Here is a 288358-nt window from a genome sequence, read left to right on the forward strand (position 1 = left end):
CTAGCCTCTAGTAGAATTCTAATTTCCCTTCCAGTGCTAAAATTTCATGAAATTAAGGTATGAAATACTCAAGTTCTCAGCAGAGTGTGGTTAAATGACATGAAAAAATCTTCATAACTGAAATTTGTCAAGGTATTACTATAAATCCTATTATAGTTTGTGCACATAAACCCCTGCTTCAGTGAGCAGATCGGTAGTTTCAAAGAGCTCTCGGAATCACAGTACTCACTTTGGTCAGATCGAAGGGTGGGGCAGTGTACACTCTTTCCCAGCTACTAAATAAGGGCGAAGCCCCCTTCCCCTAAAATAATTCTGTAAAATATCTACATATTATTGTCTTGTAAGATCTGTTAATTTGAAATGATTAAAGCATGAGGGAGAAAAGGTATCTCCACTAAGGTAAAGAATTTCAAAGCTGGGGTGGAGTGGGGGCAGCTGTGTAGCAAGAAGGGAGCTTCAGTTTCTAACATTTTTAGTTTTTAGTAACAGGACAACCTGATATATTTTGGATTCATTATAAAATGTTATTTTCAGCAATGGACTATGCCAAGAAGTCTTTTCAGACATTTCAGAGGAAATAAACAGAATTGCATAGAAGTAAACTGAAGTATAGACTACAGAGAGATCTGCAGAGATTATCCTAAATGATCTGGGGATTAGAGGTTGGACAGGCAATAGATATCTGGTAATTCCAAACCTTTTATTTTCCAACTGTCATACTACATCTTGCTGGTGCCTGGGAATTTCACCGTTTCCTTAGTTATTTTCTAACAGCTGAACAGTGAACACGCATATTTTTCTCTTTGTGTACATATGTGCAATACATCCTCTATTACACAGTGCTTCCCAAGCTTGCCTATCCTTAAAACATGGAGTGAACATGTGAAATATATTTTCATTCATTCACTCTTAAATATTGAGCAGGCTGTGAATGTCTAGAAATATAATGTCAAATAAGAAGAACATGGTCCTTGCTTTTAAGAAACTTGGTCTAATGAGGGTGACAGGCCATTGAATAAGCAATTATAAAGTAGATCCCTGTGGGCCAGGAGAGAGAATAGACAGGGTGCTTTGAGAGTGAGAAGCAGGGGCTCCTAAAAAGCTAAGGGTGGGGGTCTGAAAAGAATCAGAGGTTTCTGAAAGAATTAATGCATAATTGAAATCTGAAGCATTATCAGGAGTTTAGTAGGAGAGAGTTGGTGCTGAAACTAAGAGAAAGTTTCAGGTAAGGAAATAATCATGTCCCACTTAATGATGGGGATACATTCAGAGAAATGCATCATTAGGTGATTTTGTCATTGTGGGAGCATCATGGAGTCTACTCACACAAACCTAGATGATATAGCCCACTATATACCTAGACTAAATGGTATACCACCTTTGTATACAGTATAACGTCTGTTGTTGACCAAAATGTCATTATACCGTGCATGACTATAACGTGCATGAAGGTCTGGAAATGCAAGAGAGCTTGACCTGTTCCGGAAATGGAGAGAAAGTCAACATAGCTGTAGTTTAAGTTGGAAAAGAGGAGGTAACTGACCAGCCATGAGGCTGTGGAGAAAAGCAGAGGCAAGCTCACAAAGGTCTTTGTAATGAATTGAGGAGTTTGAGTTTAATTTTAAGAGCAATGGGAAGCTGCTGAAGAGGTTGCAAACAAGAGTGGTAAGAGATAAAATTTGTTTCAATCACCTCTTAAATAAACGATTAAATCATAAAAGCACTTCTGAATTGTGGGACCCTGAAAACAGTACCAACTTATGAAGAGGTAGTGTTCTACAGTGTTACATCGACGAGGGCTTCTAAACAACCATCTTTGCCTTCTAAACACTGTAGGAGACCATTTACCTCATCCCATGGAAGCCCTAGTAACAACAGTCTTTTATTTCAGACGAGTACAATTCAGGAATTATCTGTCTTCTTAAGCTTGTGATAGAAATAGTCAACCATGTCAGGAAAAAAACAAAACAAACAAACAAAAAACTACAAAGGCAGAACTTGACTTTGTTGTAGTCCACACAAGTACAAATTTAAAAGTCCCAACAATATATTAACATCACAGGACCATCTCACAGTTTCACTATAAGAATGGATGTTAACGATCATTTGGTCCAACTCCTTTATTTTACATATAAAGACAGTATACAGAGTATATATACCATATTTCCCCATGTATAACACACTCTCATGTATAAGACACACCCTAATTTTGGGGCCCCAAATTTGAAAACAGTGTTATATAAAGTTTTTTCTTTTTTTTTTTTTTTCTTTTTCATTTTCTGAAGCTGGAAACGGGGAGAGACAGTCAGACAGACTCCCGCATGCGCCCGACCGGGATCCACCCGGCACGCCCACCAGGGGCGATGCTCTGCCCACCAGGGGGCGATGCTCTGCCCCTCTGGGGCGTCGCTCTGCTGCGACCAGAGCCACTCTAGCGCCTGGGGCAGAGGCCAAGGAGCCATCCCCAGCGCCCGGGCCATCTTTGCTCCAATGGAGCCTTGGCTGCGGGAGGGGAAGAGAGAGACAGAGAGGAAGGAGGGGGTGGGGGTGGAGAAGCAAATGGGCGCTTCTCCTATGTGCCCTGGCCGGGAATCGAACCCGGTCCCCCACATGCCAGGCCGACGCTCTACCGCTGAGCCAACCGGCCAGGGCTATAAAGTTTTATTCATCATAAAATTCATACAACTCCTCATCTGTACGACAAAGTGGGAAATGCAAGTAAAATACTACAACCACTGTATAAGATGCACCCAATTTTTAGACTCCAAATTTTTGGAAAAAATGTGCATCTTATCTATGGGGAAATATGGTATATATATTTGCATGATAATCGAAAAGAAGCAATTTTTAAGATTTGGATGCTTACTGAAAGACTTCAGCATATTATAATGGTAACTGAATTACTACAAATAATTGAAAAAAGTGAGTTTTCTGGCCCAGAAACAGGTATTTGATTCTCAATACTGTTCTCAAGCCTCCACGATGGCCTCTAATAACCTCCATCTCTTAGTATTCATACCGTTGTGTGTAGTTCCCTTCCATATTGTAACAGGCTTCTGGCTTGAATTATCCTGTGTCCCTCCTGCCCTACATCTCAGATCTGTCACTCTGGTGGAAGCTAGTAGCCATGTCATGAGCAGCCCTAGGGAGAGGCTCATGTGACAAGGAAGTTTCCCACCAATAGCCAGTAAAGAACTGAGGCTTGCCCGTTGGTCTTGTGAATGAACTTGGAATTAGATTCTCCAGGCTTTTGAGCCATGAGATGATTGTAGCTCAGCTGATACCTGACTGACAGGGTCTCATGAGACCCTCAGCCAGACCACGCAGCTAACCCAGTCTTGGATTCCTGACCTTCAGAAACTGTGTGAAATAATAAAAGTTATTTTTTAAAAAAAAAATATTTTATTGATTTGGAAGAGAGAGAGAGAGAGAGAGAGAGAGAGAGACAGGAACATCGATCTGTTCCTGTACGTGCACTGACTACGGATCAAACTGGCAACCTTTGTGCTTCGGGTTTATGCTCTAACCAAGCCATCAAGTCAGGGCAAAAGTTAGTTTCTTAAAAATGCTCAGTTTTGTGCTAATTTGTTTTGCAGTAAGAGATAACTAACAAACAGTAAACAAAATCAGTATATGTTTTAAAATTTTTTAAATTCAATTACAGTTGACATACAATATTATATTAGTTTCAGGTATACAACATAGTGATTAGACATTTGTGTAAATTATGAAGTGATTACCCCCAAATCAATATTTTAACAAACTTAAACTACAAACCCTTTACAAAATCTAAATAGTAAGTCTTTTCTAAAATACAAAATACATCTTTAACTACCACTGACATTCTTTGAAAGAGGTGATTATATTGTTTACAGAATAGGTAATAGGATATTTAACTGTTAATTTATAAGTCATTGATTCTAATTTAACCAGAGTTCTTGGCAACCAGACATAGTTGAAGTTGAAATTTGGTTGTGTTACACTCGCCGGGTAAAACAGACACTGGAGACATTTGGAGAGTTTCAGACAAAGTTTTATGGCCAAGAAAAAGAGAACAAAACAAAGAAAAATAAACCTGCGCAGGGGTGGACTCGAGTGGTAGTCACAAGAGCCACGCCGAGCGCCTACAATCTAGGGGTTTTTATAGCGTAGCAAGCAAGCAGTTCATACAGAAGCGAATTTGGCGTTTAGCAATTGGCTCCTCCAAATCAAATTTTAGTCATGTGCCTTAGTAACCAGTCATACAGTTGAAAGCCCCCAGCTGGAAATGTCCCTATCTATCCCTTAGGATGTGGTCACATTAACTATCTTAGGAGTTTTTACGACTTCCGTATCTCAAGGACTCATCAGCTCCTAGTCATCCTGGGAGTCTATCGACTTCCCTATCTCTAGGACTCATCTGTCTTATTCATCCTGGGTGTCTGGTCTCATCTATTCCGGGAATGTGCTGTGCTTACTGGACCAGTTCTTTTTAAGTTATTTTCCCAAGCCTATTAATGTATTTTATAGTTTTTATTCGAATGTCACAGTTGCAGATAGTAATTGCCCATGGCAACATGTTCCCATTTCAATACAACTTAATTTCTTTCTTTGGTTTGAAATTTCAGTAGAAACAAAAATCTGAATTTAAATTAAACATTTTCTTCTTAGTCTTGAGTAGCCATAGTGAGATGCTAAGTAAGAAGAAAACAACAGTCTACAGTCTAATGATGATGAAGACATATATAATAATTACTTTTCTAATTAAATAAAACCTCCATGTAAGGAGAAACAGTAGTTGAAATAGGCCAGACCCCTCTTTGAAGTGTCATCGTCCCTTTATATTTTCAATCCAATTACTCAGTCAGCATTTTATAAAAAATATTTACTGAACCCTTTGTACACACTAGACATAGGGTTACAATGACAACTAGATGGACAAGGCTCTACCCTCAAGTACTTTCACCAGGGAGTGAAAAAAAGAAATTAAGCAGTTACAATGTTGAGGTCATTATTAGGGACAGAGAAGGAAGCACCTAGCAGGGTACCTATCCCAGTATATTGGTGGGGAGGGACACGGGGCTTGGGGACATGGTAGGGAGTGTGGGAAGAATTTTTTGTTACGGTGTCATTTCAGGCAAGAAAGAATTCCCTGTACAAAGGCCTGAAGGCAAGGGAGTTCAAGATACATTTAGAAACTCAGAAGTCCAGCTTGGCTGCATAGTAAAGAAGGAAGGAACAGTGACAGCCCCAGGGAGTGCACCACAACTTCAAGGTACACCCCCCAAATGGGCACAGTTCCCTTTGGTGGAGTTCCCTTTAACAGAGCAGGTTCAGGGAATTAAAACCTTAAAAATTAAAACCTTAAAAACCCTGACCTTTTGCATTCTCTCTGAGAACACATCTATATTCCAGGCCCAGAAAGCTAGGGAGAGTTTGGCAAGGAGTATGTACGTAATGGCAAGAATTCTGAGGTTAGAAATGCATGGTTTGAATCCCAGCTTGAAAACAGTAATACCAACATCATTCAGGTCCTGTAAAGATTAAATGAAATAAATGTAAAGCATCTTGCACACTAGGCACTCAAAAGTCTTTTCTCTCCCATTAATTTGCTTCTGAGCCCACAGCTGGCCTCATAGATCAAGGTACCATGTCACCATCCACTACATGAGACCCCACAACCTGGCAGAAGACAATGCTTTCTTGGCCATCTCCTGTCTGTCCAATTCAGTTTTAGTCTACCCTCTTCTTCTGTTAACCCTGGGTTAGAGAAACCAGAAGTATTCCAGTAGAATAATCCCTGTCATAGGATAACTATAGCATTCGTGAATGAGGAAAAAAAATTATACCAAATATAACTGAGACTTGCTCATCGCATTATCTGTACTTTATATTTGCATATGTACTTGACTTCCATTATTCCTTTAGACAATATTGTGAGGTGAATATTGTATTCACTATTTGGCAGGGAAGAGTCCTAGGTTCAGAGAGGTTAAGTGGTTTTGACCATGACTTAAGTTTTAAATGTAGCTCATTTTCTGAACAAAGTCCTATGAACTCTACAGAGGCTGCCTCCCAGCAACTGTTGCAATGGGCTTATTTTTTTTTAATACTTTTAGTTTCTTTTAATTATTGTTAGGACTCAGAGAAACATGGCTTTTACAACTATATACCCATTCCTCAATGTCTAATTTTGTGTCATATCACACATACTAGTTCTCTCCATGTAAAACTAAAGAGGGTGGCAGAATCTTCCCAAAATACTTTTCTTTTCTGCCCAAGAACCATTCCAATCACTTTAGTGATAAGGACCACTTTCACTTTTTATACCTGCCCAATCATGGTCATAATAAAACTAAAGCTTCCTATTTTCTAGTAGTAAAAACCTGTCTCCTCTGACTGTGAAAATGAGAGCACAAATGAATGGTTTACTTCCAGTGGGCTTAGGGTACAGATTTCAAATGTAATTATTCCCTCAAATGATCAGAATAAGATTACCCGTTTCAAGCCCAGTCTCTGTTTAAGGAACTATTTTGCAAAAGAGTCCTCCTCATTCCTATCTTCCTAACATTATCTAAATGATCTTTCCCCAAGCGCCCCTTCCTGTCAGTGTTTCTCCAAAGGTGGTGTCCAGAATACCTGGATCAGAATCACAAGGGTACTAACAGGTGATTCCTGCTTTCCACTCAACATTGACCAGAGCTGCCACCCAGGAGTGGAGTATTAGCTTTTTAATTTACCCAGTTCAACACTTTGTCAGACACTCCGGATATTTTGTTCTCCACCACAAAAAGATCTTCATTAAAGTCTCCCTTATCTTATACTAAAAATGAAAAGAAATTGGTTTTAACAAGTGGTTGATAAAAATGCTGAGTCAGACAATGATTTGTGTTGACACCTGATACTTCCTTTTCCAGTATGTTGGGCTTTTATGAAATACTATGTATAGTTATTCACCCAACTGAGATTATATCTAATTAAACTGTTATCCTACATTTCCCCATATTGTTCACTAGGATATCACCTCAAGTATTTTGTGGAAATTCTTAAATTATGACATCTACTGACTTCTCCAATATGCAAGGTAGTGTAAGCCAAACAATGAAACAGGTGAAATTAGTTTGGTACTATTCTTTATTTATCTTGATCAGTCGAATCTTCTATTTCATACAAAAAAGTTAACCAGGGTTTACTTGTTTTGTTTTAAAATACTTGCAAATGTGAGATATTAGGAAAAAGGATCAATGTTCATCATCCTAAAACTTAGGATATTAAACATTCTGTTCAGCTTAAATTAGGCAGTTTAGGGTATGTTATCATAATATAATTACATACACTTGGTGATACAGTAAAGTAATTCACATCTTTATTGGGAGATATGGGCACAAAAATTTCTTCAAAGTGCACATTTGGCTAAACATTTGTCAATATCCTTTCCTGTATAATTGATGTCTCAGACAGAAAAGGTATTTGAAACACAGAAATCAAGGAACCTCCATCAAGTGGCAAAAATCAGGTCCTCAGAACTGAAACTTACCAGCCCATGAACAACTTTGATATTGCTTATTGCCATAAGATTGGCTTTCTTGTAATTAGCTCAAGAGACAATGAAATACTGGCTTTCCAAGTGAGCTCCTGCAGTCCAGTGATATTTGCACATCCCACCTGGGCCTTTTGGTTACAAATCCACCTCCTTAAGGAGCCGTGTGAAAAAGCAAGAACAATCAATAAGAAAAAAAATCCTCCCAGTTATAAATCAGCCACGTGGAGCTGCTGCGGCAGCAGCCGTGGCCCCGACTTCCTGGTTTGCTTCCTGCAAACCCAAAGGCCGGGGGCTCAGGCAGTGGGTGTAAGGGAGGGAGGGAAGGAGGGCCAGAGCTGCTCCAGGACCGCGGGAGGGGGCGGCAGGCCGCGTGATCCTGCAGGCACCGACGTTAAGGGCAGAGTTATAGTCCATAATTACAATAAAAGTTTGGGAATCGGGAAGCTCTAAGAGCTGAGCTGTGGGGCAAAGGCTAAAAGCTAAGGACCAGATATGGAGAAAGTATAAGTTAGTTACAAGGTAACGGGAATTGCAAAGGCGATTCGTGTGGACAGTGGGAGAAGGAAGAGCGGGACTGCGGATCTGGAAGGGGGCAGGTAGACAGAAAGGAAGCTCAGAAGAGCGAGGCGCTCCGGTCACTTGGAGCTCTGCGGAAGCCGCCGGAGGAGGGCGAGTACCGCGGCCGCGGAGCGCGGTCCGAGCCGCGGGGCCACGGGGAGGGGGCGGAGGGAAGGGCCCGGGGGAAGGTAGAGCCGAGGGGAGTTCCGGATCTGGAGCTGGAAAGGGCAGGCAGCGGAGAGGGCGGCAGCCGAAGAGGCAGGGGTGGGGGAGGGAGGAGGAGAGCCGGAGGAGGAGGAAGGAGGGAGGGGAGAGCAGTGGCGGCGGCTGCGCCCGGCTGTGTGTCTCGAGCCGCCGGAGGAAGATGAGGCTGAAGATTGGGTTCATCTTACGCAGTTTGCTGGTGGTGGGAAGCTTCCTGGGACTAGTGGTCCTCTGGTCTTCCCTGTCCCCGCGGCTGGACGACCCGAGCCCGCTGAACAGGATGAGGGTGAGTGACCCGCCCGTCCCCTCCGGCGGCGGCGACCTGCAACTTGTTTTGTTTGCGCGCGCGAGTGGCGGGAGCCGGGAGCGGCGGGTCGGGCTTCAACGCCGCAGCTCCGCAGGTGGTGCTGGCGCGGCGCGGCGCGGCGCGGGCGGGTCGGTGGCACCGAGCCCCACGCACTCTGTCCTCGCGGCCCGCCGCCGGCCCGCCCCCCTCGCCGCCCCTTCCTCCCGCGCTCCCCCGCCCCGGGCTCCGCCGCCGCTACCCGCGCTGCGACTGCGGCTCCGGCGGCCGCGCTCCACGCCGGGACTGCTGGGCGGAGCGGGAGGAGAGCCGGGTCCCTGCCGGCGGGGGGCGGGGGGGGGGGCGCGGCCGCCCAGCCCCCGACTTCTCCGGGGTGGGAACGCTGCTGTCGCGGCCGGGGGACGCGGGGTTGGTCCAGGCTGCGGCCTGTGGCGCGGGCAGGCCTGAAGGAGGCAAGATGCTGCCGCTGCCATCGCCATCGGTCGGGGCCAGGCCCCTCGGTCCAGCCTTCCCTCCCGCAGCCCCGGGCTCCCCCTGCCTGCCCGCCAGCCGGGGAGCGAGAGGGAGATGGCGCCCCGCCTCCGGCTCTTAGGGACAGCGCCGCCCCCCCCTTCACCCCGGTGGCCGGGAGCCGGGGTGCGATGCGCGGCCGAGGCCTCGCCCTGGACCAGCCCTTCCTCTTCAGTTCCCTGGCGGCGGGAGGGGCGGTTGGCCCGCTGGAGGGGGGCGGGTAGAGGGGCGTCCCCGTCCCTCTCTCGGGCCGGGTCCCCACCACTCCTGGGGAAGCCCCTTCGCCCGAGCGACGTCGTTGTCTGGGGGACAGGGAGCCAGTTCCTCTTCCCCGGCTGCGGCAGGGCTGTTCGACCGGAAAACTAACTTGTGCCGGCGCACCGCCGCTCGGTGCCGGCCGCCTGCCCTCTCAGCCCGACGCCGAGGGGCGCTGAGCTCCCTGAGCTCCCCGGGCTCCGCTGGGACGCATTTGTTTGCCGCCCGAGGAGCGAGTGTCAACCTCGACACTCCCTTGCTTTAAAGGTGCCTGGGAACATTGGTTACCGGGAAGGGGCCGCGGTTACTGCGGCTTCGCGGGGACTGGGTCTGGGTCACAGCAGGTTGGCGGTGTACCGGTCTCGCCCTCCATCCTGACCCACTTTCCCAAAAGAACCGCTGCAGTCTCCTCCTTCCTAATCCCGGACCCTGGGGTAGTCCCCTGGGCAAGGTGCTCTTGTGGGTAAAGGAAGGGCGTGAGAAGTTCAGGACCACCAAGTGGCCAGGGGCCATTGGAAGAGTTGTGCTCTGTTGTGAAGTGCCTTTTGCAACTATTTTCTGCATTGCATCTGTGGAATCTCCTTTATTAACTTTCCTTCTGGAAAGTTAGCATCGGGGAGTTGAGTAAGAAGGCTTCCTTCCTTGAATAAGAATCCGTAGGAAGAGATTTCCTTGTCAGTTTCTGCCTATGTGATAATTGGATTTACTCTTTAAGGTTTTTAGTATCTGAAACCTTTATTGCCGTGGGATCTATAATATCTGCGGTGGATTCCCATCTAAGTTAATTTTAAAAAGTACCAAATTTTGCTTCTCGGTGTGTTTGTGGTTTTAAGTCTCAAAGCTCTCATGGAGTTTGTGGTGACCTTTTTATGATTTTCCTTCAAAATCATGACAAAAAAATAATTGAATATTACAGTTGTTTGAGAGTTTGTTTGTTTGTTTTTTAGTCAAATGACTTTTTACAAAGAGCTAGAAATGTTAAAACCCCATTTTCTGGGAGAGAAATTGATGAGAACTGACCAAACTCGTCCCATTCAGAATGCCTTGCAGGTCAGGTGGCAAGCCTTCAAAAGTGGTGATGGCCAGCAGCACCTATCCCTGACTCTTTTATCACTTTTTATTTGTGCTGATATATAAGTACTGAGCCACTGTGCCCATTTAATAGCTATAGGAGTTAGTGATATCTTGTTTATTGGTCTAAATTACAGTCATGTGCTGTGTGACATTTAACTAGGGGCTGCATATATTACGGTGGTTTCATAAACTTCTAATGGAGCTGAAAATTCCTATCACCTAATGACTTGGTAGCCATGGTAATGTCCCAGTACTCCTGTGTTTGTGATGATGACAGAAACAAATCTTGCACTGCCAGTCATAAATGTATAGCATATACAATTATGTACAGCACATAATATTTGATAATAAACAACTATACTACTGGTTTATGTATTATTTTTGTCATTATTTTAGAGTGTATTCTTTCTACTTATTAAAAAAAGTCTTCTGTAAATAGTCTGCAGTGTTATGCTGGCAGCAGCCTCATATACCGGTATCTTCTGTTTACTGTGTCTCTTGATCGCATCATTTTCTCTTGGGCTTGATTTAATCTTGTTTTTTGTACAGTAACATACTGTACAGGCCTGTAGCCTAGGAGCAACAGACACCATATAGCCTAGGTGTGTAGTGGGCTATACTATGTAGGTTTGTATGAGTGCACTTGATGTTTGCACAATGATCAAATTGCGTTAAGGATGCATTTCTCAGAAGGTGTCCTCATTCATCGTTAAGCTACACATGGCTGTATTTGATAAAGTTTGTCAGTAGATCTAATGGAGTATCATTTGCCAAAGATGAAGGTTGCTTTCAGACAGTGAAACACAATTAACATTGAAAAAGGTGTTATGGATCAGAAGAGCTAAACTCTTATTAACTTTGCAGGCAAACACTAACTAAAGTATGGAATAGAGATTATAACTCCTAAGAGCATATGTGAAAGGACTGTTGTCTCCCCTTAATGAAAACTAAACTAAGAGTTTCCGATATAAAAAACCAACAAATATTTCCTTCGTGGAAGATTGTGACCAGTACTCAGATTGACTTCCCAGTGTCCCTTACCTGTCTGGGTCTTTTACTTAGATGATGATTGCAGACTCCTCCACCCACTGTGAGATGCCTGCTGAGATTTCCCTTTAATGCAGATCCATAGATGGACTTTTTTTTTATTATTACTCTAAATGGCCTGAGATAATAGGTTAGAAAAATCTAGTTTTTCAAATGTAGGTTCTGCCTCTGTTCCATCAAACTTGTGATCATGGTGTCGCCTTGGGCCACTTTTTTTGTACTTTCAGTATTGCAGGCACGAACATCTGTTGCATGTGATCCTTTTTTTTTTAACCTGGACTACTTCTTTGCTTTAGATGGGCCCAGGCACTATTGTAAAACCCATTATCCATGGTCAAGACAACAAAAACCCATTTCTTACCTTCCTTCGTATCTATCTCTGGGCCTCTTGCCATTTCTCTGAGGTGTATGGTGTGAAAAATTATTTTACTGTTCCAATTGTACTGTGTTGTGTACGATCTTATATAGTCAGCAAACATTTTTGAGCACCTGTGTATCAGTGCTGGTTGTTGAGGAAACACTCCTTGCCCCTAACCTTAAAGATCTTAATGGAAAAAGAAAAAAAAAGGCATTAGTCAAGGCAATCAATAAAAATTGTGCTACATTCTATGAGGAAAAACCATGGTGGGGGATGGAGAGGGGTAAGAAAGTGGAGGTGCTTGGTCATAAAAGGCTTATCTGAAAATACCAGTTTTGAGTTGGAATCTAAAGATTTGAAAAAGTAGTTTTTGAAGTGGGGGGGTCACTCCTGAGCTGGAGAAAGTCTTGCGGTAGAAGGCAGCTTGGCGAATGGAGGCACTGGAAGAAGATCAGTGTAGGTAGAATGTGAAGAGCGAGAGGAGGTCGAGGGAGGATGCAAAGGTAAGTGGTTTTTGTACACCATGCTAAGGATTAGGTCTTTAGAGCAGTGGGGAAGCCATTAAAGGATTTTTAAGTAGCCAAGAGATGCAGTCAGCTTTGTGTTTTGAAAAGATCACTCTGGCTTCCTGCAGAAAATATGGATTGGTTTGTTGTAGCAGCAGATAGTAGGAAGTCCTGTTGGAGGTTATACTAGTTCAGGGGGGACATGATGTTGCTTGGATTGGCAGGGTGACAGTGGAAATGGAAAAAGGTAGATTGATTCAAAAGCTATTAAAGATGCAAAGGTCTCAGAACTAGGTGATTGGAGATGGGAGCGAAGGAGAAGAAGGCATCAGAAGGTTTAGGATGATGGATTGTTTGTTACACTACTGAAAGTTCTGAAGACAAATTTCATACATTCTTAAGTCATACTTTATGGTTATGGGAAGACTTTTTTTTCCGGCCTTGTCCTTGGATATTGTAAAGTCAGCATTTATTTAGACCATCTATTTAGCACTTAGAAAGTACAAAAAGTTTCTTTCATGAAATACATTATGGTATCTCCCAGACCATGTATCCCAGATTTATCCCTGAGTATTTAAAGTTGAATCATAAGCCTCTGCAAATAAAGGTTTGTAATAGAAATGCTGAAAGATCTTCTAGTGTAGCGGTTCTCAACCTGTAGGTCGCGACTCCGGCGGGGGGTTGAATGACCAAAACACAGGGGTCGCCTAAAGCCAGTTCTGTTCTGGCGGAAGTTGTGTATAAGCTGATGATTCTTTGTGCAGTTGCTCCTTTGATCCAACTATATCTGCCACTTAGGTTCAGAGTATACAGAGTAGGACTGATTCAAGAACCATTCCTGGGCAGTGGAGTTTTAAGTGATAGGCAAGCTAAGACTAGTTGAAAGGAATATCAGTTAGCTAAGGATGAGTGATTTGATGACCCTGTCACTGTCAAGTTCCACCTTCACAAAGCCATTTTAACACAGTGATGATTGGTTGCAACCTGAAGAACTGCCCTTGACCATGAGATCCTATTTCAAATGGAAGTGGCATTAATACTAGTAGGGATGGAGCTGTCACCCAGCAAAAGAGGATAGTGCCTGATCTCCTAAGTGGTCACTTTGGCCTCAGTTTTCCAAGAAAATGCCTGGAATTGATTTTTGTTCTATTTTGCTGTCCTTCATCAATCCCACAATGAAAAACTCCCCCATTAGCTAATCTAATAAATTCAATCTTTGTAGATCTCTTGAAATTAATGCCGACTTTTGTATTTATATTTATTCTCTGGCTAAAGAATCAGAAGCTTTCATGTTCCTTAAAGGTGCCTGCAACCCACCAACAGAGCCCTTTGGAGCCAGAATTCATGTTTCCTGCTCATGAAGTATTGCCCTTGTCTTCCCAGGTGCTGAACCATTCAGTCAGAACTCCACCATAGGTCAGGACACCTGGAAATACAAACATTCCTGAAAATTTGCTGTATCTGTCAATTTTATGAAAGTGTTTCCCACCTCATAGTTGAAAGTGAGGCATCAGCACTGTTACCACCATCCCTCTCCCCCTCACCTCTTCTCCCCCTAGTAAGACCCCATTGGAGAAGACCCAGAATACCTGAGGTAAAAGTCCCTGCTCTCCAGGGACCACATCCTAGTTGAAGAAAAAGATGCAGTACTCACATGGCCTAGGTTCCTTCTCCCCTTCCTTAATCCAGGCAGTATAAGAAAGCAAGATGAGAGCTATCACAAGGGTATGTCTCGTTAATAGTGAGACCAATTGGTGATTTAGAAAAGCCATTCAGGGACAGCACGATTACTAGTAAAGAAAGAATGAAAACTGTTGAACAGTCCTATTTGGATAACTATTTGATGAATTAGGTCAGCAATGTAGAATGGGAGATAAGGTGTGGCTGACAATTTGGGTTTAGTATAAGTTACATTAGATCATTTAATAGTAAATTGGAGACAGAGGGAGAGAGAAAATAATGAATATGAATAAAAATCAGAATTCTGAGCTTGGGTCATTTGAAAACAGATTATTTGTAAATTCTACCTTCAGGGTTACAAAAAGAATTGGGCAGCAAATTTTAAATAGCTATTGAATATAGGAAAATGATCGGTATTTTCAACTCTAACATAGATCATTGTCTTAGATCATACTTTGAATTCTGATTTTCATTCCTGGAAAATGAAATACAAGACTATATATATATATTGTGTAATTGTATGTTGTATATTATCATGCAATTATATAATTGTATGACAGAAGGAAAAAATTAATTAAATACAAGGTGACACAAAAGTAGGTTTACAATTGTGAGCATGTGAAACAGAATTTATTCTTGTATGATTATTTATTAGGTATTATTTTCCATACAAACAACTATAAATCTACTTTTGCCCCACCCATATAGAATTTAAAATTTCTAGAATAAAATGGACATAGCTTGAGGCTATGAAAGAAATGATTTTATAGTTAGATATATATAGTGGAAGAGGGAGAAGGGTGAGAAGGTGTGATATGTATTAACAATGTGGACCTGCCTGGCCAGGCAGTGGCGCAGTGAATAGAGCATTGGTCTAGGATGCAGAGGACCCAGGTTCAAAACGCTAAGGTCACTGGCTTGAGCACAGGGTTGCTGGTTTGAGCGTAGGATCATAGACGTGACCCCATGGACGCTGACTTGAGCCTAAGGTCACTGGCTTGAGCAATAGGTCACTGGCTTGGCTGGAGGCCCCCCCCCCCCCATCAAGGCACGTATGAGAAAGCAGTCAGTGAACAACTAAAGTGCTGCAACGAAGAATCAATGCTTCTCATCTCTCTCCCTTCCTGTCTGTCTATCCCTATCTGTCCTTCTCTTTCTTTCTGTCTCTCTTGCTTAAAAACAAACAATGTGGACAGATTTCTTTGTAAGAATTGGGAGATCTGCCTGACCAGGCTGTGGCGCAGTGGATAGAGCATCAGACTGGAATGCGGAGGACCCAGTATCGAGACCCCGAGGTCGCCAGCTTGAGCGCAGGCTCATCTGGTTTGAGCAAAGCTCACCAGCTTGGATCCAAGGTTGCTGGCTTGAGCAAGGGGTTACTCAGTCTACTGTAGCTCCACGGTCAAGGCACATATGAGAGAGCAATCAATGAACAACTAAGGTGTCACAACAAAAAACTGATAATTGATGCTTCTCTCATCTCTCTCCGATCCTGTCTGTCTGTCCCTATTGATTCCTCTCTCTGATTCTTTCTCTGTCTCTGTAAAAAAAAAAAAAATATTGAATGGCAGTGAATAGTGGAATAATTAGTGTCATTTAGACAAAAAAAAAAAAGAATTGGGAGATCTAAACATGGCACTCACTCACTCAACAAATATTTCAAATATTTATTGAGTTTTTAGTATGAGCCCACCCATTGCTCTAGGCAGTGGAGATATCATGCTGGACATGGAGGAGGTGGAAAGTTTTGACATCATAAAGATGTTACTCTGGTCTTGACCTAATAACCACAGAGTATTGCATCTGTAATAGCAATTTTTTCTTTATGTATAAAGTCAGGCCTTTTTACAGTAACGCCCCACCTCAAACCATCCATACTTTAAAATAAGGTATTGAGGGCTTTCTTTTCTGCAGGGCTCTGAGCTGTGTGCTGTATATGGCAAGAACACAGACTTCAATCTCCTAAGTGAGAAAAACTGGTGTGAATGTGTAGCAGTCACAAAAAGGAGATTCTTACACAGCTATAGAAGGTAGATGTTCAGAGGTGAGAGTGAACAGTGTGGCATTTGACTAGACCTAGAGCGTCAGTGGGATTTGAACAGGTAGAGATGAAGGGAACAGCATTCTAGACTAAGGGAATGTGGTGAGACCTGAGAGAAGTCTGGTTTACCGGTGAAAAGTGGTGGAATTTAAGATTGGAAAGGTAAATTTGAACCTTGTTTTGCAGGGAACTAAGTAGTAGGCTAGGGAACTAACTGGTTTGGAGTTTTATTGAGCAGATAGTACAGGTGTTTGGAAGTTTCGAAGAGGAGTTGAGGGGTTGGTGACATTCATTCATTCATCAATTCTTGAGTCACTAATTCACTCAACAAATATTTCAAATATGAAGTGCCTACTAAGTACCATTAGTTGCTCTAGGCATCAGAGACACCGTGGAGTAGTAAGTAACAGCAATGATAATAGAGAACATATGTTGAACCCTTACTTTGCACCAGGTAACCAATAACCCTCTAATGCAAGTCTGATATAATGCCCATGTTATAGATGAGGCCAGTGAGTTAAAGAGGGGTAAGCTCTTTGTTCAAGGTCATTTACTTAGGAAGTGGTCAAGCCAGGATTCAATCTCTGGTCTTCTAATTTAAGAGCTTTGCTCCCTGACCGTACCCTACAGTTTTTAACAACATAACTGAGACCCTGTGGACTACATTAAAAGAAAGACACAGAGACATTAGAGAGGTCATTTCAAATAGCAGTAATCACTGTGAAGACAATACAGGGGAATATGAAAGAGAAGGGAGCAGCGGGACCACTCAGGGAAGGTCAGGGGAGGTGATGGCTGAGATGAGGCCTGAGGAGGCCTGGGCACAAGTTTGTGAGCCATACGCACCAATAGCAATTGCCATGGGTGAGACAAAAACTGTAAACGAAATCCACCGGTTCCTGTGGGATCCCCGAGCAAACAGCCTCTATCTGCAGGGCTGGGTGCTGTCTGAGAGCTCGTCTTAGGGTCGGTTGGAGGAGCGAGGGAACTGTGTGCGAAAGTGTGAAAGATTGAGGCAAATCCTGGGGGCTGCGTGGCTGAAAGATTGAAATGGGGAGTGGAGGGATAGAAGAGAGGACCCTAGAAAGATCAATAGAATCCGAACCCTGAACAACTGTGCACTGTGAATGGGCAGAGCCAGGGTACCAGCAGTAATCTGGAAGCATGTGCAGGCTAGGTTTCAGTGAGGAGAGAAATGTCTCTGTAGGAGATGATGAGACCTAAACTAGGAGAGGGACCAAGAAAATGACTATGCAGAGAGAGATGTGAAGGTAGAAGAATTACCTGGTGTAGCTGGTGGGAGGAGGAACCCTACTGGATGGACTAGGAGAGGAACGATGCCTTTAGAAGAACGAAACCTGTCTGAAGCAGTGATTCTCAACCTCAGCAGGCATAAGAATTACCCAGAGGTGTGTTGAAACACAGATTACTCAGCCTCATGTCCAGCATTTCTGATTCAGTTGGTCTGGGGTAGGGCAGAGCATTTGCATGACTAACTAGCTCCTGGGTGATGCTGATCCGGGATCACACTTTGAGAAGCACTGGTGTAGATAATGTGTGGTGTATTTGGAGGCTGCAAAACAAAAAAATTGTTTTGGTCATACGGTATTTTACAGACCATAGGTCAGCCAAGTGAAGGTGTTTATCAGGTAGAAGGTAGAACTCAGAATAGAAACCATTACTGGGTGCAGGGAGTCCAGCTCATCAGCAGGAACATGATGTCTGCAGCTAAGGAAGCAGGTTGGTGGACGAAGGGAACACCTGTGGGTAGAGAGGAGAGAAATGGGTAGGAAATAAAGAAACATGGAAAGTGCCTTACTTTAAATGCTGGTAAGGGAAGAGATGAAAAAAGGCACAGGCAGAAGTAAAATGCTTTAGAGAATGTTGTCTTCTAGAACAGTGGTCCCCAGCCTTTTTTGGGCCATGGACCGGTTTAATGTCAGAAAATATTTTCACGGACTGGCCTTTAGGGTGGGATGGATAAATGCACAAAATAAAATTATGCGACCGGTGTAAAAACTGGTATTTTAACATATAATTGTCGAACTTACGAGACAAGCATCAAGAGTGAGTCTTAGACGGATGTAACAGAGGGAATCTGGTCATTTTTTAAAATAAAACATCATTCAGACTTAAATATAAATAAAACGGAAATAGTGTAAGTTATTTATTCTTTCTCTGAGGACCAGTACCAAATGGCCTACGGACTGGTACTGGTTCATGGCCCGGGGATTGGGGACCACTGTTCTAGAAAACATGGGCAAAAGGTAATTTCTTTAAGGGTGGGACCATCAGATTTCAAATGTTACAGTATTTGAGCAAGATCTGATTAGAATTGAGGAAGCAGCAGTGACCTGCCTGCCAAACTAACCAGCGGGACTTGAGAAGGACCACAGTAACATCTGCATTGGCATCCCAGCAAATAAGATGACCTGGCAAACTGGGTCGCGTGAAAAAGAAGTTCAAGGGGAAAGGAAGGGTTTTATCAAAGAACTAGCTATCAAAGAGGAAGGTAACCCATTTGGGATTGTGTCTTTTCTGACCTCACTTCCCCCCACCCGTGTGTGTGTGTGTGTGTGTGTGTGTGTGTGTGTGTGTGTGTGTGTGTGTGTGTGTGTGTGTGTATGGACCCATGTTGTGTATATGTTTATATTTCAAGTTGAATCATAATCATGTAGTTGTGATAATATATACTATATGTAATGTAGACATTATATATTAAAATGTGACTTTAATACACACATTAGGCATTTTTTGTACTCTTTTTTTAGTCTAAAATCCAGTAACTTGTAAAGCTGTGATTAGAACAACATTTTAATATTTGAAGTTGGGAAAGAAAAAACAGAATACTAAAACAGTACGCTCAGCATTTCAGTAGCATTAGCTAAAAAATTAGGTCTACCATTGAATTCTTGTGCAGCCTAGTGATCCTGAAAGCCACGCTGAGCAAGTGGAGCTGTAATTACCCAGGGCTTACGACTTTTTTGGAATGGGAAAAAACTAACTTTCAGTTGCTAAGAATCCTGAATATTTCAAAATGAGAAATGTCCTCATTTCTGCTCCATTATAAATTCTCTTCTGGGCTTCCCAGCCTTCATTGAATTTTTAAGCGTTGCTCCTGAGAAGCATTTACATGCCAACTGGGAGACCTGATTGAGTTCGCTGAGTATAAGAACTGGTACACTGAAACGAGGAAAAAATTAACTTTGCATTATCTAATTAGATTTATAGACTTGCTGCAGAGCACCCCGCTTTCCCAAACCTAGAAGGTACAATTAGCTACAGTATTATATCAATACCAACCAGTCTGCTAATAGGTTTCTAAGCAAAGCAATTGGAATTTGTTATTACTAAGGATATTTTAAACTGGATGAATTAAAATTAAGTCACATACTACTGGGAGCAGTTCTGTTTGAGAATGGTATGGAATAGATGACCTAATCATTTTTCCCCATCTTTAATCTTTTATTTAAAAGCCCCTGGGTTTAAATATATATTTGGGTCTCAAGAGGTAAGCTACTATCTTCAATAGTAAACTTACATGCATAATGATTTTTTGGCTTAAACATAATTTTAGCATTTATACTTCTTAACTTTGTAAAATATTTTATAATAGGTTTAGTGCTTAAGTATTGAGGTACTTACAATGAAAATATATATTCACTAGTATGTGTACACTTTATAAAAATAATTGGTATTAATTAAAGAGTATGTCTTAAATAGACAGTAACAGGGAAACTGTCAAAACTTTCATCATTTTTATGAGAAGGTGGGTATGTCAGCATTTCTGTTCATTAAATTAATTATCCTTAGACCTTTGATTTTTTTTCTTTTTAAATAAAAACACCAAAAAAAAAACCCCACAGCAAAACAAAAACCTGTGATAAGATACCCTCTTTAATGTGAGGAAGGTTTGCAAGTAGCTTTTACAAGAATGCCTAACCCTTCTCCAGCTGGAAGCCTTATTTAAATCTGACTCACTGAATCTAGCTATTGAAGTGAAACAGTAGGCTCAGGTTTCTAATGGAGTACGAGACACTTTTGAACAGTTTTACGGAACTTTAAGAATGAACAGTTGTTGCATGATATCTTAACATCAGCGCACTATCTTTATGCTTCTGTGAGAATTTCTTTTTTGATAAATTATTTTAAAAGGCTAAATAGAAAAAAATAGAACATTAAGATACAATTGTACTTTTATAAAAAAATAAAGTCCCTAAGCTGTGATGTTTGAAGTGCAAGTGTAGAAGTTCATTACTTACCATCCTTTACTATTGCACTTAAAATAACTTTAGTCTGATGATTTTTTTTTTTTTTTTTGGTATTTTTTTGAAGCTAGAAACGGGGAGAGACAGTCAGACAGACTCCCGCATGCGCCAGACCAGGATCCACCCGGCACGCCCACCAGGGGGCGACGCTCTGCCCACCAGAGGGCAATGCTCTGCCCCTCCGGGGCTTCGCTCTGTAGTGACCAGGGCCACTCTAGCGCCTGGGGCAGAGGCCAAGGAGCCATCCCCAGCGCCGGGGCCATCTTTGCTCCAATGGAGCCTTGGCTGCGGGAGGGGAAGAGAGACAGAGAGGAAGGAGAGGGGGAGGGGTGGAGAAGCAAATGGGCACCTCTCCTGTGTGCCCTGGCCGGGAATCGAACCTGGGACTTCTGAACGCCAGGCCGACGCTCTACCACTGAGCCAACCGACCAGGGCAGTCTGTTGAATTTGAAGTAGGTATTTCCTTTATACAATAGTTCATTAACATCTATTACAAAAAAGTAGTTCCCTTATAACCCCCTAGCACAAAACAAAGGGATCAGTATATTTAAGTGAGTCATGCAAATTTCATTTTGCCAGAATATATCAAAGGTATCTGGACAAAGATGTACTGATCTACTAAATTGGAAGGAAGGAGGGTGATAGGTAGATTCTATTTCTCTTTAGATTTATAGTGTATTATTCAGTTGTATATACATTTTAAAAATGACTCAGGAACATTTAGTGAGGTTAAATCAATTAAGGTATTTCTATTTGCTTGATTGATGCTGCTACGGAAAATAGATATTTGTGATGGAAAATAATCCCAAGAAAATTTACAGTGCAATATGTTATACTAACATTCTTTGTCAATATAAGCGCATGTACCAAATTTAGACATTTTCTAAAGTATTTGGCTTATTACATATAGGTCTTAATTATGCTTACTTGGAATGACTTAAATACAACCCCCATTCCCCAATATTTATTCTGGAAATTCTTATCAGACAATCTGATCATTATATTTCTTAAAATGTATTCCAATAAAATTAGTCTTCTAATCTCTAATACACAAGGTATCCCATGTAAATCTTAATATTTGTTACCTTTACAATCTGTTTTGCAGGGTTTTACATTTTTTTCTTTTGAAAGAAAGCATTTAAAACCCACTGTTCTAAACTCTGCTAACTCTTGCCAGGGTGATTTAAAATGAATAAAAAATCCATTAGATTTTTGGCAAATATGCTTTCAATTATGGTACAGAATAAATGACTACAAAGTGCTTTTTAATGTAATGGCCTGGAAATTACTGAAATCTTACTACTTTACACATGCAGATTTTTCTCCTATAGTGGGGTATTTTGTTTTTAAGCTAAAATATCACTGTCAAGATTGAAAATTTTGAGCACTTAAAATATATCATTACACTTTAACATTTAAGCAAAGATTGGTAGACTTTGGAAATATAGGCATGCAGTTTCATTAACTTGGCTCTTTGCGTGATGGCTTCAGAAGAAATTCTTAGTCCACTATTTGTAAAAGAAGGTTGAAGGAGAGTGTTTTTATTGTGGTGGCTAATTAAAATAAATGTGCTTACAGTCCAAGGAAGTTCTAGTGGGTGGGAAAGGGAAAAATACTTTTAGCAAATAGTTTTTTAAAATCCTGTATCCTAAAATGTGGTTAAAAGGAGTGATTTCTGAATAACTTGGTATTTTATAGAAATACATTTTCTGTGTGAAATTAAGATAACTCTTAATCTTCTTTTCATAGTTAACATTTAGACTCTAAAACCGGGCACACATTTAAAAATAAATTGTAGCACAGTTGTTAACTTTAGAAATTTTAAAGAGTGATATCAGACCTTCAGAGATAATATAGCCCAAAAATACCGTACTTTTTCCCAAGTCCTGATCTTGGGGAAGGAGTTGTTATCATATGAAATATGGGTCAAAGTATGTATATGCTACATTGGTATGCTCACATAATTTTCCCCAGCATCTTCCTTGAAATCTGAGGAAGATTTTAATGAGTGTGGCTTCATTTTACTTTCCATAAATTACTACCACAAAAGGAGTGCCAGCCACTCTTGTTTGAGCATCCTATACTTGTGACTAAATTGAAGAAAATTGCAGCCAGACAGTCTAATAAATAGCTTCACAGTGGTACAATCATGTTTCATAAGAGGCAGTTATTGTCCTTGACCTTTGCTCAATTAACTGGTAACACCAGAAGAAAAGTAAATGTTAAAATCTTTATTATATGTTGGCAAAAACTGACGATCAAGTGAATAGCTTGAAACATGTATTCTGATTTGTACATACTTTTTTTAATCTTAAATATCAGGTACTTGTGTTTAAAAGTAAACATGTCTTGTGTGATGATTTATGACTTGGAAAGGCTGATAAAATACAAAAAGAGTAGCTAAAAGGATATTGTGACAATTAAGGAATAGGTTTAGAATATTATAGAAAAACCAGAAACTTAGGGTAAGTGCAAAGATAATGTATAAATATTTGTTCAGTACTTTTGTTTTCTAATGCACTGCGGTACCTTTCCAACTATTCCTTCTGTACTTCATGAAAATAACTGCAATCTCTTTAACTATTTTTTTTTCTCCTTCTGGACAGAGGATTTCTTTCTTTGATTATGAGACATCTGTTGAGTGGTTGGTTGTTACTTTGAGTCCTAGTGCCTGCTAAATGTGAGAATGATTCCTTCAAGGTTAAAAATGTCAGTCCTGTACCTAAATAAACCAAAGTGGTCGCATAAACCAAGACTGCCGTTTGGGCACACAGCAGGCAGCCTTTGAAGGATGAGGCTAGCAGCTCACTCACAATTTTCTAACACAGCTTACATTTTTTGAATATACAGTACCCAATTTTTAATTGAAAGTATTTAATGCTTCATGTTTCTCTGTCATACTCATAACTCTTGTGATAAGTCCGTCCTTAGCAAGAAAGTATTTTATTTATAAAATAAGATATAGTGAACTTTTATATTTTTATTTATTTTTTATTATTTTATTTTTTAGTGAAGTGAGAGGCAGGGAGGCAGAGAGACAGACTCCCGCATGCACCTGACTGGGATTCACCTGGCAAGCCTCCTACCAGGCAATGCTGTGTTCATCTGGGGTTGCTCCGTTGCTAGGCAACTGAGCCATCTCAGCACCTTAGGGGAGGCCATGGGCCATCCTCAGCGCCCAAGGCCATCTTGCTTGAACTATTCTAGTCATGGCTGCAGAAGGGGAAAAGAGGGAGAGGGAGAAAAGAAAGAGAGAGAGGTGGAGGGGGAAGGGTGGAGAAGCAGATGGTTGCTTCTCCCATGTGCCCTGACCAGGAATCGAACCAGGAGTTCCACACGCTGGGCCAACACTCGACCACTGAGCCAACTGGCCCAGGGCCTATAGTGAACTTTTTTTTTACTTTATGTTTTCTCTGTAATTTCTATGTACCCCCCCCCCCACACACACACACACACAACTCCTCTCACATGCCTCACTTATTAAACAGAAACACTTTAAGAAGCTATTGGCTTCCTGTGACATAGCAACGAGGATTGGAAGAAAGAGTCGAGATTTGGTTTTCTCTCAGGACATTGTTCTGTCAAAAGACTGCAGATTTTCCTAATAAAAACAATTTAAAATCGTCTCATGTATACAGTGATAAAAATCAAATCAAATTTAAATTATTAAGTGGAACATTTTCTGATAACTTTTTTTAATGAATAACAGATTTAGAACAGTGTTGTTACTTTGAAGTGTTAATATTCTGAAAGTTGAAGTTTCAGTGTCCTTTGTATTTCCACCCCCTCTCATCATGTGACTGTGAACATTGTTTCACTTCTTAGACTTAAGTAGTAAAAATGATGCTAAAATATACAGTGCTTTATTAAGTCAGCTTCCTGATTTATTTCTAGTGCCTCCCATCGAGTTATATATTTTAGTTACTTATTTTATTTATGTCCATGGGCCAGTACTGATACTCCTAGCCGTTTTTATTTAGGATATCGCAAATATATTTATATATATTTAAAAACACATTTGTAATAGTTGACTGACACCCAAAAAGTAAATAACAAACAAAACCCACCATGTTCTAACTGGTTTGTGGTGAAGTAAGAAGCATTAGAAATGTGCTGCATTTCAATCTATTCATTTGGAAATCAACTTCTTGCCCAGAGGAGGCTTAGGTTGATTGAATTCTCTTCATTGCTCTGTGGAAGAAGGTAGCAGTAGGCATGACCTCATTAAATATGTTTAAGGAATAATTGGTGCAGCACGTGGTACCTGGAATCTTGAAAGAACAATGTCATTTAGATGCCTAACTTACTGCTAGAGAGTGAAGATCAGTAAGTTGCAAAAAGAAAAATGGGAAAATTCATTTCAGAGAGGTATAGCTAGTATAATTTAGTACTCGGATTACTGTAATTACTTCACTGAGCGAATTCCACGGTCATCTCTGAATATAGGCACTACATCTGTATGGTTTTTTAATACTGCTTCAGTGCTTCCTGTCCCAGTCAGCGTGATGAATTAAAATATTTTGGATATTTAGCACAAGCTACAGCTCAGGAATACTAAACTCAGAATTTTGTACTGTAGGCAGTTACCAGGAAGTAGTGGAGGTCATGCCTAGGCTGCTGGGGAAGTTTTTTATTTCCTTGTGTAAGCTCTAGAGCAGGGGTCGGGAACCTATGGCTTGCAAGCCAGACGTGGCTCTTTTGATGGCTGCATCTGGCTCGCAGACAAATCTTTAAGAAAAATAATAATAACATTAAAAATATAAAACATTCTCATGTATTACAATCCATTTATTTCCTACCACTTATGTTCATGGTTGTGGTTAGCTGGAGCCAATCACAGCTGTTCTCCAGGACAACACCAAATTTTTATTGGATAATGCCTAACTTACACGGGTCGTTGTATGGCTCTCATGGAATTACATTTTGAAATATGTGGCGTTCATGGCTCTCTCAGCCAAAAAGGTTCCCGACCCCTGCTTTAGAGCCTACCCATGCCCTGCTTCTGCTGTTGTGTGAATGGCACAGTTTCTATGGTTATGCATATTGATGCTAGTCAAGTGAGAGACACACACTTTGTTCAAGAGATTTAGCAATCTCATGATTTTGGAATAATCTGGTATTTTAGTGTTTTATTTTTTGTTACTGTTACACTGAGAATTTGAAAAAGCCAAGTAAGTCCATAATTAATAAAAAAGATTCCTAAGGAAGGTACATCAAAGTTGATTATAGTATTCCTGACTAGGGCTTGAGCATAGGAAAAAGAGAAGGGTGTGCTATCTAAAACAGGGGTCTCAAACTCAACTCAGCATGTGGGCCGCAGAGCAAGATAACAGCCCTTCGGCCAGCCGCACTAGGTCTATAAAAGGCAACTGTTACGCAACGCTTTTTTCACTGCAGTTGAAAACAAACAAAAAAAAATCAGTACAACATTGAGTTTGAGACCCCTGATCTAAAAGGAGAGGAGCTTTGCAACAGCACAAGGTCATAGTTTAGAGCAGGGGTCTCAAACTCGCGGCCTGCGGGCCGCATGCGGCCCACCGAACAATTTTGTGCGGCCCGCAGACTAATCCACGAAGTTCAAAATATTTTGGATAAAATTAAGTAAGCCTAGGGGCCTACTTGTATTTTTCATTTCTCTAGCATCCTAGCTAGATATTAGCTTAGTTAACAGCAGTTGTGATGCGAACTACAGTTTCTGGTCGTTTTGTGACACTGAGTAAACTGCATGTACGATTGTGCTTGTTGTACTGATTTCTTTTGTTTTCAACTGCAGTGAGAAAAGTGTTGCGTAACAGTTGCCTTTTGTAGACCTAGTGTGTCCCGCCGAAAGGCTGTGATCTTGCTCTGCGGCCCACATGCTGAGTTGAGTTTGAGACCCCTGGTTTAGAACAACCATTTGTATTGAGGGGGGTGTAGGTAGGATAAAGGCATCTAAACCACATACTGGTACATGTATTTTCTTTTTAAAATGAATTGGGTTGATAACTCTGAATATTAATCCCCATGAATACTAAATATCTTGGGGAAATTATATTGATGTTTAATTTACCTTACTGCATAATAGATATATATAGCTTCCCAAGAACAGCCTGGTAGATGAAAAATAAAAGCTGACATTATTGTATAGTAAAAGTACACCCGGACCTGACATGAGTTAAAGTCCTGGAGTAAACACTGTTAATAGCTTTAGTGAGCTTCACCTAGTGACTGTACTTCCCCAGGCCTCCTCTGCCTCATCTGTACGGTAGGCATAGAAACTGCTTCGTAGCGGTGTTCTTGTGCTGTCCTCAAGTTAAATTTATCAGAGCTCCTAGGACAGTGTTTAACTTGCAGTTTTACACATACTATTTTCCCTTCTTACCCTTCTTAGATGAACCTAATAATTTGTACAAAGTTTCAAGAGTGGTTAAGAGAATGAAAGTTACTAACTTCTGCAAATTTGTTATGAAGACATTATTTTGAATTATAAGTGAAAAGAGTGTTGTCTTCTGGACTTTTAGGCATTTGCTTTCAAAGTTATGTCCTTGAATGCACCAATATTCTAAAATGGGGGAAGAGGAAAAATGCTAGTATATATTTATTTACTTTTAAAATATGTATCTTTTTTCTGAATGGAAATGTATGTTTGCTGTAGAAAATAAGAAACTAAAAATCACCTATAATCCATCTTATTCAAAGTTAATTATCATGATCTGTTTGGTGTATTACCTGCCCAAATTTAAGTATATATAATCGTAGACACATACATATATAGATATATAATTTTGTGGATTGCTTTTTTTATTTTACTGTACAAATAATTTATATATTGTTTCTGGGATATATACTCTTTAGTAAACTAATCTTTTATTATCTGGTAATTTTAATATTGAAATGGTTTAAGGATTAGGGAAAAACAAAAATCCTAAATTGTTATGGTATACAACACATTTGCAAAATTATTTTACATCTGCTCCCTAAAAAAAGTAGGATTGAGTTTTATAAGATGGTTATAAAAGTTGCTGTTGAAACTGATTGTGGGTGCTTCCTGGCTAAACCAACAATTAAGTAGTGAAAAACAGAAATGACCAGCGGGAGCACAAAACTGGAGGAGCAGTTTTTCTTGGCAGTTACTTATTTCACTCTCTTCCTTATTCTTTGCCTTAGCAAAATCCACAACTTAACTTTGAGTCGCAGTTACTGAACACTCTTAAAGCTTTTAAACTTCTGCTTAGAGAATAAGTATTAAGAAAGCTAAATTCAGCCCTGGCCGGATTGCTAGGCTGAATAGAGCATCTTCCTGATACCCAGTCAGAGCGCATAACAAGAGTTGACTATTGACTGCGTGAATTAGTGGAACAACAAGTTGATGTTTCTCTTCCTCTAGAAAATAAATAAAAAAAAAATTAAAAGAGAAATCCAAGTCACTGCCATGGGGTTAATTATGCTGTGCAGTGAGTACATTGTTAATGTTATTTATTAATCTTGTTCTTATTGTGAAGGATTTTTCTTTCTACTTATTCAACTCAGCCACTTCTTTATTTTCTCAAATATTTTTCTCCATACGTATGAACATATAAAAAAATAAAAATGAAAATTATGCCTTTTCTTTTAGTCACTGCCTGGTTGAACTACACCTGTTTCACTGCACAGTGATGTGGCTTCTTTTTTATGTCCATGAGTCTTATTTTAAGTTCCTGTGCACATTTTGTTTGCATATTTATTTATACTTATATATAGTAGTATGACAGGTCAGCACTGTATCTTTCTACCCATGAAGGGAACCAAATTCTAGTCTAAAAATGGATAGATAAGTATCAAAGACTAATAAGGAACTTTTATTGAATTCTTACTGTGCCCTCTGCTAGGCATGGTTATATTCTCAATTTAATCTTTAGACATTTTACAAATGAGGCAATTTGCAGCTTTGAAAAGTTAAAACACCTTATCTGAGGTCACTTGGCCTTATAGATAATGGAACCAGAGATCAAACCCAGGCTGATTGCGGAGCCCACTCCGTCAGGCAGGGTTCGTTGCCCCCAACAGCACTTCTTGAAGTGTGTTCTGTGAACCAAGATGTATTAGCAGGAATTACTTTCAAGAAGGTTCTTGGGCCAATACGGTTGAGAAATGTTGTGTGCCTCTGAAGCTTTCTTTAACAACTTTAGACAACATTGATATCTCCAAGCTTGGAAAGTTCCTTATTGTGGTGCACAATTATAAATGGCCATATACTCTTTTAGCTCTGGGCCGCTTCCCCAGTTGGTCCTGGAGCAAGTAGAGGGCAGCCTTATAGCACTATCCTCCGTGAGCCCCTGCTGCTTTGCCTCTGGCCCTACTATCCTAGAGAAGAGGGGTTCCAGTTCTAGTGGCTTTAGTTCAGTTGACAAATACTCATTGTCTCCTTAATCCTTAGGCTTGAGGACTTTATGTAATCATTTTACAGAACACTGACATCAATAGTCATGTTCCCTTTCGTGCTTTCCAGTGGGACACAGCTCTGTGATCTTGCTGTATCATTTATCAAAAGTGCTTTAATTTCTGTTGTAAGTTCTCATACACAGTGAATATTTCACAATTATAGAAAATCCTCCTGGTCAGTTAAAAAAGGTTTCTTAGAACAGCCCCTGCTAGGCAGTCGCCTACATCTTGCTCCATTGCCTCAGCAGCCCAATGAATCTGCTAAGTATCTATGTTTAGAAATTTCTTTTATACAGGTGTTAAACAAAATCCTTTCACAGGCCAGAAGCTTTTCTGAAATAAAGGGTTTGTTGAGCTACTAAATGCTAGCCAGAAAAGGACCAGGCTGTGCAGCGTGCAGACCGACCACCAGCAGCGCAGCTAGATGGGAAAGGCAACACGTCTGCCTTCCTGGGGCTGATGGGCCCTTCAGCACATTATGTTCTGGGGAAGACAGATGGATGTTGTTTTGAAAGAATTTACACTGACTACAGGTAAAAGGGATGGGAAAAGGTGAAGCTGGGTCAGGTCTAGGAGATGCACAGTCCAAAAGCAAGAAATATTTACTACTTTTGGTAGATTGTGTGCTGAAAGTTCATGCATAAGCAGGATGGTGGCAGTTGGTGGTCTGCTGCCGCTCTTTGAAAACTGCCTGGAAGCTGTTTCCGAGCCCCAGCATACATTCAGGAGTGGGAGCGGTCTCGTGATGATTGGCCTACAGTTCTGGTCTCTTCCTCTCTCTCTCTCTCTCTCTCTCTCTGGCCTGCTGTGATTTAATTAGGACATCTCAGAACTTTTCTCTTGTCACAGGGAATCCCAACAAAATGGTTCCTTGACTTCGGTTGTGAGACAAATGGTTTTAATAGCTATCACATTGATATTCACATAGAAATAGATATGTTCAGTGTTTAAATTTTGTTTCAGGTACTAGAAACTCATTTCAAAGCAGGTCCCCCAAACCAAAAAAATGCTTTTTCAAACATTTTGCAGGCACGTAAAACACTGAAGTCCTCTCTTGTATACTATGTGGATACATTTTTCTGCATATGCAAGATGGAGTGAAGCTTCTTAAAATATGAATCTAATAACGTTTGCGCTGAAAGTGCCACCTTTTCTTTTGGAAACTCCCTGTAGTGATCATGGATGTTGTTTCTTTGCTCTAAGGAACTTCTGTGTACAAAATTAACATCATCCGTCTTGACTCGCTTCCCTCCGTCTTCAGTGTGCACAGTGCCTCTGGACGTCTGTGTGTGGCTGCTGGGAAACAGATGGGTCCCTCCGCCATCCCAACCTTCCCCGGGGAAACAAAGGAAGAGCGGACTCACCCGCCTAGGTTAGGGATGCGGCCTGGATTTTCCTTTCTTTCCTCTCGAAGCCCATTCTGAAACCATCATTCATAAATTTCTTCGAGCCTCCCATGAATTTGTTTGCTTCTGGTGTCTGTGATTCATTTTAAAAACTTACTTTGTGAGACTTTTTGGTGTCTTGCATTGCTTTGGGCCCTGAGGATATGAAGATGACTAAGATGCAGCCTCTGTCTTCAGCGAAGTAACAACCTAGTTTGTGATACAAGGTGACTGAAGAAACTAATATGATACATTAAGTACTAAATAGAGTAAATTGTACCAGGAAAGTGGAAAGGAGCAGGCCCAGGCAGTAGAATTAATTAACTTTTGGGCTCATCCTCAAAAGTAGGACGTGGCCTGTCTGAGGGAGAAATGTGTGTAGCTGTGTGCTGTGGGGAAGGGCAGCAGTAGAAACTATCAGTTTAAATGGACATAAGGAGATAATAATTAAGATGCTCTTTCTTTACCAGTTGCTGTATGAAAAAGTGTGATTTAATTGCCCTAAAACAGTTCTCTTTTTGGCTTCAAGGGAGTTGCCTTGTTTCAGAAATTTGAATTTCATAAACATTTTCCCTCCCTCCCTCCTTGGTCAGTATGATTTTCTGTACTTCAGCCATATGCTTGCTGAGATAATTCACCTTTATAATAAAAAAGTACCATTTTAAAAATTTGTTTATATATCAAAGCTGCTTCATTCCTGTTTTTATTAGTTTTCCTTCCCAGAACAATTTCAGGTTTCTATATGTGAGGCCTCCCTACTTATATGAAAGGCTGCCTTTTTATTTTTAAGTGAGAGGAAGGGAGATAGAGAGACAGACTCCTGCATGTGCCCTGATTGGGATCCACCCGACAACCCCTCTCTGAGGCCGACGCTCTGCCCAACTGGGGATGATGCTTGCAACAGAGCTATTTTTAGCACCTGAAGTAGAGAGGCTCCACAGAGCCATCCTTAGCTCCTGGGGCCGATGTGCTCAAACCAATTGAACCATGGTTGCGGGAAGGGGAGAGAAGGGAGGGGGAGAAGGGGGAGGAGTGGAGAAGCAGATGGTCACTTCTCCTGTGTGCCCTGACTGGGAATTAAAGCCAGGACTTCCACACACCAGTGATGCTCTACCACTGAGCCAACCAGCCAGGGTCATGAAAGGCTGTCTTGAGAAGCATGAGAATCTCCACACAATGAAAGATGGCCCGGCTGCCATACCACCAGAAGGGGACATACTAAATGTTACTTTTGTATGTACAGTTGAAGTCTTAAATTGTCATCATACCCTTGAGAGGCAGCAGAATTAATTGTAGAAAGAATCAAAATGCACTGTCTTAGCCTTTCTGCCTTTATTTTCCTGTTGATACTGGTGGTTATTGTTATCCTACGTATAACATACTTCAGGGGACCTCATAACATCTTAAGCCACATCCTGGTCTCTGTCCTCTTTCCTCATCTGTAGTTTGGAAGGAACAGGCCTGTCCCATGGATACAGCTAATTGGAATAGGGGTCAAAGCTAAGTCAATTATATTTTTGATCCTGAGATTTTTGAGTTATGTGGCATTGTCCACTAGAGCTGGCTCACAGGCGGTCTATAGACACAGCACCAGCATCAGTCAGCTCCATAAGTGTCAAAGTCACATACCCGGCTAAGTTATGGGGGGTGGGGGGATGGACCTAAAAGTCTTGCCAAGGAAACCAGTCATCAGAGAAAGGAATGAAATAGACTTTCTTTCCAGAAGCAGAGGTGAAAGATGTTACAGAGAGGGACAGACCGGCAAAAAGACTATACTTCTGCCTGAGGACCTTCTAATTTTCATAAGGCCTACCTGTTCTTCCTGCAAATTAGGTTCTGTGACAGTTACTCACATCCTTATAATAAATGCCAGTTTACTTAAGCTGTCTTAAATGGGTTTCTGTAACTTAGACTCAAATTGTTCCAAAGTAAGATACACCCTGTAGAGAAATAATTTCACAAAGCAGGCGTCGGGAACCTATGGCTCGCGAGCCAGATGTGGCTCTTTTGAGGCTGCATCTGGCTTGCAGACAAATCTTTAATAAAAAATAATAATATTAAAAATATAAAACATTCTCATGTATTACAATCCATTCATTTCCTACCGCTCATGTTCATGGTTGCGGGTGGCTGGAGCCAATCACAGCTGTCTGCTGGGACCACACCAAATTTTTATCGGATAATGAGTAACGTACACAGGTGGTTGTATGGCTCTCACAGAATTACATTTTAAAATATGTGGCGTTCATGGCTCTCTCAGCCAAAAAGGTTCCCGACCCCTGGCTTAAAGGAATGTTATCAGGGGAATTTCATAAAGGAGCCAGAGAGGAAGATTTCTGAGCAGGACCCGCAAACCACTTACGAGACTTTGCTGCCCAGCTCCTTACATCTCCTTATTGCTGCCTCTGTCTGGCCTCTGCCCCAACCTCGACCTGGTTTTTGAAGTATGGCAGTCAGAGACAAGGAAGCATGTCTTTATACAAGAGTAAATTTGTTTTTCTGTAATCTTTAAAGGTGCCTGGCTTTTTTATTTTTGACATTAAATAATGATTGTGATATGTAAATATGATTTTATATAGCTTATATAATATGAAATTTGTAGAAATTTCTATGCAAATGAATAACACAGAAGGCAGCAAAATAGGAAAAATGAATTATTAACCTCTTAAATTGTTGGCATTTTGTTAATATTGCTAATGAGTAGTGCATTGCCTTTAACCAAAAACTGGAAACTTAAACTTTTTTTTGGAGGTGGTTTCATGTGCCTCTTTCATATCATTATGAAAAAATCTTAAAAAGCTTTTTTGGTTAAGGAAAAATGTTTTAACTTGATTTCTAAAGAATATGAATTTAATGAGTTGAAAGTAATTCTGTCATTTACTAAGGCGATATCTGAATGGCTTATAAAATAGGTGATTGTACCAAAAACTATAGACTATTAAGTTTTTCAAAAGAAGGTAAACATATTCAGTTGTTAACAGTACTTACAATTTATTGCCTTATTTATTATGAGTTCTTAGTTAATGTTTTGTTCATATGATTATGAAGTTATAGAATTTATAATGAAAACAATTATATTTAGTTTTTGATTTGCCTATTATAAATGGATTTAAGTTCTTTTTGATAGTCTAAATATTTCTTTAATGGTTCAACTGATTACCTAGTGACTTTATTATTTATTTTACTGTATTCACTTAGGGTACGGAATGTTAAAAGCATTAAGAGATAATAGAAAGTTAAGGAGACTAATGATATAAACTAATTGGAGTTCTTATTCTGAGATTTAATATAACATGTTGATATACATTATTTATAGAGTCATGTTTTGTACATGCCTTGGGTTGTTTAAAGGGATAATTTAAATTTAAAGTAGGCAATTTACTTATCAACTTGGAAAGTCTGTCTTACTGTTCAAACATTAGTACATACCATATCGCAACTTAAAAAAAAATGTTTGGAAAGCTGTTGGAAACTTTTTTTTTCTTTTTTGCCAGCACTTTCACAATTGCAGTAATATTCTGTGACTTTGAATGTGAATTTAAGAATTTTTTATGTTCAGAAACAAGGGAGAGATGATGACTGCTGATAATAAAATGAAACTAATACCAGTTTTTGAATCTAAGCGCTTTTTTTTGGAGGTGGTTTCATGTGCCTCTTTCATTAATTTATATTGTCGGAGTTAAATGTAATGTGACTTTTAGCCATAGGAGCACCCAGACTGAACCTTAAAAATGCCCTCCATCTTTTGTTGCTATTGGAGAGATCAGTGAAAGGTTTTATAAACTCAAGAACTTCTGGCTTAGATTTTCTTAGGTAAATGTCAACCTAGAACCAGTGGTTCAGTGCCAGAGGTTAATTATCAGCGCTGATTTAACAGTAAAAACTCCATTCGTTTATAAGGTTTTGTTTCACACACTCATAAAGAATTTATAAAGCCATTTCCTTCCTTTAATTTCTAGACCAAAATACAAAGTCTGCTCTTTGGATTTGCTTCTCTCTAAGTATTTGTGACTAAATTTAGGATTTCTTTTTTTTTTTTTTTTTTCATTTTTTTCTGAAGCTGGAAACAGGGAGAGACAGACAGACTCCCGCATGCGCCCGACGGGGATCCACCCGGCATGCCCACCATGGGGCGACGCTCTGCCCACCAGGGGGCGATGCTCTGCCCATTCTGGGCGTCACCATGTTGCGACCAGAGCCACTCTAGCGCCTGAGGCAGAGGCCACAGAGCCATCCCCAGCGCCCGGGCAGTCTCTGCTCCAAAGGAGCCTTGGCTGCGGGAGGGGAAGAGAGAGACAGAGAGGAAAGCGCGGCGTAGGGGTGGAGAAGCAAATGGGCGCTTCTCCTGTGTGCCCTGGCCGGGAATCGAACCCTGGTCCTCCGCACGCTAGGCTGACGCTCTACCGCTGAGCCAACCGGCCAGGGCTAAATTTAGGATTTCTTAAAGGGCACTAGAACAATTATAAAATGGGTAGACAGAACAGTCTTTCAGAGGTTGAAGAGGATCTGAATGACTGGCTCTAGTCTGAGGCTACCTTTGAAGTGAGTTTCATATTGGGAATGGTTCTCTGAATCTAATGTCTTTCCATTGCAGAATACCTTTAAATACTTGAGTTAGTTCTCCATCTAAACTGGAATGAACTCGGTAACTTCTCCAGGACCTCGGGATTATTCTTCAAAGAACCAAAAACGGCATTAAAACACCCCCTCTGCTTCCTCATGCCTCCTATATCTAGTGTAACTCAGAAACCTGTTCATCTCTTGAAACACCAGATCCTGAGAATAATTTCTCAATGTAGGAGCAGAATTGTCCTTACCCTGATTAATCTCTTTGTACAATCTGTGATTATCATTAAGAATTTCTTTTTAATTCCATGCTTACTATGAATGTTATCCCTCTTAAACAGCTATCCAAATAAATTGATGACTTGGATGAGGTAGGAATAGGTTCTTATGCTTGGTTTACTCAGATGTGTAGTCTCTTAGTAGACACTAGATCTGGCATGGCGTCCAATGAAGCTTTCAAGAATGTCATGTGGAATTTAATAATGAGAAAAAAGAATACACATCACCGTGTGGTTTCTACTGACATTTTAATTTAAACCCTAAAACTAAAATGTGTCAAGAGTAGGTGCCTTCAAGTTAATATGGAATTTACTAATAACTACAACTGCATACTCTATTTGCTTTCAGATGCGAATGAGATATTTATAGTTATTTGTTAATTCCACAATTAATAGGAAAAAATGAACTCTTGGACAAATGTTTTATATTGTTATCTAAAACTATGATTTCTTAGTTCATATTTTAATAATGGAGAGAATCTGAATGTATTTAAGTTGTTTGAAGTTAAAGCATTGTATGTGTTCCACAAGACCTTCTAGAAAGAAGTTGGAATTTGGAGCAAAGATAGGCTCTATTTGTTGGCAATGTGAAGATTTTTGTTTGGTTGTCATGAAAACAAATTAGTTTGATGATTATGGTGCAATAATAATGGCCTAACCTCAGAGCTCGTTCTGTATTTGGACTTTGCTTTGCTTCCTAATGTTATCTTCATTCATTCTTGTTGTTAAATATCAAATTGATGTATATTAAAGCTGGCTTCTTTGTCCAGACATCTGGAGGTACATTTGAGAAGTATTTGTTTCAGAGAAGGTGAGATTCTTGGGTCATCTTTTTTTATGTTTGTTTTTGCAGGGAAACAGAAAAACTCTGTCATTCACAATTGTTGAAGATACAGGTAGTGGGGATCTAATTCCATGAATACCTTTTTTTTTTTTTTTTTTGGCAATCTCTGGAGGGTAACCCTAGAATTTCAGACTCTGATCACTGAAATTATATTTCTATCTTAAACAAAATAGTACTGCTATACAGAATTTCTGTAACCTAAGCTTTAATAAATTTATATTGCATCTAGAGGCTATTACAGCACATTAGAACAGTAAAGAAATATTATATATCTGAGGAAAAAAGAAAGGATAGGGATGGCTTTGATGAATCATGGACCAGGCATTTATGAGAAAATTAATTCATTTTCTAGTGAACTTAATTTAGAAATGTGAAAAAGATCTTTCTCTTCTTTCTCAACTCTCCTGTAAAGAGATGAAAAATGATTATACTACTAGCCAGCGGAGGTGTTTTAATTTTGTTTTGAGCTTAGATTCCATAGTACCTGATGTTCTTGAATATTAAAAAACAACAACCAAATGAACCCCTCCCACTATAGTTTCTTCTTGAATGGGAATTGTACCAGCAGCAGTGTGAGCACACGTACACTGTCCTCTGCTTCTGCTCCGTCTTGGCAAGCCAGGCCTCACTCGGGGTCATCCCAGAGTCCAGAGTCAGGGATGTCCTAGTGCATGCCGCCTGCCTGCTGTCTGTCTGCCGGAGAGAGGGGGGGATGAAGAGGTGGAGTATGCAGTGGTGGGAGGCAGCTCGGCTTTGGAGCCAGAGAGTTCTGACTTTGAGCCCTGATCTACCCTCTTAGCTTCTAGGTACATTGGGAAATAGTACTTAATCTTCCAGAGCCTCACTGTTCCCCGATCTATAAAGTGGAGATTGTACCACCTTCACAGGGCTGCCAAGAGGATTAAACGGAGTTTACCGCATGGTTTGTTCACACGTTACCATCCCTGGCCTCCCTCAACCCGTTGTGTTGCGTTCTGGGGAGTGGGTAGGGGAAGGAGGAAGCAGACGTAGTGCTTTGTAGCAGAAACCAGGACTCTGCCTGTGAGGAAGGAAAGGAGGAAAGTGAGAAGTGGTCTCCAGGAATATAAACCCTGCCTTAAAAACCCTATCTCCTATAATGTCACAACTGTGCAAAATAAGAGAGTGAAGCGAAGGGCATATACAAGCCCAACACTTTTAGTTGAGAGTAAAATACTCTTTCTTGCATTTGGCTATTATGATCTGTTCTCCCCGTTCAGAAAAATATCTAAAGGAAAAGCTCTCCCTTTTTTTTGGTTGGTTTTAAGTTTTTAGACTCAAAATTAATGTGAAAAGGGGGAGGAGTCTGACTTAATTTATCCAGGAACAGTGGGAGGCATACAAATAAGTTAACTTTGTGGCCCTGAATTCTCCTAACAGTGCTGCTGACTTGCTGCAGTGAGCTTACTGGCCCGGTTTCTTTAGGGAAGAAGGCTTGGGGAGAACACCCTTCTTAAAGGAGGGTCCACAGAATCGCTCATAGACTAGGTACACATCTCTCTGTGGCCCTTCTCAGTGTCCTCCTCTGAGGGGCTCCATGAAAAACGACTATACTACTAGTCATCAGAGATGTTTTTATTTAAGGTGTGTTTAAGAAATTCCCATGGCCAGATAGGTTTGGCCAAATCCATTTATTATACCCCCTGTCTTACGGATTCACAAATCTGAAAAGTCTTGAAGAATTTTGTTTAACTTTAACCTCATTATTTTCAGCAAATAATGTCTGAGAACTTGCTGTATGTCATAGACTGTCATAGCCTGCCTCAGGGAGAGCTGGGGGAGGTGGTGAGAGACAGGGAAAAAGATTGAAATGATGATTTCAGCTAATGATGAATATTTTGACTATCATACATCAATGGGAACAGTGTGGGTGAGAGGTAAGAGCTGTTTTAATTGGCTGGTCATTGCAGGCTCTCAGGTACTATCTGCGCTAGAATTGGAATGATAACTGGGACCGTACAAGGTACAAGCGAACTAAACTTGCCAAAATCTCGGAGGGTTGAACCTTCTAGAAGGAGAGAAAAAACAGAAGAAATCTATGTTTCCTTGAGGACACTGAGGAAAATATGGGTGAAGAGCATCTGTATAAGAAGTATTTCAGCGTCAGGATTTTGCATATATAATATATAGTTCACCTTTATTGAGCATTATGTGCTAGAGACACAGTGGACACAGCCACCTTTTAAAGAATAGAGTAATTCAAAGGAGAAAGAGTCAGCATTTCAGGGACCAGTGATTAGCTATGTGATGGAGGTAGCATGTCGCAGTGATTGAGGCTGGAGCCAGATTGCCTCAGTTCCGCTCTGCCACTTACTTGCTTTATAACTGGGGGCAAATTATTGAACCTCTGTGACTGCATATTAGAGACGTTGATAGTGCCTCTTTCAGTGGGTTGTTAGTATATGCAGTGTTCTGGGACAGGCACCTCTTGCTAAAATAGATAACAATGGTGTGATACCCTGTCACAGTCGTCATCATGGTGATTGGTCACCATCATCAGAAGGTGACGGTGATACCAGCATCATCTTCATCATAGAAGAGTGCCTAGTGCCATGGCACACCCACGTGGCTGGAGCCTTCATTCCCTCCTAATGGGGCTCAGGCCTGCCCTTGAGAGTCTTACACATCATCACCCCCCATATAGGTCTATCCTTACCCAGCAAAGGAGATTAAAAGTTGTTTCATCTGTTTTCTATCCGAGTTAACATCTTGAATAATAAAAAAAGTCCTTGAGAATTTGTAAATCTTAAGTCTGGTTATCTTCTGTTTTGAGTAAGGAGAGAGTGCTGATAGGGTTGAGGATAGGATGGTCCAGATCAGACTCTGTAATCAGCCATTTGCCAGCAGGATTGGGTTTGATGAGAATCATAGTTTTGTAATTATAATAGATTATCCTAAGTAATCTTAAAGCAGTCACTGATATACCATGTTCCTGCAGAATGAACAGAAGTTAAAATTAATCTGGAACAGTTTTAGCATGTTTTTGATTTCTAATTCTTAGAAAATTGGCAATCCACTTATAGAATAGGAAAGTCTCCATTGCTGCAACCTTTGAAAACCCAGATAACTCATTTCTTAACCATTTAGATAAATGAGAGATTTTTATAAAGCTGAAGAAATTATTAAAATTCTGTTTGTACATGATGAAGCCATTTAGCTAACCAATCACATATCTAACTTACATAGCAGCCCTTTGGAATTAACCTAATTGTATTCTATTGAAAGTCACTCACCTTTTGTAACATGAAGGTTTTATGCCAAGAGAATCAAATGTCAGGTGTTCTCATTATCGAGAGCCAGATTTCAACCTTGCTTATTTAAGGAAGAAAGAAAGCCACTCAGATAAATTTGTTTTAACATTATTTTCAGTTATCCTTATGTGTCATATGTGCTGCCCTGTTCCAAGACCACTTTGTTCTTGGATACTGCTTTCCAAAATCCATAGGCTTCTACTCTTAAAAAAGAAAAAAAATGAAACAAAGAAAAATGACTACCTCACTTGACATATTATTTTATCCTGGGGAATCCTAATTAATACACTAATGTCAGAGAGCTGACAACCTCCTACATATTACTTCAGGATTCTTTGTGCAAGACTGTTACTTGAATAGCGTATATTCTCCACAGCTTGCCAATAGCAGTTTTATTATTCTTTTTGTTGTTGTTGTTTATGCCTATCTAATCTTTAGAGTATGGTACTGAGTGGGAGGTGAATGTGTTCTCATAAAGGATATTGAAGTAAATTATTTTGCAGAGTATAGTTATTTCCTTTTTTTTTTGTACAAAACTCCATAATCCTGAGGTTCTATATTGTAGGGTTTGTTGAATGTTGCTTTTAATTTCAGTGAGATAAAATTAATGTTCTGAATGAAAAAAAATTTGCATAGCATTTCTCAGATAACTTTTTTTTGAGTCTCAGCTTAAAATAGATGTATCACAGACAATCTTCAGAGAAAGGGATAAAAACATTTATGGGACAGCTACTGTGTGTGCTAGGGATTTCATGGAGGATTTAATTCTTACAATAAATCTTCAAGGACAGTGATATAATCCAGCTCAAATAAATTTGCTCAGATTAAGTATGTTGCCTAATGGTTTTGTACATTATTGTTTTGACTTTGTTTTATTGTCTTTAAAGTTCAGAGCCATATTTTTAACTTACCTTTAGTGAGTAAAACTATATAATATCTTCTAGAATTTTGTGTTTCTTCTTTTTCTCAGTTTTCCTGCCTTCATTTTTTTCTGCCTGATATTTTAAAAATTATGTTTTTACAGTATATTTTTAGATAGACTACCTCATGTCCTTTTCAGTATTGTTATTAAATTAATGAATAACTCATTACAAACTTGGCCAGAGTCACGCAGGTAGGAAATGTAAGAGCAAAATATTAATGCAAACCCAAATATGATTAATTGCAAAGTACTTGCTGTCCCCAATGCACCTTGCTGCCTTATGGAATCCAGATAAAAATAAAGGAAAAAATGTAAGTGCTTTGAATGAGTTCACAGCTATTTGTATGACTAGAATACAGTCTATTTTGAGCAAAAAGAACTGGGTTATAGTCTATTTCTATACTGAGCCAAACTAGAAAGTCGTAGTCAGGCTATAGGATTCACTTTAACATTGTATTAACTTAATGAAAATGCCAGCTCCCATTCAGGCAGATGACCAGCAGGTGATATCAAAGAGGACATCTTAGAAAAAGCAACCTTTTTCCCTTTTTCTAGTAATTACTGATTGTGTCCTACAACCTTCCATGTTAACTGGCCTGGAATGCTAGGTACTGTTTCAGCCAGGTCGTCCAGAACCCCACAAACATCTTTGTGTCAATTCCCTTAGGATGCCATTTTGCAGCCTTTCCTCAATAGGAATGTAGAGAACTTTCAGACTTTTGTGTCTCTTAGTGGCTTTTGAAGTTTTGAGAAAAGTGACAGTTTTATTGTAAGTAGATGTCTGATCTTATAAAGAGAGGAAAATCTAAAAACAAATACAAACCAAAAAAACCCAAACCACCACAGATGAGCCTATCTTTATGAATTGTTTATTAGAAAGGTTCATTTTCGCCTGACCAGGCGGTGGCGCGGTGGATAGAGCGTCGGACTGGGATGCAGAGGACCCAGGTTTGAGACCCCGAGGTCGCCAGCTTGAGCGCGGGCTCATCTGGTTTGAGCAAAAGCCCACCAGCTTGAATCCAAGGTCGCTGGCTTGAGCAAGGGGTTACTCGGTCTGCTAAAGGCCCGCGGTCAAGGCACATATGAGAAAGCAATCAATGAACAACTAAGGTGTTGCAACGCGCAATGAAAAACTAATGATTGATGCTTCTCATCTCTCTCCGTTCCTGTCTGTCCCTGTCTATCCCTCTCTCTGACTCTCTGTTTCTGTAAAAAATAAATAAATAAATAAATAAAATTAAAAAAAAAAAAAAAGAAAGGTTAATTTTCAAGTTCATAGTATTCATTGGTTTATCTTTCTGATTATGATTATTGCTTTCATAGCAGTCATGGTATTGTATGATAGCAATTGTTTTGTTTTGTTTTGTTTTTTGCCAAAGGTAACACTTCTGTATTTCTGAAAACTTGAGAAGCAAACATTATTTAAAGGTGCTTTTCCAGGTTCATTCCCAGGGTCGGGAATGTAACATGGAACTAAAGAAAGCTACTTAGACATCCAGGGGGAGTGAGAGTCCTCTGAAAGAGAAGCCCAGATCACTGTGGGTCCAGCCCTGCTACAGACCTTCGAGGAGTCAGAAACCACCGACTTCCCCCTGAATTTGGTGGGCAGGGCGGGACCAGAGCCTAGTTGTTGATTCCTAGTGTAGGTGTGCAGTGGCTCGGGCCTGAGAAGTCACTTCATGAAGGGCTAGGTCTGTCTTCCTGTCTTCGATCTTCCCTGCAGTTGCCTCTTCTTGGATGACACTCCCCACTTTTTTTCCCTGCTTCTTTAATCCTTATCTGGCTGTCAGTGTTTAATTCACAGTTTCCTCTTCCTCCAGGAAACCCTCCTTGCCTGCTCAATCTAGCTCACAATGATTTCTGTTTTTCCTGGTCCTTTACTACATTTGTTTCATCTCATGATCTGGCCCTTGATTGGACCCTGTCTGGTAATCCCTAATAAAAAAGCTATCAATTCATTGACTACAGATGAGGGACTTGTTTTTATTTCACAACAACCCCTTGGGGTAGGTACCGTTATTATCCCAGATGTACAAAATGGAGAAACTGAGGTTCAGAAAGGTTCGATTTCTTTCCAGTCACAAAACTGTGAAGTCATTGAGCCAGATTTCAAACCAAGGTCACTTTGTGGGTCTGCGCTCTCAAACACGTCTTTGGGTTCTTCAAAAGTGTTCTCCCTCCTCTTATGTTTTAAGAATTGGAAATAGGCCCTGGCCGGTTGGCTCAGCGGTAGAGCGTCGGCCTAGCGTGCGGAGGACCCGGGTTCGATTCCCGGCCAGGGCACACAGGAGAAGCGCCCATTTGCTTCTCCACCCCTCCGCCGCGCTTTCCTCTCTGTCTCTCTCTTCCCCTCCCGCAGCCAAGGCTCCATTGGAGCAAAGCTGGCCCAGGCGCTGGGGATGGCTCTGTGGCCTCTGCCTCAGGCGCTAGAGTGGCTCTGGTCGCAACATGGCGATGCCCAGGATGGGCAGAGCGTCGCCCCTGGTGAGCGTGCCGGGTGGATCCCGGTCGGGCGCATGCGGGAGTCTGTCTGGCTGTCTCTCCCTGTTTCCAGCTTCAGGAAAAAAAAAAAAAAAAAAATTGGGAAATAGAAAGGAACACCAAAGGATGAGGGGGGACTGTCCTCATATCTCCAGTGGGCTCTATGCACTGGAGGTCTGTGGCGGGAAGTGGGCGGTGGGAGGGAGGAGGAAAGATTGTCCTTAGCACCCAGTCCAAAGTCTTCTTCCTGCTGGAGTGGTTCTGGAGTTATAAAACTCAGCTTGCAGTCAAGATGTGACATTGTCTTTGGAAGCTACTGTTCTTGCTACCTGGGCCCTCTGTAGGAGGGAGCGCTTCACTTTCTGTCACTGTGATCATATCAACAGCTTCTCTGTGAGCATCTCCTGTTCATATCTGTGGGGTTTACCATCTAGTCAGTGGTCTGTGTGGGCTCTCTCTGAGCCTGGAATGTCATCATTCACCTTTTCCTTCTTTCTCTTTGCTGTCCTAATTATAACTATTTTAAGTACCTGGGACTGTGTAGTGGGCTCTAGAACCTTCTCCAAAGGAGGCCTGTTACCCTTGTCACTGGGGCTATTCATGTGTGTGCTACTCTATCATAAATATACAAAAATGAATAAAATAAGAATTACCACCCAAAGATAAATTGCTAAATTTTGGTATATCTATCTATATATATACATCTATGTATATATATTTTTCTTTTCCTTTCCTTTTTTAAATTTTCAATGTGAGAGGAGGGGAGATAGTGAGACAGACACTCCTGCATGCACCCCAACTGAGATCTACCTGTCAACTTCCGTTTTGGGCTGATGCTTGAGTATGGGGAGCTATTTTTAGCACCTGAGGCTGATGCACTCAGACCAACTGAGCCATCCTCGGTGCCGGGGCCGATGCTTGGACCAACCAAGCCATCCTCAGTACCCGGGGCTGATGCTCAAACCAATTGAGTCTCTGGCTATGGGATGGGAAGAGGGAGAAAAGGAGGAGCAGGATATTCACTTCTTCTGTGTGCCCTCACCGTGAATCAAACTGGGATGTCCATATGCTGGGCCAGCACTCTATCCACTGAGCCACTGGCCAGGGCTGTATTTTTAAAGTAGAGCACATAAATATTATTTTTAAGGGAAGGCCCATTTTACACCTATAGTTTAGCAGTCTGACTTTTTCTCTTAAAACTATTTTTATTAAATACTGTCTACATCATTTAGTAGTAAAATTATAAGCCAAACCTCTATTTAGGTTGTTTTTCACCCCAGCTGTTGTAAACATTTCTGTGATGAGATTTAGCTAATTCTTTACATGCATTCTTATATACTGTATTTTTTTTTCTTTCTGGTTTCTTTTTTTACTTTTAAAGTAATATACATACATGAGAGGAATAACTAAGTTGCCACTTTGCCATCATCGATAGCCTCATAATTTCCTTAGGCTAGGTTTCTAGAATTTTAATTGTCAGGTCAAAGGTATGTAAAATTCTAATAAATCACTTGCTTTTTAGAAAGATTATAGAAATTGACTCTCATACTAGTAACTGAAAACCTCACTAACAGTGGAATTATCATTTTAGATTCTGTTAATTATATAAGGTAAAGAAAGAAATCTCATTGTTAATTCATATTTTTAAATTGCTAGTAAAGTGAAGTATCTTTTTAATTTACTGACAATTAAATATTATTTTGTAAATTAACTTTATTTTCCCCCATTTTTTCCTAGATGTGTTTATTTTTTTTCTACTGAATTGTAAGAATTTGAGGGGTGGATATGGTTAGGATTTAAGAATATTTAACAGTTGGATTGCCATATACATTATAAACATTTCCCCGCATTTTTTGTTTTTATTTGTGGCATTTTAAAATTAAAATATTATTCATTATTGTAGAAGATTTAAAAAACTAAAAATTAAAACTACAGTCTATGCTATAGTTAGGAAATACACAATACTTGCTATTGACTTAACAATAGAAAATTCCTGTTTACTTCTTGATTGATATAAAAGGTACAAATTTGGCCTACCCTTTTCTGCTCGCCTCTCAATCAACTAATAGTTGAGATTGTTCAGAAGTTCTCTTCTTTACCTTCACGACTTGAAATAATGCGCCTGATCCTTTATTTCATTACCATTCAACAGCACCTCTCAACTCCCCACTGTATAGACTAAGAATATCAGCACCTCTGTTCTTTCTGCTCCCCTTCTCTCTCTTGCCCGTCTACACCTGGAAGCTCTTGAGTTCAGAGCTTTCCCAGAAGCTTCTCTCTCCTCTGCGGTCTACACAGGACCAGCATCCATTGCCACCGCCACTCTTTCAGCAGGTTCATCCCTCAGCCAGCTCTCCCCTGCTTCCTGTCTTCCAGAAAGTCTGCTTTCTGCCCTCTGCCATTCTCCTCTCTGTTTCAAGGTCTCCTCCTTTTACCTCTTTTAAGTGGGTTCTCAGGGAGGTGAAAGGCAGCTGTGCCTAGCCTGCCGTCTGGAACTGAACTTTATAGTGACTTTGGATATATAGAGTTTAACAATATTTTTCTGCAATCAAACCTACAAATGATTTTTTGGTTTCTACCTTTGGTGTCATGTTTAGAAAGCCCTTCAATTTAAGGTCATTTTCTTTCAGTGCTTCTATGAGGTTTTTTTTTTCCTTATAGTTAAATCTTTGTTAATTTTCATAATATATTTTGGTAGCTGGAATAGTTGAGAGATCTATCTTTTGTCCAAATGGTTAGCCACTAGCTCCAATATAGTTTATTAAATAATCCAAAGTTTCGAAGTGTCACCTTTTATTAAATAATAAATTCTTACATATATTTGTGTCTGTTTCTACACTTTGTTTCATTAACCTGTCACTTACCTACACTGGTGGCAAACTTAGTTGTGATTTCAGAATTCGTTTTACTATCTGGTGAGCAAGTCTAAATAAGGTTGCAGCAGGTCAGCTCATGTCTTCACTCTTCCATGGTACCTTTTTCCAGCTGGGCGAGAGACGTAGAATTTCCGCCTTACGATGGTTCCCTGTTCTATCCAGGTTTTGTTCTCACTCCCAAGACTGGGACTGAAAAATACAGTGCATTGCCAATAACTGTAACCCTAACCCTTCCTGATTTTGTGAACATACACCTTCACTGACATTTTTGTGTAGTGACTTGGAGCCAAAAGTGATGGCTTACCCAGATTTCACTATCAACACGGCAGGTGTGCTTCCACTGCCTGGCACCTGCCAGTACCTGTGGGCACCTAATCTGCTCTCCCTATCTCTGGCGATCTCCCCCAGCCTCCATCACTGCCTCCCTTAGGAATGTGTAGGTGGCCTTGAGGCCATTTCAGCAGGTTTCTTTCCCACCCCATCTGCCAACCCATCCTTGGCCTTCCCTCCCTGGATGTGAGCACAGAAAGTTCCTGACCTCTGTGCTCTGGCAGAGCTGGGCACCTAGCAAGTCAAGAAATACTTATTTAATTATACTTCACACGGAAACATTGCAGCATAAACATGACATGACTCATTCCAGCCAGAAGAATGAGCACTTGTTTCCCGGCAGGAAGGATGCCAGGAAACCTGTGCGTAGGAGTCTCTGTGGCACGGAGCCTGTGTTTGAGGCGGATAGAATTTCAGCCACCGGAAACTCACCTCCACGGACTCTTCCGTAAACGCACTTACAGAAAAGTGAAAAATAGTCACTTTTATACGAGTTTCTATCAAAAGCTAAGGAAAGCAGAAAATCGCTTACACTATTTCTTTGTCCTTTTTACATTTGCTATATTAGTCACATCTTTTTGATTCTTCAACAAAAAATTAAAATGTTAAAAATTACCGTATTTTTTGTTCCATAAGACGCAAAAGTGGACAGGAAAATGCCCAGGCATCTTATGGAGCGAAAAATACGGTATTTTATTAAATATTTTAACAAACGATTTAGTAAAGAATATATTGTTTTCTTATTTGCCTCCTTAAAACCCTAGGTGTGTCTTAGGGTCAGGTGCGTCTTATGGAGCGAAGAATACGGTAATGTTTTCTGCAGAAGATACTTGACTGAATCTCTCTCCTGCTGCTATCCAACAGAAAAATTAAATGCAAGTTACATATATAACTTAAACATTCTAGTTAACCACGTTAAAAAAAATTGTAAGAACCTAGGTGAAATTAACTTTAACATATTTAATCCAATGTATCCAAAATAATATCATGTGTTCCACCATATAAAAATACTGAAATACTTTAAATTTTTTTCCTTCGAAATCTGGTTTGGATTTTACACTCAAAGCATGTCAGTTGGGATTACCCACATTTCAAGTGCTCAACAGCCACATGTGAGATCATCTTAATTCTAAATTTTGGGTGATCTTACTTTATCCTTGTATCAAAAATAACCATATCTAGGAGTTCTTACCTCTGAGAGTGCTTGTTCATAACCACCTGGAAACTTTTTCAAAATAGACTTTCCTGTCTTTATCGCCATGAGACCCATTGAGGTCAAAGTTCTCTGTACGTGAGGCAGGGCATGTGTGATTTGAAAAAGTATAGAGGGGATTCTGACCAGTACCTTTAATTAAAAACCACTGAGCTAGTCCAGTTTGGTTTTGTTGTTATTGTTTTTGTACCTATGACTAAACACGTCCAGTGATGCATAGTAATGATGCAGACCTGAATCTTCCTGTGATAAATCTGACATCTTTTGCTATATCTTATCATTTTAACATAACAAGTAAGAAAGCATACTAATATATGTAAATACTCAATAACAAGAAAGGGACTGGCAAGAAAAGAAAAGGAATTTTTAGATGCCCAGGAAATCAAATGTCAAATTCTGTAATGGTGCATGTACAAATGTGTGTGTGTGAGTGCACACACACTGTCTACATACTTTTGCTAATTGAAATTTCATTGTGATGGGCACGACTGTGTGGATTTTATGTGTACCTCAATTGTCTTGATGTGTTTTAAGATGGTAGCATTAGTCTATAACATTATGGACTGAACTGTTTTTTAAAGTCTCTATCAAAATAGCAGTCAGGCCTGTTGTAATTATTTGAATGTATCTCTGGACAACATGATCTAATATAAAAGTTCTTCAGTCTGTCTATTTTAAAGTGTGAAAAACACCTTCAACTCTTGAGTTTTCAGGTTCAAATTTCATATCTTTAATGATGAGGCTGCCAGATATCAGCAGGCATATGGCTGACTGCTCTGTAATTTTATGGAGATTCTTTATAGGGTGAGTCACAGTGGCTTTCTTCTCTTTCACATGCAGCTGGCAAGGGCAGCACTGCACTGTATGCACTGAGATCATAAATCTCAGAGAGGTCACCCAAAGGTAACGCCAGTATTATTTCAGATGAGTTGAAGATACGCAGAAAGATACCTGCTTTTTTAAAGAAAAATTTTTTATTGATTGCTTTTATGGAGACAGAGGAAGGAAGGGAGAGAGAAAGACCGGAAAGCATTCATTTATTGTTCCACTTAGTTGTGCAGTCATTGGTTGCCTCTCATATGTGCCCTGACCAGGGATCGAACCTGCAACCTTGGCATTTCAGGACAACACTCCAACCAACTGAGCAAACCATACAGGGCCTTAAATGTTTCCTTTCCACACTAATTTTGTATGAAGAGACTAAACTTAAAAAATTATCTGGCAGTTTTATTTAAGGCAGATGAATTTAACAATGAAATATCTTCATAGTTCTTGCATTGATATCCTTGCTTACTAAAAATCAGTTTACATGAACAGAAATCACAAGTAATTAACAGGCCTGTTAAATAAAATAATGGCATTCATAGTGCCCTGCAAATAATGACTGAACTTTTAGAAGGCATTTTAAAGTTCCAGACTGTTTAAACAGATTTTTAACAGTAATCAGGATGGTTATATATGTAGATCCCAGTTGAATCTTGAGTTTAATTATCTAAATTACCTTTCTTTTTTTAAGGTTTTTTTTTTTTTTTTACAGTAGTTTCAGAGTCATGGCAAAATTGAGAGAAGGGTGTAGAGGTTTTCCATACACTTCTGCTCGCTCCATTCTCCAAACCTGCATGGGCTCCATTATCAACATCCTCCACCAGAGTTGTATATTGGTTGCAGTTGATGAAACTACATCAACACACCATAGTCACACCAAGGTCACAGTTTATCTTAGGATTCACTCTCGGTGTTACATGGTCTGCAGATTTTGACATGGACCGGTCATTATCATATCTTACACTGCATTTCACTGCCCTGGAAATTCTCTGTGCTCCACCTTTTCATCCCTTCTACCACTGATACTTTTATTGTCTCCATAGTTTTGCCTCTCATTCGTTTTTACAAGTGAGAATGTCAGACTGAGATCCAAAGAGATCAAGGGATTAATAGCAGGTCTCAGAGCCTCTTTCTGGTCTGGCACTGTCTCCTGAATCACTTCAATCAATGATTTGTCTTTTTCACTGGCTCTGATGACATTTTCTGTTGGACTGTATAAGCATATATCAAGATGTGATATGCTATTACAAAATGATTTAAAATGTTTTGCACTTAGTTTACTTATAATGTATTAAATATGTGAGAAAAATGTATTTGATTAATAATTTTAAGTTGACCAAATGATAAACAGAAGACTCCTTATTGAGAATGCACTGATGTAGTCTTAGAATTAAATATCCTTCTATCTAAAAAAGAAAAAATTATTTCTCTTCTAATCCAGTGGTAATTTTTTTATGCTGGACAACGTTTTGTTTTGTTTTTTAAGTGAGAGGAGGAGAGATAGTGAGACAGACTTCCACATGCTTCCCAACAAGAATCTACTGGGCAACCTCTGTCTGGGGTAGATGCTCAAATCAACTGAGCCGCTGGCTGCAGGAGAAGAAGAGGGAGAGAAGGGGGAGAGGCAGGGAGAGGGAAGCAGATGGTCACTTCTCCTGTGTGCCCTGACTGGGGATCAAACCCAGGATGTCTGTGTGCTGGGCTAGTGCTCTATTCACTGAGCAAACTGGCCAAGGCCTGGACAGTGTTTTTATTGCAGAAATAAAACTGATAAACCTGATCCTCAGCTCCGTGTGCTAGTCAGTTTTCCCCAGTGGGCACCTGTTCCCCATAAACCTGGGAGTTTGTTTGAAGCTAAGTGTATAATTGCCATTGGCCAATGTTAAGGACTGCTAGGCTGCAAGCTGGCAAGAAAATAAGAGTTACATTTTCTATGACAGTGTTTGTACAACTGGCAGGCAGTGAGTGGTAGTTTTTCTAATATAACTGGACTGTGATGGACAAATATGAATAATTGTACAGTGTTTTAGAAGAGTTCCAGAAAAATATTTTTATGATCTGTACTTTACAGTCAAACAAGGAGCCTGTTGGTTTTTTGTTTTTTTTTATTGTATTTATTTTTAATGGGGTGACATCAGTAAATCAAGATACATATATTCAAAGATAACATGTCCAGGTTATCTTAAAGTTCAATTATGTTGCATGGAGCCTGTTTGAACACATCCTGAAAACTATAATTTGATAACTGTGTGTTGATTATTTCTTAGTAATTTTTGAAAGTCTGCCAACCAGAAAATTTGTAATAAAATCCAGTATTATGAAATTAATAATAATTACAAAAATACAACTGTTGCAATAAATATAAAAGCACCAATAAGCATATAGCGCATCAAATCTAGTTATATTTTACAACTTTAGCTTAAAAAGTCTTTTTTCTCCTTAAATGAATTAATTGCATGAACGTTATTTCCTATTATTACTAAAAGGATTTGTCATAATTTTTTATAGCAACTTTGATTTTAATCTGTGGGCTTTTAGATAAGTTAAAATGATTCTTCTACTCTGTGATTCTGAAATGTTGACCCCTGCACTTTCTTAATGTTGTATATTTGACTTTATAAAGTTAATATAGGGGCTTTTCTATTGCTCCAGGCAAATTTGGTAAATCTCATACAATATCTGGTTCACAAAAAGATAGGATATTTCTGAAAATAACATATAACCCAATGTTTGGGGGGGGGGGAGTTATAAGATACAAGTAAGATGTAATCACTAGTCTCTATCCTTTAATCTTGATGTTTTAGTAGAAGTTCAGGTGTTGTTTTCTTTAAACAATGAAGTTCAGTTCAAAAGTCAGGATAAATACAAGGCTCTTTAAAAACTCTTGAAAGAGTCCATATTGTGATAAGTATTTCAGCCTGTGGATTTTGATAACCTAAGAAGCTTTATTTTGAGACGTCATTAACTTGTGGTTTGACCCAGATCGCTCTGTAGGGTTGTAATAGTTTCAGGCTTATCTCTAACTAGCCTTCCCTTTGGGACACAAAGTGTGTTCCAAGAGAAAGAGCAAGATTGCAGTGTGATTAAATGGAGTCTACAAGGCACTAAGGGCATTAAGAAAATACCAGATTTTAAGAAATTTTCAAACAAGAGGGTCAGACAGACCCAGATGAGCCTTCTGGCAAAGTGAAATGCTTGGTACATGTAGGCATTACGTACACTCTCAATAGAGCTGTTCCAGCCAGGAATCCAAAATCAGCTTCTTAAGCCTGGTAGAGAGTCAGATTACTGACACTTAGCGGCCGAGTCTGTAGAATGCCTTGACAGAATCAAGTAGTAACTTGTCGCCCTTACCTTTCATTTGCTCCCAAACTTACAGTTTCATGGATTTTTTCATTACATTCTTCCAGCTCCAACAGTTGGACAGCATTTTCCAAAATATCATTCAACCCCTCTCTAATTCCAGAGGCAGTACCAGCACATCTTGGCATCTTGCCCATAGTCATATTTCAGTAATACAGTGGTTGCCGTGGTGATGGCTAGACGCCAGATCGTGAAGCCAACTTGTGGTTTGGACGCGTGGACCCGTTCCTTTCTGTAACCCTATCATAATTGCCTGCTGTCTCCTCCCTACCTCCACCAGAATCTAAACTCCTGGAAGGCAGGTGCTATGACTTTTGTCTCTGTTAGGTCCAGAGCTCAGACCGTCAGGGACATGGTGGATGCACAATGAAGGTAGGTTGAGGGAGCAAATCCAGCTTTCCAAGAGGTCCTGAATTAGTCCCCTCAAATCCCAGTGTTTCTCTGTTTAATACCCTCAAGTCCTATGGGAACTGGATTGAGTAAGGACCGGAGCTGCTAGCAGGGGGAGGGCCCGTTGCTGACCCAGCTCCTGAGGAGTCCTGGATATGGAGCCTTGTTGGGCTCAAAGAATTCTTTCAAGGAGCACCTGACAATCCCTTTGGCGCTCAACTTCTGGGCTCCCAAAGAAAGTTCTAGAGTTGGTTCAGGAGTTGGAATTTCTGTAATCTTATATTTAAAATAACAAGCAAAAAAAAAAAAGAAAGAAAAAAAGAAAAAAAAAAAGCCTGGGTAAATATGTTTCTCTGCAATACCTTCCAAAGGCATAGAATTAAAACAAGCCTTAAGTCTTCGTTTATGAGAAGATAAAATTACATGAAAATGAAATTCAGGAAGCAGTGCCATTTTATTATAGGAAGTTAATAGTGCTTTAGGTTTAACTGTCATTGAGAGGGTGCCAGCCTCAAGACTTCGTCAGGTATATGGTACAGTAAAACTTGACCTTTGGATTTCAAATGAACTGAGCAGCTCATTTCTAGTTCATGAAATATTAGAATTATAGAACCATATAAAAACATCAGTTCTTTTTGACAATTCTTTTGAAACTTGTCATTTGGATTGGACTAGACCATATCGACTGCATCTTTGCAACATTCGGTTTTTTGAGACTGGCTTTAACAATCACCGAGAAGACTGTCCATATTTTGTTTCTACGTAAGATGGTTCAGTCTGATAACTTTTCCCTCATAATATTTTTTCAACCACTGATTTACTTTAGCAAACACTTCATAAAAAGTGAAAAGGTAAACTTAAACCTTGTAAAATAATAATTCCAAATCAGTAGAATATAAATAAATGAAGTTTTATACATCCTACTTTAATAAAAAAATACATTTTTTATTTCTTGTGGCAACTGTCCATTAATTTGCCATACTAACTAGTAAATAATCTGACATCTACGAGAATGTGAGGTTGAAATGAAAAGCATGTGTTAGATCATGTGTTTAAAACTATTTGTTACAGAAGAAAAAAACAACCAAAATTACTTTGCATAACCTTCTTATTTAAGTTGGATTTAATATCTGCATTGCCCAAAGATTCAGGTGTTACTCTTCTACGTTTCTTTGCCTAAATAGTGGGAGGAGTCGTTTTGCCATTTGTATTTTTTCTCAACTCTTTCTACCTATACTTACTTATCCATAGGTAGTACAAGACCCACAGTGAGGGTGAAATTTAATACACATAGAACTTCAGTGAAGATTTGGTGAGGTGTAGACATTTTGCAGCCTGACTTTATTCTGTCATTAAGGATTTTGCTCATAAACTTGCAACCTTGCTTATAGAAGATTGTCCCCACCGTTAGGTGCTCTGTCTTAAAGGGAAAAAAAATGCTAAGAGTGGTGACAATTGTTTATAATATACCATGATAAAGCCATCAGGCTCCCAAGAGTTCTCTTGATTAAATTTCATAATAACCTTAATTTCTCTAACTGTTCACTTCATTAAATTTTCTCCTGGCTTCTGGAGACAGGGTAGGAAGATGAATTATTCCAATACCTGATGCTGTTCATTGAGCTTGGCAGAGTTTCTTAAAAAGTTTAAGTGATAATAGAGATAGATTACAGATTCTGGTTTATCCTCAGATCTTAGCAGAGAGGATTTCTGTAGAGTAGAGATCATCTCATTTATGAATGAAATATGGCTTCTGTTATTTTTTTAAAAGTGAATTTTATCCAACTGCTCCAGGCTTAGATGAGATTGTTAGAATTTGGGGGTGGGTGAGGAGTTTTATTCTAACTACTTCTCTAATTGAATAAACATGAGAAACGTTTTCTGAACGCTAAAAGCTTTATCTTAAAGTAACTTTGAGAGGATTTCTTTCTTTTTTTTTTTTTTGGAGAACAAGATAATATCACACTTAGCTAAAATTCTCTGTGAATATTTTGTTTCCTTTCCTATGGAAACAACATTCAGCAGTGGCCATTGAGAAGGATGTGTGTGTTTTAATGGAGGGCTATTTGAAGGAAATTCTATATACTTACTCTAAAAAGAGCAACTCGGGCAAGTTTCTCAGCCACTTAAATTTCCTGTCTCTTTTTAGTTTGAGCTATACTATTACATTGTGTTGATTGTAGGATTGATAGTATCCAGTAGAGATGATAGTAAAATAACATTTTTCTGTTTAGGATTAATTGTAAATATTAAAATATTTTTAGTAGAAGACAATATGAACAGAATAAAAAGACAAACCACACAATGGGAGAACATATTCGACAATACGTCTGTCTGATAAGGGATTAATAACCAAAATTTATAAAGAACTTGTAAAACTCAACACCAGGAAGACAAACAATCCAATCAAAAAATGGGCACAGGAAATGAATAGACACTTCTCCAAAGAGGACATACAGATGGCCAATAGACAAATGAAAAAATGTTCAACACCACTAATCATTAGAGAAACGCAAATTAAAACCACAATGAGATACCACCTCACACCAGTCAGAATGGCACTCACTGACAAAATAACACACGATTGGTGCTGGCGAGGATGTGGAGAAAGGAGAACCCTCCTGCACTGCTGGTGGGAATGCAGACTGGTGCAGCCGCTGTGGAAAACAGTATGGAGATTCCTCAAAAAATTAGAAATGGAACTGCCCTTTGACCCAGCCATCCCACTTATAGGAATATATCCCAAGGACACCATATCACCGACTGAAAAAAAGAAATGCACCCCCATGTTTATGGCAGCATTGTTCACAATAGCGAAGATCTGGAAACAGCCCAAGTGTCCATCAGTGGACGAGTAGATTAAAAAGCTGTGGTACATATATACAATGGAATACTATGGGGCTATGAAAAAGAAGGAAATATTACCTTTTGCAACAATATGGAGGGACCTGGAAACTATTATGTTGAGTGAAATATGCCAGGCAGAGAAAGAAAAATATAATATGACCTCATTCATTTGAGGAATCCAAGGAATAATGAGAACTGAGGAACGGAATTGAGACAGAGGAGGGATTAAAGGGACCAGAGGAAAAGAGGACAGAGGGAAAGGGGATGATAGGATGGGATAAACCTGAAGGGAAGGAGGGAGGGTGTTGTAGGGAGGGTGGCAAAGGAGATGTTGAAGGGAATAGGGGGGAGGGGGAGGCAATCGGGGTGACCCTAGAATCTATGTAAACACAACTAATTAAATAAAAAAAAGTAAAAAAAATATTTTTAGTAGAGTGAAAAGCATATACATACTTTTAAATTTTGGCAGCTGCCCAGTGCTCCTATTCATTCATTCATTCATTCAATTTGACAAGTATTTACTGACCCCTGTTGTTTCTAGCACTGTGCTAGATGCTCAGTAGTCAAAGATGAATGAGTCATGGTCTGTTCTCTTAAGGAGCCACTAGCATCCATGTTCTTGGTCATTTTGGTGGTTCTATTTTTACTTCTTTCAATCAACATCTATCTCCCTGCAGATCTGTTAGGTACTAGGATAATAGCAATAAAAAGACAAGAATAATCTTTTCCTTTATGAAGTTATTCTCTAGCCCAGTAATAAAAGACAGCATGGGCCCTGGCCAGTTGGCTTAGTGGTAGAGCGTTGGCCCAGTGTGTGGAAGTCCTGGGTTGATTCCCTGCCAGGGCACACAGGAGAAGTGCCCATCTTCTTTTCCACCCTTCGCCCTCCCCTTTCTATCTCTCTATCTCTTCTCCTAGCCAAAGGCTCCATGGGAGCAAAGTTGGCCCGAGCCCTGAGGGTGGCTCCATGGCTTCACCTCAGGTGCTAGAATGGCTCCGATTGCAGCAGAGCATCGCCCCCTGGTGGGCATGCGGGGTGGATCCAGTCAGGCAAATGCGGGAGTCTTGACACCCCCCCCACACACACTTCTCTCTTTGGAAAAAAAAACAAGACAGCATGAATAAAGTAAAGAAGCAACCAATACAGAGGTGAACTTTTCAAGTGGAGTACAGCTATCAGTCATACTAGTACAGAGATATAATCCTTTGGTGAGAAGCTAATTAATACATAAAATAAAATTAGAGAATTTTTAAAAAACAGACTTTTTTTAGAGCAGTTTTAGGTTCACAGCACAATTGAAAGAAAGGTACAGAGATTTCTGTATATCCTACAAACACACACATACAGGACGCCCTCACTTATTCAATATCCCCCATAGGAGTGCTACATTTGTTATTCAATGAAACCTTTAATGAAATAGTATCACCAAAAGTCCATAGTTTATATTAGCTTCCTTCTTGGTGTTGTACATTCTGTGAGTTTGGACAGATATATAATGACACTTATCTACCATGATAATATCCTACCGAATATTTCACAGCCCTAAAAATTCTCTGTGATCCACCTATTCTTTCCTGTCTACCCTTGCCCCTGGCAACCACTGATTTCACTGTCTTTATGGTTTTGCCTTTTCCAAATTGTTATATAGTTGGAAACATACAATATATAGCCTTTTACATACTGGTTTCTTAGTAATGTGCATTTAAGATTTCTCCATGTCTTTTCATGACTTGATAGCTCATTTCTTTTTAGTACTGAACTCAATTCCATCGTCCTTATGTACCAAAGTTTATTTATCCATTCACCAACCGAAGGACATTTTGGTTGCTTCTAAGATTTGGCAATTATTATGAATATTGCTGCTATAAATATCTATGTGCAGGTTTTGTGTGGTCCTAAATTTTCAGCTGCTCTGGGTAAATACCAAGGAGTCTGATTGCTGGATTTTGTGGTAAGAGTATGTTTAGTTTTATAAGAAATCACCCTGTTAAAAAAGAAAGAGAGACGGAAGGAAGGAAGGAAGGAAGGAAGGAAGGAAGGGAGGGAGGGAGGGAGGGAGGGAGGGAGGGAGGGAGGGAGGGAGGGAAGGAGGGAGGAAAAGAGAGAGAGATAACGAAGGAAATTCAAAGTGGCTGTCCCCTTTTGTACTCCCACCAGCAGTGGTGAGGGTTCCTGTTGTTCCATATCCTCACCAGCCTTTACTGTTGTCAGTGTTTTGGATTCTGATCATTCTAATAGGTATGTAGTGGTATCTTGTTTTAATTTGCATTTATTTCCCTGATGACATATGATGTGGAGCATCTTTTCATGTGCCTCTTTCTCTTCTACACAGCTTCTTTGATGAGGCGCCTGTTAAGGTCTTTAGTGCCCCCCCCCTTTTAATTGGGAAGGGTGATTTTTTTTTAATTACAGTTTCCATTTAATATTGTCTTTCATTAGTTTCTGGTGTACAGAAAGTGGTCAAAGTGCTCCCCAATATTTCCAGTACCCACCTGGCACCACACATAGTTATTACAGTATTACTGACTTTATTCCTTATGCTGTACTGTACTATATTCCTCCAGTGGTCAGCAAACTGTGGCTCGCGAGCCACATGTGGCTCTTTGGCCCCTTGAGTGTGGCTCTTCCACAAAATACCACGTGCGGGCGCTACCTCGATAAGGAATGTACCTGCCAATATAGCTTAAGTTAAAAAAATTTGGCTCTCAAAAGAAATTTCAGTCGTTGTACTGTTGATATTTGGCTCTGTTGTCTAATGAGTTTGCTGACCACTGCGCTATACTGTATATACCATGACTATTTTGTAACTATCAATTTGTACTTCTTAACCTCTTCACCTTTTTCACCCAGCCCCTCAACTCCCATCCTCTCTGGCAACCATCAGTCAGTTCTCTATGTGTTTGTTCCAATTTTCTTTGATTGTGTGGTGTTTTTTTATAGATTCATATATAAGTAAAATCATATGATATTTGTCTTTCTCTGACTTATTTCACTTAGCATAATACCCTGTAGGTCCATCCTTGTTGTCACAAATGGTAAGATTTCATTTAATACGGTCAAGCAGTATTCCATTGTATATGTGTAAGAGGGATGATTATTTTTAAGAGACTGACTGAAGTTATGGAACCACCAGTAGAAATAACAAAACTACGTTCTACAATAGCGGTTTCTAGACTCAGACTCGGGTGATTTCTTTCTTAGCATCTGACATACTGAGAGTTTAATATTTCAATAATTCAGTAGTGTTAGCTACTAAATAGTTATTGAATTGACTGACTTTATTTGGAAAAGGTAAAGGGCACATACCAGTTTTAAAATCAGCTCTGACTCAAGTGTTTTGCTGTCACATCAGACTTTATGATATAGGCAAGGATATTAGTTAATTATAGTTACCTCAGTGTTGTGTCATTCAGATTTATTTGACTCCACCCAGTTTTTAATTAACACTGTTCATTGAGATTGATCTAGTGAGAGATATACTTAAATTTTACCATGAGTCATAGGAGGACCCGGGCCAGACAGTTTGTTTTCATCACTTTATGCTTTATAGTACTGCTTCTCAAACTCTCTGCGTTGCGGAAACACGTTTTCACATTTTTTGTTTCAGTTTCTTTTACTTCTCTCCAGTCACAAATCAGTGCTTCTGTACAATACAAGTGAATTAATAGAAAAAAGAAAACATTTCAAACATGTAAAAGTACAAGCCCTAATTAGCTTTAGAAGACATAAAATTAAGCCATCAAATTGCTTTAAAGTTTCTATTTTTTTTTTCTTTCTTTCTAAGTGAGAGGAGGGGAGATAGACAGACTCCTGCATGTGCTGCAACCGGGATCTACTCAGCAACACCCCCCACCCCAATATAGGGCCAGTGCGCTCAAACCGATCTCTCCGACCAATTGAGCCAAGGCTGCGGGAGGAGAAAAGAGAGGAAGAAAGAAGGGGGAGAGAAAGGTGTAGAAGCAGATGGTTGCTTCTCCTGTGCGCCCTGACCAGGAATCAAACCCAGGAAATCCATATACCCGGTGGGTGCTCTACCACTGAGCGAACTGGCCAGAGCCACTTTAGAGTTTCTAAATGCTTTCTTTTACCTCTATACCTTCTTCCTTAATGGATCCATAACACAGTTTCTGCAGTCCCTCTGCTCTGCTGCATCAGCATGTGTTTAACAGTTCCTCAGGAAATATCTGCATGAATGGAGCATGTTTCACAGGGACAATAACTGTATTGTAGTAATCTATACCCCATACTTATGTTTGGTATTGATTTGTTTTAAAATTAACTCTTTTTTTGAGTTATGGGTATGAAACTGTCAGGAATTTTAGCTGCTGAACCCTTTTGAAATTTTATAGTCCCCCCTCCTCTTCTGAATCTATTCTATTTAAACAGGTCTTTTCATGGAAAGGGCTCTCCCAGGCATCATCTCACTTGATCCTCTTGACAGCTCTGAAGTTAGATACTTATTATTTTCTCCACTTCACCAATGAGTTCACTGTGATTTCTTTGAGATTTTATTGCTAAATTAGAGGGAGACAATGTTGGAAACTAAAATCCCTGACTACTGTTTTAGAACTGAGATCAATGTCCTTCTATCATTGACCTCCATCAGTGTTTTAAATAAAATTGCTACTAAGGTCCAGGCACCAGACTTCCAGTTTTTGGCTCTGGATCTTTTTGGCAATGATAATATAAATTTCTTTTTTTCACAGTGAGAATCACCAAGTCTCAGCACTTCTAAATCAGTTCTAGGAACTGCTGTACTTTAAACCCTTTGTTAAAGCATTCTTTTCACTCTCAGCATTCATTCTGCATCCCATGCTTCTCTCATGAAGAAAGGTACTTGCTTTCTCAGCCTGCTCCCTCCCCACCTGTCCCAACAGTCGGTCCTCTTATGAAGCTGAAGGCAGAAGGGATGCCTGCTCTGTTACCCCCTGGTTCGCAGAGATCCACTTCCACCTACCATCTGGTGTCAGTGCCGTACCTTCTGCCAGGTGGACCTTGTCCCTTGTGGGGAGGAATGTGTGGTCTCAGCAGAAGGAATGCCTGATTTATTTTTATTTGAATTGTATATTGTTAATGTGCTTTTTGTTATCTTCTTGCTTTGGAGGTATATCTCCATTTTTATTGGAGAATCTTGGCATACTTTCAGTCTGTCTGTTGGATAGTTTTAAAACTTAATCATTTCTCAGTGCACTGAATTTTGGCATCCGACAACATACTTTCTTTGCTTTACAATATTTTCTAAACTAGAAATGAAATGCTTTAAAATTAGGCACATATCAAATGTATTTTAATATGTGGTTAAAAGACAATATAATTTTTTAAATGACCTCACAATTAGTGCTAAAATTTAACCATTCCTTTTCATTTCTTTTTTTTTTTTTTTAATTTACCATGAATACCTACTGCTTTGGAGAGAAGTCAAGATGAGGACTTTTATTTTAACTTCTTTATTTTTTTTTTAATTTAAAGAAGTATCTTGCAGATAGACTGGAAGCAGGTATGAGGAGGAGAGATCAGTAGAGAATGAAGCGTAATAAAGGATTTGTTGTTTGCTTATATTTTACTTATTTATTTTTAAGGATTGGCTGTGTTTAAGAAGACGTGTGCCTCTTCCCGTGAAGCACCGTGCAGTGGAGGGCTTGGGCTTCCCTCTTAGGAACGTCTCATTTTAGAAGATGTCATATGACACAATTCACTCTTCTCTGCTTTTAAGTGATTGATAATGGATGATTGAGTGGTTAATAATTGAATTTGCTGCATTCTGGTTTTTGTGCTTTAAAAAAAATTAGTAAAACTGGGAGTTTTTGTTGTGCTTTTGTTTTTGTTTTTCTTATGTTACCTAACATTTGGTTATGTCCTCAAATGAAAAATATTCCTAACTAGCCCTGTATGTGAACTTTCAGCTGAATCCACGTGTGATTGTAAGTATTATTTCACTGAGCCATCTGTGCTCGTTTGTATTCTCTTTGTTTTTTTGGGAGGGAGGGGTTTTGTTTGTTTTTTGTTTTATATTTTTTAGAAGTGAGAAGCAGAGGGGGGTGGGGGAGGCAGACAGACAGACTCCCACATGTGTCCAACCGGGATCCATCTGGCATGCACACAAGGGGCCATGTTGTGCACATCTGGGGCATTGCTCTGCTGCAGTTGGAGCCATTCTAGCGCCTGAGGCAGAGGCCATAGAGCCGTCCTCAGTGTCCGGGCCAATTTTGTTCCAATGGAGCCTTGACTGCGGGAGGGGAAGAGAGAGACAGAGAGGAAGGAGAAGGGGAGGGGTGGAGAAGCAGATGGGCGCTTCTCCTGTGTGCCCTGGCCAGGAATCAAACCCAGGTCTTTCACACGTCGGGCCAATGCTCTACCGCTGAGCCAACCGGCCAGGGTGTATTCTCTTTGTTTTTATCACTAAGTGATGTACAGTGCTCTCTTTGATAATCAGCAAACTTTGTAGCTTACTGTGACATTGAACCTTATGGGGGAAAAAATCTCCAGTTATTATATAAACTGTTTTCCATTGGGTTTTTTGTTAATAATTTTTAAAACAAGTTTAAGAGGAAGCTTAATAGTTATTTAAAAACTTTATACAACGCTGTACTCAATATAGGAAATAAGGAAAACCATAAGATAAGTTGTTATCTAAAGTCTCACTACCAGAAGCAGCTGCTGCTTTTAACTTTTTTTCTTTCTAGTCATTTCTATGCCTTTTTTTAATATTTGAGATCATATGGTAGAACCAGTAAAAGTATATATTTTGCTTTTTAAAAACTAACATATTATAAGGATTTTCCACAATAATTATTTTTATTAAACATTTTTTTAGTTCTGTACACTTCAGTCATGTAAGTACAGTATAATTTTCCTGACTATCCTCTTATGATAAACATTCTGTTTCCAGTATATTTGCTGGTATATGCTGTAGTGAACATTTATGCAGAATGTCTTTTCTGTAATTAGAATGATCTCCCTAGCATATATTCTCAGTTCTGAAATTTTGTAATCAGAAGGGATGAATGTTTTTGAGGCTTTTGATACATACAGCCAGATGGTTCTACAAAGGACTGTACCAACATTATACTGCTCGTACTTTTCTAGAAGAGGGTCCAAGATCTTTGTCACCCTAAGAAGGTTAAGAACCACTGGTGTATGTTTATAAAAAGAGATTTGACATTTCTTGCAGTCATCCTGTCATTTAGCTTTCTAGAAGCCTAGCAACAAGCATAGCCTGAAATAAAGTGCAAGAAATTTGTCAAAAACATGACCGTAATGAGACTGACATGTGATCACAACTGAGGAAGCCCTTCAGGAGTGTGGAGGAGCCTCAGGAAGCAGGAGTGGTGCTGACTCTTCCTTAGTGTCAATTTGAAAAACCTTGTTTTCCTTAACTTCATTTGTCAACGGCAGACATAGATTTTAGAAAACCATTCCATGTTTCTGTGAAGTCAGAATACAAGAATAGTGGCTCAGTTTAAGGTTCCATATGCAATAGTGACTAACTAAAAATATCTTCTTTCTGGCCCTGGCCACATAGCTCAGTGGATAAAGCCTCAACCCTAGCACGTGGGTACCAGTCAGGGTACCTACGAGAAGCAATCAATGAGTGCACAACTAAATGGAACGGCTAAGTGTAACAAGGAGTGGATGCTTTTCTCTCTCTCTCTCCCTCTCCCCTCAGCCTTCCCCTCCTTCTCTTTCCTCCCTTCCTCCTCCCTTTTCCAAATCAATGGAAAAAAATAAAAATTACTTCTTTCTATTTTTCTCTAAGAAAAAAAATCACATGATTCTAAGGTATATTACATTTTCCTACATCCTGATATTTACCTAGGCCAGTGGGCTTCACTGTAAGTTATTACTACCTTTTTAAGTACTAATTGGAAGTTTAGTAGTTTCAGAAGGTTTAGCCCTTTCTGAACTATTTTATTTCTGAGCTATTTTATTACTAGTTCTAGTTAATAGCATTGTGTTGGTTTGAATATAAAAGAAATTTTTATTGAAACGAATTTACTGAAATTAACAGTGATTATAAGGGATTATAACAGTGATATATTTGGGTTTTTGCATTTTAAAACTCTTAGGGACAGTTATCAGTTTATATAGCTACACGTAGTGAATAATTGTGCTGCCTCCCTCCCTGGAGAGAAAAAAGTGGTTAAGAACATGGGCTCTGAGAGAGCCTGGGTTTGAATTCTGCCTCTACCAACTCCTCAGTGTATGGCTTTCAGCTATTACTAAAACTCGGCCTCGGTTTTCTCGTCTGCAGAATGGGATAATGATGGAACCCAGCTCAAAGGTTACTGCAACAATGAAGGGATACGTGTGATACAGTTGGAACAGTGCTTTGTTATACTGTAAGGGTTCTTCCACCTCTTCCTCACCCTATCATTATCATCATCATTGTGGTCATTGTTTTGGAAATAAACATAAAACATTTTCAGTGATAAATTTGTTTACTTCTTTTTTTTAATTGTTTCTCTTGTCAAGCCTCTGGGGGGGTTCTGTGCTAACTTTGACAATGCTCTGACTGACCCTGGCAGGCTGTCTTCGATATGTGCCACAGTAACAGGGTACTTTCTTTTCTGTTCATTCATAGACACCTAGACAAATGTCTTGCTTATCTTCATTGTACAAGGTAAAAGGAGGAAATATTTTTAACAGGAAGAAACAGAAACAGAAAACTAAGCAACGTAGGGTCAACCAAAAATTGTGGCAAAATAAAACTAAGGTGTTTGCTTAGATTTGACTGTTCCAAGACTGTGCATATTATTTGCCAGAATTTCACCCTTAGTTACAAAAGGATATCAGATTTTGGTTGTACCACTTTGGCAGCTTTTGTGTGACCATTTGAGGTTGGTGGCAAAGTGTCAGAGCAGCTAAACTTAGCATATCTGATTGACTGGCTTCTCTCAGCTAATTGATGTAATTGCTTCCCATTGCTCACCAGCTGCTATGAATTCTTCTTACAAAGTGCCAAAAACTTTGTTGAAATGAAAGGATCACTCTGTTTATAAGGTATTCTAAAAAAAAGTTTATGGATGTAATTATGATAAAATTAGAATATTGCTTCCAATTGCTAACAGATAGAGGTTGGCAAGATTAAGAAATGGAACTGGACCCTGGCTGGTTGCTCAGTGGATAGAGCATATGGACGGCCCAGGTTTGATTCCCAGTTAGGGCACACAGGAGACTTGACCATCTGCTTCTCTTCCTTCTCTCCTTCTTCCCCTCCTGTAGTCAGTGGTTCGATTGGTTTGAGTGGCAGCCTCAGGCCCTAAAAATAGCCCCGTTGATTGGAGCATTGGCCCCAGATGGGGGTTGCCAGGTGGATCCTGGTTGGGGTACATGCAGGAGTCTGTTTTATTATCTCCCCTCCTCTCACTTTAAAAAAAAAAAGAGAAAGAAATGGAAAGATGGAACTGGTAAGATTTCTTTTTTATGACCAAGTAATATTTCAGTGCATGCGTGCGTGTGTGTGTACACCACCACTTTTTTATCCACTCTTCTATTAATAGGAACTTCAATTGCTTCCATATGTTGGCCATTATTAATAATGCTACAGTGAACTTAGGGTGCATGTATGCTTTTTAAATGAATGTTTTGGGTTCCTTCAAATAAATGCCCAGAAGGGGGATCACTGGAACATAAGGCAGTTCCATTTTTAATTTAAGGGAATAACTCCAAATTGTTTTATATAATGGCTTTACCAATTGGCATTTCCACCAACAGTGCATGAGGATTTCCTTTTCTCCACATCCCCATCAACTCTTGTTGTTTGTTGATTTATTGATGATAGTCATTCTGACAAGTGTGAGGTGATATCTCATTGTGGTTTTATTTTGCATTTCTCTGATGATTAGTGATGTTGAGCCTCTTTTCATAGATCTATCGGCCATCTGTATGTCTTCTTTGGAGAAATGTCTATTCAGGTCTTCTGCTCACTTTTTAATTGGGTTAGTGGACCTAAAGTGTATTATGCTAAGTGAAATAAGCCAGATAGAGAAAGACAAATGTCAATATGATATCAGTTATGTGTGGAATCTAAAGAACAAAACAAATGAACAAACAAAATAGAAACGGACTTATAGATACAGAGAACAAACTGACGGAGGCTTGAGTAGAGGGCTGTTGGGAGCCAGGATGAAATAAGGTAATGGATAAAGGGGTGCTAATTGGTAGTTACAAAATAGGTATGCGGACGTAAGGTAAAGCACAGGGAATATAGTCAGCAGTATTGTAATAACTACCTACAGTGCCAGGTGGGCACTTGAATTATCAGAGGGAACACTTTGTAACCTATATGAATGGCTGTCCGCTGTGTTATATACCTGAAACTAATACAAACTAGTGTTGGATGCAAACTGTAATGAAAAAAATAAAATAAATATTTAAAAAAAAATGGGACTGGGAGGAAATGGAAAGCTAATTATAAGTTAACTTCTATGTCTCATAGAAGTATAATCCCTTTACTGCATGGTAAGTCTATTCTCTATAAAAGCAGTGTCTTGATATGGTACAGTACTCCTAATACCCTTTGCATTTCATAGTGAGCATCCTCATATTTCCTAGAAAACAGACTGGAGTGCTTGTGGATACATACTCTGTGAGGGCTTTTTCCTCTCTTTCCCTAAATGTTACTTCTTACAGCATGGAAGTTAAAAATGGAGCTCTGGTCTTCTATGTGGGTGGCATGTCCAAGAAATGTAGTAAGTTCCTTTCTGATGATATAATTATTTTCTGTCATCTTCTGAAGCCACTATATAAGTTTTTGGTTAGAATAAAATATCAATGAAGCCTTAATCATGGGCTTGATTGTGAATAATTTGATTTTATTCCATGGCCTCAGCAATACTTTAGTCACAAAAAGGCATTCATATCCTTTAATGAGGGTTTGAACAACTCAGAATTCACAGTACTACATCAGTCAGAAGAGTCAGCTTAACATAGAGCAAAAAACACTAGTCCTTACCTGTGAAAGAGACTGATTTAATTCTTTGTGCAAAATCATATCAAAATGTTTTGTCCTGTTTCACATGCTGTGAGGGGAAATCACAACCTAATACATTAACAGAGAAAAAGAAAACCCTGACAAGGTACATCTCATTGTTTAGAGTGTCAGAATTGGCTGTTTCTTTCATGTAAGTGGTTGCCAAAGACAGACTTTATAATGTGATAGAAAGCAGAATAAAGAGCCATTAAAGTGTCTATTAGATATTTGTAAAGCCCCTCAAATTAATTTTTTTGTACATTTCTAGAACGTAGATGTCATCATCAAGCAGTTTTATGTCAAGTGGGTGAGCATGGTAGCTAAATGCTCAGTCAGCAGTCACACGGACCAGAGTGCAAGTCCTGGATCAGTCACTTACTAATGGGGTGACATTGGACATGTTATTTCATCTCTCTGATCTTTGACTATCTCTGATGTAAAATGTGGAGTAAAATTATAGGACCTATCATAGGACTGTTGTGAGGACTGAAGTACATAACATACTTAACAATGTCCAATTATTTTATTTTTTTAAATCAACCTTTTTGTTGATCCTTCTTTCCCCAAGACCCATCCAAACAAACAAACAAACAAACAAAAAAACAACATAACACTCTCCTTTAGAAATATAGAGCTGAGGAGATATGATTCCTACTAAATAGGTATGATTATTTGGTATATGAGTGTAGGAATAAGGGGAATTGAAAGGTCACAATTTAGGAGAGAAGAAGATACTCAATAGAAACTCTTAAAGGAGTAGAGGACTATATAAGACTCGTCAACTAGAGCTTTTATTCTGGTTGAGGAAGAAAAAACTAACATAGCATAGTTAGAGGATTACAAAAGTATTAAGGAGCAGAAATTCATAAGAGAAGAAAGTATCACTGGAACAAGAACAGCTGGGAGGGGCTGAGTCTTTAAATGGAGTTGGAACTGAACCCAGAAAGAACGAAGAGGAGGAAACCAGGGCAGTGCTGTAGGCTAAGGTTGAGAGCATGAGCCAAACTCCTGGAGCAGGACTGGGAATGCTTTTTCTTTTAAAATTTTATTAAATTTATTAGGGTGACATTGGTTAGTAAAATCATACAGGTTTCAAGAGTACAATTCTAAGATACATTATCTGTGTATTGCATTGCGTGCCCACCACCCATAGTTAAGTGTCTATTTGTTATCATATATCATATTTGACCCCCTTTCTCCTCTTTTACCTCCTCCCTCCCTCTGATAACCACCGTACTGTTGTCTGTGTCAATATGAGTTTTTGTTCGTTTGTTGCTTTCAGCCTTATTTCACATATGAATGAAATCATGTGGTTCTTGGACTTTATTTTGACTCATTTTACTTAGCATGGTGCTTCCAGGGCCCATCCATGTTGTCACAAATGGCAGTATTTCATCTTTACTTATAGCTAATTACTATTCCATTGTATTTATGTACCACATCTTCTTTATCCAGTCCTCTATTGATGGTTTCCATGTCTTGATCACCATGTCTTGATCACCATAGAATGATGCAGTGAACATAGGGCTGCATATATCTTTGCAAATGTTTTCAAATTTTTCACATAGATACCCAGAAGAGGGTTTGCTAGGTCATATGGTAATTCTATTCTTAACTAACCACCATAGTGGTTTTCATAGTAGCTGTACCAGTTTTCATTCCCACCAGCAGTGTATACAGTGGTTCCTTTTTCTCCACAGCCTCTCCAACAGTTGTTATTTCTTGTCTTGTTCATAACAGGCAGAAAATCCTTTTATATGATCTCCTGAAGGGGCCTGACTGACTGGAGTCTGGGGGACAGCTTGAGCGAGTTAAAATGGGTGACATTAAAGGGCAGGCAAAGGATTTTGTATCTGATGTGTTTGAAAAAGATACATAGCCTTTCAATTTTTTAAAAAGATATTCCTAGCAGGCACTGTAAAAAAGCAGGGTTTAACACAGGTGAGTCTGTTTGCATCGCATCATAGATTAAATGACGGGGACTGTTGGAGTAACTCAGGCAGCAGTGATGCGAGTCTGGATTCCCAGGAGGAGAAAGATCCCTGTGTCTGCCACGATTCCAACCTCCCTGTTACAGGAGCAGCACTGCCTTCCTCTGGGCAGGCCCCTCCCTCCTTTGCTTTGGCTCCCAAACTCCCACGTTCTCAGGAACTTTCCATTTTTGATTACTCCTTCTCACATATATTTAATACCCCCCAACCTTGCCTTTCTTTAAAAAAGATCTGGTTTTTCCCACTGAAAACAAACAAACAAACCCCAAATCCCTCATTCCTCCTTATTTCCACCAGGTACCTCATTTCTCTTCTTCCCTGGGAGGCAGTTTTCACAAATGGGGTCTGGTTATGCCTGCACCCTTTCCGTACCTCCTAACTCCACCTTGACCCCATGACACCACCAGAATAGCTCTCACTAAAGTTACCAGTCACCTTCCCTTAACCAAATCCAGTCCTTGTTTCACTTGGCTTCTAAACAGCACTTTGTTGTTGACTGTTCCCTCTGTCTCAGACACACTGTCTTGGTTTTTGGTTTTCTTCAACATGTTGGGCAAGTCTCTGTCTCCTTGGTAATCTCCGCCTTCCCCTCCCCCTCAAGGCAGGGCTCACAGCCCTCTCCTCTTCTCACTCTATAATCTCACCCTAAATAGACTCATTCAGGTCCTATGTCAGTTTTCAGCTACGTAAAGATGTCTGCCAAGTTTCTATTCTCCAATCTATCTAGACTTCACTGAAATACGTAATACATATGTTTCCATCTTATCTTGAGTGTTTGAGAAGCACTTCAGACTCAGCATATCCGAAAAGGAATTTGTTGTCCTCAATCTTGGCCTTTGGCAGTGTTACCTCTTCCTGTGAATGACATCCAGATGTACAAATTGGAAACCTTAAAACCATCCCTGACACCTCTGCCTCCTTCATCAGACATATCCAGCCCATCGTTAAATTTCTTCATTTCCTAATTAGCCCTCACCCTCTCTGGCCTCCTCCTCGTCTGTTCTCGAACTCTTCAGCCAGTAGGCTCTTTCCAAAATGCTCTTGTCATTTTAGGACCTTTCAAACTAGAAACTGGCTTTTCACTGCTCTCGTATGCACACCTCACTCGTCACTACGGACACCAGACCCTCCTGCTTGGTGTGGTCACTGCCAGTCCTCAGCCTCACCTGGCGCCAGGTCCCCTGACTCTTTGCACTCGGCCACATTTAGTCCTTCTTACCCTACGCCTTTTTATTGTTGCTTAGCAAGAGTTTTATTTTTATTTTTTTTGTATTTTTCTGAAGCTGGAAACGGGGAGAGACAGTCAGACAGATTCCCGCATGCGCCCGACCGGGATCCACCCGGCACGCCCACCAGGGGGCGACGCTCTGCCCACCAGGGGGCGACGCTCTGCCCACCAGGGGGCGATGCTCTGCCCCTCCCGGGCGTTGCTTTGTTGAGACCAGAGCCACTCTAGCGGCTGGGGCAGAGACCAAGGAGCCATCCCCAGTGCCCGGGCCATCTTTTGCTCCAATGGAGCCTCGCTGCGGGAGGGGAAGAGAGACAGAGAGGAAGGAGAGGGGGAGGGGTGGAGAAGCAGATGGGCGCTTCTCCTGTGTGCCCTGGCCAGGAATCAAACCCTGGACTTATGCACGCCAGGCCGACGCTCTACTACTGAGCCAACCAGCCAGGGCAAGAGTTTTATTTTTAAATCAATTTATTTTGGTAACATTGGTTAATAATATATAAATTTCAGACACGGCTTTATAATTCAGTGCCTCTGTATTGCGTGCGTACAGCCAGAAGTCTGGTTGCCTTTGTTACCTTACATGTTACCCCCATTATCAGTTTGCCCTCCCTCATCCCCCCCCCCCCCATAACCACCATTCTGTTGTCTGACCTGTGAGTTTGTTTTTGTTTTGTTTTGTTAGTTTGTCCCTTTTTGTTTTCTATTCCACAGAGGCGTGAAATCCTCCCTGGACTTCTTGCCCTGGGGACTCCGTACAGCATGTTCTTTACCTGGTTAGCTTCTCCTCCTCCTTCAGATCTCTGCTCAGTAATCCTTCGTTCTCAAGGAAGCCTTCCCTAGCTTCCTAGACTAGATCAGCCCTCCTGAAAGCTCCTACTGCTCCAGTTTGTATGGTTCTTTGCTTATATGTCTCCCGCACTGGCCAGAGAGCTTCCTGCGGGCAGGGGTGTGTTTGCTTATCCTGTACCCCTGTAGCCTGGTACAGAGAAGGTACTCATCCATGTTTGTCAACCCGTCAGTTAGACATTGCTTTCGGATGTCTAGGGCAGAACAAGAGGATCTCAGAAATGCCTCTAGCACTCTGGAAGACGGAAAATAGTAGGATTTTTCCCACCGCAGCTGGGTGGGAGATAATTGTGAGCAGTCCTGAGGCCCCTCTAGATGAACGCTCTTGGGCCTTCTTCAGTGCCGTGTGCCACAGAGCTGAGACGAAAAGACTCCTTGCTGCCTGACCGGTGGTGGCTCAGTGGATAAAGCGTTGACCCAGAACACTAAGGTTGTTGGTTCAAAACCCCGAGGTGCTTGCTTGAGCCTAAAAGTCACTGGTATGACAATCCCAAAGTCGCTGCCTTGAGTAAGGGGACACTGGCACAGCTCCGGTCAAGGCACTAACAAGAAGCAATCAATGAACAACTAAAATGAAAGCAACTAGGAGTTGATACTTGCCAACCTCTGTCAACCTCTCCCTTGCGCGCGCTCTCTCTCTCTTTCTCTCTCTCTCTCCCCCCCTCCCTCCCTCCCCATTCCCACCCCCAGGCTTCCCTTGCCTATACCTTTAGGCCTTGGAATTCTCATTAATTTGACAACTTGCCTATAGTTTCTGCTCTGTTGACCACTCCTTTCTTCAAATTCCCACATTGCTTTCTCTAGTATTTTATTTCTAAATCTTTTTCTTATCCATCTGAACACATCTCAGCTCCTCTCCCCATTCATTTGCTCCATTAGAATACTCCCAAAGTCAGCCCTGATCTGGCATGCGCCCCTCTCACGGCTCCCATCTCTAAGAGAATGAAGTCTGAACCTCCTGGCATTTCTGAAGAGGCACTCTGAGGCACTGCCAACATCTCGAGTCTCATCTCCTGCCACCTCCCCATATGTCCCTGAATATTCCATGTTCTTTTATACTTCTGTGCCTTTTCCTCTGCCTGGAATGGGCTGCCAAACCCCCATCTCCATGCCCTTACCTACCGGCCTCTCCCACCATCTATATGTCCCTGAATATTCCATGCTGGGGACTGTCTGCTGTATTGAAACAAAGATCATGTCACTTAACAGCCTTGACAAACATACCTTCCCCGAAGCTGTGACTCCCTCAGTGGCAGGGCCTTTCTCTCTGATAGTGGTTTAGAGTACCTGGCAGATATTAGACCTGTAATAAATATTTGGATAACTAAAAAGGACAGTTCTTTTATCTTTTAATGATGCCTATAAATACTAACCTGAATGCCAAATAGTACTCATAATAGTATTATTGGCTAAGCATTCCCTGCTGAGATCAGGCCTGTTGATAGTTGAACAGTAAAACGTCAAATTTATTACATAAATAACCTTGATCTACTCTGAATATGTTTTCTCTGTCTCACGTAGTCACACCCTCCTAAAATGGGTTTCTAGTCAAAACATGGTAGTAAGATGTTGCTTCACACTTGAAACTGACATATCTGCCCTGAAAACTTTGAGGAATGGTTGTTTTTTGTTTGGTTTTTGAGGTGATTTTTTTTCTCTTTAGCTTTGCAAGAGAAGATTTTTACACCAAGCAAAATGTATGCGTTCCAAAGCCCCACATCACACTACTTTTTTATGAGCTGTTATGAAAGCCAAGCTTCAGGGCAAAGCAAGGAAGCACTAGAGGAAAAGCTGTTTTATGCATTTCCAGCTGCAAAAAGTAACATTTCATGTGGGACTGATGTAGTCATTCTAGAATTTCTCCCCTAAAGGGATAATAGGACATTGCTTTTTCAGCTTTCAAAAGGGTATTACAAACATTTGCTCCCAACACAAATACCACATTTGACCTCATTCTGCTCTCACTCAGTAAATTGTTTTTTCCTTACTATTATACGAATTATTGATGATTCTGTTGATGATGTAATTTCTGATAAAGTTTTCAGGAAGCTTTGGAAATCATTATGCGCACTCACTGGGATTGTCAGATGTGCAGCAGAATTAGAATTAGATGGTCTGGCTTTGGCTGGGGTTACATTATGAAACGTACTGTTATTGGAAACGAGCCAAAGGATAGGACTAAATAAGCACTTTCTTGGTTTAAAAAAAAATGTTTCCCTGGCTGGACAACTGTAAAGCCAGCAGCCATGGCCAGGGCCACTATCACAGCAGCCTGGCCCATGCAGGTTCGCATTGGATTCGGACAGTCGGTAAAGAAACAATGGAGCCAAAAACTGGTGGGCCATAGTCTTTAATTCTAGCTTGCACCCGGCGGGCAAGTAAAAACACACACTGGGCTCCAAAACCCACTCACATTCAGTGCTCACAAAGCCACTGACTTATCCGAGTTTCCTAGAATCAAAGGTTTCTAGCTCACCAGCCTTATTCTCCTCAGTTCCCCATCTCCTTCCTTATCCCAGATACAAACTCTGCACAAACTGGCATCTCACTCCGCACTCCGCCATCTTGGCTGCTTCTCCTGGCCTACACCACATGGCCTCCTTCTGCTCTCTGCTCTGCTCTCTCCTCTAATGATAATCTCAGGAACCAAGAGCGCAAGCTCCCATTCTGCCCCTATTTTATAGTGTAGCTTCACAACCTCTAATCCAATATACAAAATGGGGAAGTCTCTAATACAAAGTCACTTCTCTGAGGCATGATTGGATTGTACCACCCCACATCAAAAAGGGTGGGAAAGGCTTAATCCCAAAACCAAGCCCCAGGCTACAAGGATTCTCAACACACATTAATATCACCTGGGCGACGGCCTCACGTGGGCAGCACCATCTTTAACAAAGTGAGCATAATATATTTTATCTGCCCAACAACAATTCAGTTGGTTAGAGCATTGTTCCAAATCTCAGAGGTTGCCATTTGATCCCTAGTCAGGTCATATACAAGAACAGCTCGATGTTCCTGTGTGTGTGTGTGTGTGTCTCTCTCTCTCTCTCCACCCCCCCCACCCCCACCACCCCCACCACCCACCCACCCCCACCCCCCCCCCCATCGCAGTCCAGCCACGACAAGTCTATTACGGGGTCCTCGAATGGGAAAAGGTATGGAATTAAATAAATGATAGAGAATTAAAGATATATATCTACATAAAGATGGGTTCGGGAGGACCACATGGCGAACAGTCTCTACTGTTCCTGAGCCAATGCAATGGCGGCCCCCAGAAGCACATTTGTCTTTATTCAGGGAAAAATGTCCATTAGCAATTCAATTGTTTCCAAGACAACCCCACCATACCATTTAGATCTAACTTTACACCAATTAGAAACTAGCTTCCAGCCTCCTCTGGAGAACATGGGTGGGACAAGCAATAATCAGGTATAGCTCTTTGTTAACTGGGCAGGTGAGATGGGTGGTTAGGCCCAGCACCTCTGTCCCCTAGATATAAAAACACCTTGTTTATATTTCAGTCCCCAACACCCCCCCCCCCCACCTTCCTATCTCAGTAAAATCAATCAATAAATTTTTTTTAAAAAAATGCTAACACTGTGGACCCAAGGATTGATGCTGGGATCACTCTTTTAAAATATTTTACAGATGAGCCTGACCAGGTGGTAGCACAGTGGATAGATAGAGCATCAGCCTGGGATGCTGAGGACCCAGGTCCAAATCCCTGAGGTCGCCAGCTTGAGTGCTGGCTCACCAGCATGAGCACGGGATCGCCAGCTTAAGCATGGAATCATGGACATGACTTCATGGTCGCTGGCTTGAGCAAGGGGTCACTGGTTCAGCTGGAGCCCCCCGTCAAGGCACATATGAGAAAGCAAGCAATGAACAACTAAGGTGCTGCAACAAAGAATTGATGCTTCTTGTTTCTCTCCCTTCCTGTCTTTCTGTTCCTGAATCTCTCTCTCACTAAATATATATATCATATATATATATATATATATATATATATATGATATATATATTTACAGATGATCTAGAAAAGACAGTGAAAGGAGATTTTTAGCTCTTGTAGGTATGAAAGTAGAGTTGATTGACACAAACTGAAAGTTCCACAACATTATGGTAGTGGGCAGAAGAGAAACAGATGGGACCTCATTTTCAATCAATTTCAGCTTTTAACTCATTACTCCTTTCTCCACCTGATGAAATGCTGCGATTGTTCTTTGGAAGCATCTCATTCAGCAGAGTTAATTTCTTATTCTACTAAGCTATTTGGTTTTAAAATGTGTATTTTCTCTCTCTATGTGCATACATGATCTATATGCATACATAAATTATTCATGTGTTTAAAAATCTTCACAGGTTTTATTTTATAGTCTTTCTCTTATTGCTTTGCTTCCATTTTTTTTCTCCTCACTCATTCCCCCAATACCTTTCTTATTTTTAGACAAGTCATTTTGTAGGAATAATAGGGCCAGGTATTTATTATAAAATACTGACAATTAAGCTATTTTGTGTAACTTACTGGGGTTTTGTTTGTTTGTAAGAATGAAAATACCACTCAAGAGCTTTCTTTTTAAAATTCAGTAATTTCTTAGCTCCCAGAGTTAAAATCTACCCACAATATCCTTTAATGTTATATTTTTAAATATGTTAGATATATTTTAATATAGTTTATGTATTTTAAAATGTATTATAATCTGCCTTTTACTGCCTGTGGGAGATGGGGCTCTTAAATGACATTGGTGTACTTTGTATGTATAGCCCTGTCTTAACGAGTCAGTGCTCTTAATACGGATATAATGGCATGAACATGACAAGCTGCAGCACCTTTTGAAACACACTACAGAATTATTTATTGATCATTTTTGTTTCATACAAATGTTGGATTCTTAAAATTTGGTTTGAACCAGCTAAGGATTTATTATTAAATTTTCACCATAAGAAATATTTTTTCAACCTGTAAAATGCTGGTATATACACGATTCAGTTTATGAACCGAGGCATGAATATTTGTTAAGGTCTCTGAAAAACAGATTATTTGGCTTTCACAAATATTTTTAAATGTCATGTTCTTATACTTTTTGGTTAACTATCTATTATAATACTGTGACTTTGATTTAGACCATTACAAAATTTCAGGAATAAAAGTTTTTATAAAAGGAGAATCAATTTGTTGGTGTGTTTTTTCCCTACTGTAGACATTAACCTATATTTTGGTCCTTTAGTTGCCCATTTCTTCTCCCTTGAGTATTACCTGATATTTTTTCTGATCTTAGAATATCCTATTACTGTTTTACGATAAGGACCAAATTTAGCAGGAATCCATTTGCAAGATAAATTGGCCTAGAGCAGTGGTCCCCAACCCCCGGGCTGCGGACCGGTACCGGTCCGTGGGCCATTTGGTACCGGTCCACAGAGAAAGAATAAATAACTTACATTATTTCTGTTTTATTTATATTTAAGTCTGAACGATGTTTTATTTTTAAAAAATGACCAGATTCCCTCTGTTACATCCGTCTAATACTCACTCTTGACGCTTGTCTCGTAAGTTCGACAATTATATTTAAAAATACCACAGTTTTGGCCCTGGCCAGTTGGCTCAGTGGTAGAGCGTCGGCCTGGCGTGCAGGGGACCCGGGTTCGATTCCCGGCCAGGGCACATAGGAGAAGCGCCCATTTGCTTCTCCACCCCCCCCCCTTCCTTCCTCTCTGTGTCTCTCTTCCCCTCCCACAGCCAAGGCTCCATTGGAGCAAAGATGGCCCGGGCGCTGGGGATGGCTCCTTGGCCTCTGCCCCAGGCGCTAGAGTGGCTCTGGTCACGGCAGAGCGACGCCTCGGAGGGGCAGAGCATCGCCCCCTGGTGGGCAGAGCATCGCCCCTGGTGGGCGTGCCGGGTGGATCCTGGTCGGGCACATGCGGGAGTCTGTCTCACTGTCTCTCCCCGTTTCCAGCTTCAAAAAAGCAAAAAAAAAAAAAAAAAATACCACAGTTTTTACGCCGGTTGCATAATTTTATTTTGTGCATTTATCCGACCCACCCTAAAGGCTGGTCCATGAAAATATTTTCTGACATTAAACTGGTCTGTGGCCCAAAATGGTTGGGGACCACTGGCCTAGAGGAACCAAGACTGCCACCCAAGTATTTACTTTCTCATGTTTAAATAGAGTACTTATTTTCCAAATTTCACGTGCAGACATGCATGGTTTATCCAAATCTGAAGAGAGAAAAAACTAAAAGGGAAAGGATTGTTCAAATTTTAGATTTGTAGGAGAGTAATGTTTTTAGTTATCTTATTTGGATTCCCCAAATGCTAGCTTAAACCAAGCCAAGCAGTGGCATAAGACAGTGGATTCAAAGTCAGTTTATATTTCAACAGGGTCATAATGTACAGATGGCCCCTAGCTAGTATTGTCCACTTTCTTAGTCTGTGAAGAAACATGCCCTGAGCAGTGACTGTCTGCTCGGTTCTTGGGACACACAGATACATAATGCACTCTCACATCCTCTCACATCCTCCGAGAGCCCTCAGTCTAACTGGGAAGAAATACGTAAATGAATACTAAGGCAGCGTGGGCAGAGTGGTGCTGGAAATATTCACTGGACTGTGGAGGGAGGCAGGGAGGTTACCTGGAGCCCATTCCTGAGTTTAGAACTGTTGACTTGAACCAACAGGTACTTAAATGGTAGTTTAACATTCACACAGTAGAACCTTAGAGATTATAGTGTTAGTACAGAGATGGATTATGTGTGAAATTCCCTTTATTCAATTGTAATTTTAGTTTATGTTGAAAACTGACAGTTTTTATTACTAAGAAATTTTCAATATACCCTGATACCTCATTGACATGGTTTTAAAATTTTTTTTAGCCTGACCTATGGTGGCACAGAGGATAAAGCATTGACCTGGAATTCAGGTCGCTGGTTCAAAACCCTGGGCTTGCTCAGTCAAGGCACATAAAGGAGTTTATGCTTCCTGCTCCTCCCCACTTCTCTCTCTTTTTCTCTCTCTTCTTTCAAATGAATAAATAAAATAAAAATAAATAAAAATTTTAAAAATATTATCACAGTTTTAAGCAATTCAATCACTTTAGTTGGTTGAACTAAATTTCATTTTAAATGCTATCTACTTCTGAAGAAATGTAATGTACTATTACCCATGCATACTTATATCACTGTCAAAACCACCTTTAAACTGTCTTTAATCACTGGAATAATCTACAGTATAAAAGATCAAACATAAAAATCAGAATATTTTTATATTTATTTTCCTTTTTAGGATAGCCTTTTATCACAGAAACATTTTGAATAAATGTATATCCTATAAATAAATTCATAATTGTTCATTAAATATGGGTTCTACTGAAATAAAGGTGATATTTCTTGTCAGTTGACGAGTGATTTTCCTGAACCCTGAATGAAAAGTTGCCTTCTCTTAGAAATAAAAAGTATACTCACATATATTATTCAATTATATGAATGATATTAAATGTCAAAAACTTACTGTGGTATCTATGTACTTGAAATAGAGATGACCACGGAAATTGGACACGCACTAATTTATAACTTGGGATACCATCAGTGCATAATTATCGTCAAAAGATAGAACATTTGAAGCATGTTTCAGTATTTTTAAATACTAAGTTGAAAATAAGTTAACTTGGTGGGAAAAAACTTGTTTAACCCTTGCTGAGTTTCTTAGATGATTTTAAATGCTTAGAAGAAATGAGAGTTTTTCACTCTTAAGCATCCAGGTTTTATCATTTACCTGGAGGAGAAAGCCCTTGTGGCTTAGAAATTGCCAGGATGACAGTCATGCCTTTGCCTTCCGCTTAAAAATGGGATTCACATCCTGACCTGTGGTGGCGCAGTGGATAAAGCGTCGACCTGGATTGCTGAGGTTCAAAACCCTGGGCTTGCCAGGTCAAGGCACATATAGCAGTTGATGTTTTCTACTCCTCCCCCCTTTTCTTCCTCTCCCTCTCTTTCTTTCTCTCTCTTCTCTAAAATGAATAAAATCTTTAAAAAAAAAAAAGAAGAAGAAGAAGAAAATGCAATTCACCACCTCCAGAGGGAGTGGACCCAAAAAAGGTGCTTGGACCAGGATAGACTAAGAGCTCATTCCAGGCATCAGAAAATGTAAATACTGTTAAATAGCCTTCATCATATTATTTTCAATAATTCAATAGTTGATTGCCCAAAAATAGCTGGTATTTTTCTACTGAAAATATAATACTTTCAATACTTTTAGTTTTCTCGTAATTTAATTCAGGCAAATTACAAACTCATTTTGTCTCATCCGAGTGAAGGGTGAGTAACTATGTTTAAATTGGGGAATAGAGCTCAAGACTTAAAATTTGCCATGTCTGTATTCTGTGTGTGACCATTTTCATTCTACGGGATGCACGTGGAGATCGTCAGACAATTATTGTGTCAGTGCAGATGGATGCTGCTTTAAGATCTTGTGAAAATCTAGATCCACAAATGCTCACTAACCAGTTGCACAATTATGAGATTTATTGGGAGACTCTTTTATAATGTTCAAAAATGTGATAGAGCCAACTTTTAGAAAAATACCTATTAAATTCAGTTTATTCACAATAGTAGAGGATAGATCTGTATTTTATCCTGTATTTGATATTTTGCTTATTTGGTTAAGGAGGGGTGGCATTTAATTGACTCATAGTGCCCTTTTATGAACCTGGTAAAATCTTTCCAGGAGGTGGTTAAAACTGCAGTACTAATCTACCTGTTTGTAACTGTGCTTGCCATAGTATATATATCATAAGTTTTGAGAGAACAAAAATAAAAGGAATCATCACTAGCTATTATGTAATAGCAGATCTCCACAGTCCAAAGTCTCAGTGTTTCAGTCCCTAGAGTAAGTCTGGGTCAGGCTGGCTTATTGTGTAGTACTTAGCCGTGGACTGGTGGTTTTCCTGCCAAAGTCTAATTTATGGTACTAGATAGAGTTGCTGACCTGATCTGTTTTGGTGGAGCAGTTACTGTGATGTCGGCCATGCTGTTTTGTCCTTCCTGTTACCTTCTGGCCTATGTCCTGGCCTGGGACTTAGAGGGAAAAAAGGAGGAGGAGAAAGAAGAGAGAAAGAAAGGAGCAAGGAGAAGAAGGGAGAGAATTTCTCCTGAGTCTGTCTTTTTTGGGAGATAATCCTTCTATCAGAATGTAGTACGTTTTCTTGCTGATAAGCCACATCCTTCTTTATTTTCAGTTTTGTCATAGTTACTAACAGCGACATTGCCATTGTCCTCAAATCTCTTCCTAGTTTATGGTCTTTAAATGTACAGACTTGGAATAAGGTCTTTTTCGATAAGAGAGGATACCCTAACTATTCAAGGACTGATAAGGTCTCTATTTAATCTTGGGTTTATTCATTTTAAACCCAGATTAAGCAAAGACAAATTACTTGACCCTTGTCCCTCCTCCCATGCCCAATAGGGCCACTGACTCCCAATGCAGCCAACTCAGTCCTGTGAAAGCAGTAAGACTGGATGGTATTCAGACATTTTTTTAGCATAAAATGTCAGCAGGGAACAAATCAGCTTAGAATCGTGCTCTAGGTCACCAGAGAGTATCAAAGGCACTGAGGCTGGAGCACCCCCACTCCCACCCACATCCTGCCACACGTTGGTGAGAGTCTGGAGGCCCAGCCACACACCACCCCATTGCATCTGAACTGCAGCACCTCTCTGATTCACCGCCTCCCTCTCTGCTCTCTCAGTCCTGTTTCTTCTGCTGCTTCAAGATGAGTAAGTGCAACTAGAGAAAGGATGCTGATATGTTTTTTCTAAAAAAAAGGGTTTTGTTGTTTGTTTTGTTGTTTTTAGCAAGAGGGTTTTTGAACCATATCATTAAGTTTGACTTATTACATTTCTTTTTGTATTTTTCCGAAGTGAGAAGTGGGGGGCGGCAGACAGACAGACTCCCGCATGCGCCAGACTGGGAGCCACCTGGTATGCCCACCAGGGGGCATTGCTCTGCCTGTCTGGAGTGTTGCTCCACAGCAATCAGAGCCATTCTATTGCCTGAGGTGGAGGCCGTGGAGCCGTCTTTAGCACCTGTACCAACTTTGCTCCAATGGAGCCTCGGCTGTGGGAGGGGAAGAGAGAGACAGAGAGGAAGGAGAGAGGGAGGGGTGGAGAAGCAGATGGGCATTTCTCCTGTGTGCCCTGGCTGGGAATTGAACCCAGGACTTCCACACACCAGGCGGATGCTCTACTGCTGAGCCAACTGGCCAGGGCTGACTTGTTACATTTTTAAGTTCTGTGGTGCATACAGAATGATAACCAAATAATGTGCATCTTATTAGCAGTGGCCACTTCCTAAAGCTAAACTGTTAGGTTTCAAAAGATTATATGACTACAGAAATTTATTAAGAGCTTAGTTTTCCGGGATTACTTATAATATCAAATCCAAACAAGACTCTATTATTTTCACTGTCTCTAAAGACTATTTTTCTAAATCCCTTCATATTAATACCATTTCTACCAAGGCACGACCATCTTGGACAAATATCATACATAAATAAGACATGGGAGTGAGGAACTTTGTTAATTATAAGGTGAAGAGTAAATAATCTGATCTAATTTCTGATATCCCACATTTTCATCTGGTGATAAGTGGTTATATTTTTTTATACACTTCCACCTTTATGACCATACTGATCTTGGAAGATTATCTGCTGATTCCCTTTTCCATTTCTAGTCTCCAGGGATTCATTGATTTTGACTCTACAGTAAATCAGCTGGTGCTTGTGAAGGTATCACGGTACCCATGAGTCACAAGGCATCTGGTAATTTTCATTCATTCTCAGGAAGGAGTAAGTAGTTTTTCTTCTCAGGGGAATTGAGTGATTATACTGCTGTATAGCCATTCTTTCAGTCATATAACATTAAGATTTGACATGATAATTCTTAATTGACTTGGGACTAGACAGACAATTCTCATATTTGGTTCTGCCTTCAGAATTAATGACATACAGGCTTTGAGAAATGAGTGAGTTCAGTTTTTCTGGTATTACATAGCATTATTAAGAGTGCAGTGCTGTGCAGAGAACATAAAGTTACATTCCATTCTCTTGATGAATTCATAAAGTATTGCCAGAAAGGATATCTAAGCCCCTCTTTCACATTCCATAGTCTCCATCCTCTGTTCCCTTTTTCTTCTCAGTATTTTTTTTTTGTTTGAGAGGAGGGGAGATAGGCAGACTCTCGCATGTGCCCTTATCAGGATCCACCTGGCCCCCATCTGGGGCTGATGCTCTGCCCATCTGGGGCCATGCTCTTAACCGAGCTGTATTTAGCACCTGAGACAGAAGCTGCCTGGAGCCATCCTCAACACCCAGGGCCAACATGCTCCAATCAATTGAGCCATGGCTGTGAGAGAGTAAGAGAAATAGAGAGAGAGAAGGGGGAAGGGGAGGGGTGGAGAACTAGACGATTACATCTCCTGTGTGCCCTGACCGGGAATTGAATCCAGGACATTCATAAGCCGAGTTGACACTATCACTGAGCCAACCGGCCAGGGCCCTCAGTCTCTTTCATAACCAAAATATTTAGGATTCATTTATTTATTCAGTAAGTATTTAAAAAAAATTTTTTTATTAGTGAGAGGCAGGGAGGCAGAGAGACAGATGCCCTCATGCACCCCGATCCAGCAAGCCCCCTACCCGGTGATGCTCTGCCTGTCAGGGGCCATTGCACTGTTGCTCAGCAACTGAACTATTTTCATGCCTGAGACAAAACCATGGTGCCATCCTCAGTGCCTGGGGCCAACTTGCTCAAACCAATTGAGCCATGGCTGCAGGAGTGGGAGTAAGAGAGAGAGAGTGAGAGAAAGAAGGAGGGGTAGAGAAGCAGATGGTTGCTTCTCCTGGGTGCCCTGAGAATGGAACCCGGGACTTCTACACGCTGGGCCAACAATCTACTACTGAGCCAACCAGTGAGGGCCTATTCAGTAAGTATTTATTAAGGACCTACATGCCAGGATAAGCATTGGGAAAGCAATGGTGGCACAGTCTCTCCCCTTTCATAGAACTTAGAGTCTGGTGTGGGGGTTGGGGAGGGGCAGATCTTTCCCATCGCCTGTCTTTGTAAATAAAGTGTCAAGGGAATACAAGCATATCCATTCATTAACACATTATCTGTGGCTGCTTTTGCAGTATAGTGGCAGACTTAAATAATTGCAAGAGACCCTATGGTCTGCAAAGCCTAAAATATTTACTACTTGGCCCTTTCACAGAGAAAGTTAACCAGTCCCTGCTCAAGCGGGTAGGAGAAATAAGTGCAGACTGGAGCCTGAAAAGCTTTATTCACCTTGTCAAGAGGATACATACTAAGGGAAGGGGGCCATGGTGGAGTGTTGTAAACAGGGAAAGTAACATATTCCTATTTCAGTTTTAGAGGTCACTGTGGCTGCTGGGTAGAAAAAGTAATGAAGAGAATAAGTGCATGCGTTAGAATGAGAAGCAGTAGGCCCTGGCCAGTTAGCTCAGTGGTAGAGTGTTGGCCCAGTGTGTAGATATCCTGGGTTTGAGTTCCCATCAGGGCACACAGGAGAAGCACCCATCAGCTTTTCCACCCCTCTCCTTCTCACTTCTCTCTCTCTCTCTCTCTCTTCCCCTCCCACAGCTATGGCTCGATTGGAGCCATTGGTCCCAGATGCTGAGGATGGTACCATGGCCTCCACCTCAGGTGCTAAGAAGAGCTCGGTTGCTAAGCAATGGAGCAATGCCCCAGATGGGCAGAGCATCACCCCCTAGTGAGCTTGTGGGTGGATCCCGGTCAAGGCATATGCGGGATTCTATTTCTGCCTCCCTTCCTCCTCTCACCAAATTTTAAAAAGTGAGAGAGAGAAGCACTAAAGCATAGTGGTTAACTAAGAGCATGGGCTTTTAAGCCAGACTGCCTGGATTCAAATTTTGACCCCAGCATGTACTGATTCTAATGTTAGGTAACTTCTCTGTCAAGATTCTCTGTAAAATGGGGATAACTGTGGAACCCCGCTCTTGGGACTAAATAAGTTAATATGTGTGAAGCACTTAGACCATAGTGGTTGTAATTATCACTGTTATTGCTATTGTAGTAATCCTGTGAGGAGGTGAGGGTGGCCTGAACTAAGGAAGTACCAGTGAAGGTAATGGAGGGAAGCAGCCAGGTTTTGGAGCTACACAGGTGATAGAATTGACAGGAATAATTAAATGATTGGATGGCAGTCGGGTAGATAAAAGAACAGGAAGTGAGGATAAGGTGCAGGTTTGTACTTGATCAGTTGAGTAGAGAGTGATTCTTATGCCCAAAGTAGGAAAGACAGTAACAGAAACACGTTTGTGATGTGGGGTCAGTGTTAAGTTCAATTTGGGGTCCCTTAAATTGAGGTACAAGGTTGATATAAGTAGAAATGTTCAGGAAGCAATTGACTGTAAGGTCCGGAGATCAGAAGTGTGGTGTGGATTGAGAGAATGGAGGTAGGAGTGATCAGTAAGCTTGCTCACCAAGCTTGGAAGAGAAAGAGATAACCCACAATGAGGGTGGGTGACAGGTAGACTTTTAACAGAACTATACAGAATACCAAAGTTAAAATTTAAACAAAGAACCCTTAAGTCGAGAAAAGATCGAAACAACTTGTGGAGGAAGATAAGCATGATGTTTGAGTCTATTCAGTATTCTCTGGTTGAGGTGGCTGAATTTGAGAAATATTTAAATTTTCAATTTTTATGTTAGTGTAGGCCACCCTACCCCATACTACATATTTCACAATTTTGCTTTCTTGATTTCATGTACTGTGATGTTCCTTATTCTTCTAGTGTATGATTTTTTTCCCTGTGGACTGTTAGGCAACATAGTGGATGCTGTGGTGATGATGGATGTTGACATCTGATGGCCTGTTCATTCTGCTTTTCTGTATTTTTTGACATTTCCTTCCCTTCATTTTTTTACCTCCCCAGCTATTGATTTACTTGGAGACTTGATTTGAGAAATTGAAGTGGGGAGAATGTGTTTCTCCTTTTTGTGTTGTATTTGGTTCAACATCAACAACTTGGCTACAATATCTTAAGAGTATTATAACGATTTCTTTATTTTGTTGACAACACTGTCATTCTTGAATATGATTTTGGAAAGAGCCAGGAGAGAAATTGGAGAGATGGACACTTTCTGTCCTCACTATCACATACCTGCTTTGGTGCCTACATCTCTGTTACAGTCATGCTTGGCTTCCTCCCCTGAGGATGAGTTACTTCTCACAGAACCTTCCGTCCTTCATGAGTGAGTACAAGGTTTCTGGCTGGTCTGCCTCCTGCCTCTGCACCTCTGCCTCCTAGTCGGGCTCACAGGTCAGGCTCCAGCTAAGTCCCTCCTGGAGGGCGTACCAATCAGAAAGGCCAGATCCAAAAGACTTATCTACCTAGAACACATGCCTGAAGAAAGGCATCATATTTATGGAATCAGACTGAGTGTGGCATTTTATATTTAGCTTTGTGTTATTGGAGGAAAATTGTAGAACTTTGAAATGGACCAAAAGGATTACTATCTGACTCAGCTAAGTCATGTCTTACTTTTATTATCTTTGAGCTATTTTACAATCCTGTGAAGATAGAAAACTGACAGTAATACAAAAGGTTCTTGTCCATTGAAAAGGAAATTGTGTACTGTGGAATGCAATCGGATATTGCCTTCTGGATAACAACCAATTTTACAAGTTTTGCATATATTTGTAAATTCTTTGAAGGCTTTTTATTTTAAGATTTTATTTCATTGAAGATCTTTTCCAGTCAGGCAGTGCCAAACCAGAAGTGGTTAGGAGCGCTCCCTCTTCGGTATTCGTGATGTTTATATATTTGTCTGTTCCCTGAATTTACCTTTTGGGACCAGTTGTAACATCCTACAAATTCCCCTTTTAATTAATGAGCCAATTACAATCTTTGTCCCATTAAAATTTTTTTCTTGTTGTCTATACATATGTCTGTTTATACAAGCATATAACATCTTTAGAGAGATTGACAAGAAACGATGGCAGCCTCTACAGAAGGTCAGTGGGAAAACGCTTTTTACTAGATGCCTTTTTGAGTTCTTTGAATTTTTTTTTATCTTATGCTTTACTAACTAAACAAATGGATAAATTTTAAAAATTCATTTCTGAACTCTCTAAAATCGGTTCTTAGTTAGTCCTTACCAAAAACGTCAACCTCAACTCAATTCACATTTGAATTAACTGACTTTCTAAAAAGAGATCTTTGTCACTAAATAAACTACCAGTAAATAGCAACCTACCTGTGAACATCACACCTACAGCCTTACTTCTGTACCTTTCAGAGCAAAGTTTTTATTTTTAAGGTAGCTCCAACACTGTAGAAACATATAATTCTATTTTGAATCTACTGTGTTAAAGGATCACAGCATGTTGGCGTGGGGTGAGGCGGCAGACCAGCTTGCCTATTTTGCAGGCATTCTAAGTTCACCTTGCCCCTTGCCAGGGCTGTGCATACTCAGTAATCCCCTTGTCTAATTATAGCTGGCGGCTCTCCCTTTAAGCTAGAGGTTCTCAGGCTCATTTGCATGGTTAAATCACCTGGGAGCTATTAAAAATCTGAGTGCCCAGATCAATTAAATCACAGAGTGGGGGGGAGGACATCAGTATTTTTTAAAGTCACTGGAGTGATGCTTTAGTTGAGAACACTGCTTCTTCATGCAAAGAATCGTCCTGATTTAGCAGAAACATCACATACAGTAAATACTTCAGGGCAAAAGCACTGTGGATCCAGACTGAAAGATCACACACATGATGAGGAGGGTCCAGACAGAAAGGGGGGGGCAGCCTTCACTGAGTCTACTTACGCGCAAAATCTATTTTTACCTGGGCAGGGGTTGGGTATAATGCAGAAGCCCAAAATGACTTGGTTACAGTTATTAGAGCTTTTTAAAAAATGGTTTTCAGTTCAGCTGAGGTCTTACTGAGTAGAAAATACCAAATTGGGGCTGTTGAGTGCATATCCCCGCCTTGTTCCTCTGCAATAAAAGGAACAAAGCCAACCTAATGATGAGTGGCATCTCATACCACTGCCACCATATGGCTATACTGTATGTTAATGACACAGAGCCATATTTATCATACACCAGTAAGCTGGGAAAGTCATATACTGTATAACATGACGTATTAAGTGTCTGCCTTTGTCAAGGGTCCTAGAATGCCATTGCTCTAAGCCATAGGAGAGTTAGGTTTAGAAGGAGAGAAGTAAATAGTGCATCCCTTCATTTAGTTTGGGAAGGTAAGGCAGGGAAATAGTCATTTCTTGGCATGCCCTTCCCTCCCTGAAAGATATCTTCTAATTGGAAGTCCTGCTTCTGGTTCATGCTTTCAACCTGCTTTCAACCATTTTATTGTTGAAAATTGATATCATAAACTCTGCTGTGGTTTGCCTTCATGTACTCATTGTATATCCCCCCTCCCTTTTGTATAGGAAGACAGAGATGTCAATATTCCCATGCCTAACCGAGGAGGCAATGGATTAGTTCCTGGGGATGACAGATTCAAACCTGTGGTACCATGGCCTCACGTTGAAGGAGTAGAAGTGGACTTAGAGTCTATTAGAAGAAAAAACAAGGCCAAAAATGAACAAGAGCGCCATGCTGGAGGAGAGAACCAGAAAGACATAATTCAGAGGCAGTATCTCACTTTTAAGCCTCAGACATTCACCTACCATGATCCTGTGCTACGCCCAGGAACCCTCGGTAACTTTGAGCCCAAAGAACCTGAGCCTCATGGAGTGGTTGGTGGCCCTGGAGAGAATGCCAAGCCATTGGTTTTGGGACCAGAATTCAAACATGCAGTTCAAGCCAGCATTAAAGAGTTTGGATTTAACATGGTGGCAAGTGACATGATCTCACTGGACCGCAGCGTCAATGACTTACGACAAGAAGAGTAAGCACACATCCTCTTCTTTCTAAAATTGGGGCAGCTATTGTTTTGATAGATACTTAGTTAGATGCTTAGAATGGAGAAAAGATTTATGCCTTTATTTCAAGGAAGTAAGAGGATCTTTGGTCTGCAAAAGGCCAGAAGGAAAAGATCTCTTCACTCATGTCGGGATGTTGAAGGTATGACGTATAAAATTCTGGGATCTTCCTCATGAGTCCTACTCAAAATTGGGTCCCCAGACTGACACCGGTCTGGGAACTTTTTGTTACCAGTCCACAATGAGAAAATGAGCTTGTACCAGGATGTAAATCCACTATTAAATACTTTATTTAGTTCAACTGACAACCTAATAACAAAGTTTTCTTGGTGTGTTACTTTTCATTCTGGATCTAGCTCTTTACCTTGTCGAGAGACAATAGCACATAGTAACACTGTCCTAAATGTCTCATATAATTAACTAGGTATTTTATGTTTCCTTTCATTTTCCCCTCAGCACTGAGACTCCTGAGTCTGCAAAAGGAGCACTCAGACAGATAAAACTATAGCCTAAACTTCCAAACTCATTTCATGTAGTTTAATTTAAAATAAAGGATTTCCAAGTCTTAGCTTTTGATAGCTGGTGATTATTGAATGAACTCAAAGCTTTTCTCTTTCAGTTTATTCAATAACCGGTTCTACTCCTCTAGGATCTAAATGGTGTCCATTAATGCAGATGCATATTTAATTCACTGCTACTAGAAAACTCTCAAAATGTATTCCTGATGATGCATTTTTAACAAATCTTCACTTTAGAGGTTAACATGGCACATGCACGCACACACAAACAGCAGCATTCTTTCTGACCACAGAGTAACATTCTGTACCTAATATAGTGCCACTCAGTAGACTCTGGACGCTCATGTATTTCTCGGTAGGTGTGAGAGAGGGTGAATGACATGTGGGAAAAGTAGAAGGCTTAGAAATACAGAGCCGTGATGGCGAGAGGCATATTCTCTTATAGGGAGAAGAGTTAGAACATCTGAAGGGACTAAGGAAGGCTCTTGGAGCAATTTTTTCCTAATCAAAGTAGAAATTTACCTAGTCAAAAGGTTGCCATATTTCACAAATAAGAATAGAAGTGATTCAGTTAAGTTTGAATTTCAGATAACAATGAAAAACATTTACTATAAGTATGTCCCAAACAGTATGTGAGACATACTTTTTAAAAAAGTATTGTTTATCTTAAATCCAGATTTAACTAGGTGTCTTGTATTTTGTTTGGCAACCGTTCAAGTCAGGAGGGAGAAGAAAGTTATTACAGAGCCAGAACTGCCAGGCATGTACCCTTTAGGACCCATAACAGGATCTGCAGTCCCTCATCTGGAGTGTGTCCCGTCATCTAAAATGCAACACTCAGTCACAGTACTCATCTCTTTACAGGTTCTCTGAGAATCTCTTGATGGCATTCTCATCACTGTTAAGTTATCTCATTTAATTCTCACAACCGAACTGTAAGAGAGACCTTACCTGTGTATGTCGAGTCTGAGGCTTTGAGTTGTGCTTTCTTGTGTTTGCCTAGCAAAGTGGTAAAGCTGTGATTCAAGCCAAGGTGGTGTGGCGTGGAAGCCCTCCTCTCTCCTCCATAGCACCCCTCAGGTACGTCAGTGTGCCGCAGTGCAGTATACGCTCAGAGGGCGAGCTTAGTGCAGAAACTGAGATCGCAGCACATGAATGGTTTATAAAAGATGTGTCTTTTAAAACACCAGTATAAATCTAGCTCACTTTCTATGTAAGAAATATGCTAGAAAAATCAAATGACATTAAAGACAGCTAGCTATATATAGGGCTCTCCTTCCCCTTCAGCCCTCACATCTGTTATGTCTACAGAGTCTCTTGTTTCCACCACCAAAATATGTCTCTGGTCATATCCGAGTGCTCTTTCATCTCCACTGCCACCACCCAAGTCCAAGCCACCATGTCTCTCGGAACCCTGCAAGGGCCTCCTTCCTGATCTCTCCATTCCTACTCTTGCCTCCTACCTTACACAGGAGCCAGGGTGGTGTTGGACCCACCAATGTAGCTTATCTTAAACCATTCTTTGCCTTTCTAAGGTACTTGAAATAAAACCCAAACTCCTAAGCAGCAGCAGGCCCCATGCTGTGACCCTGCTGGCCCACGGCTTGCGGTGCTGGCTTCTCCCGGCTCCTTGCACGCGCTCTTCTCTCCTCCGTGAGGGATTTTTCCCTTCTTAAGGCTGGCTCCTCCCCATCCTGTAGGTCTCAGTCAGAGTCTTTCTCACCACCCTATCTAATTTGGTAATGCCCTGCTTTATTTTCTGTTACTGTCCTCTGGCCATTTCTTTCCTAGCATTTATCAAGTTTTATAATTAGATATTGATTTATTTTGTTTATTGACTACTACTCTTACTAGATGATACACTTTCTTCACCAGCTACTTTGAGTAACTGACAACTAGGACCTTGGTAGTACTTAGTTGGTAAATATCTGTTGAGAAAATGGATGGATGTGTGGGTGTGCAGGTGGGTGGATAGATAGGTAGATGGATAAAATCTTCCAGGGCTTCAGTCAACCTTGGCTCCAATACCCGATATGAGATCTTAGACCAGTTACTTACCCTCTCTAACCCTCAAGTACTTACACCTTAAATAGGTCTAACAATACCTGTCTCTAAGGATTGGCATTAGACTTAAGTGACATAATAAATTAAAAGCTTTTATCATGGGCCTGATAGTTAGAAACTTAACTGTATTGGCTGTTTGTATTGATGTGGCACTTTTTTCAGGTCACATATCTTGTCACATTTGAATGTGTTCAGTTACTATTTAACTTTGATGCCTGTTTTTTGGGACACATAGTGCCACACACTGTGTCTGCCTCATCTTGCTTTTACTTGTACCCTCCACAGTGACAAAGCCTTCATCTCTCCTTTGATGATTTCAGACACACCAATTGCAACCTTTCCATATCTTGAAGTCTGCCTTGCTCTCCTGCAATTTCCTTCCCACATTCTACTCTCCCTTCCTCCCATTCTCCCTTCCTTCCTCCCATTCTACTCTCCCTCCCTCCCATTCTCCCTTCCTTCCTCCCATTCTACTCTCCCTTCCTCCCATTCTCCCTTCCTTCCTCCCATTCTCCCTTCCTTCCTCCCGTTCTCCCCTCCCTTCCTCCCTTTCTCCATTCCTTTCCTCATTGCATCCCTTTTCTTCCTTCTTTTCTCTTATCTTTCTTCCTTCCTCACCCCGTGCCTTGCCAGTTATTCCCCATGTTCTTTCTTCTTGCCCGACTGAAGTAGTACATAGAAATAGTATTACTGCGTGTGTCTGTGTACCAGTCCTGTAAGTATGTGTCTCCAGTCAAATTAAAGGACCCAAGGCAGCAGATTCTTCTAAGTCTATGTTTAAAAATCTATGCTAGTGAGGAACTATTTTTATACGTCAAATTACTCAAATATAGGCCCTGGCCAGTTGGCTCAGTGGTAGAGCATCGGCCTGGCGTACAGAAGTCCCGGGTTCAATTCCCGGCCAGGGCACACAGGAGAAGTGCCCATTTGCTTCTCCACCCCCCCCCTTTCTTCCTCTCTGTCTCTCTCTTCCCCTCCCGCAGCCGAGGCTCCATTGAAGCAAAAAGATGGCCCAGGCGCTGGGGATGGCTCCTTGGCCTCTGCCCCAGGCGCTAGAGTGGCTCTGGTTGTGACAGAGCGACGCCCCGGATAGGCAGAGCATCGCCCCCTGGTGGGCGTGCCGGGTGGATCCCGGTCGGGCGCATGCGAGAGTCTGTCTGACTGCCTTCCCGTTTCCAGCTTCAGAAAAATTAAAAAAAAAAAATTACTCAAATATAATAACCCCCAGAAACATTTTGAAAACTGGATCCAGATTATTTTTAAACTTGATTCTTTCTTACACTTCTTAAAAAATGAAATAGGCTTTATTCCTCCTAGAACATTTAAAATTTAACATAGAGTAATGAATAATTTCTAAGGAGAGTTATTTATAAATTAGAATGTGGACAGTCATGAAGAATTTTTTTAAAAGAAAAAGGCCAGGAACGAAAAAAACGCCCCTAAATTTTGCATCTTGTCTCTAATGTGCATATTAGCACTTTTCTGCTTTTACTGGTAACAAGTGGAAAAGAAAGGATACATCTATGTCACACACATACACCCTCCCTCACACTCGTCCCTCATGGAGAACACACTACAAGGAGCCCATCAGAGACTGGCTTGGCATTGCTGACTTTCTGAAGCTTTAGAATATAGGCCTTATCAGCCTTATCCTTTTGCCTCTGTCATACATATAAATGGGCCACCTGCCGTGCTTAGAAACCAGTGCTTTGGGCAGTTTGTCCAGCTATGACATCTGACAGTGGGGTTAGCTCATCCATTTTTGTTGCTGTTCCATAGTCTTTTCAGATGAATGTTCTCTTCCTTACAAACAGGACAGAACTGCCCAGCTGCCAGCATGACTCATAGTTATGTATGTTACAGCTTTGAATTACATTCTCTGGCTGAGTAATTTACTGGCTGTTGATGACTTGTTAAGAGTGAGTAACAGTATTTGAGTGAACTGGAGGCCTTCTTCTTTTTTTTTTTTTAAGATTTGAGCCAAGAATGACTTCACTTCCCTTCACACTTATATTCTATAAAAAACATATATGATTTTCTTCACAGGTCAATATATATTGAGTAGGGCCAATAAGCAAGGCCCCGTGCTAGCCCTTCAGCGACTGCAACAATGAAAAAATATAGCCCCTGCCTTCAAGGGGCTCGCCATCTGCCCCTAGGGAGGAGGGAAAGAATACCATAGCACAGGGGTCGGGAAGCTTTTTGGCTGAGAGAGCCATGAACGCCACATATTTTAAAATGTAATTCTGTGAGAGCCATACAACGACCAGTGTACGTTACACTTTATCCAATAAAAATTTGGTGTTGTCTCAGAGGACAGCTGTGATTGGCTCCAGCCACCAGCAACCATGAACATGAGTGGTAGGAAATGAATGGATTGTAATACATGAGAATGTTTTATATTTTTAACGGTATTATTTTTTTATTAAAGATTTGTCTGCGAGCCAGATACAGCCATCAAAAGAGCCACATCTGGCTCACGAGCCATAGGTTCCTGACTCCTGCCATAGCATAAGAGTCATAGGAAAGGCGTGAGCAAAACAACATGGTTCGGAGAAATGGGAGGCCACGTGGAGTTACAGGGGAGTGAGAAAAGGTTTCATGGAGGGCACACTAGGCATGGAGCCTGAAGGATGAGTAGGGTTCCTGCAGGAAGAGGTTACAAGTGTTGAGGCATGAAGATAGGTATTGACTAGGAGGAAAACGAGTGGTATCCATTACTTGGATCAGGAAGTGTGGTAGAGAAACAAAGTTGATAGGAAGGGTCATGTTTAGAAGACCACAATGCTATTTACAGAGCCTGCACTGAATCTGGTAGTGAGGGAAGACCTACTGAAGGTTTATAAAGGGGGGAACTTCAGGAATATCAGAGTGATAGAGGTGTTTAGAGTGGGTCATGGGGTGGAGACCTGTTTAGAGGGTCATTAGCATTAGAGTGGGAACTTCAGTGAAGGTTACAGACCAGAACAAGGAGACTCTATGTAAGAGAACAGAAGAGTTAGCCTTGGCAGCTGATTGCGTGGATGGAGAAAGTAAAGATAAATCCAGAGCTCTGAAGCACAGTAACACAAAGAGGACTGGTGCCATTAACAGAAACAGGGTACATGGAATTGAAACACCTTCTCAGCCCAAAACTTGATTGCCTAAATCACTTTGTTCCCTGGTGTTAGATGAAGTCACACAGAGCCAGTCAACATGAGCCAACCTGACCAGGCGGTGGTGCAGTGGATAGAGCAGGGGTCCCCAAACTATGGCCCGCGGGCCACATGCGGCCCCCTGAGGTCATTTATCCGGCCTCCACCGCACTTCTGGAAGGGCACCTCTTTCATTGGTGGTCAGTGAGAGGAGCATAGTTTCCATTGAAATACTGGTCAGTTTGTTGATTTAAATTTACTTGTTCTTTATTTTAAATGTTATATTTGTTCCCGTTTTGTTTTTTTACTTTAAAATAAGATATGTGCAGTGTGCATAGGGCTTTGTTTATAGTTTTTTTTATAGTCCAGCCCTCCAATGGTCTGAGGGACAGTGAACTGGCCCCCTGTGTAAAAAGTTTGAGGACCCCTGGGATAGAGCGTCAGCCTGGGACGGTGAGGACCCAGGTTTGAAACCCCGAGATTGCCAGCTTGAGCAAAGGCTCATCCGGCTTGAGCGTGGGCTCATCAGCCTGAGCGCATGGTCACAGGCTTGAGCGTGGGATCACAGACATGACCCCATGGTCACTGGCTTGAGCCCAAGGTCACTGGCTTAAACAAGGGGTCACTGGCTCTGCTGGAGCCCCCGGTCAAGGCACAGATGAGAAAGCAATCAATGAACAACTAAGGTGCCACAACTATGAGTTGATGCTTCCTCATCTCTCTTTCCCTGTCTGTCTGTCTCTCTCTGTCTCTCACACTAAAAAAAAAAAAAAAAGATGAGGAGCCTGTTAGTGGGAAAAGGTAGAAATTTCTATTTGGGAATATATTAGATTTTCTTCTAATAAAGTTGGGGGTTTTATTTCCTTTACTATGAACTAACTGCTGATGTAGACACATGGAGATTATATTTGCCCTTTTTCAGCCCCAGAAGGCAGACAGAGAGGTGCATAACCTAAACGATTTTGTTTCAGATAAATTAATGAAATATTTTTACTCGTTAAACAACTTCATTTGCTTTTAATATTTAACCTTTCCTCTTTCCTACATACCTACTGCACTTCTATTATTTAAAAAGCTATTTTAGTTGCATTTACAAAAAAATAATAGACATTAAGGTGCTTCAAAAATTCTAAGAACTATACCAATATTAATATGATTAATTATTAAAATTAACTTTCTTAAGCTTGTCTATGGGAAACTGAGGTATTTTTTTAGATACTTTGCATTTACACTATACCTTATATATCAGATATTTTTCTTACCTGACTCCAAAATACTTATATTTATACACTAATTTTATTTAAGGTGAATTATGGCCATGTGCTTTTTTCTTTTTTTATCCGTGTGAAAGGCTGTCTTTGATACCTTTATTGAGAATATAGTGCTGTAATTATAGAATAGATGCTACTTTCAAAACATTGATTTAGTTGAAATGCTGTAGTGTTGTTTTTTTTATTTCAGTTTGTACATGTCCTGACCCATGGGTTTTAGTTAGAGCTAACTGAAACTCTAAGGACCCACTCAAAGAGATTAAAATAAATTATTAGAATACTATACATATCATATGCATATATATATATATACACATAGAATCACATATATGCCTATACATTTCAGTACTTAGTTCTGTTTCTATTGTCAGAATATATGGTGGTTCTTATGACCCCATCCAAACTACACTGATCACAGTTATTAACACATGATCCTTTTCTCTCATAGATTACCCAAAATAATTCTCATTTTTCAAACTGCAGTTTGGTAGCCTTAGCTCTAATCTGTAGGAAGCACATTTGAAATTGGTTTTAGGTGATCCATGATGAACATGTTGCTTCTTTTATATCCAAAAATTATTATTCTCGAACTAGCCTGAAATTTTTTACTCTTAGGCGCCACTTTTTGTGAGCTCAGAGGTTTTCCAGATTAACTTGAAAGGAATATTGTGTTCAATGCCTAGTTTCTTCTTAACACACATGCAGACACAGACACACATACACACACTGCACTTTGGGATTTTCCCAATGAGGGCAGAGCTGATTTTGTTTAAGGTCCTAGCTGACAACAAGACATGTATTTAGTCAAATTGAAATTATTAGTGTTCGGGGGTAGCTTATGTCCCCCAGTTTCCACAGCACTTTAGAAGGGTACCATATTCATACAGTAAACCTACAAAAAATGGAAGAAGAGGTGAATTGTTGCTCTAAGCCACCATTAGAGAGCAGCAGCAATTCTGAATCCTCCTCTCCCCCAGAACGAGAGCATCCCTGTGTGGCTCACTGCCTCCGGGGAAGCAGGCTTCCAATGCCGAGCCCTCCTGTGGCTGATAATGTCCTTCCCACTCTCTAGTCATGTTCTAAATTGCTCCGTTAAAAAGACACTTAGCTTCATCCACCCTCCCCAGTGTTACAAAATCATAAAGTATGCCTGATTAAAAAAAGAAATTAAAAGCTCAGGTTGCTTGTTTTGGCTGTTTTGCATCCTTGGCCTCCACCCCCACCCTCAGCCAGAAAGTTAGAATAACTGCCCTGGAGGCTCGTTAGGAAAATATTTATGGAGGCACCACTAGGTCTCCCATACATCCTGCAGCAGTGACAGGCAATTTCAGGAAAACCTTGCCTTTTTGTTTTTTCAGGCTGTTTCCCACCCATCAGGAGCACTGACACGGAGAGGAAGGCATGTTTGTCTCTACGCTCCTACTGGAGCATCTTAGTTTTAGAGCTAACTGTCATTTTAAGATGTTTAGTCATTGTCCTCTGCTAAGAGCTTGTTAATTCCTCACCAAAGAGAGCATCTGCCAATAGACCCAGACACGCCACAGTGCAATGTGGATGTCAGAACACGTAGCTCAGCTCAGACTAGGAGAGGAAGGCCCGGCCATTAGACACAGCCTGTTACTCTGATGTGTGTTTCCTTGAGGCAGACTGGCTCTCATGTGTTCAGTAAACAGGAAATGGTATCGTTTCAGTGTGGATGTCCTGGTGGGTGCTGGATTTCCTCCTGCATGTTAATGTGATCAGGAATGTGGAAGTGATCAGGGCAAGGTTTCTTACAGTGAAAGTAACCTCCATAACAATATATTTATGAAGACTAAGAAAAATACTGACAATCCTGCATAAGCATTTCTCTTTGGTGCAAGAAATGGGAGGAGTCTAGTGGCCTCAAGATACACTACACTTGCCACTGTGCTAAGCTGTCTGGGGAGTTGTGGAGGCATCCAGAGAAGTGGAGAAGAAACTGATGAAAAAGGCTCTCTCTGAGCCCTGGCCAGTTGGCTCAAGAGCATCAGCCCAGCATGTAGAAGTCCCAGGTTAGATTTTTCAGCCAGGGCACGCAGGAGAAGCACCCATCTGCTTCTCCACCCTCCCCCTTCTCCTTTCTCTCTCTCTCTCTCTTCCCCTCCTGCAGCCAAGGCTCCATTGGAGCAAAGTTGGCCTGGGTGCTGAGGATGGCTCCATGGCCTCTGCCTCCAGCGCTAGAATGGCTCCAGTTGCAGCAGAGCAATGCCCCAGATGGGCTGAGCATCGCCCCCTGGTGGGCATGCTGGGTGGATCCCAGTTGGGCATGCAGGAGTCTGTCTGACTGCCCCCCACCCCCAGCTTCTCACTTTGGAAAAAATAAGAAAAAGAAAAAGGCTCTCTCTGGATCCTACTCTTTTGGTAAAGTTACTTTGTAGTAGAAGCAAATGTCTCCAAGGACCTACAAAAAGGAAATCACAGATCCCTGGGTTTTAAAGGATTGTGACGCAAAGTGTAAATGTCAGTGGCGATTTTAACTATGCTGATTGATTTTCCTGAGTGCTCTGGTTCTGTTCTTGTTTTTCCTTTAAATGCTATTGCTTTTTTTCTTTTTTCTTTTTTTTAAAGCATAATTTAATAAAGGGGAAGGTTTCTCAGGAACAAAGAAATCTCCGTAGTCCCCAAACTACGGCCCGCAATGCGGCCCCCTGAGGCCATTTATCCAGCCCCCAGTGCACTTCTGGAAGGGGCTCCTCTTTCACTGGTGGTCAGTGAGAGGACCACTGTATTTGGCAGCTCTCCAATGGTCTGAGGGACAGTGAACTGGCCCCCTGTGTAAAAAGTTTGGAGACCCCTGCCTATGGCATGGTAGCAGAAGTGTCTGTCGTACCTGAAGAGTGGTCCAAGCCAAACCGCTGGGTGTTGGATGTAGTATGACTACCAGTCATAATGGAAGGTGTTTTCCTCATCTGAAATTAGTAAGTTATCTGAAACTGGTTAGCTGGTTAGTTGTTAAGCATAAAACCAACATTTAAGAAAAAGAAGAATATCAACCTTTCCATTTATTCTAGAAGCACAGCAACAATTTTAAAAGACAGACAGCACTTGGTGAGTGAGAACTCACATTAGGCCACACATCTGGGAGAAACTAAAGCCCGTTTAGAGCCAGGTCTCACTGCTGCCACGGTAGGCTGTGAAAACCCCAGATGACAGCCTCATCCCTCTCTCTCTTTCTCTCTCTCTCTCTCTCTCTCTCTCTCTCTCTCTCACACACACACACACACACACACACACACACACGTAGATTTTTGTCTCTGGAATATCTGGTAAAAAGACTGGTTTCATAGAGAAGCAAAAAGTAGGATTGGTAAGTGTGGGGAGAGTAGCAAAGAAAGTCTTCACAAGTAGATGAACCAGGCCAGCGCCTTCCTTCCTCAGCGGCTGAGTTTCAAGTGGATGTCCACACTTCCATCTGTGGGGCAGCTTTGACAGCTCCACCATGATAAAGGCAAGTCCTAGGAGAGAGCTGGGAAACAGGGTCGTCAGCACCAATTGTTTTTCTTACTCAAGGAGTGTAGAAGTCATAACATCAATAATTTGTTGTACAAGTTCTTGAATGCACTTACAAGTTAATTACCTTTAAAAAAATGCACTTTATCTTTGCTCATTTTAAGCCAAATATGCAAAATAATGCACTTAGTGTATTGTAAACAGAATTACTCTTTCATCATTCTTATGACATAAGGTGATAAAGCAAAAAAGCCAAGCCAACTACAGTAGTTAAAATTATATAAAGATATAATTAATTCAGTAATATCTTGTAGTGTATCACTGGGAAATGGCCCATAGCTTCACTTTCCTTGTCACTGAATCTTGTAGTTAACGTGTAGGAGGAAAATCACATCTTTAATAAATTAGTAACTTATTTTAGATCTAGTACTGCCATTTGAATCAGAAGAAAAACATTCATGCTTTCTCCAGAATTGCAAGTCCCAGTGAGCAAATCAAAAACCAGGATAAAGGGCTCTGGAGGAAGATTTGAGAATCTAAACTACGTTCTTCAGACCCTGGAGGCGCACAACTGTCACTTGAAAGATTAGTAAAGTCTTCAGTGAAAGGGAATGGGAACCCAGCCTCTGCGTTTCTTCCTTTGTGAGGCAGGAGCTCCCCCCAGAGCCCAGACGCGCTCCCGCTCCACTGCAGGCAGGCCCATCCTGGGGAGAGTTGTAGCACTGGTCTCTTCTCTGAATAAGAGAGTGGAGGGAAACGCTCTTCTAAAAGCTTTTTTTTTTTAAGTCTGTATGAACTACAACTTACTAGGCAAGTGGCATCAGATATTCTTACTTAAATCAAACAAGAGTCTATTTTCTCAGACAATGCAACAACCTAGGTAGAGGTTTGGCTGGTTCTTGACCTTATGTATCATATTCTGGCATTGTGGCGCTGGTCTCTACTTTCACTGACATGTGCCAGGCATTGGGGCTGGGGAGAGGAAGGGCTGGAATTTAGGGTGCGCTAGAACATATCCCATGGCATAAAAGGACATAAAAAGGCAGGTTCCGGTTCTAGGGCATGTTTTTTACACATTTTTATATGGTTTTGGAGAAATATTTCTCAGTTGCTTTAAATGAAGAATAAGCTGTGTCTTTGATTTCCATGTAATGATCTCTGTCCCTGTGATGGTGCTTAGTTCCCTGAAGACAGAGGGTCCTCAGTAAATGACAGTAAGGATCAACAGCACCACTGTCCATTGACTGAGCAGCTACTATGTGTCTGGCAGTGTGCTAGGTTCTTCAGTACACTATCTCCAATCTTTATAACCGTACTGAAACTGCATATATTTTTGTCACTATATTTTTAGATGATGAAACGGAGGCTCAGAGAAGTAGATAATCCAAAGTTTATGTACTAGAAGATAGTTGCACTGGGATTTAAATGCAGCTCTTACACCACATTGCCTTCTTAGTGATGCTTTGCTAGAGGTGCATTACAGTACACTACAGTACCTTCACTTTTTTAAAGAGAAAAGCTAAGTTAGATGCAGGTGACAGGCAAAGGCTTTAAATCAGGGGTCCCCAAACTTTTTACACAGGGGGCCAGTTCACTGTCCCTCAGACCGTTGGAGGGCCGGACTATAAAAAAAACTATGAACAAATTCCTATGCACACTGCACATATCTTATTTTAAAGTAAAAAAACAAAACGGGAACAAATACAATATTTAAAATAAAGAACAAGTAAATTTAAATCAACAAACTGACCAATATTTCAATGGGAACTATGCTCCTCTCACTGACCACCAATGAAAGAGGTGCCCTTCCAGAAGTGCGGCGGGGGCTGGATAAATGGCCTCAGGGGGCCGCATGTGGCCCGCGGGCCGTAGTTTGGGGACCCCTGCTTTAAATCTCATTATTGCAGAATTGTTTCCTTCTGTAAGACAAGGTTTCTTGGTCTCAGCATCATTGACAGTCTTTGTCCTGATGACTGTCCTGTACATAGTGGGATGTTTAGCAGCATCTCTGGAGTCTACCCACCAGATACCAGTAACACATGCACACACCCTCCCCATCTCTGGCTGTGACAACTAAAATGTCTCCAGATTTTGCCACCTGTCACCCTGTTGAGCAAAATCACCCGATTAAGAATAACTGCTCTAAGAGGTCAATCAAGGTAATGTTGGGAGGCAGAAGTATAAAAGTATAAAGAACAGAGGTGGGATTTATAGCACTGTGGGGAAGAGAAGAGGGGGCTGTCAGTGTTTTTAAGTTGTTTGAGCCACAGAATCCCCAGAATCCTTTCTTCACGTGATTTCCTAGGCAAACTCTATGCTTTGGTTCCTTGCACTTCCCTGGCTCCTCCACCCCATTTGGAAAACACTAAGCTAGATGTCTTCCAAGGTCTCTTCCGTTTTAAAATTAATTTTTTTCTATGTTTCCCCCTTCCCCCTGGGTCTTCCACGATGTTTTTCTAGATACAAAAGCTGAACATAACCGGCCAGCAAGCAGCTGGTGTGCAGCTGTTACCCCTCTGGCTTAGCGGCCTGCTTTCTGTTTGGGTTTTGCCTCTTCCTGCTTCCTGGAAGGCTGAGAGGCCTGGCAGTCCCTGGGCCTGTGCCAGGTCTGACAGCTCTTCTTGGAAAGTAACAATAGTTAGGATGCCTGCTAACTTGCGCTACGCAGTGCCCGTGCAGAGGCAAGCCCTTTGACTGCAGCTCTTTAGCAATACGCAGTTTGAGAAAACTCGCGCTTTGTGTCCGGCCCCCAAGCCCTGGCAGACAGAACATCAGCCTGGCTGCTAGGATGCCAGGCTCACCCTTCTCTGCTTTCTCAGAAGCAGAAAGGGGGACCGAGATAGATTAGCTAGAAGACAGTCAGATATTTTACATTGCCAAGCTCAACCCCGCTAGCATCTCCAAGATGTAATCCTGTTACAAGAACATCTCCTCCCATTAATCTTTGTGTGAGGGCTGGAGAGGGTGGGGGAGACCCATTTGACCACTTCGCCCGAGAAGTCAAAGTCCCCTTGCTCTCTTTCCAGGGGCAGCTACCATTTGGTGTAAGTAGTGTACATGAGCTTTCTCCATACATTTATGTACACACATTTATGGGTTTTAGAACATAAAAATTAGTCCCATGTTCTAAAAGCTCTGTGAGGCTTGTGGCATGGTTAGCACTCTGCAGGCACCTGGGAAGTGGCACGAACAGCTGTTTATGGCAGTGATGATGGCGTGGGACTTCTCTCCCTCTGCTCTCTTCTCCCACTTCCTCGCTCGTGCAATCTATGTGACTTCGTCCCACACTGCCATCCCTAGTTTTTGCCTCTCCCGTTGTTATCCTCATCAGTCCAGTTCTTTGCTTACACCTCACTCGTGGAGTGGCCCAGATAAAGGGCCAATCAGAATGGATGGGAGCCGGGGCATCAGATTGCACTTCTGGAGTTGCATGACAGCTTTTAATGGGAATGGCTTAGACCAGTGGTAGTCAACCTGGTCCCTACTGCCCCCTAGGGGGCGTTCCAGCTTCATGGTGGGCAGTAGCAGAGCAACCAAAGTATAAATAAAAAGATAGATTTAACTATAGTAAATTGTTATATAAAGATTTATTCTGCCAAACTTAGCGAAAATCCGACATAAAGTACTTGGTAAGTAATTATTATTATATGCTTTAATTTGCTGTAACTCTGCTTTATAAATTTTATAAAGTAAAGTTACTTCCCTACTTTGTAAATTGCCATTACTGTGGAACTGGTGGGCGGTTAGAAAATTTTACTACTAACAGAGATACAAAAGTGGGCGGTAGGTATGAAAAGGTTGACTACCCCTGGCTTAGACACTTCGAACTTTGCTTCTAATATAGTAAATATTTCTCAGACTCACAGAATTTTAGAGCAAAAATGGGCCAGAGCAGTCAGTACTGTTCCTTCATTCTGAAGAGAAGGAACCTAAAGTGCAAAGAACAGTGACTGTCCAGCAGTATGTGACTGCCACAAGTGCACCCTCGTCTTCTATGGCCCTTCACCAGACTGGACGAGAGATAGGGAGGTCTGTTTTCCAGAGTAGTCATTCTGAATATAATATTTGCGGTATGCATGCATGGAACATTTTTATAGCTATAAAAAGTTTTATAGTAATAAAAATAGCACAAGAAATATGTTAATCAGTCCCAAAATGACTCTCTTTAAATGTGACCACTTAAAATTCCAACTATTTGTAGCAGGGGCCACTGCTTACATCTAAGTTGGAGGGAGCCATCCTCAGAAGAGAGCAGAAAGGCACCGAGGCGTGGTCCCAGGGCAGATGTGGGGAGTGAGCACATTTTACCACTGGACAACGCCTGTCACTTAGCTCACGGTCCAGGCCGGCCTCAGAAACTCTAACTTGGATGCTAAGGAGATGCTGTGAAAGAACTTTTTGCTAAAATGTCTGTAGAACCCTGGGAGGGCAATTTTCCACCCTTGACAGTATGTCCAGCTTGTGGCCAGTCACCATCCAGTGGGTTCTACAAGGACAGGAAGCCGTGGGCACGGTTCAGACCAGCAAGCATCGTTAGCAGTCGCCTTGCCATGGAGTAGGCACGGCCATGGGAGCCGCATCACAGGCGCCTTTGCAGCAGGGTACCGCCTCAGTGAGTCAAAAGATGCACAGGCGGTTTGAAATGCAGTCAGTTCTAGTTATTGAAGTAGTTCTGTTCTACAAAGTCATTGTGAACACTAGATTAGGAATACGGAAGCATTGCCCCTAGGGGAAATACGGGGATAGTTCCTGTGAGCCTCTGGGCACAACGTTTTCCTCAGCTGATCAGTACATAACCTTGTCTTATGTGTGTTTCTGTTTAAACACCTTCTTTAACGTATGTTGTTGAATCATAATGTTGACCTCTTGGCAGCTGTACTAGAAGCCACACTCACAGGAAGCTTATCTAAAACACAGATTTCTCCGTAAGGCACACTCTGCAGCTTTCTCATGGTTAGGAACACTAGACAGCACTTCAGCACTGTTTTGGAGCCAGCGAAACCACCAAAAAGCACAAAAATGAGAAAAACGTGGGACTGAATAGACTGCAAAGTACACTGTTTAGGCAGGGGTCTCAAACTCGCGGCCCGCGGCCCGAGAGTTTGAGACCCCTGGTTTAGAGAGTATCAGAATGGAAACAAGAAGGCAGGGGCATTGTCTGGGACCTGCATGTGGGCTGCTCAAATTCTGGTTCACATTTTTCACTGCTCTTTACATGTTTTCAAATGACTGCAGATATGTCCCGAGGATTGATTTGGGGATTACAAATAAGTTTAGGGAGTAGACAAATACAGAATTCATGAATAACAATCTGCATTTTTGTATATTTGAATGTGGAGTACAGATGAACTGCAGAAATATTCAGTATATACTTACTGAATATAGTCCAATAGCCCATTATAGTAAATGCAGATCTCAGTAACACTTAAAATGATAATTCTAATAAAAGACCATATATTTTTACCTGTTAATTTCTACCAGAAAGAAAATCTGCTAATGGCTTTTAGAAATGTCAAGACCCGAAAGCATAGAACATTAAGTTTTTCCATTTAAAGAACAGAAATAAATTGGCCTCATTATTATTCATCATACCCCCATAATTTCATCTTTCCTTTCTCCTTCCCCACCTCCCCTCTCCACCTTTCCTCCCCATCTCCTTTACCATGTCCTACTGCTAAAATGGGCTTGGAAGGATGTTAAAATCAAGCCAAGATGTGCTCAACAGAGGCTGCTGCAGTCAGTGGCATGACCAGGAAACATGGAGGTTTTCTGCTCTGTTGGAATATCTATTAGAGTTAATGCTGACATAGTCTCTGTGATTAGTAGACCTAATTTGAATTTCAGAGGTGCTGATGACCACATAAATGTGATATAGTATCTTACTCTCAGGCCCCAAGTGCATCACCTTACCTAAAGGTGAGATGCTGTATTGAATCTGTTTAATTTCATGGTAACTAGCCTAGCCTTTTATCTTTAAAAGACTGTATTAATTATGTTAATAGTTACTAAACACTAATTTAGATTGTATCTCCCCTCCTCCTCAAGAGAAGCAATTTAAATTCTTTCCAGGCAGCACATATACAAAAGAATTATCACACCAGTTTCTTACTTCTTGGTTTCAAAGAAACATACAGCAAAGTCTAATAGAAGTCTAATAACACAGGAAAAGAATGAATGGTATTTGAGGATCAGAAGTTGCAGGCATGATGCTGGGGGTGTTTCACACACTCCTGGGATCAGTAAAACTAGAGATATTTACCCCCCAGCTGATTGTGGGGAAGCTGTTGACAAAAGTCCTAGGAAGAAAAGAACAAGCTAATACAAACGTGTATATTTCTAGAACCTGGAAATATAAAAAGCTAATAAAATGGAATTTGAAGTATTGCCACATTTTAACAATTCTGCAGGGGTACAGAGCTACTGTAACTGGCAATATGTAAGGATATGGATAATTTCATAGAGAAATCTTTAAAACTAAAGTGGGAATAATTTGAAGGTAACTATGGGCAATTTCTTTCTTTCCTTTAAACTGTAACAGTAACTCTTATAGTTGTCTGTGTTCCCCAGAATCAAGATTGAACAGATTGACATCAACCTCAGAAAACAAGACTTGAGGTAGCCAAGGGATTCAATTAAATTGTTCCTGAGGTCTTAAGTTTAGCAACTTGATTTTAAAAATATGCTTGGGGGGGGGGGGGGCAAGTGCTTTGTGGATAAAAATGTTAAGGGCTCTGTTTTCTTTGAAAACTTGAATGTGGAAGAGCTGTGTCGAGGTCACTGCAGTGACACTGATCTGGGGCATTCAGGCACTACCACAAGCAGGCTGTCAGCAAATGGCCTCATGACATATCAGCCACTCAGAGAGCAGAGGAACTGAAGGCAGTTAAATGTATTATTACATCTATACGTGTTTTTAGATTACTGAGAAGCAATGTCCACTTACAGCTATTTCAAGGAAGTTAAACTTTTTTACTCTTGAGAAACATAATTGAACATATCTTGATCGCCTCAGAATGTCTTGAGTTCTAAAAATCTGCTTCAGAATCTCTAGGATTTCTACAGCTTTCGATAGATTTTCAAGAGGTACACTTTTGCCACCGCACGAAGTTCTTTATTTCTAAAACGGTGATAATTAAACACACTTAGTAATAATATTGGAAACATTAGACTGGAACTCAGAAGAGCTGGCTCTTTGCTTTAGATTTATAAGCCTCCAAAGGTTGGCACCCGGCCCTCGTACAAGGTGTCTTCCCACAGCACTCTTACATCTTTGTTTGTTTCCTTTCCCACTTGAGCAGGTTTATCTTTGCTGCTCGCTGCTCCAGCTCGCGCAGAAACAGGAGTGCGCTTGGCAGCTCTGTCCTGGGGAGGCTCCCGCCCTGTCAGTACCACACGGTGCCAACTGTCTGGGAGGGTTATATAATTTGATGGAATAACAAGCTAGTATCGTGAGGGGAAAAAAACTGGCAGAAGTGAAATGCAGAGGCACCGTTAGTATAATCTGCAAATTTGTCAAATAGCCTATTATTGAATCAAAACGAGAATGGGTATAAGTAGTGTTTATTTTTTTTAATGTACCCTAGCTCCTTAGAATAGGTGACTCACAGCAAAGTCATCGCAGTGTGCATGCCAGAGTTTGGTGTGACTCTGGTAGGAAGGTGGAGCTGTGGTTCGAGGGAGAGCCTTCCTGTGATCGCTTTAATAGGGAAGGAAGTATCAGGGGGTTGCTGATTATGAAGCTGCCAAGTAACGTTCTGTTCACTTGTAGCAGACTTGAGTAGCATTTTTATTTTAAAATATTTTGCAAAAGGAAAGCTTTTATGTTTAACAGACCATTTTACAAAAGAAAATAAAAATCACCTATCACCCAAGTAGTATTTTTTTATTATTATTATTTAGCTATTCCACTGCGTGGATGACCATAAATGATTTCACCAGCCCTTTATTTTGGGACATTTGGAGTTGTTTCCAGTTCCTCACTATCATAAACAATGCTGTAATGAATAAGGCTGTGGTTCAATCTTTGTGTCCACCATTGATTATTTCAGGAGGACAGAGTCCTAGTGGGTGGAGTGCTAGATCAAAGTATTACAAACTGTTTCCTTTTACTGGGTAATATTTTTGTTTTGTTTTGTCTTGTTTCTGACTCTGGAGTCTCTCGTCCACTGCCCACCATAGCCGTGGTCCACGGTGGTCTGTCGGCTCTCACCTCACACCGATTTATTTTGCCCTTCTCCTTTTTCCTTTCTCTTTTTTAAAATGATCGTCTCCCTTGCATATGGCCTGTTTGTAAACCTATTGAAACCCAGGGACTCTGTAACAAATTGACAGTGTCCCGAGAATGTAACTGAGTTTATGTGCCTGGCTTACAATATTCTCAGTGTGTTCAGCCCTGGTTTCCTTGCCAGATTTCAATGAACTAAAAATGTCATCCAAAATTGTGCTTTGAGATTTCCAGGCATCTGCCTCCTTCAGGGTGAGAATGAACATACTCTTTCAGTTCTTAATCTATAATTCTCTCCCATTTGGGGGCCATAAACCTTTTGATAACTAACTCCACCTCACTTTGGTGGCTCATTAGCCTCAAGAGTATTTGATTTTCTGGAAAATTACAGTGAAGCAAATTTGTAAGAGAGAAGTAAAGATAATGTGATTAATGCAGGAAAAGAGGTAGACTAATGATTTTTTAAACTGCTGTCACCAAATTTTCTCCTCCACAATATTTATTAAACATCTCATATCTATCAATTATGTTCCATGCTAAATGAACGACCTGGCTTCCTAATACTTATAAGATAAATTACTCTACATAGTTAATGTATTCTTATTAGCTCTAGAAATGGCCTGTTCTGTGAATTAATAAATGCTAACTATTGTGAATTTGTACTCTTTTCCACATCTATATTCAGAAATTTACAGTTGAGAAAGTCTTCAAAAAAATGATCTAATATATCTCTTCATTCTCCATGGAAACATTAGTATCAATCAGTGTTTAAGACTTCCATAAGTATTATACAGCTTATATTGGTAACTCCTTCAATATCTAATAATTCTCTGCTGAGAAATGACTTACTACTCTAACCTAAAGTTACCTTGCTACCACTGTAAGTTTATACCTTTTCTTCAAAGGTCAAATTTTGCTTTTGGAAATATAAGTCCTCTCTGTGGTCAATATGATTTCCTTATTGTAATCAGAGTACATTGAGCAGACATATAATCTGTCACTGAATGATGAAACATGGAATAGAAGATGACTCAAACATTTTAAGGAATGTTTGCAAAGTGTGATTTTCAAATCTGTGTTGAACTTAAATTCCCAACTTGGTCTCTGCACAACTGTTTTTACTGACTTAGATTTTGGTAAAATGCCATTGGTCTCCATTGACAGCCACCATGAAAAACAGCCCAGTGAGACTCATTACTGTATTTACCATAAGGAAGCCCCCTCTATAAAAGTCCCATCTGGTCTTCACACCGAGGATATTGTACTTCCTCTGAACAACTGGTTTTTTAAACACAGTCTTGACCAGGATTTCCTCCTAGAAAATTCAAGCCAAATTGTAGCCCACCCATAATAATACAGACACAGGGGGCACTCAAGACCACCATGTTGCCCAGCTCAGGATGGCACCACTTGTAGTGTATTCTTTATGAATGGTGCCCCAGAATTGTGCACACAAGAGTCCTTAACCCTCTGGTATGCATTATTTTTTTTATTAAGTGAGAGGCAGGGAGGCAGAGAGACAGACTCCCACATGCACCCCAACTGGGATCCACCCGCCAAGCCCCTACTGGGCAATGCTCTGCCCATCTGGGCTGCTAATTCATTGTTCAGCAACCAAGCTATTTTAGCACTTGAGGTAAGGCCATGGAACCTTCCTCAGGGCACAAGGCCAGCTTGCTTTAACCATTCAAGCCATGGTCATGGGAGGGGAAGAGAGAGAGGGAGAAAAAGAGAAGGGGAGGAGTGGAGAAGCAGATGGTCACTTCTCCTATGTGCCCTGACTGGGAATCGAACCCTGGACTCCACAGGCCAGGTCAACACTCTACTGCTGAACCAACTGGCCAGGGTCTGGTATGCATTTTTAATATCTCATGCTTTAAAGGTTTTTGGGCCGGGGTCCAGTATGCATTTTAAAGTTTTTTGGGCCAGGGTCCAGTATGCATTTTTAATACCTCATTCTTTAAAGTTTTTTTGGCCCTGCCCAGTTGGCTCAGTGGTAAAGTATCGGTCTGGCTTGTGGAAGTCCTGGGTTCAATTCCTGGTCAGAACACACAGGAGAGGCGACTAACTGCTTCTCTACTCCTCCCCACCCCCCTTGCACTCTTTCTCACTCTCTCCCTCTCCTGCAGCCCCAGCTCAAATGGTTTGAGCAAGTTTTCCCTGGGCACTGAGGATGGCCCAATGTCCTGTCTCAGGTGCTAAAATAGCTCAGTTGCTGAGCAACAGAGCAGCAGCCCCAGATGGGCAGAGCATCACCCGGTTGGGGTGCATGCAGGAGTCTGTCTCTCTGCCTCCCTGCCTCTCACTGAATAAAAATAATAATAAAAAGAAAGTGGGTTTGTTTTATTGATTGCTTTGAGAGAGAGAGAGAGAGAGAAAGCATTCCTTGGTTATAATTGAACCCAAACCTTAATGTTTTGTAACAGTGCCCTGACCGACAAAGCTAATCCACCAGAGCCAATACCTCATTCTTGATTCCTTCTTTTTTTCCCTCAATCTATTTTTTTTTTCATTTTATTTCTTTTTATTGTTTGATTTTAGAGAGAGAGAGGAAGGAAGAGAGAAAAAGAGACAGAAACATTGATCTGTTCCTGTATGTGCCCTGACCAGGGATCAAACCTACAACCTTTGCATATGGGGACAATGCTCTAACTTGCTGAGCTATCTGGTCAGGGCCTCAATCTTTCTTTATCCACATTTTCCCCTTCCTATTTTTTACCTTTTGTAACACTGTTGCATTCTTTGTGTCTCTGTAAACTGCCAAAAGTCCTTTGTGGAATAAGATGTAGCATAAATTAGTAACTAAGTAGCAGATGCAAACCTATACTGGTTCATTCTGTTATATCCATGCCATGGCACCCAATCTTGAACCTTAATCCTGTTAGTAGTTGTTTCAGCTGAAAGGTTATTGGCATTTGATAAACTGGTATTTATGTAAAATTAAGTCTATGATATCCAAGCTCATTTGAAATGCAAGTCCAATATAGCTATAAACATATGGATCACACTATGAAATGTTCCTTTTCCTTTCCCAGGGAGTTTTGAAGACATGTACAAGAACATATGTCCAGCCCTAGGATTCCCTGCCAGAATTTTTTTCTAAATTGTGGTTTGACATTTTAGATCATTAAGTGGACACATCTGCCTGAGTATGTTCCCTTTCCAAAAAAAGGGGAATATTTGAAGACAGCAACCCAATGACATAGTTCAATGTTCTTAGTTTGCCCCAAGGTATTTAGTATTCTCAACTCTTAAAATCAGGCAGGAATCCACAGAGCTGTGTGCATTCATTTTGTTAGTGGCCGCATATTCCCTGGGTACTGAGTGAAAGTCAGGAATTCATTTTCCTGTTTTTTTTTTTTATTTAGACAATTAATTTTAATGGGGTGACATTGATTAATTATGGTACATAGATTCAGAGAAAACATCTCCAGGTCATTTTGACATTTGATCATGTTGCATACCCATCACCCAAAGTCAGATTGTCTTCTGTCACCTTCTATTTGGCTTTCTTTGTGCCCATCCTCTCCCCCATCCCCTCCCTCCCCCTGGTAACCCCACACTCTTGTCCATGTCCATGAGTCTCATTTTTCTGTCCCACCTATGTATGGAATCATACAGTTCTTAGTTTTTTCTGATTTACTTATTTCACTCAGTATAACGTTATCAAGGTCCATCCGTGTTGTCATAAATGATCCTATGTCATCATTTTTTATGGCTGAGTAGTATTCCATAGTATATATATATATACCACATCTTCTTAATCCAGTTATCTATTGAAGGGCTTTTTGGTTGTTTCCATGTCTTGGTCACTGTGAACAATGCTGCGATGAACATGGGGCTACATGTGTCTTTACGTACCAGTGTTTTTGAGTTTTGGGGGTATATACCCAGTAGAGGTATTGCTGGGTTATAAGGTAGTTCTAGTCTTAATTTTTTGAGGAACCGCCATACTTTCTTCTGTAATGGTTGTACTACTTTACATTCCCACCAACAGTGCATGAGGGTTCCTTTTTCTCCACAGCCTCTCCAACACTTGTTATTCCTGTCTTGTTACCTGTTTTCTTTAAGCACATATTTGTGAGTAATTCTTAGTAAAACAGTTTAGGAGAAAGAACCTTAGAGTCAAAGGTTTAATTTTAAGTCTCACCTGTCACTGTGGCATTGAGTAAATCACATAAGCCCCAGTCTCCGAATGTGGAAAATAAATAATACTAATGCCTGTTCCATCTACCTCACAGAGTTACTGCGAAACTCAAATGTGTGCAAAAGTGCTTTGAACCCCCTTTAACCCATTGAATAGTGAGTTTTTTCATGCTCACTGACCCCCGGGAGTGATTTTTTTTTCAAAAAATGAAATTAGTTCCAGTTACAGTTTTATTAACTTAAAATCATGTTTGTTTGATAACCAATTTATGAAAACAAGAAGAACATACATTTGCCTTTCTTTAATGTTGCCTTACACATTTTTAAAATAAAAATTGTACTCTGCATGGGCAGGAGGCACGAGGTTGTACATGAACGTTCTTACTACTCAAACGGTTAACAATTATTAGAACTGCCTCTCCCCAGTCTGGGATAAAATTATATCACAATAAATAACAGCAAAAGCACCACTGATTTGACTTCACTGTGCTGGAATTTCAGCCCCTCAAATTTCTCCAAGCTAGTTCTAGGGGTCAGCAGAGCTTGTTGAATCGGGCTTAGGAATGCAGGGTCTTCGTGAAGTCCTCATGGACGGGCGTCGTGCTCCTTCTCTGTGGCTCGCTGCAGTGGGCTACCCGTTGTGCTCACACAGCCAGTGCTCACCAACCTCTTGGTCTCAAGTCTCCGATGCCACTAACGTCCTCACCCAAGGGACACACAGTCATCCCTGTATAAACATTCTTGACTCCTGTCAACTGCAGAGTTCTCTCTCCTCTTTCTAGTATCTCAAAATGGAGATGACCCCCCCCCCCCCAATCTGGTTGGCTTGGCAAGACCGCAGATGAGGCAGAGCCTCAGCAGGATGGCTGAGATGGAGGTGTTCTCTCCAGCCATACTCAAGGTTTCTGCCCCAGAGTTTGTGCATGTTATTTAGGCCTGCGCAGAGACCACAAACTGAGTGGCCCAGGGATGGTGGGAGCCTGTAGGAGGCCTCTGGCAGTTTTGGAGCTGTGAATTCCAGCCATTCTGTGTCTGTGTTTGAGGATCATTGACAGCTGTCATGGCTAACGACTGAACAGCTATCTCCCACTAATCCAGGGAGTGCCAGGAAACTGGCTACCTCAGAGAAGGCTAGAGAAAATGGAAATAAATACAGGTACAAACTTTTCAGAGCCTTGGGTCACAGGAGGCCACAAGTGGCCCAGGCAGATAATGGTGCTATTCTTTGTTATATATACTACATAAAGCAATGGTTTTTGTAATTCTTTTTGTAGTTTCATGCCTTAGCAGTCAGCCATGGAGAGCCAGAGAGTTTCTGGTCCTGGTCATTCTGCTCTGCAAGAATTTCCCCCTTTTTTTCAACACCTAGATCATTTGGACAGGAAATAAACCTTTAGCTCTTACCTCTCTGCCTCAGAAAATGGAATCTGTCCCAGAAGTTTAAGTGCAGCTACCTGGTTAGAACTGGGGCACTTGTCTTAAAACTTTGCATAAATAGCAAACATTTCTTTCTTTCTTTTTTTAATTTAGATTTTGCTGATTGGGATGGTGAACCTTGTGGATCTATTGAGATAAAGCCGCCCATTGTCCCTACTTTCATACCCATGCTGGTGTTCTATAGTCTGATTATAGTACCACACAATCCACTCCAAAACAAGGACGGCAAACAGCTGTACTTTCTCCATTACCTAGTTAGATCCCAGAAGGTGGTATACCTGAAAACTTGCAGAGCCAACCATTGATTAGGTGTTCATTGATTGTGACTTTCAATCCCACTAGAGAAGAAGTTAAGAATTATTTTTCGGCCCTGACTGGTTGGTTGGCTCAGTGGATAGAACGTCAGCCTAGTGCAGGGGTCGGGAACCTATGGCTCACGAGCCAGATGTGGCTCTTTTGATGGCTGCATCTGGCTCGCAGACAAATCCTTAAGAAAAATAATAATAACGTTAAAAATATGAAACATTCTCATGTATTACAAGCCATTCATTTCCTACCACTCATGTTCATGGTTGCAGGTAGCTGGAGCCAATCACAGCTGTCCTCTGGGACAACACCAAATTTTTATTGGATAATGCGTAACATACACGGGTGGTTGTATGGCTCTCACGGAATTACATTTTAAAATATGTGGCGTTCATGGCTCTCTGAGCCAAAAAGGTTCCCGACCCCTGGCCTAGTGTATAGATATTCCAGGTTTGATTCCCAGTCACGGCACAGAAGAAAAGTGACCATCTGTTTCTCTCCCCTGTCTTTTCCTGTTCCTCTCCTGCAGCCAGTGGCTCGAGTGGTTTGAGCATCAGCCACAGGTGCTAAAGATAGCTTGGTTGATTTAGAGCATTGACCCCAAACAGGGGTTGCAAGGTGGATCCTGGAGTGCATGTAGGAGTCTGTCTCACTATCTCCCCTCCTCTTGCTTGAAAAAAAAAATTATTTTTCTCCTTTTCATTAATATTTAATTCATTAAATATATTGATTTAAAATGGTAAGAAGCTCTAAGTTTAATTCTATGAATATATATACATAATAAACTAAAATTTACAAGAATATCAAAAGTAGCATGTTACATCCACATGAGTTATTTGCCAGAATCAAATCTACTTACATAGCTAGCATAGAAGCAGAGGGCTATGAGCAACTAATTGTAAGGGTACAGGAGTATCCTATAGAACCTGAGGTCAGAGGGTATACCTGATTGAACCAGTTAATGAAAAATTGAGAACCAAAATCATATGCTTTTTTTTCCCTGAGGGTTTATGAACTTTCATCCCTACTTCTCTCTTTCTCTGCTCCTCCATAAAAATAGCTGCCAAGCTCTTGCCTCATGAGATCATTCAAGAGCCCAATAGACCCCTGGCTGGGTAGCTCAGTTGCTTAGGACATTGTCCCGATACCCCGAGGTTGCATGTTTGATCCCAGGTTGGCACATATAAGAATCAACCGTGAATGCCTAAATAAGTACAACAAATTTCTCTCTTTCTCCCTCTCTCTCTCTCTCCCCCTCTCCCTCTCTCCCTCTCTCCCTTTCCCTCTCCCTCTCTCTCCTTTCCCTCTTTCTTCCCCCTCCTTTCTCTCTAAAATCAGCACATTAAAAAAATAGCAGCTAAAATATTTTTTTTAAAGATTCTAGGAGGGATCACTTACACATACTTGAAAAGTAGCAGTCACTACATGCCAGCACGACTCTATGAAAAGAAGTCAAACCAAATAAGTAACTGTATCCAAGAAAGGACATGAGCTTACACTACAGGACCGGGAGACTGTCTGGTACTTAATGCATCTTGATTTAGCAGGATATTTGAGTAAAATCTTCAGATCCCTGTGGACAAATAAAGAAATATAGTATGAATGATAATGAAGTTACATGAAATTGATGAATGGATTGATAGCAGCCTCTCAAGGGTTACACATAGCTTTAAGGCACTAGTATTTAACCTTCTCTTATTCATTCACATAAACCGTAGACACAGGGATAGCAATCTTACTAATCCAATTTTCAACACATAGAAAAACTGGGGGTGATGGTTATATATAGACCAACTGACAAAATTATAAAAGAGAGCAGAACCTGCTGGCCATGAACCTAAACCAACAATAAATGCAAACATGGTATTTAAACTGAGTTCAACTAAAATACAAAATGAGAAACATTGGGCTTAATAGTAACTTGGGGAAAAAAGTTCTAGGGACTTGTAGCTAAGCAATATGATATGGTTGCAAAAAATACACTTCCAATATAATTTTCAATTGTCTATTCAAAGAAATGTTATCCAGAGTAAGGGTTGTAATACTGCCCTATTATGTTGGCAACATTATGAATTATTATTGCAATCTTTTCTGGAAAATAAATTGACAAAATGGAGCACATCCAGATGGTCAGGAAGCTTAATTTATAAATTTCTTTGATGCTCAGATTTTTATTTTGCTTTATGTAATGAACTGTAAGGGATAAAATCTACCACAGCATGTTTTCAAGGAGCTTACTCTGTATCATTCTACTCAGTGTGCATAGGAGCTAAATATTTGGGTAAAAGCCACTCCCCGCAATCTGTTGAGCTTGAGTGAGTGGGTTTAACTTCAGTAATTCTCCTTTAACTGAAAATATATATTGGTTTCTGAATACCAAATTAAACTTTGTATTTAATATTACTAGTTTATTAATCCATTGGGTGTCAGCACTGCTTCATGTAAATTGTGAGCATTTTCCCACTTCTTTTTATCATGGGAATGGGTAACAGTGGTTTTAAGTAGAGACGGGAGTCTCAATTTACTTAATAAAATTAGGTAATTCAAAAAAATGTTTCCCAGATTGAGAAATTGCTTCCTATGCCTAAAGAATATTCCCTACTATAAAATGCAGAATTTAAGGAAAAGAATGCCGAATGACTTTATTGAGACTCTCAGCAAATGATCAGAAGTAAGATACAACCTTTAAAAGGGGCAAGATGAGTAACTTCCACTCACAAACATGCAAGCATGGACACACATGCACACGTTACTGTAGATTAATGATAGTACATATGGATTTTAAGAACTTGCAGTCTAACAACTTTGTTTTTCATAGTATGCTGAGTATTATTTGTTGATAGTCTAAATACAATAAGGTTTTATATCAAATTACAGATGTTAAAAAATATAACTGGCCTAGAGAGAAAGCAAGCAAATTATTTACAGGCATTTAATTTTAGTTTTTTAAAGCTATTTTTTTAAGTTATAGACAAGTCACTATAAAAATTATTTATTTCCATCTTTCCTTCCGATACCGAGCACCTGACCCATACAGCTCCTAGGAAAATATTCTGTAAAATTACTTTAAGAATAACTTTATAGTTTTAATCATTGCAAGCCTGTAACCTGAATGTAGATATTTGTAACCAAAGCAGTTCTGTGATAAAGCTAAGGCACAACTAACTGTCCTTGATGTTAGAGGATTTTTACACTCTCTTGGAAAATGAGATGCCCGAGAGCAGAAATGACTCAAAAGTCTGTACCAAAACCTGTTTATGTACATGTGGCATTCTGTTTTCAGTTGATCTTCCTTTTTATTAGACCCATTACAAATTCTATGCCAGTAAAGTGAGAGAAAAGATATAAAATAGGCAGTTTTACCTCAATACCATGGGTGCTTCTTTCCATACTGTTAACATCAAGGTTTTGTATATGATAAGCTCTACTGCAAGGGTCTCAAACTCGCGGCCCGCCGAACAATTTTGTGTGGCCCGCAGACTAATCCACGAAGTTCAAAATATTTTGGATAAAATTAAGTAAGCCTAGGGGCCTACTTGTATTTTTCATTTCTCTAGCATCCTAGCTAGATATTAGCTTAGTTAACAGCAGTTGTGATGCGAACTACAGTTTCTGGTCGTTTTCTGACACTGAGTAAACTGCATGTACGATTGTGCTTGTTGTACTGATTTTTTTTTGTTTTCAACTGCAGTGAGAAAAGTGTTGCGAAACAGTTGCCTTTTGTAGACCTAGTGCGTCCTGCCGAACAGCTGTGATCTTGCTCTGCGGCCCACATGCTGAGTTGAGTTTGAGACCCCTGCTCTACTGTGTGCTCTACCCGATGGCCTAGTCTCACTATAGAAAATCAGAAAAGTGTTGCCTGAGGCTCCGTATGGGTTAGAGCAGCGGTTCTCAACCTGTGGGTTGCGACCCCGGCGGGGGTCGAACGACCAAAACACAGGGGTCACCCAAAGCCATCGGGAAAATACATATTTATTATACAATTCCGATGGCTTTAGGCAACCCCTGTGTTTTGGTCATTAGACCCCCGCCAGGTCGCGACCCACAGGTTGAGAACCGCTGGGTTAGAGGGTTTTTTGTTTTTGGGGGGGGGGGGACTATTATCCCTAACCATCTAAAAATCAGACATACCTTACTCTGCCCAGGTTAGTGGATCTGAATGCCTCCACTACTGTTATGGTTGAGCTTTCTGTTCTGAAAGAGCATGTGACCACTTTGGAGAGCCCACTTTGTTTAGCTGGTTGTTGACGGGTGAGATGTCCACCATTCTTTCCCCATTCCTTGGTATCTCCTGGCCAAAAAAGGGCAAGGAAGAGGTGAAAGGAAGAGTGCTCTCTTAACAAAACTGTAAGCTCTACAGTTGCCTTGTAGTGAGTGAATTGATCGTGTCAGTATCAATTCTTAGATCCTAGATCAACTTCTGGACATTTATATATAGGTAGAGCTAGTACTTTTTCTCTTGTTCAGTTTAACAAGGGTTTTGTTTGTTTGTTTGTTTTTACAGAGAGAGAGAAACATCGATTTGTTGTTCCACTTATTTATGCCATCATTGGTTGATTCTTGTATGTGCCCTGATAGGATCAACCCAGCAACTACAGCACGTCAGGATGACCCTCTAACCAACTGAACTACCTAGCGAGGGCCATAACAAAATTTCTTAAACAAGATTCTTATAAACTCATATAGGCTAGGTTTATTTTCTCCTGACTTACCAGCTGTGCCTTCTTAGGCAGGTCATTTATCTCTAAGCCTCAGTTCCCTGTTGGTAAAATGGAGAGATTAATAGCACCAACCTCACAGTGATGTTGGCAGGTTAACTAAGTTAATAAAAGTAAAACAAACAGAATAGTGCCTGGAACATAATGAGTATACTGTTATTTGCTATTATACAGCAAATGTACTTTCTTGTAACTTTTTCTCTTTAACTTATGTTTATTTTTTTATAGTTTAATTATACCACCCAAAGATATAGATCTTTCATCTATTTATTTTTAACGAGGTCATCGGCTTGAGCCCAGAGGTCACTGGCTTGAACAAGGGGTCACTCGCTCTGTTGTAGCCCCCCAGTCAAGGCACATATGAGAAAGCAATCAATGAACAACGAATATGCCGCAACAAAGAATTGATGTTTCTCATCTCTCTCCTTTCCAGTGTGCCTGTCCCTATCTGTCCCTCTCTCTGTCTCTGTCACACACACACAAAAAAAGAAAGCAAAAGAATCAACCAATGAATGCATAAATGGAACAACAAATCAGTGTTCCTCTCTCAAATCAATAAATAAATAAAAATTGAAGAACTCAATTTCTGGATCATATGCACACAATTCATTCTTTTCTTTTTCTCTCAGCTCCCTCCCCATTTCTTTGGTCTCAGTACTTTTTCTTATCATCCTTTTGGTGTCACTCTCCAGCACTGGTTCGGGGAGGCCTTCCCGACCATGTGTCTTGAGGCTAAGTGGGGTCCACAGTCACATGCACCCTTATTTTCCCACCAACACATTCAGGGACAGTATGACTGTTTGCTCCATGTCTCTGTCCCCTGCAGGACTGTGGGCTTCACAGGACAGAGACCGTGTGTGCCCTCCTTGGTGCTGTGGCCCCAGTCCCCCGCTCAGAATGGGCATAGTAGGTACTTACTGCTTACTCATTCAGTGAGAAAATGCAGATGCATTACCAGGCTCAGACTGTGTTTCTATACAAACAGCCTGTAAAAGCACAATTTAGAACAATTTTGAAAGGAAATGAATCACCTGGGAAAAGAGTTGTCTCCGTCTTTTGGGCCAGGCCCTATTTTAGATAACAGTGACTATTCTAAACGCTGCTATTGGTTATCAGACTGATCATGTGAATTACTGCTTTTATGGTTAAAAATTTAATCTTGGAAACAAGTTCATTTACTAGTTCAGAGAAAGCTTTGGGGGCAGTGGGGAGGGTGGGGAGAAATCTTTCCCTTCCACTTATCAAGGAGAAGGTAATAGGCTCCAAATGCTAGTTCTGAAAATTAACTCCTGCAAAAAGAAGATGGGTTTCAAATTATTCTCTTTAGTCTGTCTTGTTCTCCCCCATGACCTAATATATATATATATATATATATATATATATATATATATATATATATATATATATAATATAATATATATATATATTATATTATATATATATATACTAGAAAGCCCGGCGGTCATACGAAATGACCGCTGTTCTAGATATTCTCCGTTTGAAACTGTTTTAATCCTTTTTGCGTTTCAGTCAGCATTACTCTGTCATTTTTTTGCATTTCTCTCCTGCCTTTGTTCAAGGGACTCATTTTGTCGAGACAGGCTTTTTTGTCTTGCATCTGAGGCAAGCCTTGTTTCTCTATGCTCATCAGTCTCATTTTGCTGAGAAAGACGCATTTGCTCTGCGACTGAAGCAAGCCTTGTCTTTCTCTGCTCAGTGGTTTCTTTTTGTCGAGAAAGCCGTTTTTGTGCAGCTTTAGCTCCTTTTCTCTCCTCTTCAGTGCTGTATTTTCTAGGAGGCATTCTTAAAAGAAATTACGTTAAGACGTAGTTTTTATGTAAAACAGATGATTGCCAATGCAAACAAACGTTCACCTTCCCCCTGACCCGCTCAATTTGTGTTCAGCCGTGGCAACTTCACCCCATTGGCTAGTACAGTTACGCAAGCAACCAATAAGCTATCGGCGACAAACAGACACTTAAGCCGCATATAATAAAGATATATCACACAGGATATACTCTGTGTGAGTGTATATATATGAGTATGTCCTATGTATGTATACATACACACACATATATATGTACACACATATATGTGGGTATACATACTTATATATATGTAGAGAGAGAGAGAGAGAGAGGATATACTCACATAGAGACACATGCAGATATGTACATGTGCATTATGTAGCACACCTCTGTGAAACTCGCCCAGCTTGCCCTGGCTCCTTGAATCTTTGTCAGGCCTTGTTTTGAGTTTCCTTCCAATTAGGAAAAGGCTTCTGGCAACTAATCCTGTTACAGTTTCAAATAGTTCTGTGGTGGGCAGCTAAAAATCTTTCTTTAGCCAATCTAGTAACTAAACAATGTGAGATCTTTGTTTATTCATTCAAGTTATTATTTGAATGCCTGCTATATACCACAGTTCTGTCTTAATTTTTTTCATTAATATTTTAGCCGTATTAGAATAGGATAGCTCTTAAACAAAGTTATATAGAGTAGTTTATTCACAGCATCAGAAGCTCAAAGTTTTTTTTGGTTTTTTGTTGTTTTTTATTTTTTTATTTTTTCAGAGACAGAGAGAGTCAGAGAGAGGGGTAGACAGGGATAGACAGACAGGAATGGAGAGATGAGAAGCATCAATCATTAGTTTTTCATTGCGCATGGCGACTCCTTAGTTGTTCATTGATTGCTTTCTCATATGTGCCTTGACCGCGGGCCTTCAGCAGACCGAGTAACCTCCTGCTTGAGCCAGCGACCTTGGGTCCAAGCTGGTGAGCTTTGCTCAAACCAGATGAGCCCGCGCTCAAGCTGGCGACCTCGGGGTCTTGAACCTGGGTCCTCGGCATCCTAGTCCGACGCTTTATCCACTGCGCCACCGCCCGGTAAGGCAGAAGCTCAAGTTTTAAAAAGGAAAATAAATTGAGCTGTAAGTCATGAAAAAAAAACACCTTATTATCTGTAGTATCTTAAGCATCTCAACTGAGAAGTATAAATTCACAAAACAATTCTCTATCACATAAAAAGTGCTGATTGGTTAGGAAGAAGCTTTGACTATGAATAACTTCATCTCATAGCAGCTTTTCTCTTCTAGTTTGTGTTTCTGTTAAAATATAAAAGGTCATATTTCATTCACTTACCTTAGTTAAGTCAATAATATTTATTCCAGTTAGAAGAAGAATCATAATTTTGAAATTAAGCATTATAGATTACCTCTAAATAAATATGATGAAAATTTCCTTTTGCAGATGCAAGTATTGGCATTATGATGAAAACCTGCTCACTTCCAGCGTGATCATTGTCTTTCATAATGAAGGATGGTCAACCCTCATGAGAACAGTTCACAGTGTAATTAAAAGGACTCCAAGGAAATATTTAGCAGAAATTGTATTAATTGATGATTTCAGCAATAAAGGTAATGGCTATAGAATTGACATTTTGTCCATAAAATAAGTATTTGCAAAAATGTGATTTCAAAATAATTAGTCTTTAAAAAGTAATAATTAGCATCTATTAATAGCATCTATTATCAACCAATTGGCTATACCAAGCCAACTTGTACCAAGCATTGTGTATGAATTACAGCGGTAACTTGCCACACGAGCACTTTAAATCACGAGCAATTTGGGAGACGAGCAGTCACTTGCGGGATTTTTTGCTTTAAGTCACAAACAGATATTAGAATCACGAACTTCCACCACCCTCCACTAGGTGGCCTGCCAAACGTTCTGAAAGGGAGGAAGAAACAAACTTCCATGGAAAGATTTTTGTTCAAACAGCCTCTATAAGTGAAAGCGAGGACAGTGTGGTAAAAAAGCCAAAAGTCAGTAAAGAAAATGATGATGATTAAGCAAAGTTAAAAAATAGCAATTACGTTTAACGATAAAGTTATATATCATACATAGTATATAATCATACATTACAATTAAATGTAGCGTTAAGTGTGTAGAGAGTTATGTTAAGAGCCCATGAAATGAAAACTTCCTCCACCAGTCTCCTCCCCCTCCATCAGCATCTTCGCCTGACCTTGAAGGTAAATACACTTCATAAACCAGTTTATTTCTTTACATTCTATCTTATTATGTATGTATATATGTGTGTGTATTATTTATAAAGTACATTTTCTTATTTAAAAGCATATAAAACAAAAAATTTGTGTGGTTTTTTGGGGCCGGAACAGGTTAATTGCATTCCCATTAATTTAAATGGGGAAATTTGATTTGACACACGAGCTAATTGAGTCATGGGCTCAGCCATGAAACGAATTAAACTCGTGTGTTAAGGTACCACTGTATTTTAATCCTGACCATAACCCTTGCAATAGGTATTGTTGTTATCTTTATTTACATGAGGCTCAGAAATGTTAAATAATTTACCAGCAATCACACAGACAGTAATTAACAGCCAGAATCACATCTATAGGCACATAAGTCTGGATTTAACCACTGTCTTACATTATACCAATTCTTTGGGCCTTGAATTTTGCAAAAATTTAGTCATGGAGGTAATTTATTGAAATATTGAAAAAAATGTAATTGCATGTATAGTGTAATGCCACCTAGTGATCCATTTATAGTTATCAAGCTGAAATTTCATATACCTAATAGCCTTTATTTTGCATTTTAACGATGATGCAGTATTAAATTTGATAGAAACCATGGACTATTTTTATTTATAATAGTATCTACTAAAGTTTATTTCGTTCTATATATTTTTTTAATTTTATTTATTCATTTCAGAGAGGAAAGGGGGAGAGAGAGAGAGAGAGAGAGAGAAAGAGAGAGAGAGAGAAGGGGGAAGGAGCAGGAAGCATCAACTCCCATATGTGCCTTGACCAGGCTAGCTCAGTGTTTCCGGGTCGATGCTTTATCCACTGCACCACCACAGGTCAGGCTTTATTCTATATTTGATTTAGTATATTGAACAAAAGGAAATTGTATGTTTTGTATTATTTTTTTTAAGGAGCTAGCTATTATAGCATTTAGGGAGGTATTGGTTAGTCTTGGCAAGAGAGAGATCGAGTGTCAATTTTCCAGAAGAGTAGGTTGAACATTTTTTTTTCAAATAGGTAAATTAATGTAAGCTGTAAATATATCTTCTTAATAATGTGAATATCAAAAGATAGATAGTGCTAAAGCTCAAACCTCAAACCAACATCCTAAATAAAAAATGTACTTATGCCTGACCTAGTGGTGGCACAGTGGATAGAGCATTGGACTGGGACACAGAAGACCCAAGTTTGAAACCCTGAGGTCGCCAGCTTGAGTGTGGGCTCATCAGCTTGAGCGCAGGCTCACCAGCCAACACAGGGTTGCTGGCTTGAGTGTGGGATCATAGACATGACCCAGTGGTCGCTGGCTTGAAGCCCAAGATTGCTGGCTTGAGCAAGGGGTCACTCACTGCTATAGCCTCCAAGTCAGGGCACATATGAGAAAGCAATTAATGAATAACTAAGAAGACTAAGGAGCCGTAATGAAGAATTGATGCTTCTCATCTCTCTCCCTATCTGTCCCTCTCTGTCGCTCTCTCTCTCTCTCACACACACACACACACACACACGTAGTTGAACCTCAAATTTGGCTATTTATTCTTTTATAAATTGATTTGAGAGAGAGAGAGAGAGAAAGAAGGCATGGGGGGCAGGGGGAAGAACAGGAAGCATCAACTCATAGTAGTTGCTTCCCATATGTGCCTTGACCTGGCAAGCCTAAGGTTTCGAACCAGTGACCTCAGCATTCCAGGTCAACACTTTATCCACTGTGCCACCACAAGTCAGGCATTGGCTATTTATTCTTCTTTGCTTGTCACGAAACTGAGTTGAATCCTTTGAAACTTGACCAAAGAACTCAGATTAAATAACAACAGGATATTTGCTTTTTGGCAAGTAAGTTTCGTGGACCATTTTTGTGTACAAGTAGTAATATCACTGACACTATGTCAGAAGAACAGAACATGGGTAGCGTTAAAATACCATTCAAAATGACTTGACAAAAACTTCCTCCGAAACTTAATTTAGAACTCTTGGAGTCTGCATAAACCTCTACTGTTTATGCAAGGACATGGCCAAATCTTGATCTTATTCACATGTTAGCGTGGAGAAGAAATAGAAATGTGACTTATTTCCTTTTCCCTTCATCTTTGTCCAGCTAATCCCTTTTTTCAACTAATCATTTTTAATTATAGTAGAGAATGTATAACTAACTTCTTTAGTCATATCAAATGCCTTTAGCTTAGACATCTTGCTTTGATTGCAATTTTCTATGACAGGAATGTATTCATTAAAACTCCTGTTCCGCCCTGGCCGGTTGGCTCAGCGGTAGAGCGTCGGCCTAGCGTGCGGAGGACCTGGGTTCGATTCCCGGCCAGGGCACACAGGAGAAGCGCCCATTTGCTTCTCCACCCCTCCGCCGCACTTTCCTCTCTGTCTCTCTCTTCCCCTCCCGCAGCCGAGGCTCCATTGGAGCAAAGATGGCCCGGGCGCTGGGGATGGCTCTGTGGCCTCTGCCCCAGGCGCTAGAGTGGCTCTGGTTGCAACATGGCGACGCCCAGGATGGGCAGAGCATCACCCCCTGGTGGGCAGAGCATCGCCCCTGGTGGGCGTGCCGGGTGGATCCCGGTCGGGCGCATGCGGGAGTCTGTCTGACTGTCTCTCCCTGTTTCCAGCTTCAGAAAAATGAAAAAACAAAAACAAAAAAAAACCTCCTGTTCCTATCTCGAGATAAATATTAGTATTTAAAAATATGTTTTACAGTGATATTGTTGGTACTAACAATATTTTAGACTTAGAAAAACCTAGGTCGATAAAAATGACTGAGAAATCCCATGTCTATGATTGTCCTGATTTTAAGAAGCCCTGTGTTATTAACACAAGTAAAAATCTTAGCATATTCTAAAAAAGATTATGAAGATACACCAAAGGGTATTTGCCATCTAAAAATAACTGCTTGGCACCAGAAAAGGAGAAGAAAATTTGGGACTTCAGGTTTTTTATTTCCCCATTTTACTTGAATTTTCTTGTGATCAGAACTTCTGTTCTTACAAACCTCTAATATTTAGTCTCCTAAAACCCATTTTAAAATCAACCATCTGCAGGGTCTGCTTAGCTTATAGCCTTCAGAAGTATAAAGGTACAGAGTTCTTTAATTAGTTGTTTCAATTTCAAAACAACCTTAAACTCTATCAGTCCCATCCTCTGTAAAAGGATGTAGTCTCTGGTAAATCTGACTGGAGTGAAATTTTGGTTTGTTCTTTCTTCCCAATAGATTCAGAAACTAGAACTTTGAGTTAATGCTGGTCGGGTCACTTAGTTGGTTAGAGCATTGTCCCAATTCGCCAGGGTTGTGGGTTTGATTCTGTGTCAGGACACATAAGAATCAACCAGTTAAAACAAATCAGTGGAACAACAAATCGATGTTTCCCTCTCTCCCTTTCTCTCTCTCTAAAATCAATCAATAAATAGAACTTTGAGTTATAAGTTTTTATTTTTTTAAAGACAAAATACTTTACTAATATAAAACCTCAGAAAGAAGCTGGCTGCTTACAACACTTGGGTTTCTGGAAATTAGAGTATCATCTCAAAACAAGGTTTGGGATCTTTAAATAGAGCATACCCCTTGTGCATGTGTGCATCAGTCAGCTGAGGTTGAGTGGGGTCAAGATAAAATGCAACCCCATGCTCTCAGTGGCTTGTAACAGCAAAGGGTTATAGTATACTGTTCTCTCTCTCATACTACCTGTTCCCTGAGGGTCAGCCCTGCTCCGCCCACATCTTCACTGCAGCGCCCAGGCTAGCAGAGCAGTCTGATCTCAGACATTGCCTGCCTGAGACGCAGAGAGGAAGAAAAGGCATGGTGAGGCGCTAGTGGGATTTTAACAGTTCTGCTCATGAGTACCTCAAGTCATTTCCACCCCCCTTCTCCTTGGCCGCCGCAAGTCACATGGCCCAACCTGACATCAGTGGGTTGGGGAGGATAATCAATCACTCACCCACCATGGAAAAGAGGGTGAATACTTTGAACATTAATATTGTACAGTCTGTCATAGTGCGAGATCCCAAAGGAGCCAGAAGTCATTTGATTCACCATCTACCCTTTGGGCCACCTTTACCAAGCATGTAAATTTGAAGAACAGGCCATGAACTTGTTTCTGGCTGTAAAAATTGTTACAGATTTATTTAAATTGCATATCCCAAAAAGCACCTAATACAATTCAGAAGGGGCTTTAAAAAAAAGAAAAAAAAATACTTAGCACTATACCAGGCTAAAAATAATAATCATCATAACAATAAGGTAGGAGCTTAAGAAAATTTAAGTTGAAGGGAAAATTACTTCAGTTTTCTTGGGGAAAAATATAATTTAGCATGAGGAGTTTGTTTTTAACTATCATTGAAAATGGACAACAAAAAGGGAAAATTTTTTCTTCTCAATTTTGAATATCCATGTGTGGGTGTCTTCGTCATTATCAGTTCCCTAAAAATGAGTGAAGGATTAAGTACAGTCTGATTTGCCCATTTAACCATTAGCTCTCACTAAATACAGCTATGTTTTCAATGCTCATGGGCCAAAATTTTAAACAATTTAAAAATAATTTTTGTGTCCACAAGAAATATCTTTTAAGGATCCAGGAGCTAGTAGTAGCTGTGATGGGCCAATTTCATGGGCTCATTGTAATACAAACAAAAACTGTTCTCTTGCAACTGGGAAGCCAGGATGGAAACTTTGGCAAATGTATCTTGTTTTTATAACAAAATTTTCTCTACCAAATTGCAAATATATGTATTTATATTTATTATATAAATGTGTAAATATTTATAAATATGCATACATACATACATACTCCTGTTGATGCTTTAAATGGGATCTCTTGATTGTTTTTTGCCAACTTGAGTGGAACTAAGTTCATTACACCAAAGCTATAACCTTGGCCACTGATTATACCTGGAGAAAGATGGCCCAGAAACAAATGTTTACCTACATCCTCTGTGGGGTCCAGAGCAGTCAAATTGTTATTTATGAGCAGTATATCTTTAGAAATCCGGAACTATTGCTTCTGCCAAAATCAAACAAAATACTGTGCTTGAAAGCTTTTGGATAGGACAGTAACATGTGAATTTTTAAGTTTTAATTCTTTTAGTTTAAAAAAATTTTTAAGTTTTTATGTCATTGACATAGTCGTCATTTATTTAATGTTTAGAGAGATGTTTAATCATTCTCAGACTTATCAGTTCTTTGTAGGCATATTAAGCTCAAACTGTAACTCAGATAATAACCTTCACCTTACTTCCCAATAGATTAGACATTTAATCTGGTCTGTATTAAATCACTGACTGCCAGAAGTACCTTTGCGTATCCCCGTTTCTTGAGAAAAGTAATAGTGTAATTGATTTACATACATAAATAGAATTTATCATGCTGATTTAATTTTTTATTTACAGAACACTTAAAAAAAAAACTAGATGACTATATTAAACTGTGGAATGGCCTCGTGAAGGTCTTTCGAAATGAGAGAAGAGAAGGTTTAATTCAAGCACGTAGTATTGGTGCCCAGAAGGCTAAACTCGGACAGGTAGGAAGCATGTCTTATTGCTGATCTCTCTAGTGGCATCACTTTGGATTTGGTAATTAAATGATCATATTCATTTTAACTGCCTTTTTTTAATTGAAATGAAAATGCTGTCCTAGACAGATAAAACTTATGTGTCAAATTTGACTCTAATGCTAACTTATGCTAGCATCTAATTTCAAATTGTGTGTGATATATGATGAACCATATATGAGTGTTCTTTCACCCTGCCTTTTTTTTTTTAAGGTTTTGATATACCTTGATGCCCACTGTGAGGTGGCAGTTAACTGGTATGCACCACTTGTAGCCCCCATTTCTAAGGACAGGTAACATTACCTTGCTTTTTTGCTTTCCTGGTTGCAAAGTAAACTTCGTTCTAGAAGGACAGATAACATTCTCATTCTTCTGACTCAAGTGCCATTGAACATCAAATGTTCTGTTTTAAGTGTTATCACTCAGCTCCTTGGGATTGAGTTAGACTGATACTTGGGGCTGATGCAGATGTAGGCAGGTGGGCATTTGGAATAAGCCTGTCTGATTTGAGAATCATCTGTGGTTTAGAGACTTCCTCTGGCTCCCAAAGCTTTCTCTAAGACTAACAGTGATTGCTCCTTCTATACCATAGTTACATTTCTACAGGTTTGAAGGAACAAGCTTTGAAATTATATGTATTTGTTCCTTAATGCCCATTTTCATTGTTATTCTAGATAGTAAGGACCAGTTGTTACTTGGGTCAAGGCTTTGGGTTCCTATAGAAACTTTAAAGTTCAGAAATAGGCAGCTCTTCAGTGGAAATGTGGTGCTCCCCATTAAATTTACAAAAATATCTGAAACAATAGAAGGCAGTGTTCATTTCCTGGTTCCAAAAGCCACCCCTACTTTTAGTGCAGAAATCTGACTATTTCAGAATTGAGGAAAATAAATCAAGGCCCTATGGCGAATGGCATGTGTCAAAGGAAACCTTGGGAGGATTTAGGCATCACAAGGTTTAATGTGAAGTCATATTATAAACATTTTTCACATGCTGTCTTGTTTAATCCTCACAGCACCCCTGCAGGATAGGTATTAGCTCCAGTGTGCTGATGAGGATACTGAGGCTAAGAGAAGTTAATTAATTTGCCCTAATCAGACAGCTAATAAATTGTCAAACCGAGATCTCACTGGGATACCTTACACTGCACCAGTTATTAAGAAATCAGAGACTCGTGAGAAGTGAGGAAAGAAAACAAACCTTCACTCCTCCAGGTGAAAACTGGCAGTCCTCCGGGGCAGTAAGGAAGTGGTTTTCCACGGGACTTTGTGGCCATCCCACATACCCCACCGCAACCCTCCACTGTCCCATGGGAGTTATTCCAGAGGGAATAACACGCCTTGCTCAATCCACTGCCATCATATCAAAATTTGAAGCCCCATTGTTTTTCCCTTCTCCTTGGTTTTTGAACATCTAAAAAGCTCATTAATACGAATTATGAAAAGCTGTAATGTCCATTTTAGGAAATGCATTTTTGAATTTCTTTTGATGAGATGTGCAGTGAAACAAGCAGAGGACTAAATTATCTTAATAGAGTTGTCTCGGCACCATTTAGTGCATGCATTTTCCTGAAGTCACATACAAGGGATTTTTTGCTCTAGATTCTCAGGCACATTTAAGTATTTTAGGTCTTGAGGGATTTTTCCCCTCATTTTTTAAAAAGGCAGGAATACAATACAGCACTCTTTTTTTTTTTTCAATGATAGCTAGGTTTTGCAATAAAAAGGAATAAGAAAAATGATCAAGAAAAAGTATAGAAACAGATTTTCATAATAACTGCTTCCAAGGAATAGAAAGAGTTTGGAGAAGTGCTAAAGATATAACAGGTATCTTTTTACACACACACACACACACACACACACACATGGGTGCACACACACAAACTTATTTTATAATGGAGGACTAAGGAGGAAAAGTAACAAGCAGGAAAATCTTGTAAGTAATACAAAACTACCAAGAAAAAGTTGCCTATAGGACCAAAGTGACAATGACAAAGCACTATTAAGCTAAAAGTTGTGACTCTTTGTCCCTGACATTTGTCTGTAAGCCAAGGCATACTCTCCTCTAGCCTTTCCTTATGAAAAGAGACTCCTTGACTTTTGTAGAACATTTATTTACTTCTACTTCCCATTAAATATTTAAGTCTTCAAGTGCAAAAAAACCCCCAAAACCATGCAAACAACAACAACAAAAAATGCCCAAATCAATGAAAAAAGAAATAATATAGCTAGGCACGCTAAACTAGTCAGTTTGGGGTTCTTAAATGCTCTTTCATTTTCTGTAAATGTTTCAGAACTACATGCACTGTGCCTCTAATAGATTACATAGATGGGAATGAGTATTCCATTGAACCACAGCAAGGTGGGGATGAAGATGGCTTTGCCAGAGGGGCCTGGGACTGGAGTTTACTATGGAAACGTATTCCTCTAAGCCACAAGGAAAAGGCCAAAAGAAAACATAAAACTGAACCTTATCGGTAAAGATGACTCCTTTATTTTCTTACGTGTAATGTTTATCTGAGTGCTTTTTTTTCTTTCCCCATGTACCCGTGTATATATGTGGGTCCATACACACCCTTCCATTTCATCTCTGACGCCATCATCAACTCAATACAGAACCATTTGCACTGTGCCGATTATAGATGTCATAAATGGCAACACTTATGAAATTGTACCCCAAGGGGGTGGTGACGAAGATGGGTATGCTCGAGGAGCATGGGATTGGAGTATGCTCTGGAAACGGGTACCTCTGACCCCTCAAGAGAAGAGAATGAGAAAGACAAAAACTGAACCATATCGGTAATCACTAAATCACTTACATGTTTTTCTTTTCTCCAGTTGCTGCTAACCTATTAACCTCTCACCAAGCTAAAACAGTTGGTATTAAAACTGTAGATGCTGTCTTAGATTCTGAAGACTTCTTTCCTTGCTCTATTTCACAGGTTTCAATTCACATTAGCTTCTTTGTAATTATTTCTTCCCTATATACAGGTTCCACTTTTTTCAGGGAGACTATGTATTATATGGCATTAGATCCAATAGTGGATTTGGATCACTTTTTCCAAAAGTGAAAAAAAAGAAAAATCATTCTGTCAATTTACAATGCATAAATTACTAGTTATCCAAGTTTTATATCCACTTTGATGCCTTGGGTGTAATGTTAGCAATGAAAGCATTAGCAAGAGATTTTGGGGGGCAGATGTTTACTTCCTTTTGTTTTGTACATTAACTCTTAAATTCTAATTTTGTACTCGTTAAATCAGGTGAATAAAAATATGTGCCTCTGGCAACTGTTACACAGAATCCTTTATTGCTTCCTCCTCAGGAGAGAACTTTAAAAAAAAAGAAACTATGTTCTAGAATCAGCTTTTGTCCCTTCTTGTGGCTGTTCAAACAGAACAATAGCTGTTTTATTGTTTTGGGGTCTTTTACTGGCCCATTTAGCTATCATTCCAAAGAGTGACTCCAAATGAGATATTTGGGCAGATGTTAGTGTAGGCCTCTAAATGTGTCTAACTTTATTTTCCTGATCTATGGTTCTGCTTTTGGTTTCTCTTTCCCTGTTACACTACTGATAATATTAGAACTCTGTTTTGGGAAGGTATTTCCAAAGTCATGCAAATGCTGCTGGGATTGGGGCATGTCACAGTATCAAGATACTGAAATGGCAAACATAAGGAAATTATAGAACATTAAGCTTAGTTTGACACTTTCCAAATTTCCCTTTGAAGTTCTTCAAAATAGTCCAGGATAATGCTTACCCACTTACCTGACTAAAATAATTCTGGGAGGAAAACATTAGAGATAATGATGATATTTTTATTTCAGACAATTCCATGGGCTAGTAAAGAAATAATTTTAAGTGGGCTAGAAGATTTTAAGGGAGGTTTTTCTTTAGAGAACTCCCTGTATTTTATGTTAAGATGCATTTTCAAATATATACTGAGACAAGTGGGAATATATTTAAAGATAAAAAAGGCAAAGTTATAATAGTAATTTTAAATGGCAGTTAAGTAATTATGCCATGAAAATAGAACCAAAAATGTAATAGTGCCAATGTTTAGTGAATTAGGCAGTATATTCTAAGATGAGAGGACATAAGAAAATAACTTTGCCCCAGTGTGATTTTTCTTTAATATTTAAAATATCACTTGATTCATTATTTATCCACTCGACAAGTAGTCAATGAGTACTTACTATGTTCCAGGCACTATTTTCTGGGAATAAATTTTTAAAAGGTTGTTCCCCTGTGGCAATTAAAATACAGTGGGGAAGACAGAAATTAAACAGAAAACTACACAAAGAACTGTGGAACAGCAACTGCTTAAGTGGTATGAAGGAAAACAAGGTTTATGGAAAAGGAACCTTGTCCAGCCTGGAGGACCTGGAACAGCCTCTTTGATGCAGTGTCATCGAGCTGAGACCTAAAGGATGAGGGGTGAACCCTGTGGAAAAGGAGGAAGAACATTTCAGGGGAGTGAGCAGCATAGGTGAAGGCCCTGAGACAAAAGAGAGTTTGGCGAGTTCAAGGCACGAGCAGAGCATTGAAGGGCTCAGGACAAGGTCAGCCAGCTGAGCCTCAGAATAGAGAGAGGCTGGCATCATGGGACCCAGGCTGAGTCCACTCTGCCTGCTCTGTGATTAGACTTGGATGGGGCAGAATAGAATAAATGACACAAGTTTCGAAGTTGCTATCATAGTCCAAGCAGTGGTGGCTTGGTCTAGGACAGTAACAGTGAAATTGGAAAGAAGTAGACAGATCCAAGATATGTTTTAAGGCAGAATTAATAGGAATTAGTGATAGATTGAATATTAGGTGCGATAATGGAAAAGGTACTCTTTAATTTTTAATTTTTTATTTATTCATTTTTAGAGAGGAGAGAGGGAGAGAGAGAGACAGAGAGGGAGAGAGAAGAAAGAGAAGGGGGAGGAGCTGGAAGCATCAACTCCCATATGTGCCTTAACCAGGCAAGCCCAGGGTTTTGAACAGGCGACCTCAGCATTTCCAGGTCGACGCTTTATCCACTGCGCCACCACAGGTCAGGCTGGAAAAGGTACTCTTAAGAGAGGCATCTCCTTACGAATCATGATGCATTAATAATTGATTGTTCGGGGTGGAGGATGCAGGTAACAGGGTATAAATTATTCCCCTATCACTTCTGATGATGAGAGTGGCTTGTCCCTAAAAAGCTACCAAATCTTTTTCTCTCTTGTCCCTAAAGAGTACCAAATTCAAGATTCCATTCAAGAAGCCACACAGATCACCCTTTTGCAGTGCTACCTCCTGCCATAGTAAATAGCTATGTCTAATTCTCTTGTGTCATTTCTGTGTTACATTTGCAAACTCTGAATGAACTGTGACTGTTCTAAGATGAATTACACCCTTATTTGGCAAGCCCCTGAGCAATAAAATTAAAAAATGACAGGCTACTTTCATGGTGTATGGTTTTGCTCATCCCATAATGACTCATGAATCATTGCGAGAGCAGTTAGCAGACCAGGGTTGTATAGCTCAGTGTTTTTAGGAGTGAAAGAGAAAATTCTACTTTTACTAAATCTAGAGGCTTAATTTTTATATCAGCAAAGGAACCAAGGCTCCCTCTAATGGTGAAATGATGCAGTGCTCTAATTGGTAATGAACTATGTATATATACTGCTCACAAAAATTAGGGGATATTTTATCGCTTCATATTCATTATGAAATATCCCCTAATTTTTGTGAGCAGTATATATAACTCCATTTCAATTAGAAATTTTGGTAAATTCATTAAGGAGTTATGAACAGATAGTTTTGCAAAGGCTTTATAATTTCTTAATGTTTGGCCATCAGTTTTATCTCTTCTATGCATTGTTTAGATTGTATTCCAAAAAGGCTTGTTGTCTGTTTTGAAGGGGTTTGTCTTTAATGGTTACTGAAGTGTTTCTTTTCTTTAGGTCCCCAGCCATGGCTGGTGGATTGTTTGCCATTGAACGAGAGTTCTTCTTTGAACTCGGTCTGTATGATCCAGGTCTCCAGATTTGGGGTGGCGAAAACTTTGAGATCTCATACAAGGTAACAGTTCATTTAAACAGATGGCATTTTCTAAGTTGTGACTGACTTTTAGATAAAGGCCGAATTCTTTGGGGGAATAAAACTGTTGAATACATTTCTCTAAATTAAAAGGAATGACTAGCAAAAAAATGTATGCTTTTGGAAGAAAGTAAGCAGAATACAAGCTCCACACTTACTACATATTTACATGGCTTACGTGAAAATTGAGGCCAGCAAGCTTCAGAAATAAAAGGACCTCTTCATCTAGCCCCCACCCGAGGTTTTCTCTACATTGGAGCCTTTTGTTACAGAAGATCCTTGGAGGATCTGCATGTGTTGGGGCCACATCTGACCACCTGCTGACACAGTTTCCCCCTGTTACTATGGAGCATGGCTCAGGACAGAAGCAGATCCCACATTGACTGCATCCTCAGGCAGACGGTGGCGCTGCCTTCCTGCAGCAGCCCCACACTGAGCCAGTTCTTGAGCACCGATACCTTCCGTGCTCCAACACTGCCACATTAGCTCAAACTGTACTACAGTTTGAGTCCAGCAAATATGCATTGCCTCTTGTCTTAAAGGTCCAGTGCTCAACACTGTAAGAAGAATAACTTGGTCTGTGCTCTCAGGGAACTGACAGTCAATAAGAGATTAGAATTTTACTTAAATTTATAATGTGATAAGAAGATAGAATGCTGTTTGGTTGGTGTGATCAAGAAACAGCATCCCACTGGAGGTAGAATCTGAGGCAGAATGAGAAAACTGGGCATGATATCAGTAAGTAGAGATAGAGATGTTACCGTTGTTGCCGACTCTGGGTTCTTGAATTTGGCAAAGAAAGAATTCACAGCCAAGAACTCTAGCGCAAGAGGACGTTTATTTAGCATGCACAGTGAAAGTACACTGGAAGTGAAGATTCAAGCAAGCTGCTCAAAGAGCTGCCTTGACCTTTTAGAGAGAAAATCACAGAGGCAGAAGTGAGCCAGCTGGGCTGTGTGGATTCAGGAAACAAGTTACAGAGGCAAAAGAAGGGCCCTTGGAGACCGGTACAAGGGGTTAGCCGAGGAGATCTCAGCTGCCTGCTGCTCCCCAGGTTACAAGTCTTATGGTAACCCTTAGACTTAGAGCTTAGGGGAAAGGAAGCAAAGATACATACATGCCTGAAGAAAGAACGTGTGGGTTTTTTGTCTTAAGGGTTTTTATTTGTTTTCTAATGGCAGAAATTTTAGGAGTGGTGTCAGTGAGGATCTCAATAGAATTTTCATTAGCTTTCCAGATATGTCCTCTAATATGATTCATCAAAATGAGCTTATTGCGCTCTACTGATTGGCTGGTGTTAATGTGAGGATTTAATGGTCATTGCACCTGGTTCTAATGCCAGCCATGGTGTTGCTTCATCTGATTTTGCTGCTTTTCTGGGCCTGGCACTGATACCCAACTGAGGCCTAGATGTTACCTCTAGTTTGACTGAAACTCTATGGCTATTTCTAAGATTATTTGATGCTGATCAAAACCTCACTGTCCTGAGGGCTTAATGCTTAAGGGAGTGGTCACACAAGGGAGAAGGAGGCAGGTGAGTCAGGGTGATGGGTAAGGCCAATTTGAATCAATTATCTATCTCAGTTTCCTCGTTCCAATTGCTAAGGAATTGTTCTGGTTTCTTACTGTCCTGCCTCAAAGGAAGGGGTGGGGGACTTCTAGGCAAATAGAATGGGTAAAGGAACACAGGTGAAACATGAAGTATATATTCAGGAAACAGTGAGGAGCACAGTTTAGCAGAATCCGACAGCATGATTAAGAAAGACATCCAGGAAGATAAAGTGGACAGGTACGTTAGGACCATATTGAAGAGAGCCTTTCATGCTGAGCTAAGAGATTTTTACTTAATTTGATAAGCAGTGGAAACGCATTGAAGATATTAAGCAAGGGACTAACATGACCCAATACTGCCCTTCAGCTAGAGTAATATCTTGCTATAAATAAGGAAAGCATTGAGAGACATGCCAGAGGTGAAGAAGCCAGGCAGGAGATTATTATGATAATCACCCAGGTGGGAAATATATTAGCAATGGAAATAAATGACAGTGATGTTAGGAATGGAGAATCTGCACCGTTTGGCAAGGTTACTTTGCAAAAAGGTTCTGTGAGCTACAAGTACGTGGGAAGAGTATATTATTGCTTTCCCTGCTGCCTTTTTTGTTATTATATAAGTTTGAAAAACAAGGAAGTTATTTTAAGATTTGTTTAGTTTATAAATTCCCTGTGGACACTGTAGCTAATTAAGATTTCAGATTTACAGTTACAAGACAAATTTTCAGCTATAATTTATGTTGGCATTTGAAACAACTTCTGTATGTGTTTTCCCTTGTTAGATATGGCAGTGTGGTGGCAAATTACTGTTTGTCCCTTGTTCTCGTGTGGGACATATCTACCGTCTTGAGGGCTGGCAAGGGAACCCTTCACCCATTTATGTTGGGTCTTCCCCAACTCTGAAGGTAAGTCTTTTGGTTGAAAGTGGAGAGGAACTACCATGTTTCCTCAAAAACAAGACAGTGTCTTATATTAATTTTTGCTCCTAAAGACGCGCTAGGTCTTATTTTCAGGGGAGGCCTTATTTTTCCATGAACAAGAATTCACATTTATTGTTGAACAAAAAAATCGACATTTATTAATATACTGTAGTCATGTCATCACAAACATCAGCATAACCGGCCAAACTTTGAATTCCATCAAGAAGTTCTTATGACTCTGTTTCCATGTACAACAATCTACCCTGTTTCCCCGAAAATAAGACAGTGTCTTATATTAATTTTTGCTCCTAAAGATGCACTAGGTCTTATTTTCAGGGGAGGCCTTATATTTCTAAGCTTGAAAAAAATTACACTAGGTCTTATTTTCGGGGAAACAGGGTAACATTATATGTACCAGTGCTGTGGTAGTCAAGTAAATGTTAGCTTACTGAATGGGGAAAATCACTTAAGCAGTCACACAGGTCCTCCCTTTTACCTTAGGTTAGGTTTATTCATCAAGTATGTTATTGTTCTTTGAGATTATTCATTGTATCCTTTTTGGATTAAGATGCCTGTATTGAATTTTCTCCATGAAGGCATCACAACTAAATTCAGAAAAAAACTGACACTGTAGTAAGCTAGTGGAAAGTAAAACACCAGATTCTATTAGTCACAAATGAGTAAAATTTTATTTTTAAATATATATACTTATTTCAAATACATCAAAATGACAAACCACCATATCCCGTGAGGACTAATTTCACAGCAACGTGCTATAGACATCTTCCTAAATGCACGGTGGTGGATGGTGGGTTTCGTTTGGTTTTTTGTTTTTGTTTTTTTTTTTCATTTTTCCGAAGCTGGAAACGGGGAGGCAGTCAGACAGACTCCCGCATGCGCCCTACCAGGATCCACCCGGCATGCCCACCAGGGGGTGATGCTCTGCCCCTCTGGGGCATCGCTCTGTTGCGTCCAGAGCCATTCTAGCACCTGAGGCAGAGGCCACAGAGCCATCCCCAGCGCCTGGGCCATCTTTGCTCCAATGGAGCCTCACTGCGGGAGGGGAAGAGAGAGACAGAGAGGAAGGAGAGGGGGAGGGGTGGAGAAGCAAATGGGCGCCTCTCCTGTGTGCCCTGGCCGGGAATCGAACCCGGGACTCCTGCACGCCAGGCCGACGCTCTACTGCTGAGCCAACCGGCCAGGGCCTCATTTGGTTTTTAAAAATTAATTATATTAGTTTTTATAATAAAATCAGATTTTGAACAGTTCTTGCAAAAGATTAATAGCTTTTGTCCCACAGACCCTGGACAAACTAGGAAAGCATCATACAGAAGCCAAATGTTCCATTGCTAGGAGGATGAAGGGCTCTATCCTTGACGGCACAACTTTGAAGTGTCTTTGGTTGGACTGCTGTCATAAGTTCAAAGAGCCTATGACTCTCTTCCCCTTCATTTTCTGGAGTGCTAAACCAACTCAAGAGCAGAAGGAAGCTTGTTATTGGCTGCAGACGCAACTTGGGGCAGTTCCCAAAAAGCAAATAGGTAACAAAAGCAGAGATAGCTAGACTTAAAGAAGCAACACGGACGCACCTTTCTAAGGACCAGTTATCTTAGAAATGGCAAAATAGAGCCCCAGTTACAACAGGAGTTGAGATTAAAATATTCACAATGAAACAAAGATAGCACCAGATTAACTCCAGGTCTGACTGCCACTGCAAGAAAAGAACCTGCCCTTTCAGTCGGACCATAATCATGAAGAATTAATAAAAAGTCAGATTGATTCATGAAGGTCTATACTGCAAGGAAAAGGAACAGAGATGAGAGGGAAATACTCAACCACTCTAAAAATTAAATGTACATTTCATAAAACTGACCCGATAAATGTCATATTCAGCAGTGAGTGCCTCGACTGTGCCGGGCACTTTCTTTTCTCCAGTTCTCGTACCACATACTTCAACCAGAAGGGGAAGGTGCCATTGGCCTACGTCAACTTATCCAGCCCATTTGTCTTCTGAGCTTCAGATCTTTGTAGTCAACTGTCTTCTAGAATTATCCACTTAGCTGTTTCGAACTCAACGTAGTCAAACTTTTAAACTTTTCCTCAAAAGCAGTTCCTTTCCCTGTATTCTCTATTTGCCATGAATGAGATTTAGGGGGCATATAGGGTTATATCCACTTCACCTCTCATCTTAGCAAGCCCTGACAAGTCCACCTCATATATATCTCTCAAATCCTTTTCTTTCTATGCTTGGTGCACATCTTCAAATCTCTCCCATGGATGTAAACAGCCTCCCACTTGGCTGTCGGCCATCACCTGTAGGGTCCTTTAGTTTTATCCTCCACTCACCATGTTTCAAGTGTTATTCCCTTGAAAATTAAATCCAATGCCTGTTACCTGCTTAAACCTTTTGGTGACTCTCATTTAAAGAATAAAACTTATATCTCCTTTAAAAAAATAACAATAATGTTATTAATAGCTAATATTTTTTTTTAAACAGAGACAGAAAGAGAGACAGAGAGAGGGATAGATAGGGACAGACAGGAACGAAGAGAGATGAGAAGCATCAATCATCAGTTTTTCGTGGCGACGCCTCAGTTGTTCATTGATTGCTTTCTCATATGTGCCTTGACCAAGGGCCTTCACCAGACCAAGTAACCCCTTGCTGGAGCCAGCGACCTTGGGTCCAAGTTGGTGAGCCTTTTGCTCAAACCAGATGAGCCCACACTCAAGCTGGCGACCTCGGAGTCTCAAACCCAGGTCCTTCCGCATCCCAGTCCGACGCTCTATCCACTGTGCCACCGCCTGGTCAGGCAATACTTTTTGATTGCTTATTGGGTACCAGACACAAATCTAATTTTTTAATGTTCACAACACACTATAAGATAAAGACTATGACTGTTTTCATCTTAAAATGAGGAAAGCAAGGCAAGTGTTCTCTCTGAGGCCTGCATTCCGCTCATGGTAAACTACTTAGAGGACTGCGAATGCACCTTGATCTGTCATACTTCATTTGCATTTCTCTTTGCCCTCAATACGATCCTTTTGTTTTGTTTTGTTTTGTTTTGTTTTTTTGTATTTTTCTGAAGCTGGAAATGGGGAGAGACAGTCAGACAGACTCCCGCATGTGCCCGACCGGGATCCACCCGGCACGCCCACCAGGGGGCGATGCTCTGCCCACCAGGGGGTGATGCTCTGCCCCTCTGGGGCGTCGTTCTGTTGCGACCAGAGCCACTCCAGCACCTGAGGCAGAGGCCACAGAGCCATCCCCAGCGCCCGGGCCATCTTTGCTCCAATGGAGCCTCGGCTGGCTGCGGGAGGGGAAGAGAGAGACAGAGAGGAAGGAGAAGGGGAAGGGTGGAGAAGCAGATGGGCGCTTCTCCTGTATGCCCTGGCCGGGAATCGAACCCGAGACTTCTGCACGCCAGGCTGATGCTCTACCACTGAGCCAACCGGCCAGGGCCTCAATACGATTCTTAATTAACCACTCTTTCAAGATTGAGCCATCCAACATCCCGTGATGCCCCTCTGGACCTCTCTACCCCAAGCAAATATTTCTTCTTGTTGCTATAATCCTATGTGTGTATACTTAATTCTTCACATTCATCAGTATCTAGAAGATGTGGATGGTGTCTAATTTTGATAGATTTGCAAGGATTCAAAATATTTAGCTATAATATCACATACTCTTTTAGAATACTGCTGCTTAAAGCTTTGTTGAAGCCACTGGCTTTTGCAACAACATACCTGCAAGACAGTGTTCACCCTTTGATAGTTGTCTTGTAGTCTAGAAAAAAATGCGATAGGAATGGTAGGATTTCCTACTCCTGATGTAAAGCAGGGGTCAGCTGTGCTAGCCAATGGGCCAGAACCAGCCCTTTCTAGTAAATGAAGCTGTAGTGGAGCACAGCCCACACCCACTTGTTTATACATTGTCTATGACTACTTTTTCAGCAAAGTTGAATAGTTGAAACAGAAGCTGTATGACCCAGTAAGCCAAAAATTACTCTCTGGGACTTTATTGACAAAGTCTGCTGATGCATGATAGAGAAGACCAAGAGACTAGATTGAGTATGTACTAAGTCTGTCACATATACTCATGCCTACACACAGCATTCAATAAAACCTGAAAAGTTAGATCTTTGTCAGTTATCACAATGTCAGCTGATTTTATTGTTCCTTAGTTGCTTTTTCTTAAAGTGTACCAACTGGGGAAAACATCCAGTTAATTCTGGGTCATGTTAAAATGGCACTATTATAGTAAGAAGACCAACTAAGCCACTTACAAAGAAGTGTTTTACTAAACAGCTATTGTTTACCATGATGGTTCTGAAGTAGGATTTTTCCCTACATATGTTAGTGATATGAAGACAGTTCTGGGAAGAGCACCAATGCCTATCAGCTTCTCATAAACCCTCTCTAGGTATCAATTTCTTCCTTTAGAAGCAGGATAGAGCATATTCTCTTTGAATAGATTCCCTCTTGCAGCTAAGAGTCTCTGTCCATTGCTTTTTAGTGGAAAATGCATGATGATTTTAGCCGTGAAAATTGACATATTGGAGTTATACATTTGTTATTTAAATATTAGGTCTAATTGAAATAAATTTATTATATGTTGGCCATATTTCATGTTTCGAATAAGCTTTGTATGACATTACAAATACTTTTGTCACATGATATTTTCTCTTTCACAGAATTATGTCAGAGTTGTAGAGGTTTGGTGGGATGAATATAAAGACTACTTCTATGCTAGTCGTCCTGAATCAAAGGCATTAGCCTATGGCGATATCTCTGAGCTGAAAAAATTTCGAGAAGATCACAACTGCAAAAGTTTCAAATGGTTCATGGAAGAAATTGCTTATGATATCACTTTACACTATCCTTTGCCACCTAAAAATGTTGACTGGGGAGAAGTAAGTATCAATGATATTCATATCTCAAAGTGTATGTGTTTAGAGACTGACTTTGGGAGAAGGCAGAGAGAGATGAAAATGTATGAGAGAGAAGACTTTCTTGGGGGAATGTTTGGGTAAAGACTGTGTGGTGACCTCCCCCACCATTCTACCTGACCACCTGAGTGTCCCCTCCTCTCGGCCTTTGCACGGATGGCTCTCTGGTCTGGAACATAATCCCCTCTCTCCAGCTCCTGCCACTTCTCTGCCTCTTAGTCTGGCTCCCTTTCTTGGCTAATTCCAATTTATCCGACTGTAAAGCCTTTCTTATTCTTTCCCACTCCATCAAAAAGACTCAGTCCTGTGATTTTTCTGGGAGTTTTTGTAACTCTCAGAATTCTCTCCCTCTCAGCCAATGTGTGTTTGTTCACCATTGTGTTCCAATGAACTAATGCAGAAGCCCCCACATACAATAGGCACTCAGACAACGCTTGTCAAGTGAATGAATTAATTAATGGTAACTGAAAATAATTAAAATCAAAGGGATTGGTTTGTGTTGTCATCTCTGTTTCTTCAGACTTGCCTTTGTCAGTTGGTGTATTTCTGATTCACCCACCCTTGTAGGTGCTATCTTCAGCTGTATTAAACATGCCATGAACTTGAAAGATTACATGCTTTTGCTTAATTATGCATCCAGCAAATATTGGTTGAGGGCCTACTGTGTGCCAGTCACTCTTCTAGACAGAAAACAGGACCACAAGGTCCTTTTTCCTCAGACAACTTGCATGCTAGTGGATGAGAAACAAAGAAGATAATGGTAGATGGTGGTACGAGCTATGAAGGAAATAAGCAGGTGATGTTCAAAAGGACATAGGGACAGGGCAGGGAAGGCTTTTCTGAGAAGGTGACATTTAGTCTGAGATCTGAAGTCAGAGAGCTAAGAAAGTATTCCGAGTAAAGAAAATGAAGAGTTTGAAAGCTCTGAGTCAGGAAATGCTTTTCATGTTTGATAAACAGATAAGAGCAGATCAAATAAGGCAGAGTGGCAGGAGGAGGGAAGCCCTTTATCCTAAGGGTGTGGGAAGCCATAGAGCAGGGGTCCCCAAACTACGGCCCGTGGGCTGCATGCAGCCCCCTGAGGCCATTTATCCGGCCTCCGCCGCACTTCTGGAAGGGGCACCTCTTTCATTGGTGGTCAGTGCGAGGAGAATAGTTCCCATTAAAATACTGCTCAGTTTGTTGATTTAAATTTACTTGTTCTTTATTTTAAATATTGTATTTGTTCTCGTTTTGTTTTTTTCTTTAAAATAAGATATGTGCAGTGTGCATAGGGATTTTTTCATAGTTTTTTTTATAGTCCGGCCCTCCAACGGTCTGAAGGACAGTGAACTGGCCCCTGTGTAAAGAGTTTGGGGACCCCTGCCATAGAGGGTTTAAACAGAAAGGTAACTTGGTTTTATTTATGCTTTTGTTTTTAATCACCCTGCTGTGAGGATTTAGAACAGAAACAAGGTGACAGATTAGGAAATCAGTAGGGTTCTCCCAGTGGAGGTGATGGTGGCTTGGACTAGCGTGGTGAGGACAGAGACAAACTTACAAAATTAATATCTGGAGGTAGGTCACTGACGGATTTGTATGAGAAGGATATGGGCCAGGATAACATCTGGTTTTGCTTTCTGTCTGAGGAGTGGATTAGGTGGCATCTGAGATTAGGAGGTTGGTAGCCAGGATGAGTGAGGGGTTGGAGACAGCAAGCTCTCTCTTGGTTTCCTGGACCTGTGAAGGGCCCAAGTGAAGCTGTCAGACAGATCTTAAGCTGCGTAATACTGAAACCCAGATCAGAGGCCAAATGTACATCTAAGGATGAGTGTTTGGAGCCATCAGCAGGTGGACTGTTTCATGGGACTGAATGAGAAAAATACAGATTGAAAAAAGAGGTCAGGGACCATTCCTAAGGAACTCCAACATGTCAAGTTTGGGAATAGAAGCCAGCAGAGGACACTGTGCTGCTCTCTCTGCACTTCTTCTTGTAGTACCTTTTTTGTCTGTACACTTATTTCACCTCTGTGTGTTATTACAGCAAATTGTGATTAACTCTCAACTAGACCACAGCCCTGGCAGTTCAGACCCCATTTTGGCTATCATTTAATCTCTGAGAACATCTGATTGGCATAGTGCCTTCTGGGTAAAAGGAAAGAATTCTCTCAGTGATCTTGTCCAGTCTCATGTCTTTAAAACCATCTATGTGCTGATGATTCCAATTTCTGTCTTCAACTATAATCTTTCTCCCAGAGCTCAGACAGTTATATCCAACTGCCTACTTGAATGTCTAATAGACTTTTCAAACTCAATGTATCCAACATTGGCTTCCCTGTCTCCCCACCCCACCCCACCCCACCGCACCCTGTCTCTACTGTTGTTCAGGGCAGAGTTTTGGAGTCTGTTTTGTATCCTTTCCTTCTCTCTCACTTTACTTTTAGTTGTAGATGCTGACACTTTTCTACTTTGGTCTAAGCCACCACATCTCACTGAGACCGACTTTAGCAGAGTGATCTTTTTAAATGATCCTGTTACTCCTCTGTTAGAAACCTGCAGTGACACCCCCTTTCCCTCGGAGGGAAGGCAGAATCCTCTCTGGTGGCTTCTAGGGCCTGCATGTCCAGCCACATTCCTCTGAGGCCTCACCTGCTCCTACTATCCTCACTCACTCCTGCCACACGGTCCTCCTCACTTACTGCAGGAAGCCTTTGCTGTCCCGTCGGCCTGGAATGCTTTCTCTTGCAGGCATGGCTAACTCGTGTATACCTCAAGTCTGCTCAAATGTCACTTCTCAGATCCACCTGCTGTCTTCCAAACATGCCTAGCCACCCTCCACCTAACTTGCTCTTTTTCTTTTCTGTTGCATAGCACCTGTCACTTTCTAACATGTCTGTCATGGTTTTGGCTTATATTCTGTCTTTCCTTCCCTAGAATCTAAGCTTGCTGGGACAAGGATCTTGATCTGTTCTGTTCACAGGTGTATCAGAGCCTTCAGCATACCTACCTGACACAGTACTCACTTAATAGCTGATGAATAAATAAATGCATAAGTGAGTAAATAGATGAGATTTTCTGTCCTCCCTTTAGAATGAATACATCTTCAGTTTAACCGCCTCCCATTCTGGCCCCAGCACCTTACCCTTCCCCTCTCCGCCTGCCCTGAACATTCCAGGGTGAACCCTCCGGCTTCTTCCTCCACAAATTCATCGTGCCATCCTGACAGCCACTTACCCCTCAGTCTCTCTACAGCATGAGGGTCCTGAGGACTGTAACTTCTGTCTCTGTATCTTCTAAACTCTTCTATTGTCACAGGTGCTCAGTCATTCAGTCTAATGACTGCATGAACAAGACATTTTATCCAATTACCATACTAATTTATAATTGAGATATATTAATATATTTCCAAAAAAAGAAAAAGGTGATTTTTATACAAAATGTGCATTCCAAACATGGAAGGCTGTATTGGCTTTTCACTTATATTATCTATAGTCAGAAGTCTCACTGCCTGTCCAGTTGCCATAACTTTAGCCCCCTAGGTCCCTGGAAACAGCTACCAAAAGTACCACATAGCCATTTGGGAGAGTTGCCTTACAAATTCAGCTCTGGTCTAGAAATCTAGGGCCAGTGTCTGTGACAACTGTGGTTAGGTAACTCTATTTGCTTCTCATTCACGTGAATTTCCATGAGTCTGAGATTGTACTTAATAGTATCTTTTTATTGTTCTGTGATATTTATCAAAACGTATAGGCCAGTGCCCTTCGTTGGAATGAGCCCATCCCAATGTTGACTTAAAGATCTTAAATTATTTCAAAGGTGACTAGTATTCTCTAAACTACTCAATGATTGACAATACAATAATAACCTAGCATTATACATACCCAAAATTCTACTGCAATATTTAACACAAACTCTTTTACTCTGATGTTAGAGCTTAATAAAAACTAAACAGTTGCCTGCTTTTTGGTTCTTTGTTCATTTTTTTAGATCAGAGGCTTTGAAACTGTTTACTGCATTGATAGCATGGGAAAAACAAATGGAGGCTTTGTGGAACTAGGACCCTGCCACCGGATGGGAGGGAATCAGGTAAATATAACCATCTTGTGTTGAATTTGGTTCTTCAGTGAGAGCCCCCAGCCTAATTGATCACAGGGTTTCCTTTGGTTTTCAATTTGGTAATTTTGTTTGTTTGGTAAAGTAAAACATATTGTAAAAAAGCAAAAACAAAAAACTGACAATGCTAAAACTTTCAGTATTGCTGTTCACATAAGCAGTCAGAATCCAGAATTTATGTTGAACTGGAGAGATTAGAATATATGCTTATGTGAGTCTATGCCTATAGAAAATTAGCTCCCTAACAGTATTTCACATTTCCTCCCAATAAGTTGGAATGTATATTTCACTAATATATTTTCCTACTTTGTTATGTATTTTTCTTGCCTCTAATTTAAATTGTGAAACATCAGCTCTGTATTCATTTTATTTTCTCACATTACTGGTACATGATCAATATGTGTAAATGACCCCTTCTGTATCTAAGAGGCTAAAGAACATAATCCTTCAAGTGTTAGTAAGGCTTATAGTTCCGAGCATAAAAAATATATATATAGAAAAATAAGATAGTTGTTGAGTTTGTTTTGTTATCAGCAGAGAAGGTACCTCTGTTATTTTTTATTTCTTTTTTTAATAGCTTTTCCGAATCAATGAAGCTAATCAACTCATGCAATATGACCAGTGTTTGACAAAAGGGCCTGATGGATCAAAAATTATGATTACACACTGTAATCTAAATGAATTTAAGGAATGGCAGTATTTCAAGGTATTTTGCATTTCAACTTATGAAATGATAATTACATGCTATTTCATTTTAATAACACCTGTCATGTGGAATTTATACGTATAAATCTTAAAACCTGCATTCAGGTTGTTTTAGATTTCCCTTTCATTTAGTCATTTGTTTTTCTGGGCAGTAGTGATTCTTTGTTCTATAGTGAAGCATTTTATTCTCTGGTGCAATACTATCATGTAATGAAGTCTCAAGATGTCTGTGAAGACCTATTTATTTCAGAAACCCGGGACAATCAGTGTTCTGTGAGGATAAATATATATAACACAAAAAATATGTGTTTATACTTCATGCTGTCCAGCAGGTGGAGATAGAGACAGACATAACTATTGGAAATCGAGGCCCTCACAACTTCATTATCATTGTTGTTTGCTAAATAAAATAGATAAATGTTGCCTGTTTTTCTTTAAAGGTTATATTATATTTATTTAGTTGACACTATGGGAGAGAACAGTTTTTCTATTTTAGCTGTGAATTTTAAGAGTTCTGTGCCAAGTTGAGGATTCCAACATATTAATGGATTTATGTATAATTGTCAAAGTCTAGACTTGGCTAAAATAAATTTATTGTAAAATGCAAGGTTGGGAAAGCTGCCCCAAACTGAAAGAACCTAGCAACCAGCCCTCTCCTTTATTTACTCATACTCTATCTGTCATATAAGTACTTGTTTCCTATGTAGGCATGTTATTTTGAGCCAGCTTAATACTCCCAGTCATCATTATTCATAGATAATTACTATGAAGTGATAAATATGTGTCAGTTGCTGATTTTTTTTTTTATAACAAGTTAGGAAGGAGAAGATCAGTATCAATCCTAAAGAACAGAGAGTCTATTTCCACAGAGAAATGAATAATAGCAATAAGTGAGAGGGGTCAGTGAGAACAATATTAGTGAAGTAGTAAAGGAAGGTTAAAGGACTAGAAACTACCATTGAGAAGTACTAGATAAAAAATGAAATGCATATGTTTTAGATATTTTAAAAGGCACAGCACTGAGTATACATTGTACATCAGACATTACTAAATATATAAGGGTGGGCAAAAGTAGGTTCATAGTTGTGAGTATGTGAAACACATAGTTTATTCTTGTATTATTATTTATCTATTATTGTTATTTGTCTTGTTATTGTTATTATTAGTTTGTATCCTTACTTATGATTAATCTTTTAGGTAATGATGGCTGGTAAATTTAACCAATGACCAAAGAAAGTGGATACTTAAACCTACTTTTGCCCACCCCCTCTGTACTGGGGCCCAATAATCCAGTGACTTCAAAAAACAGCTAAAGCACGTCATACTACAATAACAGAGAAGGGGGAAAATGCAGAAATAAAAATAAGCACAATGCCATATGGTAGCAGTGGAGAAACTAATAGGAGAAATTACTTCTGATGAGTTTCATATAGGAAGTATTGTTGTACCAGTATCATTGGGGTATAAAAAGGCTTTTCATGGAGGATAAGAAAAATGGGTGAGCAAAAGCACAGCATGAACATGTGTAGAAAATTCTAGGAATCACGTTTACTTTGGTATCTCTAAATTGTCCTCCACATGAAAGAACTTTGAACTTCATTTTGTAAGTTTTGGAGAGCAGTTGACATTATTTGAGGAGTGCAGTGATAGGAAACAATGGATACTTTTAGGAAAAGAATTCTGAAAACATTGTGAAGTATGGACTGATTAGCTTCATTGGAGCTAAGACTCCAGTCTCTGGATTCTGTTTACACTCTTAAAAATTTTTGAGACTCTCCTCAGATTTTGTTTATGTAGATTATCGCTAATAATATATCCTAAATTGGAAATTAAATCTAAGAAATTTTACAACTATTTATGTATTAATTTATCATTTATGTAAAACTAATACTAGCCATATTGCATGTTAATGTAAATAAGTGGGTTTTTTTGTTTTTTTTTTTTCATTTTTCTGAAGCTGGAAACGGGGAGAGACAGTCAGACAGACTCCCGCATGCGCCCGACCGGGATCCACCCGGCACGCCCACCAGGGGGCGATGCTCTGCCCACCAGGGGGCGATGCTCTGCCCATCCTGGGCGTCACCATACTGCGACCAGAGCCACTCTAGCGCCTGAGGCAGAGGCCACAGAGCCATCCCCAGCGCCCGGGCCATCTTTGCTCCAATGGAGCCTTGGCTGTGGGAGGGGAAGAGAGAGACAGAGAGGAAAGCACGGCGGAGGGGTGGAGAAGCAAATGGGCGCCTCTCCTGTGTGCCCTGGCCGGGAATCGAACCCGGGTCCTCCGCACGCTAGGCCGACGCTCTACCGCTGAGCCAACCAGCCAGGGCAGTAAATAAGTTTTAATGAATAAGAACATTAAAAAATGAAAAGAATGGCATTATTCTATAATTTTTCAGATTCGTTTAATGGCTGGTTTAATAATAGTTAAAGTATATGAGGAAAATCCAGCCTCATAAAAATATAGTTGGAAAAGAGAGGAATAATTTAATAGCCCTTTCAGATAATTGTGGATATTCTTTGATGCTACACAAGTCGGTAAGTGGTAGTTTCTTAAAAGTTATTTGCAGTGTAGAATCTGAAATGATATAAGGGAACATTCTGTTCTATGTTACATTATCATCCATTGATCTGACACTTTGAATGGATGGATTTTTTACCCATGTCAGCTTTTGTAATGTACATTGCTCATTTGGTCAAATACTGGCTCACTAAGTTATGATGATCTTCCAAATATTGACACGCCTCATTGCACAATGTCCAAAAAATATGATAAGTACCGGGAAGAAATCAATTTTATGGTGGCAGATACAAGTTTTCAAAAATTCTTAATTTTTGCTTGAAAACTCAAATTATATCCATAGCAACAACTACTGTCAGATTTGTGGATTTGGTTTTTGTATTTTTTCTTAAAGGGATGGGCTCATTTAATTTTTCAAGAAAATGTCTAGAGAGTCCCAAGTTTGAATAATCATAGTTTGTCTATGAGTTGACCTTTCAAGTCAAAATGACATAGCATGAAAAAAACTGCTAATTGAACTCTCAAGTCAAGTAATTGCACATGTACTTTCCCTCAAGATAACTGTGGTACTTTGCTATACAGAACTGCTTTATGCAGTTCATCTTATAGAATATTTTTAAAAGTATACTCAAGGATCAAGACTTAATTAAACTAATATTTTTTACTGCTTCATCAAAGACATTATTAAGTGAAACTGGTATTTTCTCATTTTTAACTGTGAGCGTATAGCCATGACAAACTATAGAAATGATCCCTGAAAGTATAGTCTTGTATAGCCATGACAAATGTGACTACTAGCACAGTTTTGTGTCATTGCTTACTTTATGCTGAAGAGCCCTCACTTTTACCCACCATTGCTTTTTCACCATCAGTATCAATGTCAGTACAATACAAAAGGCAAATGGGGTCTTCATATTATTATGAAAATAGGTTTGACATTAAAGACATAGTCTGAAGACCACCCTCTGAGAAGTACTAAACTATATGAATAAACCTACAACAGATGATGAGGGCTAAATAAAGGCAAGTGCAGTGGAGATGGGAAAGGATGTGTATCTGAGACATTGAGAATATCACACCTCGGGCTTGCCTGGTCAAGGCATATATGGGAGTTGATGCTTCCTGGTCCTCCCCCTTCTCTCTCTCTCTCTCTCTCTCTCTCTCTCTCCTCTCTGAAAAAAAAAATAGAATAAAGTCTTTTAAAAAGATTTTAAAAAATAAAAGAATATCACACCTCAATGACTGCTCAAAAGGAAGGAAGGAAGGAAGGAGGGAGAGAAGGAGGGAAAGAAGGTAGGTGCAACATGAATGCCTCTATCCTGAGGAATGGAAAGCTGGTATTGTCGTTAGAATAGGAACTAGGAAAATAGGTATGGAGGGAAAGATAATGAATTTAAGTTTGTATACATTGAATTTGAGGTACCAGCAGAACATTATAACTTATAAGGCATATGTATTTGTATAAACAATAAAAGCACTTAGAAGACTGACAGTCAAGAGAAATCTGAGGCTGAAGCCTGCCCATTTCACTTGAATTATCATCCTTTTTTTTTTTTTTAATTTTTTTTACAGGGACAGAGAGAGAGTCAGATAGAGGGATAGATAGGGACAGACAGACAGGAACGGAGAGAGATGAGAAGCATCAATCATCAGTTTTTCGTTGTGTCACCGTAGTTATTCATTGATTGCTTTTTCATATGTGCCATGACCGCAGGCCTTCAGCAGACTGAGTAACCCCCCGCTCGAGCCAGTGACTTTGGGTCCATGCTAGTGAGCTTTTTTTGCTCAAGCCAGATGAGCCCGCGCTCAAGCTGGTAACCCCGGGGTCTCGAACCTGGGTCTTTCCGCATCCCAGTCCGACGCTCTATCCACTGCGCCACCACCTGGTCAGGCAAATTATCATCTTTTTAAAAAATCCTTTATATTTTGTAGATACTGTTGATATTCAATATTGTGTTTCAGGTGTACAGCATAGTGGTTAGACATTTATATTACTTACAAAGTGATTCCCCAATAAGTTTGTACCCACGTGACACCATACATACTTATTACAGTGTTATTGACTATATTCATACTTTACCTCCCTGTGACTTTTATAACAGAACAGAGTCCAGCAATATACCCACACCTGTTTGGTTAATTAATCTATGACAAAGGAGACAAAAATATACAATGGGGTAAAGACATTCTCTTCAAACTAAAAACTTGTTGCACAGCAAAGGAAACCATCAACAAAATGAAAAGACAACCTACTGATTTGAATTAACTTTGTATGAAAGCAAAATAACGACTTCTTCTAATATCAGTGACATCATAAAAGTACAAATTTAAAACTTCTTTTTCCTGTGTTTTCCAGAACCTGCACAGATTTACTCACATTCCTTCAGGAAAGTGCTTAGACCGCTCCGATGTCCTACATCAAGTGTTTCTCTCCAATTGTGACTCCAGTAAAATGACTCAAAAGTGGGAAATGAATAACATCCATAGTGTTTAGAAAGAAAGAGTAAAAGGAACCAATAACCTACCTACTGACACGTAAATTTTCACAGGACTGAAAACCGCCTGAAACCTGCTGCAACTATTAACTCTGTACAGCTCCAAACCCAGAACCTCCTGATCGGTTTGAAGGACATTGATAAACTGTGATTTTTACAATAACATTATCATCTGCAGTTACTGTTTACAAAACTGCTTTTACCTTAAACTTTGTAGATGTTTACATCTTTTTTGTTGTTGTTTTAAGATGATGTTGGTAATTTGTGCGTTTAGCCCTGTTTAGAACAGAGTTGAAAGCATTGTTGTCTTCTTTGGGATTACACTCAGGGGTCTGAAAGGCAGTTTGATTTTTTTTTTTTAACACACTTGAAAAAAGGTTGGAGTAACCAGACTTTCATATATAACTTGGTGATTATCAACCTGTCCTGTCTTTATTTAATTTTACATCTTTTGAAGCACTGCCACAGGTCATTAGCCAAGGTGGCCTTCCTTCACAGTCATGCTGCTTTTTTGAAAGGTGAATTTCAACACATTTAGTGCCTCTTTTCATTTCTCAGTGTATATTTCAAGAGCTTTTGATGAAATGTATAGGATGGTAATGATGGAATTCTCACCACTATGAGGAATACTTTTACTACTCAAATGAATTTGTGTGTGACCATTTGCTCTGAAATCAAATGTTGTATGGCTTGAAAAATTAACAATATGAAACATCCCAAGGCTTTTCCATAGGGATTGAAGATTGAATGGCATTATTAACTTCCTTACTTGCTGACATTCCCAGTGACCTCTGTTGATATGAACTCCTAAGAAAGCAAAGGGGTCTACCAACTAGAGAAGAATTATCCAGTGACATTTGGAATTTACTTTTCCCAATACTTGTTATTATAGCAAACTAGGAACAATTCTCAGTTTAAAATCCTGAAATGGGGGTAACAAAAACAACAAAACACCACTGTAAACCAAAACATCAATGGTTCATTCTAACAGGGAAGAATTTCCAGGCCCTTGTTAGATTAAGCCTTACAAAGCTCCTGTGTATTATAACCTAAAGTGTGCAACCTTTCAAGCCAAGGGTGAATGGATGTATCATCTATATCTTCAGCAAATGAAATTTCCTGCATATTTTTAAAATTTTAAAAAAAGGCTATTTAAAAATACGGTTCATTATCAAATATGAACTTTCTGTTAGATTAGGTGTTAGTTCCCTAGTGTTTAATTTTTTTAGGAAGCATATTTCTATTAGTATTTTTCCAGTGAAAAGAAGACTTGTTTGGTTTTAAACATTTATTAATACAGTATAAGAAAACCAAATATTGCAAATGCTCAATTAGATTTTAATTTCTAAATAAATAGTCTTTTATTACTCAAAATATTAAAATGCTATGTTGAGTGGGGAGGAAAAAGTAACATGAGGTGGGGATGGCAAGTAAATTAAACATTTCTGATCTTGTAATCATGATATCATTACAATGAAAGGAATTCACAAACTACTGCCATAGGGAAATATTTTTAATTAAAGCTTCAAAAAAAAACCAACCCTACATTTGTTTAAAAGAAAAGCCTATGAATTTGTTTCTTCCAAGCTCAGCTTAAATTTGGAGTCAGTTAAATATCCTAAACAGTTTTTCTTTATAATTTTGAATTGTCAACTTGTATTTTGCTACTGACCTATGATCAACCATTTTAACTTTCATCTGTAGGGATGTTTAAAAAGGAATAATTTATATGGTTATGTAATTGCAAGATAAGTCAGCTATAACAAAGAAAGTAAGGTAATTGGTACTTTAATTACTTGTGTTTGCAGATAGGCTCCATTTTTCTTGTTGAATAGATTATAACCTTGTTAACTATGCATAGGCCTAAGAAAGGTGGCACATAAACTTGTGCATGTAAATTTTAAGTGGGTATTTTGTGCAATTCGTTAAGATATTCTATGAAAATGATTCTCTATATTGAAATCAGAAACCTTACCAAACACACAAAAAAAACATCAGAAGCTGCTGCCATAATGACTATTTTCTACTGTAGGCTGCTTTGGAAATAATTCCCATATCCTTGCTTTGTAAGTTGATAATATATCACTATGCATTTCTACACATTTTATAAATTTGATTTGTGCAGATTTTGATACACTGTATGTTTCTGTAGAAATTGTATAAATATTCAAAATTTTATTAGGGATAAATTCGAGAGGTTTATGTATATCTTATTTCTGGGTTGCTTGTTTTTTAGGTGAGAAAAAATAAAATACTGTATTTTAATTCATGTGATTTTTCAGTATTTGTAATCATTTCTAAATCCAAACACTACACATTTGAAATAACTTGTTTTAACTGTTCATAAGATAAACATAATAGCTAAAATATCATAAACCATAGTTACATATTTAGGTGCTTGAGTGTTGATTAGAATTCGACTAAGAGTGTGCTTACAATACTCAGAACTTACATATATGTAGAAAGCAAACAAAGGTTTATTTTTACCTGTTTGCCTATGTATAGCAGTTCTTTTTTTAAGTCACTTATACAATTATAACAACCCCAGCAACATATATCTTTCTCGACAGTGTATTCTATAAATAATTGCCTATTGAAAGCAAAATTTGGCCCTGGCTCCTTGGCTCAGTGGTAGAGCATTGGCCTGGTGTGTGGATGTCCCAGGTTTGATTCCCAGTCAGGGCACACAGGAGAAGCACCCATATGCTTCTCCACCCTTCCCCTCTCACTTCTCTCTCTTCCCCTCCTGCAGCCATGGCTCCACTGGAGTGAATTAGCCTCTTCCTCAGTCTTAGTAAGAGCTTGGTTACTGAGCAATGGAGCAGGGTCCCAGATGGGCAGAGTATCCCCCACTGGTGGCTTGCTGGATGGATTCTGGTCCAGGCACCTGTGGGAGTCTATCTCTGCCTCCCCTCCTCTCACTGAAAAGAAAAAAAGCAAAATTTTCTTTTAAGTCAAAATTCTCTTCAACCTAAGTGAGTTGAAGGAAAGGAAGCCTACTAAAATGAAGTCAGAAATAGGCCATAGGACCTTGTAGTGCAACACACAGCATGTCAAAAGATACATGGCTACTAACATCCAAGTAAGTGACAGTGTTGATTTGGGAATTTTTCTCTAAACTGACTTGGCTATTATGTCTTCCAATTCTCAGCTGCTGTACCTAAGTAACATGAAAAAGTGACGTAGCACCAGACTGGAGTAAATGGAGGCTCACATATTTCCTAAGATTGTCTTTCACAGGGATCTTGGAATGAATTTCATTTCTAAACAGAATGTAATTGGGGAAAAAAATCCTCTTACAAGTCAATGGAAATATGACAAGTACCTGACCCAAGTCAGATAACTAGTTGGCCACTAGTTTGGGTATGTGAAAATTAATCCATGTGAAAGTACTTTTAGAAAGTACTGAGCATTATGAAAAGGCATATTATTCATTAGAATCAAAAATATGTTGCAAGAAAATGGACAGAAGAATGATTTGGGGGAAATATTAAAAATAGAAATTACTGATTTCAATGAGAGAGGAGTGAATTAGAAATTAATGGAGAGACTGTCTCTGAATTCAGTATTGCTTCTCACTTCTCTTTAAAATTTTTGAAATGCCTATAGAGGTTATTGGATGCCAGTGTTCTAAGTGAATCAGGCCTGGCACCCACATCTGAGCAGAAGTGGGATGAAGACCTCTATAATTTTAAGAACAATGATGTTACAGTCTAGTCATCTGAGTAGTCATCCACTATGGTGGATTTGTCTGTATTGGAATCCCTGTTCTACTACAAATTACTTGTATGACCTTGGATAAGTCATTTAACCTCTATGGTTCATTTTTCCCTTTTGTAAATTGGGAAAATGAGTGTTTATTTCATAAGATTGTTACTAGGATTGAATAACATTTATAAAGTGCTTAGAATTATTTTTGTATGCATTCAGGTAATATAAATGTTAGCTATTATTACCTGGTTTCAAAGTCTTAAAACCTGTCAATAGTCAGATGTAAGACAGCTACACTGCAGACCTTCTATGAAGGCTATTAGGTGTTTATGTACTTGTGCTTTATAAGTGATATCATTACCCTCAGTTTACAAGTGAAGAAATGAAGTTCAGAATTTAAGTTTCCTCTTACACTGGGGGTGAAATGGTTATCCATAAGTGAATAAATTTCAACATCACAACATTTATATAGCATGTGTAGAATGTTATTTTCAGTGGTCCATTTTGACCCTTGGGTAGAATTAAGTGCATCTTGAATTTTTTTTTTTTTTTTTTTTAGAGTGCAAAAGAGACAGGAAGGAAGAAGTATCAACTCATAGTTGCAGCACCTTAGTTTATTCATTGATTGCTTTCTCATATGTCCCTTGACCAGCAGGCTCCAGCTGAGCCAGTGACCTTGACCTTCAAGCCAGCAACCTCTGGGCTCAAGCCAATGACCATGGGTCATGTCTATGATCCTATGCTCAAGCCAGGACCCAGCGCTCAAGCTAATGATCTTGGGGTTTCAAACCTGGGTCCTCAGCATCCTAGACCAATCTATCCATTGCACCACCACCTGGTCAGGCAACAATTTATTCTTTAAATTATGAAATCTGTCATGGGATTTTGATATAAGCAAGTAAACTCTAGCTCCATTAATTAATAAATGTAGCCCTGACCAGTTGGTTCAGCAGTAGAATGTTGGCCTGGCATGTAGAAGTCCTGGGTTCAATTCCCCATCAGGGCACACAGGAGAAGTGACCATCTGCTTTCCCTCCTCCCCCTGTTTCTCTCACTCTCTCTTCCACTCCCACAGCCATGGCTCAATCGGTTTGAGCAAGTTGGCCCTGGGCATTGAGGATGGCTCAGCCTCGCCAGGTATTAAAAATAATTGGGTTGCCGATCAGTGGAGCAGCAGCCCCAGATAGGCAGAGCACTACCTGGTAGGGGGCTTGCTAGGGGGATCCTGGTCGGGGCACATGTGGGAGTCTGACTCTGCCTCCCCGCCTCTCACTTAATTAAAAAAAATTAATAAATGCACAAAACAAATTTTCAGTAGGAAATAAAGATGACTATATATGGACCTATAATATTCAACAAAGGAGCCAAAAATACACAATGGAGAAAAGAAAGACTCTTCAATAAATGGTGCTGGGAAAGTTGGAAAGCCACATGCAAAAGACTGAAACTTGACTAGTTTGTCCCCATATACAAAAATTAATTCAAAATGCATCAAAGACCTAAATATAAGATCTGAAACAATAAATCACATAGAAGAAAACATAGGTACTAAATTTAGACCTTGACTATAGAACACATTTTATGAATTTGACCCCAAAGGCAAGGGAAGTAAAGGCAACAATAAATGAATGGGACTCTATCAAACTAAAAAAACTTCTGCACAGCAAAAGAAACAGACAAAATAAACGAGCAGCCAACCAAATGGGGGTTGATATTCACAAATAGCAGCTCTGATAAGGGGTTAATATCCAAAGTATATAAAGAACCCACAAAGCTCAACAACAAACAAGCCAATTAAAAAATTGGGAGAGTGCCTGAACACTCCCCAAGAAGACATACAAATGGCCAATAGATAATAGGAAAAGATGCTCATCTCTGTTATTAGAGAAATGCAAATCAAAACTACAATGAGATAGCCTGACCAGGCAGTGGTGCAGTGGATAGAGCATCGGACTGGGACGCAGAGGACCCAGGTGTGAAACCCCAAGGTTGCCGGCTTGAGCATGGACTTACCAGCTTGAGAGTGTGGGGTCACTGGCTTGAGCCTGGGATCACAGACATGACCCAACCCCATGGTCGCTGGCTAGAGCCCAGAGGTCACTGGCTTGAGCAAGGGGTCACTCTGCTGTAGCCCCCGGGTCAAGACACATATGAGAATGCAATCACTGAACAACTAAGGTGCTGCAACGAAGGACTGATGCTTCTCATTTCTCTCCCTTCCTGTCTGTCTGTTCCTCTCTGACTCTGTTAAAAAAAAAAAAAAAAAAAAAAAAGCCTGACCTGTGGTGGCGCAGTGGGATAAAGCATCAACCTGGAACACTGAGGTTGCCAGTTCGAAACCTTGGGCTTGCCTGGTCAAGGCACATATGGGAGTTGATGCTTCCTGCTCCTCCCCCTTCTCTCTCTCTCTCTCTCTCTCTAAAAATCAATAAATAAAATATTTAAAAAAAAAAAAACTACAGTGAGATACTAACCTCACATCTGTTAGACTGGCTATCATCTAGAGAGGTATTAACAAGTGTTGGAGAGACTGTAAGGGAAACCTCATTCACTTTTGGTGGGAATGTAAACTGGTACAGCCATTACGGACAACAGTATGGTGGTATTTCAAAAAATTAAGAATAGAATTACCATATGACCCAGCAATCCCCTTACTGAGTATCCACCCAAAAAACTCAAAAACATTGGTACTCAGACACATGCACTCCCAAGTTCATCACAGCATTATTCATGGTGGCCAAAACATGGAAACAACTAGTTTCCTTCAACAGAGGATTAAAATGCAGTACATATATACAACGGAATACACTCAGCCACAAGAAATGATGACATATTGCCATTTACAACATAGATGGACCTTGAGAACATTATACGAAGTGAAATAAGTAAATCAGAAAAAGCCAAGAACTTTGATTTCACACATAGGTGGGATATAAAACAGATGCATGGACATAGATAAAAGTTAAGTGGTTACGAGACAGGGGAATAAAGAGGGACAAATATAGTGATGGAATGATTTGACTTTAAGTGATGCGCACACAACACAATCAGCTGTTTGAATGCCATAGAGATGTTCACTGGAAATCTATGTACTCTTATTGACCAATGTCACCCCAATTAAATTTAATTTCAAAATAAAAATTTTTAAGAGAATAGAGATGACTAGACTTCCATGTGCATACCTATGATAGTTCATATATTAGGCAATAAGAGATTAACAATAGAATAATTTTAGCCCTGGCCGGTTGGTTCAGTGGTAGAGCGTCGGCCTGGCGTGCAGAAGTCCCAGGTTCGATTCCGGCCAGGGCACACAGGAGAAGTGCCCATCTGCTTCTCCACCCCTCCCCCTCTCCTTCCTCTCTGTCTCTCCCTTCCCCTCCCGCAGCGAGGCTCCATTGGAACAAAGATGGCTCGGGCGCTGGGGATGGCTCCTTGGCCTCTGCCCCAGGCGCTAGAGTGGCTCTGGTCGCGGCAGAGCGCCCCCCCCCCCCCCCGAGGGGCAGAGCATCGCCCCCTGGTGGGCAGAGCGTCGCCCCCTGGTGGGCATGCCGGGTGGATCACGGTTGGGCGCATGCGGGAGTCTGACTGTCTCTCCCCGTTTCCAGCTTCAGAAAAATACAAAAAAACACAAAAAAACAATAGAATAATTTTAACAATATACTGTTATATACATGTGGTCTCCCTTTCTGGTAAGAGACAACTAAGTGACTAACAGATGCTGACTGGACATGCTGGACAAAGGGATGATTCATGTCCAGGTAGAATAGAGGGTGGAGAGGCAAGAGATTTTATCATGCTATTCAGAATGAAGTACAATATAAAATTACAAATTGTTTATTTCTGGAATGTTCCATTTAATATTTTTGACCATGGACGCCTGAAATGGTGGAAAGTGAAACCACAGATAAGAGGGGACCATAATATACAAAAATTAAAAATTAACTGTCCTCATAGAGCTTACTTTTTTTTTTTCCTCAAAAATATGGAACGCTTCACGAATTTGAGTGTCATCCTTGCGCAGGGGCCATGCTAATCTTCTCTGTACCGTTCCAATTTCAGTATATGTGCTGCCGAAGCGTGCACGAGCTTACTTTCTTATATGCTCACTTTACCACATCAAGTCATACTTTTCAATCGGAATCTCATGAGAACTAGTCCAAAGTGGTTGATTTCTATAGATAAAATTTTATTTTAAAAGGACTGGATCTTTTATTTTTTATTTTATTTTTTGTATTTTTCTGAAGCTGGAAACGGGGAGAGACAGTCAGACAGACTCCCGCATAAGCCCGACCGGGATCCACCCGGCACGCCCACCAGGGGCGATGCTCTGCCCACCAGGGGGCGATGCTCTGCCCCTCCGGGGCGTCGCTCTGCCGAGACCAGAGCCACTCTAGAGCCTGGGGCAGAGGCCAAGGAGCCATCCCCAGCGCCCGGGCCATCTTTGCTCCAATGGAGCCTTGGCTGCGGGAGGGGAAGAGAGACAGAGAGGAAGGAGGGGGGGGGGGGGGTGGAGAAGCAAATGGGCGCGTCTCCTATGTGCCCTGGCCGGGAATCAAACCCGGGTCCCCCGCACGCCAGGCCGACGCTCTACCGCTGAGCAAACCGGCCAGGGCCAGGACTGGATCTTTTAAATGGCAATACAGTTCCTTTAACTTTCTTCTTGCTATTCCCCAAGAAGTAAAATCATTGCAGCTTTGTAAATATGTTCAGTGGCATGCATATATATATATATATATATATATATATATATATATATATATATATATATATATGGTTTAAGATAATGCTCTATTTGTACTATCCTAAGACAAGCTTATGATTTACTCCTTACAGTAAATGATGCTAAAAGCAAAATACTTAAGAAAAAGGCATCCAGTCCTGTTAAATTCAGAAGTGACTACTTTGGTGTGTAAGGGCCCTTAGAATCTTCTAACCCAGCACCTGCCTTTATAGATTAAAAGACCAAAAGGCTCAAATATTTAATTAATAATTTTTAAAAGAAAGCAAAGACAATTTTTATGAATGAGAAAGGCTTCTTAAGGCCCCTAAAAAATAAATTTGCCTACAGTAAATCTGCACAACAAAAGCATCATAAAGTCAAAAGACAACCGACAAAGACAAAAATATTTACAATGCGTCACAAAGGGTCCTTTTTCTTAATTCCCACAAACTACCAATAAAAAGACCAATGAGACAGAAAACCACAGGAAACAAATGGCTCTTAAACAAAAATAAGCTAAACTGCTAATAAGAGGAACCATTTTTAACATGTCAGAATAGCAAAGATTAAGTCTGAGAACTATTATGTTGCTCAAGATAAGGGAATAGGCACTCTAAAACATTCATTGCTGTGGAATGTATATTACTACAGCTTCTACTGAGAAATTTTGGCAGGCCACAGTAAGTTAACAAAAGCACCAAGCAGTTTCTAACATATATCTAGTACTGATTTTAGTGGTCATAAGTAGCAAATTTTAAAATGTATAAATTTTTGTTTTTATAGGACTTTACAAAATCATACACAAAGCTATTCTATTCACAGCAACATTGGTCTTAAAGCAAAAAACAAAAACAAAAAAACCCAACCTAACTTTAGGGAATTAAATTATTATCTATCCAACGGGAAACTATGCAGATAGCTATTTAAAACATTTAACTCTACAATGATGAGACTAAGGGGCAGTACTATAGTAAGCTCCAATTTATTTAATATTAATATACATACATTTAATGTTGAAGAATAAATTATTGCATTCTTGGGGTTGCCTCCTGGGAGAACCAGGTAGCTGGGAATCAAAGATATAAAGCATCCAATACATAGCCCTTTTACATTGTGCACCATTAATATTTAATGGTATGAATGGTTCCTAGTTTTTAAAAGAAAAGGTTTTCATGAACAGACCCCTAAGTACAGGATGGTCTGGGATAGAACTACATTCTTATCCCTATTTCAATGCTTTCCTACATAACTAGTCTTCAAGTCTTCTAGTCTTGGAAACATACTAATCTTTCAGAGATTTGAAATTTTAATCCATACTTACAAAACATCCAATTGGAGGACTCATCTCAAATCCTGAGTTTATTTTGAATCAGCTCTAAACTGAGTCATTCTTAGCTTGGAAACGTATTTTATATAAAGAACAGAATGAAAGCAGTCACAAAAATTCACAAAAAGATGGCAATTGATCTAATTTATACTTAGAAATCCTTAAGGAAACATACTTTTACTCTATTTCAATTTTCTTCTAGAAACTTCTATTTAACATTCCTTCTAGGTGTTGTTTTAAATACTTTGCAACATTCTCACTTAATCATTAAAACACTGTGACACAGGTATTAATCCCAAATTACAAACAAGGAGAAACAAGTTCAGAGGTGAAGTTCATGCAGCTAGTATTTTTGTAGAGCGGGGGAACTGGAATCAACGCCTAGGTATGCCTCTAAAATATATTACTGGCAATTTTTAGTGTTAACTCACCTGAAACCAGAAATATTTAAATGTTTTCACTTTATGAACAAAACCCCCACATTTAAATCTATAACCATTAGGACATGATTAATAGCAGACAATTATAAAAGTGTGAAGACTTTGTCATTTGCTCTGCTCATCATACTGATGCCTCACTTCCACTTAAAACTTTGGTATGTATTACATTTATGAAATAATACTAAGGATTTATTACAAATATCACATAAGATAGACAAGCAAGGCTCCCAAGGTTGGATAAGAACTTTGGCTTCTACTATAAAACTTAAGTAAACTAAGATTGTCAGGTTCACCTATAAAACTATCAACAAAGAGGTTTCTTCTGCATTTAGCAAATAGTCAAGTTTCACTAATAATCTGATAACTATTCAAGTTACCTAAATTCAAATATAAGCAACTACTTCTTCAAATGAGCATTTCTCAATTTCTTCCCCTTGTATAAATTCCTAGTGAAATTTTATCCAATTTGCTATGGGAGATCACAATAACCATCTCAATTGCCTTCTTAGGTTACCAGAATTCTAAAGCTTAAGACCACACTCATTTTTAAATTTAATTCAAAATTCACCCCAGAATTTTACTTTTAATAGTTTACCAGAAAATGCAAACCTTATTAAATGATGTGCTTAAGTTTGTGTTTTTAGGTATAGATTTACTAGACTAGTTCCTCTGCTTCATATTAAAGTTGCCCTCGCCTGACCAGGCAGTGGCAGTGGATAGAGCGTCGGACTGGGACGCTGAGGACCAAGGTTCGAGACAAGGTTCGAGACCCCGGGGTCACCAGCTTGGGCCCAAGGTCACTGGCTCAAGGGGTCACTCGGTCTGCTGAAGGCCCACGGTCAAGGCACATATGAGAAAGCAATCAATGAACAACTAAGGAGCTGCAAGGAAGAATTGACGCTTCTCATCTCTCTCCCTTCCTGTCTGTCCCTATCTGTTAAAAAAAAAAAGTTCAAGTTGCTCTCAAGATAAACTGTCAGTTTAAAAAAAAATAAAAATCCTGAGTTGTGGACAAGTTAGTTAATACAATAGAAATCTCAAGAAAACATTCATTTGGAAAACTGCATAAATTTTTAAAATCCTTTAAATTCCATATCTGATTTTTAAAGAACACTTTGTGAATATGAATACGGGCATTATCTTTTTCTTTTAACCAAATATTTTATGAAATCAAGTATGTCTAAAAATTAGGCAGAAATACAAAAAAGTTGACTTGCTTTCAGATCCTGTGTATTTTTTAAAATGAAATCTAATTTAATATATTAAGACAAAGACAATAGAAATAATATACATAATTTTATTACAAAACTTTTTAAAAAACAAAATGCAACATTCTAAATAACCCAAAATTTACTACTGAGACGAAACTAATTCCGAGTCTGCTTTGCCACCATACACAAGTCAAGAAATTAAAGAAACCATTAAATATTTAGAAACATTTAACATCAGAAGCCTTAAAATCTAACTGTATGCAGTAGCCCCTCAGAAAGCTACAACCTGCATTTTTAAAAAAGTATTTTCTCTACAAAGAACCTTATCAGCTATACAAAAATCTGTACAGTTTTTATACTGAAGCTAATATTGAGCTGCACTTGAATTCACATTCTTAGCCAAACAATTGCCTGAGCATACAAACATACTCCATACACATTACAGGACAGCCAGCCATTTATTCTTCATCTTCATCCTCTTCCTCCTCCTCATCATCTTCCTCTTCTTCCTCCTCCTCATCTTCTGGTTCGTTCTTCTTCTTTGAGCCTGTTGGCCTGCCAGGACCCTTCTTTCCCACTTCACTTTTGCCCTTGGCACGGTATGCGGCAATATCCTGAAATACAACAAAGAAAATAAAATCGGTATCCGGTGTCATTTCTCAACTGAAAACCACTACATTGTAAACAATCTAAGATTATTGACCAATAACCCTGGTGGCCATCTAAAAAAATTACTGCCTAACCCAGTTTTGAGAGCATTTGTTTCTTCCAGGCTTTAGAAAGCTAATGACATAAAATGATGCAGTGGTGTTAATGAGATCGTGTCACTCCTTTCATTACCAACACTCATTTACCTCACTGAGCCCAACTATACCTTTCAACTCCGTATTTTAGAGATATCTGCATGAAACAGATGTGGCCCCCACTCTGTCAAACAGAGATCTACATAATCACAAATGACAGTTTACAGGCAAGAATCTACCTGTGCTACCAACACTGGTTCCAGTCAAAAGAAAGGAGATTTCTCCATTAGTTTTGTTGCCTAAGAGTACCACTTTCATAGGCCTGTTCAAAGCGCAGCTGACAGCCATTAGAACAAGATCATTTACACTTCCCAACTTTCTGCAGTTTATATCCGCTTCTAACATACTCAGAAAATATCTACCTGGTTTCAACCCTGGTTTTAAAAAGTGTACCTTTTCATATTTCTCCTTTAGCTTCGCTGCTTTTTGCTCATACGGTTGCTTATCTTTGGCTGACTGTTCAGACCACATTTCACCCAGTTTTTTTGCAGTATCCCCAATGGACAAACCAGGGTGTTCACTTTTGATCTTTGGGCGATGTTCAGAGCAAAACAGGAAGAAGGCAGATCTGAAAGGAAGTAACAGAGTTAATAAACTGAATGAAAAAAAAAAAAATCAAGGGGCAATCTGAGTTACCTTAAAAAAACAAAAACAACTTACGGAGGCCTTTTAGGCGCATTGGGATCTTTTTTCTTTCCCTTCTTGTCGCCCTTGGGAGGCACGTAGTTCTTCATCTCCCTGTCATAGCGCGCTTTGTCGCTCTTGGCCATGTCCTCGAACTTGGACTTTTCCTTTGCTGACATGGTCTGCGCGCGTGAAAGGGGCAGTCAGAGCACGGCAGGCGCGTGGCCCGGGCCCTCCGGGAGACGCGGTCGGGGGCCGGGGCCGCACGCCCCGGGCCCCAGCTCTCGGCTTTGGCCGTCCTAACCGAACCCTGCCCGGCCCGCCTCGACCTCGCAGGGTTCGGGCTCCGCGGGCCCGGCCCGGAGTTCCCGCGCGCCCGGAACCCGGCGGCGCCGGCCCGCTCACCTTCCATCTCTCCGAGCACTTCTTGGAGAACTCGGAGAAGTTGACGGAAGAGTCCGGGTGCTTCTTCTTGTGCTCCTCCCGGCAGGTCTGCACGAAGAAGGCGTACGAGGACATCTTGCCCCTCGGCTTGTTGGGGTCTCCCTTCGCCATGGCTGACAGACGGCGTCTATCTTTGGGGCGAAATCCCTATGGGTGGGCGCCGGCGGGGCTCGGCTTCCCGCCCAAATCCGCGCGCGCCCGCGCCGCGCCGCGCCCCGCCACCGCCCCGCGGGCCCAGCCGCCCCGCGCCCCGCGGCGGCCGCCACGCCGCCTCCGCGCACGCGCTCCGCCCGGCCCGACCCGAGTCGCCCCGGCCCAGTCAGTCTCCTCAGGCGCGAGCGGCCGCGTCCCTCCCGGAGGCCGGAGCTCCGCCGCCGCCGCCCGCCCCCCCCCCCGCCCGGGGCAGGAAGGGGACGCCGCGGACGCCCTCGAAACCCCTTTCCTGACAGAAATGTCCACCGGCTTCCACGGCGCGAGCCCCAATCAGAGTTGTCGCCTCGAGACCGACATTTAAAAAAACACGACCGGAACTGGTCCCGGACGAGCTTCCCGGCCGCCGTGCACAGCCCCTGGCCCTCACCGGCCCGCACCCCAGACTCCGCTCGCCGGGGCGAAGCCCGAGAACCACCGCGTCCTGTCCGGCTGGAAGGCTATGAGGGAAGAGGGGACAGCAGGCCCGCCAACCCCAGGGAGTCGAAGGGCATTCTTGCCTGGTGGTAGGTTTTCCTCAGAGTCGCGCCGTGCGGCCGGGTCTGTCCGAGAGGCCTCCCTCGCTGAGCTCCGGCGTGAACTGGTTTATCGCTAACCCAATCCTCAGCCTCTTGTTTTGCAGAGTTCTCCGCGCCACGGCAACTTGACGTGCTGGACCGCAGGCCACACCCCCATCCCTATGATTGGGTCGGGTGATTATTCAAACCCCTAGAGGCCCCGCCCGCTCCCAATAGAGATTTTCCATTGGTCGGTAATTCGTCTGGCCCGCCCCTCCGCCCCCAGCCTAGCAGGTTCGGTGGGTCGCCCAGGTCGTTAACTCCCAGACCCGTTAGAACCGGTCAGGAGGGGAATGTATTGCTCGATCCTGATTGGCGGCAGGAGGAGGGTTTGAAAAATGGCGGGCCTGACTCTGACTGGTTAGAGCAGTAAACGGGGGGAGTGGTTGGCCCGAAAGGGAAAGCCCCGCCAGATTTAAAAATATTGGGGGTCGTTCTTTAAAAGTGGCGGCCGCGGCGTGGGTCACTGAGGTAACAGAAGCAGCCTGCTCCGACCGCTGGCCGGGTCCTGGTTCTCCTCTGCCCTGTTCAGAGAAGAATAAAGGGGGAAAGACCGAGGCGCTTGCCCTGCGGAGCGGTTGCCTAGCTCCGCCCGTTGTCGCTGAGGTTGGGGTGGAACCCTAGGAGGACAGGAGTTAGCGGGGAACCTGGGAGAGGGCGCGGAGGGCAGCCGTTCCCGCCTCTCGAGGGGTGTCCCAGGCCGACCTAGAAGCAAGGCGCTTTCTGCCGGTGGAGTTTCCCTCAGGAGGCCCCTCCCACCTCCTTCCCTTTCCCCTTTGTCTCAAGTGTCAAATACCGAGAAGTAAACAAGAGCGCCTTCGGGGACCCGACGGGGCGGGGGCGGGCGGCCTCTCCCTCGGCCCCGCCCTACTCTCCGGGTCGGGCTTGCGGGCTGTGGCCGCCTTGCTGGGACCCTGTCCCCACGCGCGCGACGTTGAGAGGTCGAAGCCCTGCTGACCCACGCCCCTTCGGCTAGCCTAGCTGTCACCTTGTTATTCCTTGTCTTGTCCCTCTAATGTGATAGTTTTTAAAACGCTTTCAATATCAAAGATCCATTTGACACTCCCTTAAAACCAATATAGATGATGCACCCTACCCTCAATTGCACATATTCACCAAACTGCATCACAGCTGCATATTACAGACTCCTCCAAACCTAGGTTAACTTCGTTTTAGTGGCTTGTGAGAGTCCACCAAAACTACCTTTACCTCTCTACTGTCACAAACTGCTTTTTTCCCAGGGTGGAAGGACTTTGACCGACAGTAAGCTATTACTGTGTTGTATTTAGTTTTGAACGCTGTTTTTTCCGATTGGCACATATGTTGCACTGACAACTTTTAAGTTGTCTGTCTTATTTTCTCAGTAAGTTCACTGGCATTTGTTGACTCTGCTTCTGCTTGGTTTCTTATTGGTAATCACACTCAATAGAACCTCAGAACCAGCAGCTATTAATCTAGATTTATTAAGAAAAACTAATTTTTTTTAAAAAAAATGTATTTTCCGTGAAAATAGATATTTAATTGCAGAACATATGCATGTACTTAATGCTGCTGAATTTAAAAATAAATTTGAAAGGTGAAATGCATGAGTGATCTGTTTATTGCTATTTAAATACTATGGTATGATTTACTTTGTCAGTTTTTATTTTTGTGTGCTTTATAGCACAATTGAACTGACCTCATTTGATAATAGGGTCATTGTTGATATAATTAGATAAGAGGAGGTCATACAGAAGCTGGGTGGGCTCCTAATCCAGTATGACTAGTGTCCTTATAAAAAGGGAAACTGAGCACAGATACAGGCTTAGAGTTAAAATTATGTGAAAAATAACACAGTGAGAATGTGGCACTCTACAAGCTAGAGAGAAAAGCCTACAATAGATCTTGCCCTTACAGCCCACAGAAGAACCCAACCCAGCCAACACCAATTTACATTCTTTACTCCATCACAGCAGAGAACAGGAAAACATTTCTATATTTAATCTGTGTTTACTGTTGATGCCAAGACTTCACTTTCATGCTGTACTTCCTGACCTAGAAGTAGCATTGAGATGCACAGTGAAGTGATAAATGAAGTAAGGTTTAAGTGTGATATAAACAGTTGTTGGTTACAGAACAATTCTTTTATTGAATAAAAATCATATGCTGAAAGAATCTGATAACACAAAGAAATCTAGTCCCAAATGTAGTTTTGAAAAGATGAATTAAATACACCAGAAGCCTAGTTCACCATTATGAATTACATTACAATTACTATTACTATCAAAAAATTGAAATATTCTATTAAAAGGTAATACTGAAAGTGTTTCTCATTGTGTTCCTAATCATGTTATGGTTCTAAATGGGAAAATAAGAGTGTACTTCTAAAACTCAAAACTTTAGAACCATTTATTTCCAGGAATACCTCAATTTCATATATTCTAAAAAAAAAAAATTCCAAATTTATGGGATTTTTTTTTGTTGTTGTTATTGTTTAGCGAGAGAGACAGACAGACTGGAAGGGAGAGAGATGAGAAGCGTCAATACTTAGTTGCAACATCTTAGCTATTCACTGATTGCTTTCTCATATGTGCCTTGATGGGGGATGGGGGGACTCCAGCTGAGCTAGTGACCTCTTGCTCAAGCCAGCAACCTTGGGCTTCAAGCCAACAATCTTTGGGCTCAAGCTAGCAACCATGGGGTCATGTCTATGATCCCAAGCTCAAGCCAGTGACCCTGTGCTCAAGCTGGGGAGCCCGAGCTCAAGCCAGGGACTTCAGGGTTTTGAATCTGGGTCCTCTGAGTCCCAGGCCAACATTCTGTCCACTGTGCCACAGCCTGGTCAGGCCAAGATTTATGTTTATCAAAATGATACCTTTCTAAAGATGATAAAGAAAAAAGTGTTTGTTCTTCATTTTAAAAAATGTATAAATTAAAATCCAGCAAGGACTTGTGATTTTGAACTCTATGCTAATATTCTAGGCTTCTGAATGAGAAATTGCAAAATGACATTTGGGGGATAATCTCTACAGTATCATTCAGCTTTTAAGTTGTATGGTTCTATAGTTCTGTGAATATGTGATCATAATGTGGGGAGATAAATATCTTAACTTGTGCAATTGTTAGGTAGCAATTAAAATTTTAAAAGATAACTTGTGTTCTAAGAAATTCTTTGGGTATGAATACCAATTAGTTGTGAGCCCATTAGTTCAGGACAGTATTTGATGAGATAAATGTTTATAGCTACCCAAATGTAATAAACTATATAAAGCAAACTGTAGCTATACAATATTATTCAGTTGTCTTAGTCTTCAAGTAAAACTATCTTACCAGTTTACCCCTCCTTAGATGATGCCAATATATCATTTTATGTACTATATTTCCCCATGTATAAGACATTCCCATGTATAAGATGCACCTTAATTTGAGGGCCTGCCTGAACTTTGAAAAAAATTGTATTACATAAAGTTATTGAACTTAAGGTTTATTCATCATAAAATTCCTACAAACTCCTCATCTGCGCAAAAAAGCGGTAAATTCAAGTAAAAAAAATCTACAACTATATAAGATGCACCCAGTTTTTAGACCCCAAATTTTTCGAAAAATAGTGCATCTTATACATGGGGAAATACGGTACCAAACTTTGCCTGTGCCTGACCTGTGGTGGCGCAGTGGATAAAGCGTTGACCTGGAATGCTGAGGTCGCCGGTTCAAAACCCTGCACTTGTCTGGTCAAGGCACATATGGGAGTTGTTACTTCCAGCTCCCCCCACCTCCTCTAAAAAATGAATAAAAAAACAAACAAACAAACAAAAAACAAACTTTGCCTTAGTTCAGCATCTCACAAATTGTATCAATATAAATATTTAGTAATAAACTAATTATGAGTTAGGCTTAAAGATCTTTTTAAAGTAGGTACCCTATCCTGTAAGTAGCTATTCTGTAAACGCAAACTTATCTATAGCAGTGTCAAGCTGGCAGAATTATGTAGAAATGATCTGGGTTTTGCTAGCTATTGAAATTCTATCATTTATTCAATCAGTTAGCCTAAGAATTGAACTTCCCATAATCTAATCATCAAAACAGATTGCAGAATCTTGAGGGAAAGAGAATATACTTACACCTTGCTTTGTAACTCCCCCACCACAGAGCAATAAATAAGTTCTCAATAATTATTTATTATTTATTGATTAACTCATAGTCAAAATATAGTATACTTTATACAAGATTACTTACATATAAAGTAATTATTCTCACAAGTTGCATAGTTAATGTAAAAAACTAAAACCATTACTTTACATATATATTAGCTTCTTAGATGAATCTTATATTGAAGTTTAATATTTTCAAGTTGTTTTAAAGGCAGTGAAAAGAGAAGGATAAGCATACTGAAGTATTATCAAATAGGCACATCCACTTATGAAGAGAGCACTGGTTCGGAGGCCTAACTACATACTCACTTAAGAGATTGAGTTTAGTGATGTAGTTAATGTATTTTTGAAGAAATTAAAATTCAAGTTAAGAAAAAACAAAAACCTCTCATCCCATTGCTAGCATTTTCAATGAAAAAAAAGCAAACTTACTTTGATTTTTTTTTAAAGCTGTTAACTATTTTTGAGAATCAGTATTAACTAAATGTGCACCAAAAAAGTTACTCACTTTTGGCCTGACCTGCGGTAGCACAGTGGGTAAAAGCATCGACCTGGAATACTGAGGTCGCTGGTTCAAAACCCAGGCTTGCCTGGTCAAGGCACATATGGGAGTTAGTGCTTCCTGCTCCTCCCCCTTCTCTCTCTCTGTCTGTCTCCTCTCTCTAAAAAATGAATAAGTAAAATCTAAAAAAAATAAGGAGAATAAAAAAGGACAAATGCAAAGTTCATGTTTTTAAACACATTAAAGATCAGTTGAAGCAATCAAAATAATTCAGCCCTGGCTGGATAGCTTGGTTAGTTAGAGCCTTGTACTGATGCGCAGAGGTTGCTGGGCATGGACAGGAACAGATTGATGTTCCTCTCCCCCCCCTCCCCCGCCTCCCTCCCACCCTATCTCTCTAAAGTAAATAAATAAATTTTTTAAAGAATGAAAATAATTTAAACTAAAATTCCAGACAGGGAAGAGCTCTTTACTGGTGTGCTGATGATTTTAGGGAACAATTTGCAGATTTTAGGCCTGGAACTGAGATTCAATATGACTAGGCCCAGGTATAAGGACTTTTACAAAGGGAAAGAGAATCTAGCCAGTTTTTGGCAATTGTGTGGGGTTAACACAATCAGTTGGTAACTAGAGGACACCTAAATGTACATAATTATCTATTTTCCACATAGATGGGCTGAATTCTCAGGTGGTATAGGAGGCTAGAATTGTGCCAGAAGCTTCTAAAAGGCAAAGTGAAATCTCGTAGGGTTTCATGGTATTTGTGGGTAAAAGTCTGGCTAGAGAGAGAGGATTTGCCAAAAATATATCCCTGGGCTCTTCCTGAAGGCATTTGCTATTTTGTGGAGTTGTGTAGACAGAAATGCAGAGAGACAAGCTCAAAACACCCAAAGAGCAGAAATGAATCTTCTCAAGTCTAAGGAGACAAAGACTGCCAAGGCTTCAACCAAAAGCTCACAGGACAATGTCTGAGGAACAGGAATGCAGCAGAGGTGAACTGGATCTTACTAAAATTTTATAACACAGCCTGGATACATATAGTTCAATCCTTCACTGGATTGAGACTATCAACCCCGTATCGTCCTACCTATTAGAGGAGTTGATTGTGCCTAACAGGATAAAGATCAAATCCTCTCTAGTAGCCTGACTGGTGGTAGTGCAATGGAGAGAGCCTCAACCCGGACCACTGAGGTCACTGGTTTGAAACCCCGAAGTCTGAGGTTGCCAGCTTGAGCATAGGCTCATGGGCCTGAGCATGGGGTCTCTGGCTTGAGCCCAGGGTCACCAGTTTGAGCTCAGAATTATTGATGATCCCAAGGTGGCTGGCTTCAGCCCAAAGGTCGCTGGCTAGAGCTCAAGACTGGCTTGAGCCCAAGGTCGCTGGCTGAGCAAGGAGTCACTGATGGCTTGAGAATCCTACCCCTTCGAGGCACATAAGAGAGGCAATCAATGAACAACTAAACCGAAGCAACTATGAGTTGATGCTTCTCATCTCTCCTCTCTCTCTCTCTTGTTCTCCTTCTCTTTCTTCTCCTCTCTCTCTCTTTAAAAAAAAAAAAATCCTCTCTATTAGATGAGATCATCTGGAGTATATCATAATAAAAACCTTGAAAACTAAAGACAAAATATATTAGGAACCAGAGAGAAAAGAAACAGTAAACTTTAAAAAGCAACAATAAGTCTGAATGCTGACTCTTCAGTGGAATTGGGAAATCCAGTAGACCATAGAATAGCATCTTTAAATTTCTGAAGTAAAAATGCTAACTTCAAGTTGTATATCCAGGGAAAAAGGCTTCAAGAATTGAGGCAAAATATGGATGTTTCAGGAAAACAAAAGCTGAGAAAACTTATTGCCAGCAATCCTGCTTAAGGAAAATGGTCCTAAATCACCAAGAGGAAAAAAAGAACATAGGGTAGTTACCGCAGGTAAATTTTAAGAGTATTATTTGTTTAAAACAGCAATAATAATATTGTCCTGTGGGTTTTTATAACATGGAAATATATATTAGCACAAAAGATAAAAGGAATAAAGAGAGTTAAATTGTTTTAAGCATCTTTCATTGTTCAAAAAGTGATTAAAAGTAGTCATTTGTGTGTATGTGTGTGTGTATATACATGCATACATACGTAGATATGTGCATATGCAAAATTCATCCTCTTATATATAGGATACCAGGTCTTAAATAGTCTATGCTAAAAAGCCAGTGACTAATGGCTATTAAGTATATTAAAATTTGTGTAACATCAGTAATCATTAGAGAATTGCAAATTAAAAAACCACAATAACATTATTTTATACCCACTAGGATGGCTATAATCAATAAGAGAAAATAGCAAGTATTGTTGAAGATGTGATAAAATTGGAACACATACATCACCAGTGGGGATGTGCAATGGTAGTTACTATAGAAAACAGTTTGGTAGTTTCTCAAAATTTAACATATGTTTACCTAGTGATTCCACTCCTAGAATCTACCCAACAGAAATGAAAAACTATGCTCACACACATACACACACACAAAACCCAAAACCTGTATGCAGGTTATATATATATATAAAGTCAATGACTTCTTTTTTCACTTGTAGAGCACTGCATTCAAAATAGTCAAGAACAATTTAGACTTGAACAATGAGAGCTACAGAATACAGTATGAAAATAAAGGAATTATTTAAGAGGAAGTGAATACAACTAATCTATTTAAGGAAAGAGTAGTTAAGAGTGTCAGGAACTCTTGAATTGTGAATTTGGCCCATATTTAGCTGAAGAGGAAAATACAACAGGAAAATAATTATTTTATAAATATTTTTAGCTACTCTTTTGTCTTTCCAATTAAATTTGTGATATATGTATACTATGCTAATTTTCTATCTAGCCAATGACAGGGTTTTTTTCTTTTACAGAGACAGAGAGAGAGTCAGAGAGAGGGATAGATAGGGACAGACAGACAGGAATGGAGAGAGATGAGAAGCATCAATCATCAGTTTTTCGTTGTAGCACTTTAGTTGTTCATTGATTGCTTTCTCACATGTGCCTTGACCGTGGGGCTACGGGAGACCGAGTAACCCCTTGCTCAAGCTAGTGATCTTGGATCCAAGCTGGTGAACTTTTTGCTCAAACCAGATGAATCCACGCTCAAGCTGGCGAGCTCAGGGCCTCGAACCTGGGTCCTCCGCATCTCAGTCCAAGGCTCTATCTACTGCGCAACCGCCTGGTCAGGCACCAATGACAGTTTTAAGTTTGGTAATGACTTAAAATTGCAAATTCTGGTGTAAATACTCATAAACATAAAGGTAACATATTTATAACTTTATTCTCTAAATAAGTTTGTTACTATGTTTAGTAGAATGCATTTAAAAACATGCTCACAAACAACATGAGATTTTCAGATGTACTTTAAAAAGTAAATTTAAAATCTGAAATTCTATGAGACTAAAAAAGTCAATAGACTGATGCATAGTTGAAGATTGGACTAATTAATAAAAAGAAGTATGATATTTACACCTTATAGGACAACCTTTAACAGAAATTCTAGGAATTTCTGAAACCAATTCTCTGAGCAATGATTCTGTCTTTGTACAGACACAGCAGAAGTCTGTCTATTCAGTAATTTCGAGGCCTATTGCATTTCTACTTTTTTGGGGGGAGGGGTTCCTTTGGGAGGGAATTGGTGTCTTCAGGATTTTGTGAATGGACTAAATATAGTCCTAGAATCTGATTCTGCTCTCCCTGCTGAGTATCAGATAAAAAACAAGTCCATTTTCAATATCTCAAAACAGAAGTCAATGAAATAACTTCATACAAATGTAAGATAGTGTTAATATAGGTGCAATTTAACCAAAATAATCTGTATTTCTGAAGCCTTTCTCCTACACGAGGTCCCTGACATTCCACTATGAAGCTTCTGGATTCATCTTCAGTTTCTAATAGAACCTACTATCTTATCTTCTATTTACAGTGTTGCTTCCTACCTGCATGCACCTCTCACCACTTCAGCATCTTCATATACAATCATTTCATAAAAACCCTTAATCCTAAAGATCTCCAAAATGTCTACATTATGTCTAAAGCAAGTAAGTAAAAGACACTGTGAAAAACATAGATGTTGTTTTATGACAGAAGAGATGAGCAAAGGAGAAGACAGGCATGCGAGGTAGGCAAGTAATAGTGAGAAGTAGTAAGGACAAGGGAGGGTTATGGGGCAGGTTGGACAAAGGAATAAGTATATGGAGCAGAACATTAGAACAAATTGTATTGCTAACTCCATATGTATATATTTAACAATATAACATGAAACAAAACCATTTATTTAACAAACTGCTTTGTGTCAGGTATTGTTTGTTCTAAGTACTCTAAAAATATTAACCCATTTAATACTCCTAATGCCAATAAGATAAATATATTATTTCGTATTAAAGAGGAAGTCACTGAAGCAAAATTAATCAATTATTTGCCCACGGTAACTGTATCAGGATAAAGTCAGGAAAAGAAAAACCATTTTGGGTATTTCAGAGGGATGCTTATTACTTCTATTATTCAGGAACTCCTTACAGAAGGGCTGGAGGAGCAAAAAGAGATGGCGAGGTATTGTTATCCAGAGGTAACTACAAGAAGAGCTACTACCATCCTAGCACTGGGGGAACAAAAGAGAAAGTAGTGTTATCCAAAACCCACAAATGGCTGTGCTTCTCTGAGGCTTTTGGAACATAATCCCTGCATGGTTAGAACCATGCCTGCTCACTGCTTTTCAGGTCCCCTCACTCCTGGAGCCAGAGTAGAGAAGCATGGTGCTGCTGAGGCTGCTGGAGCCTGAAGAGGAAAAATGCCTATATTCCTGTTGCCTTTTATTCTCCCATTAGCAGAACTGAGCATGAGACCAACTGGCAAGTGAGTCTGAGAAATGTTTGTTTTAGGATTCTAGTACCCTTGTAATAATATAAAGGAGAGAGTAGAAGGAGAAAGGAGCTGAGAGACAACAGACAAATAACCGACACAGTCTAACAACTGGTAAGTGGCAGAGTTCAATTCTCAAGCATCTTGCTTCTGAATCCATGTTCTTAACCACTACAGACAATGCTATGACACCATAATAAGAGTAATTTATACATTTAAAATTAATATCTGAGCCTGACCAGGCGGTGGTGCACTGGATGGAGTGTCAGATTGGGATGCAGAGGACCCAGGTTCGAGACCCCAAGGTCGCCAACTTGAGCGCAGCTCATCTGGTTTGAGCAAGGCTCACCAGCTTGAGCCCAAGGTTGCTAGTTTGAGCAAGGGGTCATTCAGTCTGCTGTAGCCCTCTAGTCAAGGCACATATGAGAAAGCAATCAGTGAACAACTAAGGTGCCACATGAAGAATTGATGCTTCTCATCTCTCTCCCTTCTTTTCTGTCCCTATCTGTTCCTCTCTGTGACTCTGTCTCTGTCACAAAATATAAAAATAAAAAAAAAATTCATGTCTGATCATAAATGTGGGTTAGCAATAAAAAAGTAGGAATTGTATTCATGGAATATTCTACAAATATTTAGCAAGTTCCTATTTTGTGTTATGCACTGTTCTGCTGGAAATACGAGAGGTTTTAAGAAAAAGAGTAGAGACCCCTTTTCTCCCTGTTTCACATTAAACATAATTACGTGGGAAGGAGTCAGACTGGCTTGACTTGAATCCTGTGCCCACCAAATGAACTGACACTGTAGCGGAGGGGTGGGTATGTGGACAAACCTAGTGGAAATGCCCAATATAATCCTGAGACAAGGACTTGACTGCAAGTAGTTTATCTGCAAGGTTCAGGAAACACCTGTATGAAGTGGGGAAGTGAGACAAAAATGGGAAGGCAGTAAATAAAAGGTGCCTCACAAGCCAGCTTCCATTATTACTGACTAGACATAATCCTACCAGAAAACTCAGGGAAGTGGTATGAAAATATATGCCTCAAAGTTATCTCATTTGAAGGGCAAAGAAGCTGGGATGTCTGTATAACATTGCCTAAGGGGTGCTGAGATGGAGGGTGATTATTCTCAAGCACTTCCAAATTGCCCTAACTACTCTGTGATACCACTTTCTTCCACCTTGCAGACGAAAGAACTCAGCAAAGGGATGCAGATACTGGCAGCTGAAATTCTGCCCCAGATCATTAAAGTGGTAAAACCAGAGAAGTATAGGCAAGGATCTACAGGGCCTATTACTTATCAGATAAAAATTTCTTCTGTTGAGTTTTTATGACTTCCAAATATTTCATGCCTGTGAGAGATTTACAAAGTAGAAAGTATAATACAAAGAGTATTTAGAAGTTTCTTGAAGGCAGGGAATGTGTGTCATGTTTTATATCTCTCATAGAACCTGGGAGAGTGCTATATATATGTCATTGGCTCAAATATTTACTGAGTGGATTTGTCAATGTAAGTAATACCTGAACGTATTTCCTAGCTTTACAAAGGTAGAATTATTTTTAAACTTTCATTAAAATCAATAAGTCATTTCTGCTAACTTCTGAAAGAATTTTTTATGCTTTAAGAATTTTAAGCAATGTGGTCTTGTTCTATTCTATCATATTTCTTAAATCTAGACTATTGTAGATAACTCTTAATTGCTTATCCAATACTCATTCTCTCCTTCCTCCTTACTGTAAAAAATACCCTGATTATCCTTGATTATAAATAAGTTATTGATGGATTATTGCTGGTTCTAACCAACTGTGAGAATGCTATTCCGCGTAGCATGAGGGAAAAGCAAGAAAATCATAGATGCCAATCTTTTTTTTTTTTTTTTTGTATTTTTCTGAAGCTGGAAACGGGGAGAGACAGTCAGACAGACTCCCGCATGCGCCGACCGGGATCCACCCGGCACGCCCACCAGGGGCGACGCTCTGCCCATCCGGGGCATCTCCAGCGCCCGGGCCATCTTGGCTCCAATGGAGCCTTGGCTGCGGGAGGGGAAGAGAGAGACAGAGAGGAAGGTGGGGGGGGGGGTGGAGAAGCAAATGGGCGCTTCTCCTGTGTGCCCTGGCCGGGAATCGAACCCGGGTCCCCCGCACGCCAGGCCGACGCTCTACCGCTGAGCCAACCGGCCAGGGCTAGATGCCAATCTTGACCTTGTTTAACTACAGAAGCAATGCCGGGAGGCATCTTCCCTCAGCCTTCTTATGTAAGAAGAATAAACTCCTAATGATACTTTTAAACAGGTATTCTGTTCTTTGCAGTCAGTGATTCATAGCTTTTTTTTTCTTTTTTCTTATTAAGTGAAAGATGGGGCAACAGAGAGAAGACTCCCGCATGTGCCCCACCAGTATCCACCTGGCAAGCCTACTAGGGGGAGATGCTCTGTCCATCTGAGGCCCTTGGTCCCATAGCTCTAACTCGGCAAGGAAGCTATTTTAGCGCCTGAGTGGAGGACATGGTGCCATCCTCAGCAGGGTGGCGGGGGTGGGGGTGTGTGTGGGGGTGTGGGGGCATTCCCTCCAATGAGCTATGGCTAAGGGAGGGGAAGTGAGGGGGAGGTGGAGAAGCAGATGGTCGCTTCTCCTTTGTGCCCTGATCAGGAATTGAACACGGAAATTCCACATGTCCACCTATGCTCTACTGCTGAGCCAACCAACCAGGGCTGATCCATAACTTTTTTTTTTTTGTATTTTCCGAAGTTAGAAGCTGGGAGGCAGTCAGACAGACTCTCCCGCATGCGCCCAACGGGGATCCACCGCCATGCCCACCAGGGGCCGATGCTCTGCCCATCTGGGAAGTTGATCCATTGAAGCAGGAGTCGTTCTAGCACCTGAGACAGAGGCCATGGAGCCATCCTCAGTGCCTGAGCCAACTTTGCTCCAATGCAGGGTTGGCTGCGGGAGGGGAAGAGAGAGATAGAGAAGTAGACTGGGAAGGGTGGAGAGGCCGATTTGGGCGTTTCTCCTGTGTGCCCTGGCAGAGAATAGAACCCGGGACTTCCACACCCAGGGCCATGCAGAGGCCGACGCTCTACTGACCAGGGCCAACCGGCCAGGGCCAATCTATAACTTTTTAAAGAGCATTTTCTTCCTTTTGCATAGCAGCATCAAGACTAGTCATTTTATTTTTGTAGTAAATTATTTAAGACAGTAACTCATCAGAAAACCCAGAAAAGCAGTATTTGGCCACTAGTTTTTCTCCTTCTGAATTTTCCTAAGGAAGAATCATAGTATTCCTCACAGCTCTCTACCTGTGCTCTTCCTTTCAATATTCACTTTGACATTTTAAAACATCTAAAGAAGCTTGGCAGGGCTCTATCACCAAAAAACTTGTAGTGAGATGACCATACAGATACAAGTTATTTGAATCTCCCTACTATCCCTTGGCCTCCCTTCTGAAAGATAACCACAACCCTGAAGTTGGAACGTATCCAACTGTCCATATGTTGTCATTTTTACTATTTAAGAAAATATATCCCTAAACAAAGTGGTAGTACTCTGTTTTAATACTTTAAGCCAGCATTATCTAATGCAAGTATGTCAGTGATGTGTGTTAGTTTTAGATGTTCTAGTAGCCACATTAGAAACAAATGTACTAGGTACAATTCATTTTAATGTTATATTTTATTTAAACCAATATATCAAAATATTATCTTTTCAGCATGTAATATAAAAATTGTTAATGAGATACTCAATATTCTGTTTTTTAAATTTCTGCTACTAAGTCTTTGAAATCCCATAGTAGTTTATACTTAGAGGGCACATCTCAAATTCCAATGCTGAAATTAGATTTAATAAGGTTGAAAAAAAGATTCATATATCTTGGTTGTTCCAAACATATTTACAAGTTTTCCAATAACTGAAATCAGTTTTTAAAAATTTAAATAATTTACATTATATTAATTCCATTTTTCAGTCACAATAACTATATTTTAAGTGTTAAACAGCCACATATAACTAGAGAACACCCTGAGACAGTGCAGATTGAAAAGATAACACAAGGCATTAACCATTTAGCATCTTTCTTTTGACTACTCAATTTATGTAATATTTTAATTCTTTTGTTTTCCTTTGTCATATCCTAGAACGGAAATGCACAGACGGAATGGATGGCTTTGAATTCCAGGGCAGATGACATTTTATATTTTATGAAATCATCGATCACTAAATTTACTCAGGAAGTTTAAATGAACTTTGAAACACACATTGCTTTGTATTGTTTAAACAATGGGATTGTTAAACAAGGTAAATCTTCTGGTAAGGACAGAATGTAACTAGCAAAGGTGCAGCTCTCATATTGGCTGCTCTGCTGTCCACGTGCACGAGCCCACAAGCACGCTCGCACAGTCACGTAAATGCGCGCGCACACACACACACACACACACACACACACACACACACGCCAACACGAGCGTGCGGACGAACCAGGAAATGCGGTTTATGACACTCCTTTGGAAAGTACTCATGCTAACTCCGTATTGGTAAAGCTCCGCGTCCGCTTTTAAAAGACATTCGACTCCTCCCTCTCCAGGTTCATTCCAGGAGAAGAGGTTGGGGGTGGCGGGGAAAAGAAGGCCTGTTACAGTCAATTAAGTCAGGAAGCGGCCGACTTTATGAGCCCAAGAATAAAACGTGTTCCTTGCAGGAAGGTGCAAAAGATTTCCAAACGACCTCCAGCTGAGGCATATTTGTGAGGAGACTGTCACGGTCTGTCGAGGTCGGGCTGGGCGTTTTCCCCTAACGAGGCGCTCTTGTTAAATTGCGTTCTTCCTGGAACTCTTTAGCCCCGCTGTTAGCTGCAGGACCTCCAAGACCCGAAAAGTGCCAGCTCCCCTTATGTCTTCCTTTGGGTGGCGTTTCCCACAAAGTATGGTCACACCAACAACTCATTTATCACGCATATGATAACGCCCCGAAACTTTTATCCAGTACCCTTCACTCTCCTCCTACTCCCGCCCCCTCGTTTTACGCTTCGCTTAGGGCGTTGAGTGATCTCGTCGTCTAGATTCTAGAATGCCAGTTCTGCAAAATTCCAGGAGCTAAACACCAACCAACCAACATCCCGGGAGAGATGAGAAACGAGAAAACACAGCAAACTCAACAACACGCCCCTGTTTTTCCCGAGCTTAAAAAAAATTAATTAATTAAAAGCCCTGCCCGTCGTTGCGCGATGCATACTGGGATAAGTAGTTCCTATAACCCGAGAGAGGCGGGGTCAGGACGGAACTCCGGTTAACGCTGAAAGAGAGTAACTACAACTCCCGTCGTGCCTTACGGCAGAATGGAGGGAGGCGGACTGGGAGAGGGCTTGTCGCGCTTGCGCAGATTGAAGGGCTATAGGGAGGCGGAGACGCTGAGATCCAACTGCTGAGGACTCTCCATGTGACAGAGAGCTGGGTCCCAGCTCTAGTCGCAGCCCGGCTCTGGCTCCCGACCCCCCCAAGCACTGTCCACTGTCCCACAGCCAGCACACACCAGTAGGCTGGGGACGCTAGGTGTTTGGTCGTGCCGCCAGAGGACCTGGAGTGCAGAGTGAATTGCAGCCTTCGGGCAGGTGCCTGAGGGACCCCGAGGAGACCCCGGAGTCTCCAGAGAGAGGCGGAGCCCAGAGGCGAGCGAGCATTTCTGTCAGCGTCGGCGCCCGGAGCGCGGAGTCATGAACGGTTTCACGCCTGAGGAGATGAGCCGCGGAGGGGATGCGGCCGCCGCAGTGGCCGCTGTGGTCGCTGCCGCCGCCGCCGCCGCCGCCGCGGCTTCGGCCGGGAACGGGGCCGGGGCGGGTGCAGGAACTGAGGTGCCGGGCGCAGGGGCAGTCCCGGCGGCCGGGCCCCCAGGGGCGGCCGGGCCGGGCCCCGGCCAACTGTGCTGTCTGCGGGAGGACGGCGAGCGCTGCGGCCGGGCGGCGGGCAACGCCAGCTTCAGCAAGAGGATCCAGAAGAGCATCTCGCAGAAGAAGGTGAAGATCGAGCTGGATAAGAGCGTAAGTGACGGAGGGACGGCCCTACCCCGCCCGCCCCTGGGGCTCCGGGAGCGGTGCGAACCAACGGGGTATGGAGCCGGGGCTCAGGAGTCCCCCACACATGGGTGCAGTGCAGCCGCTCGTGGCTCTCTGGTAGGAAGCAGACGACAAAGTCGCAGCAACTGCGATCGCCACCTCCGAGAGACACACTCGGACGCCGCGGCGCTTCCTCTCCCTCGTCACCCCCCGCGTCCCTCTCGCGCCCCGTCTTCTCCCTGCCCCCTCGCGGAGACCTGGGAGCGAAACAAAGGGAACTGGCGCACGCAGGGAGGGCCTGGAGTACTTTTCTTGTCCCCGGCAGCTCCTTCTGCAATAGAGGCGGCTTCTTTGTTTTGCTGCCCGCGCCGGCGTCTGGCTCCGGGGAGTAGCGTCCCCGGTCTCGGAAAGTGGAATCCTGCAAGAGCCTGACGCCGCGGTCCGGAAAGACCCCGTCCCGCGGTCCCCTGAGCTCGGAGAGAGGGGAGCCGGGTTGGGAGCCGCGGCGGCGGCGGCGTCCAGGGCAGCTGCTCCCAGCGCGGGGAGCACGTCGCCGCCGCGGCGTTGCCATCTGTTGGGCAACCATCAGGATTTCCCCCCCTTTGCACGTCTGTTCTTTGACTCTCTAGGGGACTTGTACAGCCATTGCCACTTTCCGGAGCTCTGACAGGCGGTGAATTAATAACAAGATGTCAGAACCTAGCACATGTCCTGCTTTTTTGTTTTTGTTTTTTAAACTTAGCTTAAAAAGTTAATTTAAAAGCCTGTTAGCTAGATCCTTAATTGTGTTTGGTTTTTTAAGGAAGTAACTTACTATATGAAGCCCAGTATTTCAACAGTTGCTATACAGCTCTCAAGATTATATGTAATTAACGTTTTGGGAATTTTGTGATGCTTTATGCAGTTCTTCAGTTCTGTTCATGAGAAACTTTTTAGGTGCACTGAATAATTTCATATTGCTTTGATTGGAAAAACGTATTACATATACATACCTGTAGCACTAAAGAAAGTTTATAATTTCTACTTTTAATATAGGTAGAATGTGAAAATCAGTTTATTTATAAAAATGAAGAGTTTTATATCTGGGTTTTAATTTGAGTATTAAATTAGAAAGATTAGGAAGCATATATTATGCTACTAACATAGGCTCTTTAAGTAGAGAAAATACTACCAAATAGCAAAATTGTGGGCAACATCATCCTCCTTGTTAGCAAAACAGCATGACCTAACTCATCTACTTCACTCACTACAATTTGATGACAAAGTTAGAATTTTTCATTCTCCTTTGCCTCCGGAGCTCCCTTCCCTTACAATCACCCCTACCCACTCCACTTCCCGATCCTCTTAACGTTATTGCCAGATGCATGTTTTAACTGTGCAGGACTTGAGGAAAAAACATTCCCTTTTCTTAACCATGCCCTGTTGTGACTTTTTTTTTTTTAAATGATTCACTGTGGCCTATGTATTTTACTAATACATAGACATATTATGTAATCTTAAGTAGTCTGTAAAACTTTTTTGTTTCAGGTAAGGCATCTTTACATTTGTGATTATCATAAAAACTTAATTCAGAGTGTAAGAAACAGAAGAAAGAGAAAAGGAAGTGATGATGATGGAGGAGATTCACCTGTTCAAGATATTGATACTCCAGAGGTAAAGAAAAATTTTTGCATGTTAAATGTAAATTCTAAGTAGTTAATTCTGAAACTTATATAAAAAGATATGAACAAATTTTTAAAATACTGAAATATTAGAAAGATCTGAAAATGAAAGCAAAATTAAATATAGCTAGTTAACATGCAGTTACACAATTTGACTTGTTATATTATCAGTTCATAATTCTTTTAGTTCTGTTATCTTACAACTTTCCCCTGCAATCAGTTTAATCTTTATCCTCAAAAGATTGAAATGTTTATTATATACATTTATAGTTTTGATTCTGTAGAAGGCTTTTAAAATAATAAAATGAAGTTTTTATTGTCCTGTAGTTGAAATGTTAATACATATCAAAGATGAGTTTTCAACAGATTGCATAAACTAATTCATATGTGTTAATTTTTTCTAGGTTGATTTATACCAATTACAAGTAAATACACTTAGGAGATACAAAAGACACTTCAAACTTCCAACCAGACCAGGACTTAATAAAGCACAACTTGTTGAGGTATTTGTGAATTTTAAGCTATTTAAAACTTTAAAGGCCTCTGTTTATACAAAAAAGCGGCGTTAAATGCTAATAAAATTGTTAGTGGAGTGTATAAAACAATATATGTTAGTTAGAAAGATCAAAGTTAATTTTAAAATCTATTGTGGAAGACTCTAGTTACCTAGAAAAGTTTGTCTACCTCTTAGGAAATTACTTTACTACTCAATGGATTATATATAGTTTTTTAAAGCATCTTCCATTACTGGCTTCCAGAAGTATTGAGTGAGAACTTTTTATTCTTGTTCTAGAAATTTATTTTAAAATCCCATTTACTCAGTAAATATTTATTGAACATCTAATTGAGGAATAATAAATTAATAAGCTTTGATGCCTTTATTATAATTTTTTTTAAGTTTCTAATGGACTAGGTCTACAGATAAGCTCCTAAACAGTATATTCACACCTTTCTGATTTAATTATTTTAGAATTTGTCCTTGTTGATGTTAGTTTGTTTTTTAGGCCTCCATGTTTTCTTCACATCTGGAAGATGCAAAGACTGTGTCCAAGCTTTTACTTACATAGTTTGCTTTGATGTAGGACTTCTAGTTCTTTAGTGAATTTGAAAAAGTTGAGTGTGTGTTCTCAGGAAAAACAGAACCAAGAGAGCTGTGCATGATATTAAGATGTTTATTGATTTACATATTTATATTTTGATCGTATTTAACATAAAAATAGTTAACCTACTGGGAAGAATAGAAATGTAAATATGTAAATCACTTTTCTCATATTTTTTAGCTTGAAGTTAGTAATCCAACATTTTCTAAAATGTTCATATTGAATAAGATGAAAGATGACTAGAAGGTACAATTCTTTGGCAGAATGAAATGCTTTTTAACATTATGATTCAGTATATTAACTTCTTAGCCAGAATGTTTTATCTTTTTTTTAAATGATTTTATTTATTGTTTTCTTTTCTTTTCTTTTTTTTTTTTTAGAGAGGGAGAGAGAAAAATGGGGGGGGGGGAGCGGGAAGCATCAACTCAGTAGTTGCTTCTTGTGTGTGCCTTGATCAGATAAACCCAGGGTTTTGAACTGGCAACCGAAGCATTCTAGGTCCATGCTTTATCCACTGTGCCAGCACAGGCTTAGCCAGAATTTTTTTCTTTCTTCTTGCTTAGGCAACAAAAACTCAATTTTTCTTTAAATTTGATTTAAAAGATCTAGTCTTTTTGTACATTATTGTAACATAAGTATAGATATTGTTTACCATGATAAAACTATTTTATATATCAAAATGTACAGGTACTAATTGAGTGTAAGTACTTTGTTTTGGGACAAATTAGAACCAAAGCAATTATTATTGTAAATGTTAAATATTTAAGTGTACATATTTAATTACAAAACCAACCCTGAAGCTTTTGATAATCTGATGTAAAAAAAATTATATTATTTTTAGAGCTATTTTTTTTTTTAGAAATGAGAAATAACCATAACCCAAATGGCACTGTTATAGTTTATTTAGTCAGAAATACAGATATTTATAAGTGATTCCAGAGTTGAGTAGTCTCTTGTCATTTGGATAACCTTCTGTTGAGAAGTTCTATCTTCTAGTATCTAAATATGCCTTTGAGCATCCCATCCCAGTTTAGTCAACTGTACTTCTATTGATAGTTGCAGTACACATTAGATTAGTGAAAAGGTAAGAAAGCAGGTAAACATTCTTCTGTGAACAGTCCTCTTTCCCCTCTCCTTTTCCATATATATATATATATATATATATATTTTTTTTTTTTTTTTTGTACTTTTCTGAAGTGAGAAGTGGGGAGGCATAGAAGACACACTCCCACATGCGACCAACCGGTATCCACCCATCACGCCCACTAGGGGGCGATGCTCTGCCCATCTGAGGCATTGCTCCATTGTGACCAGAGCCATTCTAGCTCCTGAGGCAGAGGCCATGTAGTCATCCTCAGTGCCTGGGTCAACTTTGCTCCAATGCAGCCTTGGCTGCAGGAAGGGAAGAGAGAGACAGAGAGAGAGAGAAAGGAAAGGGGGAAGGGTGGAGAAGCAGATGGGTGTTTCTCCTGTGTGCCCTGGCTAAGAATCAAACCCAGGACATCCACATGCCTGGGTGATGCTCTACCACTGAGCCAACTGGCTAGGGCCCATTTATAATTTTTATTCAGAAAATTTTTCAAGAAATCTTAAAGAATATTGACAATGAATGAATGAATGTAAGTTGTGGCAAATATATTTGTAAGATCTTTCAGGGTTTGTTTCTATACTATCATACTTTCAACTTTGTATTTAGCCTTTTTCTATGAATAGGGCCTAAATTATTACCTGATGCATATGACTCTTACATTCTGTTTTACTTCATTGATATTTAAAGTTTAAAAGTAAAAAATTACTTCCTAACCTAGATTCCAAGTTTAAAATAAATAAGAGGAAATACACATTCTAATTAATGTATATTTGAGTGGGTTGAAGGTCCTTTGAAATCATACTGTTTCTTATTCCTAACATCTTATTCTTACATGCTTTTTGCCCTGTTGTTATTTTGTTGAATACAGTTTTTAGAAGGAAATAGCTATTGTCATCACATAGCACTTTTTCTTTTGATGAAAGTGTTTTTTACCTAGTTGATGAAATTTGTTAATACCTATAATTTAATTTCCTCAATTTTTTTTTCTTTATAGATAGTTGGTTGCCACTTTAGGTCTATTCCAGTGAATGAAAAAGACACCTTAACATATTTCATCTACTCAGTGAAGAATGACAAGAACAAATCAGATCTCAAGGTTGATAGTGGTGTTCACTAGGAGAGATGGAATTGAGACTAAGACTTGGATGTTCAGATATTAAGACTGTTTATTGTTTTTCACATGTAGAAATAAATGTTCCTGTGTATTTTTTCTACAAAGGATATTCTCTGGTTTTATTTTCTTTGTTTCTGACTCTAATAATTAGTTGGAAACTCATGTAAAATGAGCTTTCCTAGATTAAAAAATATTTTAAATAAAGGTTATTACTATTATAGTTGCTTCAGTGTATTTATTTTGTGAAACTTGATTTTTATTTTAAACTGACTTTTAGGGAACTGTATTAATTGAGATTTTAATATAATATAAAGATCATTTTGATACCCTGTGCCCCATTTTTTTTTTTTAATTTCAAGAAATTAAGAAGTAACAAATTTAGCACATTTGCTTTCTCTGGGACAATCTGTTTGGAATTAAAAATATCCTAAATAACTTTATTTTGTAAAGTACTCTTTAGTGCTAACAAGTTTAAAAAATAGAGTTCCATTGAGCTGCAATTTCTTCTTATTTCCTTTTTTATTATGATTTCTTGGTGAAGTATTAGGAAGAAAAATAGTTTAATACCTACCTCCTTCTAAAGAAGAATTAATATGCCAACAAAGGTAAGCACAGTGCTGAAAGTTTCAAATAAAAACAATTAGCTAGAGCTGTTTCTTTAAATTTTGTCTTACAGAAAAGGTATTTATATGGCATGAATATAGAAAGCACCTCTGCAGTACCCCTTTTCAGTCATGTTCTGTACCGTTAACATTGCAAATTAAAACTAATAAATATGGGAGTTCAACCAGATCTTTACATTTTTGTCATACAAAGCTATGACTTGATTTATATTTTATTTCCTTTTATATTTCACTGTCAGTTTTCCATAGAATATTTTTAACCTTTTTTCCTGATACTGAATTGTTTACCCAAGTTCTTAAAATTACAAGTCAAATTTACATTTGACACATTGAAACAAAACAGCTTCAGTGAAGTATTTTGAGGTTGTGGTGCAGATTTTAGGCTGGAAATTGGTGAAACCAGTAATGTAGCTCAGTGATTTTCAAAGTTGGCATTTGGGTCTTATGATGAGAGGCTGTCCTGTGTGTTCCAGATTGAGCAGTATCATTGGAGTCTGCACACTAGTAGTGCCAGTAGCATTCTGAAGGTATCACAACCAGAAATACCTGTCAACACTCCAAACATCCCTTGGGGCGCAGTCACCCTTGGTTGAGAAACACTGATGTAGCTAAATTTAAAGTACCGGTTCATTAGAAGGAGAGTCTATTTTTCAGTGAATGAATAGCATGGGTTCAAGAAATGAGTCAGTTATTCAGTAATTACCTTTTATTGAACAGTTTGGGAAAATGCTAAAAATCAGTACCTGAAATGTATTTAAGAAAACAAATTCTATTATTTTGGGGGGAAGGGGGCTCTGTTTTTACTTAAGGCCTTTTTTTTTTCTTCCTTTTTTTTGTATTTTTCTGAAGCTGGAAACAGGGAGGCAGTCAGACAGACTCCCGCATGTACCCCACCGGGATCCACCCGGCATGCCCACCAGGGGGTGATGCTCTGCCCACCAGGGGGCGACGCTCTGCCCCTCCGGGGCGTCGCTCTGTTGCGACCAGAGCCACTCCAGCCCCTGGGGCAGAAGCCACGGAGCCATCCCCAGCACCCGGGCCTTCCTTTGCTCCAATGGAGCCTCAGCTGCGGAAGGAGAAGAGAGAGACAGGAAAGAGAGGGGGAGGGGTGTAGAAGCAGATGGGCGCCTCTCCCGTGTGCCCTGGCCGGGAATCAAACCCGGGACTTCCGCACACCAGGCGACGCTCTACCACTGAGCCAACCGGCCAGGGCCACGTAAGGCCTTTTTAACTGAGGTGAATATATTATATACAATTATCATTATTTTTTTTTTTTTTTTTTTTTGCAAGCTGGAAACAGGGAGAGACAGTCAGACAGACTCCCGCATGCGCCCGACCGGGATCCACCCGGCACGCCCACCTTGGGGCGACGCTCTGCCCACCAGGGGGCGATGCTCTGCCCATCCTGGGCGTCGCCATGTTGCGACCAGAGCCACTCTAGCGCCTGGGGCAGAGGCCACAGAGCCATCCCCAGCGCCCGGGCCATCTTTGCTCCAATGGAGCCTCGGCTGCGGGAGGGAAAGAGAGAGACAGAGAGGAAGGCGCGGCGGAGGGGTGGAGAAGCAAATGGGCGCTTCTCCTGTGTGCCCTGGCCGGGAATCGAACCCGGGTCCTCCGCACGCTAGGCCGACGCTCTACCACTGAGCCAACCGGCCAGGGCTTACAATTATCATTTTTGAAGTGTACAATTTGGTGGTATTCTGGACTATCTTTATAAGGATGTTTATATAGTGAACAGCTTTGAAATGCATTTGACTCTTGAACAACATGGGGTGGGGAACCAACCTTTCTCATAGTCAAAAATCCACATACAGATTTTGACTCTCCAGATAGTTAACTACTAATAGCCTACTGTTGACTGGAAACTGTACTGGTAACAGTCAACATTTATTATTTGTACATTTATTATATATTGTATTCTTTTTTTTTTTTTTTACAGGGACAGAGAGAGAGAGTCAGAGAAGAGGGATAGATAGGGACAGACAGACAGGAACAGAGAGAGATGAGAAGCATCAATCATCAGTTTTTTGCTGTGACATCTTAGCTGTTCATTGATTGTTTTCTCCTATGTGCCTTGACCGTGGGTCTTCAGCAGACCGAGTAACCCCTTGCTCGAGCCAGCGACCTTGGGTCCAAGCTGATGAGCTTTTCTGCTCAAGCCAGATCAGCCCGTGCTCAGGCTGGTGACCTCGGGGTCTCAAACCTGGGTCCTCCACATCCCAGTCCGGCACTCTATCCACTGCGCCACTGCCTGGTCAGGCTATTGTATTCTTAAAGTGAGCTAAAGAAAAATGTTATTAAGAAAATCATGCCCTGGCCAGATAGCTCAGTTGGTTAGAGCATCATTCTGAAGCACAGAAGTTGCCAGTTCGATTCCCTGTCAGGGCACAGACAGGAACAGATATTCCTGTCGCTTTCCTGCTCTTTTCCTTCCTCTCTCTAAAATCAAGAAAATAAACATTAAAAAAAAGGAAATCATAATATTTGTGGGGTTTTTTAAGACTTTATTCACCTTAGAAAGGAGAGAGAGAGAGAAGGGAGAGAAGCAGGAAGCATCAACTCCCATATGTGCCTTTACCAGGCAAGCAAAACCTGCGACCTCAGTGTTCCAGGTCAATGGCTTTATCCACTGCACCACCACAGGCCAGGCAAAAGGATGAGGTGGAAATCATAAGAAATAATACAGTATTTGTATTTATACAGTATTTATTGAGATTTACAGCATTTATTGATAAAAATCTGTGTATATGTGGACCCACCCAGTTCAAATCCCTGTTGCTCAAGAGTCAACTGTATATATCCTTTTGTGTCTAGGTTTTTTTCACTTAGCATAATATAATATATGCACCACAACTTGTTTTCTGGTCATTTATCGACAGATATTTGGGTTAGTACTGTTATAAATATTAGCATACAAGTTTCTGTATGGACATGTTTTTATTTCTGTTGGGTATATACCTAGGAGTAGAATTGTAGAGTCACATGGTAATTCTATATTTAATGTTTTGAGAGGAACCTCCAAACTTCGTAGTATGTACCATTTTGCATTCCCACCAGCAGTGTTCAAGGGTTACTATTTTGCCAAATTTCCAATACTTGTATTTCCTTTTTTTTTTTTTTAATTAAAGCCATCCTGGGTATGAAGTGTTCTCTCATTGTGGTTTTCATTTGCATTTCCTTAATGACCAATGCTTTATGTGCTTGTTGGCCACTTGTATGTGGTCTTTGGAGAAATGTTTATTCAAGTCCTTTGTTCATTTTTTAATTGAAATATTTGTTTTTGTTGTTTTAGCATTCTTTATTCTAGATATTATTCTGTATATTTGAAGTTTGCAAGTATTTTCTTCTGTTCTGTAGCTTGCCTTTTTACAATCTGGATAATGATCTTTTAGTTTTTATGTAGTCCAATTTATTTTATTTTTTTATAGCTCATGTTTTTAGTATCAGATCTAAAAATTCATTGCCAAATCTGAGGTTTTAAAAATTAACTATTTTTATCCCTAGGAATCTTATAGTTTTAGCTCTTCAATCAAGCTCATTAGCCCATTTTCAGTCAATTTTTGTATATGGAGTGAGTTAGAGATCCAGCTTCATTCTTCTACCTGTGGTTATTTAGTTCTTTAGCACCCTTTGCTTAGAGACTGTTCTTTCTCACTTGACGGGTTTTGGCACCTTTGTCAAAAATTTATTTGCCACAGATGTTTGGGTTTATTTCAGTATTCTCATTTCTATTTCATTAGCCTATATTTCTATTCTTTTGCCAATACTGCACTCTTGACTACTGTAGCCTTGTAGTAAGTTTTGAAATAAGAAAGTCTGAGTCATCCTACTTTTTCTTTTTTAGTTTGTTTTTAGGTTATTTGGACCCCCTTATCATTCCATATGAATTTGAGTATTTTTCCATTTCTGCTAAAAATACATTAGAATTTTGATGAGGATTTTATTAATCTGTAGATCACTTTAAGATTGCCATATTAATAATGTTATGTATTCCAATTTATGAACATGGCATATCTTATTTATTTAGGTCTTCTTTAATTTTCAAAATGTTTTGTAGTTTCTAGGGTACAAATTTTTCGCCTCCTTAAATTTATTACTGATATTTTATTCTTTTTAATTTCATTGAAAATAGAATTGTTTCCTTATTTATTTTTTATTATTCATTACTGGTGTACAGAAACACTGATTTTTGTATGTTGACACAGTGACTGTGCTGAATTTGTTTATTAGCTTGGTAGTATTTTTGTGTATTCTATGAGATTTTCCATATATCGAATCATGTTATCTCTAAATAGAGGTAATTTTACACTTTCTTTCCTACTTGGACACCTTTAATTTATTTTTATAGCCAAATTAATCTGGCTAGGACTTTCAGTACAATGTTGAATAGAAGTGGTGGAAGCAGCCATCCTTATCTTGTTCTTTTTTTTTTTTTAGGAGGGTTTTCAGTCTTTCACCATTGAGTATAATGTTAGTTATGGATTTTTCACAAATGCTCTTTATCATGTTAAAGAAGTTCTCTTCTATCCCTAGTTTGCTGAGTGGTGGTGGTTGTTTTTTTCATCATAAAAGGGTATCAAGTTTTGTCAAATGCTTTTTCTGTAACTATTGAGATGATCATATGTTCACCACCCCCCACCTTTGTTCTATTAATGTGGTATATTACATCAAATGATTTTATGTTGAGCCACCCTTGCATTCGTGGGATCAATCTCACTTGGTCATGGTGTATAATCCTTTTAATGTGCCATTGGGTTTGGTTTGTTAGTATGTTGTTGAAGATTTTTTGCATCTATATTCATAAGGTGTATTGGGTATATTGGGTTGGAGATTTCTTTTTTTTTTTTTTTTTTTTTTTTGTATTTTTCCGAAGCTGGAAACGGGGAGAGACAGTCAGACAGACTCCTGCATGCACCCGACCGGGATCCACCCGGCACGCCCACCAGAGGCGATGCTCTGCCCACCAGGGGGCGATGCTCTGCCCCTCCGGGGCATCGCTCTGTTGCGACCAGAGCCACTCTAGCGCCTGGGGCAGAGGCCAAGGAGCCATCCCCAGCGCCCGGGCCATCTTTGCTTCAATGGAGCCTTGGCTGCGGGAGGGGAAGAGAGAGACAGAGAGGAAGGAGGGGGGGGTGGAGAAGCAAATGGGCACTTCTCCTATGTGCCCTGGCTGGGAATCGAACCCGGGTCCCCCGCACGCCAGGCCGACGCTCTACCGCTGAGCCAACTGGCTAGGGCGGGTTGGAGATTTCTTGTACTATGTCAGACCTTGTTATCAGGGTAACGCAGGCCTCATATATTGTGTTAGGAAGTATTCCCTTCTCTTCTATTTTTGGGAAAAGTTTAAGTAGGATTAATGTTAATTTTTCTTTAAAATGTTTGATTGAATTCACTAGTGAAGCCATCTGGTTCAGGATATTTCTTTAATAAAAGATTTTTGATTACTGATTTAATCTCTTCTTGTTATAGGACTTTTGAGATTTTCTGTTTCTTGAGTCAGTTTAGGTAATTTGTGTGTTTCCAGGAATTTGTTCCTTCTATCTAAATTATCTAATTTGTCATCATACAATTGTTCATGGCATTCTCATATAATGCTTTTAATTTCTGTAAGGTTGTTGATTTTAGTTCTAATTTGTAGTTACAGTCATGCCCCACATAATGACATTTTGGTCAGCAAAAGATCTCATACACAACAGTGGTCCCATAAGATTAGAATGAAGCTAAAAATTCCTATTTCCTAATGATGTCACAGCTGTAGTAACATTGTAGTGCAATGCATTCTTCATGTGTTTGTGGTGATGCTAATGTAAACAAACCTAGGGTGCTGTTAATCTAGTCAATAAAAATATAGCACATACAATTATGTACAGTACACATACTTGACAACGATAATAAACAACTATGGGATGGGGCAAAAGTAGGTTTACAGGCCCTGGCCGGTTGGCTCAGTGATAGAGCGTCGGCCTGGCGTGCAGAAGTCCCGGGTTTGATTCCGGCCAGGGCACACAGGAGAAGCGCCCATCTGCTTCTCCACCCCTCCCCCTCTCCTTCCTCTCTGTCTCTCTCTTCCCCTCCCGCAGCCAGCCAAGTCTCCATTAGAGCAAAGATGGCCCGGGCGCTGGGGATGGCTCCTTGGCCTCTGCCCCAGGCGCTAGAGTGGCTCTGGTCGCGACAGAGCATCCTGGTGGGGCGCGTGCGGGAGTCTGTCTCTCCCCGTTTCCAGATTCAGAGACATACAAAAAAAAAAAAAGGTTTACAGCTGTAAGTATGCAAACCAAGTTTTTAAAAATTATTTATTATTATATTATTTTTCATACAAACAATTGTGAACCTACTTTTGCCTCACCCTGTATGTTACTGGTTTAATTATTTACTATACTCTACTGTTATTTTAGAGTATACTCTTTCTACTTTAAAAATAACTTTGCTGTAAACAGTATGATGTGTTATACTGGCAGTAGCTTCATACATCTCATGTTTATCAAGTCTCTTGATTGCATCATTTTCTATTGTGCTTGATTTAATCTTGTGTTGTTTTGCACAGTAACATGCTGTGTAGGTTTGTACACTAGGAGCAGTAGGCTATACCATATACCTAGGTACGTAGTTGATGATACCATCTATATTTATGTAAGTACACTTGATGATGATCACACAATGACAGAATCTCCTGGCACATTTCTCAGAAAATATTCCCATTGTTAAGCAGCACCTGACTGTATTTGTGTCTTCTTTTTTTCTTGGTAGGCTAGCTAACGTTTGTCAATTTTGTTGGCATTTTATTTGGTTTCACTGATTCTATTGTTTTTTAATTCTCTATTCTTTTATATCTGTTCTGATTTTTATTATTTCCTCTCTTCTGCTGCTTGGATTAAATTTGCTTTTCTTAGTTTCTTAAGGTATAAAGTTAGGTTGCTGATTTGAGATCTTTATTCTATTTCAATGTTGATATTTATAGCTATGAATTTCCTTCTGATTCCTTTTTTTTTTTCTTTTTTAGAGACAGAGAGTCAGAGAGAGGGATAGACAGGGACAGACAGACAGGAACGGAGAGATGAGAAGCATCAATCATTAGTTTTTCATTGCATGTTGCAACACCTTAGTTGTTCATTGATTGCTTTCTCATAAGTGCCTTGACCGCGGGCCTTCAGCAGACCGAGTAACCCCTTGCTTGAGCCAGTGACCTTGGGCTCAAGCTGGTGAGCTTTTGCTCAAACCAGATGAGCCCGCGCTCAAGCTGGCGACCTCGGGGTCTCGAACCTGGGTCTTCCGCATCCCAGTCTGACCCTCTATCCACTGCGCCACTGCCTGGTCAGGCCTGAGTACTTCTTTTACTACATCCAATAAGTTTTGGTACATTTTGTTTTTGTTTTCATGAATCTCAAAGTATTTTCTAATTTCCCTTGTGATTTCTTCTTTGATACATTGGTTGTTAAAAATGCAGTTTAATTTTTGCATATTTGTAGGTATTCCAGTGTTTATTCTGTTATTGAATTCTAGCTTCATTTCACTATGATTAGAGAAAATAGTTGGTATGATTTCAATTTTTCTAAATTTATGGAGAATTGTTCTATGACTAATCCTAAAGAATTCAGAAGTAGGTATATTTCATTTTTTTTTTTTGTCAGGTGGAGTGTTCTATGTACGTCTATTAGGTGTAGATCATTTATAGTGTGGTTTAAGTCCTTTATTTCCTAATTATCCGTCTAGATGTCTTTCTATTATTTAAGGGAAGGTATTGAGATTAACTGTTATTATAGAATTGTGAATTTCTCTTTTCAGGTCTGTCATCTTTGTTTCATATATTTTCTGGCTCTATTGTATGATACCTATATGTTTATAATTTCTATATCTTATTGTGAATTGAGCCTTTTGATAATATAAAATGTCTTCCTTTGTCTCTGTTACAACTTTTTTTACTAAAAATCTGTTTTGTCTGATAGTAGTTTAGTTACCCCAGCTTTCTTGGCTACTATTTTATAGGGATTTCCATAAAGTTTAGTTAGCAAAATTCAGATTATGATATCAAGGCAAGTGATAGTGATTCAAAAATAAATTTTTATCATATTATTGTTTATTCATTTACAGAGTTAGTTTAAAAAGAGTCAAGCAGTGTGTTGCTTATATACATGTATGTGTATATATATATATATATATACACACTTCAAATGTAAGTACCATTTACTATATAATTTATTCCTTTGCGATTATGGAATTTCTTATATTTCTTTTGAGCTGAAAGTTGATGCTATAAATTTTATTTATATACCATATCCTAGTTGCATTAATCATCTACGTGGTCAGCTATAATCCTCAAACAATAGTCATACTAATTGCTACTATGTTATCATATATATGAATATATATGTATGTGTTTGTATACCCCCTTTAATGCATACTTAATATATCAAGTCAATTTTTTACCCATAATACCCAGTAGACTTAATTTTTTACTTCCAAACCTTTGGAACTATAAATCACATATACTCTTTTTTTGTTAAAAATTTACTGTCAGGGCCCTGGCCGGTTGGCTCAGTGGTAGAGCGTCGGCCTGGCGTGTGGAAGTCCCGGGTTCGATTCCTGGACAGGGCACACAGGAGAAGCGACCATCTGCTTCTCCACCCCTCCCCTTCTTCTTCCTCTCTGTCTCTCTCTTCCCCTCCCGCAGCCAAGGCTCCATTGGAGCAAAGTTTGCCCAGGCACTGAGGATGGCTCTGTGGCCTCTGCCTCAGGTGCTAGAATGGCTCTGGTTGCAACAGAGCAACACCCCAGATGGGCAGAGCATCGCCCCCTGGTGGGCATGCCAGGTGGATCCCGGTCGGGCGCATGCGGGAGTTTGTCTGACTGCCTCCCCATTTCCAACTTCGGAAAAATACAAAAAAAGAAAAAAAAATTTACTGTCAGTTTTTTTTCTTTCTTTCTTTTTTTATTAAGTGAGAGGTGAGGTGGCAGAGAGACAGACTCCTGCATGTGCCCCAACCAGGATCCACCCAGCAAGCCCCCAATGGGGTGATGCTCAGCTCATCTGGGGCTGTTGCCCCATTGCATGGCAACTGAGCTATTTTAATGCCTGAGGTGAGGCCATGGTGCCATCCTCAGCACCTGGGGCCAACTTGTTCGAATGAGAGAGAGAGAAAGAGTAAGAAGAGAGAGGGGGAGGGCTGGAGAAGCAGATGGTCGCTTCTCCTGTGTGCCCTGACTGGGAATCAAACCTTGGACTTCCACATGCTGGGCTGACGCTCTACCACTGAGCCAACCGGCCAGGGCTACTGTCAATTTTTACTTGTAAATTTTTAAAAATTGTGTCTACTGATTTAGCAAGAAAGGAAGGGAGAGAGAGAGAGAGAGAGAGGAGCATCAACCTGTTTCTGTATGTATCCTGACTGGGATCGAACCAGCAACCTCTGCACTTCAGGACTATGCTCTAACCAACCAAGCTATCCAACCAGGGCTAAGGGGCTACACATATGCCACACATTTCTTTCACTAGATATTTCACTCTACGAAGATGAACACATTATGGTGAATACCATTCTATAGAAGTAAATTGAGAAAGCTAATTCAATGTCAGTTTACTATAATTTTCTACACTTGATCTTAGAGTTTACTATAATTTTCTAATAGTAATTTTTCTTCAAATCATTTAGAGAAAAGTTTAGGCTTAGGCTATTGCAAGATGATTTATAAAATATATGAATTTGATAACTTTTTCTTTTAGAAAAATTATGTAAAGCCTATAGTGCTTTACTGATAAGATTATTTATGTTTTAAAAGCATATGCCATAATGTTTTACAAAAATGTTTTGTTTTAGAAAGAACTCGTGTACCTGTTGGCACTTATAAGGAATTTAAAGTTGTAAAATGATCTATGAATGTCCTTATCTGTTCTTTCCTCCCTCCAATAGTTGTTGCTTATTGTTTTGATTCTCCGTGTTGCTTCAGACTACCTAATAATCCTTTAGGTTTAGTACCTAATCCTAACAAGAAATTCAAGGAATCCCTATGGATTATGATGAGGAAAAGAGAAATGTTATAAAAAAAAAAGTGCACTATTGGTATTACTGTTAACTTTGTACTCAGCACCATGAGATTCACAGTAAGAACAAGGATGCAGAATATCAAGGTAAAAAAATACAGGAATTAGTATTCAATAAGCATTTACCATGTATGAACTATCTGAATTGTAAAATCATGTGGCCCATACAAGTAAAGGTTTACTTTCCTAAAAAGAAAATAGGTTAGATGATACTATTAAATAATGGAGTGGGAAGACTGACCATATTTTAAAAACCTGGCTCTACTGGTCTGAAAATATAACCTTAAACAAGCTACTTAATCTCTCTAAACCTTGGCACTTTACAATCAGGTTTTGATTACAATAATAAGGGAACACTTATTCAAAAGCCATTGTTGCCTCATATATGCCCTCATGCTGAGATATTTGATCTTTACCAGTTTTTCCCCTTACAGAGAGTTTATACCAGGTAGGAAGTGAAACTGGTTTACTTATGATTTTCTTCATTTACCTGTTCTATGCACTGTTCCAGAAAGGATGTAAGACATTTATTATTGAGTTAGTCCAATTCTAATACCAGTCAGTTCACTGAAGGTAGAAAGCTGAATCAAATCACGTTTTATTGATGAAACAATAAATTTGATTTTTAAAAAGTTCTTTTTTAAAAAAGTTCTACTTTATGCATCTTTGTAGGCAATCATACTATTTGAAAATAGGTTGTGACTTATGTTTGTACAGATTTTAAAAGGAATTAAATTCTGATTACCTCAAAATTGTTTGATCTAGCATGGTAACACTTATTGAATATCAAACAGATACCAGATACTCTTTTTGAGTGTGGTCTTCAGAAACAGATTAGGGACCTCCAAGGATCTATTTCCATTAAATAATGTCACTTTTATTCACAAAATTATATTTCCTAAGTTTACTACAAATAATATGCTTCTCAAACTTTTCCCCATAACGATACTTTGTATAGCATCCCTTTCCCCTGTCGATAGCTGGCTTCACATTTATAAATAATTGTTTGTAATTATTACACTTTTGTTAAAATACAATTTCTAGGAGGCAAATCCATCTTATTCATTACTATATGCCCAAATGTTAATAATAGCTGGCACTTAGCAAGTATTTTATTAAATTTTTATTGCATGAGGGACTTCCTGAAATTACCTGCAATGGCCCCTGGTCAATATTTATCTCCTAAAGATACAAGCATAGTCCAAAGCTGTCTCTTAACAATCAGAAAATATCTTTGAAGGCATCAGTTTTATTTACTTTCAAAAATTCATTTGACTTTTTAATCCTTAGACATTACATGTGTGTATTTTTAATATGTGCCATTCTCAAGAAAAATTGATACATTGGGGATATGCATCATAGTTTTAAGGATACAGCTATTGTGTGTAAGTATGTATAGTGTATGGGTTTTGGAATTAGAACTAATCAAATTCTTGCCTTGATTTTTAGCAAATATCTTAAACTTGAGTCATCATCTGAAAAATGTGTTTAAGAATACTTACCTTGAAGGATTTTGTTGCTGTTTTTAGGAAAGTAAAATGAAAATGTACTTAAAATAGTTGGCATGCATAATATATACTTAAATAACTTCTTTTCTCCCTCTTACTAGAAACTTCTAGTTTCCCTTCTAAGAATGTCAATATATACATGATTCTTTGTTTTAAGTATTAGATAGTCGATAACTGTGAACTAAGAATGAAATGTTCTCAATCTTTGAGGCAGGATTATGGCTATTTATCTGGGGAGCAGAATTCTTTTATTGAATGTAGTTAACACCTCATAGATTAAATTTTTCTAGGCAATATTTTTAACCAGTACCAACAATGTCCACAGAGAAAAATTAAATTGAATTAATTTTTATTACTACTTGTTTAAGAAAAGTTTACTTAAACAAGTAAGGATTTATAGAATCCTTAAACAAGTTGTCTTAAACAAGTAAGAATTTATAGAATCTTTGCTTTATTGCACTGGATAGAAACTAGAAACGCAGTTACATGGATGTAGTGCAGTTTCTGGGAAATCAGCGATGGTGCTCCAGAATACATGAAGATTCTCAGTGACTGTTGCAAGGAATCACAAAAGAGATCTTTGGTCCAAAGAAGACATCTCTGAAAGAAAATATAACATCAATTAAATCTAGCTAAAAGCTATTCATCTTTTCTGGGTTAAAAATAGACAGTGATTTCCAGGATTTCAGATATGACTATTCTTTTTAGGTGACTAAAGTACAAAGAGAATGAGTGAGAGGATTTGCCACAGGAGCAACAAAGACCAAGAAGGTAATCAATTCTATTTTTCCTCTATTTGCTATCAATAGTATGTTCTTATTTCTTTATAAAGAAAAGATTAGGTAATTTCAAAACCTTATAATCATACCAAAATTTTTATTCCTCTGATGTGAGTGGGATGGACCATGAGTTTACATCTAAAGGTAAGACACAGAATATTAAAAATTTCTTAGAAAGTCAATAAATAAATTTCTAGCTTTTCATAGGGAAAGAAGAAATGTTAAGCTACTCTTGTTGGAAAATCATATAAGGTAATGTATAAAAATGCAGGGAATAATATAAAAGTATATATAGGTGTAAGGTAGTATAATTATGGCTCATTAGAAATATACTTAGTATATAATGTACACATGATAACTATTGTTAGCACTGCTGTATACTATATTTGAAATTTGATAAAGGAGTAAATTCTAAAAGTTCTCATTACAGGAAAAAATAAAACATTTTGTTAACTATACTTCTGAGGTAATGGATGTTAACTATAACTAAACTTATTGTGGTAATCATTTTTCTATATATATCTATCAAATCACTATGCCAGATACCTTAAACTTAAACAGTGCTGCATGTCAATTATATTTCAATAAAAATAAAAAATAGGATAGCAAATAAAATTTGTGTCTACAGAGAAAAAGGGAAATGTACTTAGCAAGGTCAATTTGTAGCTGCTAGGAAAAGGGTAACAGTATCAGATAGAAATTACTTTTATATTAATTTGATAATTGAACAGATAATTACAATTTGGTGACAGAGACAGAGAAAGAGACAGAGAGAGGGACAGATAAAGACAGATAGGAAGGAAGAGAAATGAGAAGCATCAATTCTTCGTTGCGGCACCTTAGTTGTTCATTGATTGCTTTCTCATATGTGCCTTGACCACGGGGCTACAGTGAACCGAGTGACCCTTGCTCAAGCCAGCGACCTTGGGTTCAAGCTGGTGAGCTGTGCTCAAATTAGATGAGCCCACGCTCAAGCCGGCAACCTTGGGATTTTGAACCTGGGTCCTCTGCATCTCAGTCTGACACTCTATCCATCCACTGTGCCACCACCTGGTCAGGCTACAAAATTATATCATGAAATAAATGTAAGTACATTTTTGTAAATTGGATTCAAATCCAAGTACAAAAAAGCAAACATGCTATTTTAATATTAGATGATGTTTCATTTATATGGCATGGGAAAAATTAAGTCATTGTGGAATCAGTTTATTGAAGTTCTTGGTATCAACATCTAGTGCCGTTATTCTACATCTTTATCATGCATCAGAATCACCTAGAAAGCTTGTTAAACCATAATTACTATGCTTTGCCTCCAGTGTTCCTGCTTTAGTGGGTCTGATCTGGGGCCCAAGAATGGATATTTTTAACAAGAACTCGGGTGTTATTGAAGCTGCTCTTCAGAGAACCACACATTAAGAACCAACTAGCTTGATAGAAAAAATGTCTGGTCCAAATCAGAAGACCTGGGTCCTACTGTCAGTAATGTTATATCTGCCCTTTCTACCTTACAGGTTTCTTAGAAAAATGAAAATATAATAATGTTAAAAGTAATTTCAAACAGCTAATTTAAGTATAAAATAGTCAAGATTATAGCATTTGAAAAATTCCTCCATAACCAAGGGAAGATGGTTTTAAAATCAAGAGCTAGAAATATTTATTGACTTATCTACTATTATATTATACTTAAAATATACCTAGTCAGTGAAAAATCTTTATTTAGTTTATTTCTGGTTAACTCATATTTATACAGCTAGAAATTTTTTTCTTTGACCATTACCAAACTTTTCTGTCCAGTTAATTACTTGATCCTATTTGCTAAAAATCTTTTATTAATAGAACTAATAAAAACTTTTATTAGTTTTCAAATTGGTTTGCTTTAAAATATCAACCTTGAAGTTGACTGCTGCTACTGGTAGATTTATTTATTAATTATTATTATTTGTGGTAAAATCTGATACGAAATTTAGATTTTTATAGATTGGAAGGTTATTAAATTTTTAGATTTTATTTTATTAAAATCTGCCAAATTCTGTTTCTTAAATGAAAATATTTAGTTCCAAACATAATGGTGATGATTCTAGAAAGTAGCTGAGATTTGAGCAGCATTTTACTATAAAGGGTGATAATTTTCAGCAAGTTCATTATAAAGGTGTCAAAAAACAATCATTATATATACGTTTAATAGCAATACATTTCATGATTATATTTTCTTACTTTGGGCAGCAGAGCAATTCGCTGAAGTTGCAGTAACAGATCATCTCACATTCCTTTCCATCCCAGAAATGATCCTGGATGTTTACATCAATCTTGGTCAGGTCAGCTACTCCTTCTGGAAGGCTGTGACAGTTACGATCTTTTAGTATCTTTCTGTAGCAAGAGAGGCGATTTGCAGGCATGGTTTGGACTCCTAGCAGCAAAGTTAGCCCAATGGTGACAAGTACTATAAATTTCATTTTGGCTTTTGATCCTGAAATAGAAGAAAAAACAAAATATGTCAGTGTTTTGTTTTTTTTCTTAGAGATGAAATTTGTCTGAACATAAAGTTTTTCGCATTCTCATAAACTACTGGGTTGAAAGAACAGGAGTTAATCATTTCTACTCTCTTCTTTGTGTTTCTCAAAGTGTAGTTTAAGGACCAGCTACAATAAAAATCACTTGGAATATTTATTAAAAATTAAATGTCTCAGCTCCACAAAGAAATATTGAATGAGAAATGCAGGATGAGAAGAGGTGGCGGCAAGGCTCAGAATCTGCATTTTAAGTATACAAAGTAATATTTTTTTGTATATTCAGTAGAGAATTGCTTTTTAAGGTGATAAAACTCTGATGAATTTCTAGGACAAATAATATCATCAGGTACAATGATTCTTGATTGTGCATATCTTAACAACATTCTCAAACAACTTGAGTCCTACCCTGATAAAAACAAAAAGCCCATTTATCTTCACATTGATGATGATATTCTATAAATATATTTATAGTCCAATTAAGTTTTAATTTTTAACATTTTTTTCAATTAAGTTTTTAAATCTTACAAAATTATATTTGGGACTCTTTTTTTGGCAAATTTTTCGTGATATTGTGAACTTTTATTCTTATATAGATTATTTCTTTAAAGCTTCAGTTGAAAACAGAAACGTGAATTCCCCCTGATAAACATGTAGCTTATTCTTAAACACCTACCATGATGTGGAACTCATTACTGACTAACTCAACATATTCCACTGATATAGTTCTGTTTCCTTTACTATAAAATATTTTTCTTTTGCTACTACCCACCAGTTTTAGTTTGAACTTTTTGGGGTTGTGCCAAACAAGTCTAATTCCCCTTCCAGGAGATAACTCTTTAAGTACAGTATTTGCATACAACTGTGGAATATTCACCATCTATATAATCAAGCTTCTCTGGCTTCAATATTAGACATGAAAAGAATGGAGGCTATTTTAGTTAAGGAAGACTAGAAGATAGTGGAGGACCCAGAATCAGAATCCACAGCGTTTCAGTTTTCATCTTGTTGACAAGAGCCAAAGTATCTTTTCTACTGTGTAGTATTAAAAAAAAAGGGGGGAAGACATGTTTTATTGTACTTTGTTGAAAGGCAATTTTAGTATGAAGTTTTCAATGATTAGATACATCTACCAAGGCAGTAGACTAGGGGAAATTGTAGGGCTCACCTCACTTGATTCCCATCTCTCAGGAACCAGTGTGTTTTGGCAAAGGTTGTTTCACGTATTTTGTCAGGTTTTTTTTTTTTGTTGTTTCAGGGGAGTGGATAAACCTGGTTCTTACTACTCCATTTTGGGCAGAAGCAAAGTTTTCTATGTTACTCTTACTATTTGGAGAAATATGAAGGACAAATACCCTAATCTTATGGATTCTGAAAATGAACCATATGGTACATATGGTACTCTAGTAATTTTGGTACTTGAGTCAAACTCTGAACGGTGTTTCTCCCTTCTTCTACTCCTTTTCCCAAATTAAATTATGATTCCTCTGATTTCCATTTTTTGAATCAGGTAAGTAGCTATTGGGTCCCAAAGTATAACAAATAAGACCCCTATGGTTTGAGTGAGGAGCCATTCAGGTTGCCCTTCATACTTCTGGAATAATTCTTGTGTATTTTGTTCTAGATGATATAGACTATGGAAATATAGCCTGAAATCATTCTCTTATCTTCAGATACTTCAAATCTTCATATACCTCTTCAGGTGACTTAGAATCTCTTTGCCCATACCAAGACCAAATTGTCATGGATAGTCAGGAGAAAAGCAGCTAATCTTGGGAAAGTAAGGGACTCATGAGAATAGCACTGATGTAGGAATCATTGATAAAATGATTAAGTAATTATGTGAGAGAGAGAAAATTAGGAACAAGCTAGTTTAATTCGGTTCAACTTGGCAAACTGTTTTTCGGTGTTTCTTTATGCCATGCACTATCCTAAGTACTAGGAATACCAACAGAATTAAGGAAAACATGAATCAACAACTAAACCTATTCTCTTCCAATAACTCCAGTTTCTTTAAGCTAAAGCTAAAGTAATTGCAGTGGCCTCCATATGCAATTTGGCTCCCCATAACTTACCATATTTCCTCATGTATAAGATGCACCTTAATTTTGGGGCCCGAAATTTGAAAAAAAATGTATCACATAAAGTTAACTGAACTCAAATTTTATTCATTGTAAAATTTATACAACTCCTTATCACTGTCAAAACTCCCATCCATTAGCTTGTCTTCATCTGTGTCTGATGATGAATCACTGTCTTCATATAGTGCCTTGTCCTCAGTTCTATCTATGGCATTTGAAATGCCACACTTCTTAAATGACTTGACACTGATCTCAATCTTGATACTATCCCAGGATCTTTTCATCCAGATACAAATTTCTCTTATAGTTGGTTTCTTCACTCTTCCTGCTGATGTCAAATTGTCCCCAGAAGACTTCATCCATTGGTTCCATTCATCTCTCATGGCAGCTTTGAAGGGTTTGTTAATGTTGACATCAAGTGGTTGCAGCTGGGATGTCAAACCTCCAGGTATGACAGTAAATTTTGTTTTTTGCTCTGCAGCAATCTTCTTTGTGTTTTTTGTTATGTGTGCCCTGACTGATCAAGCACTAATAGAGCAGGTTTGCATAAGAGCCCACCTGGTCTTCTTCTCCAAACTTTCTCAAACCAGATCTTCATCCCATTCTGATCCATCCAACCCTTGTCATGAACTTGGACAATCACTCCTTGAGGAATGTCTTCTTTTGGCATTGTTTTGTCCTTGAAATCAGCATAGGAGACAGCTTGGTTCCATTGGCACAACAAGCTAGAACAACTGTATAATGGCTCTTTTCATGTCCACTTGTCTTCACAGTTACACTTTTTACCCCCTTCTTATCAATAGTCTGTTACTTGGGACATCAAATTGAAGGGGGACTTCATCTGTATTTGCAATCTGTCCCAACTCAAACTGATGTGTCTTCTGACACTGAATGACAAAACAATGAAATTTAAGGACTTTCTGCTCACAGCTTTCAGGCATCTTTTGAGCAAGGCTGGTACATGTACGCATACTTAGTCCATTCTGTTTCATGAACCTGAAGCACCAATTGTGTCCTCCTTTGAAATCAGTAACTTTTTGCCTCATGCTGAACCATCTTTGTGGACACAGGAATTCCAATTGCCCTTTGCTCTTCAATCCATTTTGCTGACTTGCCTCTCATGACCTTTTTCTGCTGTGGCGTTTACAGTAGGGTTTTCTTCTTCCTGTAGTCAATCTCAAGTTGATTTCTCAGTTGGAGAAGGACCAAACTTATGTTCAGCAGCATGATTTCCATTCACTTTTGCAAGCTGGATCACTTTTTACTTGAATTCAGCACTGTACGAAAATCTTTTCCAAGCCATTTCTGGGTAGAATGTGACAAAACGTAATCTACCATAATACACAGGTAAAGGTGCAAAACAATAAGCGCCAAGACAACAAACGTGAAAAAGCAGGAAATGCAAGTACAGTGGTACCTTAAAATATGCATTTAATTTGTTCTGTAACTGAGCTTGTAAGTCAATCAACTCATATCAAATTGCCAATACTGGACCCGTGCGCCAACGCGCCAACTAGCAGCAGTTTACTGAATCATGACTCGTATCTCAGAATTTCACTCAGATCTCAAACAAAAATACAGACCGAGTGGCAGCTCGTATCTTAAAAATTCATATGTTGATCTGTTTGTATCTCAAGGTACCACTGTAAAATAATCTACAACCACTGTATATGCTGCACGCAGTTTTTAGACCTCAACATTTTCAGAACAGTGCGTCTTAAACATGGGGAAATACTGGTATCTGAATTAATTTACTCTTCCCCTTGGTCATTCCGTTCTAGCTATTCCTCAAAAATACCAGACACATACTTGCCTTAGCACCTTTGCATCGACTGTTTCCTCGGCTTTGAAAGCTCTTCCGCATGTGTAACTGCCTCACCCTCTTCAAATCTTGGCTCACTTTATTCTTCAATAAGACCTACCCAACTATCCTTCTTAAACTTATGTCTTTGATATTTTTAAATCTAGCCTTTTTTTTTATTATGGAGCACAATATTCTTATTTTTGGTAACCTACCTTAATTTTGTCCATTTTTGATATCTGTTGGGTATTTTATTTGCATATTATATTTCCTGCCTATAGGCCCTGACTGGTTGGCTCAGTGGTAGAGCATTGGCTTAGCATATGGATGTCCCAGGTTCGATTCCTGGTCAGGGCACACAGAAGAAGTGCTCATCTGCTTCTCTATCCCTACCCCTCTTGCTTCTCTCTCTCTCTCTCTCTCTCTCTCTCTCTCTCTCTCTCTCTGCAGTCATGTCTTGATTGGAGCGAGTTGACCCTGGACACTGAGGATGGCTCCATGACCTCCACCTCAGGTACTAAGAAGAGCTTACTTGCTGAGCAACAGAGCAGTTCCCCAAATGGGCAGAGCATCGCCCCCTAGTGGGCTTGCCAGATGGATCTGGTCAGGGTGCTTACTGGAGTCTTTCTCTGCCTCCCTTCACTGAATTATATATATAGTTTTTCCCCCCTACATATAGTGGTAGTTTGTTCTGAGCTCATTTCCTGACTGTTAACTGCTGAAGCTTCTTTCTAATTAGAGCCAGAAACCTGATTAGATATTTTATTATTATTATTATTATTATTATTATTATTATTTTTAGTGAGAGAGACAGAGAGAGGGCCAAACAGGCAGGAAGGGAGAGAGATGAGAAGCATCACTTCTTCGTTGCAGCACCTTAGTTGTTCATTGATTGCTTTCTCATATGTGCCTTGATGGGGGGGGGGCTACAGCAAAGCAAGTAACCCCTTGCTCAAGCCAGTGACCTTGGACTCAGCCAGCGACCTTGGACGTCAAGCCAGTGACCTTTGGGCTCAAGCCAGTGACCATTGGGTCATGTCTAGGATCCCATGCTTAAGCCGATGACCTTGGGGTTTTAAACATGGCTCCTCTGCATCCCAGTCCGACGCTCTATCCACTATGCCACTGCCTGGTCAGGCTGGATATTTTTTTAAGAAAAAATTGTTTTTCTCAATAAAAGGAATTATACTCAGTGTAAAGCATGGAATATACAGAAAAGACATAGATAGAATTAAATTCAACTAGGGTTTCACTGTAGAGATAACTGTTGTTAACATTTTGAGGGGTTTTTTTGGGGGGGTATGCAAAGATGAGAAGGATAAATTGAGATGACCAGGTGCATGATACCAAAAAACGGTAACATTTATGGATGAGGTGGAAGATAAATCAGATAGAGGGGCCTGACCAGGTGGTGGCGCAGTGGATAGAGCATCGGACTGGGATGCAGAAGGACCCAGGTTCGAGACCCCGAGGTCGCCAGCTTGAGCGCGGGCTCATCTGGCTTGAGCAAAGAGCTCACCAGCTTGGACCCAAGGTCGCTGGCTCCAGCAGGGGGTTACTCGGTCTGCTGAAGGCCCACGGTCAAGGCACATGTGAGAAAGCAATCAATGAACAACTAAGACGTCGCAACGCGCAACGAGAAACTGATGATTGATGCTTCTCATCTCTCTCCATTCCTGTCTGTCTGTCCCTGTCTATCTCTGCCTCTGTAAAAAAAAAAAAAAAAAAAATCAGATAGAGGGATTATAAACCAGTGAAGAGGACTGATTAAGACCATACAGGCTCATAAGGTAATAAGTAAAGGAGGAAAGGTAAGAGAATAGATGCCAAGGCGTGTTTGGACAAACTTATCTGAAAAGGTTGATTTTTACTGAGGTTAATTCTTCAGAGTGTCTCCATTACACTCTGCTACAGAAAATCAGGTGGATTCAAAATCATATACTAGCACTCTCTGACAATTTTTACAGTCCTTTGTCTGATATACATGGGTCACCATATTTAACATTGCTAAAATATGGCATTACCATATAAGAAATGGGATACCTAGTTACATTTGAATTTCAGATAAACAATGGATAATTTTAGTATAAATATACCCCAAATACTATCTAGTTTCTACCCCTTGAGTTAATTTTGATAATTACATTTTGTTAGAAAATAGTCCATACTACCCATTTTAAAAATATTGCAATAAAGATGTATAATTTTCTTATAATCAAAAGGAAATATTTCTTCCTTCTATATGCTGCCCTCTCTGTGAGAAATGATTTCTATTTGGCTGGCTTGGTCTAGATTTTCAGATTTCTCTATTTAAATGTAATTTCTTCAAAGGTTTTTCCTGACTACCAATCTGAAGTTGTTTCAACCTGACTCTTTTCAATAATGTCTCCTTCTTGTCCTTAATGATATTTATCACAATTTGAATTATATATTTGTGAGTTTACTCATTTTATATCTATCATTCCCACAGAAAGCTTAACCAGGACAGTCTATTTATATTTGCCACCCCATACCTAATGGCTAATACAATACTTGGCCCATCTTTGTAGTATTAATAAATGCTTCTCTGAAAACCCATATTTAATCTTGAGCCAGAGCCAACAGAGATTACATGGTAGCTAAAAGACTGTGAACTTCTTAGACTAATCCTCAGGTCTTCCTTCCATTTATGCTCCACACAGATCATTTATTATTGCAGAGCTAGTAGGCAGACACACCTGTCATCTCTGCATTCCTAAACCTGTGTCTTTGCCTTGTTGCTCCCCCTAACCTCTTTCCTTTACATTAATTTCTGACCAAACTGTTTATTAAGGACAAACCTCAAATTCATCTCTCTTAGGAAGCCTTCCCAGATCCAGCTCATACCATTCTAACATCTCCCTTGTTCTATGTTCCCATAACACAGTTCTGTACTATAGTAACTGTGAATTTGACTTAATAATGCCTTGCCATTGTCAGCATTTTTCATAAGCTAGTTAATCATATGGAAAATATCACTACAGTTGGGAATGAGAAATTTACCAATAGCCATTGGCCATTTAGTGAATTGGACATTTTATAAATTTACCTATAATCTTGAAGGAAGATCTGTAACTGTCATAAAGGACCTTATAGGACATGATAAGGGCTTTAGATTTTATTGAGTATATTGGGAAACCATTGGAAGAGTTTGATAGAATAGTAACATAATCTGATTTATGTCTTTTAAAAAAATTTTTTTTGGCCCTGGCCAGTTGGCTCAGTGGTAGAGCATCGGCCAGCATGTGGAAGTCTTGGGTTCAATTCCCAGCCAGGGCACACAGTAGAAGTGCCCATCTGCTTCTCCACCCTTCTCCCTCTCCTTTCTATCTCTCTCTCCCCTTCCCGCAACCAAGGCTCCATTGGAGCAAAGTTGGCCTGGGTGCTGAGAATGGCTGCATGGCCTCCATCTCAGGCACTGGAATGGCACATTTTGCAATGAGCAACGTTTCAGATGGGCAGAGCATCACCCCCTGGTGGGCTTGCCAGGTGAATCCCAGTCAGGCACATGCAGGAGTTTGTCTCTCTGCCTCCCCGCTTCTCACTTCAGAAAAAAAAATAAAAATAAATAATAAAAATCTTTTTTTTTAACTCTACAAAGATGTGTTGTGGTAGGACAAGATTAGAAGTAGAAGAAAAGAAGCTATTTGCAAAAGTTGATACAAGAGGCAAAGTAAAAAGGATGACTTAAATTTTTTTACCTAAATGTTACTAGCACTTATTGAGCTGAGAAAGAATTAGATGAAGTCAATATTGTGAAAATTCAAGAGTAAATTTTTGGACAAGTTACGTTTGAGATGCCTACTAGACTTCTAAGTGAAGACGTTGAGTAGACAGTTGAATATGTGTTTGATGATCAGGGCTAGAAATACAAATTTGAGAGTCATCAGGCTATTTATGGATAGTATTTATAGCTATAGGACTGGCAAAGTATTGAGTATAGATTCAGAAGAGATGAGGCAAAGGAATGAGGCTAGGGCCAGCCAACATTCAGAGGACTGGAGGAGAAGATGCCAGCATCATAAAGGCAAGGACTATAACTTCTACTTCTTTTTTTTTTTTTTTTTTGGCTCAGAGCGCCTGCATCAATGCTAGGCTCACAGTAAGTATTCAAAAAACATGCACTGAAGGAATGAAAAATAAATTGCAGGAAAAGTAAGTGGGTATGCTGCCATACCACACACCTCTTCTGACTATGTCCATGCCAGAGCATAAAACAGTGTTTCTGTCACAGTCTCAGTCACATACTATGAAGGAAAGTTCCACATCTGGCAAGCACTTTTGGCAGTTTTTTTTTAAACACTTTAGAAATTACATGTTTGAACTGAAGTCTTCTCTTCTTCCTTCACTTAAGTGCAGATAAATAGCTTTAACTCTTATTTAGCGAGTGGAACAATGTCTGAACCAGTATGTTCCTGTGGTGCATTGGTTGTTTTTTTCATTAGAAGACACCAACCCTAATCCTTGGCAATCCATCAAGACCATATATTGTCAAGTTCCAACAAGATAAAATGACTTTGGCAAGTTTGGAGCAAATTGCTCTATATTTTTTTCTTTTTCAGTTGAAGTACATTCACTGAAAATTCTTACTGGAGTACATCCAAATTACAAAAGGAAACAAAGCTAAAAGCTATATAGCTGAAGGAATAAGCAAGAGATCCTCAAATAATTATCTATTTTTCAAACTCAATTTATGTAATATTGTTTCTAAAGTAGGATACTCATTCATATCCCAATGTTTAATAGATTGGCATAATATTAATGGAATAATATTTAAAAGATCAATGTAGAGCATACAGGATTTTAGTCAAAATGTTTACAATTAAGCAGTAAATCATTGCCACCATCATATAGGTAGAGAATTGCAAATCTTGATTGTGTGAGGGTATTTGATACCAGTAAGCTTTTGAATGGTTGGAGTTAAATGGAGACTTAAAAGGAAAAAATATCCCATTTAATGGCCAAAACTAACAGGGCTATGTAGTTTAAGTGTTGAGACATTTATGGCGCAATGCTCATATAGGCAGATGATGTCAGTTCTGGGAACTGGTATTAAAAAAAAGTGGAATGAAGCAGAGTTGATGAATTAGACAGAAAGGGCAGTCCATTTTCAGATTTCTTTCAAAACACAACAAGAGAGAAGCAAAAGCTGCAAAAGCAAATAAAAATTATAGCCCAGAACCTGACATTTAAAATATTAAAATTATAGTTGGAAGAGATTAAAATTGGTGTCCAGTCTGGAGAATGAAAATAACTTATTTTTTAAATTTTCTTTCCTATCGTTATAGAAAAGGTTTGTGTTAGAATGACTGAGTCCTGCCATGAAACTTCTCAAAGTGTGTAAAAGGAATCAAAGTGGTTATAGAAAGTGGATAAGCCTTTCAAACATCATTAAGACAGGCATGACCTGCCCAAATATCCAAAAGACATCCAACAGTGAGACTCCAAAGTCTGTATCCTCCCCGAAGGTGATCTGCCTCAGGCTTCACAGAATGCTAGAAGATGGTATTCATATTCCGTTTTGCATCATTCTGATTGTTTTGCTGGTTACAAAAGATCATCATGGAGAAAAGGACCAGTATTTGGAGAACTTTTCATAGACTACGTAACTAAGTTAAGGAATTTTGAAGAGAAATTTTTATAAACCCCAAAGGGAAAGAGGGTTCCCTTTATCTTAGCAGTACAGACACTGTGTTGTGTTCTGTGGTGGGGATCCAAGGATGAACTCAATGAATTCCCTCTTTGTGTCGCACATTTATGCCAGTTTCTTTTTAGGAATCAGGATTTTTAAAAAGCAAAAATATATTTGCTTTCTTAGACCTTGCAGTTCATGTTGAGTAGGTAATATAGAGATGTAACTACTGCATTAAAAAAAAAAACTTATATACTTCATCATCCTCACATTAGTTCTGAGAGGTGGCATAATAAGGTCCTGTTTCACGGACCAGATTCAGAATAGATATGTGCATTAATAGGAAATAATAGAGAGGAAACTGCCTCTTTTAAACCTATGATTAAATGACTTTCACAGTTAAGGAATGTACCTTTTCTATTCTCTTAATCTGATTGTTTATATTTATCCCAAGAAGCATTTTTTTAAGTACATACATCATCTCTTTAGAGGGTCTCTCTCTGTCTCTCTGTCTTTCTCTGACTCAACACATAAACTGATTTCTGCTCTAATCTCTAGCAGTAGTCTGGAGAAGAATAAATGACACAAAATAATTTTTAAGAAAAAAAAATTACATACCTTTTCTTCTTTTCTTTTGGTCTTCTTGGCAGAGGAATCTTAAAATGCTCCAACTCACTGGCTGAGTTTGGGCAGAAGGAGAAAAGAGGAGGTGCTGGAAGGAGGTTCTTTATAAATGAACCTTTGTCTGCCTTGTCTCTCTCCTGGATTGACAGACTTGCTGCTCCAGCCAAGACTCGCGGGGAGGGGAGGGGAAGACTCGGCTGCAAGAACTGCCTCCCTTGGGTTCTTACAAACCAGACGAGGATGAACTAAACAGCTTCTTTACAGAGTGAAATAACGAGTGTATACAAGAACATCAGACAGGCAGACTTGGAGCAATAAAATATAAAACCTGAGGGATTTAAAAAGAACACAGAGTGATTTTTACCTTAAGAGAAATGTGTGTGCATGTGCGCACGCATGTATGTATGAGAGAGAGACAGAGAGCTAGGAAGACAGGGATAGGGGGAAAAGGAGGTGGAGAAGGAATGGCTAATATGATTTAGGAAAATACTGAGAGCTTCTTCTCTTTCATAGTTTCTTTGTGTTTTGTCACCAAGTTTTCCTCACCATCTAGATCCCTATTATAGCATTTTTGTTTAAAGATATATTCCAACTCTCACTACCAGCCAGTGGAAAGCAAAAAATAAAATGACTTAAAAAGATATCTAATCTGTGTCTTAGAAATAAAGGCACAAAAGGATTTTACTCTGTGTCAAGCAAACTTTATTGGAATTGTAGCATCTGTTAACTGTCCTTCAGTTTTGGGGGGGGGGTTAGTTCAATTGGCATATTGTTGCTGGAGTTGGAAATCTTATAATAGAACAGGAATTATCTAGACAGAAAATGGAGGAAATGTCATTCTAGGTTATATTAACAAAGGCATGAAGGTGAAGGACAATGTAAAAAGTTTGGGGATTACAGGTAGTTTTGTGTCCTGGAACTAGAGTTGGTAGAAGAATAGATTAGCGGGATAGAGAGAGACAAGTTAATGAAGTACCTCATATAAGATGCTAAAAATTTTGTATTTTATCCTGAAGGTTAATGAAAAGATGATGAAAAGCATTAAAAAGTTTGAACCCCTAACTGCTGTGTGGGAGAAAGAGACTAGAGGCAGGGCAAAGAGGAGCTCTTGCAGTAGTCCAGGAGAGAAGATAGTTAGGGAGCAAAACTGAAAAGATCTAGTGACCAATTAGCCCTTCATATTTAGGGTAGAGGTAGTTGAGAAAAGTGTAGGTGACTTTATTAAATTTCAAAAGTTTGGACCCTTGGATGAATGATGCTATTCTTCATCTTGGAGAAAAAATACCAAAAGGGTAGTTTTTGCTGGAGCAGGAGTGGGGAGATAGAAATGAGTTAGTGAGTGAATGTTGAATTTAAGGAGCCCTAGATGTGATTAGGAATATTTAGTAGGCAGTTGATTAAATGGACTTGGAGCTCAGAAAAAAAGTATGGGCTAGGGAATTAAGAGTTAATCAACTGATCAACAGAATATCAACTAAACAACTAATTGAATTATTCAACTAAATGATAGTGGAAGCCATGGCTATGCCATTTAATAGTTACTGAGCACTTACCACGTGCCAGGTACTTCACATGTCTGAACTCATTTACTCTTCCTATGATCGTATGAAGTAGACATGATTATTAGTTCTACTTTATAAATGAGGAAACCTCAGAGATTTTAGGTGATCTGCCCAAGATCTTGCGCACACACGCAGCCAGAAAGTGGCAAGACCCTGAAAAGTGGCTCTAGTGTCTACGCTCTTCACCATTGTGCCTCTTAGAATGGATTGTACAGTGAGAAGAGACTAGTGCTAAGATCAGAATCTTAGAAAGCATTGGCATTTAAGGGATAAGCAAAGAATATGAAGTAGTGGGAAAATTAAAAGAGCATTGTCATGGAAGTCAAAGGAAAAAGCCTTTCAGGAAGGATGGAGGTGAGTGGAAGGACCCTGGTGACAGCCGTTTTATGGAAGCCGTACATACACACCCCAACATGGAGATATGTAGAGAAATGGGAAGACCAGCAAAACCAGAAACAATTACCAACACTGACAGAGATTGAGTCTCTGATCTCCATTTTACTGGAGCTGGAAAAAGTGACAGGGAATTCAAGAAAACAGATGAGAGGCATACCTGTAATTGACTCCACATTTCCTTTGCACATTTATAAATAACCCTCCTGTGATATTTGTTAAATAAAGATTATGCCACAGATAGGGTTAATTTTATTTGTATGACCTTACATGTATAGAAGTATGTGAGTGTAAGAATGAAAACGAGGACTAGTCAGCCTTCACTTCATCATAAGATCTATCTATTTTGTTTACTCAACATCAGTCGAGACCAGAAGTATGGTGCCAATACAAACTGACTTTTCTATAGATGGGGTTTTCTCTTTTCCCCTTGTTTTACTCTTGTTTTGCCCATGTATCTAATTCTCTTTTGTCTCCTTTATAGCACTGCTCATTTTGTTTCCTGTATTTAATTCATAGCTGTTCAAAACGTGGATTCATTTTTATATTCAGCAGTATTCCAATCTATATGCCTGGCATTGTGTTTCTTGCATGCCTGCTTCAAGTGGTACACCATAGTTTTTGGTAACTACCAGTGCCTCTTGATTGTCCTCCTCGTTGCTTAGGAAAAATTACCCCTGAAAAGCCCATTTGGATCTTGGTTTCTTAGTCCCTTGTTGTGTGCCAAGCATTTACTTATTACTAGCTGGACTTTCTATCATTTCAAGAGAGAATTGTTGAACATTACTAAATTTAGAAAGCAGCCACTGCTAGTCATCTTGATTTCTATTACACAGAGTTACCCATTTGAGAAGCAGTTGAATTGCAAACAAAGGCCTGCAATGGCAGAAGCTGCCCTGATGACTTTCAATTTGGGGCTCAAATCTAAAACTACTATTTGTTTTCTTGTATATGGAAACTTAGGCATTTTGTTTTGTTTTGTTTTCTCTGCTGATGGCCTATTACTCAGACCTCTTGTTGAACCCTGGTTTATGTTCCTCTGGAGACCATCTGTCTCTTTGAGACAGCCTCTGGAGTCTCCAAAAGTAAACCTTTTATATAAGGTAGGTAAGGCCATTCAGACATACTGTACAGATTTCTAGAAAACATGTCCTGCTACATTTTTATGTGATACTCTCCTTACATATATGTGTGCGTGCTTTATTCATATAGATATATGTTATCATTCTTATGTCTAATCACATTTGTTAGGAGTAGGAAATCCCCACAAACTGGTGGCAGAGCTAATTCATGAGTAAAGAAACATTTGATCTAGAACTTAAGCTATTATGTTGAAAGTATTGGTTTTAACTTGAAAAGCAAGTTGATTCATATTTCCTAAAAACCAAACAATAACATAAAATCCTTCCAATCAGGTCAAGTCTCAGGAGATGTTATAGATATAATTTTAGACATCTGACATCTTAAGCTTGTGAAAAAAAAATGAGAACACACAAATCCTTTCCCTGCTTTCCACCTGGGAGCTCATGCACATGACCTGATTTAAAATCTGTGGCTCCTGTGTACCCTAATTAACCCCTTTCTCTCATTTCCCTCAGGCTTTAGTCCTTCTGGAGTCACTGAGAGGGGCAGTGTGGGGAGAACCAGCAGCAGGTTTCAACCTTCACAGGTTCCTCCCAGGAGAGAGGTAGGACCTGTTTTATGTGAGTATCCTTGACAAAAGGAGTTTTTAATAATTACGCTAATGGAAAACTAATTCACAGTATGTTTGTTGAAATAATAATGAGCTACAGACAAAATTACCTTTTCAAATTCCTTTAAAATAAATTAAAAAGAAGCAATTAACCTGTTTTATTAACTTAATTATTTTTGAACTCAGTAAAAGAGTATTCTTTTTCATTAAAACTATTTAAAGTTTCCCTTAAGATTTCCTCTGAACTTGGAACATTTGTGCTGAGAATGGTTTTTGCAGTTGGGTTGAACAAGATAAAGTCTATTACCCACTAAAGTGAAACTTATGAAAACAGACTCCACTGAGGAGTCTCAAGCGAGCCCTCAGGAAAGAGGTATTATCAAGGAGCTTTGTATAAGACTTTGAGCTGATGCGGCTACAGCTACCAGATCAGAACTGTTTTCTAGAGGCATTTGTATTGGAACGCAATTTCAAAGGCCTGATGTCCTTGGGAACTGCTAGATTTGCAGACAAGCAGCTTTGGCTATCCTGAGTATTACAGTAGAGCCCTCTTGCTTAGAAACTTTTGGTCAGAATAGCAAACCCAAGACCTCTTTTACCTGGGCATAGAGAGCATGATGTACACTGGGAGTGCTGGACTTTTTCACAGCATTTATACACAGAGGTCGTGGGGACCCTGAATAACACGATGTTTAAATATGATAGAAATGAAGTCAGTAAAATGAACATCAGGCATGAAGTGTGGTAAGAAGAAAAGGAACTTGAAAATAACCCCTTTAGTTTCCTGGAAGTCTAAAAGGGGCATTGGACTGAGAGTAAATAGAGTCATAGCCCACATCTCAACAATAATTTTGTGGTTTTTTGGAAATGACCCGCTTATCAAACCTAGAAAGATCAAAAGAGCTATGAAATGTGCCAACGTGTGTTCTTTTGTAAATTCTGAGTTATTGCCCTAAGCCTCACAAAGTGTTTTCACAGGTACAAGCATCTGGTTGGTTGGTTATGATAGCAATAACAATGTTGATACCAGTAATAATAATGTCATTGCCAAGTGTGCTAAACACTTTAGAAATGTTGGCTTATTTAATGCAAGCAACATTCTTTTATGAGGCAATTTTTCAGATAGGGGAACTTAAGACTTAAAAAGATTAGGCAACTTTGCCAAAACTGTGAAGCTGAAACTGGAAAGCAAAATAAAACTATGCTCTTAGCCTATTGCCTCAATGAATAGTAAAAGTAGTAGCATGAGATTGGAGAATCTAAAATAACAATACTGTTCAAAAATGCACAGGGCATAATTTGAGTGTAAACGAACCACATATATTCTCTGTGTCTCTTAGAGTCATCACTCTCCTAATGTGTCTTTTCTATTTTCTGTTAATACTTGACTAAAAACAGTTTTCCCTTGGACACTTATAAACTTGAATCAGTTAAATAGAGTTTACTACAAAGTCAGATATGGAAAATTGCCATAATGTCAGTCATTTGGATAGCGTTTCCAAGTGATTATAATTCTAGAAGTAAAACTGTAGGGCCAGACACTCAGTAAATATTTGTTAAATGAATGAATGAGTTAATAAGTGAGCGAATGGATGAAATACTTGGATAGAGGGTGGGTTTGGGAGAATTAGTCACCATTCAATAATTATTTGTTGAGTGTCTACTGTGCATTATGATTCATATTTAGTGTCAGTGAGGCTGTAGTTCAGCAGCTAGACAACATTTTTTCTCAAGGCCATCTCCAAAGTGCAGGCTACTAAATCCTACTATGAGTTCTCAGTCTTTTCACTTGTAAACAAAGGGCTTACTTGATGGCTTATATGGCCCCTTCCATTTCCCACTTTCTATGAGTGTATGACTCTCAATATCATTTTTTAAATAAAATTTTAAATTTTAGAGATTTAGACTTATGGAAAAAATTGCTTACAGAAACATCCTATATATGCCCAGTCTCTTTTATTATTTAATAGCTTACCTTAATATGGTACATTTGTTATCATTAGTGAATCAATATGAGTATATTGTTAACTGAAGTCCATAATTTATTAACTTCCTTAGTTTTTACTAAGAAATGTTTCCTTTTTTCTGTTCAAGTACTCCCTGCAGGATACCACATCACATATACTTGTTATATGTCCTTAGGCTTCTCTTGACTATGACAATTTCTTACACTTTCCTTGGTTAGGTGTTTTATAGAATGTTCAATTGAAATTTGTCTAATAATTAATCTTATGATTAAATTTGGATTATGTGTTTTTGGAAAAAAGACCCCACAGTTAAAGTGCAATTTTCATCATAGAGTATCAAGGGCACTTTCTATAAACAGGACTTATCAATGATAATAGGAACCTTGATCACCGGCTCAAATGGTGTTTGTCAGGTTTCTCCATGATGGAGTTGCTCTTTTCCTCTCCCTTCCATGCGGCCCTTTTTGGAAAGAAGCCATGTGTACACTACTCTTAGGGAGTGGAGGGTTATGCTCTACCTCCTTGAGGGCAGACTATCCACACAATTTTTAAAAAATTCTTCTACATGTGAGATTTGTCTATTTTCCCTCATTATGAACTCATGGATATTTACTTTATACTTTGGTTTATAATCCAATATTACTTTTAAAATGTTTTTTGTGGCTCAAATTATTCCCATTTAGCCACTGGGCGCTCTTTCAGTTGTCACCTGTGTTTTTTTGAAATATCCCCTCATCAGGTTTTTTCCCCCAACATTTCCTTACCTCGTGGCACTATAGGATGCTCCAGGCTCATCTTGTATATTCCTGTCCCAGTCTTAGAATCAGCCATTTCTCCAAAGAACCCTGGTTCCTTTAGTTTGAGAGTGGGTTAGAAAATAAAATCCAGGCACTTGGTGAGCTCATTGCTACTGCTGTCTCAGAACTTCTAGGCCCTCTCAGCTGACGGAGAAAGGAAGTATATTGATATACGTGTAAACTAATCTGTGTATATGTACACATAGCTATACATATTTCTCTGTGTAAACATTATATCTATATCAAGGTAAACATGAGTTTATACTGTCTCCAACTCTAATCCATTGCTACATGAAATGTTCTACCCTCCTTTCCTTTCTTATCTGTAATTTCCCACTTCAACAGGAAGAAGCCTGTCTTCCACCATCTGTCATTTATTTAGTTGATCAATTTCTGTATACACGTATAACAGTATCAGAATTGCTAATTAACTCATATCCTGTAATAAATAATCTTTTCACCTAGAGTACAGTGTTTATATACAGGGTTTTATAGACTTCATATGCAAAGTTACTTAGGTCAGCACATTTCCCTCTATCACACTCTTCAATGATGTGCTTTTATTCATTTGTAATACAATTAGATTGTTTTGTCACATTCTGCCTTCTGTCCTATGATACCCAACTTAAATATATACACTTTTTAATTTTGTGTGTGTGTGTGTGTGTGTGTGTGTGTGACAGAGAGAAAGACAGAGGGACAAATAGGGACAGACAGACAAGAAGGAGAGAGATGAGAAGCATCAATTCTTTGTTGCGGCTCCTTAGTTGTTCATTGATTGCTTTCTCATATGTGCCTTGATGGGGGGAGGGGTGCTACAGCAGAGCAAGTGACCCCTTGCTCAAGCCAGTGACTTTGGGCTCAAGCCAGCGACCTTGGGCTCAAGCCAGAGACCGTGGGGTCATGTCTATGATCCCACGCTCAAGCCAGCAACCTTGGGGTTTCAAACCTAGGTCCTCCGTGTCCCAGTCCAATGCTCTATCCACTACACCACTGCCTGGTCAGGCAACATAAGTTTTCAAATAAGTTGATCAGTATCTGTTTAACATTTAGTTTTCAGATTGATTATAATTGTCAATTTGTAATCATCTGGCTTTTATGTGGCTTCTCAAATATAGCTGTTTAAAAAATAATTAAACCTTTTGCATTATAACTCTGTTCAGAATCAGGCAGGTTTATTTTTATATATATGAAAGTATAAACAAAGAACCCATAAATATTTTACGGAATAAGAGAACTTTAAATATAGGGCACTTTAGAAATATTTTCATTTAATATTCTTTGAAATATGAGCAGACCTATGGTCTGCTGTGGCATTTCTTTTACATAGCAAACAGGGAAATTTATACATGTTAACTTAGCTGCAAACTTGTGCCTTTATTGCTCCCTCACTAATAAAACATATAAAAAATTACACGTTTGAAAAATCCAAACAAAAGCATTTGCAAGTTGAAGCAACAAATATAGCACAGTATTAGACTACTAAAACCAGCTCCCTTTATGTATCTATATGACAGGACACATGACATGCCACAACATAGTAAGAAATAGAAATAGGAAAAAATTTCCCTATATATTTTATCTCTAAATGCATGATGTATTTTACATCCAGTATAATCCTATTAAAACACAACTTATTATTCCATAGGCTGTGGGTAGGCATTATAGTGGAATGCAAATGGTCGCTAGAAATCCAGAATATAACAATTGTGCCCCCCCCCCAAATACGAATAAATAAAAGGCCTTTCTACAACAGTATCTTCTATCAAATGGCAAGTTTTAGTCTTTGTCTTTAATGTTAGTATTCCAAAGAGCCTTCTTTTTTGGAGATGAGCTAATAAAAATTTCCCCCACATTGCTACCACCTTACAGAATCTTCACTGTATTTTTCCACAGTATTCAAGGGACTTGTGTTGATTGGTCCAGTAAGGCTGAGTATAAAATACCCAGGTATCAAGAAAGTTTTAACAGTGTATGTTATGTTTTATTTTATATCTTAAGGCACTTGATGTAAAATATTTGAGAAAATGGAGAAGACCAAGTACCAAGGAGAATGAGAGGTTGAAGAATATCATACTTGTTCAATGTGTTTCTCCACTCCATAGAAATTATGGTCTTTTTAGTGTCCAAAAATTAATGAGTTTAATGCCATACTGGCAAATGCTAAGATTTTTTTCTCTGACCTGAAAGGTTCTGAGATTTCTCCATTAGGAACCTACTCACTGAGGGATGAGGATTGGCTTACCAAGAAGCCTGATGGTTTTAGGGCTTTTAGTTCAGTGGAAGGAAATCAGGAGACAAAGCTCTCTGAAGGAGAGCTTACCTTATGAAATATTAGATGGGGGTTTCTGTAGATAGATAATGCCCCCTTTAATATACAAAATTAGAAAAGAGAATAATCTACCTCTCTCTTTTTCATTGACCTTTTTTTTTTTAAATTTTTCCATTGATTTGGGGTAGGGGAGTGGGAGAGAGAGAGAGGCATCAGCTCATTATTCCACTTAGTTGTTCTATTTAATTACGCACTCATTGGTTGCTTCTCTTCGTTGGTTGTGCCCTGTCAGGGGACTGGACCATGACCTGGGCACACTGGGATGACAATCTGTCCACAGAGTCACCGGGCCAGGGACTCTTTTGTTGCCCTTCTTTTGCCTGTGTGACAGAGGGCCCTTCAGATACTTAACTGCCTCCAATATAATAGAATCTCTTCTATCCCATGAAACTTTATAAGTGCTATGTTCTATGTGCTTTGAGATTTTTAGTTACCTTTCAAATGAAATCTTATAAACAACTTAGACCAAATTATTCAGAACAAATGATTTTAAAGTATTTTAAAACAGAAACACTTGTAGTGATTTGAACTTCATATCTATGCCAAATTAAACTTACCTAAGACTAAGCAGCATCCTTATGAAGGAAAGCGATCAAGATTTTATCTCCTTCCCTTTGGAGATTTAACTTAATTAGAGCTTTCTGAATGGCTGAGATATCTCTGACAGAGGTTCCCTGGCAGCAAAAAATGTTAAAGTTCCCCCAAGAAAAAAGAAGGAGTCTTGTTCAGTGAGTTAGGCTCAATACCAGGGCCTCGAGGTTTGTTGGAGACAGCTTGTTCTAGATACAGTGTGTAGCTGTGGTCAGAAACCCAATTACACCTTGTCACCTGGGCAAAGCTGTTATGTTTGGGGAACAGTGGCTTATTGTATGAGTATAATTCCAATAAATTGTCACCTTGGGAGTCCGTGTCCTCAGTGACACCCTGCTGCCTACACAGGGTTCTGCAGCAGAAAGGACATCCCTAGGGCAGGACAAGGACTCACTGGAGCCTGTCAGAACTAGTTTTCAACAGTGGCACCATGCAGAAGTGATTAAAATCAGAGCTTTCAATGGACTAATCAGTTCTTTCCATGTGATATTTGAAACAACACTGCTGCCTTTGGATTAAGTTTGTTCCCATGATTCCTAGACAATTTGGGGAATGGGAATCTTTAAGAGAAAGATACTGAATTACTTCCAATACAGAGGAATGAGGGCATACTCAAGTAATTAGAAAAATAAGGACAGATGCTCAAATTCTGAATCTAAAACTGATGGAGGTCATGCAGATTATATTTAATATGCCACTTCATTGTGAATCTCCAAGAGTTGAAGTGTTTGCCAAATATGTTTAAGCACTGAACCTTTTTTATTTTTTAACTAAGCATTTTGAGGGACTAGATTCTAAGGAACACTTGGTGAAAAATGCTTCTAGAATGGCAGAATTTTAGATACTAAGTCATGACAAAGGAGAAATAAATTTGGGGCAGGATTTTTTTCTGGTACCCACCATATGATTGCTTAACTGTCTCTGAGTAGATGACGTCTCAGTTCTATGGAATTAATCACAGTGTTTTAATGACTAACCCAAGGAGGGCAGAGTGTGCAGGAAAGGGTGCCGAAATCAGATCCCAACTTTCTCTCTGGCTCCGTCTTTTCTTTGCCTTTGAATGATGAGCACCACCTGAAATCACTTGCTGCTGCCATAAGTAAGAGTTGTTGTCTATTTTATTCCGTTATGTATCTTCAATGTCTAAGACTGTGCATGGCACAGTTTAGGTGCTCAATAACTATTTCCTGAATGAATGAATGAATGAATGAATGAATGAATGAATGAATTAGCCTTCACTGTCTTGGCAAAGTTACTAAATATGCAACATTGCCATTTCTTTCGCATAGTTTGTACTTTGCAGCTGCAGAACAGATCTTTCTGAAGATTCAGGAAGTATGAGAACAGTAATGACATCTCATTTGTAAATCAAATGAAACCCATATTTGCCCGAGTCAGACCAACCTGGGATGAGAGACAGAGATACAATGAAGCCATTTCAAACTCCACCGGCTGAATCACTGCCACCGATTTCACATTGCCCAATCTAAGGATATTTAGCAACCTGTATGAAAATATAAGTTTTATAAATAAATGGAATCAGTATACTGTATAAATAATCAGTATGTAAATAAAATATTTTCTTTCTATTCTCTAAACTACATGTCATGAAACTACTCACATGCAAAACAAGGTAAAATGGTCATTAAATCACTCTAGTAATTTCTAAATCATTATTGAATTTTAGAAATTACTGGAGTGATCTTATGTTTGGTAAGTGTTCATAAAGCTAAATGTGGCTTTTACCTAGCATAATGCCCTCAAGCTCCATGTATGTTGTCACAAATGGCAGGATTTCCTTATTTTTTATGGCCGAGTATTCCATTGTATTAATATACCACAACTTCTTTATATCTTCATCCATTGATGGGCACTTAGGATGTTTCCATGTCTTGGCTATTGTAAATTATGCTGCTAGATGACTCTTCAACATAGTGTTTTTGTTTTTTTCAGCTAAATGTTCAGAAGTAGAATCGCTTCATTGTATTGCCCACTTTAATTGGATTATTTGTTTTATTGCTACTGAGTTGTGTAATTTTTAAATGTATTTTAGATATTAACCCCTTATCAGATGTATGATTTGCAAATATTTTTCCCATTCTCTAAGTTATCTTTTCATTTTGTTGATCATTTCTTTTGCTGTGCAGCTTATACATTTTGACACTTTTTCTGCCCTGGATTTTATTTTATTTTTTTTTGCTTAGTAGCTTGGGAGCTTAAGAAGAGGTCTTGGATCCCCAGTGGTTTCAAAGGAATTGTTCTCAACATGCTGGGCATGGGACCAGCTGAGTGGGACCAAGGCATGAAGATAAAAAACTCCATAGGTGAGTTGAATCTGCATCAAGGATGGAGAACACTTAGCTTTAGGGGTCTGTTTTGGGTCCAAAGCTAATACTCAGTTTTCCCTTCCATTTATCAGGCCCACTGCTGGATCTGCTGACATGCCTCAATGGGATTTCTTAGGAAATTCATATACAATTTGGTTGTGACTCTGGGACCCCTGATACTCTGTGAACCATTCTTGTGAACAGTGATGCACAATTTCCTTTAGGTTAATTTCATAAGTTGCATTAAAAAAAAAAGATCTGACATCACAAGAAAACCACTTTTAGTTGCTCTATTTCCTGGAGCCTACAGCTGGCAAAATGCCTGGGACAAGATGTATTCAATTCAAGTCAAAGCAGAGCTGTGTTAGGAGAAACAGATGGCCCACCTAAGGTGAAAAATTGCTTTCTTGGGGGGAGACGTAACGTGGTTTATTCACCTCTTCCTCTAGGAAGGCGGGAATGTGTGGAGGCAAAATAAATAAAACACGTTACAAAAGCATGCCAGCATTCCCTAGATGAACAGAATAATTGGTGCTGAGCAAGGCTACTGGAGGCATCTTTTTGCCTCCAGGCAGGCTGTGGGAACTTGTCACATGCATATTAAAATGCCCTCAGAACTTGAAAATCATTCCTTTGGAGGAAGTAATAAGAACCAACACATCATTAAAGAGATCAGCGATCAGTAACCCTCTCTGAGAGCTGGTAATGAGGAACTGAGAAGATTGGGATAGTTAAGATGAGCCAGGTATAGGTTCAGGAAAATGACTGAATATAAAACAAAGCAGTGAGAATTGTATTGGGTCTCATCTGAAGAAAACTGTGATTAACGTGGTTGGGGGCATAGTAAGTATGTAATTTGCATTTGTTTAGAGGAGGGAAGACAAGGCAGTGAGAATTTGTTGCTGATTGCCTAACACTTTCCAGAGGAGAGAGACTTTTTCTTGAAAGTCACTGGTACACAGATCACCTGTAAATGTATTCTACTCAGAAGGCTTTCCAGGATGTGAATGAAACACCCTTTAAGTTTATCCAGCTTTTTTATTTCCAATGTCTGTTCAACCAGTAATAGTCTGATGATGAATTTGGTCTCCCAGCTGATCTGATAATGGGCAGGACTGAAGTCACTAGAAAGTTATTATATACCTGTTACAAATAAATACATTTGTCTTCTGTTTGATATGTCATTTTTTTAGGGTTTGGTTAGTATAGGTTAGGCTACAAACTAATAGCCCAGTGGTGCAGACAAAAATCTACTCTTTGAACCTGCATAGCTGAGTACCAGTTCCCAGAACACTGTGACCACTCCTCCGTATTGCCATCCTGTGAGGCTCCACCCAAGCAGCCCTGGGCCTGCTTCCCTGACGTCTGTGTCTTTCTTTAAATTAAACACAAACCATCCCCAAAAGTCAACCCCCTTACTTGCTTTTTAAAAATCAGCCCAAGGTAATTCTTAATTATCTTCTCTATAATGCATTCTAGTGTCTCATAGCCCTGAATTTTAGGAAACATATTGCATTATTGTGTGATCATACTGTGACTTCGCCAAGTAACAAATTTACAGCTTCTTATGGCCCTTGCTGCCCTCTTTATCTTGAGAGGGTGGGCCATGGTGAGACCACATGATGGTGTATCAAGGGTCGTTCAGTAAGGGGTCAGAAAGGAAGGATTGCACTACTAAACACAATTTGTACCCAGCCCCTTTGGACATCTTGGTCAAGTAGCATGAAAGTACAAGTGATTTGAGTTAATGAAAAAAGGGTACAATGTTCTCATCCACAAGAACAGCAGTGGAACAGTACTTTTTCCTGTCAGCTCTGCTCACAGTAGCCCATTTCCCCCCATCAAAGAGAATATATTCTTTTATGATTTCCTCTGGCATTTTCATTCCTGACTGTTATAAAGGTGGAGCACCATCTGTTTCTCTTGCTTAGTTGTTTCCTTCCTAGGGAGTCAATGGTTGACACCCGTTGATGGCTACTGCACACTTGTTTGCTGTAGGATGTTTGTCATTGGTCTTTTGGTGACTAATAGTTTTTGCCCACCTCCAGGATGAGATGAAAAGAGCAATGACCCAACTGTGGAAATGATTTCCTAGCCTCACATCTCAGAAATTTTCCTGTGTTTCTTGAAAATATTCTCTTTAAATAAAAAACAGAAAAATTAATGTTACATATGAATTTCTTCTTTGTCCTATTTGGAAAGTTGGCCAAAGGACTACTAATAATAACTATTGTAAAAATTCTCTCAAAATAGTCATTCCATAAATAAAGTAAGAGCTATATCCCCTGCAAATGAGATTTATAAAAGCTTTGTGAGATGGCAAAGTGGGGTTTGCAATTCAGTATGTGTATTGCTGTCTGAGGCTGTGACTAATCTCTAATGAAGCAAGGTTTAGGCTGAGTAGAGATTGAGTAATGAGGACAGAGATGTATTGTGTAATTCCTTCTTCCCCTTATTGTGGATCAGTAAATGTCATGTCATGTCTCAAGCTATAGGCCAGCTTAATAGATTTAATTTTTTAGTATCTCACATTATGAAAGCTCAACATTTCTTGCAAAAAGTGGCCATAGATAACCAAAGCCGTTATATCTATCTCTGTGCTGATGTTGAATTTGTCTGACAGATTCACATATGGACATCCTGATAGCCTTTTCTTTAAAGGAAAAGAGAACTGACATTTACTGATTACTTACTCTATAGCCACACTAACTTTATTTCTCATAGAAAATCTGTGAGATGTTATTTCCCTGAGGTTATGGATGAGATTAAGACTCAGAGACATTAGGCCCTGGCCGGTTGGCTCAGCAGTAGAGCGTCGGCCTGGCGTGCGGGGGACCCGGGTTCGATTCCCGGCCAGGGCACACAGGAGAAGCGCCCATTTGTTTCTCCACCCCCCCTCCCCTCCTTTCTCTCTGTCTCTCTCTTCCACTCCCGCAGCCAAGGCTCCATTGGAGCAAAGATGGCCCGGGCGCTGGGGATGGCTCCTTGGCCTCTGCCCCAGGCGCTAGAGTGGCTCTGGTCTCGGCAGAGCGACGCCCCAGAGGGGCAGAGCATCACCCCCTGGTGGGCAGAGCATCGCCCCTGGTGGGTGTGCCGGGTGGATCCCAGTCGGGCGCATGCGGGAGTCTGTCTGACTGTCTCTCCTCATTTCCAGCTTCAGAAAAATACAAAAAAAAAAAAAAAGACTCAGAGACATTAAGTAACTTGCTCAAGACAATAAGGGTACCTTAGAACAACACAAATATGCTTTCTTCTGGTCAGGTTAATACAGAAGTGAGGTGATAATACTATAGAGCTGGATTTTAGGATTTAGATCTTGACCTATTGAATTCCAAAGCCACTGCTCTGCTGTACCATGTAACAACATTGCCACATTAACTTATAAGAGACTAGAGAAATATCATGGGATTTCTTTCTGTTTTTTCTTTTTTAGTTTTGCTGTTATATATTTTGTTCCATTTTTTTTAATTGTGGTAAAAAAACACATAACATCCAACTTACTACCTTTACCATCTTTAAGGGTACATACAGTTCATAGTTTTAAATATATTCATAATGTTGTACAACCATCTCCACCATCCATCTCCATAAATATTTTTATCTAAAAAAACTAGAACTCTATTCCTATTAAACAATAACTGCTTGTTCCTCCCTCTCCCTAGTCCCTGGAAACTAGCATTTTACTTTCTGTCTCTATGAATTTGACTGCTCTAAGAACCTCATAATAAGTAGAACTATACAGTATTTGTATTATTGTGACTGCCTTATTTTACTATAATGTCCTCAAGGATCATGCATGTTGAGTACATTGTCAAATTTTTCTCATTTTTAAGGCTGAATAATATTCCAAGTATGTGTATACCACATTTTGCTTATCAATTTGTCAGTGGACATTTGGGTTGCTTTCATGTTTTACCTATTGTGAATAATGCTGTCATGAACAAATATCTCTTTGAGATCCTGCTTTCAATTCTTTTGGGTATATACCCCAAAGTAGAATTGGTGGATCATATGGTAATTCAATTTTTAATTTTTTGAACAAGCTCCACTATTGTTTTCTATAGCAGCAGTACCATTTTACATTCTCACCAACAGTACACAAGGGTACCAATTTTTCTACATCCTTGCCAATTTTGATATTGATTTTTTTTATAGTAGCCATCTTTTTTTTTTTTTTTTTGATATTTTTCTGAAGCTGGAAACAGGGAGAGACAGTCAGATAGACTCCCGCATGCGCCCGACCGGAATCCACCCGGCACGCTCACCAGGGGCAACGCTCTGCCCACCAGGGGGCGATGCTGTGCCTCTCCGGGGCATCGCTCTGTTGCGACCAGAGCCACTCTAGCGCCTGGGGCAGAGGCCAAGGAGCCATCCCCAGCGCCCGAGCCATCTTTGCTCCAATGGAGCCTCGGCTGCGGGAGTGGAAGAGAGAGACAGAGAGGAAGGAGAGGGGGAGGGGTGGAGAAGCAGATGGGCGCTTCTCCTGTGTGCCCTGGCCGGGAATCGAACCCGGGACTTCTGCACGCCAGGCCGACGCTCTACCACTGAGCCAACCAGCCAGGGCCAGTAGCCATCTTAATGGGTGTGTTTTTAATTGTGTTTTTTTTTTTTTTTAATCTTTTTTTTTTTTAATTTTTTTTAATTTTTATTTATTCATTTTTTAGAGAGGAGAGAGAGAGAGGGAGAGAGAGAGACAGAGAGGAGAGAGAGAAGGGGGGAGGAGCTGGAAGCATCAACTCCCACATGTGCCTTGACCAGGCAAGCCCAGGGTTTCGAACTGGCGACCTCAACATTTCCAGGTCGATGCTTTATCCACTGCGCCACCACAGGTCAGGCTAATTGTGTTTTTAATGTGTGTTTCCCTTATGATTAGTGACATTGAGAATTTTTTCATGTACTTATTTGACCATTTGTATGTCTCCTTTGGAGAAATGTCTATTCAAGTCCTTTGCCCATTTTTATTTGGGTTGTTTGTTTTTATATTGTTGAGTTTTAGGAGTTTACCATATATTATGTATATTAATCAAGATATTAGTTATATATATGATTTGCAAATATTCTCTCCCGTTCTGTGGGTTGCCTTTTTACTCTGATTGTGTTTTTTGACACATGTAGAAGACAAAAAGTTTAGTTATGAACCATTATTATAATAGTTACTGGCTTTTATAATTTTCTATGTATTTACCTGTATTGAAATCTTTATTTCTTTATACAGCTTTGATTACTGTTATAGCTTTGGGTGTCCCTTTGTTTCTACCTTACAGGACACCTATGAGCATTTCTTGCAGGGCAGGTTCTTGCAGTGGTAACTAACTCCCTCAACTTTAGTTTATCTTGGAATGGCTTAAATTCTTCCTCACTTTTGAAGGAATAGCTTTGCCAGACATAGCATTCTTAGTTGACAAGATTTTTCTTTTATCGCTTTGACACTGTCAGCCCACTGCTTTCTAGCCTCCAAAGTTTCTAATGGAAAAATCTGTTGATAATCTTATTGAATATCCTTTCGATTATTTGCTTCTCTCTTGCTACTTTTAAGATTTTCTCTGTTTTTGGCTTTTAAATATTTGATTATAATGTGTCTTGCTGTGGGTATCTGAATTTATCTTATTTGGAGTTTGTTGATCCTCTTGTATGTTTATATATACGTCTTTCATCAAGTTTGAGAGGTTTACAACCATTTTTATTCAAATATTCTGTCTGCCCCTTTCTTTCTCTTTCTCCTTCTGGGAGTCTCACAGTGTGTATGGTGGTCTACTTGATGTATCCCACAGATCTTTAAGGTCTCTTCACTTTCTTTAATTATTTTTCTTTCTGTTTCTCAGACTCACTAATTTTCATTGTCCTTTCTTTAAGTTTGCTGATATTTTTCTTTTGCCTGCTCACTTCTGCCTTTGAATCCCTCTAATGATTTTTTTTTACTTTAGTTATTGTTACTTTTCAGTTATTCAGTTATATTTCAGCTCCAGAATTTCTCTTTGTTTTTTTTTCTTTTTAGGTTTTCTGTCTCTTTATTAATGTTTCCATTTTATTTTTATATTGTTTTCCTGATTTTTTCCCACATCTTCCTCCAATTCTTTATGACAGGTATTTTAGAGTCTTTGTCTAATAGTTCTGCTACCAAATCATTTTTAGGAACAGTTTTTATTGATTTTGTTTTTGAATGCACCAAACTTTCCTTTTTTTTTTTCCTTGTGAAAGTTGAGCATTTGAATCTAGTAATATGATAGCTCTAGAAATCAAAAGTTTTTTTGTCCTTTCCAGGATTTGTTGTTTTTGTTATTGTGGGGTTTTTTGTTTTTTGTATTGTGTAAGCTGTCTCTGTGCCAAGGGTCAGCCTCAGGTGTAAGCTCAGGATCCTCTTTGGTCTTCTCTGAGCCTTTCCCTGGGCATGCCCAGTGACTTTCTAATATTCCCCATTTATGCAGCTTTTTAAAAAAATGTTTTAGTTTTTAATGTCTGACTACCCAAAATGGAAAAAGAATAATGAAGGGAAGAAAAAAAGGGGGAAAAAGGGGGGAAAAAAGGCCATAGGCCCTTTAAATCTCCTGGTTGTCACTTAAGGCAGTGGGGGTGGGACTTCCATTAAGGGAGAAATGGGCAACAACAGTGGCTACCTACCTCACTGTCTTCACATGTGTGATCAGAGGCAGCACTCAGTGATCAGAGAACAGATCCCTGATATTTGGAGGACAGAGTCCTCTGTGTCTCCTGCAGGTGTATGCAAGCTGCCCCAGCAACTTATATACAGCTACCTGCCTCATGGCTGGGGGTGGGGAACGGGTCGCTGCTGCTGTGCTGAGAACTGATACTGACAAAAGTTAACTGTCCAAGTTTTCCCCTGGGAGTTGCAGGCCTTCAATAAACTGTCCAGGGTTCTAAAGTAATTACATCAGACAGATCCTGACAATGCAATTGCCGTCTAGTAGGGGAGACAGATTCTTAGTGCTTCCTACTCTACTCAGCCATCTTTCCAGAATCCTCCAGGATGTTTAAAAATTTATTTTTTTAGAGCAGTTTTAGGTTCACAGCAAAATTGAGCAAAAGTTACAAAGAATTCCCATATACCCCTGCCCCCACACATGCATAACCTTTCCCATTATCAACCGAAATATGCCTCAGGGATTTTAAACTACCACCAGTAAAATCATGTGTGTGTGTGTGTGTGTGTGTGTGTGTGTGTGTGTGTGTGTATGTATATAACTCAACCCCCTTTATTTTTGAGAAAACACCAAATGTCATATTGGATCATTTCAATGTTCTGCACAGCAGGCAAGGACAGAGGGCAAGTCTGGCCCTTTTAGGACCTGCATTTTGTATAGCAGAGAATGGTCTCAGAACTTAAGAGGGCAGAAACACACACTTCTCTATGTATGTAAGTGCAGAAATAACAGCAATCCTGCCATTCCAAAGTCATTTTGCCACTTTCTGTTAGTGGCCCTAACATTTTCCTAATTATACGAGCCATCTCTCATAATGACTTATCCTATCTGAAACCTCTTTATGTAAATGGCTGCTAAGTTCTAGGGATTCTGTCACTGAAACATCTCATTGTTTCTATGCTCACTCCCACTATTCTATTTTACCCTTGTATGTGGACTCTGGTCTGTTGTGAGAGCCTCCTAAACAACTCTCTCCCTTGCCAGACACTCCTTGTTCCCCTCATGTGGCTACTAGGTGTATCATCCTAAAGCACAGCTTCAAAGAGCTCAGACTTCTGCTCAAAAAGAGGAAAGCTCCCAATTTCAAAGTCAAACCCTGCAAATTGTCTGGGGTTCCTGGACTCTTTGGGTCACTCGAAGTCTGAGATTCTAGAATTAGAATGATTATTTTATGTTGTATTATATCATATACAAGTTATGTTTTATGACAATCTATAAGAAGGAAATAATAACAATCTAGAACTTTCCTGTTTTCAACACACACACACACACACACACACACACACACACACACACACACACGCCTTATTCCTTTTCCTTTACATTGTTTTCTTGCGCCACCTGGTGTTAAAAGTAAACAGTGGCTCTAGAGAAAAAATAACATACTGAAAATATTTTTACCCCAAATTGAGGCTCTTTAGCACAGAAAAGGAAGCTGCCTTATTTTATAGATTAGTAATTTATCCAGGATTTAAAGGAAAAACTGAGATTTTTGAATCCTAGGCTCCTCAATTTTCTAACATATCATGATAGCCTCTTAAGTAAGCCTGCAAAAGAATTGAGCCAGAGTGATACCCCTTTTGGAAGAAGACAAAAAAAGATACTAACATTTAGTGATCCCTTATTATAAGCCATTATTATTGTGTTAAATTTACAAGTATCTCATTTATTCTTCATAGGTAGTTTGTTCTTATTTGTGTTTCACAAATTGACAAGTAAGATTCAGACAGGTTGGGTAACTCATTGAAGTTACAGTGTCTTATCCCTTCACAATTACTCAGTTCCTCCTAGTCCTTGCCATACGTTTGTGCATGGGCCAGATATATACTCCTTGCTGCAGTGAGTTTGGGCTTGGCCAAATCAACACTCTTTGGTGAATGAAATGTGAATGGACCTGATATGTGCCACATGTGAGCAAGGCTTTAAATTTTGTGGTTTGATGAGGCACACTTCATTCTAACCTCCTCCACGAGAACAACATGCCTTAGAGAGTGGTTATTCTTTCAATCCTGGTTCCTGGAATGAGATGACACGTGGATCTGAGCTGAAGCCAGCTGAGCTGAGCCCCTGAGAGTCACACCTGACCCACCGTCAACCTGGAGCCCTCATGAAATGTGAACAAAAAATTCGTTTTTTATGCCACTGAGAATTTGGGATATGCTCTGGCAAAAGCTGACCAATACAGGCTTTCAACAAACGTCTGACTTCAAAATCTCTCTGGGACCTCACTGTGAAAAAGAACCTTGCTCCCAGGATGATGTCTAACTAGGTTGAGAACCTATGCGTTAGGTCTTAAGTTACTGATGGTCTCAATTGCTTCAAGTCTGTGCTTAGTTCTACTCTCTCACTGACAGTTATCTTGAGCATCTACTTTAATTTTATAGCCTACTTGTCCAGCTCTGCCTCCACAGTACTTTTGATTTCCTTTTTTTTTTAGGTTAGAGGAGGGGCGATATTGAGGCAGATTCCTGCATGTGCTAGCCTCATGGAGAGCATTGCTTTAGCTTTTTAATATGTCACCCTTGCTTGAAATAAACATGCTAATCTTGCCCTATACCAATTACTTTATTCTTCTTTTGTCATCTATCTACCTCACATGTTCTCTCCATGCAACTGATTGACATTGTGTGTGACTTTACTGCTGATTAATTCTCTCTTCCAGGACCACAGAATCCTCATTACACCAAAAAAATTACTTTTCTTGTTTTATGTTCCTCATTCCTTTCCAGAATCACTGTAATTAAAAGAAGTTACCAAGTAGGACCTGACAGTCTTCCCTCTCCTTCATTCATTCACCATGTATTTCTAAAACATTTACTAAGGATCATCATATTGTTTGAGAATGAAAAAGTGTTTTATCTATTATGGCATCGACCGTGATCTACCTGGCAACCCTGTCTAAAGCTGATGCTGGAATACTGAGCTATTTTTAGCACGTGGGGGTCATGCTGGGACCAATATCCTCAGTGCCTGGGGACATGCTTGAACCAATCAAGCCACTGGCTACGTAATGGGAAGAAGGAGAGAAGGGGGGAGGGAGAAGTAGAGAAGTAAATGGTCACTTCTCTTGTGTGTCCTGACCAGGAATCAAAACTGGGATTTCCATACACAGGGCCGACTTCTATCTACTGAGCTACTGGCTAGAACCTTGATTTCTTTCACTTTGATTTACTTTTTTCTCTTTTTAAAAGCATTTATTACCTGCCAATATACTCTTCAATTAACTTATTTATAATTCATATAGTTCAAATGTCTCCCCAGCTGAATTTTAAAAAGCAAGATTTTTTTTTTTTGGTCTGTTTTGTTTACTGTCATCCCTTAAACAGTGTCTGGCACATCGTAGGTGCTAAAAAGTTTTTGTTAAATGAATGAATGAAAATATGAAAACACTTCTGAAAGAATGGTAGCTGTTGTGTTTTAATAACATGACCAGTAGAGGTCATAGATGAGTTCTTTAAATATCTTGGACCTTCAACGACTTTATGTCTATGTTTATGCAATGATCTCTTCACTCCGGATGTGTCAGGGATTCATGTAGATCAGGGGTAGTCAACCTTTTTATACCTACCGCCCACTTTTGTATCTCTGTTAGTAGTAAAATTTCATAACCGCTCACCGGTTCCACAGTAATGGTGATTTATAAAGTAGGGAAGTAACTTTACTTTATAAAATTTATAAAGCAGAGTTACAGCAAGTTAAAGCATATCATAATAATTATTTACCAAGTACTTTATGTCGGATTTTCCCTAAGTTTGGCAGAATAAATCTTTATAAAAGAACTTACTATAGTTAAATTTATCTTTTTATTTATACTTTGGTTGCTCCGCTACCACCCATCATGAAAGCTGGAACGCCTACTAGTGGGTGGTAGGGACCAGGTTGACTACCACTGGTGTAGATGGTCACATGATCAGTTCAGTGGTGACAGTTGGCATAGATCATGAGAATTGCTGAAAGGTAAAAATTGATAATGGCTCAGATTGGCTTCTCCTCCATATATGACCTCATCTTGGTAGCTTAGCCAAAAATAATAAATAAATAAAAGTCAAAGAGAAATAGAAAATTGGATGCAAGATAGATCAAAAATTATTGGCTTTAATGTTGTATCTACTTCTATAAATTTATAAATTGCTTATAAATAAAAATTAAATTCAGTCAAAGCACCAGAAAAGATAGTAAATGCTTATTTTTAATCACAAAGTTATTTGCCTGGAACAAAACAACCTCCTAAAAGTGTGTGTATGTGTCTGTGTGTTTACAGATACAGTCTTGTACTGTTATAACACTTTACTGACCTTTTCCTGTCCTCTTTTACAACAACAAAAAAATGGGAAGCCAAGAATCACAAGCCATAATTCTGCCTGACTGGTTTATTCACTCTGGATCAACAGCTCATGCCTGAGTGTCATGGTATATCATTAAATACAGGGAGGGTGTAAAGGAATGCTGACACTAGATTGGAAGCAAATAATTTTCTTTAGATTGAATATAGGCTTTGATTGATTCGTTTAAGCATAAAAATTTGAGCAGAAAAGAAATTTAATTTTATTGGCACCGGGATAAGTAGTTTTACATGTTATCTCAGTCACTCCTGAAGTGAACAATATCAACGATAACACCTAGAACTTAGTAGACGCTAAATAATCATTTAATAAATGAATGAGTGAGTGAGTAAATAAATGTTAAGAAATGATCTGTTTCTTTGTTTGGTTTATCTGAGATGATTGATTTTATTTCCTTGATAGAACTAAATTTAATTTAAACCTGAAATGTAGGTATATATATGTTCAGTGTTCTTTATTTCATATGTCTATTTACTGGGCACTAAAAAGTATTCATAGAAAATGTTTTCAGTCACCAGACACTGGAAGGTAGGCATGGATGGAGAGCTGAGTGGATGTTAATTCTGGTCCTGCTATGACACTGACCTTTTCTTCAGATTCTGTACAATGAAAAGTAATAATTACATAATTCTTACCTTCTCTCCTTTACATGGGATGCCATATCTGAAAAGTTTGAAGTGATTAAATAGGAAAGTTAGGCAATAACTGGTGGGTTAATAAAATGTTTTCCTGTGATGCCCCTTGGGGAGGAAATGTGACTGAGTCACAAACTCCATCCTGTTACACATGTTGCTCTGGTGGTTTTTGTCTAAATGAGTGGATTTACAGACTGAAGAACTCCAATATGTTGGACTATAATTAGGGGATATTTCAAAATGAATATGAAGCTATAAAGTATCCCCTAAATTTTGTGAGCAGTGTATTAGCAGTGATGATTTTCTTGAGCTTTGTGTTGGTAAAGAGCTAGATAACATAGTTTTATTCTTGTACAAGACTTGTAGCCAGATAAATGTAAGGGTAGATGCTCTTATGTGATAATATGAAAGAGAATACGCAAACTACTCAAAAATATTTTTAGTGTAGAACATGTTGGACGGGAGAATGGGGAAGGGCAGACATTGGAAAAGCTCCCTCTATGAATTTATAACGGTTTATTTTCACTCCAACAGGAGTAAAATACGACTTCGTCCTCTTTCTCTTTTCCTCCTTTACTGCACGTAGAGCTTTAGTTAACTATTAGGCATGTTATATATTCACTGCAAGCAAAGTCACCACACAGAAGTAAAGATGCCAAATGTTCATGAACAAATTAGAGGTTCTTAGTCAAATCCAAACAAATACATACCTGATAATAGCTTTGGCTGAAATATATTTTTATATTTTATAGCATGTTCACATTTGCCAGTGGTTAGCAAAGATTAAGCTTGCCAAACCTTAATGTGGTACAAATGCCATGTTCAAGGCAAAGTAAGTGGACTGTTACAGGATCTGGCAAATCAAAAGCATTATCAACAGCTGTGGTTTTCAAATGCTTTGTGAGATTGAATAATAAAGCACATGTGCATTCAGAGTCAGCATTAATTCTTCCATTAATTTTAAAATATAATTTATGATTATTAGTAGTTTCAGATGGTTTTATGGTTACAATCAACTTCTGATTAGATGTGATAATGGCCAGAAGGCAAAAATTGATCAAATCCCTAATTAATTAGTCAAGAATTTATTGAGAGACTAGTATGTTCAGAGTCATATAAATGGTGGTAATTGTGGCCAATGACTTCATACCTCTCCCTATTCATACTTTTGCTGGGATTGCCATGAGTACAGTGTTTATTTGAATTTTACCTGTTTCTATTGATCACCGTTAGAGGACACGTCTTCTAAAGGTCAAAAGGAAGAAGAATTGTTATAGAGATAATGAAGAAAAACAGTGATTCTAAATTGTTAAATAACTGACTTCTATCTAGTAGGATTCTATACATGGTTTCAACTATCTGATATAAAAAACCATTTGAAAAGTGACAGATTGACATTTTGCTTTATCTAGTGACTTGAATTCATAAGTTTCATCAAAAATATGACCATATATGACATAATTATTTATCAATATCTTGGCTTTTTTTTTTTTTTTTTTTGTATTTTTCTGAAGCTGGAAATGGGGAGGCAGTCAGACTCCCGCATGCGCCCGACTGGGATCCACGCAGCACGCCCACCAGGGGGCGATGCTCTGCCTATCCTGGACATCGCTCTGTCGCGACCAAAGCCACTCTAGCTCTTGGGGCAGAGGCCAAGGAGCCATCCCCAGCGCCCGGGCCATCTTTTGCTCCAATGGAGCCTTGGATACGGGAGGGGAAGAGAGAGACAGAGAGGAAGGAGAGGGGGAGGGGTGGAGAAGCAGATGGGCGCCTCTCCTGTGTGCCCTGGCCGGGAATCGAACCCGGGACTTCCGCATGCCAGGCCGACGCTCTACCACTGAGCCAACCGGCCAGGGCCTTGGCTTTTTATTTTACATTTTAAAAGTTAAATCCACTCTTTATAATTACACTTCTGTACAATGAATTAAAATTGCCTGTCAGAGATTATCTATAGTCTAGATTAACTGCAAAGGGCCAGAATTTTTTATATTATGTAGAACAGGCTCAGAGGATCCTGTTTTTCCTTTGGTACTACCTGTGAGTAGACCTGAGTGATCTTGGTTTACTTCACAAAGAAACTTAGAAGAAATGCCATGAACCTCAGGACTAGTTGGAAAAATCTGAATTATTAAAATACTAATTATGACTATCTTTCTAAAAAGTGATTTTTATTAATTTCAAATATTTTTAACAACACACTTGATAGTTACCAAGTTGATTTAATCACCAATACAGGTATTGTTACCTAGTAGCACTTGCCAAAGTTTTTAATGCAAAGATAAGACTTGATCCAGGCTTTGCAAATCTAAATTTCTACATGGTCTAGATTTCCAAGTCATCATTATTCTCCTAGAGCTCATCAACCTAACTGAATGCATCAATTTTTTTTTTTTATTGAAATGCAACCACGTTCCCAAGAAAATTTGTTTAACATTTTTGTACTTTAACCATTCTTTCCTAATTGGTGTAGCATGTTAATTTACATCGTTGATAAAGAAAATGTTTGCTAAAAAAGTTAAATTTTAGGCAGTCTAGGGAAGTTATTCTAAATTTGAAATTTAGTTTAAATTATTAACAAGAAAACCTTATATTTATATTCTCCTTTAATATGAATATTTTCATATAGTATAATTCTTTTTATTTCTCTTTTATAACATTTTACTTATAATATTTTTCTGTGAATATAATCCCTCTGATGAAAACTTAACGATCAGTTTATAATGAGGGAGACTCTTGGTAAAGAACTTGAACAGACCACAAGAACTTTAGCTACTGGACCACAGCATAAACGATTTATTTAACTGTGCTTAATGGTGTCCCATACTGTTAGCAATTAGCCCATTTGGTTTTATGTCTCATTTCTTAACAAAATCAAAATTGTATCTCTTTCTCTAAAAGTCAAAACAGTAATGTAAAGAGTCTAGAGTAACAACTCAGTCTACTACAAAGAGATATCTCCATTTTTTGTCAATATGTCACTAAAATAAATATTAGCTGCAGCTTCTACTAACCTACAGTAGCTTCACTAAAGCAAATAATGTAAACTTTGATATATCAGGTCAGGATGCATCTGATTGGCACACCATTGTTCTGAAAAGCTACTGAGGTAGGATTACCCTTCTGTATCCTCAATATGCAAGGCCACTTTCCATGTACACTGAGCCTAAGAAATGTGTGAGCTCATCACATTGAGAGATATTACAAACCAAAGTAGACAAGATGCTCTGTAGAAACTGTCAGTCATCATCTATTTATGCCAAATATCCAAGTTCCCATGCTAATTATGAGAAAGAAAATTACATATACGTGTTACAACTTCTTAGCTGACAAGAATTTACTGCTGTGGAAATACTTTTCAGTTCTGTAATGTCATTTGAAAATTTTAAGGCTGAGTAAACCCAGAAGTAAAAGTCTATTTTAAAGGGGAAAAAAAATCAGTTATCAGTAAGTTGCCAATTTCATGACTGCCATTTTGACTTACTTTTTTGGTCTTAGGACATTTCCTTTCATTTTCCAAAAGATTTCTTCTTACTAATTAAGAGGGTTTAGCTATGAACTCAGAAGGAAAAGCTATTCAAAAAGGTTGCTTTTCTTGAGTTTCATTCAACAGCAAGGAATTTTCTGGTTGTTTCAATTAGTAGCTGGCTTTCCAGCAGTTTTCCAATGCAGTAATACTATTCCACTCCACTTAATTTAAAAGACATCCATTTCTGTGTCTCTCACACACCTACTGGATCTCTTCATGTTCCTCCCCCTAAGTATAGTGGGCTACTGTATTTCCCAGCCTCTATAATTGCTGGTTCTGTTAGAGCTCTGTATCTTTTTAGTCTATTTGTTCAAAGCCCACTGAGACTCAGGAGGGCTGGATTCAGAGCATTCATTCCTTAAACCAGCATGCCTCACCAGTTTTCTTATCTTACATAAATCTATCCAGGGCCAATCAACCCCTGGAATAAAAATATCAGCCCTATTTCTTTTCTTCTTTATTATTTTCTTTATTGATTTTAGTGGGAGAGGAAGAGGGAGAGAGAGAGAGACAGGAACATCGATCTGTTCCTGTCTGTGCCCTGACCTGGGACTGAACTGGCAACCTCTATGCTTTGGCACGATGCTCCAGCCAACCACGCTATCCGGCCAGGGCCTACTTCTTCTCTTCATACTTGCTGCATTCCCCAACACCTACACCTTCTCCAGGGACCTTTCACAAAAGAGGGTATTTCACAATTGCTTTAATAAAAATAATAGATAATATTTATTGATACAGGTAACATTTAAGAACAAGATTCCTTCTTTAGGTCTGGCTGTCAACACTCCTGCTGCCACTTCTATGCCATCATTTCCATGCTACTGGGGGCTGGGGCCCCAAGTTAAAAGTTCCCTTGGACTAGTAATGTCAGATTTAGCCAATAAAAATACAGGAAACCCAGTTAAATTTAAATTACAGATAAACAATAGAAAAAAAATTAATGTAAGTATGTCCCAAATATTTCATAAGAGGTACCTATATTTAAAAACCCATTTGTTGTTTTTCTGAAATAAAAACTTAATTGGGCTTTCTGTAGTTTATCTGACAATCCTATCTGGGAGCCTTCTTGTGCCGCAGGAGAGAGTGAGCCACAACTCTGATGTCCTCCTCCACTGTCCACAGCCATTCAGATGTTTGAGGTTGGGCCTGAGAAATGGGGCAGAGAACAAAAGGAATGTGTCTGGCTTTCTCTTCTCCTTTCTTCCCCCACTTCTTGGACTTTAACCTTCTTCTTCTTCATATCTTCCTACTCTCTGCGGCAGGTATGCTTAAAACTCCATGATCTGTAGCTTTACTCATTCAAATCATTGTAATTTCTCACACTTAGTAATAAAGAATAATCAGCACAGACCAGTCACATCAACATTTTGTCAAATATGTATATGTTTTCCCAGTTTCATAATGGGGATATAGAAGGTTCTACATTGGTTAAGTAATACTTATTTTTCTTACAAGTTGCACTTGTTACAAGGAATGACTATAGCTATATCTTTATAAATTCACTTTTGGCATACATTCGTATTTCAAATATCAACTATAGATGTAAGCATAATAAAAACTAATTATAAAGAAAAAAATCTATGATCTTGTTCAGTCAGTCCACTTTAGAAGGTTTGCTGAAAAAAACCTGGGTTTCAAGGATTACTATCTTACTGTTGACTTGGAAATTCTTTTTGGATGTCAGCAACTAAATATTAAATCTTTAAATCATTTTGCATTCTTACTGCATTACTGTATCTCCTTCCCCATTCTTTGGCAGATGGATGGCTCTAGCTAAGACAGATACCAGGAAATGCAAAAAGGAAATGCCTATTGATGTATTTGTGGGGAGGGAGATTTCATCCATTAAATTATACACATATTTTAGCTTATTGTTTGTCTTTTTCTTTTCTTCCCACCCCAATGTAGAATGTAATCTCCATGAAAACACGAATCTTGCCCCGGAAATAATACCAGGCACATAGTAGCCACCTAGTTACCGTATTTTTTGCTCCATAAGATGCACTCCCCCCCCCAAAATGGAGGGGAACATGCCCGTGCATTTTATGGAGCAAATGTTCATTTTTTTTTTATCTGCTATGGGGCACTGCGCTGGTAAACATATGTAGAGTGAGCGCCAGTGGGAGCATAATCATACCCGCCACAGCAGCGTGTGGAACCCCGGCATCTGCTGAGTGATCTGCTGGTTCCGGTTTCCACAGTTACATGCAGCGCAGGAGGGAAGGTGAATGACGTGTGGGCGCATTCATCTGGCATCATCCAGGGCAGACGTGAGAGGCTCACTGCAGCGGTGGCGGGCTGCGCTGCAGCTGCTGGAGCTCTGTGTGAAGTGCTGATGTCACTTGCTGCCCTATTAGTGCTTGACCAGTTTAGAGCACATATTAGCAGAACCACACACAAAAAAACTTTAAAGAAGTGAAGACTCATCTAGCTGTAATTCATGGGGGTCTTACCAGCCAGACGTTTTCATCAACAAACCGTTTAAAGTCTTTATGCAAGAAGAGTGAAACAAATGGATGGCTGCTGATAAGCATGATCTGACACCAACTGGAAGAATGAAGAGACCCACCATCACTCAAGTTTGTGCATGAGTGAAAACATCATGGCAGTCAGTGAAGAATGAAACCGTGGTACAGTCATTCAAAAAATGTGGCATTAGCAATGCCTTAGATGGCACTGAAGAGCACTAAAGATGGTATCATATATGAAAATAGTGAAGAAAGTGATACCAGTGATTGTGAACAACTGAGCTGTTTAAATTCTGACACTAGCGATGATGAGTTCCTGGGGTTCCCAGACAACTAGAAGAGTATTTGAACATTAAAGTCTCTTCTCATTTGTTAATAACAGTGCTAATGGTTGTTAATAGTGCTGTTGAGTTTACATTGCTGAAATATTATTGTGGTATATTTTATTAAATATTTTAACACACCATTTAGTTCAGAATATTTTTTTTCCCTTATTTTCCTCCTTAAAACCCTAGGTGCATCTTATGGAGCAAAAAATACGGTAATGTTTGTGGGATGAATGAACGAGCTCTCATTTTACAGCGAGGCAGATGAGAATTGGGAAGTTATTTCACCTGATTTGCACTGCAGAACTGGGCCTCGTATGTAGATCTCACTAGTGAGGAAGCCCCAGCACTTCATTACTGCCTATTTCTGCCTGTCTTCTGTCTAGCAGCTTATCCAGCCTTCCTGGTACGTTTTTTTCTCTTGAAACTTTGGTCCCAACATGAAAAAAAAATTTGCATTTTTGTACTTTGTTAGTTTAACAAAAAGACATCCCAACAATAGCAACAAAAAGTAAAGAGACCCTTTAAGGGAAACAAAGAAAATCTCAAAATCACAACACCATCATGTATATAAAGTACTGCTTTTTGATCCTACAATACCCAACAAGCTCTGTTGTATTCCACAGAGCAGAGGGATGATCTGAGGATCTGATACAAATGCCCCAATTTGAGATAATGATTTCTTTGTCAGGGCCACAGGTAGCCTAGGAGATGCTTTTGTGTGAATTAGGAAAAGATGCACCTTTTGCTGACCAGGCACAGTGCAGCTCCCTGGCACACAGCTTGGTTGGGGGAACGCAGGCTGGACTTCAACCCCCATTCACCACCCTAGCCAGGCACCTTCGTGTAGTGAATGAACAGTCCACAGCTCTGTAGGTAATGGCTCCTTTCATGGCATAGCTGGGCCTTGGACTAGTGTTTTGTTAAAAGTCAAGTCAGGAAATCTCTCTTACCTCTGAGGTATTTGTCTGGTTTTGTTTGTTTGTTACCACCTGCTGTTTGGGAATCTTATTGCCTCGCTCCAAACTTGAACTGGGATACTCTACCAGAAAAATCACTCAAAGATTTCCTTGTATTCTCCACATCCAACCTCAATCAGGCAAGCAAGCACAAAATCTTTCAACTTCCTAAGCCCCTCCCACATGTCTGGTTTCACCTTTCCAATTCTCCAGGGATGTCCAGGGCAAGAGAACTGTGGCCTTTGGCCAAGTGAATAAATAACCTTGTCTTTCCCAGAACAGGTCAATTTTCTGTGATAACCTAACTCTTGAACTTTCTGTGATAACTCACTCCCAAAACAGAGAAGTAGTCTTCAGAAAGCTTTCCTCAGAGTAAAGGATATAAAAATACCTTGGTTGTACAATTCTAGTATATTCTGTAGCCCATGTGCACTGGATATGTTTTCTTAGACGTATAGATAAAAATAACAACTTAAGTTTGGAGGCAGCATGATATAGTGGAAAGCATACAGGCTTTAGAACAAAACAGATCTGTTAAGTGACAGTCCTACCACTTATTACCCATATGACTCTGGTTAAGGTTTTCAATGCTTCAGTATCCTTGTTTATAAAAAGAGAATAAGACTTAAATTGTAGGGTTGTGCATTGATTTTCTATGGCTGCAGAACAAAGTATGACAAACTGGGTGGCTTAAACAACAAAAATTTATTAGCTTACAGTTCTGGAGGCTGGACGTTTGAAATCAAGGTGTCGACAGAGTTGGTTTCTTCTGAGAGCTGTTGTTCCTTCTGAGGGCTGTGAGGCCTCTCTCTTTTTGGATTGTAGGTAGCTGATTTTATAGTCACATGGCATTCTCCCTGCCTTTGTACCCAAATATCCCCTTTTAATAAGGACACCAATTCTACTGGATTAGGGCTCACCCTAATAACTTCACTGTAACTTAATCACCCCTATAAAGATTCTCTTTCCAAATAAGGTCACACTTTGAGATACTGACAGGTTGCCAAAAGAATTAAATATGGTAATGTATATAAAGCACCTAACAGAAACCCTGGGTAATAAAAAGTGCTTAATAAATAATAGGTGTTATAGTTATTACTAATTTTGTTTTCTATAATGATTTTATAAATACATGGTGACTCTCTGGGATTAACGGACATATATAGAGAGAGGGTCTATGTGGGAAAAATGTGGAAACAACCAGAATAGTCAGACATAAGAATCAATTATTGAGAATAAAAAACTTTCTGTTTATGTATATGTTTGGGGTGGAGGGAAGGGAAAGAGCAAAGGAACAGAATAAATGGTGAATAGAGATGATAGAATTTAATTATCCAGATTGACTTAATTAATTAACATTGTATGTTACTTACTTTGAAAATAGAGTCAAAAAGAGATAGAGATGGAATCAAGGTATGCCCGTAAACAATGTAATTTGTGTCAGAAACAGTCAGAATCATTGTGTTTTTGGAGCAAAAAGGGTCATTAGAGAATCAGCCACTTGATTCTGATGACAGAAAAACTCAAACTATAATTATTGCACAAATGGCATTACTTTGAAAATGTTTACTAGAGGAACATTTTCAGGCCTCTCTGGGATTTAGAAGTGATGCATTGTCTTTGGCACTTTTGGTTTCAGTGTGTTATTTGAAGAGAAATTCTCATTGTTAATAAAACTAGAAAGGAGGAAATTATACTTGTTATTTCATGAAGAGAGAGACATCTCTTTTGATCTTGAACTTTTCCCTTCAGGATATAGCCTCCATAGTGGCTGGGTAACTAAGACAATGCAATGGAATGCATGGCTGAGTGGGTGGGTCTTCAGGAAGATGAAAGGTTATTATGTACGAATCTGGTCTCCATTAGGAATACAACAAGAGGAAATATGTTTGATTTGCAGAAGGAAGAATTTAGGCTAGATCCAAATACTCTCTGTATTGGTAATCAGTAAAATGATGCCCAAGAAAGTCTAAGTAATACCATTCCTAAGAAGATCTGTAAAATTATGATATAAAGTACATTGCTAATAGCTTTCAGTAATCATAAGGCCTTATGAATATTCTATCCAGCATATGAAATTTGCATTACTTTATCCAATTTTCCAGTATCACTCTTGTTTCTAAATAATCCCTCTTATTACTATTAATTCAATAAAATATTTTTTAAAACTGGATGGGTGAGTTTGATTAAATTGATCAAATTGAAAATTAATTTTGATGTCGTAAATATATGGTCTTATAATTTTCCCACTCAAAGATTTCCATAAAGTCAAGCCAAAGAAAAATTTTAAATGGAGAGGGTTTTAAATAAATATTAGATGTAAGGCCTAAACCTTCATTTTTTCCAGGAAGAGTCTAGGTTTTTTTGAGAATTAGAGCCTTCCTTCCTTCCTTCCTTCCTTCCTTCCTTCCTTCCTTCCTTCCTTCCTTCCTTCCTTCCTTCCTTCCTTCCTTCCTTCCTTCCTTCCTTCCTTCCTTCCTTCTTTCCTTCCAAACTGATTCCAAAGAACCTCTCCCATAAAGAAGCACACATACTCCAGTTTGTTTTGAAGAGTATCAGGATACTTTTGAACTATGGTTGTGAAGGGGGACAGGAGGAGGTGCTGCACTCTCCATACTGATGGTTTCTGTTGGTTGAGTCCAGCAGATAATTGCACAGATCTTCTTTTCACTTTGCCTGAGAAGATACTTTCAATGTAAGTCTACAAGGGATCAAAAGTTTTTATCAAGCAAGTCTATTTTCAGAAGTGGTTTCACACAAAAAGGAATTTTGGCAGATAAGGAGAAGAAATATGTTAGAAGTATAAATACATGAAAAATAACAACATAGGACCTTCATTTCTAGCAATATTGCTAACTAGATAATCTGAGAACTCTGTTACTAAATATCAGTTAGATATACTGAATAAAAATATAACAAGTATGCTTTTAAGTGCTATTAAGAAAGTGTGAAGGAAATACTCCAGAAATTGATCTTTGGACTGCTCTGGATTTATTTTTTGCCAGTCTGGTTAACCATGGGTTTGCGTGTTTTTGTTTTGTTTTGTTTTAGGGAGCAAGATAGAGAGACACAGACAGGGACAGACAGACAGGAAAGGAAAGAGATGAAAAGCATCAACTCGTAATTGTGGCACCTTAGTTGTTCATTGATTGCTGTCTCATGTGTGCCTTGACCAGGTGGCTCCAGCCGAGCCAGTAACCCTTGCTCAAGCCAGCTACCTTGGGTTCAAGCCAGTGACCTTTGAGATCAAGCCAGAGACCATGGGGTCATGTCTATGAGCCCACACTCAAGCTGGTGACCTTGGGGTTTTGAACCTAGGTCCTCAGTGTTCCAGGCCAGTACTCTATCCACTGTGCCATACTGCCTGGTCATGCTGGGTTTGGTTTTTAATCAGTGGTGGAATTTAGCCAGTTCTCACCAGTTTCGCAGAACCAATACCTAATTTTTTGTTGAGTTTGGCAAACCAGTTGTTAAAATGGCACTTGTAATCAGGGTTCTCTCTAAGGTGGGTGCCTAGGCAGCCGCCCAATGTGGAAATCACCAATTTATATTCCTTACTCTTTTTTAACATTCATCTGAGCAGCAGCGTATTCTAAGTGTCCATAGTAATATTCATTCTGTCCATAGGTGAAAAAAAATGGACAGAACTATGCTTGTAATATTTATTCATTTCATAAAACTCATTATACCTTTGATGAAATACTACGTTTTAATTCCCTCATGTTTGTTACTTTAGTAAACAAACATATAACAGTTTTGTTTTTTGTCAGGTATTATTTAATATTTTTTCACTAATATTTTAAAACTCTTTCTAAAAAAAAGAATAGGGCTTGACCTGTGACACAGTGAATAAAATGTCAACCTGGAATGTTGAGGGCATTGGTTCAAAACCCTGGGCTTCCTGGTCAAGACACATATAGGAGTTGATACTTCCTGCTCATCTACCCACCCTTCTCTCTCTCTCTCTCTCTCTCTCTCTCTGTCTGTCTTTCTCTTTCCTCCCACTTCTCTAAAATGAATGAATAAATAAAAATTCTTTCTTATAATCTAGTTTTATGTACCTTTTTTATTCTTATTTAAGTATTAAAGACATATAATAAACTACCTTTTGGTATATTGTTTTTTATACTTAAAACAGTCACTAAGGCAGAGAACTAGTTGTTCAATTCTTTGGATCCCACCACTGGTTTTGATGGTATGAAAGTACAGGTGACTAATTATAGAGTCCACGAAGGGCAGAAATTTAGATTGAAGGCTCAAAGAACACTTGAATACATATGTGAAAGTGATAGGGGGAACTCAAAAGTTAGAAATTTAGCTTTAGTAATGGTAGCTTTTAGTTATAATAAATTGGATTAATGATTAATGTAAGTCAAAAGCTTTATTCCAGGAGCTGGATCCATGAATAGGCCTACACAACTTCATGAGACTGCAAGCAATCCACCTTTGTGCCCCAAGCCTTGGAGATCCACAAACAAGGTATCTAAGCCCTGATGCTCCAAGGACTGAATGCCCACTGACAAGGATGGAGACAAAGATGAAGAAATGCTAGAAGAATCCTTGGACTACAACTTTGATCTAATTAACTTCTCCCTAAATTCCAAACCCCTTACCTATTCCTTTCTTCTCATTATAAAATGGTTGGCTGAGATGAGGTGTTAAGATGGTTTTGGGGTACAGAACCCCCAACTCCTCCAGTCATCTGAATAAAGTGCCCATAAAGATTTAATCTTGTCTATTAATTTGGCTGAGTGGTAACAGGCATCAAGAACGTGGATATTTTTCCAGTTTCAAAAGGGAAGAACTGAAATTTTTTTATCCTTTCCCAAAGGGAGACTTAAAGAAAATTCTTTACCTTAGCCTGATCTATTGGGGGAAGGGAAGAAAAACCCTGAGAATCTGAAAAAACCTGAGAACCTCAAGCTGCCCTCGCTCAAATTTAGGGGTTAAATTTATACTGTTTGGATGGCCTAACTTATGCAACAAAATAGTATAAAAATAATCTCAGTTAGAAAAAAATAATAGAGCCTTCAATAAAAGTACTTAAAAGCCTTCTGTAGAAAGACATATTTTTTAACCCTGCACAGGATTCCTGTATCTAAAGTCCCACCAAACTTGAACTCACTATTCTAAATTACAAAAGACGTGAAGGAAAGATCCAGAATCATCAGCGAAAACAACCGGTATAATTAGACACTAAGAACTTCAGAAATAGGTTATAAAATAAATATATTTAAAATTGTTAAGGAGAAAAAGCAAGGACTACTGAAATTTTTATTGAGTAATTTTTCAAGTCTGTGAAGGGGTTAATTTGTGTGCTCTCCCGTAGGTCACTTTATTATGAAACAACTCAGGACCAGAGTTCTGCTTATCGGCAGGAAGGCACTCCAGGTTCTTTTCAGACCATTCCCTCCTGCACAGACGGGGGTTCAGTGAGCAGAACTGCTGGCCTTCAGTTGTGAGCCACACGCAAAAGGAAGTTTGAATCTGTATTCCAGCTGAACTAAAGCTTGGAAAGCAGGCTTATTAATTCCAAAAGTGCGGAAAGTGGAAGAACCAAATGAAAGAAAAGCAAGACATAGCCAGTGAATTTAGGTGGAGGATGTGGTGTTTCTTAAGGCAAAAGAATGCAAATGGAAGCAACCTTTATATGTCACCTTCAAAGGAGGCTGTGGTTGGCAGCTGGCTTGGGCAATACTCAGAAGTCTTGTTTTGACTGTGAAGTGAAGCCAGATTCAGGGAAAGAAATCTAATTTCAGAAAGAGACTGTCTGCTAGGATGAAATAGAAGATTTTAATCCCTGGAACTATGCATATTTAACTGGACTTGGTTTCACCTGTCTTTGCTCCAGGAATTTCTATCCGTTGTTATGTGAGTGTTGGAGACTAAACTACAAGAGCCTTCTGTCTGTACCTATCAGTTCCCAAATGAATGGGTCGGAAAACTTTCTTAGAACTAGATTTTGGGCTTTCATGTTTAAACACAAATTTAGTATCCTGTCAGGTATGCAGGCAGCATATCATGATGGAAGAAGAATGCTGAAGTCATGTGATGGTTACTTCCATCTACATTCAGTTGTTGGAACATCTTGGTACCTGGTTTTAGGATAGGAATGGAATAGACAAGTAAAATAATTTCAACTGTTTTTGCTTAAGGAATGTCCCAATTTCCAAGTAGGAATCTAACTCAAAGGTAAAAGCCAGATTAGCATAACAAGATGGAAACATTGTATTAGTTAAACATTGTTGTGTTATAAAATAAAACGTCAAATAAGAATAAAATAGAGCCAAGTCCCCAAGGGAGCAGGAAAATCATCAGGCAGTTATTTTTTTCCACCTTCTCACCCTCCTTCCCTTCCTCTTTTCCTCCCTTTTCTTCACTTCCTCCTTTTCATTCCTTTCCTCCTCTCTCTCCATCCTAGTTGGTCCTTTTCTCTCGGCATCTGCCTTTGCAGACATCCTTTGTTGCCCACGCACTCATCTACAGCTGCCACGCAACGGCCTCAGCTCCCCTCCCCAGTTAACAGTGCTGCACTGCGCTACACGGCCTTTGAGTCTGCATTCAGGTGTTCTAGTCAGATGCCTCTTCCAGCTTGAGGCAGGCATGGAGGGGGTAGAAGTAATCATAGTACTAAAAGGTCTAGAAAGATAGAGAGTGAAATTTCTTCTTATCTCCTTGAATAAAACTAGAGCCACCCTTTGCTGCATGGAACCATTTTCAAGCTCCCCTGTGGGATTAAGGGGAGCTGGGCATCCCAGGACTCACAGACCGATTTGCATTGTTTCATGTAGTGTTTCCTGTTTCTCTCAGATTTTGTTGAAGCTGGTGATCATAGTGATAAGTCCTGGGTAGAGTTTCTTCTTGGGTTGAGTGAGGAATTCTGGGAGCAGAGGAGGGTGTCCCTTTTATAGAAACCAGAAGACATAAAAGAGAAATTGTTAGATTTAATACTTTGCAGATAAAATTCTATTTTTCTTTATGTTTCACGTTTTGATTTACTCTTTTTCCCCCCAGCTTTAGAAGCTAACAAGTTCAAAACAAGTTAACTTTAGATTTAAGTAGTACCTTGTTTTAGAATGGCATTTACAGCCCAGTTTGCTTATTCTGAGCGATATCATATATGAAAAAAATAAAGAATACACACTAAATACATTTTAGGAATAATTAAGCCAAATAAAACAGGTTCCTTTGCTATAGGACTTTTCAGATAATTTAATATGCTAATGGTTATAATTACAGCTTTTAAAATTGTATTTGACCATCAAAGAGACACAGCTGTGGAAACAAAAGCTTTTAACTTGGTTCCTGCAGATGCAAGTCTCACTGCTCGCCTGCCCCAAAGGCTTGGCTGAGCTGTCGGTGGCTGAGATACTATCTCCGGCCTCCAAATGCTCCCTTCTCTCCTCTGCTTTGCGATGCAGGGGCCAAGACAATGGAAACCACAGTTTACTTTGGTCAACGGGCTTCCTTTCGGGGTGTCCCTAATGGGGACTGGACAGTAGGAGGAAGAGACAGAAATATTCTTCTTTCTTCTTGTCTGGTAGGTCTGGGTGTCACCCTCTCAACGGCCTTGCACTGGGCAGCAATGGTCAGTTACTGTCTTCAGCCCTCCCCATGCTCCCGGAGCCTCACTGCACTCTGTGGCCACAGTGGCTCCAGGTGGCGCCCTTTTCGTGGTTCAGAGCTCTCCTCCAAGCGACTGAGGTACCAGCAGTGGCTTGGCACTGCCCACTGTAAGGTCTGAGCTCCAGCTCTATGTGGCCCTGACCCAACATGCAATTCTGGTATCTCCACCTCTTCCCTAAGAGTGGGGCTGCTTCCTATCTATTTCTTGTTATGTTACTGTGTCATTTTTCCTTTTCAGCTCTCAGACATCTGTAACAACTTTTTCATATCAGATTTGCTCTGTGAAAATACCTAGCATGGTGTCTATTTTCCTAACTAGGCCTCGATGGAACAAGAAGGCCTGTGAGCACTTCTCTGTCCTATGTGTGGTGATGGAGGTAGGATGGGCAAGTGGGCAGAGGAGGCAGGTGAGGAAAAACCTTGAATTCTTTCCCTGAACCTAAAGCAGTGGCTTTCATGCTTTAGTAATCGAAGTGAATGCAAAGGAATTTCAACTTGAAAAGTTTACAGTGTCCCTTGAGATATAGGAGACGTTGTGGGATGTTATAAAAAGAGAATTACAAAACCCTTTCTCATCCATTGACTTATGTTATTCAGCAATTCTAGTAAGATGGAAGGAAATGTATCCTGCTGGCTATATTGGCCACATGTATAAACCACACATTGGCCATTTTGAGACAGTGGGACTTGGTAGAGTATTGGAATTGGGAGTAAAATGCAAACAATATGTTCCGAACGGAATCTCCAAAGATGTACTTTAAAATATTTGGTTTAAAAAAGTAACTGAACTAAGTCTCTGGTTCTCAAAATATGGCTGATCATTAGAATCATCTGGGGGAGCATTAAAATGATGAATTGCTGAGCTTGACCCCAGGACTAGGGAGTCAGACTTGCCTGGATTGGGACCCTGGAACTGGTATTTTTAGAAAACCTCATGTGATCAAGAGATTCTGATGAATAACAGGTTTAGGATCCATTATTATATAGAATAAAAACTTTCTGAATTTTTTTTTTTAGAACTTAGATTCAGAATTCAGTGTTTTGTTTTTTTTCATGAAAGGTCTGAGCTGGGAGCACAATGGTGTTGACAGTCTCCCTCCTGGTGGGGGGCAGTGGGGAAACACGGGGGCTGGAAGTGAAAAAAGACAATGGAGCTCTCCTAGGAGGCTGGTGTTTGAAGGGCTTTTGATCCTCTCACCCAATGTCAAAGCCAATCATCAGACCTCAGAGCCAGGCCGCTCTGCTGGTTCTGTTTCCACCGCGACACCACCTCTGTCTGGGTGCTGCGGCTCCGAGGGCGCCTGCTGTCAGGATGCTGGGATTTACTTCACAAATGGGCCTTTCACAATCAGTGTAGAGTTTTTTCCAGGTGGCTACCTTTCTGGGATTCTAAGATAGAGTGGCTAGGCATCTGAGTTCTTAAAGAAACAGCCCCATATGTCCACATCTACTGACAAAGAATTTATCAAGAAAACAGAAACGCAATAAATGCAAAAATATAGCCAAGATCAACAGCAAGGAAAAGTCTCATTTAACTTCAGCCAGGGTCAGTTTTTTTGCTTTGTGTTTTTGAAATGAAATACAGAGCAGAGGAGAGCCTCAGTCCTTTTAAAAAAAAAACTCAGGTGGAAAGAGCAACTCTTGGGCTGTGCAAGTCCTCTCCCTGGGTGCCTCCTTGAGATACATCTGCAAAACTGAGGAAATAAAGAATTTTCTGCTCACAGCCAGGGAAAAGGATCAAGAAAAATAAGGGTAATGTGCAGTATAAAGTTCAGTGCAGCCGGTGCCTTTGTCCCTTGGTGATCACAGACAAAAGGAAGCCATTGGTGATCACATACAAAAGGAAGCTGTTGGTGATCACAGACAAAGGGAAGCCACTGGCGTTCACAGACAAAAGGAAGCCATTGGCGATCACAGACAAAGGGAAGCCACTGATGATCACAGACAAAGGGAAACCATTGGTGATCACAAAGGGAAGCCACTGGTGATCACAGACAAAGGGAAACCACTAGTGATCACAGACAAAGGGAAGCCATTGGTGATCACAGAGAAAGAGAAGCCACTGGTGATCACAGAGAAAGGGAAGCCATTGGTGATCACAGACAAAGGGAAACCATTGGTGATCACAGACAAAGGGAAACCATTGGTGATCACAGACAAAGGGAAGCCACTGGTGATCACAGAAAAAGGGAAGCCATTGGTGATCACAGACAAAGGGAAACCATTGGTGATCACAGACAAAGGGAAGCCACTGGTGATCACAGACAAAGGGAAGCCATTGGTGATCACAGACAAAGGGAAACCACTGGTGATCACAGACAAAGGGAAGCCATTGGTGATCACAGACAAAGGGAAGCCATTGATGATCACAGACAAAGGGAAGCCATTGGTGATCACAGACAAAGGGAAGCCATTGGTGATCACAGACAAAGGGAAACCATTGGTGATCACAGACAAAGGGAAGCCACTGGTGATCACAGAAAAAGGGAAGCCATTGGTGATCACAGACAAAGGGAAACCACTGGTGATCACAGACAAAGGGAAACCATTGGTGATCACAGACAAAGGGAAGCCATTGGTGATCACAGACAAAGGGAAACCACTGGTGATCACAGACAAAGGGAAGTCAGAGAAACGGAGACTGTCCCTGACCTTGGATTTTGCAGTGAAAGAGTTGAAATGAACCAGACACACTGGTTTAATTGTATTAAAATATTAAAAACTCAAACAAACAAACATATAAATTTTTAAAATTTAAGGAGTGAGAAAGTTACTTGTTTTCTAGTTGATCCAATCATCTAATCACCTGTGGCATCCAGTTTGGGTAATATCATTGGGTCACTTCATGTGCAACAGTGGGTCCTGGATTTGATCAGGAAATTCATCAGGCATGTGGCTTTTCAAGAGTGGAATCTGTTGACACGAAAAATTCTCAGCACATTGGGTGATTCAAGTGCACTTTCATAATTTGCTCTCATTTTCTCCCTTTGTTATTTCCACTTTCCACAAAATCCTTCACTCCTCTGAATTATGTGCTGCTTGGGACTGATGCTCATACCACCCAGTCAGGGAGGGCAACCTCAGCTTCTCAAACTCACAGAACCTATTGTTCCGTCCCTTTCTTACCCAGTGCTGTCACTGCAGCCCTATACTCTAGCTGGGAGGGCAGGGAAATGACTCCCCAGAGAGCCATTCATCATGGTAATAAATGCTCTGTGTTTTACTAAGTTCCATCAAAGTTCACCTCCACAGAAACAAAACAATCGTCCTCTATGCGTTTCTGTGGGGTTTTTTTGTATCAACATATATACTGCCCATAAAACTGCGGTAACTTATTTGTATATGTGTGTGATGGGTAAACCTGAAACTATGTGAGCATCTGTACACAAATTGTGTGCAGGCACGTATATCTGTTTTTCAGTTTATATGGGCATCTGGCCGTTACACTAGGGCTTAAAAGACACCTTGATGCCTGGCTGAACCACTGCCTTCATAGGTTTTACATTAATACTACAACTACTTAGATGCTTGGATTTTCATTAATTACTCTTCTCCAGTTTTCTTCCAACCTCCCAGGTGTGTTGATTTTAATTGCTTCACTCATGTAAGCATCTCCAAAGACTATAATAGGTTAGTCAGCAGCATGAGCCTGCTGGTGGCTTGCTTTCCTCTCTCCCCCTTTTCTGCCCACACACCCAAATTAACTGGAAATGGTCATTGCTCAGTAATGAGGTTGGGATTCCTCTCTATGGAGTCCAGGAAGACATAAAAGGCAGGCTGTCTTTATGTTACCATCAACTCCTGCCTTCATCGTCTCCTTTGTACTGTACTCTCTCTGATGACTTATTTTAGAAAAGAAGCAAAGATTACCCCACTTTCCCAGAACATGCAATTCTGTTACTGAGTAGTGTTAGAACAATTTACTATGTAAAACACCGAAAACAAAACACACACATGCACACACACACTCACACACACACACATGCACACACACACACACACCACACACACGATGTCAAAACTAAACAGTCTGGGAATCCTTTCCTTATTTTTAAACCTCATTTGCTCAATAGTACATTTAATAAAGCATATACCAATTTATTTTATCTGCAGTATTTTTTTATCTGCAGTATTTAATGCAATAACTTAAATGGCCTAAACATTTAGCCACAGATGTCATCAAATAAGGGAAAATTTGTAATAATGGTCTGTAATTTAAAATTTAGATTTTGAGAAATGAGTTAAGAAAAAAGAAGACTTTATTAACTCATTTGCCTTCCTTATGAACTCTATCTTTGAATTGAGTGAATACTACCCAGTTAGAGTGCTAATTTGTTGGGTCATACATTAGCTGAACAAAAAAGAGGAAAAAGAAAAGCTATGGCAGAAGCTAGGAATTACCCAAAGCTTATCTTGTTTGAATTTGGATCTGGTATCTTTTAAGTAAGTTGATGACAATCTCTCCTTTTGCATATTAAAGATAAATGACTTAGACGTAGTTCCTGCCTGTGTACCATGATATTAATTGCAGGAAAAGACAATGTGAAACACAGATGATTAAACAACAACAACAAAATAGGCTGTGCCAGCATACATAAGGAAAGAACAGTTCCAAATAATGTGTTGCATTTCACTTTCCTTGCATTGATCCGTAAGGCCTGCCATACCACGTTATTCCAGGAACATCAAGACTTTGAAGGGGTTTGGTATGGATGCTATCAGAAAGTTCAATTGGTTTAATCAAAATTTGATCAAAATTGCTGTTGTGTAGAACTCACTGTTCTCAGTGCAAAAATAGGTAACCAGAGGTTGACAATTAAGCTTTTTATAAGGGAATCTGCAGTTTACAACTAACATCCATGTTAAAATAGCTGTCCTGTTATCTTTATATTATTGTAAATTCTAAACTTTGGGGGTAATAAGGAGATTTTTTTGATAAAATAATAGAATCTGAGAAACGCATTGATTAATCAATGGCTAACATTTTAATTACAAGCTTTTTAATAATATAATAAAACAGAAGAAAAGTTAGACAAACATCATCCAAATGTCTGGTTGACAGATTCTAAATATCCACAGACCCTATTTATGTTAGACACTATTTTTCTAATGAATCTCAATTTTTAATCCATTTTTTTTCTTTCAATTATTGCTTAATAGATTTGCTTAACTCTTGCAAGATTTGATCATGACATTTTGCTTCTTTTGATGTAAGACTTAAAATGTTGGACATTTTGTAGACAATAAACATAAATAGTAAGACAGAGAAAGTTAGTTGTTCCCCAAATCAGGTTCTTCTTCCTAGGCACACACATGGTTTACAAGGACCCTGTTGCAGTTAGATGTGGACATGGGACTGAGTCTTGAGCCTACAGGATGTGTGCAGAGTGCTATGGACACTTTGTGCCTATTTACCTAAGAGCCTCCCATGATTGCTTCTCCATGCTCTTCTTTTCCTCTTCTGCCAGATTAAATGCAAATAAGTGCAGGGCCTTTAGAAACCATATTCTGAAAATGGCAGAGCCACAAACTAGAAGGAACCTGGGTATCTGTATTAGTACTTGAAGAAACACTTCCCACTGGTCAGGACTGCCCATTTCCATTATTCCTTATTTCATTAAGGAATAAGTTTTTTTTGTACGTATTGAAAATATATAGCCCCCCAAAATCTTTAACACACACAAAAAAGTGTATTCCTTTATCATCTATATATGGGCAAATATGTGGAGACAGACCTTTACTTCCTTACATTATAGCTAAAGGTGGATAGATAATTCTTTTCCTTTCTCTCTGGCAAGAAGAGCATGAGTATGTGGCCCTTACCCAACCAATTAGATGCTTCTGCTAGAGCCTTTGACAGGAAGTGACATGCTTACTTATTCTTGTTTCTTTGTTTTGAAGAAGGATATGTGACACTGTCTCCACAGAGAACTGATTTTCTTCTTAGGTTCTCATGTGGTTTCTTTCTTTCTTTCTTTCTTTCTTTCTTTCTTTCTTTCTTTCTTTCTTTCTTTCTTTCTTTCTTTCTCTCTCTCTCTCTCTCTCTCTCTCTCTCTCTCTCTTCCTTCCTTCCTTCCTTCCTTCCTTCCTTCCTTTTACCTTTCTTTTTTTATTATTTAGAAATTAAATTTGATAAGGTGACATTGATGAAGAAGAGTGCATAGGTTTCAGGTGAACATCTCCATAGCATTTGAACTATTGATTGCATTGTGTGCTCATTGCCCCAAATCAAATCATTTTCTGTCACCATATATTTGTTCCTCTAACTTCTTTATATATATATATTGATTTTAGAGAGAGGAAGGGAGGAAAACATCAATTTGTTGTTTCACTTATTTGTGCATTCATTGGTTGATTTTTGTATGTGCCCTAACTGGGGTAGAACTGCAACCTTGGTGTATACGGACAACGTCCTAATGAACTGAACTACCCTGGCAGGGTGATATTTAATTTCTTTTATGGATCTTAATCTAACTAGTCAACATGTGAACATCTCTAGATGAAGTTTCAGAGAAGTGTTTCTGAGATGTTAGCAGTAACTCTTCAAAAGTATTATGATATTTCTGTCAAAATCAGGAGATTTTGGTTTTAAGGTGGGCTGGAGCAAACTTCTTCCTTTCTCCCTATTTTTGCCAACTCATAACTGGTAAATCCTACAGGTTTTGTTTCTATTTTTGCTTGTTAACACTCTATGGCTTGGGCCAATGGTTTTCAGAACTTTTATTGTAGACAATTCCTTTTCTAGCTTTTGCCCACTACTGAATCTGTGTAGCTGGGACTATTTTTAAATCCATGAAAGGCTTTCATTAAGTAGTAATAAATCTGCTTTTCCAGATTTTGTTACTTCTCTCCTACTCTCACTCTGGAATAAGTGGCAGAGTAGGGTGGGACTATTTGACTTGGAATAGTGGGAGTTTGGAATTTTGGCAGGCATGGGAAATTTGGATTTTGGTAGACATTTAGAATTGTCAGTCATCTCCCAGTTTCCTTTAATAACATTTATTTTTCCAAGTGTATATTGTGTAAAGTACTAAGGACACAGAAATGAGTAAGATATGCTTTTATCTTCGAGAAGTCATAATCTGCATGGGGAGACATACACATGACAGGACACATCCGGGATGGTGTGACACAGTGTACATAAGTAGATATAGAAGGAAACAGGCTCTGTGTTAGGTTCCTAGAGCTGCTTTAACACATGACCACAAACCACGTGGCTTAAAACAACAGAATTAATTTTCTCACGGTTCTGGGTACTAGAAGTCCAAAATCAAGGTGTGGCAGGGCCATATTCCCTCTGCAGGTCCTCAGGTAGAATCCTCTGTTGCTTCTTCTAGCCTCTGGTCTTTGCTATCAATTCTTGGCATCCTTTGGTTTGCAAATGCATCACCCCAAACTCTACCTCCATTTTCACATGGTCTTCTCCTCTGGTCCAGGTCCAACTTCTTTTCTCCTTATAAGGACTCCAATCATATTGGATTGAAGACCTACCCTAATCCAGTATGATTTAATCTTTATTTGATTGTGTCTGAAAAAGCTTATTTCCAAATAGGGTCAACTTCACAGGTTCCAGGTAGATAGAAATTTTGAGGAGACAATATTTAATCCAGCATAGGTTTCTAACCCAGATGAGAACAAGAAAGATGATCAAAGGATGTTTCCTTGAGGAGATGATAATTGCATTGCATCTTGAGCCATGAATGAAAATTACGATAGAAGATGGTTAATCACCTAAACATGTGAAGCAGAATAAAAAAAATTCCTTCTGCCTGACATGATGGTGGCACAGTGGATAGAGTGTTGGCCTGGGATGCAGAGGACCCAGGTTTGAAACACTGATGTTGCCAGCTTGAGTGCGGATTTATCTGGCTTGAGGGTGGGGTCACTGATTTGAGCGTGGGATCATAGACATGACTCCATGGTTGCTGGCTTGAGCCCAAAGGTCACTGGCTTGATCCCAAGGTTGCTGGCTTGAGCAAGGGGGTCACATGCTCTGCTGTAACACCCCCCCACCTTGGTCAAGGCACATATGGGAAAGCTATCAATGAACAACTAAGGTGCTGCAATGAAGAATTGATGCTTCTCATCTTTCTCCCTTCCTGCCTGTCTGTCCCTATCTGCCCTTCTCGCTGTCTCTCTCTCTGTTTCTCTCACTTAACAATAAAAAAAAACCTTACACAGAAAATTTTACTGTGTTACTGTTTTAATTCAGATGAGGTTCAGACATTTACTTTGCCTTTCCTCATAGCTATGCCTCCTTCATTCTCTCCTCCAGGCAATCCTACTTGATTCTCAGCTGTGAATTGTTTAAGGGCTATGTGCTAAATATTTATCACATTAACACTTCCCCGGGCAAGAATCTCTCTGTAATCCCAGCCCCTTTGGCTTTATTCTAACTTTGAACAGAGAACCCTGGCAGGCCTTTGATTTTCCGCTGATTTGGGGTCTAAGACTATCCTCATTCATGAGGAAGTATAAAAGATGACTGAAGCAGAAACAGAACTAACTTTATTCTTTCATTTATTCACACCCTCATCCATTATTTCACAAACTCTTTTGTGCATTAACAGCTCGTGAACCACTGTGTTAGGTATGTAGGAGATTAAAACAATAAATACAATATACGGCATGTCCTGTCCTCAAAAAAGTCAGTCGTCTAGTAGGAGAAAGAAAACGTAGGTAATATATACAATTTCTGGCACACAATAATTATTTAAGAAATATTTGCTGAACTGAATAAAAAGATTTAAATATGAGGCAGATCATTTCCAATCTTAAACTCTTGATTGCTAGACTTCTGTGGGCCCTTGCCTGCCAGAATCTTTAAAATATATTTAAGTCCTCAAGCCTTTGAGTAATGTCAGCTTTGGAATTCAGGACTTAACCCTGCGGGGATCCCTGCCACCTTGCCTTATTTCCATTATGCCTCTCATCTTGTTTTCTGTAACTTCCTAGAGGCAACCATTTCTCAAATGTCTCTATTGGAGCTTCCCGTTGATGGTTGAGAGTCTCTGCTGAGGCAAATATAAATACACATCATGACTACCCTTCTTCAAACTGCTATGACTGCTTCCCATCTATATAGCTTTCACCTCATGAAACTCATGACAAATTGGAAGTCATCACCTAAACTTCAAACTGAGGAGTCCTGTATGGCAGATGGGATAGGAATTTGAAGGCTATTTCTTCATATCTTTTAGCCCAATGCTTGGTGCCTAATATCAATAGTACCCATTGGAAGTATCAGGTTACCCAAATGTGCTGGTTTTGAGGATAATGAGAAGTAGTCGTAGATTTTTTTCTAGTTTAGCACCAGGATTTTGTAATCTCTTTCAAAGTAAATCCTCTTGAACAGAGTGAGGCTTCTAGTTTTACCTCTTAACACGCATGCTCTCAGACCCCTTATAAGATATTCTAATAGGTGAAAACAAGAGAGAAGTACCACAGAATAAGAGGGAAATGACACAGGACTTGTACCAACAAAGGCAAATATGGACAACAATGATAAAATGACACCCTTGTATAAATATATAGTCAGCCCTAGTATTGGGTAATGAGTAAGACTAAGAAAGGTACAAGGAAGCCCAGAGGAGCTGTCTCCTTTACAGGGCCTGGAATAGTAGTGTCCATGAGTAAAAAATGCTAGACCAGACCTTCACATGCTGCTTACCTGCTTTTCAAGAGTAGTGAACAAAACACAAGGAAGAAGATAAAAAAACTTAGATAAGCCTTCTGTCTAGTTGTCTAATGAAACATTAGGGGAGAATTAATATACTTTAAAACTATAAAATACTTTGAAAATATGTTTATATGAAGTTCTTATCTTACATCTTTATAATTCCCACACTGTGTTTACTGCAGAAAGTATAGAAAACAATCATGTAAGTCAAAGTCACAGAATCCATTAGGATCTTTAGGGGACATTTCATAAGACTTTGAAGAGAATTTCACAGAGATTTGGGCCCACATGATAAATTTTTGAGACATAATTCAAGCTACCCTTCCCAACCTTTTAAATGGAGACACTTCTAGGCCAATTTATTTCTTTTTTCATTTTATTAACTCCAGAAGTTATATAGGATCATTTTTAAAATTTCTGATAATACAGAAATAAAATAATGATTTCCCTTTAATGCCCCTAAGGATACTAGTGTTTATTTTCACTTTTATGATTACCTGTAGCCAAGTGGTCTATGAGGTCAAAATGTTTTCATGATAATAATAAGACATTATTTGCCTTTTACACTGGGTTGATATTTGCACTGATGGTGCTAAAGCAATGGTGGGTAAAACTGCTGATAATCTTAGCATTAAACAAGGCCGGGGCATCTTTGCTATACTAGTAATTATTGTATCCCTCAATGTCATGCACTCACAGGAGCAAAAACTAGTGTTTCAATTAAAAATGTTATTGATGGCCCTGGCCAGTTGGCTCAGCGGTAGAGTGTCGGCCTGGCGTGCGGGGGACCCGGGTTCGATTCCCGGCCAGGGCACATAGGAGAAGCGCCCATTTGCTTCTCCACTCCTCCCCCTCCTTCCTCTCTGTCTCTCTCTTCCCCTCCCGCAGCCAAGGCTCCATTGGAGCAAAGATGGCCCGGGCGCTGGGGATGGCTCCTTGGCCTCTGCCCCAGGCGCTAGAGTGGCTCTGGTCGCGGCAGAGCGATGCCCCGGAGGGGCAGAGCATCGCCCCTGGTGGGCGTGCCGGGTGGATCCCGGTCGGGCGCATACGGGAGTCTGTCTGACTGTCTCTCCCCGTTTCCAGCTTCAGAAAAAATAAATAAAAAAATAAAATAAAAAAATAAAAATGTTATTGAAGAATCAGTAAGCATGATTGCTTTGATCAAATATCAACCCTGAATATTCATGTTTTTATATTTTGTGAATCAGAATGGGACATACATGAAGCTCATTTGCTGTATACTGAAGCCCAACAGTTGTCTGGAAGACAAGCACTGTGTCTTTATTTGCGTGGTGAGCTTAACTAGCCTCTTTCTTCATAGAATGCCAGTTTTATTTAAAAAAATAACAGACTGAGGTTAGTCAGATTGAGTTTTGGCAGATATTTTTCCTAAAATGAATCAAGTAAGTCAGTCACTTCAAGGAATGTTGCCAATGATAAAAGCTGATCTTTCAAGTGAGAATATGAATTTTGGAAAATTCCTATCTGCCACTGTCAGATTGATAGCTTCTTGATACTTAGAGACACTTCTGATGAGATCAGTGGTGTAATTAGTTAATGTTATAAAGTCATGCATGAGTAAGAGACCCATTTACAGCACAAGATGGTCCAATGGATTTTAGTAAAACGGGACCACAAAGCGTTCTGATATGGGTTCAGATATCACATTGTAAGTAACCTTAGAGAAACTACCACTTGTCCCGTGGTGGTCTAGTGTCAAAGAAGAACAGGTACAATGATATGAAAAGGTTATTATAATACTCTTCCTTTTTCCAACTCTATATCTGTTTGAGGATGTATTTTTTTCATATATTTCAGCCAAAGCAATATATCATAACAAATCGATTGCAAAAGAAGATAGGAGAACATAGCTGTCTTCTGTTAATTCAAACTAAGAAAATTTGCAGAAGTGTTGAAACAATGCCACTCTGCTCCCTAATATTTTGAAAATATATTCAAATATATATATATTTCAAACATATTTAGAAATACAAAATATAATATTCTTTATGAATATTTATGAACAAATATTGTTAACATAAAATGAATAGTAAATATATATTTTAAATATCTCCATTTTAATTTCTAAGATGGGTAATATCAACAAGTATAACAAACAAAACTTCTTTGGGGTACCCAATAATTTTTAAGACTGTAACGGGATTCAGAACCAAACACTGATTTAGAAGAATACTTAATGACATATGAAAATGCTAGAAATATAATGTCAAGGGATAAAAAGCAGAGTACTAAAATACTAAAATGAATATATAGTGATTTCAATTATGTAAGAAATATATGTGTACAGAAAAGGAATAGAATGAAACACTACAAAATAGCAATAATAATTTAGCTAATTCAAGTTTTATTTTCATGGATAGTCTAAGTTCTCTATAATAAAAATTATTTTTAAATTAAAAAATAAAAACTATGTTTTTTAAATCTTTATTTTTAATTAAATTTTAATTTATTGTGTTTACATGGATTCAAGTGGCCCACTGAATATAACTTCCTCACCCCCCCACCCCTGTGTCTCTTTTTATACCCCATTGCCCTCCTCCTCCTAACTCCCTTCCCCTTTCCCTCTAGGATTTGCTGTCCTGTTATCTATATCTCTGTGTTATGTATATATAGTTTCACTAATCCCTTTACCTTCTCTGATCTCATCCCCTTATCCCCCTTCCCTCTGACTGCTGTCCTTCTGGTCCATGTGACCCTGCCTCTGCCTCTATTCCATTCCTCAGTTCACTTTGTTCATTAGATTCTACATATAGGTGAGATCATATGGTATTTTTCTTTCTCTGCCTGGCTTATTTCACTTAGCGTAATAATCTGCAGGTCCATCCATGCTGTTGCAAAAGGTAAGATTTCCTTCCTTTTCACAGCTGCATAGTATTCCATTGTGTATATGTACCACAGCTTTTTAATCTACTCGTCCACTGACAGACACTTGGGCTGTTTCCAGATCTTGGCTATTGTAAACAATGCTGCCATAAACATGAGGGTGCATATCTTCTTCTTTTTTTTTTTTGTATTTTTCTGAAGCTGGAAATGGGGAAGCAGTCAGACAGACTCCCGCATGCACCCGACTGGGATCCACCCAGCACACCCACCAGGGGGCGATGCTCTGCCCATCTGGGGCATTGCTCTGTTGCAACCAGAGCCATTCTAGCATCTGAGGCAGAGGCCACAGAGCCATCCTCAGCACCCAGGCCAACTTTGCTCCAATGGAGCCTTGGCTGCAGGAGGGGAAGAGAGAGACAGAGAGGAAGGAGAGGGGGAGGGGTGGAGAAGCAGATGGGCGCTTCTCCCGGGAATCAAACCCGGGACTCCTGCACAGCAGGCCGATGCTCTACCTCTGAGCCAACCGGCCAGGGCCGCATATCTTCTTTTGAATCAGTGATTTGGTATTCTTAAAATATATTCCTAAAAGTGGGATAGCTGGGTCAAAAGGCAGTTACATTTTTAATTTTTTGAGGGAACTTCATACTGTTTTCCACAGTGGCTGCACCAGTCTGCATTCCCACCAGCAGTGCAGGAGGGTTCTCTTTTCTCCACATCCTCGCCAGCACTTATTCTGTGTTGTTGTGACTGGTGTGAGGTGGTATCTCATTGTGGTTTTAATTTGCATTTCTCTGATGATTAGTGACATTGAACATTTTTTCATATGCCTATTGGCCATATGTATGTCCTCTTTGGAGAAGTGTCTATTCATTTCTTTTGCCCATTTTTTAATTGGATTGTATACCTTCCTGGTGTTGAGTTTTAGAAGTTCTTTATAAATTTTGGTTATTAACCCCTTATCATACATATTGGCGAACATATTCTCCCATTGTGTGGGTTGTCTTTTTATTTTGTTCATATTGTTTTTCGCTGTGCAAAAGCTTTTTAGTTTGAAATAGTCCCATTTGTTCACTCTGTCCTTTACTTGACTTGCCCATGGAGATAAATCATCAAAAATATTGCTATGAGAGATATTGAAGAGTTTACTGCCTATACTTTCTTCCAAGATGTTTATGGTTTCACGACTTACATTTAAGTCTTTTATCCATTTTGAGTTTATTTTTGTGAATGGTTTAAGTTGGTGTCTAGTTTCAGTTTTTTGCATGTACCTGTCCAATTTTTCCAAAACCATTTATTAAAGAGGCTGTCTTTACTCCATTGTATGCTCTTGCCTCTTTGTCAAATATCAATTGACCATAAAGACATGGGTTTATTTCTGGGTTCTCTGTTCTGTTCCACTGATCTATATGCCTGTTCTTATGCCAGTACCAAACTGTTTTGAGTACAATATTCTTGTAGTATAACTTGATATCAGGAAGTGTGATACCTCCCACTTTATTCTTCATTTTCAAGATGGCTGAGGCTATTCATGTTCTATTTTGGTTCCATAAAAACATTTATGTTTATTAAAAAAAAGTTTTCTTTTGGCCCTGGCTGGATGGCTCAGCAGTAGACTGTCAGCCCAGCATGTGAAAGTCCTGGGTTTGATTCCCAGTCAGGGCACACAGGAGGTGTGCCCATCTGCTTCTCCACCCTTCCCCCTCTTCTTTTTCTCTCTTTCTCTCTCTTTCCCTCCTGCAGCCAAGGCTCCATTAGGGCAAAGTTGGCCCGGGCGCTAAGGATGGCTCCATGGCCTCTGCCTCAGGTGCTAGAATGGCTCTGGCCGCAACAGAGCAGCACCCCAGATGGGCCAAGCATCGCCCCCTGGTGGGCGTGCTGGGTGGACTCCTGTCGGGTGCATATGGGAGTCTGTCTGACTGCCTCCCCGCTTCTAACTTAGGAAAAATACAAAAAAAAAGTTTTGCTTTTATCACCAGGAAGAACAAAATTTCAATTCCAGCCACACATCAGACAGTTGCCTTACAATAGTGACAACCATCAGAAGAACATTATGTTTTCCTTTTATTGGTCATATGTAAGAAGTTTATACATCTGACTATAGAAAAATAAAGTTTTTAAATGGAAAACATTCCAAAATTAAATGAGTATATTTTTTCCTACTAGCTCTTTTGAATATGGTTATTCAAATGATGTTTTTTGGAATGCTTATTGAAGAATTCAGAGGAGTCAGCCACAGAAGAAATTCATCTTATATATCTTTATAGAGATACAGCATTCTCACTCATTCCCTCCTCTGCCAGCTTAAGCTAACAGTTTTTGTGGTCATTAAGACTGACCTTGCAAGTTGTTTGGAAGGGCCATGAGGTCATTTGCAGAGGTGAAATCCACAAGAGCACCCAAACTCCAAATAAAATCAAGTCTATTTTTGTAGTACAAGATCCTCTAGTAGCTACCAGAGGTTTGCTTCACTCTTCTCTATAAAGATGAATTAAAAGAAAGTGAGGAATTCATTGCACTTTTGTTTTTATCCCTCCACTGTACAACCACAGTGCTGAACACAAAGCAAAGGCTCAATTAATAAACACTAACCAGGCATCTATGACATTGTACATAGTGCTTCTTGGGGCCTGGATTATTAATATTGATTTATTATTCAGCTAAAGAGAAGCTAAGAATGGTCAACTTCTTTAGATTCATAGATACTTTAAGTTTTATAAGTAGCCTAAAACTTGGTCTTCTACTAGGGCTACCAGCTTGTCCCAGTTTGCCCAGGACTGTTGTGGTTTTAGCACTAAAATTCATGCATCCTCTCAGATCCCAGCAAACTGGGATGGTTGGTCACTCTACTCAGCAGTGACCCAACTTGATAAATAATATAGCTTCTATTTGTTTTAGATTGACCTGGCTTTTCTACCCAAGCCTATAAGCCCAAGGCCTGCCTAAGCTGAATGAAGGCGTCTGCTGGCCTGGCCATCAGACCTGCTCTTGTATGTCTTTGTCCTGCAGATGAACAAGATAGAGAACCAAGGATCTATAATTGTGCAGGGACAGGGTTATAATTTTCCCAGGAAAGCCTTGGGCTCCTGGCTTACCCATCCATTCCTTTTAAAGAAGGACTGCTTTTCAGTTTGAGTCATCTCTTCTATTTTGCCTTGCTATTTATAGAAAGACAAACCAACAGGCCTAAAATGACCCTCCGAAGAACAAAGTCTGATGCCAAGATTTGACCTGCTGAAAAACCCCTAGAAAAAGAAATCCCAGCCTTCACAGCAGCAAAATGAAGACTTATTTTTTATTTTTATTTATTTTTGCATTCAGAGAGGAATGATGATGTCATCCATGTCCTGGACACATCTTAATTTGTGGATTTTTTTTTCTTAGTTAACTCTCTTAATTGGATGAAAGTATGCTGCTGCTGATTTATGGATCTCCAGTTGTGCACAGCTGCTCTGCAGTAGTTTAACTTGGCAGATAGTATTAAACCATTGAATTGTGTCATTTATTTGTATACGTATACAATAGCCTCCTTGTGCAGGTTCTTCAAAAATCCTTGCTGGCCTGGTTTGGACTAGGCATTTAAGGAGACTTACAGAACAGTGATTTGCAACTTCTTTCATCTCATGGCACGCATAAACTAATTGCTAAAATTCTGCAACCCACCAAAAAAAATAATTTTGCTGATCTAACAAAAAAAATACGTATAATTTTGATTCATTCATACTGGACAGCTATTGTTGTATTGGCTGTTGTTATTTTGTAGTTTGAGAGTGTAAGGGAAAAGAGGTCCATGCCCCTGTCTAAATAGTCAGGTGTAGCCTGTTTAAAAAATTCTTGCAGCACACTGAGTGAAAATCGCTGTCATAGAGTGATTTATTCCTTTGGAAGGTTTTCAAAGTTTCCAGAATGAGGAATGAGATATCATTTTGTGCCACTGATAAGTTCCCAGGGGAATCAGAGAGACAGACTGGAGTGGAGAGGTTAACAGTGAGAGGTCTCGAGCTTCCGTTTGGGAACTCCAGTTTCAGTGGCTGCTCAGGCAATGTAGGACAAGTTCCTGCTGACAACAGTCGCGCTTTCATTATGACATGCGGCAGGGAAGCAGCTAAAAGAGGAGGGTGATCTAATACGTCTCTGTCGCATAAATAACTCGAGAAGCTCTGTTGACAATAGAAAAGCTGGCATTCACTGTCATTAACAATACTATCTCCAAATTCAAAGGGCTCTGAGATTTGTCACTGTTGTCCTTCGTAGTCAAAGATGACACTGTTGACACTGTGATTATTCCTGTATGCAAGTGTGGCTGAAAATACCCGAGTGTGACAGATAATAGGGCCTTTCTGCAGACTGTACATGGAGAAGCTTTGTTTTGTTTTGTTTCTGTCTGTCGGCTTCCCAGCACATAGCTTGCCTTGTCAAAAAGTCTGTGTCTTTGCCTACAGCAGACCCCACTGCTCTGGTCACAGCCTCTTGGCCCTAGTGTCCCATGTATATTTCCATTGCTTGAATATCCTTCTTCTGGGGTCTTGTGATGATTATACCTTCTACTTGATCTGTTTACTGTCTCCCATGCCAAAGCTAGGCAGACAGGCTAGTGCCAGGCCTTTTCTATACAGTGACTTGTGAGCAAACCACTTTGTAGGTGGGCTGTGTTTTTTTGTTTTGTTTTTGTTTTTTGTTTTTACAAAGACAGAGAGTCAGAGAGAGAGAGAGATAGGGACAGACAGACAGGAACAGAGAGAGAAGAGAAGCATCAATCATGAGTTTTTTGTTGCAACACCTTAGGTGTTCATTGATTGCTTTCTCGCATGTGCCTTGACCGTGGAGCTGCGGCAGACCGAGTAACCCTTTGCTCAAGCCAGCAACCTTGGGTCCAAGCTGGTGAGCTTTGCTCAAACCAGATGAGCCACGCTCAAGCTGGTGAGCTCAGGGTCTCGAACCTGGGTCATCCGCATCCCAGTTCGACACTCTATCCACTGCACCACCACCGGTCAGGCTGGGCTGTGTTTTTCAATAGTTTTGTTTATTGGTGATATTATTTGCCACTTGAAAGTTGAGTGTTTCACCTGAAAAGATCTTAGGGACTGAAAAGAACCCCCTTCCTCAGTGTTTCCTATCTTAGAACAGGAAAAAGCAGAGAAAATGCTTTTGGAGAATGTATGTCTTTCCTGTAGATGGACTAGGTGGACACATATATTGAATAGTTTGTAATTTTAAAGAAATGTTTGCATACTAGCCTATACTCAAAAAAATTATAAGGCTCAAAATTACCAAAGTGTCTTCTCTAAAGCCTAATAATGGGTGTTCACAAGCCATTGTAAATATCTCAGAAAGCCTTCCTCTACTGGCTGCTCAGGCAACTTGCTTTGGGCAGCAGTCACATCAGATCGGGGTGCAACACTGTGATCTGATGTTGATAACAAGTGAGTGCTATTTGGCTCCTCATTACTTTGCCTCTTCAGCAAATAAAAATCTTTTTTTTTTTTTCTGAAGCTGGAAACAGGGAGAGACAGTCAGACAGACTCCCGCATGCGCCCGACAGGGATCCACCCGGCACGCCCACCAGGGGGCGACACTCTGCCCACCAGGGGGCGATGCTCTGCCCCTCCGGGGCGTCGCTCTGTTGCGACCAGAGCCACTCCAGCGCCTGGGGCAGAGGCCAAGGAGCCATCCCCAGCGCCCGGGCCATCTTTGCTCCAATGGAGCCTCGGCTGTGGGAGGGGAAGGGAGAGACAGAGAGGAAGGAGAGGGGGAGGGGTGGAGAAGCAGATGGGCGCTTCCCCTGTGTGCCCTGGCCAGGAATCGAACCCGGGACCTCCGCACGCCAGGCCGACGCTCCACCACTGAGCTAACCGGCCAGGGCCAATAAAAATCTTTTTACATGTGCTTTCAGGAGGGGGCTTTAGAAGGATAGTAAAAGGGTTTCTTGATGGTACCTTAGCCTTAAAATTACCCATGTGAGGAACTACAAATTATCTTGGTTAGGGAAACCCCAAAATATTACTAGCTAATTATTTAACATCTGAGTGAATCCTCTTATCAGATCTTCAAGAAGAGTCTGAACTGAGGGTAACTTCATGCATAAGGAAGTTTTGATGAGGATAGTTGAGAGATGAGAGGTATGAGAGCTCAGACTTTGCCTGGGGCTTTCCCAGAAGGAAGAGACTTTCCCTGGAGCAGCAAAAGGATACTGGGTGCCCAAGAAAGAACATCTTATTAGGAGAAAGAAAGGGCCTGAAATTAGGAGGGGGAAGGAACTAAAAACATACTTTGCCTATTTCAAATTTTGCCTCTATTTGATTTGAGATCATCTAACACAGTTGTCCCATCCAACACCATTTTTGAAGCTATTTCTTTAAGAAATGTCTCTGAATCTTCTTTAAGCTCTTCTTGTTCCTCCAGGAATGCTAGAAGTGAGGTACAGATGTCCCAAGACTCCAGCCATGTAGCAAGTCTCTGATCTTCTAGGATCTTATTATTTTAGAAGAACTAAGAGGAATGGGATTGAGAGGAAGCAAGCAGTTAGTAGGAAGGATGCTTTGTTATTCCCATTTAAAAATGAGAACACTGAAGTTGAGTTATTAGACCAGGATCGGGTACGAGCTAAGCAGCAAAGCTGGGATCTAAGCTGAGACTCATCTGCCAGGGTGAGCAGGTCCACAGATTAGCTCAGTTTAGAGCGCTCCCTGAATATCACTTCTAATTCTGTCTTAGAACAGTTGACCCTTGAATAACATGGGTTTGAACTGCATGGGTCCACTTATACATAGGTTTTTTTCAATAATTTTAAGATTTTTTTTAGAGATTTTCTTACTGCTGTGAAGTAGTTGTATCAATTACATGAGGCTCTCATACAGCAATCATAGTGTTCCTTCTTCATTATCAAAGCATGAATTTTTATACCTATAAATAAATTACTTTCTTTTCATGTTTTCTTTTTTGATGTCTAGTGTTAGTAATACATAAAACAGCTATGGTGTTTTTTATCATATAAGACAATACTGATGTAGGTACTGACAGATGATTCATTTTATAAACAGATGATATAAAGTTATGGTATAAGGAAATACATACAAGACTATAAATGTATTTTCTCTTTCTTATGATTTTCTTAATAACATCTCACATACTTTATATTAAGAAAACAGTATATAATCCATATCACACACAAAACATGTATTAATCAACTGTTTATGTTACTGGTAAGGTTTCCAGTCAACAGTAGGCTCTTAGTAGTTAAGTATTTGGGGTGCCAAAAATTATACATAAATTTTTTTATTGTTTGGGGTGTTAGCACCACTAACCCTTGTGTTGTTCAAGGGTCAATTGTATGGCAAGGTTATTCACTATATAAACATTTAGAATAAAGGTAGCCAGTCTCTCTGCTTGCAAGATTGTGGAAACATGAGAGACCCATGCAGAACTGTCTGCCAAATGATAGGCAGCAGTGCTGGCCAAGGGCTACACCAGTACCGGAAACAGTCGATAACGGCAGTCCTTCCCCTATAAGGGAGACGTGAGCACTGGAGGCCGAGCAGTCTGGGATAGCAGCTGGACTTTGAAAAGAAACAAGAATGTGGACCAAACTTAGAAAGAGGAGAGAGCTTCTACTCACACAGGCAGGTGTGGAGACAGGAATGTGATGACGCATCTGCAAAACTACAAAAGACAAATTTGGCTGAAGGGAAATTTTATTTAGAAAAGCTGTAGGGGGGTTGAGGCTGGTCTCTTGAGGGCCTGCAGTGCCTAAGAAACTTTCCTACAGTAATGAGGAAGGACAGGACAGGGATCAGAGGCAAAGCAAAGAAAGTACTAGAACATTATTGCAAAGATCTGGGCATGAAGTATTGCACACTTGAATTTTTTCCACATGGCAGGAAAACATACCTGTATTTTTTCGATTTAGTTTTCTTTACTGTAGAGAACCACAGCAAACTTTCTAGGTAACTTTGTATGTGGAAGGCTTCATTCACAGCACCATTAATAAATATATTACCTTAAGTGGCACTTTCACAGACTTACTTATTCAAGAAGGTGTCATCAACGTGTGTGTAGTGCTGGATTCTCTTATGTATTTTGGGATCAGGCCATTCCCTGAGGGTGTAAGAGGTCATGTCTAAGGGACCTCAGGGGAACCTTTCTAGCTAGGATAAGGGAGGGCTTTGGTGTGGGGTCAGATTGATGGAAGTGACACCTGTTATACATGGGTGCCCAATTACAATCTCACCTCTCAAAGTGAGAAAACTAGTGCAAAGTACATATCCCACCCCCTAAAACCCAGGGTATTAACAAGCAAATGGCTTGAACAGAGGGAGCCCTTTGATAAAGTAAGTGCTAAGCATCCATGTCTTTAACCCTAAGATTATTGATTGAAATGTCTTGTTGTGGTTTCCTATTATTCTTATGTAATGGTCTTGGCTTCTTGACCTTATTGTAAGAAACATGAGCAAGTCTCACACCTGCCTCTCCACAGATGAATGAAGTGCCACCTTATGGGTTCTTAGGCTCCCATCACCCTCCAGGGGGCCTGCACACTCCTGGGTCCTCAGCAGTTCTGTAGTGAGACCACTAGATCATCACTGAAGGCTTTGGCAGACCACCATGTAAGCAAACTCCTAAATATTTTTAACAGCGCCCATGGCTGACAGGAGTCAAACTTTATATATTGAGAGAGTATTAAAAACACAGCTATTTCTAATAATTTATTATGTACATGCTTATAAACCCATTACAGTTGTCACAGAACATATACCTATAGTATGCCTTCCAGAAGGGAATAAATAACACTCACCCAATGTGAAGGCTGATGTTGTTTGGCAGATGTCGAGTGCACCAAGTTTCTAGCAGAGGCAGTTGGCAATCTCTTAGTGGGAAGTCCCCTGACCATTGGCCACCTGTGGTGAATAAAGCCACTGATTGGGAACCACTGCTCTTGGCAAAAGAGCAATACCACTAGGCCTTACTCAGACCAATCATTAAACTGTTCTCTGAAGGTGAGCCTGGAAGTTTTCACAGCCAGTGACCAGTATAAGCTCTCCAGAAGAACTGGAATGAATATTGAGGGTTCATGTTGAGAAAAGCAATTGGAGCCTGACCTGCGGTGGCGCAGTGGATAAAGTATCAACCTGGAATGTTGAGGTTGCCAGTTTGAAACCCTGGTTTCCTTGGTCAAGGCACATATAGGAGTTGATGCTTCCTGCTCCTCCCCCTTCTCTCTCTCTCCTCTCTAAAATGAATAAACAAAATTAAAAAAAAGAAAAAGAAAAAAGCAATTGGTCATAAAAGGAAAAAGAATCCAAATGCCATATTATTGTTGGAAAATCACACCCCCAATAGACTGTCTGATTTTAGACACCACGCTTCAGGAGGAATATAAACCAAAAAATAAAATGCATTCAGAAGATATACATTTAACCGGGTTGGCAAGGGGACACAAACCATGCCGCCCTGAGAACAGACCAGGAAACAGGATACTGGACTCTGAAGGTTATTGCGAGGAAGAGTCTCCAGGACAGGAGAGGCAGAAACCAGCGACAAAGGGCAGAGACCACAAGAACAGATTTAAGCTGAAAATGGAGGTGAGCAAGGAGTCCTTTTGAAGCTAGAGCTCATCACAGATGGACTGGGCAGCTTGGGAGAAACTGAGTCCCCTGTCGCTTGTGACATGGAAGCCTTGACTGTGCAGCTATATTAGAAAAGTATTGCAGAAGGAGTCCAGTCTTGGATCATCAAATGAAATGACTTTAAGCCTCTTCCACCCACAGGGTTCTAGCAGGGCACAAGGACACTCAGGACTGCCCTCGGCTGGGCTGTGAATGGAATGTCCCCTGAATTCCACAAATGGAACTGGGAATGTCAGGATCCCTAACTGCCCTTGAGATGGCCAGGACTGATTGAGATGACCTGAACTCAGGGGCTGAATGTGCACTTGTTAGGGCCATTAGGGGGCTGGGGGTTATAAGAGGGAGTCTAGCCATCCTGACGTTGTTTCAGGGAAATTTAAGTCCAGTCAGTGAGAACAAAAATCAGATAATAACTAATTGTTTAGTCCTATCCTTGTCCTTTAGAAATATAATGCAAGTCATGCATGTAATTTTAAATGTTCTGGTAGCCACATCTAAAACAGTGGCCAGATAGCTCGGTTGGTGAAAGCATTGTCCTGAAGCGCAGAGGTTGCTGGTTCAATTCAGGGCACTTACAGGAACAGATAAATGTTTCTGTTTCTCTCTCATGTGTGTGCCCTTCCTCTCTCTCTAAAATCAATAGAATAAACAATATAATAAAGTAAAACCGTGAGAAGAAATGGATGAAATTAATTTTAACATTAATTATAATGGCACTAGCTCAAAGCCAAGCCTACTTCCCTTCTTAACCTAATATAGCTAAAATAGTATCATTTCAAAGTGTAACTAAAATAAAATTATTCATGAGATAGTTTACATTTTTATATTAGATCTTCACAATGTGCTGTGTATTTTACACTTAGAGCATATCTCGGTTTATACCAGCCACATTTCAAATGCTTAATAATCATTTGAGGTTAATGGCTACTGTAGTAGACAGAAAAAGTTTAATCAACAACTCAATATATTAATTCTGTGACCTCGTCTTCTCAATAAAGTTCTTATTAACGATGTACTAACCCACTGCCCTTCAGGCTGTACATGTTCTATTGATCATTTTTCATTCAGCCAGTGCTGTTTCAGATACTTGGGATATGGCATCCCTGACCTTGATGAACAAGCTCCCTACTCCCCAGCAGTGTACATCCTAGTGTCTAACATGGGAAATAAGTTCGTAAAAAAATAAGAAAAGAAAATAATTGCTGCTCGTAAGAAGTGATATGAAGAAAATAAAACAGAATATTGGATACACATTTTTTCAGGCTGTCTTCATTCTTGGCAAGGCTGAACTTGCTGTTTCCCTTGACTCTGCATGAAGGAAGACACAAGCCTGGGGTGGAAGGAGCTGAGGACCCTTTCTGCATTCTCAGAGGTACCACAAACTTGCATTCCCACAATACAGTTTCTCAATGTACAAAATAACCACCAAATTAACCAAAAATCATGGCTGTAAAGAAATACCACCAGAATAGTACTTTTCTTTTGTCAAAGTTATCATTTTCAAAATCCTAAAAATATATGAGTGGGCATGTATCTCTTAGATTGGCTGCTATCAAAAAAAGGGAAAATATTAAGTGTTAATGAGGATATAGAGAAATTAGAAACCTCATGCATTGCTGGTAGGAAAATAAATGGTGCAGCTGCTATGAACAGCAATTTGGTGACTTCTCAAAAAGTTAAACACAGAATTACCTATAATCCAGCATTTCTGCTCTTAGGTATATAAGAATTGAAAGCAGGGACCCAAGGAGACACTTGTATATAAACAGTTCATAGCAGTAGTAGTCACAATAGCCAAAAGGTAGACATAACTCAAGTGTCTTAACAAAGATACTTAACAAAATGTGTAATATACATGCAATGAAATATTATTCAGCCTTTAAAAAGAATAAAGTTCACATACATCATACAAGATAGATGAACCTTGAAGATAGGTTAAGTGAAATATGCCAGACACAAAAGACAAATATTATATGATTCCAGTTATACCAAGTCCCTAGAATAGTCAAATTCACAGAGCAGAAAGCGGCTGGAGAAAGAGGGGAGTGAGAAGTTATTATTTAGTGAGAACAGACTTTGAGTTTGGGTAGGTAAAAAAAATTCTGGAAAAGGATAGTGATGACAGTTGCACAATGATGTGAATGTATTTAATGCCACTGAACTGTACATTAAAATCAGGGGAAATGGTTAATATTATGTAATGTATATGTATATTACCACAACTTATGTGTGTTTGTGTGCACAGACAGTATATACAATGTCCTGACCTTGCTTTTTTTGTTCATGGAGTAAGTGGTCCATCTTCACAGGTGTGAAAGAAGTCATTTTCTTTTCCTCAAACTTTCTTTTGAACAGAGAGGAAGATTTGCAATATGGGAGACTTGGTGCTAGCTTAGAGCCAGGCCTTTCTTCCCCTTGGTTTATAGAACATTTAGGGGTTAAAAAAAAGAGGAAGGAGGAGGAAAGAGGAAGGAAAGAGAAAAATCTTATGAAATTTCAGATTGCTTATACTTGCAGTTAAGTTTTTTCTTATTTTTTTTTATTTGGTGTATAAACTTGTCCTAAGCAATGCACTCAAAGGGAAAATTCTCAGGCAGCCGTGCTGGGTTTGAAGTCATTTGTCAAGTTAATCATGATATATTTCTTTGCCTTGAATAGCGTCAGCTGGAATATGTTATATTCCATGCTTGTAGGGGAATCCAAGCAAATAATTCCCCAAAAACAATTGTTTCATTGACAGAGAGTGAAAACCTCCAAGTCTTTTCATTTACTGTTTCCCACATTTTTCCATGATATTCCAATTGGGGAGATACAATCACATGGGGAAATAAGGATTGGATCTTACATAGACTTTTGGAAGCAACACAGTGTTGGTGTTAGGGGAGACTAAGATTTCAATCAAAAGGCAATGTTGGGGTTGGTACAAAATATTCACTTAGGGAGAAAGGAAAAAATAATAAATCAGACCTGATAAATATTTGACACAAATGTAAAAAATCCAAATGCTTAACTCAGTCTTTTTCCCAAATACCTGAAATAAATAGATGGTCTAATAATGAAATTTAGCATTCAGCCATGTAATATTTGACAAAGTAATGGACTTAATACCCAAAACTTCAGAAGTGTAATAAATTTTGTAAAACTTAATATCAACTTCAAGACTACAATAGATTTCAAATGTAAATTTTTATAATTCTGAAATGTTATTGTTCATTTATTTCATGTGAAGTAAAAGATGTCATTATTCTATTGACTCAACAAATTTAATATAACTACCTTACCCATGAATATCCACAAGAATAAAATGAACTTGTCTATAAACTAGTTTCTGAATATTATCAGCTATGAATTCTTCCAAATTTGAGTCTAATATTAGTACAACAGAGGGCATATGAATCTATACATAAGAAGCAGGAAGCTGGGAATTTTCTGGATCATCTGCAAGAACAAAAATTCCTCATGGAATATGCAATGAATTGAAGCAATAGTTTTTAAAGAAAATGTATTTTTCTTAATTATAATTTATCAAGTTAATTTCTTCTATTCTTCCTTGTTTAGATGTGAGTAATCTCATGACAAAAGATAGCTCCCTGTGGAACTAAAGAGTCGTTAAAGAACCTAGACATCTTGTATATTAGGCAAATAGAATCACTAGAATTTAACCTAAGCGATGGACTTAATACCCAAAACTTCAGAAGTATAGTAAATTTTGTACAATACATTAGGTGAGGAGTGAGTGAGTCCACCCAGGAGACAAGCACACACAGGTACAGAGGTTGATCCTCAACACACTAACCATGGCCTTTTGTGTTCATGTGAATGAGAGGAGGGTAGAAAAGACTGAATTTGTTGACAAAAATTGCTAATCACCCAAGACCAGATTCTTTGCCTTGGATTGTTTTGGTAGAACTTTGCCAGAAGTTAGGGAAATATGATAACTTGGGCATTTGACTATAATTTTTATAACCCCTCCCGCCTGGAGCTAACTATTAGCATTAAAACACTCATGTTAAACTGCTCTTCTGAGGTTTTGTACCTCTAGGGTCTAGGCTGACTGAGTCTGCTCCAATTCCATTTCACCTGAATTCTAAAAGCCACACGTGTTCTGATTTTCCAGTGGCGTCGAGTCACATGGAGTCAGTCCAGCCAGCTAGCTTTCGGAGTTGGTAGAGGAGAACAGTTTGAAATAATCTAAAAAGAACATGCTTTTTAATTATAAGAGGGTGAAGAGTGAGGTGATTGCTCCCTGAGTAATTGGACCCACGTGGAAATGAGGCTTTGTAAAAATGGAATTATTAAGAAATACTGGCAGAATGATGTCTAAATGTTAAGTCAAACAGTGGCTCTTTACATATTTTAGCCTAAATAGGCCCACAAAATCTACTCATCTATCCAATTGCTGATGAAAACCCTTGCTGTATGGTTTACTATGTGCCAAGCACATGGCTAGATGTTAGACAACAGCTAATGTATACGGGAAATAAAGAAGCAGTGTGGCCCTTCTCAGAGTGCCATTCTCAGAGATGGCCTCAACCAGACAGGGACGATTGCCTGTTGCCATCTCGTCTTTCTACAACTGACATTTTCTCACAATCCAAAAGGAGGAGAGTGTGGGTTAGAATGGCCACAGCAGTATTTCGTTGATCTACCTTGATTGCGTGGACAGACATCACAAAGAAATCTCAACAATGGATAGTCATGCAGACTGATGATACAACACATGGCTTGTAAGTAAACTTATCCCCATTTTGAAACCCACTGGGAAAAAAACAAAACAAACAAACCTCTTCACCTCTAAAGACACAGTGACATCACAGTTCAAGAACTTATTCCAACAAGGACCATCAAATTGGGAACTGGGCCTGATCCTCCTTTGTATTTTCATACCGGGTGTTACTCAGGATAGGTGTTCAAAAAGACTTGTTTTATCTAAAATCAAAGGAGGGAAACTTGCTGCATGGAGACGTACGTAGGAAAGGTTCAGCAGTCCCCCCAGTGCAGTGATCCATATGACTTACAGTTAACTTTGCCACCATGTATAAACAAAGTCTGCCCGTGGTATTTTTATTTCATTTAGTTTGGAAGTCACTCAAGGCAGAGTTCAGAATTAAGAAATTAGATACTATCTTGGATATTGGTGATGGGCCATAAAAAATAAATTAGGTCCCTTAAGTAGTAAGTATTTAAAAAAAAATGTTCGGAATTATCCAGAGGAAAAAAATGGCAAAGCAAATTTTTAAATAGATTTTTCTGTAACCAATCTAATATTTTTAGAATTCAGACAATATAATCAACTCAGAATGTTGTCATAAAAATAAAACTGCCAAAATAAGAATGTAAAATAAATGTTGAATACTTACTTTTTATGAATTTGTTTTTTCAAAAGAAAATAAAGATTCTGCCAATTTATCCCTCCATAACCTTCCAACTGTGTAAAGAATTAAAATAATACATGCTATTTAAAAATTATTAGGAACCCATTAAATTGGCAAGTACTCAGGTTTCATGTATTCAGGATCCTGCTTTGGTGAGAAGCAAATTCTGTTAACTCCCTACCGGAATTAGATATTTTTGTATGTGAGCAACAGTTTTTTTATAACTGGAGGGGAAATGTTGCATAAATTAGAGAAGAGAATAAATTTTTATGTTAAATTCTTCTGTTAGCATAAGTCACCAACAAAACCAACCACAGGAAGGAAAGGAAACCATTCTCCCATTCATGGACTCTCCCCTTCAGAGGAGTTAGATATACCGACAGGAAGAATTCTTTTCAGCTCCTTCAGAGTTGATGGCTGCATCAGGGATACTTATTACTGCTGGCTTTATTGTCTACACAAGGTCAGCATCCACTACTAGGGGCACATACTGTCACATACCGCAGACTATGTGTGTGCACGCATGCATGTGCATGTGTGTGTGCACATGCATCTATCCAGTAAACAAATGATAGCCTTTCTAGGGAGTCTTATCCTCTTTTGGAAGGCTGAGTGTCTGACCCAACTCAGGTAGAGAACCAAGAGTTGGGAACATAATAGTGTCTGCCCTCCTCTTATCTTATCTTCCTCTTCTGTTCCTCCCCCCCCCCCCCACTTATCATTGGTAAGCACCTCCATATAGGTTTACCAGGTGGCATAAGTTATTATAAGAACTGAAGGTAATACAAATTTTAGTTGGTATAGAAACTATATTGGGCATTTCTTATACACAATGTACCATGCAGGTCACACGGGAGATGCAAAATGAATGAGATCTAATTCTCCCCTTTTGGAGTTTGCTATCTAAATGACTGAGATCGGCTCATGGGTGACTGGGTGTCTCAGTCATACTGATTTGTCAAAATAGTCTTTGGTTGCTGAGAAAGTTGTCATAAACACTGTGAAAAAACAAACAATGATGATAACAAATCAGTCTTCCACCAAAGCAGATTAAATAATGAAGACCCAAATTGGATCATTTACCATTTTCTGTGTTAAATGTACTTTATATGAACATTTGCTTATTAAGATGAGTTTTTGTTTCATACAACATCAAAAAAGCCATATGATCCATTTCTTTATTTCTTTTTAATATATTTCTTTATTTCTTTTTAATATCAGAATTCAGTGCCTTGATTGTTTTTTTAGCATTGTGGGATTTTTTAGAAACACAATCATTCTAAGTTCTATTTAATAGTTTTTAAAAGTTAGATATATGCATAGTTTCATACCAAAAGGTGACTAAAATAAAGAAATCTCATGAAATATCAGTGGTTTCTAGTAAAGACAGTAAAAACAACCTCTGTGAGCAATAAACTTAATTTATTTATTATTTTATTTTATTTTTCTGAAGCTGGAAACGGGGAGGCAGTCAGACAGACTCCCACATGCGCCCGACCGGGATCCACCCAGCACGCCCACCAGGGGGCCATGCTCTGCCCATCCGGGGCATCGCTCTGTCGCGACCAGAGCCACTCTAGCATCTGGGGCAGAGGCCAAGGAGCCATCCCCAGCGCCCGGGCCATCTTTTTGCTCCAATGGAGCCTCGGCTGCGGGAGGGGAAGGGAGAGACAGAGAGGAAGGAGAGGGAGAGGGGTGGAGAAGCAGATGGGTGCTTCTCCTGTGTGCCCTGGCCGGGAATCGAACCTGGGACTCCTGCACGCCAGGCCGACGCTCTACCACTGAGCCAACTGGCCAGGGCCCAAGTGAGCAATAAACTTTAAAGACATTTTTCCTCCAAAGATCAAAGTGTACAAGTTAAGATAAAATAAGGAAATTCTTAAAAAGGAAGGAAATTCTGACACATGCTACAATATGAACCTTGAAGACATTATGCTAAGTGAAAGAAACCAGTCACAAAAGGACAAATATTGTATGATTTCCCTTACATGAGATACCAAGAGTAGTCAAATTCATAGAGCCAGAAAGTGGAATGGTGGTTGCCAGGGACTAGGGGGAAGAATGAAGAGTTAGTGTTTAATGAGTACAGAGTTTCAGTTTGGGAAAATAAAAAAGTTCTGGAGATGTGTGGCTGGTGATGGTCCCATAACAATGAGAATGAACTTAATGCCAATGAAAAATGACACTTAACATGGTTAAAATTGGTCATTTTTATGTCATTTATAGTTTACTGCAATAAAAAAAGCAAAACCAGCCTGACCAGGTGGTGGTGCAGTGGATAGTGCATTGGACTGGGATGCAGAGGACCCAGGTTCGAGACCCCAAGGTCGCCAGCTAGAGCGCAGGCTCATCTGGTTTGAGCAAAAGCTCACCAGCTTGGACCCAAGGTCGCTGGCTTGAGCAAGGGGTTTCTCGGTCTGCTGAAGGCCCGCGGTCAAGGCACATATGAGAAAGCAATCAATGAACAACTAAGGTCTCGCAACGAAAAAAAGCAAAACCAGAAAGGGTTCCTCAGGTTGGGAGAAGGAGAAACAAGGAAGCAAGAATGAGAGGCAGACAATAACGGGTTCCAGAGGAAGGGGCGTGAACCCTGCTCTTGGAGAATGGGCAAAACCCTTCATAGATCTAAGACAGGGGGAACCTGCACCTCATTCCTGCATAAATTCAGAGAATGGCTAGAATTCTGAAGAGAAAAAACTATGGCTACTTGCAATGTCGTGGCTATCCAGGTCTTATCTGAGGATTCACAAAATCCCCAGGCCCCAGTAAGAGCAGCACTGTAACTGCTACGTTCTCAAGAGTGGTGGTTAAGTGGCAGAAAGAAGCAAAGGAACTGAAGGGCAGGCAGATGGCTCTGAAGGGACCTCACAAGGATTGAATCTATAACCAAGGACAGCCCACGTTGATGGGCAACTCAGTGTCCTCTGAGTGGACAGATAACATGGAGAACCAGCTGAGCCTCTCCAGTGATTTGGATAATGTGACACAAGGGACCAAGTTCCTGAATGAAGGCATGACATAGTTGTAGTTCCATCATAAAGTTACATTTCTCACACCCTGAGTCCCCAGCCTGATATCAAGAGCTACACTTAATCTCATCCAACTCTCTCAAGCCTATACAGCCACTTGTGTTCTCCATGATCACATCACATGCTGATTTGCCATTTGTGTGTGAGTTTCCCTTATTATTGACTTTAATAGCATCTCTGGGTGATGGCCTTATCTATTGGTTCTATATTCTACCTGGAACAGAATGAAGAAAGTGGCTGTCCAATATCCAAGAATTTGAAGTTGAAAATGGCAGCACCGCATGTAAGTAGTTTGTTCAAGTGAACAAGCAGAGAAAAGGTGAAAATTTGGGACACTGCCTCCTATGACTCTTCCAGCCAAGTGCTCTTCAGCAAGAGGAATGGACATTTGTGGTTCAGTGCCAGTTACTCTCTTATCCCTCTTCCAGAGGGACAAGACCCTGTTGCAGTGAGCTACTGCATAGATGATTACCTGAACCATGTGTGGTCCAAACACTGGGCTTTTGATAAAGATGCAGCTTATAACTTTCTTAGTAAAAGGGAAAAAATATCCACAGCAACATTTTCCTCTCGTTTTATCTTTCCTATTAGGTAAGCGCTTTTCTTCTGTCATTCACAAAATGTCCCCAAAAGTGTTGGGGTGGAGGTGCATCAGTAGAATGTCTGCCCTTGGAGAGCTGGGGTAGTCTTCCCTTCCAAAGCAGCAGAGCCCCCACAGAAGCAGCTTTAATTGTAGTTGACCATTTTCTGTTTGGGCACGAAAAAAGGAAAGTGAGTTGAATAAATATGATTAAGCGCCTGGCCTGAGATATTCTGCGCGTGGCTTTGTTTTCGTCTTTCTTTAAAGGAATGATTCTAAAGCCTCGTGACTGCATTTGCCTCCCCCAAGCACTTGAAAATTTAAGTGAATTAGAAAAGCATAATTTGTATTTAATAAAGCTTTTATCTGCTGGTATTCATTTAATATAATTTTTCCCAGTGTTCATTTCAAGTTCCCGATACAGTCTCAAATAACAGCCGGCCCACATAGAGTCCCATTTATTCATGTCACTAATTCTACTGCAAATAAGGTTCCCTGGGATCCTGGGATTCACAGTCAAATCTTTATAATCTTGAGAATGTGGTCCTTCAGTAACTCACCTTTTGCTGGAAAAAAAGAACCAGTGCTGGTCTTGATGTCATTTCTGTACTCTATTGAGCCCAGGTTTGGGCAGATTCCAGTGTTTCTGTGTCTAGAGAGTTCAGCTACCTGTAAGACTTCTGAATATTCTTGGTTTCCTCACATGTCTGTTGGGAAACATCTCGTTTTAACTCTCCCTTTTCCTGGCTTTTGTGCTCTCTCTTTCCCCTCTCACCCTGGGAATTAAAGGTATGCACTCCACAGTCTTCATAACACGGGCTTTTAAGTGAGACCACAGTCCAAAATAACAAATGAGATTTTAAACAATGTTTGAAGTGGGTATGAGCCATGTTGTACATTTCAAGACCGATATTCTTGCAGAAGCCATTGTGGAAGATGACGAAAGGCAAATGGATCACAGATGAGGGTGAAACGAAAACAAATGAAATAAAGAAAATGAACAGACCTCAATTTTAGAAATGATTTTCTATTCCTAATTAGGCTTGATACCAACCACCATGTTTGGTGACTGGTGTGTTTTCACTCACATCTTTTGACCATCTTAGAAAAGGAAACAAAGAAGTCACCTCAAGGCACTCACATTTCAATTGCCATGTGTGGCATAATTATTTGACAGTAAGAGTCTAGTAGCCCATGTCTACCATCATACCTGGCTTCTTGTACACTGTTCCTTCCCGGATTTCATTTCATTCCTCATGACAGTGTGACATTCACTTCCATAGCATTCTACATTGCTTCATTTCTGAACCTGACATGTAGTCATAAAATGAGATGAGTGAATTCAAGAACCACAACACCCAGTTGTGGGAACCCACCAATGCCCAATGAACCAGCGCAGGTATGCCTGATCACCATAAACCAGAACAGTACCCCCAATGACAAAGATATGAGCAGAGAATGAATAATCATTTAACGGCTTAATGTAGACATTGGTTTGTTTTCATAATTTTAGGTTGAATATACAAAACTTGATGAAAGCTTTGAAAAAGTGAGTATAATTTTGTAATGAAAATCAAAAGCACAGCCAGTTCTTTTTTTTAAACTAACTTTAGAGAACTGGATATTTTCATGGCACCAAATTATCACCCCACAGACGACTTGTTAATTGACAAAGGGGAAAATGCACTTTACGAGTGAAGAGAGTTGTGGTTGCCATCACCTGGTGCAGGAATAAATTTGGCCTCACCAATAGTGGGCAGCCAGGCTTACTGTGCTGCTGATGTCGCTCAAGGTGAAGTTTATAATGTCACATAGGGAGTATTGTTCAAATGTGTAACCTGAATCTCATCAAGGCTTTAGATCCAAAGGACATACAGAAGAGGGAAGAACAAGTTAAAGCACCATGAAAAAGCGATCAAAAGTAGAGAGTTGGGGCATTCTATAAGGCAACTGACCTGGCCTCTTCAAAAAGTCAATAATATGAAAAAGAGTGTGCTTAAGCGCTCGTGTGTGTTATTCTAGATTAAGAGAAATTAAGGACATAATACATTCAGTTGACGCTTGAACAATGAGAGGCTCTGATGCCCGTGCAGTTGAAAATCCATGTATAACTTTAGACTCCTCCATCATCCCCTGGTATCTGCGGGGTACTGGTTCTCCAGAGACCACTCGCATATACCAAATCCACCAATGGTTCCTTTTTAAAAATGGAATAGAACAGCTCTGGCCTGTAGCTCGGTTAGAGCATTGGGCTGAAACACAGAATCTGTTGGCTGTATGTCTGGTCATGGCACATGCAGGAACAGCTTGATGTCCCTATCTCTCTCTCTCCCTTTATCTCTCTCTAAAATCAATCAATAAAAAGTTAAAATAACTTAAAATGGCATAGAACCATGCATAGAGTAAGCCCTCAGCTTCCGCAGGTTCCCAATCTTGGGGAAATACTATTTGGATCTGTAGTAAAATGAGTCCATGGACACAAAACCCAGGGATAATGGCTCCTATGTCACTAGGCAATAGGAATTTTTCAGCTCCATTATATTATGACCACCATTGTATCTGTGGTCCATCATTGACTAAAATGTTGTTACGTAGTGCACGACTATAATTCATATGTATTAGTGAAGAAGCATTTTCCTGGTGTGGTAGATTAGATATGGGAGTTGTAGCAATTCTTTCCTGAAGGCATTGATTTTTGCCCCATCGCTTGATCTGAGCTGGCCTCATGACTTGCGCTGACCAATACAATGAAGGAGAAGTGATGTTATGTGACTTCCAAGGGTTGTCTTGAAGTCTGTGCTCTCGTTCTCTTGAAATGCTGCTCCCACCATGTAAATTAGCCCTGGCAGTCTTGCTAGAGAGAAGGGGCTCAGTTGACAGCCAGTAACAACCACCAAACATGTAATTGAGGCTGTCTTGGACCACCTACCCTTAGATACGCTATCAGATGGCTAAAGCTATCTGTGTGATCCCAGATAAAACCAGCAGAAGAACCACCCAGCTGGGCCTAGCACAAATTACAGAATTGTGAGCAACGTAATGATATCTGTTTTAAGCTGCTAAATTTTGGGATGGTTTGTTATACCGCAGGGGTTGGGAACCTATGGCTCACGAGCCCAGATGTGGCTCTTTTGATGGCTGCATCTGGCTCGCAGACAAATCTTTAATGAAAAAAATAATAATGTTAAAAATATAAAACATTCTCATGTATTACAATCCATTCACTTTCTACTGCTCATGTTCATGGTTGAGGGTGGCTGGAGCCAATCACAGCTGTCCTCCGAGCCAACACCAAATTTTTATTGGATAATGCATAACGTACACCGGTCGTTGTGAGATCAGGAAGTAAACTTCCCTCCTTTTAATCAAGAGGTCAGCTAGCTAATTGCAGAAACCCTTTTGATGAAGAAGATGGCTAAAAGAAAAAAGATGAGTATCGTACTTTTCAGCAGGAATGGACAGAGGAATTCGCCTTTGTAGAGAGAGCAGGTTCTGCAGTGTGTCTAATATGCAATGATAAAATTGCATCGATGAAACGGTCAAATATAAAGCGGCACTTCAACACATGCCATACTACATTTGCATTGAAATATTCAGTAGGGGACAGCAGGAAGAAAGCATGTCAAGAGCTACTGTGCAGAGTGCAAGCTAGTCAGCAGCAACTCTGTGTTTGAACCCAACAAGGTGACTGGAATTCGGCTAGCTTTGCTGGTGCTTAAGCAATTGTGAGAAATGGAAAGCCATTCACAGATGGGGAGTATGCCAAAACATTCATGCTTGATGTTGCCAATGAACTTTTTGATGAATTTTCGGATAAAGACATGATAGTCAAACACATAAAAGACATGCCTCTAAAAAAAAAAAAAAAAAAAAAAAAACATGCTTCTGTTGGCAAGAACTATTCACAATCGTACCATCATGATGGCAAATCAAATTGAGGCAACACAAGTGAAGGACATAAATGCAGCACCATTCTTTTCTCTCTCTTTGGATGAGTCAACAGATGTAGCCATTTATCCTAGTTCGTTGTGATTGCAAGGTATGCTGTCGGTGACACACTACGTGAGGAAAGTCCTGCTGTTTTCCCTATGAAAGAGACAACAAGAGGGGAAGATTTATTCAAGTCTTTCACTGAGTTAGCTAAAGAAAAAAATCTACCGATGGATAAACCTATTTCGGTGTGTACTGATGGTGCTCCATTCATGGTGGGGAAAACAGAGGATTCGTAGCACTTCTTTGTGAATATGAAAAGAGACCCATCCTAAGTTTTCACTGCATCCTACGTCAGGAGGCACTTTGTGCTCAGATGTGTGGCGAGCAGCTTGGTGAGGTGATGTCGCTGGTCATTCGGATGGTCAACTTTATTGTTGCCCGAGCTTTAAATGATCGCCAGTTTAAAACACTGCTGGATGAAGTTGGGAATAATTATCCTGGTCTGCTTCTGCACAGCAATGTGCGTTGGTTGTCAAGAGGGAAGGTGCTCAGCCGTTTCGCGGTTTGTCTGAGTGAAATCCAGACTTTTCTTGAAATGAAAAACGTCGAGCATCCTGAATTAGCTAACACTGAGTGGCTCCTGAAGTTCTACAATCTCGTGGACATAACTGAACATCTGAACCAGCTCAATGTGAAAATCCAAGGTATTGGAAATACAGTCTTATCCCTTCAACAAGCAGTGTTTGCATTTGAAAACAAGCTGGAACTCTTCATCGCCAACATTGAAACAGGTTGTTTATACAGTTTGAAAAACTGGGAGAGAGTAAAGATGCATGCACAGCAAGTGACCCTGCTCAACATCTTGATCTCCAGCAGCTAGCGGGCTTCACATCTAATCTCCTGCAGTCATTCAAAGTGCACTTTGGAGAATTTCGTGAGCGCACTTGTCTTTTTAAGTTCATCACCCATCCACACGCATGTGCAGTGAATAGCGCCGACCTGAGTTACATCCCCAGTGTCTCCGTCAGAGATTTTGAGCTACAAGCTGCTGACCTGAAGGCCTCAGACATGTGGGTGAATAAGTTCATGTCACTGAATGAAGATTTGAAAAGACTTGCATGACAGCAAGCAGAGTTGGTGAGCAAACACAAGTGGGGAGAAATAAAAAAACTTCAACTCATGGACCAGCTGATTGTCAAAACTTGGAACGCGCTTCCCGTCACATATCATACACTGCAGCATGTGAGTATTGCTGTACTGACAATGTTTAGCTCTACGTATGCATGTGAGCAGTCTTTCTCACATCTAAAGAACATTAAGACCAACATATGATCACGTTTAACGGATGGAAGTCTCAACGCCTGCATGAAGCATAACCTCACCACGTATCAACCAGACTACAAAGCCATCAGCAAAACCATGCAGCACCAGAAGTCACATGGTAAGAAGTACTTTATTCATCATTGGTTAGCAACATCATAACAACGTTATTAAAAAGAATTGAGAGACTTATTGTACTTTAAAAGTGTTGGTCGTCCTGGCCGGTTGGCTCAGCGGTAGAGCGTCGGCCTAGCGTGCGGAGGACCCGGGTTCGATTCCCGGCCAGGGCACACAGGAGAAGCGCCCATTTGCTTCTCCACCCCTCCGCCGCGCTTTCCTCTCTGTCTCTCTCTTCCCCTCCCGCAGCCAAGGCTCCATTGGAGCAAAGATGGCCCGGGCGCTGGGGATGGCTCCTTTGCCTCTGCCCCAGGCGCTAGAGTGGCTCTGGTCGCAACATGGCGATGCCCAGGATGGGCAGAGCATCGCCCCCTGGTGGGCAGAGCGTCGCCCCATGGTGGGCGTGCCGGGTGGATCCCGGTCGGGCGCATGCAGGAGTCTGTCTGACTGTCTCTCCCCGTTTCCAGCTTCAGAAAAATGAAAAAAAAAAAAAAATGAAAAAAAAAAAAAAGTGTTGGTCTTATATAAAATGCACACATTTACTTGTATTTAGTGTTAAACATATTATATGGCTCTCATGGAATTACATTTTAAATATGTGGCATTCATGGCTCTCAGCCAAAAAGGTTCCTGACCCCTGTTATACTGTAATATCTCAGTACTTTAAGAGAGTATTCAGTTTTTATCTAATTCTCAAGATAATGAATTACTTAATTTGAATTAGATTATTTAAAATTTTATGTTTTGTTTCTTTCTTTGTAAGCTATGTCATAGGTATAATTTAACTTGGCAAATCTTGCACTTAAACTGCATTTTAAAGTAAATTCTACAATTTTTAAACAGAAGAATCAACAGGTCTTTGAGTCTGTAGTTCAAAAACTTTTTTCACTTTTTTTTTTTTCAATGTGGACAGTGTTAGGCACCTCTTTCATTCTACATATTTTTTAAAGATTAAAGCAATCTCATCTGAAAAGCCTATTGACATTCTAGGCTTTATTACACATTGTTTGAACTTCTTTAGGACAGCTACCATTTGCTCCTAAGTGATCTTACTCTTTAGTTCCTTCTCACCAAACTTCACCCCATGTTTTCTAATCTGAAGAATAAAATAGAGTCTGAGGGTGTGGCCACCTGGAACTTCCTCACTGACCTAATATTGACAAAAACACCAGCATGCTGCATAGATGCCACTGTGAAGCATGGTTCTCTCATTCCCTCCGGGCCGCTGTGAGGGGCGCTTTTCCTGATCCCTTGCCCTTGCCCTCCACTATGAAAAGCGATTTTCCTTTGTTTATTCGCTCACCCATCACTGTGAGCCTCCAATAAACGGGTAGGGCCTGCCATTTTCCAGCTCCGTAGTTCCTCTACTGTCCACCCGAATTCACTGTGAACCTGCCTGGCCTCCACCACCAGCATTACATCCCTGCTTTGGTCCATGTATAATAGTATCAGAATTTTATTTTGATTTGGGTGATGAGCACAATGCAATCAACAGTTCAAATGCTATAGCGATATTTACATGAAACCTATGTATTCTTATTGACTAATGTCACCCCATTAAATTTGATTTCTAAATTACAAATAAATAAATAACACAAAAAGATTTTTTTTTTTTTTTCATTTTTCTGAAGCTGGAAACAGGGAGAGACAGTCAGACAGACTCCCGCATGCGCCCGACCGGGATCCACCCGGCACACCCACCAGGGGCGACGCTCTGCCCACCAGGGGGCGATGCTCTGCCCATCCTGGGCGTCGCCATGTTGCGACCAGAGCCACTCTAGCGCCTGGGGCAGAGGCCAAGGAGCCATCCCCAGCGCCCGGGCCATCCTTGCTCCAATGGAGCCTCGGCTGCGGGAGGGGAAGAGAGAGACAGAGAGGAAAGCGTGGCGGAGGGGTGGAGAAGCAAATGGGCGCCTCTCCCGTGTGCCCTGGCCGGGAATCGAACCCGGGTCATTCGCACGCTAGGCCGACGCTCTACCGCTGAGCCAACCAGCCAAGGCCACAAAAAGATTTTTAAAAGTTTTATTTTGATGAATTTCCCCTGCTTCTGGATTCTCAGACTGGGAGGTCAAAATCAGGCTTTTATAGTTTCCTGAGATATTTTAAAGCTCACACTAACTGAGTGTGCAACGGAGAGTGCATCTGGCAGTGACCACATCCCTCTGGAATTTTCTGATGGCCAGGTGGCCTTCATCCAGGATTCCTGTCACTTCCGATTTTCCATTTGGGGCCTCTGAGTTGGCCAGAATTAGAAGCAGGGTGTTAATCCTCTTCATCACTTCCTCTCCCTTCTGAAAGATGAAATTATCATGTGGGTTAGTGATTTTCAACATGGCTATACATTCAAATCACTTGAGAGCACTTAAAAAAATGTCCGGGGTTCTACCTTGAGAGATTGTACTTTAATTAGAATGAGTGGAGCCTGCCTATAAATTTTATTTTTGATTCTGGGATTGTTCTAACATACAGCCAGGGCTGAGAACTCTAATTGAGGCAAATCATGGCTGTATCAGATGTTCTGAGTTTAGAAATAAGACATATGGCAGATGCCTGGATGGTTCAAATCCCCATCATGAAGATTTTGAAAGCTTCTCTTCTCTAGTCCATTAAGTTTCTACACAGGCGATGTAATTCTAGCATGTCTAAACAGGATAACGACAACCAGAGCCATGATATTACTTTCTGATTGTTGATATTAATCTCAACACAGCTCTAACATCTTTAAACAAGGTGGAGCCAGACAGCCAAAAGTCCACTGAAAAGTTCAGAGGACATTTTAGAACATTGGCTTTTCTGAAATTCCAAATAAAGATGAATTATGTTGCTCTTGATGGTTTTTCTTATTAGTAAAGAGAGTAATTTGACAATGGAAGTGTCTTGGAAATGAAGAAATAAAACACAATTTTCCCCTTTGGTCAGTTTTCAGGATCCTAATTCTGTGTTAGTCAAAGGCAATTGAGATGTCAAAACATTAAATATTTTGGAAAACTCTCTCATCACACACTGCACACACCACACATGTGGGTTTTTTAAAACTTTAAGTTCTGATTGGTAATTATGATCACCAAGTATGCAAATGCAGTTTTCTGTATAGCTATTGTTTTCTTTTCGCCATAGAAATGGCCTTGTTTCTAGTTTAGCGACAGAGCCGATTTTAGTGTCACTCTCAGAGGTGAGCTAAGTGTCAGCCAAACCAGGACATTTAAGAGTAAGTGACAAAAACCTGACCTGTGGTGGCGCAGTGGATAAAGCGTCGACCTGGAAATGCTGAGGTCGCTGGTTTGAAACCCTGGGCTTGCCTGGTCAAGGCACATATGGGAGTTGATGCTTCCAGCTCCTCCCCTTCTCTCTCTCTGTCTCTTTCTCCTCTCTCTCTCTCTCTCTCTGTCTCTCTCTCGCCCTCTCTCTCTCCTCTCAAAAAATGAATAAAAAAAAAAAAGAGTAAGTGACAAATTGTAATGCCAGTGGCCGAGGCCAGGCAGGTTCACACTGAATTCGGGCAGATGGTAGGGAAACTGCGGATCCAGAATGCGTCGGGCCATACTGGTTTATTGGAGGCTCGTAAGGACAGGCGAGCTAATAAACGACAAAAGGTAAAGAGTTAATAAACAAAGGAAAATCTGCTATTTGCAGTAAGGGGAAGGGAGCAAGGAAAACCTGAGCGATCTGGGAGAATCGCTACCCAGGGGAAGCACCCACAGCTTCATATAGGCTACACACATGTGTCTCTGCCACGTGCTCATGCACTGATCAAGCAAAGTGCTTGCAGCTGGTAAACCCACGAGGAAGCCTAACACGGCTGCCCCACACAAATCAACCCTGACGTTGTGTGACTTGAACTGAACATGCCTCTTCAAAGGACCTACTGAGGGCCTGGCTGCACCTTGGCCATCACAGCACACCCTGGGAACGGACGGACGTGACTTTGCAACTTGGTAGGAACTATTAGACACTACAGGCAGGCAGCGGGGATTCGGCATGTGAGAACAGGAGGATGCGTTTTCCTGAATGCTTACCCAGGGAAAAGTCAGACAGTGTCCTAAAGCTCTAGCTCTAATCTGTTCTGAGTTAGCTGTGTAGAAACTGCTATCTGGGGACAGTAGAAGTCCAGGGGTATGCTCTGTTGGAATCTAAAAACAGACAACAGAAAGAATAAGCAACATTCTCATGTTGAAATACTGCAACTGCTTTCAATCACTCAAGCCCTTTTGGAATCACATGCATTTTTGTCAATAATTCAGTTTTGCAAATGTTTTGCAATATGGTTTCAGCTGAAAACTCTCAATAATGTATTTTTCCACTTTCTAAAGAAAGCACATGTAGGAAATGGTGTCGAATGACATTAAAGGGTGTGTTTTGAAACTGTGGCCACTATAAAAACTAGTGTTGGTTCTCTCTCCAACTCTAACTAAATGCCATCTTGAGCTGGGAATGCAGGGGCCTAAAAACAGTGCAGGAGAAGATGGCAGAGTGAAAAGGAAGGCCTGAGACAACAAGACAGCTCCCGGCAGAGTGAATACAACTGATCTGATTTCCTAAAATTGGTAGGCATAGCTCTCATTCCTGACCGAGATTGGTTCTAATGTCTCTTTCATTTTGTTTGGACGGAGATACCTAAATACACATAAATGTTTCATTATCCACTGCCAAATATCAACACTGATATTTTTTGTTCTGTATCAGGGCAAAAATGGCAAATTTATGCACAAGTGCTTACAGAAATTTAAATTTCTACTATCAAAATCATACAATCTTTCTGAGTATCTCTATTGACTCTCCTGGGGAAAAGAGAAGATTCCCACTGCTTCAAATTACATTCCATGTATTTGCAGAGGAATCATTGATTATGGCTGATTAAAAACAGATTGAGTATTCCTTCAATTAGAAATAAGTACATTTGCCCTAGCCGGACAGTTCAGTTGGTTAGCATCGTCCCGAAGTGCAAAGGTTGCCAGTTTGATCCCCAGTCAGGGC

The 288358-nt window shown here is 39.8% G+C and overlaps 4 protein-coding genes, 1 long non-coding RNA gene and 2 other non-coding genes across 11 annotated transcripts; 2 read left to right on the plus strand and 5 right to left on the minus strand.

Moving 5' to 3' along the window:
* Positions 1-4534: 4534 nt before the first annotated feature.
* On the minus strand, positions 4535-8606 carry LOC136407531 (uncharacterized). Its single transcript, XR_010751975.1, has 5 exons — positions 8473-8606; positions 7517-7672; positions 6642-6802; positions 5358-5513; positions 4535-4673 (listed from the first exon to the last, which is right to left on the minus strand). It is a non-coding gene; the product is annotated as an uncharacterized lncRNA (long non-coding RNA).
* On the plus strand, positions 7714-150769 carry GALNT7 (polypeptide N-acetylgalactosaminyltransferase 7). 3 transcript variants are annotated; one of them, XM_066387899.1, is made up of 12 exons: positions 7714-8570; positions 85830-86290; positions 118861-119027; positions 125046-125176; positions 125420-125499; positions 127498-127680; positions 131138-131255; positions 133607-133729; positions 138436-138654; positions 142657-142755; positions 143360-143488; positions 148362-150769. In XM_066387899.1, exons 1-12 carry the CDS (start codon positions 8445-8447, stop codon positions 148497-148499), a joined length of 1974 nt encoding a protein of 657 aa, XP_066243996.1. In that variant the 5' UTR covers positions 7714-8444; the 3' UTR covers positions 148500-150769. The 3 variants fall into 3 exon arrangements, with proteins under 3 accessions (XP_066243996.1, XP_066243997.1, XP_066243995.1); XM_066387898.1 differs by lacking the exon at positions 127498-127680 and adding an exon at positions 127820-128002 and having other exon boundaries at positions 7716-8570; XM_066387900.1 differs by lacking the exons at positions 127498-127680; positions 143360-143488 and adding an exon at positions 127820-128002.
* Positions 150770-156187: 5418 nt separating this feature from the next.
* Positions 156188-156294, minus strand: LOC136390196 (U6 spliceosomal RNA). Its single transcript, XR_010748629.1, has one exon. It is a non-coding gene; the product is annotated as a U6 spliceosomal RNA (small nuclear RNA).
* Positions 156295-159977: 3683 nt separating this feature from the next.
* HMGB2 (high mobility group box 2) lies at positions 159978-162623 on the minus strand. 3 transcript variants are annotated; one of them, XM_066387901.1, is made up of 5 exons: positions 162491-162623; positions 161742-161927; positions 161373-161518; positions 161106-161280; positions 159978-160523 (listed from the first exon to the last, which is right to left on the minus strand). In XM_066387901.1, the coding sequence occupies exons 2-5, from the start codon at positions 161889-161891 to the stop codon at positions 160368-160370; spliced, it is 627 nt and encodes a 208-aa protein (XP_066243998.1). In that variant the 5' UTR covers positions 161892-161927; positions 162491-162623; the 3' UTR covers positions 159978-160367. The 3 variants fall into 3 exon arrangements, with proteins under 3 accessions (XP_066243998.1, XP_066243999.1, XP_066244000.1); XM_066387902.1 differs by having other exon boundaries at positions 161742-161911; positions 162491-162596; XM_066387903.1 differs by having other exon boundaries at positions 161742-161907; positions 162491-162593.
* Positions 162624-177326: 14703 nt separating this feature from the next.
* SAP30 (Sin3A associated protein 30) lies at positions 177327-183282 on the plus strand. Its single transcript, XM_066360935.1, has 4 exons — positions 177327-178094; positions 179637-179762; positions 180175-180273; positions 182955-183282. Exons 1-4 carry the CDS (start codon positions 177771-177773, stop codon positions 183075-183077), a joined length of 672 nt encoding a protein of 223 aa, XP_066217032.1. The 5' UTR covers positions 177327-177770; the 3' UTR covers positions 183078-183282.
* A 12321-nt stretch (positions 183283-195603) lies between these two features.
* On the minus strand, positions 195604-208803 carry SCRG1 (stimulator of chondrogenesis 1). The gene is made up of 3 exons (XM_066360936.1): positions 208678-208803; positions 198235-198487; positions 195604-195841 (listed from the first exon to the last, which is right to left on the minus strand). The coding sequence occupies exons 2-3, from the start codon at positions 198471-198473 to the stop codon at positions 195787-195789; spliced, it is 294 nt and encodes a 97-aa protein (XP_066217033.1). The 5' UTR covers positions 198474-198487; positions 208678-208803; the 3' UTR covers positions 195604-195786.
* Positions 208804-233763: 24960 nt separating this feature from the next.
* On the minus strand, positions 233764-233839 carry TRNAA-GGC (transfer RNA alanine (anticodon GGC)). Its single transcript has one exon. It is a non-coding gene; the product is annotated as a tRNA-Ala (tRNA).
* Positions 233840-288358: the final 54519 nt, after the last annotated feature.

Source organism: Saccopteryx leptura, chromosome 1, assembly GCF_036850995.1.
Source record: "Saccopteryx leptura isolate mSacLep1 chromosome 1, mSacLep1_pri_phased_curated, whole genome shotgun sequence".
Taxonomy (NCBI): domain Eukaryota; kingdom Metazoa; phylum Chordata; class Mammalia; order Chiroptera; family Emballonuridae; genus Saccopteryx; species Saccopteryx leptura.

Coding starts and splice junctions, on each gene's coding strand:
- GALNT7 (XM_066387899.1), top strand. CDS start 8,445: ATGAGGCTGAAGATTGGGTTCATCTTACGCAGTTTGCTGGTGGTGGGA. Junction 133,730..138,435: donor GGTCTTCCCCAACTCTGAAG/GTAAGTCTTTTG, acceptor TCTCTTTCACAG/AATTATGTCAGAGTTGTAGA. Junction 142,756..143,359: donor ACCGGATGGGAGGGAATCAG/GTAAATATAACC, acceptor TTTTTTTAATAG/CTTTTCCGAATCAATGAAGC.
- HMGB2 (XM_066387901.1), bottom strand. CDS start 161,891: ATGGCGAAGGGAGACCCCAACAAGCCGAGGGGCAAGATGTCCTCGTAC. Junction 161,281..161,372: donor AATGCGCCTAAAAGGCCTCC/GTAAGTTGTTTT, acceptor ACTTCCTTTCAG/ATCTGCCTTCTTCCTGTTTT. Junction 160,524..161,105: donor TAAAGGAGAAATATGAAAAG/GTACACTTTTTA, acceptor GTTGTATTTCAG/GATATTGCCGCATACCGTGC.
- SAP30 (XM_066360935.1), top strand. CDS start 177,771: ATGAACGGTTTCACGCCTGAGGAGATGAGCCGCGGAGGGGATGCGGCC. Junction 178,095..179,636: donor AGATCGAGCTGGATAAGAGC/GTAAGTGACGGA, acceptor TTTTTGTTTCAG/GTAAGGCATCTTTACATTTG. Junction 180,274..182,954: donor ATAAAGCACAACTTGTTGAG/GTATTTGTGAAT, acceptor TTTTCTTTATAG/ATAGTTGGTTGCCACTTTAG.
- SCRG1 (XM_066360936.1), bottom strand. CDS start 198,473: ATGAAATTTATAGTACTTGTCACCATTGGGCTAACTTTGCTGCTAGGA. Junction 195,842..198,234: donor GAATTGCTCTGCTGCCCAAA/GTAAGAAAATAT, acceptor ATTTTCTTTCAG/AGATGTCTTCTTTGGACCAA.